Source organism: Artemia sp. Qi Xiang Cuo, chromosome 14 (genome assembly GCF_049724085.1).
Source record: "Artemia sp. Qi Xiang Cuo chromosome 14, ASM4972408v1, whole genome shotgun sequence".
In the NCBI taxonomy this organism is placed as follows: Eukaryota; Metazoa; Arthropoda; class Branchiopoda; order Anostraca; family Artemiidae; genus Artemia; species Artemia sp. Qi Xiang Cuo.
The window spans coordinates 25,672,641-25,960,998 of NC_142807.1; the positions used below are offsets into that span (position 1 = coordinate 25,672,641).

At 35.4% G+C, this 288,358-nt stretch overlaps 2 protein-coding genes across 7 annotated transcripts; one reads left to right on the forward strand and one right to left on the reverse strand.

Moving 5' to 3' along the window:
• The first annotated feature begins 12,867 nt into the window (after window positions 1–12,867).
• fzr (fizzy and cell division cycle 20 related) lies at window positions 12,868–162,076 on the forward strand. 4 transcript variants are annotated; one of them, XM_089100482.1, is made up of 12 exons: window positions 12,868–12,971; window positions 54,146–54,324; window positions 67,326–67,451; window positions 87,673–87,867; window positions 101,368–101,496; window positions 102,462–102,650; window positions 109,536–109,633; window positions 112,979–113,105; window positions 120,192–120,324; window positions 135,832–135,995; window positions 153,426–153,623; window positions 158,396–162,076. In XM_089100482.1, the coding sequence occupies exons 2-12, from the start codon at window positions 54,244–54,246 to the stop codon at window positions 158,435–158,437; spliced, it is 1,482 nt and encodes a 493-aa protein (XP_088956608.1). In that variant the 5' UTR covers window positions 12,868–12,971; window positions 54,146–54,243; the 3' UTR covers window positions 158,438–162,076. The 4 variants fall into 4 exon arrangements, with proteins under 4 accessions (XP_088956608.1, XP_088956609.1, XP_088956610.1 ...); XM_089100483.1 differs by having other exon boundaries at window positions 12,868–12,944; XM_089100484.1 differs by lacking the exon at window positions 12,868–12,971 and adding an exon at window positions 50,038–50,056.
• Window positions 162,077–169,064: 6,988 nt separating this feature from the next.
• LOC148944308 (putative ATP-dependent RNA helicase DDX43) lies at window positions 169,065–230,888 on the reverse strand. 3 transcript variants are annotated; one of them, XM_089099772.1, is made up of 14 exons: window positions 230,825–230,888; window positions 222,140–222,296; window positions 214,852–215,222; window positions 208,625–208,993; window positions 203,104–203,358; window positions 200,382–200,551; window positions 193,707–193,927; window positions 192,532–192,697; window positions 187,925–188,034; window positions 185,811–186,091; window positions 178,738–178,893; window positions 176,767–176,852; window positions 173,581–173,743; window positions 169,065–169,705 (listed from the first exon to the last, which is right to left on the reverse strand). In XM_089099772.1, the coding sequence occupies exons 2-14, from the start codon at window positions 222,249–222,251 to the stop codon at window positions 169,508–169,510; spliced, it is 2,658 nt and encodes an 885-aa protein (XP_088955898.1). In that variant the 5' UTR covers window positions 222,252–222,296; window positions 230,825–230,888; the 3' UTR covers window positions 169,065–169,507. The 3 variants fall into 3 exon arrangements, with proteins under 3 accessions (XP_088955898.1, XP_088955899.1, XP_088955897.1); XM_089099773.1 differs by having other exon boundaries at window positions 230,786–230,844; XM_089099771.1 differs by lacking the exon at window positions 230,825–230,888 and adding an exon at window positions 230,634–230,777.
• Between the last annotated feature and the right edge of the window lie 57,470 nt (window positions 230,889–288,358).

The window sequence follows — 288,358 nt, forward strand, 5'->3', positions numbered from 1 at the left end:
GTTCTGTCTTTTTAGGATAAACTTCGAAAGGTTAGATTTTCGGTTTTTTTTTTTTTTTTTCTTTTTTTTTTTTTTTTTTAGCACTGAGGACGACTTTGCGGAGGTCCTTGTCGAAATATTTTCTTATATTTTAATCTTCATGGTTTCGCCACTGGCTAGGTCTTGGCCATTATACTTTTAACATATTCTCTGCATGCAACATCGCTACTAATTGTAATACCTGGGTAAGTGAAGATACTCTCCTGATCGATCTTCTCCTTACCCAACTTTATCTTCAATAATTCCCAGTCTCCTTAACATTCAATAAGTGGCTTCTTATCTTCAATAAGTGGCTGAGTCTTCTTAACATTAATTTTCAAGCCTATTCTTGCGCGCTCAGCTCTCAAAACCTGTAAAAATTCCCACTGCAGTATCATTATCATGCATAGCACTAATCACTTTATGTATTTGTCTGGTATCATTGGCAGCGCAATAGCGCTGCCTAAGTAAAGAGCGATGTGGGCACAATGCATTATTTATTTGTTTATTTTTAGACAAGGGCACTTCGTATCCAAGGTGTTGTCGTAGAAACTTCGAAAAGGGCCCATTTGATTGGAAATTGAAAAGGTTAATGCTCTTTTTAATAGTCGAGAGTGACTGGAGGGCAACTAATCCCCATCCCGCGCCCACCATTTCCCCAAACACGTCCAATCAAATTTTTAGATAGTTATTTTGTTCTGCGTAGGTAAAAGGTCTGGAAATTATGTCTTTGAGGATGAAAACCCCCCACAGCCCTCAGGGTAAGAGAAACTGAAAAAGACTCATTCGATTGGAAATTGAAAAGGTTAGTGCCCTATTTAATAGTCAAAAATGGTTGGATGGCAACAAGCCCCCGCCTCCCTTACGCTGATCAATTCCCCAAACACATCTAATCAAATTTTGAGATAGCCAGTTTTTTCAGTGTAATTGAGAGGTCTGGGGATCATGTCTTTGAGGATGACACGCTCCCACCAGCCGTCGCCACAAGGGTTGTAAGTCATGCCCTGAGGGTTTATATTGTTTTTATGGGAAAGGGTGGTCATATAAACTCCGGAGGGGGCTCATTTGATTGGAAATTAGATGCTCTAGTTCTCTTTTTAAGAGTCAAAGTGATCGGGGGCAGCCATCTCCCCCCCCCCTCGCGTCGTATTTTTCAAAAGTTCATCCGATATAAATTTTGAGATAGCTATTTGTTCAAAAATAGTCCGAAGATCATATAATAAGGCGTTTGGGGTTGACAGAAACACACAGAGTAAGGGTTGTAAGTTATACCCCAGGGGAATGTCAGATTATTATTGGGTGGTTGTGTGAACTTTAGGAGAGGCTCTTTTGATTAGAAATGTATAATTCTAGTTCCCTTTTAAGATTCAAGCATGATGGAGAGCAATTAGCCCTCTCCCTCCCGGATATCCTCTTTTCCCGAAACGCGTTCAATTGAAATTGTAAAATTGCCATTTTGTTACTAATAGTCCAAAAATCATATAACACTGTTTTTAGGGTACACAATCCCCCAGAGCCGATGGACAAGGGATGTCAACATCCCCACAGTCCTCAGGACAAGGGCTGTAAGCTTGGCAACTCGTTCATTGTTTACACATAGTATATGTTGTTCAGAAAGTTATGCATTTTTGAACTTTACTTTTTGAAGACGAAGGGCATTCAGGTGAACCTTTCAGGGAATGTTGAACTAAATGAAAACACGTTATGTGTGTAAGGATTGTCAAAAGGGTGTAAAATAGGAATAACTGAGTATATTAATTTGGAAAATTCAAGAAATGATAAGGGAGATGATCAAAAAGGCAATATTTGAACGTTGTTTTGTTTTTTTCAGTAAAGCGCAAATTATGCTCTGGTCTTAACAAGGCACGGGGGTTATCATCCATACTCATGTTGATTTTTGCTCGTTTTGAGTTTGATTCTGCTATTTATTGTAATTTCTGTTCGTTTTGATTTCATTTATTTATTAACAGTGATTTGTTGGTAGTTTCACGCTTGGAAGATTATTTTACTTTATTTCTGCTCATTCTTGGCTTAACGGAGCTCTTTACTTTTCTTTGAAAAACTGGTTTTGTGGAAAAAATTTTAAAGTAATTTCTGTTCGCTTTTTATTGACATAGTCTTTTTCATGATTTTTTTTTCAGTTTTTTTCTATAAGATATATAGTTTGGGACGCTATTTGTATGTTGGAGAAACTTCTTCAACAATTTTTAATCCTGACACAAGCAGTATTTTTTAATTTAAATTTATAACTCTTGAAGTTGACCTGAAAAATAAAACTTAATATCACACCCAAAAGATTATATCTATGCTCTTTGACAACCTTGATACACTTACACCATTTTATTTATTTAAACTGTAAGAACAGAAATATTAATAGTAGTATCCCCAAAAGTTTCAACTTATTATCCTCAGTGGTTCTCAATACATTGCTGAGGTATATGTCAATTAAACTAACTATCCATGGTCATTTGTTTTTTGTTGTTTTTATTTGTAAAGCGCAGATTATGCTCTAGTCTTGAGAAGGCCGGGGGATTATCAGCACTACTCATGTTAATTTCTGCTCGTTTTGAGTTTGACTCTGCTGTTTATTGTAATCTCTGTTCGTTTTGAGTGTCATTTATTTATTTATAGTGGTTTGTGGTAGTTTTACGCTTGGAAGACCATTTGACTTTATTTCTGCCCATTTTTGGCTAAATGGAGCTCTTTACTTTTCTTTGAAAAACTTGTTTTGCGGAAAAGTTTTTTAAATTAATACCATAAAAGGGTAGGACCTTTTCCACAGCTCTTCTATTGGGTTGAATCAACCGCTTGTTCTTAATCTGCTCTAAACTTAAAGTACTTACAGAATCTCTAAGCCTAAAAAGTATCATCATACTAAGTAATTTGCCTCCTACAAAAACCAGACTTATGTCTCTATAATTACCACGCTCACTCTTGTCACCTTTCTTATAGAGTGGTTTAATTAAAGTTTTCCTAAAATCGCTAGGTACTTCCTCTGTTTCAAAAATCATATTCATAATCTTCAGTAATTTATTTTTAACTTCACAACACAAGCAACATATTTAAAAAACTCTATTTATCACACTATCAGCACCTGGAGCCTCATTATTTTTAAATCCTTTTAGTACTGTCTCTTATTCTCACTTGCATAATAAATTTTCCTTTACTGCAAAGTCTCAGAAACTTTTTCAATCTTTTCTTTATCATTTCCTGTAACTGTATTACAGTTTAACACATTCTCAAGATTTTTTACCCATCTCTTTATAACTCTTTCTTTATCACTAATTTTAGCCCTGTTCCTGTCTTTAAGTGGGATAAGTCCAGGTTGACCATCCCCCCTCAGTTTTTTAACATGCCATATAATATTTTACTATTATGATTGTCTGGTTGCATCTTTTAAATCTTCAGCAATTTTTTTCGTGGCCTCCATTTCACACCTCTTTAATTCATATTTTAATCCTTTCTCTACAGCCCTTACATTCCTCTTATTTTTATATGATCCGTCACTCAAATACTTCTTGTTCAAGTCCCTCCTCTTCTCTACTAGACTTAAGGCATTTTCATTAATATTCTTAGCTGCGTTTTTAACTCTCCGCCCTAAGACACTATCCGCTACTTCACAAATTATTTTACTAAAATTAAGTTCGTCCATCTTCTATATTGTCCAATTTTAGACTCTTTAGTTTAATATTCAACTGTTCCTGGATAGTTCCCTTAAATTTTTATCTTAGAGTTTATTTACGTCATATCTTCCCTGGAGGTAGTTACCCTTCCTAAATTTCACCTGCAGATTAACCATAGGCATTACTGAATGGGAATCTTCACTTTTAACATCAATAACAGCACGTCTACATACTCTGGTATCTTGTGTCGATCCTGCCAGTCTTCTGTTTACAATAACATAATCAATAGGGCTGGCGGTCCTTCCGTCATTGAGTACCATGTAAACTTATGAACCATTTTATGACCAAATACAGTTTTTGTTTTAACTAGACCGTTATACCTACAAAATTTCAACCGTCTGCCGCTGCTGTTTTTTTTTTTTTAAGTCAAATTTACCTAGGCTAGGATACCATCTATCCCTATTTTTGCCGACCTAGGCAAAACAATTCTTTAGTAAAAATATCATATTTTTATCTTGGATCCCATCTATTTGTTCCTGTAGCTGTAAGTAAAATTCATGAGTTACTAGTATCTCCACCAGTCGGCTCTAAGATACAGTTTTTATATTTTTGAAATCATTGAAATTATTTTGGTCTCAGGAAGACCAATGGTTCCAAAACCAATATGAGGCAGGAACTAGCGCCTCGTCTCGAGTCTACACGAAGTATTTAAGCTGGCTAAGAACTAGACAGCAAGAAGTTCCTGGGAACTCCTGTATGAATGGAAGCTTTCTGCAATCCTGGGCCCATGTTGATCGCAGTATGGTTTTTTACACTTGGTGATGCCCTTCTACCAACAAGAGCCGAATTCTTGCACAAGCAATCTCAAGTCTTTCAAAAAATTAATTGTTTGAAAGGGCAACCGTCCCAGTCTTGTTTGAGTTAATTTACTTTCGTTTTAGGTTGGAATTGAACTTTCATTTAGCTACTGTTCTTTTAATTCTGGCTTGACTATTCATTTTAGTTTCTGTTCGAATTAGGTTTTATTTATTTATTCATAGTAACTACTGTTTATCTTTGGATTGACTTACTATACACATTTTTTTTTTTTTTTTTTTTTTTTTTTTTTTTTTTTTTTTTTTTTGCTCATTTGGGTTTTTGGTCATTTTGGGTTTGTCATTTCTGTTTCCTGTAGATTTGTTGTCTTGTAAAACTTTGTCTTAATCAATTACCAGAAAGTATAGGCTCTTTTTTCTATTTTTGGTAGGTTTTTTTAGTGCTAACATAGGTCTTCTCAGGCAAAGGGGTATATAGAGCAAAATATTGGGAAAGGGGACAAGTTTTTTTTAAGTAACAAATAAGGAATGAGGGAACTATTACCTGATCAAATGACCATTTTAAGATTAACTAAAATGTAATTTCAAAGCTTATAACAAACAGAGATTGCTTTAGTGTTCTTAAGTATAGATTTTATAGAGCGAGATTTGATTGTGCTGTTTTAGCTTGAATCTTGGTGCTTGAAAATAAAACTAATTCACTGGCTGTAGTGATTACATTAGTTTTACAGCACTCTGTTAATCTCTACCCGTCTTAGAAAATTTCAAAAAGACGATGATAGTTTAGTTTAGTTTATTAATAAAAAAAATAGAACTTGACAAAATATAAACGTATATATATATATATATATATATATATATATATATATATATATATATATATATATATATATATATATATATATATATATATATATATATATATATATATATATATATATATATATATATATATAATGCATAAAAAAAAACAAGTCATTCAACTAAATCTTCTAGCCTGCCCGTGAACTTGCAAATGCAAGTTGTCCTAGTGGCGTGCCAGGAATAAAAAAAAAAGAAAATTTTAGTACTAATTTATAGCACAAATTAAGTATACCAGAAATACTGATAATATAAAAAAATAATATATATGTATATGTGTATAAATAAAATACATAATTCCTTGCTGAGTTACTACTGGAGTCACCGTAACGACAAAAAAAAGAAAAAAAAAGAAAAAACTATCCAAATAATCCACTATGCTCCTTCACACACCTCAAACAACAAAAGAAGAAGAAGAAAAAAAACGAATAATAGCTTAAGACTCATTAATAGAATACATTTTTTCCTTGACTTTATTTCGAAATTTTTCCAAACCATTTTATATCATTAATAATCATATTACTAGTCCATAAATTTATAAATAAAATACAAATAAAAATGACAAATAATAATTTAAAACTCATAATTAGAATACATTTTTTCCTTAACTTTATTTCTAAATTCTTCAAAGCTTGTTGTGTCATTAATTGTCTTATCATTACTATTCCAAAATTTTATTCTTCTATAAATGAAGGAGAACTTAGACCCTGAAGTAATGGCAATTGAAGCAGACAGTGCCTTGCTTGTTCGAGTGTTATAATTGTGGAAATCAGACCTAACCTTAAACATGCCTGAGAAGCATAAAGGTAGATTATTATTATTATACTTGAACATAAATCACTGGTGATAAAAATCCCGTAAGCCAGAAGCAGGTATAATTTTTTTTGTCTTCTATATTCTGATCTCGAAAAACCACTATAAGATTTATTAAGAAGTAAACAGATCGCATTATTTTGGAGAACTTGAATTGGATTAATTAGCGCCGGAAATATCCCTAGCCATACCAAAGAACAATATAAAATATATGGATGTATTATCGTGAAATGCAACAACCTTAAAATGCGATGGGGGACAAAGTGGGCGAGTTCTCTAAGGGTTCCAATGTTTCGTGATAAAATCGCTGACGTGTTCCCAATATGTTTCCTAAGTTACAAAGTTTCATCAAGTGCAATACCTGAATATTTGACACAAAACTTCGTTTTAATCTCGCCATAACTATATCTTAATCGAAGAATCTATGAGTAATATTTAACAGTTGTCGAGAATATGATAAAACCACTCTTAGCCGGGTGAACTTATAGTTTATTGACGTGCATCCAAGTTCAAACTCTGTCTAACGATTGTTTATTTAATTCGAGTAATCCCTTCTCAGTTCTTGCGAGACAAACAAGCGACGTGTCATCAGCAAACATCGGTACTGTCACTTCTTGTGGATCATTGAATTATTCACTGAAATTGTTTTTTATATTAGATATGGTATCACTTAGGCCATTTATAAAAATTAAAAATAATAGCGGTCCAAGAACAGATCCCTGTGGAACTTCACATGTAATAGAAAAGCTTGATGAATGATTTGAGTCAATATAAACATACTGTCTTCACCCGGCTAAGAATGCACGTAGAAAATTAACCACAGAGCCTCTTATGCCATATAACTTACATTTTAGAACTACGAGATGATCCACTGCGTCGAAAGCTTTAATTATAGCTAAAAAAATTTTTAAGACATTGTAACCTTCATCCAACGCTTGATTGACTACGCTGCTTAGATAAGCAACCGCTTGTTCTGTTGTGTAACGTAGGATTTAACACATTACGACGCTCTAAATATGCATAAAGACGGGCAGCAAAGCACTTCTCTAAAACACGTGATAGTACAGGAACAACAGAAATTGGCCTATAATTTCCCAAATTATTTGTTTTGTCACCCTTATGAACAGGAGTAACACGAGCTACTTCAAAACAAGACGGGAAGAAACCCTCTTTTAATGCAGAATTAATTAGAGACAAAAGTGGCTTCTGGATTAGTGGCAGAATAAATTTAATTGCTCCTAATGATATAACATCACTACCAGAAGCATTAGTTTTCATTTCGTAGATAACCTGTTTCATCTCACTCAATGATACAGGTGCTAAATATATTGACACCTCTGATTCAAAATCACCAAGGTAATCAAAAATGCTTGGATTATGTAACGTCGGGCAGATTCCTTCGGTATCACGCTTTCCTACCGCTGAGATGTAATATTCGAATATCTTTGAGACATCACCTGCAATTCTTGGCTTTTTGCCCTCTTGGTTTACATTTTCAAGCGGGATCGTTTTCGCTGGCTGCTCAAGTGCTTCTTTAATTATATACCATGTTTTTGCCGGACCTCCCGATACTTCCTCGAGTAAAATTATCTTTTTACTTTTCTTAATAATCGGTTTAAAACATTGCGATAATTATTATATATTCTATCGTTTAAATCGCATTTGTGATCGATCTTTTTTTTGTAAAGTTGGCCCCTAATGTGCATAAATTTTAGAAGGTATCCAGTAATCCATGGCTTCTTTGGGGTTGTCCTACGCCTTCCTTTTTTCCTTTGGCAATGCTTTTCTAATTCTTTTTGGATAATCTGGTGAAACAAAAAATTAAATCTCTATTCATTATTAGATGGAATTGATAAAATGTTATCCCAATTCATTTGAGATAAAACGCTCTTATAACGCAAGAGAATTGTTTTATTTACATAATGTCAAGAAAACTCATTCATTAACCTACAACTATTTCCTAGAGGAATCGCGTGTCTAGAAAACACCAAAATGGTCAGAAGTGTCACTAACAACAAGACGGGGGGAATCACGGTTAACATTAGAGAATATATTGTCAATACATCTCGTGGATGTATTCGTGACCTTCGTAGATATGTTGATTGACGGAAGTAATCCATTTGAGACGAAAATATTCAATAGTCGGCTGCTCTTTGCATTTATTTCAATCAGATCAACGTTTATATCACCCACAAGAAAACACGGGAAATTCACAGGCATCTTATCAAGCTGCTCCTCCAAAAGATCAAAGAATTCATTATATGAGGAAATCGGTGGGCGGCAGAGAAGTATTAAGTAGTAAGAATAATTACCTAAACAAAGATGAAACACGTGTGACTCAAACACCATCTCCCTATAAATAGTTAAATCGCTCCGAATGGTCACTTCAATATCTGATCTAATATGTACGGCAAGGCCCCCACGTTGACGTAATTGCCTATTTTTTGTGTAAAAACTATATCCCTCTAGACCAAGCAACTCTGAATTATGAAAATTAAGCTATGTTTCAGTTAAAGCTATCACCTGAAAAACAGAATTATTAGCTAAATCTTGGATAGAACTATAACTTGAATTTAGCCCTTGGCAATTCAGATAAAAAATATTGAAAAAATTGCCAGGTTTACGACATATAGGATCTATCTCACACGGTAAAACATAATTCGAATCTTCGAGCTGCAACCGAATACCGCAACCAAGGTCCGAAATTCCACTCGAAACATCATTATATCTACACGCAAAATCTATTTTATTACTCTCTAATTCCTTTAATTTCTGAGGTGCTGAAGGAGATTGAAATATATTATCCATAACTAAGAGTTGCAGGCCGTATCTTACGGTAACTCAATCTTTGACACAGATAAACACTGAGGTTAAATACACATATCAATCGTCTAACTACTTCATGAACTAAGAAAACGAAACTCAAACTTAACTTCGCTATTATTAACAGAACAATACTTTGCTTATGGTTTAGTCACTTAGCGCACACGACCTTTCTAACTATGCAACACCTCCGTATCCCTTTCGTTTCCTGAAGGTGCACAAATATTTCCAGCAAATTTAAAAATTCTCCAACTACAAATATATCATTGAGAACGGGGAACAAAATTCATCTATAAAAACAAAAATTATTTTGTCATTAATAATGCACGACACAAGAGGGGATAGAACGTAGGGGGGGAGACTAATTGCAATTGTAATTAATTAAATTTCACTTTAATATCACAAAACATAATCGAAAAATTTGTATAGAAGAAAAACATGAAAAATAAAATATAATGGCATTGGAAATTTAATCATAATTAATAAAAAAAAATAAATAACTTACTTATGTTAACAAATATGCAGTAAACATAGAGTAAAAGGTGATTAGCCATACCCCTATTAAAAAATGATACCTTGCTATTTATCTTGGCAAATGACCAGTGAACATCTTAAAAAGATAGATTTGTGAACGTTTTGAATAACGTTATGAACGTTTCAGTTTGTTCATTGTTGCCGTAAAAAAAAAAACCGATAATTTATAAATTCTTCTTTTATTCACCATGTCGAAAAAGATCGACGGATTTTTTTTTTTGGGGGGGGGGGGGGGGGTCGTGAATACAAAGAAAGCACAGCCTATTGCAACCATTCTACTGAGGTTATATCCTCCTTACCAACCATGCACAATGCTAAACCTTCGAATACCGTGATATTAAAGAATCGCTCAAATATTAGCACAAAAGAAGGAAGAAAACAGTCTGTGGATTCTTTGCGTCCCGAGATTGGTGATATAGCTGAACTTAAGCTCTAGGTCAATGAATGGAGAGTTTTTTACGATCAAAAAAGCCACTAGCTCCTTGGCTTAGAGCATAAAATGACTCAGACCGATATTTCAGCCCTTGTGAAATTGTCTACTTTTATTGCTGTAGTCAAGAATGTTACTTTGTGGATGTTTTTAACTGACTGTTTGAACTTGATTTGCCCTGTCATAAAGTTGACCACAAAGTAGCAGAGTGCGCAAACGTTCCTTTGTTCAAGATCCCTTAACGCCTAATCCCTTAAATGCTCCTTAAGTAACACTAACCGTACACTACCTACGTTCTCTGTTTCCTACAAGGTTTCAGGTCATACTTACTATAACGTGAAATAATTTTCTAACGGTAAACGCTAAAACCAACTTCCACTGTGGTGGGCTCTACACATGATACACCAGTTAGCTATTATTGTGGTTTATATCAATGGGGGTTTTGGAAATGAAACTTTGATTGTTCAAGAGCTTTGCTCATGTAATCTAGTGGTATTTCAACAAAAACACTTGTTATCAAGCCATAGTTTTGGTCTATTACCCGTAAATTATAGTACTGTATGATTTTCCTTACCAATTAAGCAAAATGCCACCTCCCGTGGTCACTTTAATTTTGTGCTATCTACCCTTATGTTTAGCTTGTTTGAAAGTTGTGATTATTTTACTGCTGTTCGATCTTAGAAGTGTGTCATTTGCAATGTATTTCATTATGTCATTATGCAAATTCTGGATGCTAATTTGTCTTGGCTTTGGGAATAATTAGCAGTTTCTTTAAGAATTTCAACGTCCTAGAATCCCGTGTATGATCATAGGGGACTTCAAATGCAATATTACTGCCAACACAGCTAACAATTCAGTTAGAGCTTCTTTCCTTTTTTCATACTTTGGAGAAAACTATTGAAGTGCTCCCAAATAATCCCAAATGTCACTTCTGTCCATAATTCCTTTAAAACTTTGGCTCAGTTTAGAGCTGCACCGCTCGAACATGTTCTTATTGATTTATTACACGTTAAACCAATCCCCAACTGAAACTTCTATTTTTATAAGCTGTGTCGGCTTTAACCAATCTTCAGCTACTCCCTGTCAACACAAGTTCCAATGTGTCCAGTCCAATATCGCCAAGTTTTCCCGGATCCCTGTGAAAATTTCTACACCTTTTTATGAGTTACTACCTCAATTGGAAGTTCGTCATCTCTTGGACATCTATTGATCAAAAATTGGTTGCGCTTTCGTATGTGCTGAAAAGCTGCTAATCCCTGAAAGGAAGTTTACAAGGCTTTGGTAAATGGTTGGCGCAAAAATTTCACCCGTATCCAAGCCTGCTATTCTGCTAAATGGTGTTTTAGCCTAAGGGAGGAATGTTGGCTTCCACAATCGGGGTGGTAACACCGTATGTATTTTTACGAAACGTGTTTCGCCCAACAAGTAGCTCTCCATCATAAGGTTCTAGCTGACAAAATTACCTGGAAAGCTCTGCCTAATCAAAATCTTGACGAGATCCCCTGGAAAGTTGTGTTTAGTCAAAATCTTCTCTTGAAGTTCGACGGTTTTATTCTCAAGTCATTTATTCTCATTTTACCGCAGAAATTCCCAAAGATAAACGGTTTGCTCACTTCGAACCCAAATTCCCTACACCCATTCCAGTTCAAGAAACTAAATTTGAACAAGAACTTGATGAATACCGTGATTTTCTTGGACCAAAAAATTTCATTGTTTCTTTTGGAAATGCCGTTAATCGCCTAAAACCAAAAAATATATATAATAATAAACCGGTATAGACAGAGCTAGTGCTTTGAATATAAAAATTCCTTTTTAAAGGAAATCATTTAAAAACCATTTGCATCTGAGTCTTTTTATTCAGACATTGTCTCTTGGTCTCTTCAGTGAGTCATACCTTCAACCTACTACACAGGAGATCTTACTCCTATCCAAAATAAAGCAAAAACCCGTCAAAATTTATTTCCTTCCACCCTACCACTTTTTCCACAGCTCTGCATATCTTCTGAATTACAATCCATTGGTGAGTTAGATGGAAAATGTTTAAACTTCTCCCCACAAATTTGGGTTTCAATACGGCACGGGATGTATAACTTTTTTTGTCAATAGTCACAAAATAGTACATTTATTGATACCAATTCTTCTGGTGTGGGATTTTGTAGATGCAATTTGTTGCAAATTAAGGCATGCCAATTTGTTGCTCCCAGCTGCAGAAGAAGAAACGTAAAATTCTAGATGATTCACTTTTTAGTATTTTGGAAAAGGGTTAGGTTAGGAAAATTAAACTTTCAGCAATGAATCCAGGGCCAAAAACATACTCTGGGAAGGTATTGCCAAGCTACTATGTTAACCCTTTCCTGATTTCTAAGTTTTAGAAATTTGTCTACTGAGAAAAGTCTATACCTATTGGAAATTCGACAAAATAGCATTATATTTTAATTTTCAGTTTGTTTTTCTCTGGGTTTCGTTATGAAAATACAATTCCTTTTATTGGAGTGGAAATTTAAGCCATACCAATTGGCTTCTTTACAAATTTAGGAAACATGTTTGCAGATCTTTGAAACCTGATAAATTGGGACTTAAAAAAGCTGTGTAGCTAATAATACTTTGATTTTTTACTTTATTTAAGCAGAAGATCTACTTTGTAAGGTTTAATTTTATAACACAACGATTTTTAAAGGTCAATACCCTTTAAAAGAATGAATGGAGGTAGGTACTTCAAAATGGTTTGCTAAAACATCCTTTAGTTTGTAGATCAATCCCTTAAAGTTTTTCTATCCTAAACTAACCCCTTTCCAAGATAGAAAAGAGTAGTTCACCTCTAATTTTACCAAGGAGAAAAATAGAAAATCAAAACACAGTTTATGATTGCTAACTACGGCTATACTTTTATAGTGCCATCTATATCCCACAACGTCTGTTAGATATCTAAAGAAGAAGTAACAGCTAGATGCTTGAATTCTGGCCTTTAATTTTAAATTAAATTCAACTGCCATATCTGAAAGATGGACTTACTCTGATAAAACAGAAGTAAATAACTTTGGCTGCTTAATAAAAGTGAGCTTACTAGCAGAATAGTGATTTTTGACTTAAGGGGCAGTTAATTAGGGTAAAAGACCAATTGAGCAAAATTATGTAAAACCTCATAGGCTAGGCTATCTTGTTATCAAATTAGAGTTGAAAAGGTGTGTATAGGCCAATGAATAGCTAAAAATTCAAGCTATGCAACTTTTATTTCTTGATTTTTATTCTAGGCTATAAATCACAAATATTAAATATATAGGCTATTTTTTTCATTTCACTTGCTTGTCAAAGCAGAGACCACACATTGGGGTAAAATTCTACTTTAGCTACTTTTGACTATCTTGGAAAGGGGTTAGGTTGAGAAAATGAAACTTTCAGGGATGGTTCTACAGGCTAAAGTATGTCCCCGGGAAGATATTTTGAAGTACCCACCTCCACTCCTCTTCTCTCTAGAGGGTCCTGACCTTTGATGACCTTTAAAAATATGTGAGTTATAGAAGTGAAACCTTGCAAAATAGATCTTCTACTTAAATGAAGTACAACAAAATTTTTTTCAGCTTCACAACTTTGCTCAATCCTAATTTATAAGGTTTCAAAGATATGCAAATACATTTCCTAAATTTTTGAAATAAACTATTTATATGGCTTAAAATTCTGCTCAAATAACTGAAATTGCATTTTCAGAGCTAAAGCCAGAGAAAAAGAAACTGATAACTGAAAATTAATGTAAAATGTTGTTTTGTCAAAATTTCAATGGGTATACCTGTCATGTAGGCAAAATTTCAGGAACCTCTAGAGGGAGAAGGAGTGGAGGTAGGTACTTCAAAATACCTTCCCGGGACATGCTTTAGCCTCTAGACCTATCCCTGAAAGTTTGATTTTCCTAACCTAACCCCTTTCCAAGATAGCAAAAAGTAGCTAAAGTAGAATTTTACCCACATTGGGTCTACACTTGCGTTATGTCATACTGTAGTAAAAAAGGGGCAGTCCAAAAACCCATTGCTATTTTTCCAAAATGCCAAAGAAAAGTGGTCTTTCTCAAAAAGAGGTCTTTTACCATACTCAAACTTGATTAAGCTCAGGCTAGCCTATCAATATTTTTGGTCTTGTTTCCAGATTGTTTGCTTTTCAGTGCAAAAAACTGTAAGAAATATTTGGTAAATTTCTAGGTTGTGCAATGGTAAATTTTTACCAAATCATATTATTGACTTACAAATAAAGTGAATGTACCACTTGATGCCTTCTTTAATGCTCTTTCCAAATTTAATATCCTAATCATTTTTGTTGGAAATGAATTTTACCCCCACCCCTGTATATACCAATTAAGGGTATATATTTTATCATTAGGGGGGGGGGGGTGATGAGCAAATTTTATTTATGATGTAAATGGGAGGTAAGTTTAAACTTTACCCCCACCCCCCTAATGTGCAAATATATACCCTAAGTTGATATATAGGAGCTGGGGTAAAATTCATTTCCAACAAAAATGATTATTATATTTGGAGAGACCATAAAAAAAGCATCAATTGGTATATTCACTTTATTTGTAAGTCAATAATATGATTTGGTAAAAATTTACCAGTGCAATAACTAAGCTGGGCTGAAAGTGAAAACATCATGTTATGCCCAGCGTTGCCACCAAGGTTACATTTATACCATTTTGGTATGTTTTAAATAGAACTGTATGTTTTATGTTATGGTCCTAAAAATGTTATGTTTTTGAATTTATGTTACAATTATGCTTTTGAATAATGAGGAAGTTTCACATTTTCTGAGTAATCTACTTTTTCCCCTGTGAAAAAATCTGCTGTTCCCATTTTTTTTCACATTGTGGTCATTTAATCTTATCAAACAATCACTCAGTTATTAGGATGATGAAATACCCACTTTGCTTACTCACATAGTAAGTTAAGATAACATTTTCTCTCATGAGCATACAATTATCATTTGTTTAGTGACAAGTCAGTTAGTCACCTCACCAACTTTCAATTTCATTAGTTTACTTTGAATCTTGTTCCCTCAACAGTCATACTAAAATTATATAGAGAAGGAGCTAGTTTCACAAGTTAATGCTAATGAAATAAAACAAAATATGATGAAAATATAAAAATTTATAACCAAATTTGGGCTATATATTTGCACATTAGGGTGGGGGGGTGTATGTGTGTGTGTAAAGCATAGTATATAATAAATATGTAACCTAATCTAGGTACTTTTTCCCCCTAAACCCCAAAAAACAATAGTTTAAATATTGTAAATGCAATGACAAACCACGTTTTGCAATCCAATTCTCTACTGACTGATACCCATTTGACTAGTTTCCTTTAGCATCTATCTTGCATTTGTATCAGCTAATTGACAAGTACCAATGATATATGTATTATTCTTTCTGTAACAACCCCCCCCCCCTCTCTTATTGGTTTGACATATTATCAGGTTATATACAAAAGTTGCTCTTTTTATATGAGATTATGAACAGATGGTATTGACAAAATATATGAAACTGTAAAAATGAGCAATTTGTTGGTTATATCTAAGCATTGAGGAGGGGGTGGGTTAGTTTAGCCAGAATTTTTGATTTTATGCTAGACTTTTTCCAAATATCGTGGTCACTTTTTTAACATTGTACCCCCCTCCCATCTGTGGTCCCATATATAACTGTATAAATACGTTTCATTGTTGTGTTGAATCTTTTGATGACATTCTTTCTTGTTACATTCTTTTGTGTTCTTTCATATACTAAAGTAAGAATTTTATTGGTTGATATTTTTTAATATATTCCTAGGGCTATATCCTGGACCATCAGGATATCCATCAACAGTCATAGCCTACTTAAATTGGTAAAATTATACTTTAGCTACTTTTGGCTATCTTGGAAAAGGGTTAGGTTACAAAAATGAAACTTTCAGGGATTGATCTACAGGTTAAAATATGTCCTGGGAAGGTATAATGAAGTATTTACCTCCACCCCTTCTCTCTCTAGAGGGTCCTGAAATTTGCCTACATGACAGGTCTATTACCTATTGAAATTTTGACAAAACAAAATTTGCTTTAATTTTCAGTTGCCAGGTTCTTTTTCTCTGTCTTTAGTTCTGAAAATGCAATTCCTGTTATTTGAGTAGAATTTTAAGCCATATAAAATTTTTTTTCAAAATTTAGGAAATGTATTTGCATATCTTTAAAACCTTATAAATTGAGATGAGATTTTTTTTGCAGAAGATCTAATTTGCAAGGTTTCACTTTTATAACACACAGATTTTTAAAGGTCATCAAAGGTCAGGACCCTCTAGAGAGAGAAGGAGTGGAGGTAGGTATTTCAAAATACCTTCCCAGGACATACTTAAGCGTATAGACACATCCCTGAAACTTTCATTTTCCTAATCTAACCTCTTTCCAAGATAGCCAAAAGTAGCTAAAGTAGAATTTTACCCTAAAATTATATGGAGAAGGAGCTAGTTTCTTTAGTTAATGCTAATGAAATAAAACAAAATATGATGAAAATATAAAACCAAATTTGAGCTATATATTTGCACATTAGGAGGGGGGTGGGTAAAGCATAGTATATATTAAATATGTAACCTAGTATAGGTACTCCCCCCCCCCTAAACCCCAAAAAACAATAAGTTTAAATATTGTAAATGCAATGACAAACCATGCTTTGCAATCCAATTCTCTATTGACTGATACCCATTTGACTAGTTTCCTTTAGCATATATCTTGCATGTGTATCAGCTAATTGACTAGTACCAATGATATATGTTTTATTCTTTCTGTAACAACCTGACCCCCCTCCTTCTGATTGGTTTGACATAATATCAGGTTATATACAAAAGTTGCTCTTTTTATATGGGATTATGAACAACTGGTATTGACAAAATATATGAAACTGTAAACATGAGCCATTTTTTCATTATATATAAGCATTGAGGAGGGGGGAGGGTTGTTGAGCTGGGATTTTTGATTTTATGCTTAACTTTTTCTAAATATCATGGTCACTTTTTTGACATTATACGCCCCTCCCCATCTGCGGTCCCATATATAACTGTATAAATACATTTCATCATTGTGTCAATTCTTGTGATGACATTCTTTCTTGTTACATTCCTTTGTGTTCTTTCATATTGTAAAGTAAGAATTCTATTGGCTGATTTTTTAATATATTCCTAGGGCTATATCCCGGACCATCAGGGGGGTGGGTGTATTTTCAGAAAAAGACCATGATATTTGGAAATAGTATAAAAAATAACTTAATGGTACAACTTGTGTGTTTAACCTGTTTTCTTCAGAAAAGGATAATCACTAAATATTTGGCTTTAGAAAATGACAACTAGACTAATGCCCATTTTATGAAAAAGATAACAGTCTTGTAGCCTATCTGTATAGGGTAGGCTTACAGTTTACTTAAAAACTGATTCATAGGGACCACGCAGGCTGGACTAGGGCCCCAACTCCCTGAAAACGTAAATTTCTTTATTAAATTATAGGTTTTTTTTTTGTATCCCCCTTAATTTTTTTAATTAAATCATTTCCAGTTCATTTGTATTAACTCACTGATCTTTTTGTTCCATCTTCCTTTTATTTCTTTGTCACACAATTTTTTTTAATTTGTGAACTATTTTTCAACCACTGCTGAATGTTCAGTTACTTCACACTTTTATCAGTACAGCACAACGGTAAAAGCACATCCCAAGGCTGTGTTAACTTAGGCTGTAATCTTCGATGAGACATTATTTTTTTTTTAATTGGAAAATTACAAATTAGACAATATTAAATAAAACTGAAAATTCGGGGCAAAAAATCGATTTGTTTCTGCACAGTTTGATATCTTTTATTTGTTTTCCTTATACATTTAAAACCTAGATAAATTTGGTGTTTATGCTATGTAAAACCCAATGCTTTTTGTGCCCCTCATGTTTGCTTATATTCATATGTTCTTGAGAAAAAAAATTATCTACCTTCTAGTTCATTTTGGAAATGAGTTTAATTTTTTTTTATTGTTTGACCTCCTCTCCTAAAAATTCTTTGTACATACCTTGACTTGTGAGACCCATCAAAACAGCTTTAGGGTAACATTCTTAGGGTTGAATTGTGTGACCTCTTCTTTTATTTCTGACTTTCTTTTGGTTGGGAGTTACAATTCAAATTACAAACGGAAAAAAGCATATTATGCAAAATAACTGTTGTTTTGTATAGGAACTGAAGACAACGATTGAAATATTTTTTGTTCAATAAAATAAAAACAAAACAAAAACCCTGTCACTAAGAATTGTTTAAATCTTCATGTTGGAAAAATACAAATTTGAAGCTAGATGAGGTGAGATTGAGACTGAGCCAATCTAAAATATTAGATAGGAAGGGAGCAATTAAAATGATTTTTTAGGTCTTTTTAAGAAGCTGGATGTATTAAGATCGTTTTTATTGAAATTTAACAATAAAAAAATCTAGTTGGTTTTCTTTTTTTCTTCAAAACTCTAAAGTGTCCTGTGTTTATTGATTTGCCTTTTATTTTTTACGTATTACTCATCAACTTTTGGTTTAAAACCCCAATAATGGCAATTAAAAACAACAACAAGATATGCAAAATAGTAGCCTGGTGTTTTATACACACATCAGGGGAGGGGGGTGTCTTTCTGTTTTGCAAATAAACTGGAAGCAGCCCTTACAGTTGAATAAATAGGAATGTCCTGAAGGTGAAAAAGCATGAATTGTTATTATTGTGTACTTTTTAGGCGCCTTTTAAAAGTTGGAGGGAGAATTTTTAATGAGATTATGTAAAAATATATTTTTCAAATTATACAGGCAACAAATGTCCCATCACCCCTTTAAGTACTTCTCTTGATAGCGAAATTAAAGTACCCTGCCTTGAAAAGAGACTTTCCTATCAAAAGTTATGAAAAAGTTATGTTTTTAAAAGTTGGATGTTACAAAATTTTTTGGTCTGGTGGCAACCTTGGTTATGCCCTTTTTTATGCTCTTTTATAATTCAATAATTTCTTCTGGGGCTAATTGCATCTTGAGCACTTTAAGGGACTCTAAAGTTATTTTATACAAACTATATAAGAGTGTAAAAAAAGCATCAAATGATGTTTTCACTTTCATACTAGCTAAATTATATGGCCCTCTGCAAATTTACCATGAACTTTGAGCAAAGTTGTGAAGCTGGATTGAGCAAAGTTGTGAAGCTGAAAACAACTTTGTTGTACTTAATTTAAGCAGAAGATATGTTGTGCAAGGTTTCACTTTTATAACACACAGATTTTTCAAGGTCATCAAAGGTCAGGACCCTATAGAGGGAGAAGGAGTTGAGGTAGGTACTTCAAAATACTTTCCAAGGACATACTTTAGAATGTAGAACCATCCCTGAAAGTTTCATTTTCCTAACCTAACCCCTTTCCAAGATAGCCAAAAGTAGCTAAAGTAGAATTTTACCCAAATATATACCCTGAATTGGGTACAATCCCATTTTGCAGGCCTCTAAAGAAGTCAACAAGAGATGCTACAGTGAAATGGCAGAGGCACTTTGAAAAACCCGTTTTTAAAAGATGATTCAAGACACTGCTGAGAGAAATACTGTGTCTAGCATGGTATAATTGTGTATATGATATTCAACTAGGTTAGGTTACATATTTAATATATGCCATGCTTTGCCCCCCCCCCCTAATGTGCAAATATATAGCCCAAATTTGTTTTTAAACTATTATATAGTCATCCTATTTTATTTTATTTCATTAGCATCAGTCAAACTTGACTTTTTAGAGAGGCCGCAAAATGGGATAGTACTCTGAATTGTCAACAGCAAAGTTTTGAATTGCAAAATTCAGTGGTATTTTTGCCAACAGCATTTGAAAACTTGAAATGGTAGGAAAACAGTTTGAAATTAAAATCAAGTATTTTGCAGGCTAATTTAGGTTTTCCTAACTTAACCCCTTTCCAAGATAGCAAAAAGTTGCCAAAGTAGAATTTTACCCTTCTTAGTGTGGTTAAAAAATGAAAGCCTTTGGGGCTCCTTTAAGGGCTGAAGGTGCAATTAGCCCCAGAAGCCATTATTGAATTATGAAAGACCATAAAAAAAGGCATCAAATGGTGTTTTCACTTTCATCCTAACTAAATTATTGCACCACCTAGAAATTTACCAAATATTCCTTGAAAAAATGGCGAATTTTTCAATTTACTCCATAATGAAATAATAAACCTACAAAATACACCTAGGCTAGGTCTACATTTTTAAGGGATGGGGGTAACATTTGTTTCCAATGCAAATGAATGTTATATGTGGATTCAGGATGAAATTCCAATTTTAAAGGCATACCTATTTCTTCACTATCTCTGTTTGGCCCTAGGCCTAGTGAGTTAATCAGAAAATTTACTGGTAAAATTAATGATGAGAGGCTTTTTTTATCTTAGAAAGTAGTAAAGAAAGGTAAACAAACGCAGGGATAAATTCAGAGCCTGAATGATCCTCAAGGAAGGTGTTCAAAAGTAGGCTACCCACTTCTGCCCCTCCCCTCCAGAAGATGATGAACTTTTATAGGCTAATCTTTGTGCTATGAAAGTTAAATATTGAGAAATTAATGTAGAACAACACTCCCCAGTACTTTGACAGTGCCTAATCTTAGACATATATCTTGATTAAAATAAATCTTTAAAAATTGAACAAGAGGTTGCTAATCTTGGACCTGATTTATATAGGCTTTTATATCTAAGATTGGCTGATAATTAGGACCAAGCTAGTTGACATTGGCTGACTACGCCTACGATCAATTTTGAGACTAGTTTTATTCTGTTAGTTGTTCTTCTGATGTGTATTTCAGCATTCTCTTAATTTGTTCTTATTCTTTTGTGTGACAAGCTTTGTGAAGCTTACCATGTTTTTTTAATAATAACTAAATAAAACTTTGAAGGCTGTTAGCGCCTAGACTTTAAAGGTCTTTAAGCTATACACCTATCCACTAAATTTTAAGTGGATATCATCCTTTTCAACTTTCATCATCAACATAAGGCAAACAACTCAATTATTTTTCAAATCCCAGATTTTGTCTACTATATTATAATCTACTACTTGTTAGTTTGGAAGTTTTGTTGCCTTACACCTCAGCCTAAAGCCTCCCTTGGTAACCTGTGTATATCCTTTTGATTTGGTGTAGAGGCATGAAGAGGGTTCATGACTCATTCAACCCCCCCCCCCCCCAATCTGAACCAAGCCAGTAATTCCCATTGGAGGGGGGGAGGGGCCAAATGCCTACCCCTAAACTTTGAAAAATATCTCCTTATTTCCATTTCATAGCTATTTCTATTTTAGCTATGTGCTAAATTAAAGCAGCAAAACTGGCTAACTGGTTGTTTTGATTTTGTCATCTCTGTGCTTTGTTTTCACAGCTATTAAATAGCACTGTACTTCTAAAAATGGTATCAGATCAAAACACAATGTACACCATTAGAATTGTCTTGTCTAAAAACCCTAGAAAGGAAACTTACAGTCCCTTGACTTGAACAACAACGAAAATCTATTGGCATGAAAAAACAAGGAAAGGGGCTGGAACCAGGCTACTCTTCATCAAAAACATAATTTTTTCCATTTCTCCTTCTTGGGAGATATCAGGGCACTGAAACATCATAGAGAGCTGTTTAATAGCTCGGTTTGAAGGAAATTGCTACATATAACCTTGTTTCTTTTATAATTCACAAAAAAACAAAAACAAAAAAAACATTGTTGGACTGATAGCTGCAATCTAGTAAATTGTGGTTGCTATGGTAGCTGCTAATTAAGGGAATTATAATCTATGTATACCCCCTGCTTAAGGTATATTTGCTCAATATTGTTCTGTTTTTTATCTTCATAAAAAGGCAAAAAAAAATTTGCTTTTCCTATCCATTTTTGTAAATTGGTGCTACTGTTGCCTCTTATCTTACCTTTAATTCCATTATGCAGGTGTGAAAGGAAGGTTCCTTTTGATATTCCTGCCAGTGATGACTTCAAACTGAGGACTCAATTTGATTGAGTCCTCAGTTTTGACTGAGAACTCTTGTGTGTCCAAGTATAGATGCCACCCCTTCTGCTCCCAGTCCATGTCCACACTATGCTTAAATGAATCCAAGGTTTGAGATTGGATGGTTTGGTTATCCTTATATTCTCCTAATGTTACCATTTACTCATAAAGTGTTCTGGATCATCCCTATACTCCTCACAAAGGGGACAAGCACATCTACCTCATGATTCATCCTTGTCATATGAATCCCAGTGTCTCTTGCACAGTGGCACACAATTTGGTCACACCTGTAACCAGCACTTAAGCGCCCTCCATGGTAGGTTCAGTATTAAGTAAAACTCCTCTTTATAAACTATTTTAATCTGCATATAAAATGTTATGACCCTTGACTTCTCAACACCAGTAAGTCAACCGTGAATATCAGGTCCCAAAGGCACAATTCCAATGTACCAAGGAAATAATACATAATTATCATATTGTATAATAATAATAATTTACACTGAGTACCCTGACCCTCATTTTATTTCCACAAAAAGTCAGCGTTATCTAGCTGGACTTTAACCTGTTTTGGCCATGTTGCCTTTTTTTAGAAGAATTCAACATCTCATTTTAAGCTGTCTTTGCTTGACAGTTACGGGGCAAATGTAATATCTGTACTAAAACTTAATCATCTGTATGGTCCTCTTATGATGCAGATTCAGTAAACCCAGGTCACCTTTAAGAACAAAACTAATAAAAGTATTTTGTAGGCCTACTACTTTTTTTTAAATACATAAACCGCAGAGACACCAATTGTCTCACCATAGCAGTCCCCACAACTTGCAACCATAATGGGTAATTGGTAGGACTTTAGTAATGAAAAGGTACTTAAGCATTTTCATGTTCTTAATTCCCATTATGTGTTTTTGTCAGAGTAGAGCACATGCAGCTGTCTTCTCACAAGAAATCATTAATTTAATGTGTTTGGTCTAGTTCCCATTTGCTGCAAGTACAAATCCCAAGTACTTATATCTGGGGGGAGTAGGGCATACTTTACCCAACTTCAGCAAAACATTTTTGCTCATCTCCAGCTAAGAACTGTTTATGTTTTTAGATTGAACACTACATTGTGATCATGCTATTTTAACCTGTATTCAATGATTATTTCACTTGATGGGTGAAGGTAAAAGGCTTGATACCTGTAATAAAAAGGCATATGAAAACAATGCAATTTTTTCACAGAAATGCAAAAAATTATCAAAAGCTCTGCTATTTAGGTGTAATGGTGCAAAATAAACCATTTTATCTTATTTTCTCACTCACTGAAATAGTGGATGGGCTTTTGATATAAATAGCGCTTTTTTCAGGTTTTGTTGTAAATCTTAAAAAATATAAACATTTTAACAACAAGGAAAAACAAAGTAATGTTTTCAGTTTTTCCAATCTGTAAAAATTTATGCAAATGTAACTTAGTGGCTTTTAAGTTATTACTGAGTGCAAAAATCAATCAGAAAAAAGAAATTGTATCTGAATTGTATGCAAATTTGTATTTGATGAAATACAATTGATTTTTGTCACTGAAGGGCTGGGCACACGTAGCTGATTTCGGGAACTGATTTCCAAATCATCGCCGATTTTAAAAGAAATCGGCGTCGATTTGAGCTTGAAAAATTTTCTAGTTTTCTGTGCTGATTTACAAAATCAGCGCTGATTTTCATCACCATCATCACAAAAAAAAGGATACAAATAAATAGTCAGCCAGAGATGTGTGTGGTGAAAGACCCCGCTACTGAGCTGAGAATTAAACTGAGATCTAAGCTGAAATCAATCATGCAATTATTAATAAACTCCAGTTGACTATTTGTGTCCATGATTTTTTGTTTTGAAAATCTCGCGCAATGAATTTTTTTGTCAACAATTTTTTTTACTGCTATCGTTTGTCCACTGATGCTGAAATCAGTTCCTAAAATCAGCTACATGTGCCCAGCCCTTGACTGCCAATGAAAAAAATTTTCTTTAAAACAAAATATATCTTCTTGCTCCTCGGCTTAGGGGGGTGGGGGCTTACTCTCTTAGTAGGGCCCATAGAATGGTATATCTTTCCTCATATTTGGGATTAATAATAATTTAAATGCCTCTATTTATGAATACTAGATAAATAGATGGCATGTAGGTATGTTTAGATTTTGCGAATTGTATCTTGTTACAATTCAATGGACGCTAATTCAAATTTATAGAATGGTTTTCTAACACTCGTTTTACTTAATTTTATTTCCTATAAAATTAAGCATCACACGAAAATAAAAAATTTTGAACTTTTGTTTGGTAAATTTATTAGCTCTTATTTTATTTGCTCTACTAAGTAATAAACTATCTTGGACATTAATAAATTATAATGGCTTCTTTTCAAACAGTGAAATAACTGGGTTCATCTACTTCAACTTTTACCAATGACCTTGAGCCCCTTATCCATTCAACAAGCAGAAAAATACATATGGTGGGTTAACATGAATTTCTCCTCGTGGATTAAGTTACTGTTTACTCCCTCTAGATTTCTTCCACGTTTGATGGAATGAACTTATCTCTTTAATTAATTCACAGCATTACAAAGCTCTCTTGCAAAATTTAACCCTCGACTGTTAATTATCATTGAGTAGACCTCCATCCAGGCATGAATGCAGGGACTTTATTCTGATTTTTTTTAGGGGGTGGAAGAAATTTGTAAAAACGTCAAAACAGGCGGATTCTGTGAAACTTAAAGATAAGGCATAAGAAGTCCTTCAAATATAGACATTTGGGGGAGGGACTCAATGGCCCCATCCCCTTGTACCTGCTATTGTTACTAACTATTCACCGTAGCATCAAGTCGCCCAAGGCCAACACAGATACGGACGCTACTCCTCCATCCCAATCTATCCAAAGCCTCCCTCTTTACCCCTTCCTAAGGAGTACTTATTTCCCCTAAATCTTTCCTTACGACATTCTTCCTTCCCAATTGGGGATGGCCTGCTTTTTTTTTAGCCATAGATGGTCGGTCGAAAAGGATAATCTTTGGGAATCTGTCATCCTTCATCTGTAGAATGTGTCCTAGCCATTTCCACCTTTCTCTTATTATAGCCCTAGAAAGCGGGATTAAACCACATCTTTTATACAGCTTACTGTTTGAGGTACAGTCAGTTTGTCAGATACCTAAAACAATCCTAGGCAATTGATGTTTGTGCCCATGAGAGTGCCCATGTTTGAGAATCATTCTTGAAAATTGTCATTACTGTGGCTTACAGTATTCTAATTTTAGTTTACATGCTTATCTTCCTATTTTTCCAAACTCTTTTCAACTGTAAAAAAAAACACCCTGTGCCTTGGCTACTTCAGTTTTAACATTTTCACAGCATCCACCATCTTTAATAATAATACTACCTTTTAAATAATAATAATAATAATAATAATAATTATACTAATAATTATACTAATAATTATACCTTTTTAATAATAATAATACTAATTCCGTGTGATTTTTCTTTACTTGATGGTCATTAAAAACGAAATTTTTGTGTTAAATAAGTAGTTTTTGTATCTTTTAAAAGAGCTTTAAGGGGTTTGAGAGACTCATTTGCCGGACTCCTAGTAGTTTTTCTTTACTTGGTGGTCATTAAAAAAGAAATATATGTGTTTAATAAGTAGTTTTTGTATCTTTTATAAGAGCTTTAGGGGGATTGAGAGACTCAGTTGCCGGATTCCATGTGGTTTTTCTTTACTTGGTGGTCATAAAAATCGAAATTTTTGTTTTAAATAAGTAGTTTTTGTATCTTTTAAAAGAGCTTTAAGGGGATTGAGATACTCAGTTGCCGAATTCCGTGTTGTTTTTATTTACTGGATTTTCATTATAAAAGAAATTTTTGTGTTAAATCAGTAGTTTTTGTATCTTTTAAAAGAGCTTTACAGGGTTTGAGAGACTCAGTTGCCTAATTCCGTGTGGTTTTCCTTTACTTGGTGGTCATTTGCTGTATCTTTTAAAAGAGCTTTACAGGGTTTGAGAGACTCAGTTGCCTAATTCTTTCGCTGAAATGCAAGAGTTGGAATATTTCAGTAGTGTTTGGTTGTGGTTTACCTTGTCACAGTTACATTTTCTTGATTTTTCAAAGTTCATTTTGAATTTCTTTCGTTGAAATGCAAGAGTTGGAATATTTCAGTAGTGTTTGGTTGTGGTTTACCTTGTCACAGTTACATTTTCTTGATTTTTCAAAGTTCATTTTGAATTTCTTTCGCTGAAATGCAAGAGTTGGAATATTTCAGTAGTGTTCGGTTGTGGTTTACCTTGTCGCAGTTACATTTTCTTGATTTTTCAAAAGTTCATTTTGAATTTCTTTCGTTGAAATGCAAGAGTTGGAATATTTCAGTAGTGTTTGGTTGTGGTTTACCTTGTCACTGTTACATTTTCTTGATTTTTCAAAGTTCATTTCGAGGTTGTGGTTTACCTTGTCACAGTTACATTTTCTTGATTTTTCAAAGTTCATTTTGAATTTCTTTCACTGAAATGCAAGAGTTGGAATATTTCAGTGTCACAGTTACATTTTCTTGATTTTTCAAAGTTCATTTTGAATTTCTTTCGTTGAAATGCAAGAGTTGGAATATTTCAGTAGTGTTTGGTTGAGGTTTACCTTGTCACAGTTACATTTTCTTGATTTTTCAAAGTTCATTTTGAATTTCTTTCGTTGAAATGCAAGAGTTGGAATATTTCAGTAGTGTTTGGTTGTGGTTTACCTTGTCACAGTTACATTTTCTTGATTTTTCAAAGTTCATTTTGAATTTCTTTCGTTGAAATGCAAGAGTTGGAATATTTCAGTAGTGTTTGGTTGTGGTTTACCTTGTCACAGTTACATTTTCTTGATTTTTCAAAGTTCATTTTGAATTTCTTTCGTTGAAATGCAAGAGTTGGAATATTTCAGCAGTGTTTGGTTGTGTTTTACCGTGTCACAGTTACATTTTCTTGATTTTTCAAAGTTCATTTTGAATTTCTTTCGTTGAAATGCAAGATTTGGAATATTTCAGCAGTGTTTGGTTGTGGTTTACCTTGTCAAAGTTACATTTTCTTGATTTTTTAAAGTTTATTTTGAATTCCTTTCGTTGAAATGCAAGAGTTGGAATATTTCAGTATTGTTTGCTTGTTGTTTATCTTATCACAGTTAGATTTTATTGATTTTTCAAAGTTCATTTTGAATTTCTTTCGTTGAAATGCCAGAGTTGGACTATTTAATTAGTGTTGGGTCGTGGTTTAACTTGTCACAGTTACATTTTCTTGATTTTTCAAAGTTCATTTTGAATTTCTTTCATTGAAATGCAAGAGTTGGAATATTTCAGTAGTGTTTGGTTGTGGTTTACCTTGTCACAGTTACATTTTCTTGATTTTTCAAAGTTCATTTTGAATTTCTTTCGTTGAAATGCAAGAGTTGGAATATTTCAGTAGTGTTTGAATCTTTAGTAACTTGCCTCTTACTTCATAACCACCATATTTAAAAAAAAACCATGTGCCATACTATCAGCGCCTGGGGCATTGTTATTTTTAATCCTTTTAGTACTGTCACTAATTCTTCCTCACTAAATAAAACTTTCTACACATCCAAAGTGTCATAAACTTTTTCATTCTTTTCTATATCTTTTCCTGTAACTCTGTCACGCCTATGTTATGCCGTCTCTGCTCATTTCTCATCCCCTTTGTACATGCCTGGAAATACCTGCAAATAATTATATAATAGCTGTGCTGTGTGTGTATAAGTGTTATACTGTATTTGTTGACTTACCCGCACCTTAACGCTAAGCAGGGGTGCTCGTAGAGGAGGGGGATAGGATTAGCCTTTATCCCTCCAAAAAAGTCTTCAGATGTTAATATTCCTCCTAGAAATTTTTCTATATAATGCAAATAATTTACCTATTTTTCTGTTTCCTAATTTTTCTCCCACTCAAAAAAGCTCCTACATGCAAGACATGCATGTTGTAAGCCTGATCAATAAGCCTTTGAATTGTAGACATCTTTCGTGAGGTTTGATGTCTTATAAGGGGACCCTACCCCCCCCCCCCTACGTACAGATATTCTCGTGGGTAATTGGATGGGGTTGTTGAAAATTGACAAGACTGATACTTATTCTTTAGTTTAGCTAAGCTCATTTTGGGGAGTGAGTAATATTCAATGGAATTATAAGTGTGCATCTTACAGCCCCTGCCTATGGTGCCTTTGTTGTAATACAGAAGTATCAAACAAACATAAAGTTTCTTTTTCATATTTCCCAGACTGAACCATGGAGTTGTGCACCCTTTGTTGTAGTTATAGTTAAGTCTATATGACTCATTGCGTCTGGCTTTTTGCTCACGGTTGCATTTCCTATTTACGGACTCCCCCCCCCAGCCCCCATAAAGGGGCTTTTACTGTTCTTAAGGACAAAATTTCCTTTATAATGGCTAATAGGCCTAAGGGTTTTTTGGCCGGGACTTAGAGGAATTTCGATGCTGTGTTCTTTTTTCCTTTAAAGGCTTAAAAAGGTGAAAATCTCGGATTCAGGATTTTCGTAGCCTGGCCAAAAGGAACTTGACTTGTATTAGATTAAAAAAGAAAATTACGAAGGAAGAGCAATCTCTATAATTTGAAATCGGTTTATTCGTGGGATTTTGAAATATATGGTGCGGATTTTCATGGTGTGTTTTTGGGAAATGCTGGTCAGCATTGCTAATCTTACCGCCTTGTTTCTGTTGTATGCAGAAAAAGGCCAAGTTTGTACACCCTCACGACTGAACACTACTGGTTTTCTCCAGAAAAGCTGAATTACGAAGGCGAAATCTATCTGCGCATTTCTCCGTGGTCCCGTAAACCAAAAACCTGGTCAAAATATGAAAAAAAACTAATTTTTTCCCCACATAACAATTAATTAGTAGGGGGAGAGGTAATACCACAGGGGGTACAAGATATTTGACCTCCAATGAGCTAGAATACTGCCAGTATAAGATCACAGCCAATCAATGACCTCCACATAAGTAGTAACCATCTTTTGAATTCTATAGAAGCTATAGCAATTTGAAATATCATATGGAATTCTAAGGGGCCCCCGTACCAAACAGGTTTTTCTGGTAGTCCTATTCTACAGGGGCATTACACCTTTGCCAAGAGATTTACGCAATTTAAGGACAAGTTTTTCTGACATAGATGTCTAGTTCATGATATACAAGCTTTTTTTTAGGTTAAATCCGTGGTCATTCATCTGTAAGTTGATAAGTAGTTTTTTTTTTTTTGAAACTTGGCTAATAGGTTTTTAAACCTATTGCTACGAACGCTACATGCATTACATTTTTGGAACTAGGAGCGAGATTGTGTGATGCTATCAGACTGGTTTCGTTTAATGGGTTCATTAATAGAAGGACTAATGTTTTTGAAAAGGGTAATTACTTCTTTAGTTTACGAGATTTGCGAATTTTTTGCGAAAATATATTTGCGTAAAGGTATTGCGATGGTTAAGAATGCCTCACGGGTAATTAAAGAATGAGGAATGGGATGCTATAATTAGAATGATTTTAAGTTGAAAAATTGTGACGTAAAAATAACTCAGTTATTTGCTTGCGTGTATAGGAATTCCCATGTTATTTGCTTGCTTGTATTTTGTGTTAAAATAAGTAGTTTTTGTATCTTTCAAAAGAGCTTTAAGGGGTTTGAGAGACTCAGTTGCCTAATTCCGTGTGGTTTTCCTTTACATGGTGGTCATTAAAACCGAAATTTTTGTGTTAAATCAGTAGTTTTTGTATCTTTTAAAAGAGCTTTAAGGGGTTTGAGAGACTCAGTTGCCTGATTCCGTGTGGTTTTTCTTTACTTGGTGGTCATTTGTTGTATATTTTAAAATAGCTTTACAGGGTTTTATAGACTCAGTTGACTAAATCCGTGTGTTTTTTCTTGAATTTATTTTAATTAATAACGTAAGTTGTTTTTTTTATCGTGTGTTTTTGTATATTTTTAAAGTGCTTTACGAGGTGTGAGAGACTAAGTTGCCTTATTTCAAGTGGTTTTTCTTTACTTTGAAGTAATTAAAAAAGATTCGGTGATGGGAGGCTTTGTCTATTTTAAAAGTTATTTACATGGTTTGAGAGACTCAGTTGCCTAATTCAGTGTGATTTTTCTTTACTTGATCGGTCATTAAAAACGAAATTTTTGTGTTAAATAAGTAGTTTTTGTATCTTTTAAAATAGATTTAAGGGGATTGAGAGAATCAGTTGCCGTATTCCTTGTGATTTTTATTTAGTTGGTTTTCATTAAAAACGAAACTTGGTGGTCATTTGTTGTATCTTTTAAAAGAGCTTTACAGGGTTTGAGAGACTCAGTTGCCTAATTCCGTGTGATTTTTCTTTACTTGATGGTCATTAAAAAAGAATTTTTTTTTTTAATTCAGTAGTTTTTGTATCTTTTATAATTTATTTAAGTGGATTGAGATACTCTGTTTAATTATTACTTGTTGTTTTTCTTTACGATGTTGTCATTTTTTTTATATTTTATAAGAGCTATAAAGTGTTTGAGAGACTCAGTTGCCTAATTCCGTGTGGTTTTTCTTTACTTGTTGGTTATTAAAAACGAAATTTTTGTGTTAAATAATTAGTTTTTGTATCTTTTAAAAGAGCTGTAAGGGGATTGAGAGACTCAGTTGCCGGATTCAATGTGATTTTTCTTTAATTGGTGGTAATTAAAAACGAAATTTTTGTGTTAAATAAGTAGTTTTTGTATCTTTTAAAAGAGCTTCACGGGAATTGAGAGACTCAGGTGCCTGAGTCCGTGTGGTTTTCTTTACATGGTGGTCATTAAAAACGAAATTTGTGTTTTAACGCATTAGTTGTGTTATCTTTTAAAAAGCATTACAGGGTTTGAGAGACTCTGTTGCCGGATTAAGGGTAGTTTGGCTTTTCGTTTTGTGCATTATTTGTATCTTTTATAAGAGATTTAAATGGTTTTTGAGACTCAGTTTCCTTATTCTGTGTGATTTTACTTTACTTTATGGTCATTAAAAACGAAATTTTTGTGTTAAATAAGTAGTTTTTGTATATTTTAAAAGAGCTTTAAGAGGTTTGAGAGACTCAGTTGCCTGATTCCGTGTGGTTTTTCTTTACTTGGTAGTCATTAAAAACGAAATTTTTGTGTTAAATAAGTAGTTTTTGTATCTTTTAAAAGAGCTTTAGGGGGATTGAGAGACTCAGTTGTCTGATTCCGTGTGGTTTTTCTTTACTTGGTGGTCATTAAAAACGAAATTTTTGTGTTTAATAAGTAGTGTTTGTATCTTTTAAAAGAGCTTTAAGGGGTTTGAGAGACTCAGTTGCCGGATTCCGAGTAGTTTTTCTTCACTTGGTGGTCATTAAAAACGAAATTTTTGTGTTAAATAAGTAGTTTTTGTATCTTTTAAAAGAGCTTTACAGGGTTTGAGAGACTCAGTTGCCTGATTCCGTGTGGTTTTTCTTTACTTAATGGTCATTAAAAACTAAAAATTCTTGTTAAATAAGTAGTTTTTGCATCTTTTAAATTAGATTTAATTTGTTTTATATACTCAGTTGCTGGATTCCATGTGGTTTTTCTTTACTTGGTGGTCATTTGTTGTATCTTTTAAAAGAGCTTTACAGAGTTTGAGAGACTCAGTTGCCTAATTCCGTGTGGTTTTCCTTTACTTGGTGGTCATTAAAAACGAAATTTCTGTGTTAAATCAGTAGTTTTTGTATCTTTTAAAAGAGCTTTAAGGGGTTTGAGAGACTCAGTTGCCTGATTCCGTGTTGTTTTTCTTTACTTGGTGGTCATTTGTTGTATCTTTTAAAAGAGCTTTACAGAGTTTGAGAGACTCAGTTGCCTAATTCCGTGTGGTTTTCCTTTACTTGGTGGTCATTACAAACGCAATTTTTATGTTAATTGACTAGTTTTTGTATCTTTTAAAAGAGCTTTACAGGGTTTGAGAGACTCTGTTGCATGATTCCGGGTGTGTTTTCTTTACTTGATGGTAATTAAAAACAAAATTTTTGTGTTAAATAAGTAGTTTTGTATCTTTTAAAAGAGCTTTACGGGGATTGAGAGACTCAGTTGCCGGATTCCATGTGGTTTTTCTTTACTTGGTGGTCATTAAAAACGAAATTGTTGTGTTAAATCAGTAGTTTTTGTATCTTTTAAAATAGATTTAAGGGGTTTGAGAGACTCAGTTGCCTGATTCCGTGTGGTTTTTTCTTTACTTGGTGGTCATTTGTTGTATCTTTTAAAAGAGCTTTACAGAGTTTGAGAGACTCAGTTGCCTAATTCCGTGTGGTTTTCTTTTACTTGGTGGTCATTAAAAACGAAATTTTTGTGTTAAACCAGTAGTTTTTGTATCTTTTAAAAGAGCTTTAAGGGGATTGAGATACTCGTTGCCTAATTCCGTGTAGTTTTTATTTACTTGGTGGTCATTTGTTTTATATTTTAAAAGATATTTACATGGATTGAGATACTAAGTTGCCGGATTACGTGTGGTTTTTCTTTTCATGGTGTTCATTAAAAAAGAAATCTTTGTGTTAAATAATTAGTTTTTGTATCTTTTAAAAGAGCTTTACGGGGATTGAGAGACTCAGTTGCCGGATTCCATGTGGTTTTTATTTAATTGGTGGTCATTAAAAACGAAATTTTTGTGTTAAATAAGTAGTTTTTTGTATCTTTTAAAAGAGCTTTACGGGGATTGAGAGACTCAGTTTTGCCTTGTCACAGTTACATTTTCTTGATTTTTCAAAGTTCATTTTGAATTTCTTTCGTTGAAATGCAAGAGTTGGAATATTTCAGTAGTGTTTGGTTGTGGTTTACCTTGTCACAGTTACAGTTTCTTGATTTTTCAAAGTTCATTTTGAATTTCTTTCGCTGAAATGCAAGAGTTGGAATATTTCAGTAGTGTTTGGTTGTGGTTTACCTTGTCACAGTTACATTTTCTTGATTTTTCAAAGTTCATTTTGAATTTCTTTCGCTGAAATGCAAGAGTTGGAATATTTCAGTAGTGTTTGGTTGTGGTTTACCTTGTCACAGTTACATTTTCTTGATTTTTCAAAGTTCATTTTGAATTTCTTTCGCTGAAATGCAAGAGTTGGAATATTTCAGTAGTGTTTGGTTGTGGTTTACCATGTCACAGTTACATTTTCAGGATTTTTCAAAGTTCATTTTGAATTTCTTTCGTTGAAATGCACTAGTTGGAATATTTCAGTAGTGTTTTGTTGTGGTTTACCATGTCACTGTTAAATGTTCTTGATTTTTCAAAGTTCATTTCGAATTTCTTTCGTTGAAATGCAAGAGTTGGAATATTTCAGTAGTGTTTGGTTGTGGTTTACCTTGTCACAGTTACATTTTCTTGATTTTTCAAAGTTCATTTTGAATTTCTTTCGTTGAAATGCAAGAGTTGGAATATTTCAGTAGTGTTTGGTTGTGGTTTACCTTGTCACAGTTACATTTTCTTGATTTTTCAAAGTTCATTTTGAATTTCTTTCGCTGAAATGCAAGAGTTGGAATATTTCAGGAGTGTTTGGTTGTTGTTTACCTTGTAACATGTCCATTTTCTAGTTGTTTAACTGTTCATTTTGTAGTTATTTATGTTTAATGCAAGAGTTGTAAGATTTCAGTAGTGTTTGGGTGTGGTGTACATTGTCACAGTTACATTTTCTTGATTTTTCAAAGTTCATTTTGAATTTCTTTCGCTGAAATGCAAGAGTTGGAATATTTCAGTTGTGTTCGGTTGTGGTTTGCCTTGTCGCAGTTACATTTTCTTGTATTTTCAAAAGTTCATTTTGAATTTCTTTCGTTGAAATGCAAGAGTTGGAATATTTCAGTAGTATTTGGTTGTGGTTTACCTTGTCAAAGTTACATTTTCTTAATTTTTCAAAGTTCATTTTGAGGTTGTGGTTTACCTTGTCACAATTAAATTTTCTTGATTTTTAAAAGTTCATGTTGAATTTCTTTCGCTGAAATGAAAGAGTTGGAATATTTCAGTGTAACAGTTACATTTTCTTGATTTTTCAAAGTTCATTTTGAATTTCTTTCGTTGAAATGCAAGAGTTGGAATATTTCAGTAGTGTTTGGTTGTGGTTTACCTTGTCACAGTTACATTTTCTTGATTTTTCAAAGTTCATTTTGAATTTCTTTCGTTGAAATGCAAGAGTTGGAATATTTCAGTAGTGTTTGGTTGTGGTTTACCTTGTCACAGTTACATTTTCTTGATTTTTCAAAGTTCATTTTGAATTTCTTTCGTTGAAATGCAAGAGTTGGAATATTTCAGTAGTGTTTGGTTGTGGTTTACCTTGTCACAGTTACATTTTCTTGATTTTTCAAAGTTCATTTTGAATTTCATTTGCTGAAATGCAAGAGTTGGAATATTTCATTAGTTTTTGAATGTGTTTTACATTGTCACAGTTACATTCTATTTATAATTAAAATTTCATTTTGAATTTCTTTAAATTATTTTAAAGATTTGTAATATTTCAGTATTGTGTGTTTTTTTTTTACCTTGTCAGATTTAAATTTTCTTTATTTTTTATTTTTCATTTTGTATTTCTTTAGATGTAATGCAATATTTGGAATATTTCAGTAGTGTTTGCTTGTGGTTTACCTTGTCACAGTTACATTTTCTTGATTTTTCAAAGTTCATTTTGAATTTCTTTCGTTGAAATGCAAGAGTTGGAATATTTCAGTAGTGTTTGGTTGTGGTTTACATTGTCACAGTTACATTTTCTTGATTTTTCAAAGTTCATTTTGAATTTCTTTCGTTGAAATGTAAGAGTTGCAATATTTCAGTAGTGTTTGGTTGTGGTTTACCTTGTCACAGTTACATTTTCGTGATTTTTCAATATTCTTTTTGTATTTGTTACGTTGTTATGCAAGTGTTGGTCTATTTCAGTAGTGTTTGTTTTTGGTTTGCCTTGTCACAGTTACATTTTCTTGATTTTTCAAAGTTCATTTCAAATTTCTTTCGTTGAAATGCAAGAGTTTGAAAATTTCAATAGTGTTTGGATGTGGTTTACCTTGTCACAGTTACATTTTCTTGATTTTTCAAAGTTCATTTTGAATTTCTTTCGTTGAAATGCAAGAGTTGGAATATTTCAGTAGTGTTTGGTTGTGGTTTACCTTGTCACAGTTACATTTTCTTGATTTTTCAAAGTTCATTTTGAATTTCTTTCGTTGAAATGCAAGTGTTTGAATATGTCAGTAGTGGTTTTTTTTTTTGTACATTTGATAATTTTCATATTGTTGTGTTTTAAAAATTCGTTCTGTATTTCTTTAGTTGAAATGCAAGAGTTGGAATATTTCAGTAGGGTTTGGTTGTGGATTACCTTGTCACAGTTACATTTTCATGATTTTTCAAAGTTCATTTTGAATTTCTTTTGTTGAAATGCAAGATTTGGAATATTTTAGTAGTGTTTGATTGTGGTTTAAATTGTCACAGTTACATTTTCTTATTTTTTCAAAGTTCATTTTGAATTTCTTTTGTTGTAATGCAAGAGTTGGAATATTTCAGTTTAGTTGGGTTTTGGGTTCGGTTTTCAATTAGTCATTTTCTTGTTGTTTCATTTTTCTTTTTGTTTTTGTTTCGTTTAAATGCAAGAGTTGGACTATTTCAGTAGTGTTTGATTGTGGTTTACCTTGTCACAGTTACATTTTCTTGATTTTTCAAAGTTCATTTTGAATTTCTTTCGCTGAAATGCAAGAGTTGGAATATTTCAGTAGTGTTTGGTTGTGGTTTACCTTGTCACAGTTACATTTTCTTGATTTTTCAAAGTTCATTTTGAATTTCTTTCGCTGAAATGCAAGAGTTGGAATATTTCAGTAGTGTTTGGTTGTGGTTTACCTTGTCACAGTTACATTTTCTTGATTTTTCAAAGTTCATTTTGAATTTCTTTCGCTGAAATGCAAGAGTTGGAATATTTCAGTAGTGTTTGGTTGTGGTTTACCATGTCACAGTTACATTTTCTTGATTTTTCAAAGTTCATTTTGAATTTCTTTCGTTGAAACGCAAGAGTTGGAATATTTCAGTAGTGTTTGGTTGTGGTTTACCTTGTCACAGTTACATTTTCTTGATTTTTCAAAGTTCATTTTGAATTTCTTTCGTTGAAATGCAAGAGTTGGAATATTTCAGTAGTGTTTGGTTGTGGTTTACCTTGTCACAGTTACATTTTCTTGATTTTTCAAAGTTCATTTTGAATTTCTTTCGCTGAAATGCAAGAGTTGGAATATTTCAGTAGTGTTTGGTTGTGGTTTACCTTGTCACAGTTACATTTTCTTGATTTTTCAAAGTTCATTTTGAATTTCTTTCGTTGAAATGCAAGAGTTGGAATATTTCAGTAGTGTTTTGTTGTGGTTTACCTTGTCACAGTTACATTTTCTTGATTTTTCAAAGTTCATTTTGAATTTCTTTCGCCGAAATGCAAGAGTTGGAATATTTCAGTAGAGTTAGGTTGTGGTTTACCTTGTCGCAGTTACATTTTCTTGATTTTTCAAAAGTTCATTTTGAATTTCTTTCGTTGAAATGCAAGAGTTGGAATATTTCAGTAGTGTTTGGTTGTGGTTTACCTTGTCAAAGTTACATTTTCTTGATTTTTCAAAGTTCATTTTGAGGTTGTGGTTTACATTGTCACAGTTAAATTTTCTTGATTTTTCAAAGTTCATTTTGAATTTTTTTCGCTGAAATGCAAGAGTTGGAATATTTCAGTGTCTACAGTTACATTTTCTTGATTTTTCAAAGTTCATTTTGAATTTCTTTCGTTGAAATGCAAGAGTTGGAATATTTCAGTAGTGTTTGGTTGTGGTTTACCTTGTCACAGTTACATTTTCTTGATTTTTCAAAGTTCATTTTGAATTTCTTTCGTTGAAATGCAAGAGTTGGAATATTTCAGTAGTGTTTGGTTGTGGTTTACCTTGTCACAGTTACATTTTCTTGATTTTTCAAAGTTCATTTTGAATTTCTTTCGTTGAAATGCAAGAGTTGGAATATTTCAGTAGTGTTTGGTTGTGGTTTACCTTGTCACAGTTACATTTTCTTGATTTTTCAAAGTTCATTTTGAATTTCTTTCGTTGAAATGCAAGAGTTGGAATATTTCAGTAGTGTTTGGTTGTGGTTTACCTTGTCACAGTTACATTTTCTTGATTTTTCAAAGTTCATTTTGAATTTCTTTCGTTGAAATCCAAGAGTTGAAATATTTCAGCAGTGTTTGGTTGTGGTTTACCTTGTCATAGTTACATTTTCTTGATTTTTTAAATTTCCTTTTGAATTTATTTATTTGAAATGAAAGAGTTGGACTATTTCAGTAGTGTTTGCTTGTGGTTTACCTTGTCAAAGTTTCATTCTATTGATTTTTCAAAGTTCATTTTGAATTTCTTTCGTTGAAATGCAAGAGTTGGAATATTTCAGTAGTGTTTGTTCGTGGTTTACCTTGTTACAGTTACATTTTCTTGATTTTTCAAAGTTCATTTTGAATTTCTTTCATTGAAATGCAAGAGTTGGAATATTTCAGTAGTGTTTGGTTGTGGTTTACCTTGTCACAGTTACATTTTCTTGATTTTTCAATTTTCATTTGAATTTATTTCGTTGAAATGCAAGAGTTGGACTATATCAGTTGTGTGTGGTTGTGGTTTTCCGTTTCCGAGTTACATTTTGTTGATTTTTCAAAGTTCATTTTAAATTTCTTTCGCTGATATGCAAGAGTTTGAATATTTCAGTAGTGTATGGTTATGGTTAACCGTGTCACAATTACATTTTCTTGATTTTTCAAAGAGTCCATCTTGAATTTCTTCCGTTGAGATGTAAGAGTTGGTATATTCAGTAGTGTTTGTTTGAGGTTTACATTGTCACAGTTACATTTTCTTGATTTTTCAAAGTTCATTTTGAATTTCTTTCGTTGAAATGCAAGAGTTGGAATATTTCAGTAGTGTTTGGTTGTGGTTTACCTTGTCACAGTTACATTTTCTTGATTTTTCAAAGTTCATTTTGAATTTCTTTCGTTGAAATGCAAGAGTTGGAATATTTCAGTAGTGTTTGGTTGTGGTTTACCTTGTCACAGTTACATTTTCTTGATTTTTCAAAGTTCATTTTGAATTTCTTTCGTTGAAATGCAAGAGTTGGAATATTTCAGTAGTGTTTGGTTGTGGTTTACCTTGTCACAGTTACATTTTCTTGATTTTTCAAAGTTCATTTTGAATTTCTTTCGTTGAAATGCAAGAGTTGGAATATTTCAGTAGTGTTTGGTTGTGGTTTACCTTGTCACAGTTACATTTTCTTGATTTTTCAAAGTTCATTTTGAATTTCTTTCGTTGAAATGCAAGAGTTGGAATATTTCAGTAGTGTTTGGTTGTGGTTTACCTTGTCACAGTTACATTTTCTTGATTTTTCAAAGTTCATTTTGAATTTCTTTCGTTGAAATGCAAGAGTTGGAATATTTCAGTAGTGTTTGGTTGTGGTTTACCTTGTCACAGTTACATTTTCTTGATTTTTCAAAGTTCATTTTGAATTTCTTTCGTTGAAATGCAAGAGTTGGAATATTTCAGTAGTGTTTGCTTGTGGTTTACCTTGTCACAGTTACATTTTCTTGATTTTTCAAAGTTCATTTTGAATCATTCAAGAAACGTGATTAAACACGTTTTTAAACTACATGCTATTTGCATGCCTTTCCTTGGCACCTTTCCAAACGAGCGGGGATTCCCCGCTGGTTCCTACACATTGCAAAAAGTGAGCAGTACGAAAACTCCACGTTTTCAACCAGACTGGTTTTTAGACAACACACCCACAGAGATGACACACACACATAGAGACGAGACACGCACAGACACGACACACAAACAGAGTCATAGTGAGAGAGATATCCAAAAGTTGGGTTGATCTAGGTTCACTTAGAGTGGCGCGCCACTCTAAGTGAACCTAGATCAACCCAACTTTTTGGATATCTCTCTCACTATGACTCTGTGTGTGTGTCGTGTCTGTGCGTGTCTCGTCTCTCTGTGTGTGTGTCATCTCTGTGGGTGTGGTGTCTAAAAAACCAGTCTGGTTGAAAACGTGGAGTTTTCGTACTGCTCACTTTTTTGCAATGTGTAGGAACCAGCGAGGAATCCCCGCTTGTTTCGAAAGGTGCCAAGGAAAGGCATGCAAATAGCATGTAGTTTAAAAACGTGTTTAATCACGTTTCTTGAATGATTCAAAATGAACTTTGAAAAATCAAGAAAATGTAACTGTGACAAGGTAAACCACAAGCAAACACTACTGAAATATTCCAACTCTTGCATTTCAACGAAAGAAATTCAAAATGAACTTTGAAAAATCAAGAAAATGTAACTGTGACAAGGTAAACCACAACCAAACACTACTGAAATATTCCAACTCTTGCATTTCAACGAAAGAAATTCAAAATGAACTTTGAAAAATCAAGAAAATGTAACTGTGACAATGTAAACCACAACCACACACTACTGAAATATTCCAACTCTTGCATTTCAATGAAAGAAATACAGAATGAACTTTGAAAAAACACGAAAAAGAAAAAGAGTCAATGACAAAAAATTCAACCCGAAAATGAAATAGTAACAATCTTGATTTAAAACGTTCCAATTCTAAATTAACATTGAAAAATCAAGATAATGTAACTGTGACAATGTAAACCAAAACCAAACACTTCTTAAATATTACAACTCTTGATTTTCTATTAAATAAATTCAAAATTATCATTGATAAATCAAGAAAATGTAACTGTGACATGGTAAACCACGACCAAACACTACTGAAATATTCCAACTCTTGCATTTCAACGAAAGAAATTCAAAATGAACTTTGAAAAATCAAGAAAATGTAACTGTGACAAGGTAAACCACAACCAAACACTACTGAAATATTCCAACTCTTGCATTTCAACGAAAGAAATTCAAAATGAACTTTGAAAAATCAAGAAAATGTAACTGTGACAAGGTAAACCACAACCAAACACTACTGAAATATTCCAACTCTTGCATTTCAATGAAAGAAATTCAAAATGAACTTTGAAAAATCAAGAAAATGTAACTGTGACAAGGTAAACCACAACCAAACACTACTGAAATATTCCCACTCTTGCATTTCAACTAAAGATATTCATAATGAAGTTTGAAAAATCAAGAAATTTTATCTGTGACATGGTAAACCAATAACAAACTCTAATTAATTATACCAACTCTTGCATTTTCAAGTAAAGAAATTCTAATTTAACTTTGAAAAAATCAAGAAAATGTAACTGTGACAAGGTAAACCACAATCAAACACTACTGAAAAATTCCAACTCTTGCATTTCAACGAAAGAAATTCAAAATGAACTTTGAAAAATCAAGAAAATGTAACTGTGACAAGGTAAACCACAACCAAACACTACTGAAATATTCCAACTCTTGCATTTCAACGAAAGAAATTCAAAATGAACTTTGAAAAATCAAGAAAATGTAACTGTGACAAGGTAAACCACAACCAAACACTACTGAAATATTCCAACTCTTGCATTTCAACGAAAGAAATTCAAAATGAACTTTGAAAAATCAAGAAAATGTAACTGTGACAAGGTAAACCACAACCAAACACTACTGAAATATTCCAACTCTTGCATTTCAACGAAAGAAATTCAAAATGAACTTTGAAAAATCAAGAAAATGTAACTGTGACAAGGTAAACCACAACCAAACACTACTGAAATATTCCAACTCTTGCATTTCAACGAAAGAAATTCAAAATGAACTTTGAAAAATCAAGAAAATGTAACTGTGACAAGGTAAACCACAACCAAACACTACTGAAATATTCCAACTCTTGCATTTCAACGAAAGAAATTCAAAATGAACTTTGAAAAATCAAGGAAATGTAACTGTGACACTGAAATATTCCAACTCTTGCATTTCAGCGAAAGAAATTCAAAATGAACTTTGAAAAATCAAGAAAATGTAACTGTGACAAGGTAAACCACAACCTCAAAATGAACTTTGAAAAATCAAGAAAATGTAACTGTGACAAGGTAAACCACAACCAAACCCTACTGAAATATTCCAACTCTTGCATTTCAACGAAAGAAATTCAAAATGAACTTTTGAAAAATCAAGAAAATGTAACTGTGACAATGTAAAACACAACCAAACACAACTGAAATATTCCAACTCTTGCATTTCAGCGAAAGAAATTCAAAATGAACTTTGAAAAATCAATAAAATGTAACTGTTAAAATTTAAACCATAAACAAACACTACTGAAATATTACAAATCTTGCATTTCACCGAAAGAAATTCAAAATGAACTTTGAAAAATGAAGATAATGTAACTGTGACAAGTTAAACCACACCCAAACACTACTCAAATATTCCAACTCTTGCATTTCAGCGAAAGAAATTCAAAATGAACTTTGAAAAATCAAGAAAATGTAACTGTGACAAGGTAAACCACAACCAAACACTACTGAAATATTCCAACTCTTGCATTTCAGCGAAAGAAATTCAAAATGAACTTTGAAAAATCAAGAAAATGTAACTGTGACAAGGTAAACCACAACCAAACACTACTGAAATATTCCAACTCTTGCGTTTCAACGAAAGAAATTCAAAATGAAATTTTAAAAATCAAAAATATTTAACTGAGACAAGGTAAACCACAACCAAACACTACTGAAATATTCCAACTCTTGCATCTCAAAAAAAGAAATTCAAAATAAACTTTGAAAAATCAAGAAACTGTACTTGTGACCAGGTAAACCACAACCAAACACTACTGAAATATTCCAACTCTTGCATTTCAGCGAAAGAAATTCAAAATGAACTTTGAAAAATCAAGAAAATGTAACTGTGACAAGGTAAACCACAACCAAACACTACTGAAATATTCCAACTCTTGCATTTCAGCGAAAGAAATTCAAAATGAACTTTGAAAAATCAAGAAAATGTAACTGTGACAAGGTAAACCACAACCAAACACTACTGAAATATTCCAACTCTTGCATTTCAGCGAAAGAAATTCAAAATGAACTTTGAAAAATCAAGAAAATGTAACTGTGACAAGGTAAACCACAACCAAACACTACTGAAATATTCCAACTCTTGCATTTCAACGAAAGAAATTCAAAATGAACTTTGAAAAATCAAGAAAATGTAACTGTGACAAGGTAAAACTGAGTCTCTCACTCCCCTTAACGCTCTTTTAAAAGATACACAAACTCCTTATTTAACAAAAAAATTTCTTTTTTAATGACCACCAAGTAAAGAAAAACCACATGGAATCCGGCAACTGAGTCTCTCAATCCCCGTAAAGCTCTTTTAAAAGATGCAAAAACTACTTATTTAACACAAAAATTTCGTTTTTAATGACCACCAAGTAAAGAAAAACCACACGGAATCAGGCAACTGAGTCTCTCAAACCCCTTAAAGTTCTTTTAAAAGATACAAAAACTACTTATTTAACACAAAAATTTCGTTTTTAATGACCATCAAGTAAAGAAAAATCACACGAAATTAGGCAACTGAGTCTCTCAAACCATGTAAAGCTCTTTTAAAAGATAAAACAAATAACCACAAAGTAAATAAAAACCACTAGGAATCAGGCAACTGAGTCTCTCAACCCCCTGAAAGATATTTTAAAATATACAAACAATACTTATTTAAAAAAAAAAAATCTTTTTTAATGACCACCAAGTAAAGAAAAACCACACGGAATTAGACAACTGAGTCTCTCAAACTCTGTAAAGCTCTTTTAAGAGATACAACAAATGACCACCAAGTAAATAAAAAACCACACGGAATCAGGCAACTGAGTCTCTCAAACCCCTTAAAGCTCTTTTAAAAGATACAAAAACTACTGATTTAACACAATAATTTTGTTTTTAATGACCACCAAGTAAAGAAAAACCCACATGGAATCCGGCAACTGAGTCTCTCAATCCCAGTAAAGCTCTTTTAAAAGATACAAAAACTACTTATTTAACACAAAACTTTCGTTTTTAATGACCACCAAGTAAAGGATAACCACACGGAATGAGGCAACTGAGTCTCTCAAACCCTGTAAAGCTCTTTTAAAAGATACAAAAACTACTTATTTAACACAAAAATTCCGTTTTTAATGACAACCAATTAAATTAAAACCAACCGGAATTAGGCAAATGAGTCTCTAAATCTCTTTAAAGCTCTTTTAAAATATAAATAAAATGACCAAACAGTTAAGAAAAACCACACGTAATAAGGAAACTGAGTCTCTCAACCACCTTAAAGCTCTTTTAAAATATACAAAACAACTGATTTAACACAAAAATTTAGTTTTTAATGAACACCCAGTAAAGGAAAACCACACGGAATTAGGCAACTGAGTCTCTCAAACTCTGTTAAGCTCTTTTAAAATATACAACAAATGACTACCAAGTAAAGAAACACCACATGGAATCCAAAAACTGAGTTTCTCAATCCCCATAAAGCTCTTTTAAAAGATGCAAAAACTACTTATTCAACACAAACTTTTAGTTTTTAATGACCACTAAGTAAAGGAAAACCACACGGACTTAGGAAACTGAGTCTCTCCAACCCCGTAAAGCTCTTTTAAAAGATACAAAAACTACTTCTTTAACACAAAAATTTCGTTTTTAATGAACACCCATTAAAGAAAAATAAATCGGAATCAGGAAACATATTATATAAAAACACGAAAAGTTCTATAAATATAAACAAAAAATACAAATTTAAATCAGAAAATTCGATTTTCATGACCAACACGTAAAGAAAAACCACACGGAATCAGGCAACTGAGTCTCTCAATCCCCCTAAAGCTCTTTTAAAAGATACAAAAACTACTTATTTAACACAAAAATTTCGTTTTTAATGACTACCAAGTAAAGAAAAACCACACGGAATCAGGCAACTGAGTCTCTCAAACCTCTTAAGGCTCTTTTACAAGATACAAAAACTACTTAGTTAACACAAAAATTTCGTTTTTAATGACCATCAAGTAAAGAAAAATCACACGGAATTAGGAAACTGAGTCTCTCAAACCCCTTATAGCTCTTTTAAAAGATAAAACAAATGACCACCAAGTAAAGAAAAACCACAAGGAGTACGGCAACTGAGTCTCTCAAACCCTTTAAAGCTCTTTTAAAAGATACAAAAACTACTTATTTAACACAAAAATTTCGTTTTTAATGACCACCAAGTAAAGAAAAACCACATGGAATCCGGCAACTGAGTCTCTCAATCCCCGTAAAGCTCTTTTAAAAGATACAAAAACTACTAATTTAAAACAAAAATTTCGTGTTTAATGACCACCAAGTAAAGAAAAACCACACGGAATCAGGCAACTGAGTCTCTCAAACCCCTTGAAGCTCTTTTAAAAGATACAAAAACTACTTATTTAACACAAAAATTTCGTTTTTAATGACCATCAAGTAAAGAAAAATCACACGGAATTGGGCAACTGAGTCTCTCAAACCCTGTAAAGCTCTTTTAAAAGATACAACAAATGACCACCAAGTAAAGAAAAACCACGCGGAATCAGGCAACTGAGTCTCTCAAACCCCTTAATGCTCTTTTAAAAGATACAAAAACTACTGATTTAACACAAAAATTTCGTTTTTAATGACCACCAAGTAAAGGAAAACCACACGGAATTAGGAAACTGAGTCTCTCAAACCCTGTAAAGATCTATTAAAAGATCCAAAAACTACTTATTTAACACATAAATTTCGTATTTAATGACCACCAAGTAAAGAAAAATACCACGGAATCCGGCAACTGAGACTCTCAATCCCCGTAAAGCTCTTTTAAAAGATAAAAAAACTACTTATTTAACACAAAAATTTCGTTTTTAATGACCACCAAGTAAAGAAAAACCACATGGAATCCGGCAACTGAGTCTCTCAATCCCCCTAAAGCTCTTTTAAAAGATACAAAAACTACTTATTTAACACAACAATTTAGTTTTTAATGACCACCAAGTAAAGAAAAACCACACGGAATCAGGCAACTGAGTCTCTCAAACCCCTTAAAGCTCTTTTAAAAGATACAAAAACTACTTATTTAACACAAAAATTTCGTTTTTAATGACCATCAAGTAAAGAAAAATCACACGGACTTAGGCAACTGAGTCTCTCAAACCCTGTAAAGCTCTTTTAAAAGATACAACAAATGACAACCAAGTTTCGTTTTTAATGACCGCCAAGTAAAGAAAAACCACATGGAATCCGGCAACTGAGTCTCTCAATCCCCGTAAAGCTCTTTTAAAAGATACAAAAACTACTTATTTAACACAAAAATTTCGTTTTTAATGACCATCAAGTAAAGAAAAATCACACGGAATTAGGCAACTGAGTCTCTCAAACCCTGTAAAGCTCTTTTAAAAGATACAACAAATGACCACCAAGTTTCGTTTTTAATGACCACCAAGTAAATAAAAAACACTTGGAATCCGGCAACTGAGTCTCTCAAACCCATTAAAGCTCTTTTAAAATATACAAAAACTAATTATTTAACAAAAAAATTTATTTTTTTATTACCATCAAGTAAAGAAAAAAAACACTTAATTAGGAAACTGAGTCTCTCAAACACTGTAAATATCTTTTAAAAGATAAAACAAATGACCACCAAGTAAAGAAAAACCACACGGAATCAGGCAACTGAGTCTCTCAAACCCCTTAAAGCTCTTTTAAAAGATACAAAAACTACTGATTTAACACAAAAATTTAGTTTTTAATGACCACCATGTAAAGTAAAACAACACGGAATTAGGCAACTGAGTCTCTCAAACCCCTTAAAGCTCTTTTAAAAGATACAAAAACTACTTATTTTAACACAAAATACAAGCAAGCAAATAACATGGGAATTCCTTTACACGCAAGCAAATAACTGAGTTATTTTTACGTCACAATTTTTCAACTTAAAATCATTCTAATTATAGCATCCCATTCCTCATTCTTTAATTACCCGTGAGGCATTCTTAACCATCGCAATACCTTTACGCAAATATCTTTTCGCAAAAAAATCGCAAATCTTGTAAACTAAAGAAGTAATTACCCTTTTCAAAAACATTTGTCCTTCTATTAATGAACCCATGAAACGAAACCAGTATTATAGCATCACACAATCTCGCTCCTAGTTCAGAAAATGGAATTCGTGTAGCGTTCGTATCAATATTTTTAAAAACCTATTAGTCAATTTTAAAAAAAAAAAACTACTAATCAACTTACAAATGAATGACCACGGATTTAACCTAAAAAAAAAATTGTATATCATGAACTAGAAATCTACGTCAGAAAAACTTGTCCTTAAATTGCGTAAATCTCTTGGCAAAGGTGTAATGCCCCTGTAGAATAGGACTACCAGAAAAACCTGTTTGGTACGGGGGCCCCTTAGAATTCCATATGATATTTCAAATTGCTATAGCTTCTATAGAATTCAAAAGATGGTTACTACTCACATAACAGTTAATCGTGTGAATACTGTGTGTGGTGTTTAGAGGTCATATGGCTATCTTAGACTCAGAATCGACACAGCATCTTCAAAAGCCCCTAAATATGAAACTGGGTGCAATTTGAAGCTATTCTAGATTGTTGACCAAGTTTTAGAGATTGTGAACTTTAGTGTGTTCATTTGATTTAAGCCACTGTGCTTCTGTTCTCATACAGTTAGTTAATTTAGACCAGACTATTTTATGAAAGGAATACTTCGCTAATACAGCTCAGTCCTTTTGGTGTGTTTATGTGTTCAGGCTTGCTGTGAAATTAATGAGTTTGAGGATCAACGAAACAGTAGCCAATATTTGTGACTCTCATTTGTATTCCGTTCATGTTACTAGTTTTCATTGTCCATATCAATGAACGGGAGGTAAAAATCGGCAGTGAAGTTTTGTTCAAATGATGTACTGATGATCGTGCTCATATAATAAATTATTTGCAATTAACTTTCATGTAATCTGAACAGAGAAGCCATGAGTTTGTTGATAGGATGCCAAGATTGTTATAAGCTGAAAAGTCGTGACCTTACACAACATCCTTGTTATCAACAAAAGAAAATTAGCATGATTAAATGCTCTGTTCTTTTTCATATTGGCAGTAATTCGGAAAACCCATTGTTTTGTCACCAATGTGAGGGACGTAGGAATAGTTTTATTGTACAAGAGCTCTACTAATTTTTTTTAGGGGGGGGGGAACGGGAAAGAGCATATCCCGGACATCGCATAAACTTTCCAAGGGGGTTGATTAACCTGAAGGAATTGGTAGGATGAGCAGACTTGGAGAAATTAAAATCCAAAAGTGTCACCTTTTTTTTAAATATTTCAAAATGTTGCCTTGCTTTGTATCTTTGGTCGTACTCATTAAGACACTTAAGGATTTTGGTATGGTTCTTTGTGGTCTTTATTCTTTGAAGCTATTCTATTATAGTCAATAAAACATACTATTTATTAAAATGTTAATGTTATTACAGATAAGTTTTAAGCAAATTGGTGGCACTGCTCAAATATAAGTTAGTTTGAGTCCTTATCCTTGCTCTTTTCTTTTGAGTTCCTTTTTTTGCCAAATCATAGGCCATGTGATTATAAAGTAGCATGAGCATCAGTAAGACAGGATAAGTTGATTGACTACTAAGTGAATGATCAAAACTGAAAAGTGGATATTTGCAAATCTGATGGGGGGGGGGGGGGCCCAAATCCCTGATCTCCCCATTCCATGCTTGTGTCCATGATATTTTAGTTTAATTATTGAAGATGCAAAAATTAGGTGTTTACCAATCCTACTCAAGATTTAGGGGAGAAACGTGTATGCATAGATGTCTTCTATCTGGCTGCTCGGCTGTTCAAAGTGGGAATGTCCTGCCTTTTTGAATTCTATGTATTTTGACTGACATAATCCTAATTATAATTATATTAATCATAATGAAATATACTAAAATATGATGAACATACAATACTTTAGTAACAGAATTATGGAAACTACCGCAAAGCAGGCCCCCCAGAACGCATTATATTGAATACCTAACATAACCTAACCAAAATATCAACTCTATATATTAAATATTTAATTAAAATATAGTTACAATGTAGTTTATTTCAGTGAACGAACCTAAGCTAATTGTCTCCGGATATAGAATGGTAAACGGGTTTTTCACTGAATCAACTGAACAAACTTCTCGAATGGGTTCTGGATTGTACGGGAGTACCGAGGAGTTTTCCCGAGGAAGGGGGGGGGGGGGCTGAAAGTACGGAATAGGTTTTTAGTGCTGTAATTTTGCCTGGAAGGGCGAGAGGGATTGATCCTTTTATGCTAATAATTTTTACAGGTCATTTTAAACTTAATTAATTTTACGTATTTGGAATCAGCATGAAACGTAGATACTTGGGTGCATATATTGTTATCAAGGTTCCCATTGAAAAGTCTATGTCGTTAACTTCGGCTGAAGATAGCCCAACGCCAAATTAGGCAAGGGATGCATTATTGGCCCTGTAGTCAGGGGCGTCGTTTGGGGTTGGCTAGGGGGGCGGTTGCCCCCCAATACTGTGGATAAAAAAATATACATCCCATGCCCTTTGACTATCCAGATATGGACCCCTTTTGCCCCCCCCCCCCAATAAAAATGCTGGAGATTCGCCCCTGCCTGTAGTCATGCTTAATTCTCATTGTATCGACAATTGTCATTGTGGATTACTTCGTTTACTTATTTCTTAAACATTATCTTTAACTGTTTCGATATGCGATTTGCTTATGATTTTTTCTCTCTGAGATGGACAATTTTGATACAACTTCAATGGCAGCTTTGAATAATATCAATTTTTTCTTACACTAGCCTAATATACCCTGGATACACATTAAATCCTTACATATTATTCGTGGGTGCGCCTTCGTAGGTGGTCTTGCCCATCTTACACACTTCTTACCTGCAAATTTATATCAAAGCATCATAACTGCCTATATTACCCTTAAACGGTTGTTAGCGATTATTGCAACTTGAAGTTGCAAAAAACATTTAGCTCTCTGTCTTTTTATGGAGAATTTAGGTAATGTTTGCTGTACAATATATGCTAAATCATGATTGTCAATAGTCCATAGCTACTGAATTATTGTCATAGCTTTTCTAAAGCGCTATTTTGAATGAGTATAAAACATTTTTTTCAAATCGTTTTTAAATTTGTTTCCATAAATGGAATCATTGTCATCCAGGAACGCATGCAACTTTTTTGGAGGAGAAGGGGGAATAAACAGAAAAAACGCCAAATTCAGGTGACAAATGCGAAAAACATGAAATTATAAAGACAAGCATTTATTTTCAGTTTTTTTTTTGAGGGAACACGGGCCCTACCACACCCCTGTCATCTGTGTGCACATCTGTTGTCTTCGCAAACATGACATTTCATATCCAGTATTTCAACTTGCATTGTTTTTCCCGAAGCACTCAAGTTGTTCAGTCCTAGTTAAAGGGTAAAAATCCTTCTACACATCTACACATCTATATTATTGTTGATTATATGTTGATTACATGATTTTCATGTATTTAAAATACAGTTTTAAAAACGTTTTCTAGGAGGGAGTCTTTCAGGTAATCTGTATTTAAAACAATGTCCTTAGTTTGGTTGGTCACAAAAACTTAAATAAGTTAGTGATGTAGCTATGTTTTATACTCCCAACTGACCCAATGCATACAGTTTTTTTGTGTGTGTGTGTGTGTCTTTTAGTCGTGTGAATTCAGTGTTGACCCTTTCCTGTCAAAAAATAAGAAAGCTATTAGTATCATTTAAGCCATATTATCCCAAAGTGAGTATTACCGCTGTTTTTTTTTTGTTTTTTTTTTAGTAGGGGGTACACTTCCAGTGAGGAATTACAATCTTGAAAAGCCTTGACGAGAATATTGAGAATTTTAGCCGTATCGCCACTAGGCTGATTATATGCTTAGAACAGAGCGATGACATAGCAAAGTAAATAGAGCTTCGTAATCTGCGCTATTTATTCTTCCAGTCTGAACATGACCTATCTTGTTCGAGCCTGTATTTAGGATATTTAATTTTATGCATGTTGTGATAGTTCTATTTAGTATCTACATGCATAGCTTAGCCCGTGGTTTTATTTTTGGGTAAAAGGAAAAAGGAAATGCAATAATTTATAATGGGATATGGAAGATATCAATATGTTTTTGCTAATCAGGTTTGTTTTTAGATTTCTAGCCCTGATCTTTCTAATCTAATAGTGTTTGTGGGGGGGGGGGGGTAGTAAGCACTTAATAGTCAAAATTTTTGTCTAAAAATAAAAGAACCACTTCGAGAGCTCACCTAAATAGAAAAGTAGCATCATGTGAATGTACTTATTATAATTTCTAGCTCCCCTCCCCACCAGGAAATTTCCCTCTCTGTGAGTCAAGGCTGTGTCCACTCATGATTGACTACAGGGATTTTATTGGTGATGCTACTAACTAGGGGATATTAGGGAAGATTTAGCTTTGTTGGTAAAATATAAGATATTACGAAAAATTATTTCGTGTCGGCCACAAACAGGGGTACCAATTGAGGCGATCAGTGGGCAATTGCCTCGCCCTTACGTTTGGAAAAGTGCCTATTTTTGTATATTCATTTAATAAATGAAGAAAAATGAAAGATGAAAAGTCCATACCCCAGACGTTTTCGTGAATTGGCACCCCTGGCAACGACTTCTGGTTCAAAAATTATTTTTAGCCGTAATCAGAAGTGAACACATGGGATGAAAAATGATGACTTACCCTAACCAGGGTCGTTGTTTGGGGGGCACTTGACCCCCCACCCAATAATTGGGAGAAAAAATTATTATATAGGGCCTAGCCCATGCCCCTCGACTGTCCTGATTTGGACCCCTCTTGTTTCTCAATAAAAATGATGGAGCTACGCCTCTAACCTGATCCGTGATGCTAAAAGAAACGTGTCTTCGGGCCGGTAAATTGACATTTTACACGTTTCAGTGTAGAAGTTTTTATTCGAGGATCCTCCGAAGGAAGAGCCTTATGCACAGTTATGCTTGGATATGCCTTCATAGTATAAACCCAACTTAATAGACTAGTGCCCATGTTCTTCTTTTGCATTTCCCTATAGTTGTTTATTTAGAAATAAGTGAGGAAATCGCGAGATGGGATTTTGAAATGTAGCCTCATTCAAATTCAAGCTTTTCCGGTTGAATGCCATTCAGGATGTGAACTGTTACGTTTCACAGCACATAAATACTCGAAACTTCCTTCTTGTTATCAGTAAAAATATCCTGTCTTTAATTATACCAAATTTGAAAACTATATATCCCTTCGTGATTTAGCTATAGGAGAAATGAAGATCTATTACGCATATAATAAATGATATTAAAAAGACGCAATCACGCATTTGATTTCAAATGTAATTGTTAAGCACAGGTCTGGGGTTTTTATAATTGGCCTAAGCCCTTTGGAGATGGGGACATATATGTTGCAGTAAGATGTGATAAAATCGATAGTTTGATCAAATGGTATGTTTAATCGCAGAGAAAAGGTATACAATACAGATGCCCAACTGCCGTGTCCTGGGATAAAAAAGGGATCAGGTATTTGGCGTGCCCTGAAGCTATTCATGATGATAGTAGCCTACTGTATGTTGCAAGACAGTGTTGCGATATTTATTCATCCATTCATTTTTTGAAGTGATCTGTTAGTGTTTATTAATTAATAAAGACCAAATTTTTGGAAACAACCTGCTTCAAATAGTCAACATTAATGAAAACATTTTTTGGAAGAAGATGAAGATACAAGAGAGCAAGCACAAAATTTATTGGCTACCAAAAAATGTTCAGCTGGACATTTGTACCATATAACTTTTGTCTGTAGCTATGACAAAAAAAAGTCAGTGGATAACAAAATGCCTAATGTGATTGCACATTACTGGTTTTATCATCCTACTGCGAAACATAAAAAGAAGTCAATATTCATTAATAGGGTTATCCTTCTTTTGTGCCTGTTTAGCTCGAGGTGCACCTTAGTTTTTGTAGACTCAATGGGACGCATGGAAACTTCGGTAAAATTATAGATGATTGGTTTTTCGCTATTTTGGAAAGTTAAGCAATACAACTTTCACGAATGAACTCACAGTCTAAATCGTGTCCCGCAATGTGTTTTCTAACATCTGTCGGTACTCTTGCACTATGCGGGCCTTTCGGGTTAACCGCTATAGAGTAGGCAATGATAGCGTGGTTTTCATTGTGTATACGATATTAAACTGTGGTTTTTGGGGTTTAGGGGGGGGAGGTACCTAGGTTAGGTTACTTATTTAATATATGTTATGCTTTACCCCCACCCCTAATGTGCAAATATATAACCCAAATTTGTTTCTAAACTATTATATATTCATCCTATTTTATTTTATTTCATTAGCATTAACCAAACTTGACTTTTCAGAAAGGCCCGCATAATGCAAGAGTACCCATTTGTCTCTAATTGTTCTATGTTTTTTTTTTTAGACTTAGACGGTTGCATTGATGATAGGTTCTAACTTCAGCAAAAAAGTTTGTTCCTTAATTTTTGTCTAAGTCTGCTTTTCTTTGACTCAAGACCCCTCTTGGAATCCTAATCTTGTTTAGAATTTCTGGGCACTTTTTATTCTAATTGTAAAATCGAATTTTGTTTTTATTTTAGCCCTATCCCAAAATTTATGGCTAGTATCACCCCCCCCCCCCCGAAAAAAAATCCTGTCTACGTGTCTGCGCTTACAAAATACAATGCAAATGATTTGGGCAGAAGTGCAAGCCACATTAGATTTTTTCTTTAAGACGCATAAAAAAACCTTTAAATTACGATTTATGAAAGGTGTGAAGATTCTTTCCCTCGCGAATCCTTTGGTCTATAGATCTATTTCTAAAAGTTTTAGTTTTTTAACACAAAGTTTGTCCGAGTTCACCAGAGTTCACTACCTTTTAGCTAGGGGGTTAGGGTGGAGATAGATTCTCAATAACAGCTTCCAGGGGTTTATGCTAAGCTCTGGGTCTATTTTCGAAAGTTTCATTCTCTTAAGTACTTTCCATTTGCGTATAGTATTTGTTATTGGGAAGTATACAGACGTTTTTAGGGGGGGGGGGAGATTTTGTGCTAGGAGTGAATTTCCATGGCGAAGGAAATTTCCGAGGGGGGATTTTACAGGATTCCTATACGAAATTATTTTTATTTGTCTTGCTTTCTCTTTGTCAACTCAATTTTATATGTAAAGATGATCCGGGGGAAATTTTCAGCGTGTTTTGATTTCTGGGAGATTTTCATGGAAGGGGGTATTTTCGGAGTGATCGGAAAAATGATTAGAGCCTGAAGTCTTTTTTCAAATGAAAGTATGCCAAGGATAATATTTAAGGCTGAATCGTCTGAAAGAAATTTTACTGAGGGGGGGGGAGGTAGCGAGGATGGAATTGTCCAGTAGGAATTTTAAGGGGAGGGTGTATTTTTCGTGGGAGGAACTTTCCACGGAGGAATTTTTCATGGAAGGTGAGCCAGATTCACCGGTATTATTTGAAAAATGAAAAGAAATTAAATTAAAAAAACAAGTTTTTTCAACTGAAAGTAAGGAGTAACATCAAAACTCAAAACGAACAGAAATTGTTCTGTATATGAAGGAGTTGCCTCCCTCCTTAATAACTTGCTCTTCGCGGTAGAGTATGACTGTTTGTCCCATTTTTTTTAAGAACAACTCCTGAATCACAAGGGTCTTTTGATTAGAGTAGAAAGCTTTTTAAAAAGTGCTAAAAACTTTAGCGTGAAGTACAAGGTATTGAGGAAGGGGGAAAACCTTCGTATACGGAATAATTCATGTTCGTTTTGAGTTTTAATGTTGCTTTTTGCTTCCAGTTGGAAAACTTTTTTTTTTTTTTTAAGTAACTCTAGAAGTATCCATGGTACTGTTATATACTAAAAATGTAACGTATTCCGTGTTTTGTGCAATTTCAGGCAATCCTAAGAATAGTTCGCAAAAAGATAATAAATTTTTCTTCCGTGCCCCCTTTCTCCTGATTACCTATGGGCGGAACTTAAGAAAAATAATGAAATGTTGAGGATATTGGCGGTGAGTTCGAAATGGTTCTTACCTGGACTGAACAGTGTCGTAACTCTATGTTTTTTTTGCCGCTAGAAACAGCTACTCTGTTTAATGAATTTTCACTTGTTGTTTGTGTACTATCTAACAGTTTTATTTAAAATCAGTCAAGCATTTATTATGCTTGTGCTATCTTTTTCTTCTTTTAATTATATTTATCCCTTATGTCGTCCAGGTGTTGCTGGCTTGAAAAAGTGTGACGTTGAAGCGCGATAGAGCTGGAGAGAGCGGCACGGAGACATTGGTTGCGTTCCTCCTTCTGCCCAGTGTAGAATGTTTGACAAGACTTATGACGTTCGACTGCTCGGGTCGGAGAATAGCGAAGGAAGTCCGGTTAAGAAAAAGGTCCATTCGGTGAGTGTTAATTTGGGTTTTAATTAAGTGCTGTTGTATTGAATAGTGATTGGATACTGGATGCTTCCTTGTCAATATTGGTAAGCATTTATTTATTTGAAAAAAAAATCTTCCTGCGGTTAAATTGTGTTTCTGTCTTGTCACACCTTTTATATTCAATGCCAATTTAGTGTAATTCAAATGATGTGAATATACACATATTTATGTCGCGCACTGATAGCACTAATGGGAAAATAGTGATTTTACCAATATTTTATAGTAACTCCGCCGATCATTTAGAGGTATTGAAAATTTGCATGACTGATTAGAATCTGAGGGTCCCGGGGCAAATTCTTAAATTGGACATTGTCCTTGTCCAGACATTACTCGGGTCCGCTCCAAGCAAGCTACGTATTCAGGGAAGGACCAATCATGGATTAAAGTGTTATGCCTAGACAGTGGTGGTTCTGGCCTTTCTTGCGCCCGGTGCATAGTGACGATTAGCGCCCCCTCCCTGTCTCCCAAAAATTTCCAAGCCTAATTTTAACGAATTTTTCATTTATTAACAAAATTTTACGTTTATTTAAATTTGACTTTTCTTACTTTAGCCTCTGAAAACTTACTAATTATTTTGACATCCTCTAAAATACGAACAGACTTGAATACAAAATATATAAAAAATTCATTAAAATTTATTAAACTCAGTCTACTTTTATTTTCATGGAATGGTGATGAAGATATGGGGAACAAGTGAATACATACGGATTCAATTTGCTTTTACTTACTGGCTGGCATCTGCGGCCTCTACTTTATTTTAATAAAAATAAAGTTTCAAATATTCCAAATTGATTATAATCGCTAGATTGTTTCTTTGAAACTTTGTCCCCCTGAATTTCTACGCCCGGGCAAGTGTCCCCTCTCACCCCCCCCCCCCCTTAGACCGCCTCTGTGTTTAACCCTTGTATTCCATGTCCAAGTTTAGATGTGTTGTTTTTCTGCAGTCCTACCGTTTTGATCTCTTCCCATAAGACAATTTGGCTATTATTCGATAGCTGAGATTAGCTTTACCCATTTACCGAATTATCCTTTAAAATTTGTTTCGTATTTTTTTAAGATCGAAAAACACGTTGAAATGATTGGAAAATATGCGAAAATAGGAAAATTTCCCTATTTTTAAAGCTAGTATAGATCATCTAAGAGGCTTGTTGAATGGCCAGTACCTACATCCACTCCTTCCCCCTCCAAATATTAATAGCCTTTGATAGAATTTTACAATGTTTGTGCTACAATAAAAGTATAATCTTGAAAAAATAGGTCCATTGCTATGGTGATGAGGCATGGAAGAATTATTTTTCAGCCTCATATATTTGCTGAATTCTGATTTGTAAGGTTGTAAGATTTAAATCTATTTTTAAATTGAGAAAAGAATGGGCGCCCATAAGCTGAATTTTAGGGGGGGCTTACCTGGTCTAATCGGCACTTCCAGCGCTGCAAAAATATAAAATATAAGGCATCATCATTTAGACAGGGGGGGGGGGCTGGAGCCCCCCCCCCATATGGGTGCCCACGGGGAAAATATCCTTGATATAACTTAACGTAATTGTTCTGAAAAATACGATTTGCATTTTTCAAGAACAAGAGCCAATGAAAAAGAGATTGAAAACCAAAAGTTAAGATAGAAGTTTTTTTCAAAATTTGCGTAGATATAGACCTGTCATATATGCAATACCTTCCCGGGGTGTACTTTAGGCCCTGAAGTGGTTCCTGAAAGTTACATTCAACTAACTCAACTACTTTCCAAGACAGCGAGAAGTGCCTAAATTAGAACTTTACTTAAAATTTTTGGGTACTTGTCAATTAGCTGGTACACACGAAAGATAGATATGTATTTAATATATTCTATGCTTTACCCTCCCCCCACCCCCCTAATGTGCAAATATATAGCCCAAAATTGTTTCTAAACTATTATAAATCATAATGTTTTGTTGTATTTCATTAGCATTAACCAAACTTGACTTCTCGCGTATTTCCTCTCTAAATCCAGGTACGCAGCATTTGAATGAGGATAAAAGAATTTAAGAGAGAGAAAACGAGTTTAAATTAAATAAAGCAGTGAAACAAACTTTATTTAGAAAAAAAAAATAAAGTTTCACTCTTTTTTTTAATTAAACACATTTTTTCTCTCTTAATTTTTTGTAACTAGAAAAGCAGTGAGGTCTAAGAAATTATTTATGAAAGAGGGCAAAATATTGCATTGATTTTGAGACGCAAGTTATGATTGATTTAAGTTAAGAGGATTTGAGAAAGAAATCCGTGACGGCCCTGGCCTCTCTTACGCCCGGGACAAGATCTTGATTTCCCCCGCCCCTGTCTCCCAAAAATTTTAAGGCCAAATTAAAAAAAAAAATCATCTATTAACAGAGCTTGATTTGTTAACACAATTTTCCATTTATTTAAATCTATCTAAGTTAATTAGATTCGATCTACTTTCTTTAATTTTCAAGGAATGGTTGTGAAGATTGGGGAAAAATGAAAATTTGGGGTTCATTTGCTTACACTTACTGCCAACTGCGCCCTCTACTTTATTGTAATACAAATAAAAAAAATTAAAATGATTATAACCGTTAAATTAATTATTTGAAATTTTGAGCCTCTAAAATCTCTGTACTTGGGGCAAGTAATGTCTCCTCCCAAAAACTGCCCAAAAAATGAAAGGAATAAAAAGGAGAAAATTATGCTTGGAATGCCCAAAAAAATTCAACTGCCCAAAAAATGAAAGGAATAAAAAAGAGAAAATTTTGTTTGGAATCTTTTTGTATGTGATTATCACAGTTTATAGAATTAGCAGTATGATCATTCCCTATCTCACCCATTATAAAAACCCGGACCGAGGTGTGAGTGCTCCAGAGAACGTTTTTGCAGATATAAACATAAGCGGCATTAGATCTTTTCACGGGTAGACAAGTCAGATTTCTCTTGGACATGAAACAAGTGGAAACCCGCTATTACGAGTAATGCACTTTGTAACCATTTCTCATTGATTAACGGAAACAGACTAACCCGCTAATGTAGAAATAAGTGGGAGGAGCTTTTTGTTCGTACCGAGAATGAAGACCAGAAATGATCTGCGATAAACTTACTGGATAATTCTATAAACTGTGGTGATTATTATACGATTGCGATTGTATTATTAGGCCTATATTGTATAATCAATGTGTTATTAATTGTATAATCGCATCGTATTATTATACGATGCGATTATATTACATTTAAAGGGTGAAAACCATGATCACTGATTAATTAAGAACTTCTGACGTTATATCTATCTTGTCGATATGCTTTTGGATGTATAGAACAGGAAAGTACATTTTCTCTATTGTTAAAAAAATAAGATGGAGGGAAACGTATAAACCCATGTGGCTGGTGGAAAAAAATGGGCGAGGGTGAGAGTAGATAGGCGTAAGTCGCTACTCCTTTGTAGGGTTGCCACCAAATTTATTATAGAAAGTGTCCCAAAGCCGGGCAAAAATATCCCAAAGCCGACAAAGAAGTTTCCAAGGAATATCCATTGTTTCTTTTACTCTTTTTTTTTTATATAAACGTTCCAAAGGATGTTTTCTTAGACGGGAAAATGTTCAGTTAGAATCCCTGTCCCTTAATATAGCGGCTCTAAAGGTTTTTGAAGTTGTAACAGGAATAAACAAGTTATATGCTGGTATCCGCAGTAACAAGTATAATTTACTATAATAATTATTACAATAATTTACAATAGTTTCAAATTAATATTTCGCCCTTTTCTTTTGAACCGAGCACTGTGTTTTTGTCTGCATTTGTGTTATCGACGATCTTCGTGACGGTCTAAAGAGGGTCCTGTCAATCGTTCAGTTACGTTCTCTATGGAATATTAATAGCTGAATTATATATTAAGATTTTGTAAATCTTCGTTTTCGATTCTATTTCGCATTTTTTTAGTTCTTCCATATTTTTTGTTTATTTAATTTCCTGATTTTTTCTTTAAATTCGCATTATTTTGGGATCTTCACTTTTTTCACTTGGGTAGGGGACGCCTCGTTGTACAGGCAACATATTCATGAAAACAACTTGTAGCACTGGCGTAGAACCCCATTTCCGCTGGCGGCTCCAGGGGGTGGGGGTACCTTGAGCCCTCCCCCAAGATTTTCTGGTGCCCTGATTCTGGTTTTTCTCTTTTTCGCTCTTTTTCACAATAAACTTGTCAATTTGGTCAATTATTGGCGTCAAAGCCAATACCCCCCCCCCTGGATTCTGCTCTAGATCTGGCCCTTATATTTCATTCTTATTTTCTAGTTTTGTCATGGCTGGTCAGTTCCGCTTTAGATTTTTCACTGGTATGAAATTCTCTATAAGGGGCGTTTTTTCACTCATCAATGTGCTAAGATCTTACATCTTTTGTCAGAAAACGCTTAAAATCGAAATCTTTGAACACAGATCTTACATCTTTGGTCGTTTTTTTTGCAAACGTCTTTCATCATTCTGCTCTGATCAGCGGTCTGAGAACAATGATGAGTAGATCATCAAAGTTCTCTCATCATTGTTCTGTATGGCAAAACAGTGGCGGTCTTCACACTTTTTGCTAACATCAGTGAGCTATAAGATCTTAAAATAAAGATGTTAAAAAACGATAATCTTTGCAGAAAGATGTAAGATCTTAGTGCTAAAAAACGGGCCTATAGTTGATCACCTGTATTTAATAAATATGTTTTTTGTTGTTGTTTGTTAACGGTATCTTGTATATTTAAAACTTACCATACGAAAAAAAATCAAAACATATATACTCCAATATCAAAGTCATGCCAACGTCCTTTAATTTTTCAGTATTTCGAAATTAAGATCACTTAACTAGGGCAGGATAATGCTATCTTTTGTTTACTTATAAGTCAATATTTAATGCTTGTCAAACTTTACAATTTGCGATTATAACAGTATAGTAATTTTGAGCATTCTAGAAACTGTGACTAACACCTGACGCGAGGCATTGATATACTGTTTATAAGTTTGGTAATATTGACCAGAAGAAACTATTTTGTCTTTGCTTAAGAAGAGGCCAGTCATTTAATATTTTAATTTTGAAACAATTAGCATCTTTTTTTATCGTTTCTTTTTTTGTATTATTTCTTTGCTTGTTTGCAGGGGCGTTGTTTGGGGGTGGCAAGGGGGGGGGGGGCTGTTCCCCCCAATAATGTGAAGAAAAAAAATATTTTACATCCCATGCCCTTTCTCTATCCGGATATGGATCCCTCTTGCCCCCCAATAAAAATGCTGGAGATTCGCCCCTGCTTGTTTGCACTTTTTTTCTTTTGTTAGAATTTTTCAGCTCATGCAAGGGTTCACTAACTCGTCTTTACTTTTTTTTTTGTTTGACTGTTATACTTAGTTCAATCAATTTTGTAGGATATTTTAGGCCCTGAATTGATCCCCGAAAATTATATTCAACTAACTCAACCTTTTCCCAGGACTGTGCGAAGCGCCTAAATTAGAACTTTACCTAAACTTCAATATCTTAATATAATAGAAACTCATTTCTCCCTTCAAACCACCCCGAAAAAGAAAAAACTCCTGAAAAAATACTTTTAAGTAAATTTTATGCTACGTAAATCTGTAAATCTGTTTGACTGTTAGACTTAGTTCAATCAATTTTGTAGGATATTTTAGGCCCTGAATTGATCCCCGAAAATTATATTCAACTAACTCAACCTTTTCCCAGGACTGTGCGAAGCGCCTAAATTAGAACTTTACCTAAACTTCTATATCTTAATATAATAGAAACCCATTTCTCCCTTCAAACCACCCCGAAAAAGAAAAAACTCCTGAAAAAATACTTTTAAGTAAATTTTATGCTACGTAAATCTTCGGGACAATCTGACACAGAATTGATTACACTAATAATTTGCATTGTACATATTTCGGTTTAAGATTTGTATTTGATCTTCTCTTGTATTAAAATATACTGTATTATTTCCTTTTTACTCGTATTTACCTAATCTACTGTATTGAGAAACTCTACTAGAAATATTTTGTAATTAATCATAAATAATGCGGGCCCTCCATCAAAATGTAAGAACCACGTTCTCCCGTAATGACTAACCTGGTGAAATTCTGCCCATGGGGGTAGTGAAATGACAACATGGTTGCAAATTATCGTTGGCTATCGTTATAATAGTAACGCTCACGTAACCTTCTTGATAGTGAGAAGGTAAAGATAAGCGAATAAAATGAATACTAATTACACTAGGGGAAAAAAACTTTTGTATTCTGGAAATTCCGCAGCTGGAACTTAGCTGGTTTTTGCACAGAGGCATGACTTAGCGCTTGTTTGGATTAGCTCTTGCTTCCACCGAGCCAGAACTTGACTCACTTTTACAGAAAGTCAGGAATTCTTTAGTCTGCACTGTGTCACTGTGTCAGATAGGTGCTTAAACTTTGCTCATTTTTACACTGACATTGAAAATCCTTCAGCTCTAAACGAGGCGCAATGTTCATACGTTTCTTCTGAAAAGTTGGCGGGTTACGCGTAAGTAGAGGGATTGGGTGGCTCAAAAGGCCAATTTGTGCTTTCCAGTCTTATAGATCTAAATTCCTTGCACGTTGTCTGTTTTGACATGGTGCAACATGCCCACCTTTTCTGCTAAAATTAATCTATGGAGAATAGGCCAGTAGCAAAATAGTGGCCGCGATGGTCATGTCCTACCTGGAGGTATATTTTTGGAAACTTAGGGCAATTTTGAGTGAAATGGCTTATAGGTCCTATAATTTCTAATCGGATGATATCTCTTAAAAGTTTCTATGGCGACTCATTCTATTCGAATTTCCGGAAAAAAATAATACATGCAGGACATCGCTTTTTATTAAGTCAAAGGACACTGAGAAGATATATTGTTCCCTTTCATCGAGAACATGGGTAACTTCGAAGTGTAAGCTAACGTAAAAACAGAGTCCAAGTCAACTTTTTATGTTTCGTAGTGACAGAATAAATGGGAAATATTTATTTTACGCTATGCATCTGCCCGATAGGGCGGTGGGGGTAAAGTATTAGGACGATTCGAAGTTAGAAAGCAGGTCTTACTTCGAATTATGGAAGACAATTGCAACTAACATATGTTGAATGGAGAACCGATATGATTTACCCCCCCCCCCCCCAATGTGCAAATATGTAGCCCAAATTTGTTTCTAAAATATTATATTTTCATAATATTTTGATATATTTCGTTAGGATTAGTCAGAGAAACAGGATCTACTTAGATGAAGAACTTAACGTAGGCGTTATACCATATAAGTACACAAATTAGTGACAAATTGGGCCATTAAAGATTGGCTCCTTTGTATTGAAACCGCCTGTAGATTTTCAGGCTTAGACAGTTTGTATTACTAGCAGGTTTTACTTACTCAGCACTGGGCATCTGCTGGGTCCTACTCCTCCAGCTTCGACGAGTGCAATGGTTTAAAAGTTTAAGTATTGTTTGTAAGTTTGAAACTAATTCGGAAGGGCCTAATCTGTAATTGATTTATCGAAACTCTAAGACTTGCCTACTGTCATTTGTTTTTTATTTTCCATAAAGGAGCCATACTGTTCAGCTAAACATTTAAACTTTTCCATTGAGCAAAAATGTCTCCTATTAAAAGCTTGAAAACCTTGTTTTCAGTCTTCTCTATACTTATCAAAATGTGAAAATTACACCCTTTCGTTTTCGGCAAGATGTGTTCTATAAGTATTAAAATCCTTGGAAATGTTTATTATATTGATTTCTTACTTTTTGTCTTGTGCGACAAGACGAAAGGTGTGATTTGTTTTATTACTTCCACTTTTTGATAGTGTAGTTGGATTAGTCGTCTGCTGAAAATCTCCTTGCTCGATTTTGTTCCCCAGCAGAAACTAGTATATTGTTTTACTTTGAATGGCCAGTTTTTCACGAGTACGTGCTCTGCAACTTGAACTGAAAAATAATAATACCATAAGCGTAATTCTTATATACATTTTAATTACATCAGACACGCCTTAAGCAATTAAATCCTACCCTATTACCAGCACAAGCCAGGCTTGATGGTCTTGAAAACAAATGGTTTTGGTTTCAATAGCACCAGCCATGTTTTCTAAATGATTTTGAGATTGTTTGACAAATGCTCTTTGCAGATTTAATGGGCAAGATGGTACCGTTATATGGTTTCTTATTTTGGACGAGAACCAGCTTAAATGACCTGGACTTGTTCTCCTGGTTCACGAAAACTGAATCCCTAGAACTGTCTCACTAAGCAGTCCACACGGAAGACAAAAAAGTCAAGTTGCCCTAACCCCTTCATGGGGCTGTACTCTTTCAGGGTCATTATCACTTTCATAGCAATTTAATATAGAAGTTAAACTTCGTGTAAATAGTTAAATGTTTGAGGGGGCATATCTGTCATATCTAGTATAATTTCGAATAGGATATTAAAACGGACAGAAATTAGATATATGGAAATTAAAAGTTCTTCCAAATGAAGTACGATAAATCTAATATAGCATATAAACTTGATAGAGGGCCGGATCTAGTGGGGGCTAGAGGGGACAAGTGCCCCGGATGGGACGCCCGAAGGGCGGCAAAACAAGCTTAAATTGTAATTTTGTTTTTGACAAAACTTATAATAGTTACAGTATTGATGTTGTGGCAGGGACGGCAAAGTCTACATTTACCCCCCCCCCCCTGAGAAAAAACCTAACTCCGGCTCTGGCTTTATATAAAATTTCAAGTGTTAAAACTAGACGAAAAAGAAAATTAATCTATGGATGAAACGGGCTGCCGACCCTTTAAGCCCCTTGCTTTATTCGCTAAATTTTTGACATGTTATAAATATTGGTCATGTACTCAGTATAGCATAAGCTAAAGTTCAGCATAAAGAGCAGGGCCCTAGGGGTGGCAATCCATATAATAAATTTTTTGTCCATTTTAAATTTTAACTGTTGAAAGTTTAAGTAAGTAGGAAGTATTTTTGCTAGAACGTGTTGTACTATGATAATCGCAGAAGTTGTTAGATCTTATATAGTTGTAAGATAGTTGTAATAATGGTCGGCCAATGTATTTAGTGTGCCTCCGGGCCCAGGCCCTAGATATCCTATAATGTTTTTTTTTACTTTTGTTTAATTTCCCCATTTTATGATATTTGGCAGATTTGCCAATCTCTTCTCAAGTTAATTTTGATACAAGGACCTTTTGAGGGTGAGACATGTACATACCAAGTATTTTGGGCGGGTAAATGGAGGGTTGGGAAAGCACACGTACAAACGTGTGTCTTTCACTGAAGTGTGGTTTTTGATCCCATGAGACACTATCTTAAAGAATAAAAGATAGAGGACAGAGGAAGTGCAAATTAAATAAAAAAGAATTAAGCGGGACAGGTTAACTTTGATGGGAAACAACTAGTTAAAATTACTTAGTGTTTCTTATAAGCTGTGATACTTTTTTTTCCAATTATGGGGAATGCCTCCCAGGAATGATCCTTATAATCATAAAAAAATTTAAAATTTTGACATTCAAAAATTCTCTTTTCTGTTTTGACCGCTCCCCTCCTTCCCTGCTCCTAGAATAATGTTTCGACAATTTATTTACTGTGACTGCTATAGAAATTACCAGGACTAGCAATGGGTCATTTTCTGAGACAGCACTAGAAAGTGCTATTACGAGGGCATGGCAGAGGGCAAATTTTCTTTCGGCAAGATTGGGTACTTTGTATTTGAGGTCTGTTGCAAATTTCTCGGTATTGAAGTTTGTAACTATTGCAGTTTGAAGTTGCCTAGTTATATAGGAAGGATTTAAATACATTGATTTTTAAAACCAGAGCAATAAAAAGTTGGATGTCTAGATCATGTTCGAGGATTCACCTATGATACGGCTTGGCTGATTGCAACGAACGGTGTATCCAACTTGAAACCTATTAAGAATATTATGGATATCTTATTTTGATTTTACCGCTAAAAGGTGTTCGCGACAGATATATCACCTTCCGTTCAATATCGGTACCCATTAAAAAGAGGACCAAGTTATTTTTTAGGTTCGCATCTCCCGAAAAAATACCCCCCCCCCCCCCGAAAAGAAATCCTGGATATGGCCTTATTCGTCAGTCAATACCTACAGAAGACTGGTAGCAGTGTATGGTGACTCCAGCTCCAAAATCATGAAAAATGCGCAAATTTTATTTTGATTTGAAATGAACGATAATTACTAAACCTTTTGATGGTAGTTATGGTATCTTCATAAATATCTGCAGAAAATTAATTAAATGAACAAACGCTAAAGAAAAGCTATAAAGGAACAAACGTTACTCTCTTTTGGCAACAAAAATGTTAGATTCAAAATCTCGACTGTAGTTATGGGAACAAGAATATATCTGTGAATGTAAGAAGAGACGGAAGTAAAAACCGCACCCTTGTGAAAATGGCACGCGTCTTGATTTCCCCTACCGCCCATTTTGTTGATGAGTAATAAAGTCTCGGCATTTCGAATGTAAAACATACAGGAAGTGAAACAAATCGATCTGTCGGTCTAGTCAATTTTCTCTGACAATATCCGCAGCGGAAGATAAGCGAGCTCTAATCGTGTATTCAATCCCGCCTGACTTGCAAACAAAAAGACTAAATGATTTTATTTGGATGCCCAAATTAGCAGAATTATAACTGTTACTATTGTCTTTCGTATAAAATACATTCTATCACCAACTAGAATAGACTTGGTTCTTGTAGAAATGAAATCGGTCTTCCATTGAGGGAGAACGCTTTAATTTGTAGATTTTTTTTATAGTGTATTTTACAAAAAGATGGGAAAATGGTATTTATGCCCCATTTTGAAAGTCACTGAACTTCAAACAGAGGTCAAGTTCTACCTTTGAAAAACAAAGCGAGAGGGATATCCTGTTTGTCAAAAACTTTTGTTTAGCCTTCTTTTGCATATGTACCCGGGTGCATTCAACAATAGGGTACGTCAGTAAAACCCAAAAGTAAACAATGTTATTTGTTAATAAAAAGTAAAATAATACTTTTTAATTATGGCAGCATAGGCTACCTAGGAAAAATAGGTAACTGTGCATTATAACTAGACCAGTGCTATACACGAAAGAAGTCCAGTTTGGTTAATGCTAATGAAATAAAATAGGATGCATATATAATACGTTAGAAGCAAATTTGAGCTATATATTTGCACATTAGGGTGGTGTAGGGGTGGGGGTAAAGCATATCATATATTAAATACGTAACCTAACCTAGGTACCTCCCCCCCCTAAACCCCAAAAGACAATCGTTTAAATATTGTAAAATCAATGAGAACCCACGCTTTGCCATCAATTTATCTCTTACAACTAGCCGTTTGACGGGTTTCCATTAGTGCTTCGTTGTATAGTCTATAGCGCTGGTTTAGTTATAATGCACAAGTACCAAAAAATATTTTATTTTTTGAATCTCAAAGGATAAAACACCCACAGTCAAGGCCGTATTCAGGGCAGAGGTCAGGGGTTTTACCCCCCCCCCCGAAAAAAAAGTTCGACTCATACAAACGCATTAAAAATGTATAAAAACACTTTTTGATGCTTTTTTTTTACCCTCCCAAAAATACCCCCCCCCCTCGAACAAAAATCCTGGATACGGCTCTGCCTGCAGTCTTCCAAATGAAATTTTAGATACTTGCTTCTTTCTGTAACTGGTTATTTGGGAGCTGTTATACCTAACGTTTATGAAATCCCACACCGTCCAAAATTAGACTGAATTTTCTCTAAAAGAACATACAGAAAATGCTTGCAGATGCCGCGGTTCGAATTTGAGATGGGATCCCGCGTTCTAAAAAATATTCTGGGATTCTCTAGATGTCCCCGATAAATACGCTAAAGCGGGCAACTTTTTATACTAATATTTTACTCCTAAAATGGTTTATATATATAAAAAAAATTCAAGGGAGGAGGGCAAATATTGGGAAAGCGGGTCTTTTGTTAGAAAAGTGTCATATTTTTTCCGATTGTTGTAAAATGTTATACAACTTGTGTATTTTTGTCTCATACACGAGAAAGTTGACGGGCTTCATTGGTTGTTTCGTCTAGACGCGATTTGAGTTTGCTTTTTTAGAGGGAGGAGATCCAAGAATAGTGCTGTGAAATCCTGTTTCAGTAAAAAACAAAAATCTCCGTGACAGAGCAGCAAAGACCTTATATTACCATGGGTGTGTATGTTATCTCTAGATTCTAATGTTGGAGCTGAATTAAATTTTCTTTTAAATGATGGCCATAAATATTGTAAATGAGGTGCAGTACTGCATTGTGAATTGTTCACGCCAAGTCAATGAATAGCATAATTCATAAGGTTCACCTTCAAGTATGGAATTTTTCGTGGGTGAGGCTTTAATGTTATATCCTGAACAGTGATGTACTGTCTCGAGTCGTTAATATCCCACAACAAGCGGTGAGCCTTTTCCTTCTTCAAAATATGAACACTCATTACGTTGTTATCATTAAATGTAATACTCCCCCGAGCTCTATGTTTATCAGGTGATTGGGATCTTGTAATTGTAGAAACTAATGTTGTTCGTGGTTCTTCAGGCTAATGAACTGTCTAAATGTGGTTTGGTTTGAGGAAGACGTCAAAAACAGCTGTGCTTTTTGTCATAAAAAATAGAAATTGGATTGCTTCTACAGTATAGTTTATCAAAAATCGTGTTATTGTCTGGTTTTAGCTAAAGCCCGTTGCTTGACGAGGGCAATTAATCTTTTGAAAGGACTGTTGATTTAAGGCCACTCGCTTTTTATTGCTAGCAAGTTAACATGGTTGTCCGATACTATAACAATTTAATTAACTATCCAAGTCCTACCTGCTCGCTGGTATACTTTTTCTGAATTGTAGTAACAGCATAATGATAAATAGTAACAGCACTACGTTTCAAGGGGGTAGAACTCTTCATGTATAAATCTACCTTACATTATTAGAGAAAGAATCGCTTAGGTCAATTTTTTTGAGAAGACATTTTTTTCTTTGGTAGCTCCAGTCTCCACCTTCATCTGGATCCAAGATGACCTCTCCTGTCAAGTCTCCTGTCAAACAGAGTCATGGTGATAGATATATACCGACTAGGGCTGGAAGACGAATGCTCGATTTCAGTATGATGGTAATTTGTTTATATTGTCTTTTATGAATAGATACTAAGTTTTATAAGTTTATAATTGATCATAAGTTTTAAATTAATAATAAATTGTTTTTTTTACCCTAAGTTTTTTTAAGGTTTATTGTTTTTTCTTTAATTTGACGTTTAATTGTCATGATGTGTAAAGAACATTTAATCAAGGGGTTTATCTCTAGGCTTGTGCTTCTCAACCCTTTTTCAACAACTAAATTAAACAAGATGTCTCAAGGAACCTTTGCAGAATATGGGCCATATTTTTGTATTGTGGTTCACGTGGGTTCAAAGTTGACCACTTTTTCACCTCGAGCCTTGAGGGAATCCTGGGTTTTCAAGCAACTATTCCGATGGAGGAGCAGGGTTGCCACTTGTAGCACGATAGTGCTAATTTAGCACTATTAAGGTCAATTTTTTGCTATAGCACCGAAAATCGCTGTGTAGCACGCAAATTTGGGCAACTGTAGCACTTTTTGGAGCTGACCGTGATGGCGACCCTGCGGATGAGTCCTGCCAGGGACTTTTTCTAATTGATTCAATGTTCTTCTGAGCATAATTTTTCGTTTGTAGAGAAACCATAAATTCAAATAGAAACAGCCTGAAATAGAAATTGCCTTTTTTGTTCAATCCGTGATTTCCGCTGAGACTTTGGCCACGATATCATGTTTGTAATCAATAATAGCTTTTACGTGACCGTCTGTATCAGATGATAAGGTATTATGAATCCATGTCTTATTTATAGGTCTTAGCTATTGAAGTAATATATTTTTTTTCCTGTTTCAGCGATATTTGCCGCCATTCCTGTGTACTTTTATGAAATAATAATGATATACGCTTGTATTCTTCTTTCTATGGGCTATTGTTCGATTGCCCTACGGATTGCACTCATAAGTCGTAAAAAGTACAATATACCTTTAGTTCTATTGTGTTTGTTAATTTTATGAAAGGTTCTAATACAAGTTCTGCGCTGGTTACGAAAATTGAATTTTCTAACTTAATAAAATCAAATTTGAATAACTTAAAATTGTATCTTTTATGCGTTATGTCAACTCTTCAAACACTAATTTGGATCAAATTGTTGAATGCTACTTTGCGTTTATATATCGCTTCATTGATCCCTTTTTGATCACCCTGTTGTCAAAACATTATGATGAACCGAGGGAACTGGCTGGATTTTGTAATACTTTTAGAAAACGTTGGAGGTAGGAAGAATTTCCTACCATCAAGCATCGTCTGAGAAAAAGGTGGATTTGGAAATTATTTGCCTTCTTTTATGCAACATAGCCCCTACCATGGGCGCCCATAAGCTGAATTCCAGGGGGGGGGCAAACTTCGTCTAATTGCTACTTTTAATGCTATTTAATAGAAATCTCAGAACAAAAATATAAAAATAAGGCAGCATCACTCAGCTAGGGGGGGGGGGGGCAAGAGCCCCCCCCTGCCCCCCCATATGGGCGCCCATGGCCCCTACCCCGGAGAAAATACTCGAATGTGCACATATGCCCATTTGTTCAGTTCATGTAATATATGTATATATATATATATATATATATATATATATATATATATATATATATATATATATATATATATATATATATATATATATATATATATATATAAGCATGGTTGTAAAACTTAAATCGTTTAAATGCCATTTTTATTAGAACAAATGCATTAGTTCGAAGACATGTTTTTAGCTTCTGCTTGTCGTTTGTTTTAGATATCAAAGCGGTTTGGGCGAATTTTGACTATAGGCTGCAGTAGTTGTAGATCTAAAACCTGGCATTTACATAGGAATTTATATTAAAACTTAGCACTATGTAAAAACCTATGAAAGTTTTCGCCACGTGAAAAATGCCCGTAATTATTGGCATAATCGTAAAAACCGCGAAGTTTCTAGGGCGCTGCGGACCTGCGTGCTATGTCAGAGTAATATTCATAGTTTGTACCTTATTTTCTTGTCTAGGGCGTCTATTGGCTTGAATATAGCCCCCGAGGCCCTTAAAAAATAAACAGGATCGTTCTTTATGTTGGGATAGTTACATGTTTAATTCATTTTGTTTGAACCGTTTTGAAATTAATTTTTTCTTATTCAGCTTGTGGGCCACGTATCATTGTCCAGGGATCTATTAAGAACCTTTGGCCGCTCCTTGAATCCCTATTGTCATACTCTGTAAAAATATTTGCTCGTTAATTCTTTCCCATTGATGTCTTCTCATGGATCCTATTTAATAGATTATTTTGTTTATCCATTTTTGTCGGTTGCTTATCAAGTTATCATTTTGTTCACAAGTCCTCCAATAATTTAATTGGCCTAACTCCATATTTTGGTTCAAAGATTGCTTTGATTTTTAAGATATTCGTAAAAGATAGCGTCAGTTTTAAGCGTGGAGGAACAATGATATCTGGTACAGAATACTAATGTTTGTGGGGGACAATTGATTCAGCATGGAAATATATGAGCCATGTTATGAATGTAAATGATTTTATGGCATTTTAATGACTTTTATAGGCTGTAACAATTAGCCCGGTTCTGCTCATGATAATAAATCTTCTTCTGTGCTGAAGTGGTATTTGATAATTGACGTTATGGCTTTTTGAAGCGAAGCAATTTTTTGGCTTTTTATTTGAAGTTTATATTATTTCCTTAGTGTTAGTTTTTCCTTGTTTATAAGGAAAAACATACCATTGACTGGGATTTAACAACTGTGGAATTTGTATACTTGAAATACTTGCATACTTTGTAATGATGATTGAACTGTTATGAATGCCTTTGTGATTTGGGTATAGAATTGAAATGCTCGAATGATTATTTTTTTTTTTGGGGGGCGGCTATAAATTAAAAGTCAAATAAAAGATATGTATACTGCATGTGTAAGAATATGGAGTAACATGAGAATCCTCTGAGGTTGGCCCGAAGGATCTGCAAAGATAATTGGATGTATTAGGGAAAAAAGAAACAGCACAAACAAACATCCTTTTTTGGATCTCTGTTGGGTCCATTTTTGAAGGTTTTATCAAAGAATTGTAAACTGTTTGCTTTATATACACATCATGCACATACACAGCGGGGTCAATACAAAAATTAGTGGGAAGGGGGCAAAATGTATTTTTTCAAAATCTAAGAGGGGGATTTATTTTTTCAAAGTTTAGGGGGAGTAATTTTTTTCAATTTTTCAATGAAAGTACAAAAGAGCCACTTTAAATGAAAATACAAAAAAAAACGAAATCTTGCGGTGGCACACAAGTCAGGAGGGAGGGGGGTTCTTCTCAATCGACGTCAACGCACATACTAGGTGTGGGCCTCCCTAAATTTCTTCGTTACTTTAGAAATAAATTTGGGCTATATATTTGCACATTAGGGAAGGGGGGTAAAGTTTTAGCGGGTCTGCATGCAAAATGTGTTTGGTACGATTATTCTGCATATTAGATAGATAGATAAATAAGTGTATTTTAAAGCCAAATATGCGGCCATGAATACAGTAAAATAATATAAATGAATATAGTGAATGGGGGGGAAGGGGCTTAACCCCCCAAAAAATACCCCAACGCGGAAAATCCCTCCCCCTCGGAAAATGTCCCCCGCACGAAATCCCCCCCCCACCACAGAAATTAACCCCCGCAGAAAATACCCCCTCCTTAGAAAAAAACCCTCGCGGAAAGTGTCTAAAGTGTCTTAAAAACACCAGAAGTGTCTTAAAAACTTATAAAAAGAAAACACAAATGCATTTGTGTTGAAAAGACTTCCGTATGAACTTTTGCAATTTTTGGCAGTAGCGGGTGCCAAGGGGGGGGGGTAAAGTATTTTGACAGTTTGAAGTCAGTAAACAGTTCTTTCTATTTATATGGCCGCTAAAAAATTACAGAAGAATAGCAAGGTATCGGGAAATTTTGCTAACTAAAAAAAAAGAAACAGTATAAAGTAAATTCAATGTTTCATTTAAGTGTTTTTTTTCAAGTGTTAAATATTTCTTTTTCAATGACCGTTTAAGTACTATTATTAGGTGTTTCATTTAAGTGTTTTATGATGATCGCTGATCAAAGTTTATGTTATTTGTGCCTTTCATTTATGTTATTTTACTGTGTTCTTGGCCGTATATTTGGCTTTAAAATACACTTATTTATCTATCTATCTAATATGCAGAATAATTGTACAAAACACATTTTGCATGCAGACCCGCTGTACTTCACCCTCTTCCCCTAATATGCGAATCTATAGCCCAAATTTATTTCTAAAGTAACGAAGAAAATCACGAAAAAACGGTGTGTCCTCGAATTATACACAGCGTAAACTTGAGTATGTGGCACATAATACACAAGTACCATAATCCCTTCCCCCTACGGAAATAAAAAAAATAAAACTCAAATAAAATTCCCAAATTTGGAAAGCCTTATTTTCCACGGGGAATATTTTCCGCGGGGCGAAGGGTGGATAAACGCCGGCCACCGTTTAAATGACCGTGCCTTCGACTCAGTCTCCTGTGTCACCAAGGCTACCGCAGGTACACAAGAAGTGGTTGAGCATCCCAACCCCTCTTAGTTTATCATACTGCCTAAATAAGCATTGTTGACAACTTGTGCCCATTTTTTTTAATGTACCTCCCACAGCCAAGATTGTCCCGTGATAGTGGATGAACATGTTTTTTAATTTCTTTTGGTGGGTAATCTTCTGTCATTGATAGCATTGTAAATGCAAAATTATGATATACTATTATACTACGTAAAAGAACACAAAAGGATTTCAAATTGAACATTAATAATAGTCATTAGGATCAAGCTAATCTCGACAGAGATGCTGAACTAGACGATTATTCCGACTACTTTCCAGTGTGTTCTTGGTGTCATATTTGACTTGTAAATCCATGCTACTGCTCTGATTGTTGCTTTTGTCATAAAGCATATTTTGTCTGTCAAAGACAAAGGGCCCATTAGCCATTTTTCGTAGCAATTTTACTTTCAAAAAATTCAGAAGGGAGCTTCTGAAGCAATTTTGGTAAAAATTGACTGGGAATCTTATATGTGTCAACCACAGTAGACAGAATATAATATATGAACTGTGGTGTCAACAGTTCGAAAAGCTATCGAGAGACTAGTTTAAAACAAAGCAAATCTATAATCTCTGTTCGAAAAGCTATCTAGAGAAAAGTTTAAAACAAAGCAAATCTATAATCTCTGTTCGAAAGCTATCTAGAGACTAGTTTAAAACAAAGCAAATCTATAATCTCTGTTCGAAAAGCTATCTAGAGACTAGTTTAAAACAAAGCAAATCTACAATCACTTCGAAAATCTATCTAGAGACTAGTTTAAAACAAAGCAAATCTATAATCTCTGTTCGAAAAGCTATCTAGAGACTAGTTTAAAACAAAGCAAATCTAAATCTTTGTTCGAAAAGCTATCTAGAGACTAGTTTAAAACAAAGCAAATCTATAATCTCTGTTCGAAAAGCTATCTAGAGACTAGTTTAAAACAAAGCAAATCTATAATCTCTGTTCGAAAAGCTATCTAGTGACTAGTTTAAAACAAAGCAAATCTATAATCTCGTACTAATTCTTAAGATGATTCGATACCTGAAACATCATTTTGTGAGTCTCAACGTCAGCTGACTATCTCAAAGGCAAAGGGTTTATTAACGAATTCTCCCAGGGGACTAATTATCATTGAAGCCTATTGAGAATTTGTGATTTGATTATGAAATTTGATTGAAAAGATATTATAATTCTGTTGGCAAAGTTTTCAATCGAAGCGGTTTGCACCACAGAAAATTTAAACATGCGTCAAATTGACCAAATGATATTTCTTTTGAGATGATTTTTGGCATTTTCCTAGCAGGTATACTAGAAAGTTTTTAGGGCCAAGACAACCCTTTCCTGACTTTTAAAAAGAAAATTCTGCTCTGTATGATCGAAAAAAATTGATACTTTCTAATAATACAAGTTTCTCTAAAACTAAATATATCTATCTCCAGCATAAAACAAGAGAATTTGCAAGGTTTTTCTAAGATTTCAGAAAAAGTAGATGTCGGCTTTTAGTTTTCTGCCGTTTCTTCGGATCGCTTATCTAAGCCCTACATGTTATGGCAAGACCACTCAATCAATTCTGAATGGTTTGGCCACAGGAACTAAAAAAGTTTATAATGGACGAGATAGGCTGATTCTTTATGGTATTATTTGAAAAAACTACGTTTTCTAAAGAGTTAAAGAGGCTGAGTTACAAGGTCGAACCTTAAAACGTACAGGGATTAGGAGGCACAGTTGGGGGGCTACCACCCCCAAAACCCCCCGCTTTCGCAGCCTTTAAATATAAAAAAATTTCTTTGAACTGAAAGTAAGGAGCGACATTAAAACTTAAAACGAACAGAAATTATTCCGTATATGAAAGGGGCTGTGCCCTCCTCAACGCCTCGCTCTTTACGCTAAAGTTTTTATTGTTTAAAAAAAGAGTTGTGAGAAAGTCAAACTTTAGCGTAAAGAGCGAGGCGTTGAGGAGGGCACAGCCTCTTTCATATACGGACTAATTTCTGTTCTTTTTAAGTTTTAATGTCGCTCCTTACTTTCAGTTTAAAGAAATTTTTTTTATATTTAAAGGCTGCGAAAGCGGGGGGTTCGGGGGTGGTAGCCCCCCAACTGTGCCTCCTAATCCCTGTACGTTTTAAGGTTCGACCTTGTAACTCAGCCTCTTTAACTCTTTAGAAAACGTAGTTTTTTTCAAATAATTTCTGCACGTTTTTGTACAGTTTATTACTTATTATTGCTTGACTAACTGTTAGCTGATCGTGTCAGGAGTTAAAGTTGGGGGCTTCCGCCCCCCAAACCCCCCGCTCTTGAACATTCTTGTGTTAAGGCTTTTAATTCCTGAATACTCAAATCACGTCGTACAGGGTGCCTCCTAATCCCTGTACGTTTTAAGGTTCGAACTTGTGACTCAGCCTCTTTAACAGCCCCCCAACTGTGCCTCCTAATCCCTGTACGTTTTAAGGGTCGACCTTGTAACTCAGCCTCTTTAACTCTTTAGAAAACGTAATTTTTTTCAAATAATTTAAAAAAGAAACTGAGTTTCTTTTCAAAGTATATAAAAAAGTTGCTCTGATGGTGAATCGAACCCGAGTTTTCCGCCTGAAAGTCTAAAGTCTCAGCCGCTGGACTATACAAACACAATAGTAATTGTTGTTTAGCAAATAGAAGGTATTTTCGACGCAAGCAAATTCCCAAAAATCTTGATATGTGGTTTTTGGAAAACAGGGAAGGAGTGATCAAATTGAGCTGAAATTTCGAGGATAAGCTCCCAGGCCCCAGGAAAGCTTATCCTCTAAATTTCAGCCCGATCAGACAACGTTAAAGGGGGGTTGTGGAGGGAAAAATTAACATGGGCTAATATAGGAAAACGAGGTTTTTCGTAAATGTAAATTCGGGGGATAATTTTTTCGGTCTGAAAATATCAAAAGGCCCTAACAGGTCGAATTCTGCTTCGAATGAGTCCTCATTCAACCGGATCCGGGGCCAACTGGGGCCTGTAGGCGTGGCTAAGAAAAAAAAAAAGAAATGAATGTTAAGTGGCTATATTTGGTTTTTTGAAAACAGGTAAGGAGTGATTGGTTTGAGCTGAAATTTCAAGGATAAGCTGCCGGGCCCTAGGAAAGCTTAACCTCTAAATTTCAGCCCAATCGGACAACGTTATAGGGGGGCTGTGGTGAGAGGTTCCAAACTTCCAACCCAGTTTACCCCATGAAGATAAAGTCGGAGGAGGATGAAATTTTGCAAGTTTCTTAGTTTGAGCTTGGGCTACAAAATGCAATTACCGCTGTCTCTCTGCGACCTCTAGGACCTGAAATCGCTTAACATTGTGGTGGGTCGCCTCTTTATAGAGGCACAAGTGTGCCTCCTTGATTGAATTCCCTTAAGCAAAACATTGTCTACTCAATGTACATATAAAATAAATAATATGCACCTTATTTCGGCAAAGATTTCAATCAAGAAGGTTAGCACAACAGGGAACTTCCAAAGCTTAAAAATATAAATGCTTTTACTTTTATAAATTTAATAAATCAAATAATATTAACATTTTGATTGCTAAATATCAGTATAGGCCTATTGTATATTAAACTGACAATGCACATTCATTTGTATTTTTTTCAGTAAACTGCAAATTTTGTTCTGGCCTTGGGAAGGCGTAGGGGTTTTGCGCCCAACTTATGTTAATTTCTGCTCGTTTTGAGTTTGACTCGGTTATTTATTGTAATTTCTGTTCGTTTTGGGTTTCATTTATTTATCGATGCTGATTTGTGGTAGTTTCACGCTTGGTAGATTATTTGATTTTATTTTTGCTCATTTTTTGTTTGGAAAATTGGAATGGAGTTCTTTACTTTTCTTTGAAAAACTTATTTTGTGGAAAAAGTTTTTTAATTAATTTCTGTTCGTTTTATATTGACATAGTCCTTTCAGGGAAAAAAGAAAATAACGCTTCAAATATTTTTGTTTTTTAAGAATTTATAGTTTTGCCTGCTATTTGCATGATGGAGAAACATTTCAGCAATTTTTAACAACACAGACACTTTTAAAAATTTGGGCACAATTAGTAGTGTGTAATTTAGTTTCATATCTCATCTAGTTGATCTGAAACGGAAACTTGATACCATTCGCAAAAAAAACAACTGTTTACTTTCTTTAATAGCATGGATACACTTACGCTATTTTGATTTGGTTAAATTTTAATAGTAGAAGTTGCCCCGAAAGTTTGAACATAATACCTTCAGTCGTTCTTGGGATACTGCTGAGATGCCTTATTTGGAATTAGCAATATCACATTGCATTTTGATTTAATCTTAAGGCAACATTTAGTTTTTACATATATTGGGCAAATGGGAGGATGGGTTTGGGAGTGGAAGGGGGATTAATTGCCCTCCAATCACTTTCGACTATTAAAAAGAGCATCAGCCCTTTCTATTTTCAATCGAATAAGCCCCTTTCGAAGTTCCCACGACAACTCCTTCGATACGAAGTGCCCTGATCTAAACAACAACAACAACAAAAAATATCACTAATCACTTTCAACTATTAAAAAGGGTACTAGAACTTTGAATTTCAAATCGAATAAGCCCTTTTTCAAGTTTCTAAGCCATATATTTCAGTAGAAAACTCATCTTCCCCCAGGTAATAACATATGATCCTTGCACTGAGGGTTATGAGAAATCGTACATCTCAAAAATATATTTTTTCTCAGGAAATTAATTACGCTGAACAAAATGGCTGTCTCAAAATTTTTACTGGATGTGTTTGGGGGGATGATGGGCGTAAGGGGGGGGGGGGGTAGTTGCCCTCCAATCACTTTCGACTATTAAACAGGGCACGAGCCCTTTGAATCTCCAATCGAATGAGCTTTTTTTTAAGTTTCTTCGACAACGCCTTGTATACAAACCTTATATGCCCTCAGGGCATAACTTAAAACCCTTGCCCTGAGGGCTGTGGGGGAGTATCCTTCTCAAAAACATGTTTTATATCTGGAAATCAACTACGCTGAACAAAATGGCTATCTCAAAATTTTGATTGGATGTGTTTTGGGGAATGATGGGGGTGGTGGGGGGGGGGGCTTGTTGCCCTCCAATCACTTTCGACTATTAAAAAGGGCACTAGGGCTTTGAATTTCCAATCGAATGAGCCTTTTTTTAAGTTTTTACGGCAACACCTTCTATAAAAACCTTATATGCCCCCAAGGCATAACTTAAAACCCTTGCCCTGAGGGTTGTGGAGGAGTGTCCTCCTCAAAAACATATTTCTAGCTGGAAATCAACTACGCTGAACAAAATGGCTATCTAAAAATTTTGATTGGATGTGTTTGGGGAAATGATGGGCGTGTGTGGGGGGCCTAGTTGCCCTCCAATCACTTTCGACTATTAAAAAGGGCACTATCCCTTTGAATTTCCAATCGAATGAGCCTGTTTTGAAGTTTCTACGACAATGCCTTCAATAAAAACCTTATGCCCCCAGGGCACAACTTAAAACCCTTGCCCTGAGGGTTGTGGGGGAGTGTCCTCCTCAAAAACATATTTTCTATCTGGAAATCAACTACGCTGAACAAAATTGTTATTTCAAAGTTTCTATTAGATGAGTTTGGGGGAAATGATGAGTGGGCCTGGGGGGGCTATTTGTCCTTTAGTCACTTTCGATTATTAAAAAAAGCACTAGCCTCCCCAATTTTCAATCGAATGAGCCCTTTTCGAAGTGTCTACGACAACTCCTTCGATACGAAGTGCCCGGGTATGAAAAAAAACATATTGTGCCCACATCGTTCTTTACTTAGGCAGCGCTAGCTTGCTGCCTATGAAAAAATAATCTTCGTGATAAAACAATTAAATAGTGTTTAAGCTCACCCCCAGCTATGGATTATCAGGCATCTCTTAACGATCAGACTGGCCTAAGAAATTATCTTTTGCCAAACATCCCACTGAATAGGGCTATTGTGTTGTATGAAAATTCCCATCCAATTTGTTCGTGTCCTGATTTTGGACCTGAGTTCGTTCTCTCCTTCCTTATGGACGAGTTAAACAGATTCATCTCCAGGTTTTAGGGAACAATGCAATCGTACCATCTAAAGTAGTAACCCCCATAATTGTCCCGTTTTTCTGTCTTGATTTGAAATAAGAACATTTATTTCTCGTTTTGGTAAACATAACTCTTCATTTTCATCATTTTATTCATTAAGTAATAAATTCTGCAAGTGATATAAATTTCATTTCTTTTAAAATTCAACTTTTGCTTTCTTCAGACTAATTGTTGTGCTATCAGTTATTGTTTTTTTATATCGTCAAAATTCCTTGGGCTTGGAAAAGGAGGAATTTGACGAGGATATCATTTTCGTATTAGCGAAAGGTTTGCCAGCCTGATTTTTCGTTTAATTCTTTGGGCTATAGCATATGAGGATCTTCGATTTTTGTACATTCATGCTCGAGACCCAAGGTTTAAGTGCAAAAAGAAGAAGAAATGAAGCTGGATAGAAAGGGCCTTTAAACCGGCCCTAGTAGTTTGACAGCCATATAAGGGAGTTTTCTTTGAACCGGGGATGGTTTATGAGTTTTGGCAATGGTTATAACTTTTGTTCTTCCATTCTTTGCTTTCAAGCGATGATGTTGGAATGTGAAACTGTACGGAGTTACAGCAGGCGCGTGCGTAAAAATTTATTCGGGGGCACAAGTTTGGAAAAAACGGGTGAATTTTACGCAAAATATATGGAAATATAGGGGAAATCCGATGTCTTAGGGGGGGGGGGGGGGGGCACAAACAGACGTTATATTTTCTGGAAAACACACACACACATACATACATATATATATATATATATATATATATATATATATATATATATATATATATATATATATATATATATATATATATATATATATATATATATATATATATATATACATATATATATATATATATATATATATATATATATATATATATATATATATATATATATATATATATATATATATAAATATATTATCATAATGCATGTATAGGCTACTGAAACCTATTGTGTTTCAAATATTAAAGTAAACTAAACAGGATCACTTCTTGATATCATGCATAGCATCTTGACTATGATCAATCATTTATGGCCAATCTTAACGTCCTTTTGATCTTCGACCTCGTATCCTATATTTGATTCACCTTTCCTTGCTATCGATTCGCTGCAGATTCCTAGCGTGGCATGAAATGACACAGAAGGTCTAGTTGTCACTGTTGTTCTACAATCAATGTATCGCATGATTTTTAATGCATTTGTGTTATCTTAATACACATGTTGGGATCTTGACATGCACAAGAAATAACAACATCGTCCATGTTTGAATTCTGCTAATGCAGGTACCATATGAAAAGAATTAATTCTGATATCCTTGAGAGATCACGTCTGAAATCTTGACGGTTTACGACTTGGTTGAACTAGACAAATGATAAACTCAGTTTAAAAATTATTATAATTTTTTATCTGCCCTAGTTTTTAGAAAATGATTTTAATTATAACTGGCATGATGAGGTCTGCTAAACGCCTCAAATCGTTGACTGATTAGATTTTACTGATATACCAGGCTATAACAATAAGTACATTCTAAGACTGGCTATACATAACGTATGGCAAACAAGAAACAAATTAATATAATCAAATAACCGGATGAGATACAATAAATAAGCAGATGAGACATATCTGCTCTGTTTAGTTTACTTCTAAAGGTTAGTTTTTTCTTCTCCTTTTTTTAACGCTGAAGACGGCTTGGCGCAGGTCCTTGCGGTAATATTGCTTTTGTCCTTTTCGCTTCTTTTCTGTCCACCGGCTGATATTATCCTCGTTTTGTCGGTTATTTAAATATATATATATATATTTTCTTATTTGTCATACGTACAGCACTAAGGCTCCAGGGAATCTCAGTATATGACCAGAAAGCAGTGAGAATCTGTCAGTGTCATACATCATTAAAATAAAAACTATCAAATTGTTTAAAGCCCATGGGTTATCTTAAATCATAAAACATTCCAGGTCCTCTTGACTCGCGCATTTTCAACTGAGAAGACTATTCCTACCGGGACGGCAGAAAATACACTCTTTCGAACCACAAGGTTCCCGGGTAAAATCATCTTGCCCATCGTCACTCCGCGTTCTACCCACCTATACCCACAAATGTTCCGCGTTCTACCCACCTATACCCACAAATGTTAACATCCTCATTTCGTTGTCGCTTACATATGGTACACATATAATATTAACAGATTCTCACTTTGGAAAAATACTGTTTTTTGTTTCTGCAATTAAAGACGCTGAACTGGAACGCTACTTTCAACCTAAACTGTCGATTTTGCTTCAATAATCTCAACGGTACCTATATCAACTGACTTCCAGCATTTAGTAGACTTATGTTCAGCTTATAGCATTCATGCAGAAATTTATAAATATCAGATGTTTGCGAGGATCTGAGGGTCGTTCATTGGAAGGGAGGTTCCGATTCCACAGAAATGATATTTCTAGGCTTGAAGATCCCATATTTTTTTGTAATCCTCGGACTAGTCATGTGGAGTGGGGAGGGGAGTGGGAATGTGGGATACGCCTTGTACCACTATGCACAAGTATTTTGATAGAGACGTTTTGGTTACAACACGTATAAACTATTGATATTGTAAGTTAACGAGTAAAACTTTGCTAAAGGTAAAAATTATCCAAAGGAGTATTCCTTGCAATGTTTTATAGTTCAAAGATTTTACGCCTCATAGAATTTTGAAAAAAAGGTTGGTTCTTAAAGGAAGCCATTCCGAAAGGTTTTCCCCTTGTTTAATCTATTTTCTATACCTGGCTGAATGTCAAAATCTGGAGTTGTCGAGGAATCCTTAGTGGGGTGATGTTCTAAAAATGTTCTCTCTCTTTTCCTGCATAGCATATGGTCTCTATTTGTTTCATAGCTCGTTTAAATTGATCCCATTGAGGAAATACTAGCTGTTTGAAAGCGTGCCAGCCATTAAAAAGCCCATTTGTGGCTTTGATGATGGCATAGAACAGGCGTTCTCTTTCTAAACAAATGTTCCCTTTCCGGCTTTTATCCGAGGTTATCAAAATTTGACGCTAAGAACATTAGATTAGGAAACTTATGCTATACTAAAGGGCTTCTTTAAATTGGATTGTTTTCAATGATGGTAATAACATCCGCATGTTTACGTAGTCTTTGCATCCTTCTGTGTGGTGAAGCAATTTTTGTATTGCTGTTTCCTGTACAAAACCAGATTAAGTAAAATTATCCACTATTTTTGTAACTAAGATTGAAAGGCTACGGAAGAAGGCCTTTGGTTTTGGAAGCTTTGAACACATAAACAGTGTAAGGACACTTGTCTGTCAATAATTCTTCCTTTAGGGCAAAAGGAATCACGGCCAAAATAAATAATCATCCTCTCTTTACAATGAAGATTTCGTATCCAGTCCACCGACGAGGGAGATGCCATAAGTATACTTAAGCAGTTTTTTTAAAAGCTTCTCAGGCATTGCAAAATTATTGCTACGCCATTGCAACAAGGATGTCACCGGGAAGAGTTGGATTTAATCCAACCAAACTCGTAAAATACAGAAGCCCCTGTTCTATAAAAGGACATTAGCGAAGAACACATATTAGCAGGTCTCAAAATGTTTCTAAAAACTGTGTCTAGTTCATTTGATGTTATTTCCGCAATTTTATGTTGGTATTCATAATATTGCATTCACTTATATTTTTATAAAGATTATGATATATTTGAATTTTCTGTAAATAATGGTTTTCGTAAGTTCACGTCAGACCTTTATCTTGGCCAAACTGTATTCAAAATTAAACATGTCATCGATTTTTAGCTATTCAGTATTCTGTATCTAGCGGTAATTACAAAGTAAGAGCCTGATAAGCACCCCTTAATGACTAACATATATGCCCATATTGGCTGACGAACTCATTGTAAGAACTACTAATACTACTACTACTACTAACAACTCACCGCAGCACCAAGCCGCCTGAGGCCAACACAGCTACGCACGCTCCTCCTCCACCCCAATCTATTCAAAGCCTCCCTGTTTACACCTGCCCACGAAGTTCCCTCTTTAAATCTTTCTTTATGACGTCGTCCCACCCCAGTCGAGGACGACCTGCTTTCCGTTTAGCCCTAGACGATTGGCCGAAAAGAACAATCTTCGGCAATCTGTCATCCTTCATCCGCACAACGTGCCCTAGCCACCTAAACCTTTCTTTCATTATAGCCCTAGAGAGCGGTATTGAACCACATTTTTCGTATAGCCTATTGTTTGAAATACGGTCAGTCAGCCGGGTACCCAGAACAATCCTTAAACAATTTCTCTGGAAAACATCTAGCAAATGTTCATCCGCTTTTCGGAGCGCCCATGCTTTAGAGCCATATTTGACCACTGTCATCACTGTAGCTTCTAAGATTCTTATTTTAGTTTGCAGATTTATCTTCCTTTTCTTCCAAACTTTTTTTAACTGTGAAAAAACACCATGAGCCTTGGCTATTCTACTTTTAACACCTTCACTGATCCCACCATCTTTACTAATTATACTACCAAGGTAAGTGAAGCTGCACACCTGATCAATCTTTTCATTACCCAAAGTCATCTTTCCATCTTCACTTATTCCTAGCCTTAGTGACTTAGTCTTCCTAACATTAATTTTCAAACCTATTCTAGCATCCTGAGCTCGCAAAACCTCTAAAACTTAATTCATTTTGCTCACACTTTCATCTAGGATGCTTAAATCATCAGCATAATCCAAGTCCAGGAGACTTTTTCCTCCCCATTTGAGTCCGTGGTCTCCCATTGCCTTTCCTGTGCTCCTTAAAACAAAGTCCATCAAAATAATCCATATAAAGGGGGATAGAACAGAACCCTGCTTAACTCCTGATTTAATACAAAACCATTGTAAGAACTTGTGGGAGGAATATCCGCTAACTTTACTTCTTGTCAGGATTATTGAAGTACACAAGTAACTTCTCTTCTAAGTGAGAATCTGTTAATATTATATGTGTACCATATTTAAGCGACAACGACACGAGGATGTTAACATTTGTGGGTATAGGTGGGTACAGTCTGAGTCTTTAGAACGCGGGTGACGATCGGCAAGATGATTTTACCCGGGAACCTTGTGGTTCGAAAGAGTGTATTTTCTGCCGCCCTGATGGAAATACTTTTCTGAGTTGAAAATGCGTGCGTTAAGAGGACTGGAATTTTTTCGGACTAGGATAATCCATGGCCTTTAAATGATTTGATAGTTTTTATTTTAATATGCATAATATTCTTCTTAATATTTTGTCATCATTTCCGAAATAGGGAGCTAGACACAGGAAAAATGGAATTTCCTCTGGAAAAACCATATTAGTGGATGGAAACATCTCTGTCAGGTTGTCAGGACTGTCATAAGTCTCTCAGGAAATTTTACAGCATAAGTCGTCCATGAAGCAAAAATGTTTTTTCACTATCGTTTGTCAGACTTTTTAACCGAAAAATAGAAAAAAAACATATTTCGATGACTACACCCATCTTTGTTCTTGAATAAAAGCTCTTATGTCATAATTACTGCCACAAATCAAAGACCTGTAACGGGTCGACGATTCCTATTTTAGGCGTATTCTGGCGCATATAGTGACAACCTATTTTTGGTCTTTGATAAAAATCCATTTTAGGTTTGTTCTATGTTTTGGGAAAAGCTCCAAAAGCTTCTGTTCAATTTATGCTCTTTTTGCCAAAAGGGTTTTCAAACTTTGTGCCAAAATTATAGTCACGTTTCGATTGTACCAAATTTGCAAAAGAGTACACTATTGCCAAGAGCTTTCATTTTACGGTTAAGTAACGTATCGTACTATATAATTGTAGTTTTTCGCTTTAATTGTGGATGTGTTTTCGGTTCGATGTGCAACCATTTTATCTCCTTCTTGTAGAGTAGTTCCAGCTTCTGAAGTCCAGCTTCAGCAATATAATATCTATTAATTATCTTTTTTAGGACGAAATTGCGCTGGCATATTTGGAGCTATGCTTTTAATACGAACAACTAGTTTATATATATATTATATATATATATATATATATATATATATATATATATATATATATATATATATATATATATATATATATATATATATATATATATATATATATATATATATATATATATATATATGGAAGAGACTTCTCTTTTTAAAAAAATGATTTTTTTTTGGTGAAGCCGTCTGGAAAAGAGGAATGCGAAGCACAGGAGAAAACGGAAGGAAAAAAAGCAGTGTGGACATGAATAGGCTACTCTTCAGCGCCTAATACCAAGGTTTTTCGTAGTAATATAGTAGAAGACAAACAAAGGCAGGGCCTAACACTAGCTAAAGATAATATTATGTGACTGTTCGGTAGGATTTTTTCTTTACACGGGACGAAAGCTTTATCGGAGAAACTTATTTTGAATTATGTTACAATGCTAAAAACAAGTGTGTTCTAATTCTCTCCCTCAGCTTACATTAACAAAAATTCCCGAAGTTAGAGAAAAGGAATGGAATTTTGGGTTAAAATGGTGCGCATAAATCAAGTAACGGTACTGGTGCATTATGCGGGCACTGCTGAAGAGGTCAAGTTTGGTTAATGCTAATGAAATAAAATAGGATGGATATATAATAGTTTAGAAACAAATTTGGGCTATGTATTTGTACATCAGGGTGTGTGTGTGTGTGTGGGGGGGGGGGGTAAAGCATAGCATATATTAAATACGTAACCTAACCTAGGTATATTCCCCCCCTAAACTCCAAAAAAAAGTAGTTTAAATATTATAACCCATTGAGAAACCACGGCTTTGCAAGTATTTACTCCTTCAAAGTGTTTGGGTTGGGCGTCCACAGGATTGTTTTCAGCAATGTGATCCATTTATGCTACTGGTCTCTGCTCTTATTCGGTTAATCAGTTTTTTTGTACGATAGTCTTGTTGTCCTATTGATGGCCAAATATCTCTTTAAAGAATAAAAAGTGAAGAAAGCCCTGAATTGAGAAACGTTGAAAGACCTTACTTTCGTTGTAGCATTAAATATATGTCCTATTGTGACGCGTTGTCACAAGCTTGTCCTTTATTACCTTGTTAGTCGCATTTTTGTTTAACTTTGTTGTATACTTGCATCATTTTTCTTTAATAGATCAGGACTTTGTTGGGATTGCACCGAGTCAAGAACTAACTTATTTTTCAGCGAGTCAGGAATTTGCTCGTTGTTGCCTCAAGTCAATCCGAAGCCTGTTTTGGAATCCGTCGAGATTTAGCTCGTGTTCGTTGCCAGAACTTAGATTTTTTTTTTCAGTGAATCAGGGTTTGCGTTTTCGGTCGAGTTTGTCCTTAGCTTTTGGCACTGATATTGGAAATGCTTGCACGAGGCTTGTTTAAACAAAAGAGGCCTACCTTTTTTTTCTGCTAAAAAGTTGACGGTAAAAGAGGTTTTTTTTTATTGAGGGGCCACGGGCTTAGTTTGTACCGGTAAACATACGGATTTGTTTTTCTTGCACGATCCAACTTTAAACCGGATGCAACATGCCCTCTTTTTCCTGCTCAAATGCATCTGAGGAACGGAAAAGTATGTTCCACTTTTTTTTACATAAACAAAGTCATATTGATAATACTCCATATGAAATGTATGGCTCGGAATGTTCGATGGCTCTTGCCAGATCTGACGAGCTTCAAATTTGATATCAGATCTTTTACGGTTGTTCTTGTTAAGTTCATCTCACTTTTTTGTACGAGTCATTTAGTTTTATCGGCCAACAAGGGACCATTAATATTGAATAATGTCGTTTTAATCTTACTAAATCTCTTGATATGATAGCACTGGATTCATCCATATTTCTGTGTCTAGACATTCACGCTTGAAACGTTTCCCTCTTCAAGGAGTTACATTTTTTTCCTGTGATGATTGATGTTGATTGCATGGAATGGTTTCTAAAAGCTCTGGTTTCGGAGAGGGTGGCGATTGATGTACTTGTATGGTTTTGTCATATCCGCATACCATGCCCGCGTTGTAAAGTACCTTTTGAGTCCTGGTCCTTAGTCAGCCTAAAAGATTCCTATCAGTATTGAGCGTCGGTTCTCAACCTAGGAGTCGCCATCCCATAGATAAGGGAAATAAAATAATAATAATAATCTGTATTTAAAAGCCTTTTAAAGCCATATACAAAAAAGACAAATACTAAAGAAAAATTACACTCCATTTGAAATCCTTCCCTTCAATACAAAATTTCCTACTTCCACAATATAAAGGGGGGACCCAGACTTCATTAACACACGAAGCAGCCTATCTTCCCTTCTTGTATAATTGATCCCCTTAAATGAGAAAGTTGCTTACACCGGAGGAGGAAATGGCCCAACCCACAATTATTTTTCCCACATCTCCAGCAACTACACCCGGCCGCAGGACCTCCCTCATTTTCCTTATAACCTTACCATAAATTGGAAGATTCGGTCAGATTCAGTCAGAAAAAGCTAAATACGTTTGTACGAAAGAACCTTTTATTTATTCGCTATTAGATCTCAATTAAATGTCTGCACAAATGTATGCATATGCACAATGTACATACAAATTCCAAAAACTTGAAAGAATTGATTAACATTTATCAATCAATAAATGATTAGGTATTGAGGCTCTACTGATAAATTGATAATTAAGATCCAATTATTACTTGTTATAAGGGGGTCACGGCATTACTGAATTTTTTTTTTTTTTTTATCCCTCTTTTGGCGAGAATGCCGTGATACTAAAAAGGTTACAAGCTGTTGATATTGACTAAACCAAATGTTTCTCGAAAAGCTTAACAGTTCAAAAATATAGAAGAATCATAAACTATTAACAAGAATAGGAAATGAATGTCTATCATAAAAGTAAGGCAATAAAAAAACACAATAAAAACAAAGGAAAGATATCCTTACAGATGGTTTAAATTTAAAGAGTTTTTATTATCAATAACAATATCACAAGAAGAAGAAAAAAACTGTAGACCTGTGCATAATTTTTAATCACTTTCTAACGCTTTTTGGTTTCAAAGGATGGTTAAACATGTGTTTATAGACCTAATCCTTACCTCTATTTTAAAAATGGGTTTCCAGTCCATTCGCCGGCTAGGCAGATTAGAAGCACAAAAGGCAGCTCCGGATGCTCAGAACACATGCGATAGACAGCACGCAATTCATATTTTAAATGGCTTCTATACATAGTGGGCCAATATTGTCATTAGGGTGGGCCATTATTGCCATTAGGACGTCCCTACCCACAAGAGAAACATACAGAAAACAATTCATTCTAAGAATAGATGCAGAAAGGTTCAGAAGTTTTTTTGGGGGGGGGGAGGTGTGTGTAAATGTTTTTCTTCTAGGGACCCTAATGCCGATATTAAGATGCATTTTCAGGGCATATTTAAAATGTCTCCATAAGTACTCTTCGGATTGAACTAAGAGGCGGGGCTATCCCTTTCTTTTGTATGTAGGCGAGCCTCGTAAGATTTAAACAATTTATACCCCCCCCCCCCCTCCCGCCATCCTACGGAATTTCAGAAATCTATTTTATAGACAATTTACAATAAGATGAATAAGAATAAAATCAAAAATTTATTGAAAAGGGAAAACTAAACTACAAATTCGATTAGTTTTGTAGAATTATATTATCATTTATATTCATTTTAGGACTGTTCTAAGATTTCATCAACACAGCAAGGTACGAAGAGAACCAGAGACTCGGCTGGAACTGGTGACAATAATAAAGACAGTCCTGTGTTTTCCACGTTACTAAGAAACGAAATAGTTGGTGTCAATATTGACGACGTGACGAATGATGAAAAAAGACTAGCATCGCCTATTGAACGAAGTTCGTTTTTAAAGGTTAGTATTTTCTTCTTCTGGTTCATTTCAATCACTGAAACTTGGGCATCCCTAGCTAGATTTTGTATTGCAAAGAGATTTTTCTGGTTGATAGTTTTCAAAAGCTATCTTACTCTGCTTTCCTCCTTTTTCTTAGTTTCTTCTGTACCGCCAGAGCCATCAAGAGCATAAAAAAAGAGGTGTCAGTCATCGCCCTTACATGCTGCTACCCAGACGTCTTCCCGCTGGAATTGGACTATAGTTTTGATGTGCATCAAATCCGCTGTTAGGTGCAACGAAGTGTATTTATCGGCCTTACTCTTTGGGTTTCCCCTCGCAGCCAGTCATAAGCACGATTCTAGAGGGTCCAAATTTTTATTTTAATTATTATTGTTGAATTATTTTGTAATTTATTTTTCCTTTATGAATTAATATATAATTTATTGATTATTTTCATTTTTTAACTGCGCCCTCTAGTGTATTTTAATAGAAATGAAATAGAAAAAAAATACAAAGTGATTATAACTGATAGATTGTTTATTTGAAATTTTGCGCCCCTAAAATTTCTGCGCCCGGGGCAAGTGCCTTCTCTGTCCCTCTCCTAAAACCACCTTTGCATGGATTATGGCCGAAGAGCGTAAATGTCCCGTAGTACGGCATAATCGCAATGCTTTGAAAAAAGTTGTACGTGTATTTGCTATATAATTCTCAATCCGTTTAAAAGGTTAATATTTCATTGAGCTAATATAAAAAAAATCACATAAAAACAAATTAGATACCTGTATGGAACACATAATTTTTAAACAATGACTGCAATTAAATGCACTAATAAGCAATAATAAAGAATGTTTGATGCAGTAATACGCAAGAAATGCAAATGAGACAATGAAGTATGTTGCTTGAATACTTTATCCCTGACGTTATGAAGGTAAACTCTCCTTGTGTTTCTCTAATAGCCTCAACAATAGCACGAGCTTAATTAATGAATACATTTAAAGACTAGCCCTCTAGTTGCTTGAAATGTTGGTTCAATTGAAGTGTATAAATACAAGCTCCAATCGATAAAGACAAAACTATGTGCGTATATTTGGTTTGAAATATTCTTGTCTTGTACACTTCTCCCTGAATGTCTGCCTTGCCCCCTTGAAATAAAAGAATTTACATGGAAATTACGATTTTCCAGCCATAAGACGACCAAACAAATTTATTCTATAGCCATTTCCCGTTAAATGGCTTGTTTGTCTCTCCCCCCCCCCCAAATTGAATCCTTGAATGACAATGATTATTTCAAAACCCCCTCCGTAAAGAATGCCAGGATTTTTACGACTGTGAAATCTTTTCATATAATTCAGCTATTTTTTCCATCGGTTCTGTCGGTTAATTGTATACATAATTTTCCTGGTTTAGAGAGAGTATAGAGGCAATGTGTTGAGATTGATAACGTGAAGAGGACGGCGGTGGCAAGGCACGGGGCTTCCGAGTTTCTAAACTGACCATACCGCAAGATCTGCTAAATCCTTCTAATGTGTTTTTTTTTTTTAGCGTTCACTAGTGTCTCGAGCGTCGTGTATCAGACGCGTATGGTATCTCGCTGCGACTGATCTTATCACTGTTGCCAGATATCTGGTTTAAAATTGCGCCGCCATAAAATGAAAATGTGCCGAAAGTGCCATTTTTTTGGTGAAAATGCGCTGAATGAACGATCCCCCCTCCCTAAAAAGATCGCCAATTTGAAAAATTCAATGTGCAACCGCCTCAAAAAAGCGCTCAAATGGCGCAAATGCGCCCCATCTGGCAACTCTGGATCTGATGTGTTTTATCCGTTGATTATTGAATTAAAATCAAGTTGCCATTAAGCCATGGCTAATTGGAGAAAATGCCAAGACAGATAGTCTGAGTGTAGAGGCACAGCTGGCATAAGCCTTTTTCAGGAATGCATAAAAATGATATAAATTTCACTTGTTGATAGATAGTCTATCATCCGTCCGTCCTAGGGCCGGACTAAGGTAGATAGTCATAGAACTAAGGGATGATCGAGATTTTTGAGTTGACTTTGAGTTGAGCTTTTATCTTCCTACAGAGGCCAACAAATCCATCCAGCACCTTCGACATTCGTTTTTAAAAGCAAGTCTTGAGCAAACCGTTGCTTTGTGTTAAGTTTTGCAATTCTAGCTTAACAAAATTATTTTTCTGACTAAACCATTCACTAGTGACATTATTTCGAGCTCAGGGATGAATTAATGGGCTCCATGGAAGCTTTAATATAATGTTTTAAGGGCTTTCGGACGATACTGCCTATACACTAAATGTTTCTGTATATTCTGCCAAAGAGCATGTCTTCAGATTGGTATGAGATATTTGTAAATTTGGGTTTTATTCTAAACTGGGATTTTGGCTGCTAAAAAAAATACATTTAAAAATTTTAGGGAGGCATACGAAAGAATACATGTTCACTCGATTTGAAATTAAAAACGTGTATCACAGGGCCCCAAAAAATTTGGCTCTCATGCACTAAAAATCCTTTAGATTGAATTTTCCTTTTTTTCAGATTGACAATAATATATGAAAGTCCCTGGGTCAATGGGACTCAAATTAGTAAAAAAAAATATTAAAATAAATGAAAAAAAAATTGAATAAATTTAAAATAAATAAATGAAAAAATAAAACGGGACCCTAAAAAGAGTAGTCAAAACAGCTGGAAACTTAAAATCGTGAGTCCTTGGCCAAGTGAACACCATTGACCCCAAAAATTTTTCAGTTTGGATGTACAGGCTCCCTCGAAATTCCGACAAAAAAAAAGTTTTTTTTTATTAGTTTAAAACTTCCATCGATCGTTGTTAGTATTGACGGGACCACACATTTTTTTCTGGGGGCGGGGGGGGGGGAGGGTAGGAAAATAGTTTGAAACTTTGTTGGTCCTACCCACTTTGAAATAATCACAAGCCCCCAAGCCAAGAGGAATCCAATATAAGTAAAAATTAGCATGGGAGCATGGGCCCGAAAAGGGCCAAAATTTTCGAGTACCAGCTTAACACTTAAATCATTAAGGCCTTGGGTCAGAAGGATCCGAGTTACCCCCCACCCCACTCCCTAAAAAAATATAAAGAAAAACATTGGTTTCCCTGATAAAGGGTCAAACACTTTTTCTAACAATTCGGAACTTGGGTACCTCGGCCAAAGGGATAGTTATGTAAAAAATTGATTGGGAGTACGGGCTTTATAAAAATGGACCACAAACTTTCTTTTTGGTTTGGAAACTTATATCTGAACTTTCTTGGGCTAAGGGGACCTGAATTAAAAAAAGCAAAAATATTGATTCGCATGAAAATTAAGCCTAAAATGGGACAAGAAACTTTTCTTCTGGGAATATATAAACTTAAAACTGCAATTACCTGGGTCAAGTGGGCCCTAACGTATAAGAAAAGCTAGAATCTTGAGCACTGTCCCCCCTTTCAAATAGGAGTATAAAAAAAAAAACTTTTTGACTTGACTTTCAAGAATTGATGTTCGGCTAAGGGAACCACACATTTTGTTGGGAGGAGGAGGGTGCTAGAGGATCTGAAAATGCTCCGATAGACTTTTTGTCTTTGATCTGTCTGAATTACAGTCATAAATCCCTTGTCCAAGGGGAATATAAGGTAAAATAAAATGTATTGGGCCTTTTGGGGTCGAAAAAACTTTTTCTCAGAACACAGATTTGGAAAACCACCGATAGATATTTCCCGATCAGCTTTAAAACTATATGTAAATAGAACGAAGAGAGCCTTAATAAACCACAAATCAGCATCGATAAATAAATGAATCCCAAAACGAACAGAAATTAACATAAGTTGGGCTAAAAACCCCTATGCCTTCCCAAGGCCAGAACATAATTTGCACTTTACTGAAAAAATACAAATGAATGTGCATTGTCAGTTTAATATACATATACTGATATTTAGTTATCAAAATGTTAATATTATTTGATTTATTAAAGTTATAAAAATAAAAACATTTATATTTTTTTTCAGTAAAGTGCAAACTCTGTTCTGGCCTTGAGAAGGCATAGGGGTTTTGAGCCCAACTTATGTTAATTTCTGCTCGTTTTGAGTTTTTGACTCGGTTATTTATTGTAATTTCTGTTCGGTTTGGGGTTCATTTATTTTTCGATGCTGACTTGTGGTAGTTTCACGCTTGGTAGATTATTTGATTTTATTTTTGCTCATTTTTTGTTTAACGGAGTTCTGTACTTTTCTTTGAAAAACTTATTTTGTAAAAAAAGTTCTTTTAATTAATATCTGTTCGTTTTATATTGACATAGTCTTTTCAGGGAAGGAGAAAAATTTTCAGAAATTTTTAACAAAATACACCCTTTTAAAAATCTGGACACAAATAGTAGTCTTTAATTTAGTTTCATACCTCCTCTAGTTGACCTGAAATGGAAAACTTGATACCATTCGCAAAAAAAAAATCTGTTCACTTTCTTTGATAGCTTGGATACACTTACGCTATTTTGATTTGGTTAAATTTTAAGAGCAGAAGTTGCTCCGACAGTTTGAACATAATACCCTCAGTCGTTCTTGGGATACTACTGAGATGCCTTATTGGGAATTAGCATTAACACAGTGCATTTTGATTTAATCTGAAGGCAACATTTAGTTTTTAAACATAATGGGAAAATGGGAGAGTGGGAGTGGGAGGAGAATTAGTTGGCCTCCAATCACTTTCGACTATTAAAAAGGGCATCAGCCCTTTTCTATTTTCAATCGAATGAGCCCTTTTCGAAGTTCCCACGACAACTCCTTCGATATGAAGTGCCCTGGTCTAAACAACAACAAAAAATTATTACATGCCTCCCAATCACTTTCGACTATTAAAAAGGGCACTAGGCCTTTCGATTTCCAATCGAATGAACCCTTTTTGAAACGACAATGCTTTCTATAAGCACCTTATATGCCTCCAGGGCATAAATTACAACCCTTGCCTTAAGGGATCTTAGGGTGGTTGTCATCCTCTAAAACCTAATTTCCAGAACTTTCAACTACGTTAAACAAAATAGTTATCTCAAAATTTTGATGGGATGTGTTTGGGGAAATGGTGGGCGTGAGAGAGGCTTTAGTCGCTCTTCAATCACTTTCAACTATTAAAGAAGGCACTAGCACTTTCAATTTCCAATCAAATGAGCCCTTTTGAAGTTTCTACAACAAAGCTTTCTATAAAAACCTTATATAACCCCATGCCGGTATACCAGGGTTTTCATTCTCAAAGAACTAGTTTCCAGAACTTTCTACTACATTGAACAAAATGGCTTTCTGAAAATTTGTTTGGACGTGTTTGGAGGAATGGTGGGCGTGAAAGGGGGGTTTGTTACCCTCCAATCACTTTCGACTATTATAAAGGGCAATAGCCCTCTCAATTTCCAATTGAATGAGCCCCTTTTGAAGTTTTAGGACAACTCTATCTACAAAAAACCTTATCTGCCCCCAGGGCATAACTAACCTTTGCCCTGGGGGCTCTGGGGGGTTTGTCATCCTTAAATACATTCCAGAACTTTCAACTACGTTGAACAAAATGGCTATCTCTAAACTTTGATTGAATTTTTTGGGGGAAATGGTGGGCGGGAGAGGGGGTTAATTATTCTCCACTCACTTTCGACTATTAAAAAGGGCAATTTCAATTTTCAATCAAATGAGCCCTTTTTGAAATTTCTGCAACAACTTTCAATTTAAACCTCACATGCCCCCACGGCATAACCTATCAGCCTGGCCACGAGGGCTCTGAGGGGGTTATCATTCTAAAAGACCTAATTTCAAGAACTCTCAACTACGTTGAACAAAATGGATATCTCAAAATTTTGATTTGATGTGTTTGGGAAAATGGTGGGCGTGAGAGGGGCGTTAGTCGCTCTCCAATCACTTTCAACTATTAAAAAAGGCACTAGCCCTTTCAATTTCAAATTGAATGAGCCCTTTTGAAGTTTCTACGACAACGCTTTCAGTAAAAACCTTATATGCACCCAGGGCATAACTTACAACCCTTATCCTGAGGGCTGTGGGTGGCGGGGTTGTCATCCTTAAAGACCTAATTGCCAAAACTTTCAAATTCGTTGAATAAAATGGCTAACTAAAAATTTTGATTGGATGTGTTTGGGGAAAAGGTGGGCGTGAGAAGGGGGTTAATTGCATTCCAATCACTTTCGACTATAAAAAAGGGCACTAGCTCTTTGAATTTCCAATCGAATGAGCCCTTTTTCAAGTTTCTAAAACATACATTTCAATAAAAAACTTTATATGCCCCCAGGGCATAACTTATAACCCGTGCCCTGGAGACTCTGGGGGGAGTGTTCTGCTCAAAGACATAATTTCCTGAATTTTAAACTTCGTGGAATAAAATTGCTATTTCAAAACATTGATTGGATGTGTTTGGAGAAATGGTTTGCGGGGAAGAGGAGTTAGTTTTCTTTCAATCACTTTCAACTATTAAAAAGGGTACTAGGCATTTCAATTTCCAATCGAATGAGCCCTTTTTGAACTTTCTACGACAAGGCGTTCTATAAAACGTCATATGCCCCCAGGGCATAACGTGCAACCCTGGCCCTGAGGGCTGTGGGGGTTGTCATCTTCAAAGACCTAATTTCCAGAACTTAAAACTTCGTTGAACAAAATGGCTATCTCAAAATTTTGATTGGATGTGTTTGGGAAAAGGGTGGGCGTTAGAGGGGGGTTTGTTGCCCTCCAATCACTTTCGACTATTAAAAAGGGCACTAGCCCTTTGATTTTCCAATCGAATGAGCCTTTTTTGAAGTTTCTACGACAACACCTTCAATAAAAACCTTATATGCCCCCAGGGCATAACTTAAACCCTTGCCCTGAGGGTTTTTGGGCAGTGACCTCCTCAAAAAACATATTTTCTATTTGGTAATCAACTACGCTGAACAAAATGGCTATCTCAAATTTTTAATGGGATGTATTTTGGGAAATGGTGGGCGTTGAAGGGGTGTTAATTGCCTTCCGATCACTGTCTACTATTAAAAAGCGCACAAGCAACCCTAAATTCCAATTGACTGAGCCCTTCTTGAAGTTTCTACAAAAATTCTTTAGATACGATGTGCCCGGGTCTATAGGAAAAAGTTATAAGTAATACATTGTGCCAACTTCGTTCTTATATGCCCCCAGGGCATAACTTAAAACCCTTGCCCTGAGGGTCTTGGGGAAGTGACCTCAAAAACATATTTTGTAGCTGGAAATCAACTACGCTGAACAAAATGGCTATCTCAAAATTTTGATGGGATGTGTTTGGGGGAATGATGGGCGTTGGGGGGGGGGGGGGCTAGTTGCCCTCCAATCACTTTCGACTATTAAAAAGGGCACTGGCCACTCCAATTTCCAATTGAATGAGCCCTTTTCGAAGTTTCTACGACAACTCCTTCGATATGAAGTGCCCTGGTCTAAGACCACGAAAAAAATAATAATAATACATTGTGCCCACATCGTGTGGCACAATGTGGACAAAGTATTTGGAATTTGGTTGTATCAATATTTGCCAGCTGAGCCTGGACCAACAGTTTAATTTTTTTTAATTAGCTTAAACTTAGAAGGTATGTAGACAGGGCAAGGAGACCTAAATGAACACAAAAACTATTGAAAACGATTTGTTAAATTGATTCGTAACGCCCAAAACAGTTCCACATTTGTTTTGTCTCTGATAGGCTTGCAACTTTCTGGGCATTCATTCTAGGCTAAACGAACCTGAGAAGAGAAAATATATTCAAAAAAATTTGGTTGTGTTAATTCTGGACACCCCAAAATGTGCCTAAAATTCTTTTGCTCCGATTACCATGAAACGTTTAGGGTAAGTTGAGTGGACCTAAGGGATCTTAATGAGGACAGCGAATTTTGGAAGAAAAATTAGCTGTACATTTTTAGCGCGGAAAATTCTTTTCTCCTTTTTTTGCTGATTCGCCCGAACGTTTTAGGGCAGATAGATAGGGCCAAAGGAACATTCAAGGAGATAGGCAATTAACTATATCAATCTGGTTGTATTGATTCATGATGTCCGACTCATTTTTATGACAATAAAACATAGATCCTTTTTTATAAATAATCTTAGTATATATTTATTTAAATTTAACAAACAGTTACAGCAAAATAGAACAAAAAAGATTTTTTAAATAAAATGGTGGTTTGAGATTCGTCTACATTCAAGGGTATCAGGTTAATGAAACTAGATTTATTGTTTTATATAATTATAATGATTATGATTCCAAGAAATCCCAACATTTATTTTTTATTTTCGATGTTAGAATGATAAAAGAGAAGTTTTTAAAACAATCATTTGTTTTCCGTAAAGTACAAATGAAAATTTTAAAACCATGTATTGTTTTCAGTAAAGAGCAAATGACGTACTAGTCTTTTGAAGGTGTAGAGTGTAGTAACCCTACTCTTATTTGCACTGCTTTTGGTTCGTTCTAATCGACTTGGTAGTTTTTTTTTAGGATTTTTTTTTTTTAGGATTCCCTAAAAAGGTTCTGGTCTTGATGAAAATTGCACCCTTACATTAAACGTAGAGGTATCAAGATACTATATGGAAAAATACGATTTTTTTCCTCTACAAATTTGATGACGGGCGCGTGTACTTTTTCCACAGAAATGATCATATTGAAGTAGTTGTCATAGAATATCAGGAAGGGGCATGTTCGGACAGATATTAAAAGTTCTAATTCCGTTTGTAATTGTATCTAGAATATCGTAAAAATCATCTTAGCTTAAATGTGGTTTATAACTACTAATACAGTTACGAGTAAGCTACTCGCAATAGATAATTCTAAAAAAAGTAACTTATATTAAAAAACCTTCTCAGCTATTTAATTAAAGTTTAACTTTTAGTTTTTTTAAAACAAAATCAATAACCTTTCACACAGTGGACGACAGGGGCGGATTCAGGATTTTTTTAGGGGGGGGGGCGCAAAATAGGTTGATTTGGAAAATTTTTTTAGGGGGGGGGCAAAATAGGTTGATCCGATAAGCTTGCGTTAGGAGCAAGTTTAATTATCGCAAACTTGGGTTAATTAAGTAAAGTACACTACTTTAGACTACGCTAGGGGGCGCCCCCTTCCCCACTGGATCCGCCACTGGTGGACGATGAAATGATTTACCCAATATAAACTTATTAAGATATTTTTACAGCTTAATATTGTTTTGAATACCTTATCGACATCAATTAAAAAAAGATATAGATCTTCCAGAGTTATTGTCGACGCACAGGGCATCGATTTGACGTTTCAGTTGCTGGATAATCACCAATCATTGATGTGAAATCACGACATCAGTTAAACCTATCATTGCCCTTTGAATTTTGAGTGAGTTTTCAGGAACCTTTTTTGTCTAGGAATCAAGCTACGGGATCTAATTTCCTCTAAAATCTAGACAAATGTTTGCATCGATGTCCCTTAATTGTAGATTATAATCTTCCCTTGGGTGCGACCAATATTACTAAGTCTGAAATTGCTTGTGAACACCACCGTCAATCTTAGTTAGATTCGCTCACGTACCAAATTCTAAATCTATAGACATTTGCCCTTAGATGATAAAAAGTGATCCTTTGTATTGTAGGATGGTTTGCATAATCCTAGGTGTACTAATGGGATGCGACAATAAATACTGCATGCGTTTTGGCGTGTGCTAGAATTGTAGTTTCATTGTATTTGACTATGCTTGACTATATTTGGTTGTCATTGTATTAGATGGAGGAGACCCAATTTTGGTATAATGGCTCCGCCCGTACCAATGACTCATGACTTTAAGTTTTTGCTCAGGTAAAGAAAAGAAAAAAAACGTCCTGTCTCTTCATCTTGCTTAATCCTTTTGCCATGGCACACCGCTGGTCGAGCGGCATAGAGCATAGAGCGCATCTTCAGCCTTCCTAGAAAAAGGTTTAGCAACGGCGTGAACATCAAGGAGGTAGATTCCAACCTGGGCAAGTAATTAATTCAGTCACTACACTGGAAATGTTCTGTTCGACCCTTTCATCCGCTTGAGTACGGGTCACAATGTTACAAAATTCATTGGAAATGCTTCATATCATTGATATTGATTCCATGAACCTGCTATTACAACAAGTTATTGTCTTTCCGCCAGTAAATCTTGCTTAATCCTCATGTTGTGGATTGCTGTCCGTTGAACAGTGTATGGATTATCGGTAGCCTCCATGTAGAAGTTGATGAGTAGCCCTACTGTGAAGACCAGTGAGAACTACTAGACTGTGGGTATTCTCTTGGTCACTTCTATCCAATAGAAATATCTAAAAAGCATAGGCAGCTCATGGATTAGTATTAGTGGCAAGCGGAGGAGATAATCGTACTTCTGAATCCGCTTCATTTTGTTTGAGGTGTATGTCGAGGTCATCTAAGACGGATAGGGGGATCATTTACTGGTTTTCAAGTGATTATGGTGTCAGGTCATAGAATATAGCTTTCTCTCGTGGCGCCGTATCTCAGAGCTTTCTTAAAGGAGACATCTTAAATATCCTAAAAGAGTTTGTACTAACTAGAGGCGAATTCTGCTGATGTTATAGGTCAAGAACTCTTGTCTCAAAAATCCGTTTTAAGGGTTTGAACTAATCATGTATCGTTGCTTATCCGTCTTCGAACTGATTGTTTATACAACACAAGGTCAAACCAATCACTGGAAAACATATCCTTGTCCTAGTGGGAGACCCGATTATGAAGCATGTCTTGTCACTTGTGATGGGATCCCACCTAAACGAATCACCTATAATTTGAATAATCTTGATTTGATTGAATCTCTGAAACAGGCGGGATGTACCATTGTTTAAGCGTGGGTTTTGATAGTTTGTTATGTACCTAGTAAAAGCCACTTCAGTCATATAAAAACCACCCTTTTTTATTGCATGAATATTTATATAAGTATATGTAAGTACATAAGAGGAGGGGAAAAGAAGGAGAAATTTTGTCCGAAACGTCAGAATTTTCACAATTAAGCGATAATATCCTGCATAATTTGGCTATTTTCCTGCATTTTCTGAACCTGTACCTTTCCCCCCACGAAATGAATTACTATGTACGGGCTTGATACAGAAGCGCATCCAGGATTTCTGTTCGGGGGGGGGGGTACACAAAAAACCTCAAAAAACGCATACAAAATGTGTTTATGTCCATTTTTGATACATTTTTACGAGTCAAACAAACATTTCGGGGGGGGGGGTCAAACCGAGTAACCCCCCCCCTGGATACGGCCTTGGCTTGATACAACTTTCGTCAGTTTCTTTTTGCATCTTTTGCATCAACAACGCCTTTCAATTTGTTATTTTCGACGGGGGATGGGGGGGGGGTGGCGTTAATTTTGAAAATGCAGACAACCGACAAATTATATGCAAAATATGCAAGAACTTGTCCTTCTGTACGTAAGAAAAAACGACAACAACAAAAAACCAAAAAATAATAAAGACAATTAAGAAATCAAACGAGTAGGATTTTCAGCCAGTTGAAAAAAGATTCACACTGGCTGAAAATGATGGGGTAAGCTTTAAAAATAGAGATTTTGCGGGTAAAGGCCAAGAACACGTCCCTCTGTACCTCCAAAAACAAAAAGCGAAAAATATGAAGGAAAATGATAAAAATAATTAAGAATCCAATCCAGGATAATTTTCAGCCAGTTAAAAAAAGATTCACATTGGCTGAAAATGATGGGGTAAAATTTAGAAATAGATATTTTGCGGGTACAGGCCAAGAACTCATCCATCTGTACCTCCAAAAGCGAAAAATATGAAGAAAAATAATTAAGAATGCAATCCAGGATGATTTACAGCCAGTTAAAAAAAGATCTACACTGGCTGAAAATTACCTCCATTTGGTTTCTCAGTTTTTTTTTCTTCATACTAGGTTCAAACAATTGTCAAATTGCTTTATACTGTCAAACATCATGTATAGCAAGTATGGTCTTAGAACGTAATTCCCTCTGCGTTACTGCTTAGAGGGTTACCTTTACCTTTGCTGAGGGTACTTCGTTGGTCATTGGCTGTCTTTTACTATATGGAGCAATTTTGTCTCTGGACGAATTCTCGTTTGTTATATGGTCTGTTGATCATTCAACTATTTTTGATAATGTAATATCTGAGACTAGCAGCTTATCTTCAAGCGATTGGTGGTGCCATGATTCCGTACTAGAAAAAGAAATAAAAATACAAAATGAAAATGTGCGATTAATAATATTAGCCGCATAATCATGCAGTGCTACTGAAATGGTGGGATGTAACATTGTTTGTCTGGGTTTTAATTGTTTAGTCTCATGTTATAATAACCTCTTGAGGCTTCTAAAAACAGCCTTTTTTATATATGTAATTATGTTGACATTAATGTATCGATCTTTTTTCTCTCTGGTGAATTCGGTTATACAATAATTGGATTTGTTGCTCAGGGATGATTTTGATGTGTATTCAGTAGATTGATGAAAGATTGATTGTTGGGTTGATCTCTATCTAATTTTTTAAGGTTTACTTTAATAAATGCTACTCTTTTTTCCCATGCTGTAATTATTGCTTTTTAGATTGATGAGTACTTTGTGGTGGGTAATCAGAGCTTACTGTTACCCATCTTTAAGCTTTGAGTTTAACCCATTTCTTCGAGTAGGAGTGAGTAGGATAGATTAGTAGAAGAAGTCCTCCTTACAATTAGAAGCATTCACTTACGAAAGTACACGACATGCGTAAGCCAATGAAACACTGGAACACATAAACCAATCAGCTTTTCAAACGCTGGAGTTATTTGGCTTTCTTTCCAGCATACCCTTGAAATCAAATTAAAGCACAACTCTCACCACGGAACTATAGTGATCGCTCTTTTTTCTCTTTGTATATTTTTCCAGTTTTTACTGTGTAAATAAGTAAAAAGGCATACAAGCTACAGAGAAACAGAGGGGCTACTTGTGCAAAATCTGTGGTTAAAAAATGTTTTGTCCTTTTTACTAGCACACTGGTACACAAGGATCAATCAGATTTTAGAGGGGTGGGGTTATTTTGCCTTTCTTCTCTGGCATACGTTACACGCTAAAGTCAATCCAATCAAAGCACAATTTTTGCTTTGGAATTATAGTAATCTCTCTTTTTCTCTTTGTTGTAAACAAACAAACAAGTAGAAATGTGCATACTTAGTATTGTATGGATATTTGTCAACAAAATAGCAAAGAAGATATTTTACTGGTTTTCAATCGTCTAGCTAGGAGAAAAAAAGTTTTGTGTGTGTTGGAGTGTTAAAAATGTCTTGTCACGTTCCAGTTTGGGGGGAGCTAAATTAGCTTCATAAATTACGCATTTACGCTAAAATCTAAAAAAGTGAAAGTGGAGTTGATGGAATCGGCTTCTTAGTAACTCAAATAGAAAATGATTCGTGTGTGATGATACTAATCAAGTGATATATTCTACTGCTCCTTAAAAGCTCGTACTATTCAGTCTTGGTAAAACATTCTAAACGTTGACTTGAATTCTAATAATGTTTCTAATGATGGTTTTCTGATTTACTTCTTATAGTTTAACATGCGTTCGAACTTGACGGAACCGCTGTCACCATATTCAGTCTCTCCTTTATCAGCATCAAGTCAGAAGCTGCTCCGGTCACCCAGGAAGCCTGTCCGAAAAATACCAAAAGTTCCCTATAAGGTAAGGATATCTCCGTCAATTTGGGGTAATTTTTTCCTAATTTTTTAAAAAATTTCTCAAAATTGTACCCAGTAAAAACACTCCGCTTTGCAAGTAGGCCTACATATAATTTATATATATATATATATAGCCTATATCTATATGAATTGTCGTTTGGGTGTTCAGCAAAAAATAAGCTAGACAACTCGAGCTGTATAGACACGTCAGAATTTTGAAAATAACTTTGGAGCCACGAGAATGGATATGGATTAAAAAAGCACTAAGAAAAAAAACCTTAGGAACCTTGATTTAGAATGAGGTCATGGTTACTCTTGTGAAAGCCGAAGGCTAAAGCTGCCGCTAGCGACCAAAGCGAAAAGAGGTGACAAAAACGGGTGGCCTCTGCGAAGGCCGTAGGTCTAATTACCCCCCCCCCCCCTATACAGTGGCGGTCCTGGCCTCTCTTGTGCCCGGGGAAAAATCTTGATTTGCGCTACCCCCCCCCCCCCTGTCTCCCAAAAATTTCCAGGCTAAATTTTAACAAAATATTCTTTATGAGCAAAATTTTCATTTGTTAACAAAATTTTTCATGTATTTAAATCTGTCAACGTTAATTAAATTCGGTCTACTTAATTTTTATTTTCAAGGAATGGTGATGAAGATATGTTAAAAATGTAAATTTAAGATTCAATTAGCTTATACTTACTGCCAATTGTGCCCTCTACTTTATTATAATACAAATACAATTTCAAAATTATAAAATGATTATAACCGTTAGACTGTTTATTTGAAATTTCGTGCCCCTAATATTTCTGCGCCCGGGGCATGTACCTCCTGTATCCCCTCCCTAAAACCGCCTCTGCTCCCATGTAGGCTATATGTAGAATATACTTTCGTTCGATTGCTAGAATATGTATCCTCTTTAAAAGAAAAATTAACTGAACGGATTTTAAATAATGCTAGCATTAACAAACACATTTTTGTAGGTACTAGACGCCCCTGAACTCCAGGATGATTTTTATTTAAATTTGGTGGATTGGTCCTCACAGAATATGCTCAGTGTTGGCTTGGGCTCCTGTGTATACCTTTGGTCCGCATCAACTAGTCAAGTTACACGGTTGTGTGATCTTTCTACAGAGTCTGATTCTGTTACCTCCGTCGGCTGGTCCGAAAAGGTAAGATTGAACATTAACTAATTAATTGTAAACTATTATAATTAATTAATTATACTATTGTTCAAAGTGTGGCAAGATTTAAATAGTAAAAAACGGTTCTTGTTTTCCCTATTTCATTTTGAGCAAACCTCCACATAAATTGGTCCTAGACGAATCCCCCCGGACAATTCCTCCCCGCTCCAAAAAAATCCCCTTCGTTGCCAAGTTTTCGAAGATGTCAGGGATATCGATTTTGTCCTTAGAAGTTGGAAGAGCTAGTGGAGCGCTAATGGACTGTCTAACTATCCTAACTTTTCGACCGAGAACCTGACCAAGGGAGGCCTGGTGACATCTAGGTGAGTCAAGTCTCCATTAGTAGTCGAAACAATGTGGGAAGAAGCGTCTGAAATTTTCTTTGCTTGTCTTGTAATTTCTTGACGGGCTATAAGGATTTCTTTAGCCTCTGGATTGGGGGGGGGGGTGTATGGTTCACATGACACCAGTTTACCCCTTGTGATCGAAAACACGTCCACTAGGCCTACATCATAAGGTTTTTCTGCCTGCATTACCTTTAAGGGGCGTTTTTTTCTAGAATAGGTTTGAAAATTAATGTTAAGAGGCTAGGAATAAGCGAAGATGAAAAATTGACGCTGGGTAACGAAAAAATTGATCAGGTGGGCAGCTTCACTTACTTTACATGTAACGAGTATTTTTCAGGGGGAATTTTGCGCGGGGATGGGGGGGGATTTTGTGGGGGTGATGCGCCGGACCCCGAATAAAAGAAGGGATTTTGGTTTACCCATATTTATAGGTAGAATATATTGTGTAAAATATTCCATAGTATTCATTTTTTAAATCGTTTTTTCGTGTTTTGGGGCCTTGAGTTATCATACAGGACAGGAGCGGATCCAGGATTTTTTAGGGGGAGGGGGGGGGCGCAAAATAGGTTGATTTTAAAAGAATTTTAGGGGGGGCGCAAAATAGGTTGATCCGATAAATTTGCGTTAGGAGCGAGTTTAATTAACGCAAACTTGAGTTAATTAAGTAAATTACACTACTTTAGACTACGCTAGGGGGGGGGGGGTGCCCCCCCCCTCTGGATCCGCCACTGATGCAGGGGAAGATAAATGTTAAAGAAAAAAGTTTAATTTAAATAACATGGAGTCAAATTCCAAGACAGAATCAAGTAAATTATTTTCTTCAACCTTTGTCTTACCCTGCCATGATAACCCAATCCCCAGACCCAAGTCCAATTGGATATTCTACCTGCATTTTGGAATATAGTCACACTGTTTCAGAATTCCTTGTTTTCTTGATTCTTTTTATCTGTCTTACTTTCCCTTTGGCTGCCCAATTTTCATATGGGATGATTTTTTCCATAGGGGAATTTTCGGTGGGACTTAGTTGAACAATCGTCTCCTCCTAATGTTTAAAGACGATTGGTTTTTATATTTGACTAAAAATTATCTACAAGTCTTGAATGATGTTTAGTACTGCTCTTAATGATTTTCTATGTTAAGAACAGTTTTTAACGATAGTCTGAACTCTCTGAGAAACTTAGAATATCAATGAGGTGACATGTTCTCTCAACCTACGTCGAATCTTCTACAAGAAAAAGAGAATGAGAACGCGAAAAGTCTAACGTTTGTTTCAAATTGCCATTCGGTAATGTAAGTTACTTTGCCACAAGAGTTTAATCAGTCTATGATTGGTCAACCCAAAATAATCCACCAATCAGAAATAATCACGAGTCAGAAATTAACATTGTTACAAATGTTAAGTAAACCAATGTGATTGGCCTATTTAGCCAATATGAAATATAGTGATTCTTCTTAAGTAGCTTATAAGATGTGCGCCAGCAATATAAAAGTGAGGTATAATATTTAGATAGCCAATAATGATATTTCGGAAAGCGGAGACTGAAACAGTGTTAAAGGAAGAGAAAAGGTTACCAAGCTTGTATATTAAATATATAATCCTGACAAACTTAAAAAAATCGCTAGGATTTAAAAATACATTTATTAGTTATATTAAACCTAACAATAAATCACTTATAGTGGTAACCCTAGCAAGACGTGACAAGGTGCTATATTTGTCTGTATGTAACCATTTCGCTTGTCTAATAGTTATAGTTAATGTGAACGGAGCGTTGAATATTCATGGTTACTCCCTCTTGACGAAATTTATTTTGCGCATGAACATGTTTGGTAATCGTATCTGGCAAAAGTATTTAGCATTTATTATGGAAGACATGCATGAATATGTGATTAATGAGATACTTTAGATGAGGTAATCACACTTATGATTTCTGATTAGATTCGCTGTTCTAAGAGTTCTTATTGATAAATCACATTTAATCTGTAATTTTCTTATTACAATACGACAAAATAGTCGTATTCTTCTTTGGGATGAAGATTTCGTATCTTTTGTCAGGGTTGCCTTGAAATTTCTTAAGAAGGATTGTTAATGTCAAGATTGGTTAGGAGTATTTTACATCTAAGATCAAACAGTTTTTGACTAAAACTGCCTATATATTTTTGGCCTATTCTTATATAAATCATTTAGTCTAATGGCCCGTTTTTCGCTTACATACGACGTCAGTATTTTCAAAAATCACACTGCCTTTTCATGACGTACAAATAACAGTTCAAATAGGGATAAATCTTTTTATAAGACGGGGAAAAGCAATGATAAAAGTTCTGAATATTTCGATCACACACACATCAACCGTCATCAGCAGATAAATATCAACAGATAAAAGGTTTATCTGCTGATGACGGTCGCTGTGTATGTGATCAAAATATCCATAATTTTTATCATTGTTTATCACTATCTGATGAAAGGGTTTATCACTATTTGAACAGTTATTTGTAGGTTTTTCACTTACGAAAATGCTAAACTCTTAATCTTTGATCAGAGCTCTTTCTTCTATTTCTTTTTTATGTTTTATTATTATACTCTGACCTTGGCCGTTGGATAGGAATTTAATATAGGTCAAATTTAAGGTTTAATCTCATTACGGTAGGTCACTAACGCCAATCTGTACAAAGTAAACCAGTCCTTTTTCCTCTTCCATCGATTGGAGAGGACTTCAGAAGGGTTTTCATTAATCTTCTTACTCTTCTGACTAGACAAACAATAGTTTCCAATATCCAAAAACTGCTAGAATAAGGCCTTGATTTCTCTGATGCGTTTAAAAACCTGAATTTTTTTTTATTTTTCATAGAAATTTAGATCTATTACCGAAAATATATCAATTGATTGCTCTGGACCCTTTTAAGTTTAACTGAAACAGATTATCTCGTTGAATCCTGTTTTAAAATTTCATTCTATGAATGAAAATCAATCATATCTGTCGTGTGACGGTTTTAAATGACTGAAAAACTACAGAGTGTGGGCCAAATGCGGCCCAATTACTCTTGCACTGCGGCCCGCTAAGCTTTTTGTGAAGTAGGTGTAGTATACGGTAGTAAATTATAATTTACTATTCTGTTGTGTTAGAATTTACCCTCTTCTGTTCTTTTCATATATAAAAATTTATGATTGGTCTTTAAGTAAATTTTAGGTTTCAGGCCATTCTTGGTAAAAAAAAAGAAAGAAAGAAAAAAGCATAAACATAAATTCTGTGGTAAGTGCTACCGAGCTGTCTTCTGTGTCAAACTTATAGCTTTTTAGTCCGTGTCTATCATAGTTGGGTAACAAAAAAAAAACTGATAATACAGTTGCATCTAAATTTAACGACATAAAAATTAGGTTATTTGTTAAATATCCCAACCTCACTGAAGAATTCTGATCTGTATCATCTGAGGAAAACCGGTTTGTCTATCTGCAGTAGGTTATAATTAGTTTAGTCTCATTAAGAAAAACTACGATGTAGGTATACTTTTATTAAATATTTAAAATGTAGAGGTAATTAGGTTAGGTATTTAACATAATGCGTTCTGGGCGGCCTGCTTTCCATTATTTTCTTTTATAGTTTCCATAATTTTGTTTCTAAAGTATTATATTTTCATCATATTTTGGTATTTTTCATTATGATTAACCTAACTTCACTTCATGGATGGGGTTGGGATATTTAACAAGTACCAAAATTAGCATTGAAACAGAACGGTGTCCTCTATTTTCTATGCTTCCTTTTTTGGCAACCTTCGTTGGCTTTTTAAATGCTTTTTGTTCCTTATCCTGTTTGAGTTGATCAGGTCTAGTTGACAACAGTACAAGTAATACCCATCGTTGCATCGTAAGAAATATTACACGTTTTCTTTAACTTTTGAGGTTGCCTGTGCCTATTTTACTCCAGTGGCAGTGAACTCAACTTAACCTTAGAGACTTTATTTCTTTTTTTTAAGTTCTGGTCCCTTTTTTAGTATGACCATACTTTGAGGATTTCCTTTTATGAAGACGTATTTTTTGAAAATAGAAAAAAACTTGGCTGGTGAAAATTGTCGGTTAGTCAGATAAAGGATACCTTATGCTGAACTGTCATTTGTGCCCTTATTTGCTATATTTATTCTTACAGTTGGTTCAGTGTTGTGCCAAATTTGTACTTATCATGTCATACGTCGTTTATCAATGTTTGCGAAAAAACTTCCTAATTGAACAAGTTTTTATATATCAAGTTTTAAAGCTTGCCAAATTCGTTTGTATTGCTTTTATGCAATCTGGTTGGCAACTGGGTTTTTTTTTTCTCCGCACTGTTGAAAATTCTAATGCTAGTATTTTATTTTTACGCGTGGTTGTGATTTCAAGTTAGGTTCAAAGGTTGAATTGGCTTTCGTGTTGTTCAATTCGTCTCTCACTATTTTGATCTTTCACCTTTGTACTGTTATTTTGTAAGTTATTAGAGACTAATAAACGAGTAAGAAGTATGAAATTATAAGTTTCTGGTACACATGATGCAATGTACCAGACATTTTTCTATTATAGAGAGTGATAATAATGGTGGTTCTTGAGCTCTTTCGTTTGTTTCTTTTTTTAGTTGGGACAAGGCTTTAGCCGTGGAGGAAGGGAAGTCAGGCACGGGTTAGGGCCCATCTAGATATCAAGATTTTTCTATCATTACTTATATTTTTTATTGCATCCGCCTGTTCCGACACCCCTCCCCACCAAAATGTAGAAAGGCTCATAAAAATCCGTGCGTTTTGCTAACTAATATTAGTACTGGTGCATTATACGGACACTTCTAAAAAGTCAAGTTTGGTTAATGCTAATGATATAAAATTAAATAGTAAGAATAAATAATAGTTTATAAACAAATTTGGGCTATATATTTGCACATTAGGGGTGGGGGGGGGGAAGCATAACATATATTAAATACGAAACCAAACCTAGGTACCCCCCCCTAAAACCCAAAAACAACAGTTTTGATATCGTAAACGCAATGAAAACTACTCTTTGTAGTTGCTCGAAATATAAATTGTCGATATTTTTGCCTGACTTGTCTGGAATTCTGATGCTACTTACACTATTTTTTTTTTAACGGATCGGGTATTGAACCTCCTCCTCGTTTTTAGAGAGAAAAACTAACTTGAAATAAATTTTCTGCTCACTTTTCGGTCTTATACGTCTGGCGTTTAGAAAGACAGTAATTGACGTTCAAATGTTGCTTGGCGACACGACTGTATCTAGGGGGCGTTAGGGGGTTTGGGGGTTTGACCCCTCCCCCCCCCCGAAATGTTTGTCCGACTCGTAAAAACGTTAACGAAGATGAATATAAACTAATTTTGATGCGTTTTCTACTGTTTTTTTGTAACCCCCCCCCCCCAAAAAAAAATACTTTTGTAAAAAGCCCTACGAAAAAAAAAATCCTGGATACGGCCTTGCCTCGCGATAATAAAAAAATACTCTTGATATTGCTGGAAACAGCTTTTACTAAAGGCTAATTAACGTTGGCTGAGCTAACTTGGCGTCCATCTTCAACCAAAGCATCTTTAAAATGCTGATGTACTCTCATTTTGGAACAAGTCGGCTATTCTTTTTTTTCGAGTGTGTACACCCTACCCACCCCCACCCCACCCCTTGACACCGAAAAAATTTCCAGCGTACTTGCCTGCACTTGATGAATTTTGAAGAAAGCGTAACTTCTTAGCTAGTCGAATATTCATTACCCAATGCTAAAGCTTTTACAAGAATAGAGAGAGAGAAGAACACCGTAGGCTTTTGCAAGCTATATATAACCTGGAAAGAAAATCCCAGTGCTGGAGCTTATATGAGTGAAGGCTACAAACTAAAATGAAAAAGAAACACAAATCTTGTTAAAGCAGAGAAATGAAGGCGATTTAAAGAGAAAGAATCAATGCAATTGTCTGTGAGGTTCTAAATGTCTGCCAAGCTTTAAAGAAGGAGAAGTAAAATCTGGCAATGTCCGAACAAATAAATTTTATTTTACATAGTGACACTGCTGGTAAATAAAACGGTGTGTTGAAGATTATCATCAAATTTATTATCTTTTAAAACCTGTTTTTGACTTAAAATGAGAAAAAGAATTTGGAGACGGTGAAAAAAAAACTGGGCGTGCTAACTGAATGACAATAGATTCAAATACTGATATACAACTCAGAAAAAACGGACAAAGCCTTCTATTTCATTAGCTTGTGCTTAAGATCTGATTTCAGTTAAATTTGTTTTTACAACATTATCAAGCTAATCAAACATGCTTATCAAAATATCCTTTGTTACGCAAACTGATTGGACTCACATCCTTCAAAGTTGAAAAAGAGTCTTTCAGTCACTGTTCTGGTGTAATTTCTAAAAAACAGACTCTTCGTGCGACTCCGCCTAGTTTTGTCCTGCTGAGAGGAGAATCCCAAAAATTGGCACCCTCACATATAACAGTTCCTAAAGCATTTAATTTTCCGAAAGTATGCATTTATAAGACAATTCGTTTCTAAGTTCTTTTATTATTAGGGTCATTGGATGGCCGTTGGTACTCACAAAGGGTCAGTGCAAATTTGGGATGTTCAGGCCACTAAATGTGTCCGAGTTCTTGAAGGACATACAGCAAGGTATTTTTTCTTTTAATGTATGTAGTTTTATCCTATGTGCTTATTAAAAATCAGTATTGTAGATTGATTTACGATGACCAGTTTTCTGTTTTTTTTTTAAGAAATAGAAGAAGATGAATAGAACAAGCTGAAAACTCAAAACTACACATAACGATTAATTATTCTTAACCATACGATTTTTAAGCGATTTTTCTATTAGATGAGAAGATTTTCACTTTATCATTGATATTTATTATGTGCACAGGAAGCCGTTGGTCAAGGAATAAATTCTGAGCAAAACATAGCAAACAGTCTCAAAGAGTTTTGGACCTCCATCACGATTTTATACGTCTCTATCTTTATTCTGTTTTTCTTTCTTTTGTTTCTTCTAGTCACGATTGACAACATTTGCAAGGAAATCTTACAAATATAACCTGTATCAAAAAGGGGAAATTCCTAACGAATATCAAAAAGGGGAAGTCTAACTTTAGCATAGAGAGCGAGGCGTTGAGGAGGGGGAACTTGGGAAAAACTTGTTTTTTTTTTTAATTTCTGAACGTTTTTAAAATAATGCAGGTTTTGATTTTGGCTCACCGTAAATGAATAATTAAAAAGAAATTTGGATATTAATTTTACTTTTTTGGCTAAATGGCTTTCTCGAAAATTTTTAAACTTTATTTACGAACGTTTTTATTAGTAATAAATATACGCAACTTACGAATTAACTTACGTAACGAAATTCTATATTCATATGTTTTTAATACGTATATTAGGGTGTTCGCCCCCTATTCAATACCTCTCTCTTTACGCTAAAGTTTGAATTTTGTTCCAAATCCTTAAAAATGACCCATTAATCACAAAGGCCGTTAATTAGAATAAATAGCTCTTATGAAAGTACTAAAAAATCTTTAGCGTAAAGAGCGAGGTATTGACTAGGCGGTGAACCCAATAATATACGTAATAATTTCTGTTCGTTTTTAAGTTTTGATGTTGCTCCTTACTTTCAGTCGAAAAACTTTATTTAATTTCTGATCGTTTTTTTTAATAATGCTGGTAAATCCGGCGTCCTCTTCATAGCAATGTCCCTTCCCGCATGAAAACTTCCTCCATGGAAAGATTCTCCCACGTAACTCCCGACCCCCCCCCCCCATTACCAGAAAAAAATCCCCCCTAAAAACGTCTGTATACTTCCCAATAACCAATACTGTATGTAAACATTGGGTAAAGTACATAACTTGCAGCCCTCCCCCGGGGACTGGGACTGTGGGGAATTAAGTCATCCTCAAAGACATAGTTATTAAATTTTTCGACCATGCTGAACAAAATAACTATCTCAAAATTTTGAACGGGTGACTTTGGGGAAAGAATGAGTGTGGGAGGGGTCCTAGTTGCCCTCCATTTTTCTTTTTACTTAAAAAGTGCACTATAAATTTTAATTTCCGTTCGAATGAGCCCTCCCGCGATTTTCTAGGACCACTGGGTCGATACGATCACCCCTGAAAAAAACAAAAAAAAAACAACAAATAAACACGCATCCGTTATCTTTCTTCTGGCAAAAGACACAAAATTCCACATTACAGTAGGGTTCTCTGATCCGCTGAATCTGATGGTGTGATTTTCATTAAGGTTCAATGACTTATAGGGGGTGTTTCCCCCTTTTCGAAAATCAGGCACATTTTCTCAGGTGCGTAACTTTTGATGTGTAGGACTAAACTTGATGAAATTTATATATTTGGAATCAGCTTAAAATCTGATTCTTTTGATGTATCTATTGGAATCAAAATTTCGTTTTTTAGAGTTTCGGTTACTATTGAACCGGGTCGCTCCTTACTTACAGTTCGTTACCACAAACTGTTTGATCGATTGTTCATTTATATTATGTTCTTTTTAGTTTTCATTTATTCATTCGTAGTAATTTCTGCTTGTCATAAGTTTGGATTATTTTATGATTTTGTTCGCTCTCGTGTGTTAATACCGATCTTTACTTTTCTTGGGAAGACTTTTTTGTATGGAAAATCTTTTTTATTTGATTTTTATTAATTTACTAATACTGGTTTGGCTCTTTTGCTGCCTTTTTAATTAAAATTAGGTAACTCATAAAAATATTCACTGAAATTTATTTTTGAAAAGCCCGAGAAATTTTTGGAAAGGTTCTTGTCTTGTTCTCTTCAGGCTCAGGCTTGGTTCTGCTTGGTAGAAGATCGTCGTGCGAGAAAAGAAGTTCATGCCTCGTTTAATTTATATAAAAGGTTAATCACGATGCATTTTCTGTCGGAACTTGGGTGAAACCAACCAAGAATTTTACTCCAAAGATAATTGTATTTTTTTTTTTTTACAATACTTTTTAATTAGCAATAGTGCGAGAATTCTATTCACTGTTGATGCTATTTTACATGAACGTGACCGTTTCACGCGTTCCGGTTGTGTGCGCATCTGTAGATGGAAAGGTTTCGTTTCATAGTCACTGAATTCGTCTTTTTAAATTTCGCAAACTTTTCTGAATGTTTTTACTCTTGTCTTTTCATTGCATATTCTTAAAATTGTGTCAATTTTTGTGATGAAAGGATTATTCCAAATTCGTCTAATAAAATGTGTGTTATGTTCCTTTCAAGGCCGTATCCAGGATTTTTGTTTAGTAGGAGGGGGGTTATAAAAAAAAAAACATTAAAAAACATCAAAAACGTGTTTATATACATTTTAGGTTTTGTTTTTTTGAGTCGGAAAAAATTTTTGAGGGGGGTTAAACCCTCTAACCTCCCCTTGGGTACGGCCTTGGTTCCTGTCGTTGTATAAGATAATTAAGCAGGAAACAGGGTCGGTCGGGGCATATTTTGTATCTTATTCTTTCTTTTTAATTAAGACGTCCTTAAGAAGTCCACAAAAAATTTCCATTGGTTTTGAGCAGAAATCTTGCCATTCGGGTCCAAATAAATTTTACTAGTATATATATCGGTATTATTGGTAATGAATTTTACCAGTTACAGCTTGGAAGCCATAAAAAGTAAATTTAGTGACGAATTGACGGTTGTACATGAACTGCTGAAAGATATTTGCCTTTTTTTTAATTTTATGCGTAGTTTGGTAAGTATATCCTGTTTTGTTTCAGAAGTTTTTTTTTTGGGGGGGGGGAGGAGGGTGCTTAGAATTTTGTGTCTGGTGAAGGGGCAAACTTTTGTTTTTCGTTCCTCTGACAACATTATGCCCTATGATTATTTTTTTTTTTCATTTTTATGTCTCTCGTCCGGCCGGTTCTCTATTTAATTATGATAGAAATGATATGTAGTCTTTGTGGTTGTTTAGTTTCGAACTAGGCTGCAAAATCTACGATGTAAGTAGATGATCTATAAGGTGATTATCTTCTTTTAGGGTTGGGGCATTGGCATGGAATGGAGATATGCTCTCATCTGGATCTAGAGATCGAAGTATATTACAAAGGGATACAAGAATAAGTCCACAATTTACTGAAAGAAGACTTGCTGCTCATAGACAAGAGGTAAGCACTTACCGCTGCGGTCAAGGTAGGAAATGAGGTTAGCAGCTGGTTTTGTATTAAATCAGGAGTTAAGCAGGGTTCTGTTCTATCCCCCTTTATATGGATTATTTTGATGGACTTTGTTTTAAGGAGCACAGGAAAGGCAATGGGAGACCACGGAGTGAAATGGGGAGGAAAAAGTCTCCTGGACTTATATTATGCTGATGATTTAAGCATCCTAGATGAAAGTGTGAGCAAAATAAATGAAGTTTTAGAGGTTTTGCGAGTTCAGGGTGCTAGAGAAGGTTTGAAAATTAATGTTAAGAAGACTAAGTCACTAAGGCTAGGAATAAGTGAAGATGAAAAGGTGACGTTGGGTGAGGAAAAGATTGATCAGGTAGGCAGCTTCACTTACCTTGGTAATATTCTTAGTGAAGACGGCGGGACCAGTAAACTTATTAGAAGTATAGTACCAGACGCTCAGAGTGTTTTTTTCACAGTTAAAAAAAGTATGGTAGAATAGAGCCACACATCTACAAACCAAGTTTAGAACATTGGAAGCTACAATGATGGCAGTGGTAAAATATGGATATGAAGCATGGGCGCTCCGAAAAGCGGAGGAAGATTTGCTAGACGTTTTCCAGAGAAATTGCTTAAGGATTGTGCTGGGTACCCGGCTGACTGACAGTATTTCAAACAATAGGCTATACGAAAAATGTGGTTCAATACCGCTCTCTAGGGCAATAATGAAAGAAAGGTTGAGGTGGATAGGGCACGTTGTGCGGATGAAGGATGACAGATTGCCGAAGATTGTTCTTTTCGGCCAACCGTCAAGGGCTACATGAAAAACAGCTCATCCTCGTCTGGCGTGGGAGGACATTGTAAAGAAATATTTAAAGGAAATGGGAACTTCTTCAGTGTGTGCAAAGAGGGGTGCATGGAATGGAGTCGAGTGTAAAAGGAGTATGGCTAGTTGTGTTTACATCAGGCAGCTTTGTGCTGGGCTGAGTTGTTAGTAGTATCAGTAGTTTATAATCTATGGACATTTTGTACGATTCTTTTATGATTTTTTTTTTTTTTGCATTAATAAGAAAGTACGCTCATATAACCTTTGAATTGAGTTTGATGAAATCACTCCATTCTCGATCGCTCGTAAACAGTTAAAATTCCCTTTAAAAGGAAGTGGAAAAACGGGCCCTTTTGAAGAAAAAAGGGGGGTACTCGTCTGTTATAACGCCGACCGCTCAAGAAGTAAAGTTAGGTTAATCCTAATGAAATATACCTAAGTATGATACATATATAATACTTCAGAAACAAATTAGGGCTATATATTTGCACATTAGGGGGAGGGGGTAAAGTATAGCGGGCCTGCGTGCAAAATATGTTAGCTACAATTATTCAGCATGTTATGAAGTAAGAATTGTTTTCTAACTTCACACTGTCCAAATACTTTACCCCTACCCCCTAATGGGCAAATATATAGCCCAAATTATATATTTCCCGTCTATTCTGTCACTTTTCTTTGTCTTATCTCACTCTAAGCTGAAAGAAACTAAGTAAAGACACCGGTTGAACAAATTGAGAGGTCAATGGATGAACAACTTGAGAGGTCAGCGTTATAGCAGAAAAGTACCAAAAGAAGAATTTTCTAAGAATTTTGAAACGGCATTGTAACTGCGGAAGAAGAGTCTGTTGATGTCGCACCGAAAATAGGGGAATGGGACGAGGATATGTGCTTTAGCCAGAAAATCGTCTTTAGTTTTATTGGAAATACTTCTTGCAGAGTGTCTTACCATTTCTCGAAATCAATTGACCCCCCTCCCCACCGAATCTCCTGAGTAGCTCCATATTGCATCCCTGCTTGGGCTTATCGCAGGAAATTCTATCTCCATTGCCAACCACTAAGACTGAGCAGTGTTTTTGTTTTCCTCCTTGTTCATTTCAAATAGTTGAACTTTTTTCAACTATTTGCTCACACAAGTCAATTTGAATAGATCTGCATACCTAATCAGGGAGTTAATAAATAATTCTTAGAGCCAAGGCATGCATGTTATGTGCAGTATTGTCAATGAAACATGAATGATTGATCAGATTTGATCGTTCAACTCATTATAAAAACACCTTCAAGACTCACACTATGGGGTATGTCTATAGGATTAGATATGCTTTTAGCATACTGTGAATCTGCCCATTTTAAAAAGATGTAATATTTAAAAATCTGATGATTACCTGAGAAATAGTCGCTTATCTAATTGAGTAAATATAACGTAGTCAGAGCCTTTTTTGGGCGGGCTCGTTGTATGTATCTGCCTACTCAATATGGATGAAAGCTTTTAGCTTCTAATAGCTATTAGTTGAGGTGTGGTGATTCGCCATTTATTGAAGGGAGTATTAATTTGGAGGAGGAATTATAGGCTTGGCTCTCTTTTCTTTTTACTACCATCATTGGCCTTTGTAGCGATGATTTACGCTTTGAAACTCCTTGTCTTGTCAAGAGTTCGTGTTTTGTTAATTGGAACTTTTTTTAATTATGTATTTTAGGTTATTGACTGATGATTTATTGTCCAATGTTTCTATATTGATGATGTTTAAAGATAAGTTATGCATTTTTTCAATTTTGTCTACTATACTGTCCTGGAAAATTATCTAAGACGCATTCTTTGTCAAGTTCTAACTCACCCAGTTCATAAGCCAGTAACTTGAAATTATCGGAGTGAGCTTCTTTGTCAGAAGCTTTGCTCATTCAGCGAATACTAAAAAGAAGACAAATGCCAGACAATTAAATCATGAAAAGAAAAGCCAACCGAATATAATCAAGCAATGAAATACATCACTATAGAAAAATAAAAGGTGTATAGTAAATAATTGTCATTCCAAAAATAGGATCTTTCAAGCCGATACAGTTTGACACACTTGCGACAGATTTTATTTAATTTTTACACCTTAAAATTGTGCTTTAAGTCCCAAAATTTTCCTTGTAATCATATAGTATTTTCAGTCAAAATATTCCATGAAAATTGAAAGGACGCTAAGGACAAAAATTGAAAAGACGCCAAACTTATAGGACTGACAACACAAGATTCATCCCTAGACTGTTATTCTAATAAGTTGCATAATTTTACAATAACAATAAAAAAAAAAAAAAAAAAAAAAAAAAAAAACTGTAAACTGGGACTATTCTAATCTATTCGTAAGTCCTTTTTTTCTTTTTTTATTACAAGACGCCACTGCAAAGACTAGTCAAATTGTGTTCATTTACCGAACTCACATAGGTTGAATATATAATTGAACTTATTAGACCTCTGTCTAGCAAATAAGCTCGTAGATTGCACTATAGAAAAGATTGCACTAGCGAAAAACACATAGTGCGTGGAATAGAAAGGGGAGAAAAAAAGCAATGTAATACCACAATATTAGGTAACTAATTTGCAATTAATTGCCTGATTATCTCTCTTAAGTTTTTAAGTTTTTTATAAATATGGCACCCGAAATACTTGTTATTTGGTTTGAACAAGGATCAGTGGCGTGAATTTGTAAGCTCAGCCAGAGTCGAACTAGCTGTTAATGGGTACCTGGAGAAAGCTGGGGAAGGTAGACAGGAAGGGTGTGCGAAAGCAAATGATGGTTGGCCCCCAACCCCCCTATTGCACTTCCTGGTTGAAGGGCCATGAAATAGAGATCAGCACCGCCGGTAGGGATTGTAAAATCCAATGCCATGTTCTTTACTTTTTTTTTTACCAAATACCTAAAAACCTTGTTCGTTCAAGTAGCCTATTCAAAAGATTCATTCTTTTCGCCCATGGTAGCAACCTATCAGTTGGTGTTCTATTTTTGCAGTTAGTGTGAACTGTGTATAGACTGGATATATAAATAAAACTTATTTTGTTGCTACCTCACCTACAATTACATGAGAAGGCTTGGGCGTAAATTGGGGGATGGGACAAAAGCCCCCCTAGATTTTTCAATGAAAAATGCTTTATTTGGAATTTTCATTGCGAAAAATTGAACAAACGACAAATTTGCCCCCCCCCCTAGATTTTGAAAAACACTTTTTGCCCGTCCCCCTACATTTGGATAGATGCACTTTGTCCCTCCCCCTAAATTTTTCTGAACTGACGTCCTTGTAAGGAGGTAGAGTACAGCTCAGACCATAGCAGCAGTACTTCTATCGCCAATATACACCACCAAAGTTCTGGGCTGAGTGCAGGCTCTGGCAACCCTATTAAAACACAGTATGTTCTAGCGCGAAGGAATGATAGAAAACATTGGATCACACCTTGTTTTCTTGCTAAGGAAAGCTGAGGTAACACACTGTGTTCTCATGCTAAGGAGTGGTGGGATAACATCGGATAAGACACTGTGTTCATTCGCTAAGGAATGATTGGATAACAGTGAATAACACCCTGTGTTTTCTCGCCTAGGAATAATAGGATAGCGTTGGATAACACATGAGTTCTCTCGCTCAGGAATGACAAGAATATGTTAGATAACATTCGTGTTCTCTTGCTGGTGAATGGTTGATACCACCCACTATTTCATTACTTCGTGGTAAACATGGTTGAACGCTTTAGCAAAATATCCAGGAATATAGTTATAAGTTTTAAGATTACTATTCTGAGCATCATAATATTTGTGATTAGAAAAAGAAGCACTGTCGGCCAAATTTCACGAACCCAAACTAGTTTTCCTGGAAAGGGGTTTACTTTCAAGAAAGTAAGCTTGTCAACATTCCTAGGGAAAATTGGTAATACAGATTGGACCATTGCCCTATTGTTTACTTTCCATAAGGGGTAAGGAACTTGAATACCTATGCCCTAGTTAAGCAATACTCTGTGCTTATAACAATGGCCATCAGTTTGTAAAGTGTAGGAGGGTGGATAAATTGTACTTTTCAAATTTTAGGTGGAGAGGGGGGTAGTTTTTTTCAAAGAGAATACCAAAAAAGTATTTTTTTAAATGAAGATACAAAACCAGGTATTTTTTGTAAATGTAGGGGGACAAATCCCCCATCCCATTGGCACCACTGCTCTATAGCAACACAAATTAGTCTTTTTTCTTCTCCCGTGTTTGGTGGCATTCTTTTTTTTACTGTTCAACGTTGAATTTGTTTAATTGTAGGATGAATTTGGAATACTCTATCAGGCATAATAACTTAATGAAGAAAAATAAATAGAGGTTTTAATTGGGCACACGTAGTTCTGTCAGTTTCACCTTCTTATGCGATATAGGGAGGAAGTGCCGACCGGTTTTATCAGTACAAAATAAACATAGCGTATTTGAGTGTGTAGGGGAATTTAAATCAACTTTGTGTACTGTGATGAAAAAGTTGTGAGCCCTGGCTAATTGAAAAAAATATAAAAAACAAGACAGATAGTCTGAGTGAGAGGCAAAGCTGGGATAGGCCTTTTTCAGAATTGCATAAAATGACGAATAATAAAGGAATATGCTTTTGGGCCGAAGTTCACACATTAAAAATAAAAATGAAAGCAATGATGTCTTTAAACAATGATGATATTCTTTATGATGGTGCTCTTTTTCAGTTGATTTCCACGGATTTCGACTTCAAATTTTTGCAGTTAAAATGTGTCCTATAACGTAATGTGAATAATAAGGAATATGCTTTTGGGCCGAAGTTCACACTTTAAAAATAAAAATGAAAGCAATGATATCTATAAACAATGATGATATTCTTTATGAGGGAGCTCTTTTTTTAGTGTAGAAGATTAAACCACTAATATATTTTTTCTTCTTTATTTTCCTAGTCAGTTTATCTTGTCAGATTCAGCATTATTGCCCAAATTGCTTGTTGGTTAAAAAAGTTCCGTTAATTTATTTCCAACTTAGTCTCAATTAGGCTCATTTAATGTATTTATCTAGCATTGCCTAATTAGTCTGCCTTTGTATCATTAGCTTTTTCTCGGTAATTTATAATCAATCAGTATGTTCTGCTTTGAATTTACGATATTCTTTTGTTTGTGTTTATTACTCATCGCCGCAAAAGGTAGTGGCCATTATGCTCACTCATAATCCCTTGATCATCAGGTTGAACACGTGCTTTTAGGATGTGCCGACATTTCGGGGTTTTTCGCTGCTTGTTTAATGTTGTGAAATGATTCATTACCTGCGCTTTAAGAGCCATATGGATGTCTTAGAGGTATATGGGGCTTTTAGAAGACGATTTATTAGAACAATCAGATTTTAAAAATGGAAGTTTTCCATTGAGCAATATTCTTGACTCATTTTCTCAAAGTATGTTTTTTTTTGCTTTTATGTGGTGTTTTTATGACAGATTCGGTTATATTACCATTATTGTTGTTAGTTAAAGGCGTCCAATTATTGTTATTAGTAACGAATAATACTTTTATAATAACTCAAAATATTTCTGTCTACTATAATCATTTTGAAAAAAACGCGGGCAATATGTCCGTGTTCAGCGTCATCTCAGGACCTCAATAATTATATTATTTATTTGTTGTTTTTTTTAAATCAAGAGTTTATGAAGCCAAATGTGTAAGGTGCTGACGAGGGAGCTTATTTTTTTCTTTACAGCTGAAAGCATTGAGAATCAACCAATACTCAATGGGGCTTCTAAAATGTTAATATTTAGATGGAAAATTATCTTTATATCTGTTTCGATTACAAACACAGGCGAACACAACTCTTCTATTGAACTTTTTATGCAAAGTTTACCAAGATAATTCAGGCTTCAAATTTTCAAGCTTTATAATATAAAATGTTATCTGACACGATACAAGCTTTTTTCGAGGGAGACAATATTTTGCCTTCCCCTTGAAGAATTCCCGATCAGTGATATCATAATCAGGGCCGTTATTTCCTTGTAATTTGGAGAAATAATTATTATGTAGCCCATACCCATTGACTATCCGGATAGGGACCCCTCTTGCCCCCCCCCCTTCAATAAAAATGCTGGAGCTACGCCCCTGATCATAATGCAAGGACCAAACCCATAGCTATAACAGCTTTCAATTGGGTTTCATCATCCACATCTTGTGTCAGTTCGAATAAAACGTTTGAATAGTAAATTAGCCATTTGGCTGATTTACTATTCAAATTTATTTAATTCTATTATGATGTTTGTTTTGACAGGTTTGTGGGCTGAAGTGGTCACCTGACAATCAATATTTAGCCTCCGGTGGTAACGACAATAAGCTGTTTGTTTGGAGTTTACATTCTCTACAGCCAGTGCAAACTTACACTGAACATATTGCAGCTGTTAAAGGTAAGTCATTTTTAGACTGAATGCCATTTATCTATTTTGAAAGCTTGGAGAATCTACTAGAAAAGTTAAGCGAATATATATTTTTTTGCATCTCAACAGAATAGTATGCACTTGAGGCAAGGGTCTATCCAGGACTTTTTTTTGGGTTGGGGGGGGGGCTATTTTTTTGGGGAAAGGTTTTACAAAAAAACGTATCCAAAAATCGTTGATATACATTTTTGTTACGTTTTTACGTAAAAATTTTGCTACAAAATTTGAATTGGATATAATTTTTTATACATCTCAACAGAATAGTATGCGCTTGACGCAAGGGCATATCCAGGATTTTTTTTTTTTGAGGGGGAATATGCTTTGAGAAAGGTTTTACAAAAAACTGTAAAAACCACATCAAAAATTTGTTTATATGCATTTTGTTACGTATTTAAGAATTTGAAATAAATTCCGGGGTTTGTGTGTTCAAACGCAGCACCCCCCCCCACCACCCTCCCACCCCCTGGAACGGCCTTGACTTGGGGATAAATCAAATTAGACGTTCAAACTTTATCAGATGTACCGGCCATAAACAAATCAAAATATATTCCTCCCATAAACTAGTCATGGTAATGTCAAGTATCAATATTTCTTGTTAAATAATAAAAATAATTTGCTTTGAAAAAGAACATGTGACTTTTATTCTTCCCATCGATAATTTACCATTGTTAGTGATTGGATCATCGTATCAAATTTTCATGAAGTGGAGTATAGACGAAAAATGGAGGAGGGGTAAAATACTCTTAGGACCCATCTAATTCTTTTCCTTGTCTTCCTGGGGCTAAACATCACAGCGCATATCTTGATCGATATTTCTCACTTAACGAAGTCGTTTTCAGTTTATGAGTTTTAGAATAATCTTTTCTGTAAGAACATAAAAACAAATGGGCGAAGTTTGTTATATGGGCCCTTTCATTCCCCTCACTATTTTGCAATTTGTTTTTCCAAAATACATGAAGAGCTCTCGCCTTGTTACGTAATTTGTTGAAGTATGACTATCTTAGCATTATCCAGTTGAATAGTAAAATGATAGTTGCATAGTTGATACACTCGGTAAAAGAACTCCCAAAAATAGTACACCCTCAATTTGTGAATTCTTAATTTCGTAACTTGCCACAATATAGTAGTATTAGTTGCCAAAAAGTGCTTGTTTTACTATTATGTAAATTTTGAAGGTTACTATTACTACTAGATAGCGGAAAGCGCACGCCATAAAGACTATTCTTTCAAAAGGAAATCCTGTCACGATTCTGTTCGGATTTATAAAGTAAAAAAAAAAAAAAAATTGGATAAAAGGTTTGAAACGTAATTTGCTTTTGCTCGAGTATATTTTAAGGTTATTAGCCTCCTGCTTGTTTATGCTTCGTTTTTATTTAGATTCAATATTTTTTGAAGGTACTGTTTTATTTTGGTTGTTCTACTCTTTCACAGTTTTTTTTTTCAGAGAAATTTTGTTAGAAATTATGAACAGATATTTATTAGGCCTATCCTTCGGTCGAATTTGGCAGGGCTAGCTACCTTCATAACAAGGCCGTATCCAGGGGGGTTACCCGGTTCGAACCCCCCCCCCCAAAAAAAAAAAAATGTTTGTCTGACTTGTAAAAATGTCACAAAAATGGACATAAACAAATTTTGTATGCATTTTTTGAGGTTTTTTGTGTACCCCCCCCAAAAAAAAAAAAATTAGTAATAAACCAACATTCTAGTTGTGGCAAAAAATAGCAATTAGATTTGGAGTGGTGTCTTTTTGCTTAACAAAGGCACTATAACTTTCAATTTCCGTTCCATTGAAATTATTCTCAATATTGTACGACAACTCGTTTGATAAAAAAAAAGCTGTTTTATGTTCAGTCAGTAAAAATACGAAATACTTATTTTCGTTGATAGAGGGCTAGACCTGTGCTGCTAGGTTTCTCGGACCTGTTGCATCTGAAGATGTAATATCTATGCTCCATAATCTCCATTTACACCCCCTCTATATGGTGTAAACAAAAATAAAAAACGCAGCTATTTTATCTTTTGTCAACAAGGATACGAAATTCCTTATACTCGTTGACAGAGGGCTGAAACCCCTGTTTCTGAGTTTCTCAGACCCGTTGATCTTGAAGATTTAATCTGAATAGAGATTTGCACCCTCTCTTTTCCCTTTTTTTCTTAAGTTTTGTCCACTTTCTTCTGCTAATAGTAATTCTGCAGCTTTCTTCTGCTTTCAACTTGTTAGTTGTTTTTTTTTTCTGTTTTTGTAGTCCACAAACAAAAAGTGTATTCTTCCGATGTACATAGTGACTTACTTTTTTAGAGTTCCAGTTACTATTGACAAGGGCTGGTATTTATTTACTGTTTATTATTTTTGGACGGTTTTATTCGCATATTCATTTCAGTGAGCTTGTAAATGAACAAAATATCATATTTTCCTATCCCAAGCTTTAAGCAATAAATCTGCATATTTTCCTGCCAGGAAGGTGTGCTGTAACGAGGGCGTTTGGGCCCGCCCCATCATGAAAATATAAGATCTTTATGTTTGTTGATTACATGCTGCTTTTTCGCATGATTTACCTGCTTTTTAGGCTCCTTTAACAAGTCACTCTTGGAATACATTATTTTGTATATTCCTGTCTCGTGTAATATATTGTTTCAAATTAATTCATATTATAGCTGCTAGGAAAAATTATCAGGCAAATCTCCATGCCCTACTACCGATTTTCTCTAGTTTACATTCAACTAATAATCTCGCATGAAACGATGGCCTAGGAATAGCACTTGGTTGAGGCTCAGGGTTCTTGACTCCACCCCTTAACGACTCAAACATTCATAAAATGCGTCTTGGAGAGGAAAAAAAAATATGAAAGTGGGCGATAGAGTTGAGAAAATAGGCCAGAACGAGTCTAAAAGCCCCCTACTCCCTTTAAGAGAATTAATGGGTATTGTTGTTCGTATGTTTGTGAGATAACATGTGGCTCTTTATCCCAATCAGGGTGGATCCAGGATTTTTTTAGGGAGGGGGGGGGGCGCAAAATAGGTTGATCCGATAAGCTTGCGTTATGAGCAAGTTTAATTAACGCAAACTTGAGTTAATTAAGTAAATTACACTACTTTAGACTACGCTAGGGGGGGCGCCCCCTCGCCCCCTGGATCCGCCACTGATCCCAATACGTAGAAAAACAATAAAAAAATGCATTAATTCCTAGATAACCTTGAATAGGAGTTGCACATCCTACTGGCAAATAAGCTACTTAGATATAACGTTTCTTGTTTCTAATTCTACTGAGAGTATAATGACATCCTGTTTTATGGTTTTCTTAAGAGCTTTTGGAACTCAGATTACGCTCATTTCTTTTCAACGGTTTAACAGGTGTGAAAATGTTTTTTTTGCAAATCAGATTTTGAAATTGACCAAAATGGTACAGTTAGCCTTTTTCAAGGACTTGGAGCGATAAATTACAATGTAACTTTAGTACAATTAACTTAGCTGAATTTTTTCATTTGATCCTGAGAAATAAATTCAGTGTCACTTTTATACTTAAAGTTCATAAGACACATTTTTTGACTCTACTGGAAACCCTAAAAATATCCGTTAATAATTTTTTCAATCGAATCTTGAAATTCCCGGCACTTGTCGGTTATTGGAAACACATTAAAGAATTACGCTTAGGCTATATATAAGGAAACCGGTTTGATAGCTGCAAAAACAAGTGACAGATGATACAATGCATTGGACATAGGCAGAATGCATTGGGGGTGTATAATTTGGGCTATATATTTGTACATTACGGGGGGGGGGAGGTTAGACTGGGTTAGGTTTTCATAATTTTGTTTCTAAAGTATTATTTTATCATCATGTTTTCTTATATTTCATTACTTAACTTTTTGGGTGTGTTTCCAATAATCGACAAGTACCAAATTCCCTAATATGATCCATTTAGCTGATAACACTCCATTCAGGCATGTAAGCTGGAATTTACTGGTGTTTGGGGGGACGCAAAAAAGGTGTTTTATACGAAAAACAGAGGAAATTATTGGGGAGAGTCATAAACAATTCGACGTTTCAAGAGGCAGGGCTTCAATGCTCCCGCTTCTTTGCGCATGTCTTACTACATTTCCACAAAAAATGTGAAATAGGGGACATAAATTGACATTAGAAGTTTTTGTGACCCAACATCTGTTCAATATTTCAGGAGTAGCTCATTTATACAAATATTTACGGTAATTCTCTCGTTGGACAACCCGCAGAATCTAGGTTTATTTCCCACATAATTCCATAAAGTTTATCGTCTATGTCAGAGGTAACTCTGACATAAAAAAAGAGTTATAAAAAAAGAGTTATGCAGGCTAACTCTTTTTTTATTATAAAATATGGTTACGTTTTGTTAAACCATCCATGATATGGGGGAACAATCACAGTGTTTGCTGGCATCCTTATTTTCACTAAGTCTAACTTGATCTTGTTAATTTTTTTTTAAAGCTGTTGTGTTCGAACAATATTCATATATTTCATTGACGTTTCTTGGATGCTTTTAAAGCCCTGGTATATCTATTTCCGGTAAAGTGAAGTAGCTGATTGGTTGAAAAAATGTTTTTGGTCTCTAGTTTTCTTCTCTAGATGTTTAAATATTCATTCAGTGGCGTAGTCAGGGGGAGGGTTTGGGGTTAACACTCAGTCAGTCCCCCCCCCGGAAATGTAAAAATATGTGTAAAAACAATTACTTTTTGGTAAAATAACGACTACACACTTACTCCTTTCTTAGTTTTTTTTTCAATTATTTGTAGTCGGTGTGGTACTTACATGTTATTCCGACCACACTCAAGAAGTTTGATCTGTTTGATCTGTTTTAAACCGGTTTTTCTGTGTTCACTCTCAGATAATCAGCTTAGCCAGAGTGAGATAAACTACTATGCAGGTATATTTCAATTAAATATTTAATATATAGAGTTGGTTAGGTATTTAATATAATGCGTTCTGGGCGGCCTAATTTCCATTATTCGCTGTTGTAGTTTCCATACTAGGGTTACTAGGGTATTATATTTTCATCACTTTTTGGTATATTCCATTGTAACTAAGCCAACTTCACTTCTTGAGTGTTGTCGGGATAACACGTAAGTACCGTCGGTGTTATGTATTTATGTGTATAGTAATAGTTCTTTTACCTGTTTTTTTTTTCTTTTTTTGTACTCCATCATGTTCACTTTGTGTGTTGATGGGTTATAAAATATTTCATTCATTCGTTAGTTGAGCCTCTCTTCTAAGAAATGTGAATACGCTCTGTAATGAAATAATAATTATACTAGCATCACATGTTGATCCTGGTTCGTCTCTTACAGCAAAACATATATAATGTGAGTCTGAGGGGCTCAAAATTGAAGTATAAAAATGAAAGTCCTGTGCTAAGTGTAATTTGAACTACTTGCTAATTGTATTTTTTTTTATCATCTTCAGAACTGCATGAGAAAATGAAGCAAAACCTAGAATTAGTTTTTTATTTACCAATTAAAAAAGTTGCATGTACTGTCAACTTAGCAATCTCTATTGCATTAGTTTAAAATTGCGTTCTTGTTACTTGATTAGAATTCTTAAAGACGGTCTCCGTAGAATTATGTTTAGTGTGATTCTAAAATGTGAGTATTTTGGCAATCCACCTGCGGTCAAACGAAAAGCAGGACGTGGCAGGAATTTGGTGGGAAGAGGCAAGGCCGTACCCAGGATTTTTTTTATTAGGGGGTTTTACGCAAAAAAATGTCGGGGGGCGGAGGGGTTACACAAAAAAACGCATACCAAAATTTGTTTATATCCATTTTTGTTACGTTTTTACGAGTCAGACAAACATTTTGAGGGGGGGTGGGTGTTCGAATGTTGGAATTTTATCAGTAATTGACTATTAGTTTATAGTCGAAAAGTCCAAATTAGATTTAGATTCTGAAAATCAGAGGGTTCAGGATTTACCTCATCAGATTTAAATGTGATTTTAAAATCGGAGTTTGCTGTCACAAATTCCGTTTGTACCATAACAAAAAATAATAATAAAAAATATCAATTACCGCTGGACATTCAAGAAACAGGATAATCTGGATTTACAAATCTGCCAATTTAAAGACGTGCCTGTCCCCTACGTGATACAATTTATTTATCAATTAAAAAGTTTGATTTTGCAATAAATAAGGCGCAAAAAAAAGAACGTCTCTGTGTCATCCTTTAGGTTTGGAGAGGTCTGCCAAGAGCTTGAAAAAGCAGCAGTGTCCCATGTTTCAACAACGAAAAGTGCATCCTTGCACACAAGAATCACCAAAATGCAAAATCGCTTGAATGTTTTGAACTCTGAAATAAGAGAGTGAATAGAAAGCAAGATGATGTGTTTTTCCTTCTTGTGTATCGATGATTGAGGGAAGATTAACTAGGGTTGGTTTTTCAATGAATTCCGCATTGCTTCTCTCTCTTTTTTTCCTTATTTTTCGATCGTTTTAAAATTCTGTGCACCCAACATATGTTAGTGACACAAAGAATCACTGCTTGTTGGAAAGAGTTTGTTACGTCTTGTAAAAATCTGTTTTGGAGGAAAACGTATCCATCTGATCCAATGGCTACTACTTTTTTCCTGTATGCAATAATGACGAAAAGGACAGTAAAGAAATTTTAGGTCGTATAAAGTGTGTCTAAAAATGTTTGAATTAAAAAAAAAAACATATTGACCTACAAACTATTTCAATTCTTCCGGGTTGAACGCTGCGTAATCTATAGCAAGTAATTCCATAGTAACTTCTCTATGGGACTAACCTCGGATTAGCATTTAAACTTTTTCGCCGCTGTTCTTTTTTTAGTAGTAATTGTCTCCAAAGCTGAATTCATAAGTAATATGATTTGCCATTCATTATTCTGGTGTTGGACCACACATTCTCTAAGGTCAGAGTAAAGGTTTTCTTGTATGATGTAAGACAGTTACATTGACAGAGCTGAAAAAAAGATGTCCCATGAACATCGTAATGGAGTTATTGATGGCTTTTCTTTATATCGTCATATCATCTGAGGCTTTTGTTCTGTCATATTTATATCCCTTTGATCGATTGATTTTGCTCTTTAACGATTTTATTCATTGCACCAAAGGCTTAGAGCCAATTGTTTCTTGTTTCTTTTTTTTGTATATTGATTTTTGGTAATGACTCTTGGTCTTTTGCAAAATGCTCTCTCTGTGTTTCGCTAAAATCGAAAAGTTACTACTATCATATTGACGTTGGTAGGCCTAAACGTCTCAATTCTTTAGAAGTAAAAACTTCTGCCACTCCCCTTTTCTTCATTTATTATTGCTAAATTAATTCCATTTTCTTTGAAAATGACATGAATACTAGGACTATCATATGATTTTTCCAAGGGAGAGTGAGAGAGACTTTTGCATTTTCGTAATATCCTGGGGGGGGGAGGGTTAAAATTTATTTTTCTTCTCCCCTCTATGGCTGACCTTCTATGTTAAAACAAAAAGCTAAAAAATGTATTAGCATCTTTCTGAGATGTAAAATTAAATTGCACAGATTTTATATAGACTAATAGAAATAAGCTTCTGTTAAATTTTAAGCCACAGACTGATGAGAGGGGAAACTCAAACTTCCATGATACTATGAAAACATGCGTGATTTAAAGCGAAAGTTTTTAGTTTCTTTTGATCCAGTCTGAAATTTTCTGAAAGTAAGCAGATAAGTGTGTTTGAACCGTTTCGGGGTATGAGAAAGGGCTAGATTAGACTACAGAACTTTGTGTTGTTAAGCAGTAATATCCAGAAATGTATACCTTGTTTGTTCTTTTGGCAAAAGCGGTTCTTTCATCTTCGCCCCCCCCCAACGGATATGCAGAGATAGAGATTAAAAAACTAGTGTTCTTGTTTAGGTGTGTGTTATTCACTAAATGATTTTGCTGGGTTTACTATATGGCGTTGGTGTTCTCCCTTAGGGAAGAACTTGAATTTCTTCTCAGAGTTTCTCACACTCTTTATTCTAACTTGGGATGCTCTGACGTTTTGGCACATCATCGCTATGAAGACTAAAAGGTGTTTTTTCATTATAAGTCGTTTATTAGCGGTAAAAAAGTTTCAGTCACGAAAGACCAATGGGAAGCCAGTTCAAAAGAAAAGCTCGTGAAAATTTTACCAGTTAATAACGATTGAAAAGGAAAGCTATTTAAAAATTGACCACGCTTGCATTGGTATACTAAATTTTTATGTACACATCAATGTTAGTAATTGGCCCCAGTTTTCCTCTTACAAGGTTTTCAAAAACACAGTTCGTTCTTTAAGTAATTTATAATAATATGAAAAAAGTCAAAATCGGAAGAAGTTTTATTGAAGCCATGTGTGTAATAATTTAAATTGGGTGCCAAAAATACTTTATCCTATATCAGACTGGATTGGCTCTCCAAGTCTAGTCAATTCTTGTCTTCTAGCGAATAACTGTCTTAAAGTTTTCCGCTAGTCGCGTATCATGGAAATAAACTATGGAAAGCAAAGATAGCTTGGCTTTCAAGCTTGCGAAAAAAAAGTTTAAGCATATTTGTTAGGAAGGTAGATGGTGAACATGCTTAAGTATACTTGAAGCTATTTGCTGCTTTAGTAATTCTTCTTATTCATCTTTAGTCAAGTACGCCATTTTGACTCGGATTGAACCTTCCTCTTCATACAGAAAATTGCATAAAATAAAGGCAGGAATTCTATGGGTTGATTTATAGACAAAGATTTACATTCACCAAGGAGTGCCATTTCACGGAAGTCTGGGGGGGGAGTAATTGACTCCTCCCACAATCGCTGCTCCTGTAAGTACCGAATATGCATAAGGCTAAGATGATTGTCATTTACCTGACTTAAAACAATTGAAACTAAAATAGTTCAAGCCCGGTTGCCAACTCGAAGGGAAAAAAAGGAATGTGGCTGAAGAGGTAAAATTCAGATATTTTTTACGAGTGGTCACCACATATGGTCATTTCAAAAATGTGAAATGTCAGTATTTGAATGAGACACATCTCATGTATCAACAAAACTTTTCTTTTACTGTCTTGTCTCTTACCCCAGGACAGTTTTTGAAACTCTTTTGATTTAAAAATTCTTTTGATGAAATGTTTAGGTGAACAATTTTCTGTACATTGTAAGGGGGGGGGGGGGTCCTGGTTTTATTTCTTGGCTCTTGTCGGTGTATCACTGATCGCATACTTTTGAACCATTTTGCTGTAGCGAAGTTAGTGCCAATAAGGCTGAGGGCTAGTGTTTAACCCTCCCCACCTTTATAAGATGAAGGCTTTACAGAAGGTGAACCTATTCGTTGCAGTTAGTCACATAATACCTACATCGAGAAAAGCACAACAAAAGCTCTTCGAACCTTTGGCTCCCTACCCCCGTTTTGAAAATATCTTGCCGCCCCCCCCCTGGGATATTTTTGTGGTCACCCTTTCTTCAAACTCCGCGTTGTGCTCTATTCTTGCTGATATATTATGTTCCTTTTCTTTTTCCCTCCCTTCATCTTTTCAACCTACTATTTTGTGATTAATAACATTGAGCTATTACCTATCATTCATCATCTTCCCTGGAATTTGCACGTGCTACCATTCATCCATACTCACTCTTACTATGGTCTATAATTAGATTACCTCAATTAATTGGTACCCTGTAGGAGGTCTGCTAATAGTATTGCCTTCTGGTATTACAACAGCCTTGTAGTTTTATACCCATACAGTCAATTACAATTAAACAAACCCCAGATATAGTAGTTTATTGTTTGTTTGTTTTTTTCAGGCCGGAATTTATTTTGGTAGGGGGAGTAAAGTGACCAAAGCTTCGAAAATGGGAGGAGTTACAATAATAAATATCGGGAACTGTACCGACAAGGACAAGACTGGTTTTATTTTGGTGATGTGAAATGGTTTTGAGTCTCAGCTCCGATATAAGGGTCTTGTCTCCATCCATATTCCTGGCTGGGTTCATCTACCTGCGCGGCTTCATAATGGCAACGGAGCGAACCCTTTGAGAGCTTGTTGAATCAGAACTGTGACAATGGATGGCGTTGCAGGCAAGGACGTATCCAGGGGTGTGGATGTTACCGGGTTTACCCTCTCCCTCCGAAATCTTTCTTTGACTCGTAAAAAAGTAACAACATGCAACTTTAAAAATTGTCTCGTTAGAGATTTCTTTGTCAAAAGTTATTGATTCTACACTGTAAAAAAAAAAAAAAAAAAAAAAAGCGCCTGTAGGACAGTTGGTTTTTGCTAAGTCTGATTTTCTTGAAATGTATTGACGTTACATATTGACATCCATTTTTTTCTATATTCCAACAAAAAATGGTCTTTCCAAAAGAACAAACCTAGCAACAACGACTCATCCCAGTGGCGTAATTTTTTTCTTTACTTTTGTATTGACACTTGTTCTTCCCGTATATGTGTTAATGGCATAATCGGCGTTGCAGTGATTCTGTTGGCTCTGAAGTTGAAACAGAAATTTAATTTCATTGAATTTCCGCTCTTCCAGATTTGCTTATCCCATTCAAGTCTATTTTAATTTTCCATTAGGTAGCTTTAAGCCCCAAAGCAGCTCTAAATTTCCAAAGCTTTCCACATCACTAATATTTTAACTAGCATTTTAGCATTTTAACTAAGTATTAAAAAATTTCCATTCCGTTACTTAGTTGGCAAGTATTTTTGTTTCGGTTGGGGGGCTAAAATAAACTTTACAAAACTCATCAAAAAGCTGTTTATATGTTTTTGTTACTTTTTGAGTCGGACAAACATTTTTTTTTTGGGGGGGGGGGGGTCAAACCCGGTACCCCCCTGGATGCAGCTTTGTTAGTTAGATCTTCAAGAGAATTTGATATTGAATTTTAAGCCATCTAACAAAAATGAAGATAATTCACGCCATTGAGACTGACTATTGTTGCCAAATATTGTTTCTTGGATAGAATACGGTTCATTTTTTTGTGTGAAATATGTTGTACAAAATGACTAAAAACCAACTAGCCTATTATTTATTTATTAAATAAAGACAGACTTGAGTGTTTACTTCATTTTGTATATCAGATGACCATCCGACTTCGTATTTATGGGTTGTCCCCCTAGTCGTATTTTTCGGGAAAAATACTAATAGTACCTGTTTTACAACAAGAACTTTGCTATGGATGGTGGGACTCTGTGTCCCACCCCTAAATTTAAAGTTTGATATAATTGGGGAACTTTAATGTACATATTCTTTTAACGTTCCACATTCTAAAACAGAAAAGGAAGAATAAGTATATAGAACTTCTATAATTTGAAAAATGAAACACTAAAAAAATATAGGTGGTGCTTGTCTGATTTTTATGTTAATTCAAAATTCCACTCCTCCCCCCTTCTTTTTCTAAGAGCAATAATGCTCTGAATCATAAATAGGATTTTTCTTTGCTTTTTGTTGCCTTTCGATCAGAATATTCATTTCGATTCTGGTTCAAAATCAATGTCACCAAAAAAAAATAGCCAAAGAAAATTGTAACTTGACTGACTGTCAAATAACAAATACCTGTATAAGGAAATAAGGAAGAAATGTTGGGTTTTTGCTTTAACTTATCTAGAAAATTTTCAAATCAGTATTTAAAATTTAAATTATGGAAGACATTTATCCTGCTGATATATCAATTGTATATTGCATAGATCTTCATGGTTTGACATGTATCCCAGTCTGACAACATCAATTCATAATAGTTAATTGATTAGCTCATATCGTATATGGATAAATTTTAACTGGGCTTTTGTTATGGTTGAAACTTATATTGTATCTTGTTGAAACATCTAGGTTTTTTGACAAGCACACATGACTTACAGCTTTTTCTAATGCTGATGCTGTTAATTTCTAAATGGTTTCGCTCCTATGTTATATGTAATTTATCATTTTTCTGATACAATCATACCAAAGTAAATGCATTTTTAGATTAAATGACGTTTCCTTATTGTATTTTTATATCTCTTTTGGATTCCTTAGTTGAATATTCCTGTCGATCTTCGGAGCAACATGTTTTGAGTCCCACTATTTTGGTGCATTACTACCCCTTGTTAAAGTTTTTTTCATGAGAGGTTAGGAACAGGGTTGCCACTCGTAGTGATTTATCACTATCTCTAGTGATTTCTTATGTTGCCCAAAGAAAGAAATCAACGAGTCCTCACATAGATTACTAGGTTATCCAATAAAATCACTAAATTAACCAAAAACTTACTAAAATCTAGTGATTTTTTTTTTCACTGGATGGCAACTTTGGTTAGGGACTTTGGTCCCGCTTAAGAAAACTTTTACGACAATTGAATCATCACAGACGGTAAAAAAAACTAGTACATGTAAATGCTATTGCGAGAAGTGTACACAATAACTAAATGTACCATTGTATTGTTGAAATCTAGTTCAATTGCGCTTCAAAATTAACATGAATAGATTGAAATACTGAATAAGCAAGAAGAAAAAGAAAGAAATGGACAAGACCGTATCCAAGGGGGGCTGGGGATTTGACCCCCCTCCCAAACTTTTGTCCCTCTCGTAAGAACGTATAAAAACCAGTTTCCGATGTTTTTTTTTTAAATTTTTGGACCCCACCCCCAACAAAAATCCCGGCTACGGCCTTGGAAATGGGGCTAGACTTCTGAAGACAGTTGGAGCAAAATATAGTCTGGCGAATATAAATGGCAAATGTAATTTTTTTAGTGTGGATAAAGACAAAGGTTAACATTTAAGAAAGGCTAGAATCTATGTTTGAAAACCCAATTAAACGAAGGTCCTAGTACCAGACCCTAGTTAAGTAATTTTTCTTTGTATATATGTAATTCATAGCTTTATTAATGGGCAGGCAAAATGGCTTTGATAAAGACAGTGTTATTCTGTGAAGCTCTGGAGAAGAATTATCCTCCTCTTTCTTTCTTTTAATATGGAACAACGGCTGGAGTTCAAAACAAAAGAAAAACTTTCCGGTAGGTATTAGACCAGGATCTCCATGAGCAAAAATAAGGCTATGCTTCACCATTTTATCACCTTATTGCTTTTAAGGTGACAGAGAGGATTTTTCGGTCTCTGCTGAAAAGTGCGCGGTTTGGGGGCCGTTTAATAAAAATTTTCTTTAAAAGGTCACATTAAAACACAGAACAAACCCTATCAGCCCTCAAAGGCTTCATGCTGAAGTTAAATAGGTCTCAAAGTCTCAAATGAAAATATTATAGAGTGCAAAAATATAGACAACAATTTAGCTTGAAATATATATTTTTTTCTCTCTCTGTTTTTTTACCTTTCAAAACATTTAAACTGAAAAGGTTATTGTTTAAAGCACAAATGCATTTGTAAGCGCCTCCATTCTCGAGGCATTGTGATGATAAACAGGATTTTTATTATGTTCCTTTTGTGCGATAGCATTTTTGGAGTAGCGTGGAATAAAATTAAGCTTAGGTGTGAAGAGAAGGGGGTGGAGGGGCAGTAGGTTTTCTTATATACAGGATATTTTCTGTTCTTTGTGGGTATTAATGCCGCTATTTGCGTTTATTTGAGAACAATTAATTTTTGTTCATTTTTAACATCACATTTATGTTATTTCAGGGAGTTTGTCTCCATCAACATAGTCTTTAGATATTTCATTATTTCTCATTGGAATAACTGTTTTCATTGTCAATTTCATATGAAATGTTGTCACAATGGGGTTACGGGTCAAACAGGGAAGGGTAGTCTTGTAACTCTCCTATCAATTCCAACTCACGAAAAGTACATTGGAACTCGCAATTTGTTTTCAAAAAGACCCTCTTTGAATCTTCTATGAGCCATCAGTTCAATTTCAGCAGCCCTCGTGATTTTAATTTCAAGGGCTTATAGGGAGGGGAGGGCATCGAGCTCTTCAGCTATGCAGGACTCCATCTGCTTTCAATGTTCACAACGTGCTCACCTTCCTCCTAAGGCTTATCAATTAGCATTTAGGTCTGGAATATGCTATTTGCTCAATGCATTGATTTTTATAGCAAGGGGAGGCGCTTGGGATCTTAGACTTATTTCGGATGGAATATCACAATCCTAACATGGTGTGGCATTCTCATATTTTAATCTAACTTGCTGATAAACTATTTCATTTGAAATTAGTTGTTTATACAAGTGGTTTCTTCCCCGAAATGTCTTTGGAAAAACTGAAAATACTTTTGACTAAAATTTCCGGTAAAGTTTTGAGCTCAAGAATGTGTGACAAGTCTACCTTTCTTCGGGGATGTAGTTATAAGTCCTTCTATATGAAATGAGTTATTCCGCGTAACTTCCGGCTCTCGCCATAGGAGCAGCGCTACTTTTCGGGATAGATTTTTCTTATATTTTGACCTTTCTAATTAAACTGGGTAGGCCTACATTGAAATTTTGACGCGACGTGGATATTGTCCACAATAAGACTCCGGTGATTAAAAATGGCAATGGGCCTAGGTGCCCTTCAATCACTTTAGATCCTGTAACTTGCCCTAAAACTCGCGAATGAGAGAACCCATTCGAATGAGATCCATCCAAAAATTCTACGACTACTATTTTTTTCTAAATTTCCGTTTTGTACAGTTCCATTTGCGATTGGCACGGGTCACTTTTTGTTTAGAAAATCTCCAAAAATTCTGACCATTGAGTAGTAAAATTTACACAGGTGTTGGTTGACTTGTTGCTATTCATCTAACTTTACCAAGGCCGTATCCGGGGGGGGGTACCCGTTTTGCCCCCCCCCCCCCCCGAAATTTTTGACCGAGTCGAAAATAAGTCGAAAATTAGTAAAACCTAGGTAAAAATCAGTAAAATTAGTCGAAAACTTAGTAAAAAAAGATACATATATAAACATTGTAGGCTAAGTTTTTTACCAATCGTTTGTTTTTATCTTTTATTTCAATATTTTTACTGCTCGGAGGCCTGATGTACTCTTTTGCCGTGCGGGTTTGTAATCACATTGGACATTGTTGGTTTCTACTTAATAATCACCTTTAATCTATCATAGTACAAGTCTATGAATCTGTTGCAGTAATTACTTTTTTTCAAGTCATCCATCAAAAATACCATTTCAAAGAAATGACTTGGCAAGCTGGATAAAAAAAAGAAGACGAAATGATTGTTGCAAGTCTATCGCTTTACTGTTTGACACGGTGTGACAAAATCGGATTTATTCCGATAGAAACGGATTTATTCTATTGGAAAGTAATAAATCAAGGCGAAGAGTTTAAATACACACAAAAAAGAGTTCTGCTAGCCTCTAAACACAACTATAAAAATCTTGTTTTACGATGCTTATGAAGGTAGATTTTTCATGCTTTTAAATATCTGCGCTCTAGTGTGTTTACCCCATGCCCTCTTAGTCAACTCCTCAATGATGAACATCTATTATTTCAAAATATATAATTGTACTGTGTTGTAGTTTAAGCTACTCAACACTCATACTTATTAATTATATATGCTATGTAGTCATTATGAAATGTTGCTTGGACTTTTCAAATTTTGGTATTTCTTTGTATAGCAATAGCCTGGTCTCCTCACCACCATGGAATACTTGCATCTGGGGGAGGAACAGCAGATAGGTACATCCGATTTTGGAACACTTTAACTGGGCAGCCCATGCAGAGTGTGGATACTGGATCTCAAGTATGCAATCTGGCCTGGTCAAAACATGCTTCAGAATTGGCAAGTTCTTTCTTTTCTATTTATTTATTCTTTTTTTCTATTCTAATTTCTTTATTCTTAGTTTCTATTTATCTACTTTGAAAGTAAATTTATTTCTGTTCAAAATGGTTTGTTATAGAAAAGAAAGCAATGGCTTAGGTCTGATTTGTCCACTGAGGTGACAGTAGACAGACAGTATCGATAAAGGCTATACTTTCCGTTAAAAAAATGTGAAACGTATTTAAAACCACACAAGATTCATACTCTGCCTTTGCGCGCGTGATACTGATGTACACATCACGAGAAGCCTATGGAAAAACCTTTTTTTTTTGTCCGACCGCTAGCAACTAAACTAAGGTTCTGACGTATATTCCCAGGGTCAGTACACGCGGTATCAAATGTGTTTGTTTGGAAAAAGAAGACGCTACAGTCTACAGTGACTGAGACCGAGGTAGGGGAGACGGAGAAAAAAAAATAACATAAGCACAATAAAGCTTAATAAATAGCAACATCAAATGCGGGTATAGCTTTATGAATGGAGCATTTAACCCTGCTAATCGGTCTTGTCTCCATCCTACATCGTTAAAACTATGATAGCATAAAATAAACTAAAAGAGGAATAATATAGTTAGAAACAAAAGAATAATGGGGTATAAATGATGGATAGCTTAGTCTGGCTGAACATGTAATCAAAGAAGATTCATAATTTTTAAGAACTAATAAAGCTTGATAAAACAAGTTTACTGTAGCTATAATCAATCTTCGGAGACAAGTTTGTCTGCCTCTGGTCCCACTGTAGTACCCTACCCTTCTTTATTATTATACAAAGCAAAACGGTTTTCAAAGACTGAAGTACAGAGACTTTGGTAATTTGTTGGTAAACTTCATTCGAGGAAGCAAGGCTCCTTATTAATTTGTCTATAAAGCTTTAGGCTTTTAAATGGTCATTCCGCGATTTTTTTGTATCCATTTTATCTTTTATTCGTTCTTTTTACATCGTTCTTTTATTGTTTTCTTTCATAGTTTTACTGTGTGTCTGGTGGAAATGACTTTCTCATACGAGTAGCAAAGTTATCAAACATTTATATCTCCGTTCCAAGCTTTTGTTGGTGTTTTATGAAAAACGAAAGTAAAGATCTCTATTAAAGCCAAGGGTGTATACATGATTTTAGTTAGGGCGGGGGGGGGGGTGGTCACGCAAAACAAAATTAAAACACATCAAAATTTGTTTATATACATTTTTGTTACCTTTCTAAGAGTTGGAAAAATTTTTCGGGGGAGGTTGGGGGGTTGTTTAAACCCCTTACCCCCCCCCCCCCTCTGGGTACAACCTTGATTAAAATTTAAAATGAATAGAAATTATCCTGGTTTGAGGGTGATTACCTGCCTTCAAGCTCTGGCTTGTGACGCTAAAGTTTGGCACATGCTCTCTAAAAGCATCTTAGAGCTTAATAAGCAAGACCAGTGTGGATTTTCCGGTGCTTTATTTAACAATTACTTTTAAAAGTATTTGATCTGAAAACTGTATTCTTGAAAGCTAGGGTCGCCAATCCACGAAAATGTGGGGGGATATATTTTTCAAAATCTATCAGAGGAAATTTTGTTATTTTCAATTCAAATACACAAAAACGAGTATTTTTCAGTAAAAATATCCAAAAAAGGTATTTCTCAAAATCTATGGGAGATGGGGGGGGGGGGGTAACCTAGGGGTTCAGTTGCCCCACCCTCCTCTCATTTGGCTGCCCCATTTATGCGAGTAAATAGGCTGGCAGTCTTAATCTTGTTCTTTTCCTTCAGTTGAACGAACTTGTTTTTTTTTTAATTTGGTTTTTATATCATATTCAGGATTATCTTCAAAATCTATCCATTTTAATCTGAAGTATTTCTCATAGAAAATTTTGACCCCCTCTCTAATAACAGAATATATTCAAATAGAAAATCTTCCCCAGTAAGAGGAGAACTGTCGCCCCATGGCAGACTTAGTCCAAATATTTTCTCCAGAATGAAGAGAGGCTAGAGATGAATCCTTCTCCCTCCTTTCATATTTATCTGAAAGGTTTGTAACCGAAAGTTAGAAATTTTTGGCCTAAAAATCCATTCTCTGAGGCATCAAGTAGCCCCTTCCCCACCCTAAAAAGATTTACTGACCTCCACCTTTAATGGCTCACTAAATACAACTGTACATAAATTAATGAAGCTTCAAATGGATTCTCTCAGTCTTCAAAGGGGTCCATTAAGCTTAAAAATAACTGACTTAAATAACCCTTTATTTTATGAGCTACAGGTCTCCTTAGGAATGAATGTACAACTGAGCGTCATAATGTCTCTGAAAGTCAGAGGCTATGTACATTGCTTTTCGATAGTTATAAATCGATTGACTCTATCTCAGAATTTCGACTCTTAAGCATTTTGGCCCTTTTCTTCTTCTTTTTTTGCCACAAAATGGCGGAAATCGTCCGTTCATTGTTGCACAATCCCTTTTGTTAGTTAAAAACACTGTATATAAATAATATAATAATAATAAAATAATATAGTATATGTTATATCTATATACAGTGGTTAAAAAGAACACTAGAAGTTTAAATTTACGTTCCAGTGAGCCTTCTTTACGACTGCTAGTTTGGCACCATCTCCCCTGTAAAAAAACAAAAAAAAACAACAAACAAGCTGGTACACACATAGGCCTACAGACACACACACAGTAGCTCTTTACTTATGGTTCTTTACCACGTTTGGCTCATTTAATAGTAAAAACTTTTCAATTTGAAAGGATTCGAAAGTCTAATTGAGTAGTGACTGCTTTTTTGGACAAGCTGGACTGAAAATATTACTTTTTCAAGATAAAGACGGGGATAGATATGTTTTGGAACTTGAGGCCCTTGAATGCGGCAAAAGAGAACCTGTATCAGTTTTTTTAGCAGGACAACACAGAGCTCCCCCCCCCCATAGTTCAAGAAACCTTTCTTATTTTGCGAATATTTTATGTGCCTCCAGGTGGGCTATGCCCTCCTTGATCCTTCCCTAAATGGTGTCCCTCCACCACCAGCCTCTATACAGTCAATAAAGGAGTCGATTTTTATGTAAGAATATATTTTTTCTTCGGCTTGTTAAAATTCGTCATGAGCGTACTTGGAGAATTTGAATGTGAAAGAAGCTCGTGCGACGCGAACATAGCCATTGAGATTATTTCCATCATCATCAATTATTACCTCTTTTGTCCTCATCTAAAGACGTCCTCGACTTTAAATACACCCAAATTGAGTCGCTTTATTGTCAGTAGATATCCGCCATGATAAAACTTTTGATACTGTCAATTAATTCACCATATGTCTATCTTGATCATTCGACATGGTTAATTCTCCACCATATGCTAAAAAGATGCACCTGTTGTTGGAAGCTGGTTGTACAGTAGCTAAAAAAGATTAAGTTTTGCATCAGTTTAATTTGTTTTTTTAATTATGTGGGATGTTAATTGTGTCTATTATTCAACCAAAAATATAATAGCGGTCATAATTATGATAGTCGCCGGGATTCCCTTAAAACTCTGATGAATTACTCTTTTTTGTGTGTGTATGTTTGTGTGTGTTCTAAGAGTGTTTTAACTTAGGAAAGCAGACAAATTAAAGACAAGATTGAGGCTAAAAACTAAGCTTTTCTGACCTGGTTTGGCTCCTACCAGTGGTTTCCTTGGCAAAGGCAATGGGTTTTCCGACGACTAACTTTGTGTGAGCCAAAGGATTTAGGACCAAAGAAACAAACTTACGTACACAAACCTACGATATACAGTGCGTAATTCGGCATATAATCTGATCTTAAAACTTGACTGGAACTTAAAAAAAAAAAAATGTTCCAAATTAATACCTTTTCCAGAATATTAAATGTTAACACTTTCAGTGTAACAAAGGTGAACAGGAGAAGGGGGATTGTAAACAAAGGAGAATTGCGATCGTAAACTTCCCGATTCCAAAATCGGGAGGTTTATTTGTTCGATCCTAATTTTGACTTAGATTACTTGTTCAGGTCGATCCTCAGTTATGCAACCGGTTAGAAAAACCAACGAGCTAGGATGGGGGTGATAGCCCCCTCTATTTACGTGCTTAAACCCTGATATCGGTATTTAAACATTTGCCTGGAACGCACTTTATATTACCGTGGATATTTTGCTGGTTGCGGCATTCATTTATGGCCCTGCACTACAAAGCGCCTAGAATTCGAGGCTATCGATCTTGAGCTGGTTTATTTAAATTCTTGTTAAAACTTAACATATTAACAGATGTAATTCACTCGTTTGTTGGCTGGTCTGACGAATGCGGAAGACAAAGCAGCCCCCCAAAAGACGAATTCTCGAATTTCCGCCGGTGTATCAAACACTATTCGACCCGAAAGAAAATATGAACTTGGTCAATTACCTTGAGTTGATTTGGGTGGATCCATATTTCTTATTTTTGCCCTGGAAAATCCACTCTAACTAGACAAAACGTAGGATTTTATTTCGTGGGGTCAAGAAGTGGTCTTTATATCCCCCGCCTGGGGTGCTTTGCTCCCGCAAACGATAATTTGAGTAAAAAAGACATAACATTGGAGCAGACATTTATGCAAGAAATAATTTTGGAAGGATAACTTGTAAAACAATATATATATATATATATAGATATATATATATATATATATATATATATATATATATATATATATATATATATATATATATATATATATATATATATATATATATATATATATATATATATATATATATATATATATATATATATATATATATATATATATATATATATATATATATATATATATATATATATATATATCGGCTTCTATCACAGTGCATGGATAATCTGAGGACTACCATACAGGATAAGGACTGCTTCAAAATCATTTTAAGCTTTCCGTAGATACCTCTGGTATGTTCCATGATTGGGTGTGTAATAACTGTCCTTTTGATTGAATAATGATTTTCCTAATGGTTTAGATTTTAATCATCTGAACTCTGACTATCGGCTAAAATCAGAACGTACCCGAGTAATTACAATGTACTGAACATGAAGTGCTCAAGTTATACCAAGCCCATCTAAAAACGCTGGTAGCAGAGTTAATCTAAAATTCATATTTAATGGAATCGGCAAGTGTTGCTCTATAATTACAGGCAACGAGAAAAAGAAATGTCACAAAATTGCTTAATTTTGGCTCATCTCTTTTCTGAATATCAAATTCAAAGTTTCACAAAAGTAAAGATGAGTTGTCTCTCGAGGTTCCCCAGAGTCCATTGAGCAGTATGATTAAAGCTCATATAGTACGGCCGTTCAAAACCAAAACATAATATCGTCAATTAAGTTCTGAGCAATTATCATTTAGAATTGCAGTTTTACATTGAAACTGATAGCAAAGAACGTGTATGAAGAAAAGATAAATACGAAAGGGGATGTGTAGGGATCCCATAGCATCGCCAGTTTGTATCACAATCCAAAGGAGTTAAAGTTTTCAGTAGCTCATTTTACGCCACGGTTACGAAGGCTAGACCGGAGGCACAAACGGGAAACCGGATACGTGCTTGGATGCGTAGGCAGAAGCATTGGTGGCAGGGTTGAATGTTTGTATGAGTCTACGGTCCACTCTTACGACAGACAGTGTGTAAACCAATTATAATAACCTGACCATTGTTTTGATGAGGTGTCAGCCAAGGCCGTATCCAGGAGTAGAAAGGCCTTATTGACTCCCACGCGCACCACGTGGTTTATGGTTTTGTCAGTGAGAATGAAAAAACAGTATTTTTCTCACTTGGAAAAACAGGAATTTTGTCACATTTATGTCTGTTTTCATGGATGGTTATGGATGATTTATGGTTTTTGTCAGTGAGAATTTGAAAAAACAGAAACTTTGTCACATTTATGTCTGTTTTTATGGGTTTTGTCAGTGAGAATTTGAAAAAACAGAAACTTTCTCACATTTATGTCTGTTTTTATGGTTTTTATGGTTTTTGTCAGTGAGAATTTGAAAAACAGGAATTTTGTCACATTTATGGATGGTTTTATGGATTTTGTCAGTGAGAATGGAAAAACAGGAACTTTGTCACTTTCATGGACTATAGAGTCATTAGGGAGAACACGTGGTTAATGGGGTCAATGACCTAAATTTCCAAAGGTGTTGATGTTGTTGTTGTTGTGAGTGCACGCTCTAGGCAAATGTTATGAGTTTCCAGAAATTTGGAACATCTGTGCTGTCGACCTCAATTCCCCTATCGTGAATCAATAATTCCCCTTAGAAACAACAAATTAATTCCCCTTTCTTGACAGATCAATCAACCAATGACATCATCTGTCAGACTTTAAAAATTTTCGCCTAGAAACGATTCTCCAGAAATATATCCAAGTCATTAATGTCTTTGCCTCGGAAACAGTTCTACTGGTCGAAATCCAAAAGATATTAATAAACATTGCCATGGAAACAATTCTCCAAGAAACATCTTAGCGATGAATTGTTTTAGCGCGGGAATCAGGTTTCTTATTAATTTGAATTGCCTCAGCGCAGAGATGCCAAAAACAAAAGGAACACGCTGAATTTACGTTTAGGGATTATTTGGGCGAAACTGTTTTAGACAGGTTATGGAATTATTTCGGCGAAACAGTTAGAGACATTTTAAAAGATGATTTTAGAAGAGAATTTGAGGGTAAAACTCTGTGGTCCTTATAATACACAAGTTCCATTTGAACAATGTTGTGAGGTCCCCTACCCCAACCCCAATGGGTTGGGCCCCTCTTCCTCCATCTCCTCCCTCCTCCTCCCCTTCCCCTCCCCTCCTCCCCTTTGAAAAATGAACTTTGAAAAATCAAGAAAATGTAACTGTGACAAGGTAAACCACAACCAAACACTACTGAAATATTCCAACTCTTGCATTTCAACGAAAGAAATTCAAAATGAACTTTGAAAAATCAAGAAAATGTAACTGTGACAAGGTAAACCACAACGAAACACAACTGAAATATTCCAACTCTTGCATTTCAATGAAAGAAATTCAAAATGAACTTTGAAAAATCAAGAAAATGTAACCATGACAAGGTAAACCACAACCAAACACTACTGAAATATTCCAACTCTTGCATTTCAACGAAAGAAGTTCAAAATGAACTTCGAAAAATCAAGAAAATGTAACTGTGACAAGGTGAACCACAACCAAACACTACTGAAATATTCCAACTCATGCATTTCAACGAAAGAAATTCAAAATGAACTTTGAAAAATCAAGAGAATGTAACTGTGAGAGGGTAAACCACAACCAAACACTACTGAAATATTCCAACTCTTGCATTTCAACGAAAGAAATTCAAATGAACTTTGAAAAATCAAGAAAATGTATCTGTGACAAGGTAAACCACAACCAAACACTACTGAAATATTCCAACTCTTGCATTTCAACGAAAGAAATTCAAAATGAACTTTGAAAAATCAGGATAATGTACCTGTGACAAGGTAAACCACGACAAAACACTACTGATATATTCCAACTCTTGCATTTCAACGAAAAAAAATTCAAAATGAACTTTGAAAAATCAGGAAAATGTAACTGTGACAAGGTAAACCACAACCAAACACTACTGAAATATTCCAACTCTTGCATTTCAACGAAAGAAATTCCAAATGAACTTTGAAAAATCAAGAAAATGTAACTGTGACACGGTAAACCACAACCAAACACTGCTGAAATATTCCAACTATTGCATTTCAACGAAATAAATTCAAAATGAACTTTGAAAAATCAAGAAAATGTAACTGTGACAAGGTAAACCACAACCAAACACTACTGAAATATTCCAACTCGTTCGTTTCAATGAAAAAAAATTCAAAATGAAATTTTAAAAATCAAGGAAATTTAACCGCGACAAGGTAAACCACAAACAAACACTACTGAAATATTCCAACTCTTGCATTTCAAATAAAGAAATTAAAAATTAACTTTGAAAAATAAAGAAAATGTAACTGTGACAATGTAAACCACAACCAAACACAACTGAAATATTCCAACTCTTGCATTTCAATGAAAGAAATTCAAAATGAACTTTGAAAAATCAGGAAAATGTAACTGTGACAAGGTAAACCACAACCAAACACTACTGAAATATTCAAACTCTTGCATTTCAACGAAAGAAGTTCAAAATGAACTTTGAAAAATCAAGAAAATGTAACTGTGACACGGTAAACCACAACCAAACACTACTGACATATTCCAACTCTTGCATTTCAACGAAAGAAATTCAATATGAAATTTGAAAAATCAAGAAATTGTAACTGTGACAAGGTAAACCACAACGAAACACTACTGAAATATTCCAACTCTTGCATTTCAACGAAAAAAATTCAAAATAAACTTTGAAAAATCAAGAAAATGTAACTGTGACAAGGTAAACCACAACCAAACACTAATGAAATATTACAACTCTTGCATTTCAAAGAAATAAATTCAAAATGAACTTTGAAAAATCAAGATAATGTAACTGTGACAAGGTAAACCACAACCAAACACTACTGAAATATTCCAACTCTTGCATTTCAACGAAAGAAATTCGAAATGAAATTTAAAAAATCAAGAAAATGTAGCTGTGACACGGTAAACCACAACAAAACACTACTGAAATAATCCAACGCTTGCATAGCATTGAAGGAAAATAAATATGAACTTTGAAAAAACAAGAACCTCTAACTGTGACAAGGTAAACCACAACCAAACACTATTGAAATGTTCCAACTCTTGCATTTCAACGAAAGAAATTCAAAATGAACTTTGAAAAATAAAGATAATGTAACTGTAACAAGGTAAACCACAACGAAACAAAACTTAAATATTCCAACTCTTGCATTTCAACGAAAGAAATTCAAAATGAACTTTGAAAAATCAAGAGAATGTAACTGTGACAAGGTAAACCACAACCCAACACTACTGAAATATTCCAACTCTTGCATTTCAATGAAAGAAATTCAAAATGAACTTTGAAAAATCAAGAAAATGTAACTGTGACAAGGTAAACCACAACGAAACACTACTGAAATATTCCAACTCTTGCATTTCAACGAAAGAAATTCAAAATGAACTTTGAAAAATTAAGGAAATGTAACTGTGACAAGGTAAACCACAACCAAAAACTACTGAAATATTCCAACTCTTGCATTTCAATGAAACAAATTCAAAATGAACTTTGAAATATTAAGGGACTGTAACTGTGACAGGGTAAACTACAACAGCACACTACTGAAATATTCCAACTCTTTCATTTCAACGACAGAAATTCAAAATGAACTTTGAAAAATCAAGAACATGTAACTGTGACACGGTAAAACATAACCAAACACTACTGAAATATTCCAACTCTAGCATTTAAATGAAAGAAATTCAAAATGAACTTTGAAAAATCAATAAGATGTAACTGTGACAAGGTAAACCACAACAAAACACTACTGAAATATTCAAGCTCCTGCGTTTCAATGAAAGAAATTCAATATGACCTTTGAAAAATCATGAAAATGTAACTGTGACAAGGTAAACCACAACCAAACACTACTGAAATATTCCAACTCTTGCATTTCAACGAAAGAAATTCGAAATGAACTTTGAAAAACAAGAAAATGTAAGTTTGACAAGGTAAACCACAACCAAACACTACTGAAATATTCCAACTCTTGCATTTCAACGAATGAAATTCAAAATGAACTTTGAAAAATCCAGAAAATGTAACTGTGATAAGGTAAAACACAACCAAATACTATTTAAATATTCCAACTCTTACATTTCAATGAAAGAAATTCGAAATAAACTTTGAAAAATCAAGAAAATGTAACTGTGACACGGTAAACCACAACCAAACACTACTGAAATATTCCAACTCTTGCATTTCAACGAAGGAAATTCAAAATGAACTTTGAAAAATCAAGATAATGTAAGTTTGACAAGGTAAACCACAACCAAACACTACTGAAATATTCCAACTCTTGCATTTCAACGAAGGAAATTCAAAATGAACTTTTAAAAATCAAGAAAATGTAACTGTGATAAGGTAAACCACAACCAAATACTATTGAAATATTCCAACTCTTTCATTTCAATGAAAGAAATTCGAAATAAACTTTGAAAAATCAAGAAAATGTAACTGTGACACGTTAAACCACAACCAAACACTACTTAAACATTCCAACTCTTACATTTCAACGAAGTAAATTCAAAATGAACTTTGAAAAATCCAGAAAATGTAACTGTGACAAGGTAAACAACAACAAAACACTACTGAAATATTCCAACTCTTGCATTTCAACGAAAGAAATTCAAATGTACTTTGAAAAATCAAGAGAATGTAACTGTGACAAGGTAAACAACAAGCAAACACTACTAAAATATTCCAACTCGTACATTTAAATGACATAAATTCAAAATGAACTTTGAAAAATCAAGAAAATGTAACTGTGACAAGGTAAACCACAACCAAACACTACTGAAATATTCCAACTCTTGCATTTCAACGACAAAAATTCAAAATGAACTTTGAAAAATCAAGAAAATGTAACTGTGACAAGGTAAACCACAACCAAACACTACTGAAACATTCCAACTCTTGCATTTCAACGAAGGAAATTCAAAATGAACTTTGAAAAATCAGACCTTTGGAGGGGGAGGGGCCGGGGGGAGGGGGTCGTTCTGTGTCTCAATGCACAAAAAAAGTATAAAAAATGGGGGAGGGAAGGGGAGGGGAGGAGGGGAAGGGGAGGAGGAGGGAGGAGATGGAGGGAGAGGGGCCCAACCCATTGGGGTTGGGGTAGGGGACCTCACAACATTGTTCAAATGGAACTTGAGTATTATAAGGACCACAGAGTTTTACCCTCAAATTCTCTTCTAAAATCATCTCTTAAATCATCTTTTAAAATGTCTCTAACTGTTTCGCCGAAATAATTCCATAACCTGTCTAAAACAGTTTCGCCCAAATAATGCCTAAACGTAAATTCAGCGTGTTCCTTTTGTTTTTGGCATCTCTGCGCTGAGGCATTTCAAATTAATAAGAAACCTGATTCCCGCGCTATAACAATTCATCGCTAAGATGTTTCTTGGAAAATTGTTTCCATGGCAATGTTTATTAATATCTTTTGGAGTTCGACCAGTAGAACTGTTTCCGAGGCAAAGACATTAATGACTTGGATCTATTCCTGGAGAATCGTTTCTAGGTGAAAATTTTTAAAGTCTGACAGATGATGTCATTGGTTGATTGATCTGTCAAGAAAGGGGAATTAATTTGTTGTTTCTAAGGGGATTTATTGATTCACGATAGGGAAATTGAGGTCGACAGCACAGATGTTCCAAATTTCTGGAAACTCATAACATTTGCCTAGAGCGTGCACTTACAACAACAACAACATCAACACCTTTGGAAATTTAGGTCATTGACCCCATTAACCATGTGTTCTCCCTAATGACTCTATAGTCCATGAAAGTGACAAAGTTCCTGTTTTTCCATTCTCACTGACAAAATCCATAAAACCATCCATAAATGTGACAAAATTCCTGTTTTTCAAGTTCTCACTGACAAAAACCATAAAAACCATAAAAACAGACATAAATGTGAGAAAGTTTCTGTTTTTTCAAATTCTCACTGACAAAACCCATAAAAACAGACATAAATGTGACAAAGTTTCTGTTTTTTCAAATTCTCACTGACAAAAACCATAAATAATCCATAACCATCCATGAAAACAGACATAAATGTGACAAAATTCCTGTTTTTCCAAGTGAGAAAAATACTGTTTTTTCATTCTCACTGACAAAACCATAAACCACGTGGGGCGCGTGGGAGTCAATAAGGCCTTTCTACTTCCAGGGGGGGGGGGGTTTGACCCTCCCTCCCCCGAAATGTTTGTCTGACTCGTAAAACGTAACAAAAATGAATATAAACAAATTTTGTTTGCTTTTTTTGAATTTTCTTTGTAACCCCTTGCCCCCCCCCCCCCAAAAAAAAATCCTGGATACGGCTCTGGTGTCAGCCTATTTAGGGTAGCGGGGGGACTAGACGGAAGCTTTTATCAGTGTGTGCTAGAGAAGTACATTATAATATGTGCTGAAGCCTTAAGCTCCCTTCCGGGTAAACACCTAATTTTGTGCACACTAGTTTACTTGGAGACAGACCCCGGAGGCACATGAGAAAGGATACAGGGTGGTGGTACTCCTATGATTATAATATTTGAACCCTTTGTATAGTGAAAATTCTATTTTTAAGAATGTTCAACTTATTTCAACTCCAACTAAAAGACAGTGGCGACAATTGGGGAAAGGTATATGACCACCCTCCTGGGTTTTAGAAAAAAAACCTTATTGGGATGATATTTCGCCAAAATACCTTTTTTTTAGTATTATCCGTGGTAAAGTAAAAAAAACGACATGTTCGTCCCGATAGATTTTGAAAAATACATCCCCCCCTTAAATTTGTGTGAATTGACGCCAACACTTTTAGATAAGTTTTGCCATTGTTTACTGACAAAGTAGCCACGTCAGCAGGGAGGCCATACCCCTTCCCCCTAAGTATCGTAAGCTATTATTCCTATATTTTTCAAATAATATGCCTTTTTTAGTACTTTCTTTAAATCCCCCCCTCCTCTGTATCTTGAACAAAATCTGTGTATGTCCCTCGCTAATATGCACTGTAATTAAATATGAAAACATTACAGTTTTGAATAGTGGAACTAGATAATTTGGTGTTCAGCGAATCACGATAAAAGGACGGACTTAATCTCCCCTCAAGGGGCCAAAGAGGTGAAATTCAACACAGAGTGTCATTTAAACCTGTCAAGTATCGTAACTACTCGTTTAATTTTCCATTTCTGTCAGTTTCTGAGATAATTAGCTATTGCAACAACATCGCCACTTGCCACAATCAACTTTTGTCTCATAGGTTTACACAAAACAAATTGTTTTGACAAAATTAAAAAACAAATGCACACTGATTCTTTTAAGAGAAGGTTAAGAATAAAAAGGAGGGGCTAAACGTCTCAATGTCCTTGCAGCTCAAGTATGACCCTAAAGGGAAGTGAGACTGAGATTTTTTTTCCTGGTGGAGGGGGAGTCGCAAAAACCTGTAGAAGGTGCATTTGTATGCTATTACTTTCAATCTTTCCAGGGAATCCTTTGGGCAAACCTCGAGGATAGTGGGGTTGAGATCTGCTTTCAAATTAGCCCTCGAACAAGTTTTTAGCTCAATAGTTATTGACGAAAAAAAGGTCAGATTGAGATATAGTTCCTGGTAAAATACAATTTTGGACTTTTCCGGGGGGGGGGTGTTACAAAAAAAACTTCTAAAGGGGAACAAAATTTGTTTATATTCATTTTGTTATGTTTTTACGAGTTGGACAAACATTTCGGGGGGGGGGGGGTCAAATCCCCAAACCCCTCCCCCTGAATACGGCCTTCCATGAGGATGGTTCATATGAACGTTTTTATTGAGTCTGTTAATTGAGCTCATGGAGTAGTAAGAATAACGTATTTGGTAGTTTATTCAGTAAGTAGACAATAAAGCGAAATTAATAGAAATTCAGATATAACGTGGGAAAGAGTCCTAACATCACCTGATAACACCAGCTTATTGATAACATCAGCACTTCCTATAAGCCTACTTATAAGATTCAGTCATCGGTCAACCCTTACTAGAACCAGTGAACCTGGTGTCCGGTTCCGCCCGAAATTATGGGCGTACTAAAGGTATAATAGTCATTGATTATATTACGGGCGTCTCTTGGTTGCGCTTTCTGTGATGATGGATGGGGTACAGAACAATTGTGGGCGGTAAGATGTACGCTATGCCTAATTTGGTACAACGTTTGCATTTGTCGGGTGACTTAGAAACTATCTGAATTCTGATTTTCAAGTGAAAGATAATTAGGTCTAGTATATTCATCTCCCACCCTATAATTGATAGAAGTCAGTGATTTCGTGATTTTATTATATTAAAAAGTACAAGGGACTGCATAGTGTCTGCTGTTGATGGACGTGAATTTAAAAGCCTTTGATCCTTCTATGGGTGTCTGTGAGCCAACACTTTACATCCATGCCTGGGATGTGTTTGTGAACTAACCTAACGTGTAGCTAAGGTGTAATCGGTTTTAGCTCCACTGCCAGTATCCCAGACCTAAGCGTATGTACACTGTCATTACCAAAACCCTGGCTAAATCCTTCCTAGAAGTAGGCTAAAAAGTAATAATAGAGGCATTTTCTCTTGAAGATTTTAAATTAAGCCAAACAGACTGCTGAACTGGAAATAAACTCTTGGGAAGGGGGTTTGAATGGTTTAAAGAATCAGTATGCCAAATTTTATTTTAAGTCATTACAACTGATAAGTTTATTTGACATTAGGCAGTGTAGTTTGCATGTTTTATCTGTCATTGGAATAGGTGGCCTCATTTTGTTTTCCTTTATGGTCCTCGTCCCTATGGTGTTTTTTTTTTTTTTTTTTTTTTTTTTTTTTTTTTTTGCACAAAAGGTTGAGGGAAGATATAATTATTTAAGGCATTACACATGTACATGTCACCCTTGGGTGAATGCGTTCATTTATTGGCATAATTTCCCATGGGAAAGTTTTCGATACATACGTACGATGTTCCTTGTACGCAATTTTCCCTTCGCGCAAGCTTTCATGGGCCTAATCTTGCTTGGGTTCAAAATGTTGTCTATGGTATCTTCTGTAGGTGTAAAGAGGTTGTGTGTGCAATTCTCCTGGGACCGTAAAAATCTTGCTCCTGGTTTGAATGATAGGTGACAGTATGAAAGTGGTGTTGGAAGAGTGGCAAAATCTAGTGGAAAAAAAGCATGTCATACAAAAACCATTACAGGTTTTGCAATGACTGATAAAAATAATAAAATTGTTCGTAGTGACAGATAAAAACAATGACCCTTTTATCGATGACAGACAAAAATCAATAACAGCTATTCTAGTTATAGAAAAAACATATTTTTTGAATATGTATTTTTTTAAATGAATTCATCATTACTTGATGACAGAGTAGCACGATGATACTTTTGTCGGTGACGTGGCCAAATGCAATAGAACCTTAAACCGCTCATTAAGATACCTAAGAAACATACGACGGTGGTTAACAACCTCAGTAAGGTCATACTAACAATCGTAATGCCGACTGCTGGCAAGTACAAAGAGGGAGAACGCTAGGGACCTTGCTCACCGAAATTTCGTAATTTTTCTCATAATTTGCATAGATATTTTTTTTTCGACCAACTTCCCTCTCCCAATCCCCAAAGCAGATTTCTACTTTCTTGCAAAAGAAATATCCATCGATCCTTTCAATCGTATATGTTTATTGGTAACGCATGCTTGGGGAATCTAGAAACATTATGTTTAAGACTAGTATTTACATAATCTGACTCGAAGTGTAAAAAAAATAATTATTTTTTTGTCTCTCATTTCTTCATGTATTTTACAGCAGGCATGTCAGGTTGTGGGGGGGGGGCAATTGCCCCTTAGATCCCCCAACTAGACTTTGAAAATACAAAAAAAATCGAAAAAACTATAAAGTTGTCCTTGCTAGATATGAAAAATTCACTCCTCTCTTACATTTCGTGAATTGGCCCCCTGTCTGCAGACATTTTATCAACATGTTCTCCGACAGCAAATTTCCCAGCTATTCAACTCTTCTAGAATTAAAAATAATGGATCTTTTTGCCTTTTTTTACTATTACTGAGAACGCAACTAGAATCAAAATGACTTACTTCCTCTTATGTTTCGTTTCTTGCGGTAAACCAAACAATTTGTGGTTTTCATAGTTCTCAGGCTTGCTTTGCGGTTAGTGTATTTTCCAGACAAACTCCTGTAAAATATCATTTTCTACCGTCTTTAATATTCTTGTTCTGTTTCTCTTAGGCAGAAGTTATCAAACAATTTTCATGGCTTCAATTACTCATTGTTTTAAAATATCTTTGGCGTTGCGTGAAATCGACCAAGAAAAGCAAAAATTGATTCTGAATAAATTTCCTGAATTGGGTTTCTTTTATAATTTTGTCTATTCGAAAATGAATAATCAAACTCAAATCAGACTGTGAAAATTTCATTTGTAAAGAAGTAACAACTATGGAAAATCTGGGAATAAGAAATTTTCTCTTTTCCTACGTTTTCGCGTATTTTTAAACAAATTGTCGTCCGGCAAATTGTGCAACCGATGTTCACTATTCAAAAAGTTCCTGTTGACTACTAAAAGGATTTTGGCATGAATCAAATCACTGTTTGTATTTTTTTTTTCTCCCTGTTCTTGATTCATTGTGAAAGTGAAATGTAAATCCGTCGCCCAAAATCAAAAGATATTCAATGCAAAAAGCTCATTCGATCTTAGAGTCACTTGGTTATATAGTAATTGATAATTGATACGGAAATTGATGTTTAAGTATTGTGTTTGGAATCGAAAAATCAAAATTGAAATTTAGCAGTAATTCATGCATCACCATAGAATGCGTCTACTTCGAGCAAAATCGCGAATCGTCGAAGCTTAAGCCAATGGTATCAGTATCTGCAAATCTAGAAGGATTGGGGGCTTTATTTTCTAAATCTAGGGAAAGATGACGAGTTTTTTTTTCAATGAAAATACCAAAAAGTCATTAAAAGTCATTACAAAAAAGCTTTAAAAACCCATCAAAAATTTTAATATCTGTTTTTTGTTGCTCATTTTCATGAGGTTGGGAGGGGTGCTTTGATAAGGGTTTCTATTTAGAAAACCTTATTGACATAATTAAGAATTCAGCCCTGGTCCCCGTGGTCATTGGTGCGTATATCTGTTCCTTTGAAAAGGAACAACAGCTTTTTAAAGCACGCTATTACTCTGTCCTGAAAAACTATTCTCAGAAAATCAACTTTGAAATTTGGGTATGCGCTTATTTTTAAGGCCAACGAGCAATGTAGCATTTATTTATACCAAAAGTCTCTAAAATTAAGAATTATTATAATCATGTTCGACGACAAAAAAGTCGAAGAGCCAACCATGAAATTTCGTCCTCAAAGGACGATCAGAGCTAATAGGTCTGTTTTCGCCGCCCTAATAGAAATTCGTTACTAACAATTGTTAGGGAAATTATATAACAACTTGTAACAGTATTGGAAAAAATTGTTGACAGATTTTGAGTCCGAAAAAAAAAAAAAAAAAAAAAACTACAACTGAAACTGAAATGAAAAAATAACTAAACATTGACAACGTAAGTGCTTTACAGTTATGTTTGCATTTTATTGCAAAAAATAACTGAAGTTAGATCCTATTAAATACCCATTAATATGTCTCCATGAATTTGTTATTAACGATTCGACGGTGGAAACAGGCCTTATATCAAATATTTGGAATGTATAACTTAAAAGCAAGCAATGATTGTCTATATGAAGTTATATCCTGATCAATGAAAATATATAACTTTCATCTTATAGGTATCAACTCATGGTTATTCCCAGAATCAGATTCTTGTGTGGAAATATCCCAGTTTATCGGTTGTGGCTAAGTTGACGGGACACTCCTACCGCGTCTTGTACCTGGCTGTGTCACCGGATGGTGAATCAATAGTTACTGGTGCTGGTGATGAAACACTCCGATTTTGGAATGTCTTCAGCAAAGCTCAAAACCAAAAAGTAAGTCCAGTATTAGATAAATAAGCTCCACATATATGATACTTAAGATGCTATGATACACAGGTGACATTACTGATAAAAAAAGAGGAAAAGAAAGGAGAGACATCTGTGCATCTCATGCGAAACACTGATTTTCCCTGTTGCTCAAGATGGGGGATTGTAATTCTCATAAATGGGGTTTCCAGCTATGATGATTCCATTTGTGCAGTTTTCATATCAGTTCAGCACTATTTTTGTAGGGTATCAGCAAGAACGTATACAGGTTTGTTTTTTTTTGGGGGGGGATGGGCTACAAAAAAACTTTAAAAAACGCATCAAAAGTTTATTATATTCACTTTTGTTACGTTTTTACGAGTCAGACAAATATTATTTTTTTCTTTTTTTTGGGGGGGGGGGGCAAACCCCTAACCTCCCTCCCCTAACCCCCATCCCCCTGGATACAGTCTTGGGTGTCAGGCTATCTTCCGAAATTTTCATCAGGCACGTACGCAGGATTTTTTTTCGGGGGGGGGGGGTGGCAAATCCTTCAAACCCATTATTCTGTGAGAAAAATCAGAAAATTATGGGAAAATAAAAAATTGTTAGATTTCGGGGGGGGGGCGGGCCCGGAGGCCCCCCCGGCGTACGTCCCTGATTTCCATAACATTTTTTCGCAACGAAGAGAGTTCGTTCTGTACTAGGTTGCCCGGGGAGGGGGGCAACCATTATAATTTAGACCGCGAATAATATGGCTAGAACACGTATTACCGTAGGTTTTGAAACCAAATTGAAGAGCTCTACAAAAATTATATAAGCCACATGATTATACAATAAGGAATATTTTAAGGGCTTTATTGGGATACAAAATCAAAGTAACGATTACACCATAATTAATTCTTACCGGAGGTAAGGTTTTTGTATTATTTGCTAGCTTTACGTGAAATAGATTAACTTCTATTTTCTCTCCTTCATCTCACTTTGTCTTTTTTTCTCTTATATATAATGTTCTTAAAGGAAAAAGTTGGAACCTGGTTTTTAATGTTAAATTAAGTATGCCACAACAAATGAATAGGGAAGTCATGTCGAAGTGTATGGCTTAGACTTTGATGGAAAATGCTCTCAACTATGATTTGGAATGTGTATATGTTTAATATCTTAAGCAGAGTACCTTTGAAAACATAACCGATCTTGGTTTGATTTGTTTTCTAGTAGACTTACCAAATTCCTGCATGGGCAAGACGATTTCGACGGTTCAGCACCAAATTGAATTTTGCAATCTCTTCCTTCCATTTTAGTTCAATTTTTCAAGTTATCAAAAAATCGTGCTCATACAAATACATGTACAGTGTAAACGCTTTAAGGGTCAGATTTGCCTCTTGGCCTGCAGTTTGGGTAGTCCTTTTACAGAATTCTGTATTTTTAATTGCAATGGAAGTCCAATCAGGAAGGTCGCCAAGATAACTATTATTGGAGTCTTAGGCAGACAATCCAAATTACCCGCAGACTTAATAACGTATTAATGAGTGCTTCTTCGATTAATTCTATTTGTGTGTTCGTGTTTTTTGTCTTGTTTTTTTTTTTTTTCACTGTATGTGACTGAAAAAATTAAGCTGTATTTTGGTGAATGCTTTATGAATATTCATTAATGTTTTAGAAGACTGCTTGTATTTTTAATAACTTGTGGTTATACGTTTATTTATTAGTTTTTAATTATATTTTAACTTGATACTTATACAAAAATTACACAGGCTACTGCTAGCCCGGGATTCCTTGGGCAGTCCAATATATGTTTCGTGTAACATAAGCTGCATGTTCCTTGTAACAGCGTAGTGGATACAGCCGCGCCTGGAAACTTTCGGGATGAAGGTTCAATTCTGCCTGTTACAAGGAACTCGTTTAGCAAGAAGTTATTTATCAATTTGAGATTGCCAAAGGTTGTCCTTGTCGGCCAAGCGAAAAGCGGGTCATCCCAGAATGAGGTCGGGGGATGTCGCAAGGAAAGATTTAAAGGAATTGGGAACTTCTTGGGAGGGTATAAAGAGAGGGGACTGGGTTTGAATAGATTGGGATAGAGGAGGAGTGTGCGTTGCTGGGTTGGCCTCAGGCGGCTTAGTGCTGCAGTGAGTTGTTAGTAGTAGTAGTTAAAGTTCTCCAGCTTGAGGTGTCAATTCATTCTTTTTGAAAATAAATGGCACTGAAAATGGACAAGTTATTAAAAAAAAACTTGGATTACTCAATATTGTTCACCGAACACGGGATAAATTCTTAACTTTAACTTTTCTGAAATAAAGTGTCAATTTCTGAGGCTTGTTGCTTACTTTGAACTGCTCTATTAAAGACTCGCTATTTTAATTAATGGTCATTAGTTTGATATCGTGCAATTCAAACAACGGGTCTCATTCTATGGCCCCTTAAAGGCCAAATCAAATAATTTAGCTTCCAAATTCCTTTTTATATTTCAGAGTCAATACACTTAATTGACTTAAGCCTTGTGGTCTCCTGTTGAATTAATGTATAAATACAATTTAAATGTCAAAGGAGTTGGCCCGTGGCTGTATTTTAAGAGATCGTGTAATTCCATTTGTTTAGGGGATCCGAAATGCTTATTCTAAACTTCACTTTGTCTTGACTCTGACCCTGTGCGCCTTTCAAAATCTTATGATTTCTTCTATAATTTACCCATTCTGTCGTTTCTGCATCCAACCTGTTCTCCACTCGAAATGAATTCTTGTGCACCTGCTTGGAAAGACATATTTTAATTAAAGATTTTAGGCGTTTCAACAAATTCAAAGCTAGATGTGTTGAATTTGAACTCGACCGGCCAAATGGAAACTACAAATTTTTGAACATTTAATGAATCTGATATTTCTGAATTAATCGAGATGCCACCCGTTTATATCCATTTGTAAATTTTCCTTTGCGCTGGATTTGGAATTCTTTGTCCGAAGGGTTGGGGTTCGAATCCTGGCGTTGCCAATTATTTGGTTTGGGACAGGGGTCAGTGGCCTGACTCTTTGAACTCAGCCAGCGTCGACCCAGTTCTAAATGGGTACCTGGAGAAATCTGGGGAAGGCAAGCAGAAAGGGTGTGAGAAAGTACAGGATGTTTGGCCCCCAGCCCCCTTGCACTTCCTGGCTGAAGGGTCTTGAGACGGAGATCAGCACCGCCGGTTTGGACTTTAAAGGTCTAGTGCCATATCCTTTACCTTTTACCTATCTTTCTATAGTTCAGTCAATCCTCACTTCCACGGCCTTGGTTTTTTCTATGATATATTCCTAATGTCTCTCATTCACTGCTATTACCAGTTTTAGAGTTTAAGAGACATGTAAACTATTGATAAGAGGAGATTCGACCTGTCAATCAACAGATGTAAACATAACTTGGGTAGTGTTAAAAAAAAATAAAGGCCTTTTAAGGTATTCCTATCTTTTCTTTCAATAGCGACCCGGATCAATGCACCCACTACTATCCCTATGAATTTCTTGCTCCCCCCCCCCATTGTAGCTTAGATTCCTTTGTAGTTTATATTTTTAAGGACAAAGAAATGAATTTCTTGTAAATACCTATTGAAACATTTCGTTTAAATCGATAACGGCTTCGAAACCCTCCATATATATCAATTACTGATATTCATTTGTTGGGACAGGGGTCAGCGACGTGACTCTGTAAGCTCAGCTAAGAGTCGACCTAGCACCGGTTTGAACTTTGAAGTCTAGTGCCGTCACCTAAATACAAAAAACGCCCGAAAACCGGCGATTTGTGTGAACACCAAGAAAATTACCGAGGAGATTGTTAAAATCTGGTGATAGTGGGGATGAGTGCCATCCTCCTTTCTCTGCGCACTTAGTTTGAAATCTCCAATAAACTGCAATTGTTAGATACTTGATGTGTAAAAAACTCCTTTCAAAGTCACTTAAGTGTGTTTCCAAGTTCTTCATCTATTTTTTTTTAATTGCCCCCCCCCCTCTGCAGGGTTTTCAGTGTGTAAGGAATTGAAAAAAAAATCCTTTTTGTGCGCCTGATTTTAAAATATCGTTATCTTTTTGAAGTTTTGAGATTTTTGTACGTTAAAGTCTTTAGGCCCGTTTTTTAGCACTAAGATCTTACATCTTTCTTCAAAGATTATCGTTTTTTAACTCATCTTTGTTCTAAGATCTTACTGCTCACTGATGTTAGCAAAAAGTGTGAAGACCGCCACTGTTTTGCCATATAGAACAATGATGAGAAAACTTTGATGATCTACTCATCATTGTTCTCAGACCGCTGATCAGAGCAGAATGATGAAAGACGTTTGCACAAAAACGACCAAAGATGTAAAATCTGTGTTCAAAGATTTCACTTTTAAGCGTTTTCTGACAAAAGATGTAAGATCTTAGCACATTGATGAGTGAAAAAATGTCCCTTTTGAAATGAGTTGTAAAAGAGGTAAAAGTTAAACTTGGGTCATCTTTTAAAGCTGCTGTTACCTAACTGATTTCGCGGTAGTTAGTGTAATGAATAAGAATTAAATGCATAAATTCATGTCTTTATAAAGAAAGAAGTCAGATTTGGGTTTCCGTTTGACAATTAAAAGAATAGAAATAAAAACCTTACAGGTATTAATAAATTTATTTTATTTCCCAAGCAAGAATATTTTGCAAGATTTTCTTTTTATAGTATGTACTTAGTTCTGTTATTACAATTTGCATAATTAAAATTCTTTCAATTTTCACTGTTAATTAAACATTTAATGGTTCTTAACGATGAATCTAAAGAAGTGTATTATTTTTATTAATGATATTTCTCTTTTTTAGGAGTCAAGGAGCATCCTAAATTTGACTACAAGCATTAGATAATCTTTTATGGACTTTCGCCCCAATTCTGGGGCTAAAATTGTGATCTTTTCATTTTTTTTCTAACGATGATTTCGTTGTTGATTGTAGTAGTTTTACCTAGATTTGTTTTTTTCTTTATATCACTTGTTTTGACTTCAATACCAAATTGAAACCGGCTTAATAATAGGAAAAGAAGGTGTTTTCCACCTTCCAAACATACTAATGTAAAACAAACATGCAATGGGTATGTTTGGGTTTGAGTTTTTTCAAATAAATTGAAGGTCAATTCTGGCTTGGATGGACCGCTCCCATTTGACCCTGTTTAGTCGAACCATGCGGTATAACCGTGTTTTTTATACCATGAGTTTTCCTTTGCTGAAATAAACTTGCGTGTCATGTTTTCTATCTCGACATCGTATGATAAAACTTGTTTATATATATTTTTTTTTTTTTTTGTAAAATTGGACAAAACAACGAAATGGTAATAAAATAGGTGAAAACAAACAAGAGTGTCGTCAAAATATTTAAGTTTAAATAATTGCGTGACCTTGTATCAATTGGTCAAATGTGAGAGCGAAGTAACATAATTTTGAATTGGAGTTAAAGGTAGAGAAGAGGGTTGGTGTTCGATATTTTGCAAGGCTATCAAGTCAGATTAAAATTCGAGCTGGTTTTACTACATTAATTCAACATGTTCCTTAAAAAAAAGAAGGTTATAGTTGTTTTTTTTAGATTTAGTTTTTTTTTGTACCAAATAACTAGTTTGAATTAATTGTTGGCAGCATGCACCCATACGCAGTAATTCAGAAAATTATACATTGAAAAATAATTTTATGAAAAGTATACGAAGCTGGGAAAAGCTTAAAATATATATTAATTTTGAAGGGATAAGGCTCGAAGAACCCCCCCCCCTCCCTGTTCACCACGAACGTGATTGGTAAGCCCTATTTTGTAAATTGACGTATGTCAAAATTTGTAGAAACTACGAAAGTTGTCGTGATGTCCAAAACCAAAAGACGTATCTGATGATTTAACCGTATAGTAGTATTTACCTCCTGTGCGTAGTTGCAGAGACGTTTTTAACAATAGAAGTTGGAAGTGACCGGTGGTAACTGGGCCAAAAACCCCTTCAGCTCCTCTAGCTGATGGACGTCCTAACAGAATCTTGTTAACCAAGAATCAAGCTACACTATGTAGCTACATTTTCTGATTCTACCATATTTTATATTGTTCAAATCTTCAAAAATAGCTATTTCTGCGTAAAACTTATTTTCGTATTCCTGTACAAAAATTTACGATTTTTGACATCCCTTTTAGTTCTTAAACATAACATCATATGACACAACAACATGACATCAGATAATTTGAATTGTCAATTTGATATGACATCAAAGGTTCGCTTTGTACAAAATAGTATTTAATCAACTTTTATGAATAGATTATTTTTTGATCTAATTATTTTGTTGTAATCAAGAACTCGCTATATGGCTATTGGTTTTAATGAATAAAAAGAAGCATTCTGAAATTTTTTATATTCATCAGTTTTATTCATAATAGCAGATTGGGAATTCCACATCTTTGGTTGCTGAATTGTAGTTAGTACATGTACTGTTTTACGTGCTTTTGAAAAAAAAAAGTTTATTAAAATAAAGTGTACAATATGTTCATTATAGGCTAAATTTAAAACACACATGCTTTGATGAGATCGCAGAAGAAACAAAAAATAAAGGAAATGCAGTCTTTATTATGGGGGAAAGCTTTAATGGCAAGGACCACCTACTTAAGATTAAAATTCGGAAGTGTTTTTAATATATGAGAAAGTATTGTCAATATTTTTCGGAGTTTTCCCGCCATATTTACTTCCTGAAAAATGTACCAATTATTTTGATTACGTTTCTCCTTTTCTTAAATGTATATTGATTTCCTGAGTCCTTTTCTGTCTGACTCCTCACTACTTTCTGAAGACTGATTCCTTCCTGGAGACTGATTCCCTGAGATATAAACAGAAGAGGGGATCCCTTCATGCATGGTGACTCTCAGCAGTTCCAACATCAATTTTTCTGTATCTTAATGTACGTTATAATCTGGCATCGTTGTATATATCTGGGAGAGACGGCAGAGTTTATAAATTGATTCGGGGGATGCTAATAAGTTTATTTATAAGAAGTTTGACATTATTTATATGTTTTCCACGTGTGCTTCTTTTGTTATTGTTTTATTACGTTTATTTCGAGCAGTTTTGCTGTGTTCTTAAACAGTCCTTTACAGAAATCGATGAATTTATTTTCACAGAAAACAAATGAAATCAAAATATTTTGCATTATTAGGCTCCTAGATTTGTTTTCGGGACGGAGGGTTATTGTGAACTTGAGAAGCTTACCTTGAAATAGAATCCTATCTCTTGAGGAAACGTTTTGTCAAAATCTTCGTGAAAATTACCATAACAAAAATTATCATATTTATCAAGTTAATTATCACTATTATTATTAATTATTAAATTATCACAATTGTTATAACAAGATTCGCATTTTTGGTCAATTACCGAAAGATGTTCACCTTCCTCAAGGAAATAGCGTGACAAAGACCTGTATATTAATATAATTATCTGTTATAATATAATTAATATAATATTATTATAATTATCTCAAGTATAGTCGGTTTTGCAATAATTTATCATTGTCTTATTGCTTTCATAAGAGAAGGAAATTCACATGTCGAACCTTGCTGTTGGTGGTTTACTATACATCAAAACATCTGTACGACAAAACGGCTCCAAAACAAGTGTATTTGTTGTAACTGGAGACAAATATGAAATTTATTTTAATCTCTTACAATGGCTATGTGCAGATTAAATACTGTCTATTAGTAAAAATTATCCTATTCAGCCCTGATAACTAGTGGCTGCAATCTGTAAAGGTAGTCCTCTGAAAACATCACCTTAGGCACGTACGCAGCGACTTTTGGGGGAGGGGGGACAGAATAAATGCAAAAATAGGTGAATTGCACGGCAAATCTATTCAATTATAGAAAAACTTACCTTGGGATTTCAGTGGTGGGCAAGGCCGTATCCAGGGGGGAGGGCTAGGGGGTTTGAACCCCGTCACCGAAATGTTTGTCCGACTCGTAAAAAGTAACAAAAATGCATATAAACAATTTTTGTTATCAAAATTCATATTTTCCTCATTTTCCTTTGATCACACTTTTTATGAACTATTCAACCGTTTGGAGCAATGGCTCCTGTCCAATCTCAAAATGTGCCCCTGTATCTCCAATAGAATGTGGGTAAAAAATCAAGCGTACTGGCCCCACTTAACAAGAACTTGCCGCTTTTACCGCATATCAGTTTGAGAGAACCAAGCCATAAATATTTAAATTTCATACTTGTTTCTTAGATAAGTTTTAAAAGTGGAAAAATGTTCCGTTGTAAGGCTTTAGACCAAATAATTTATCGTTTAGAATTAGCTGAGTTTGCTGTGAATACGAGTCTCATTGGGTAGTCTAGATAGATGTTTATCGTGCTCGTGAATTGTTGTGATGGGACTCTTGCTTTATTGATGAAGTAATCTATAGTAATTTTGTTCTTTTTTTTTTTCTCCGAGGAGTAATTTTTAGTGCTTTTTTTGTATACTGATGTAAGTTATTGGTGGATTAAACAAATTGCTGTAATTGTCTTTTTGCGTTTAATTTGATATTTAATTTCCATGAGCCACCAGTTTCCAAGCAGCCCGCTTTGTCTTAGAAATATGAGTGATGCCATCGTGTCAGCCCGTGTCCTATAAAGAATATATTGCAGAAAATATCTCATGCCCAAATTTAATTTTAAATACAAAGTGCAACCATTCGAAGAAGCACCAGTTGTTGATTTTGAATGGGAATATGTATGGACCTCCCTGATACAATGAGGCACGAATTTTATCATTTCCTATGATTTCAAGGTTATTTTAAAGAAGTTTCAAGTTTTTAGCTTCATTATTTTAGTTTTATCCAGTGTTATCCCAACCACTTTGTTTTATATACCTAATTTTTCCAAAAGTAGTTGTAATCTAGTAACAAGCTAACCACGGCTCGCAGCAGCTAAAATTTAAAAATACGAATTACTTTAAACCTAAAGAAATATATGGAACTATGCTCATGTTATAGTTGATGAAAAAATGTGATACTTAAGCAGATCTTGGAAACTGGCTCGTTTAATAGTAACAAGTCTCTACGCAAACAGATAAAATGGATCTGGAAAACAGACGGAAAAGAAAATGCATCTGAAATAATGCAGATTTTGACCCTAGCCTATATAAAAAACAACAGCAGAAAAGGGTTATGTTTTCTAGATTTAAGACTAATTTCTAGACAGCCTGGAGGAGGGGTGTGTGTGTCGGGCAGATCGTGTTTTTGCCGTTACTCCTTTTTTCATCTATAATTTGACCAAACGTTTTTTGTAATGCTCTTGCTAAATTTGGATCAGCCATCCACGGCACATTTTGGCATTTCATTTATAATGGTATAACCATAACCCTCGTACACACCAGTGTTACCACTACGAATTTTCAAAACCTGTGGAAAAAGTGCCAAAAAACCTTTGAAATTCGTCAAAAAACCTGTGACCACTTTCAGAGCGTGTTCAGGCCTTCTTACTACAGTTTTCTTTTGGTACTCTGAAGTAGCAACGCTAGAGCATTACTAGCAAAGATACTTAAACCTTGGAAGATCTGCCTCTGGCCCGAAAACACGTCATGGAAAATCGTGAGGAATGCTACCTAGCGGTCTGTTCCCTGCATGAGTTCTGCAGGTATTTCCAGCTTTGACATTGACGCTACCTATAAATTAAATGTAGTGCTTGTTCAGTTTCAATATGGCAGAAAGATGCCATGAGAATGTCAACAGAGCGAAATTTTATATCGATACCGCTACCTATCTTAGTCGAAAAGTAAAGAGCCAATCATCGAGATCTTTTTCACTTCGACAATTGCAGTAGTTATGTGAAAAGGATGCGATTCGTTGATCGTCGGTAGCTATTAAGGATCTCTGGGTGCGACAAGGTCCAAACGGCTGTAGTAACGAAATGTCTGTTTTGACCTACGATGACCCTCATGGTTTCAAAGTTGAAAATAATATTGTTCAATCCGCGTGGGAAAGCGTGTGATCACCTCCGCACGGTTTTTCGCATCGTGTAATTGCACCTCAAGTTCGGACGCATAGGATTTTCCTTAAAAACCATGTGCAAACCTGACAGAAATTCCAATTCCCAGACTGGAAATCTATTCCTGGCAGGAATTATCGATGTTTTGGTTCCTGCATTTTCTTTCAAATTGACATAGGACCATTAATTTGCTTGAAATACAATCGATAGCGACGACTCTCTCAGGGCTACGGTTCCGGGCCTGTATCTGTGCGGTTTTTTTTACCCCACCATTAGCAGGAGCCGACTTACGTGCTGCCTTGGTAGCAAGCTTCTTTCTAGGTGCCTTTCCGCCCGTTGATTTTATTGCTGTTTGTTTTGTTCTAGCCATATTGATAGTTTGCCTCTCGTTGATAAAATGAACAAAGGAACACTTTGCTAACGGCTTTTTTTTATACAGAGCGCCAGCCGCGCGATACGAGTAACATTTTGTGAGAAAGGACTTTTGTAATATAAAATAAACGGGCTTTCAAGAAAATTTGCTTTGGTAGTAGATGAATGGGCAAGCAAACTTTATTTCTTGTTACAAAAGGACAAGCCTCGAAAGTTTATTTAGATTCTATTGGGCAAGAGAAAAAGTTTCACCCCGTGGAGCAACTTATGATGTGAGGGGATAGAATGGCAAATTACGCTGCGTTGATAGAAGTTCGCAAGATAATGGAAGGCAAAATAAAAAGATGTAGTTTGTTGCGAAACAAGTTTGTTAAGTTCAGTCTTCAGTAACAGATTCCTCCGCCAGATTCCGTAATTCAGAACAAAAGACGTCGATCACCTTAACAACTCAGCCAACTGGTTGGTCAAGTGGTTAAAATTGTTTAACAACTCCTCTATCTTGCCGTTTTCTTAACATTTAGAAGTAACCCTGAGCTACTTAAGGCCATTGTAGGGCTGAATTATCTAACAAAAAAGTCTTCACTGCATTTTGTTTAATTTAAGTTAAAATCATGCAGTGTTTCTGAATTTTGAGCATTTCCAAACCTGACAGACAAGAAATCTGACTTTAAAGATTTGTACTTAACTAACACAAAGCAAAACTTCTTGCAGAAGTAAAATAAGTTGGTAGATCATAAGAAAAGAAAGGTGGCATCCACACGTTAATTTTGCCGATCTGTTCAGATGTAAAAAGATGTTTTTATCTGAATCCTATACAGCAAGAAGTTTGAAAAATTTGAACATGTCCTTAGGCAATGCTGATTCTTAACCAAAACTATTAAATCTACATACCCTGCAAATTTTAGGTCTGTACTAGTTGCCTGGCCTTTCTCAGTTATTTCTTTAATAGTAATAATAATAATTTATTTATAACCCATGCCTGACGCAGGGGCGGATCCAGAATTTTTTTAGGGGGGGGCAAAATAGGTTGATCCGAAAAAAAAAATTAGGGGGGGGGCAAAATAGGTTGATTCGATAAACTTGCGTTAGATGCAAGTTTAATTAATGAAAAACTTGGGTTAATTAAGTAAATTACACTACTTTAGACAACGCTAGGGGGGGGGGCTTTTTAAAATCTTAATAATCTAATAATTTTTTAATAATCTCTTTACAATCTGATTCTTCTTGAAGAAACATTAAGTTTTTCCTTTCGCAATATTAAAATTTCTATCAATCTCATAAGATCGAACTGAAAAAAACTTAACTCGAAAATCCTCTTGCGCTTTAAGGGAAAGCTTATAGGAATCCTTTCACCCCTTAAATTACATCTGTAAACCCCAGTTCTGATTAAAATTATCTTTATTTAAACTGTTATTGAAGCTTATTCCAACGTTTTTGGCCTGGTATCTTCCATAAGATAAGTCATTGGTTTGTTTTTATCAACTATTAACAATTCCCTCTCATCTTTTTACGATTTAATGAGAAAAGAAAATTGTCCACTTCGAAATGAAAAAAATGAGGGATTGTCGTTGGTACGATCAAAAATTATGGGCTGACCCTTTGCATTGAAGCTGGAATGCATAGAAGCAACGAAATACTCACCCCATCAAATTCAGTACTCTACTCAGTGTCAGAGTGTGATTCTGAGCTGTCAGGTTTAGCATGTCGAGGATCTTCTTTATTACAAGCTGCCTCTCTCAGCTTGTAATAAACTGTTCCAAGTAGATCACTTGGAACAGTCCAGGAAGCGGCTTTACCAACATACTGTCTGGTCATCAGCAATGCACTAACTGTCTCGGTTTTCAGCTTGTTACGCAGTCTCGTTTTCATACGCGACAGGACAGAGAACTGTCACTCTGCAGCAGTGCTTGAATGGGGAAGGCAACAGAGGTACAACATAAAGGTCGCCAGATCAGCAAATTTTTTTCACCAATACCAATTCTTTAGATGCAAAATACTCTTCCAGAAAGCAGACCGTTAATCGACCAGATCTTGACCAAGATCAGCTCGGCTCAACCTGAGCTCTTGCAGCTGCCGGTCAATATTTTCTCTCTTGCGTTCTACAATCGTTGCGTCGTTTCCCAGAAGCATAGAAATGTGCACGAGAATGCGAATAATGCTCACCTCTTCAGACCCGAGTGTAACGCTGGGGTCCAAAATCTTGAGATCGGACAAAATTGGATCTTGCCAGCTTATTCTTTGTCTCATATACTTGCAGAGCTCCATTAAAAACCTCGGACAACTGACCCTAAAGGCTTTGAGTGAGTCTTCGGTAATCTTTGATCCACTTTCCTCCAGGTAACATTCAGTTTTGGTGCCTAATTTCATGTCCTCCAGTTCAAGATAGTTCGCGGGAACCAGATCTACAGAGAAAGGTGATTTCGCTATCAGTATCACGCGTTTTCTTACGAACATTTGGAGTAATATTGCGTCCGTCGCGCTGAAGCTACTCACCAGCCTAATATGCGTAGTATCACGCGTTTTCTTACGAACATTCGGAGTAATATTGTGTACGTCGCGCTGAAGCTGCTCACCAGCCCGTGGATTCTTGTGTCACTGCTGCGAAACTCAGTGCTTAGGGAGTTGATAATCCTAAGAACGCGGGCAAGAGAATAGAGATAGGCCTTCACGACAAGATTGTTCAAAGCGTTGTATATTTTGAGTGCCTTCTCCTTGATCGCCTTGTCTGTAGCGCCCTCGCCTAAGGCGTGACTACTGTAAAACAATGACAAGGCATTCCAGGTTTCTAATAGCCGCCTGATGGCTGCTTCAAAGCAGAGCCATCTCGTAGAAACCACCGATAGCAACTGTTTCGCTTCAATTTTAGCGAACTTCTGGTGGTTACGAAATCCCCCAGTCCTCTTGGGACTATGGGTATTGTAGCGTATGGTATCATGCACAAAAGACTCTAACCAGTCTCGCAAGGTTTTACATGCTGCTGAAGCAGAATGCCAACGAATGACTTTTTACAGAATGCCAACGAATGACTTGTGCACCCGACAGCAACAGTTTTTTTTTACTTCTCACTGTTTCTTGCTTTGCAAACTTAGTCACTTCTTATTGTTTCTTACTTTCCCACTTAGCTGGAAAATAAACGAAAAACATAAATATATACATAGACAGCACTTTTGGTGACTAATCAGCTTGTTTCAATTCAATTCAAAATGGTTTTTTCAAAATGGTTGTAATTTATTATTAAGCTTTAGATTTATGATTAATAGATGTCGTCTCAAAACCACTAAAAATAATGGGAAAATGTGAGCTTTACAAAATTCAACTTTTAGCAGAAAATTAGGTGATATTAGGCTTTAACACAAAAACCTGTGAAGTTTCACAGGAAACCTGCGACCGTGGCAACACAGGTGCACACACTCCCAGCATACAGGGGCATCAATTTAAATGTTATTATAATAAATGTGCATGTCTGACCAGACTTTAGCTACAACAGATATGTAAGACGAAAGGACGCAAGGAACGAGCGATTGGTTTGAGGAATAGTTCCATAAAAAAAGAAAAAAAAGAAGCTAAACCAACTGAACAGATCAAAAAGGTGAAAATTTTTCCTATGTCAGGTTTTTTACAGGTATTATTCTAATTTTTATTTTTGATACATGGAGCTTGATTGTTAATTGCATTCCAAAATAGATTTTTCCCAATGTCAGAATCAATTTTTAACTACAATCTTCTCGCAGTTTTTTTTTTTTTTTTTTTTTGGAAAAATAAAGAAGTAGCCCGAAATTTTGTTTTATCGTCCATTTAAATGACACGCAACTGGCAGCACATTTTCTCCGGTGTGGGCAACGCTGGGACTTCCGAGAGCCAAACTCTGCAAGACAATATGATAGGAAATGGGTTAGGGGGAGGATCTTTCCTCATCATTATCTTGAAGGCACAAATATTTTGCTTTCGAAGGTTTCATATGAGCATGCACTATCCTTTCTCACCCTTTTGAAGATCCTGGCCGTCACGCTCTTTTTCATGAATGCATACACGGAGAACTTGAATCTTGATTAAAGAACATAAGATGATAAGATTTGCAAATGGCAAAAGGAGTTGTGTAAGAAAAGTAAAAAAAAAAAACTACAACAACATATGTTGCCCTAAGGATCCTTCAAAGCAAGGCCGTATTCAGGGGGTGGGTTTGACCCCCCCCCCCCTGTGAGGTTTTTTTGACTCGTAAAAACATGAAAAAATGTATTAAAACATATTTTTGATGCCTTTTTTAATTCTTTTTTTGTAAAACCATCCTCGAAAAACCTTCCCGAATGAAAATCCTGGATACGGCCGTGCTTCAAAGTTGAATAAAGAAACCCTCTCCTAATTTTTATGAGTGCGACCCATGAAAAGGTAGTTCTTTGTGAACTGGTTAGGATTTATTAGTTTCAAAGTACATATTTTATATTTCTAGTATGTAATCCATATTTTTCTTGAAACTAGTACCAATTTTCCAGACAGTAATACAGCGACAATTTGAGGAGCTTAGCCCCTTCATGTTTTAGTTATAAAAAATCCCCCTTTCAAAGCTGGGCCACTTTCTCTCCCAAAATCCTTCAGACTCTCCCTATATGATAGTCAAACTCCCTACCCCCCTCCTGGATAAATTCTTGCTAGTAGCCTATATATGCTTTGAATTTAATTATAGTAGGCTAAGATTTTAATCCAGAATAAATTTTAAGGTCAGAATTGAATGTAATAATTGTATATTGGTTCAAAGAAAATGGCTAATTTCAAATGTTTTGAGTAAGTTGGAACTTTGTGGGAGGGGGATATCTCACAAAATAGCATTTATCTTTCTATGGTAAATAAATGCCGTGCATTTCGCAAAATACATTTTATGTATCTTCATTATTATTAAATTGTCTTAATGGTTAGTAGTTTAGCTACACAACAAGAAGAATGGACAAAGGAAAAAAGGAAAGAAACCAATAATTGACAATAGAATTAATAATCGTTGATGTAAGTTTTTCTTTCAAGTGAGCAAAAACTACAATTATTCATCAGTTATTCAGGATAATAGGGAATCGTGGGCTAAACCCCATTACAATTCTGCAAAGGACCCGGGATGTACAGAAGAAAACTAGTGAGGAGTAAACCAACTCAGTGTAAAAAGAAAATGCAATGTAATACAGAATATCATACAAAATGTAATACATTTATCTATCGGTTACATATAAAAAAGCCTTAAATAAGGTACGAAAACACAGAAAAGGTATTCGACATGGATATAAAAATCATATACGTTTCCGTGAAACCGATTTTTGGCGTCAACTATGGGTGTATTCCAGAATTCAATTATCATTAACGGTCATTAATTATTTTTTATTACCTTCAGCTTAAAATGGCAGATAACAACAATATTTAGCCCCTAAAATGCTTACAATACATACAGGGACTAGCATTGTAATCTGTTTTGAACTTACAGTATAAATTGCTTATAATTCTGTTATCCGTTGTCATCCAACGAAAATAATTACACATAATGAATTATAATTAATGACTATTGAGTTCTGGAACACATCCTATAAGGGCTACCCTAATGTTTCCTTTTACCACCTTTCTCTTCTGCCTCCAAACCCTCCCCCATTGAAACCACCGCCACCGAAACCACCAAAATCATCCCTTCGTCCACCTCTGCCACGACCACGTCGTGGTCGATCACCAAATTCCCGGCCCCTTTCTTCATTGCGTCGAGCTTGAGCAGCACTAAACCGTGATGACATTTCAAATAGCTCATCTGGCACCTCCTAAAAGAAAGACAAAAATAAGAGACGTCCCAAACCAGCTATACGATTATAAAAATATAAAGCGCAATGCTGTGACATGTCGGGTCGGGATGATAGCTCATCCTTGCAGGTCCATTTTAATTAAAAATGCCCAAAAATTTATTTCCATGTAATTATCGTTAAGAGAACAACCATTTCCTTACAATAGACTCCTTTCCTTCCAAAAGCTTCATTTGGATCAAATGAAGAAAGTTAAAATATAATATTTTAGAAACAAATTTGGGCTATAGCCTATATTTGCACATTAGAGGGGGATGGTTGGGGTAAAGTATAGGGGGTCTGCATGCCTAATGTGTTAGGTACAATTATTCTGCATATTAAGTAGATAGAACTGTTTTCTAACTTCATCCATTTCGAGAAATCCATTTCGCGAAATTATTTACAAAATTAAATAAAAATGACATTTTACCAATAATTGATATACAATGGGAAACGATGATATACGAACAAAATAAAAACTACTCTTTGAAATAAGAGGATTCCTACACTGGGATTCGAAGTAAAAACTACATTAAAAATGTAACCTGTGCTGACTTATGTCAATGTGATCGTCATGACTCAAACCGGAGCGCCAATTGGAAGGAGGAGGAGGACAATTACATTCTAGATAAAAAAAAAATACCCTTTCCACCATTTCCATTAATAAAATTGAATACAAAACATACACCCCACCCTGATTTTGAAAAATATCTATTTTATGTCTCCATAAAAAAAATTGGAAAATATCTCCACCCCCTCTCCAATTTTGTGAATTGGCACCCCTAAGCTCAAGAAAGATTTTTGGACAATTCTTTGCTGTAAATCAGCAACGGCGCAGGCAGAAAGGATTGCAGGGTGAAAACTGCTTTCGAAATCAATCCACTGTAAGAATAAACACATGAAAAACCAGAGTCAATCATTTGTAACACAAACTTAGTCAATTCAGATTGACTGTCTCAGTTTATATACCATTCGTGAAGTGATGAAGCCCGAGACTCTTTTAATGTTGGTTTTTGTTTTTGATTTTTAGTTTGTTTCTATCGAAGAGCAATTTGATCACGAGTTAAATTTTGCACTGTTTTTTCTTATAGTTTTTTTTTCTATTTCGCGATTGGTCATATAGCTGAAGTATTGGCTTAAGTTTTATTTCAATCACTATCTTCAGAACGATTTCTCATTCTTCATGATTTCTTGTTTGTTTTTATTAGAGAAGCAGTAGTCTTTGTCGTTGATTACTGTAACTATACGATTGCGAATATCATAGTTCGTATTTTGAAGCAAGCCAGATAATGACCAAATTATTGCATGTAATTTTTCGAATCTTTTTTTTTAAGGCACTAAAACCATTTAATTTTGAACTAAAAATTAACATATTTATGGCCATTTTATGAACTGGATGAACTATTGACAATACTTGGGCTAAACTTTAGAGCTGCTTAACAATATACACGATCAAGCAATAGAATACGTGACCACATATTACAATAAATAGTTGTGAAGTTGTAAAAGCACCAGGTTGTTATTCCAGAGGTTCGAGTCCCAGAGTGACAACTTTTTCTAGACAGCAAGTTTACGATATTTACATCAAGACTAAATGTCTAGCTAGATTCTGTCTACATCTTAGGGCCGTTCATTCCTGTACTTTGCTACTGAAAGTAACATGAACAAAATTAAGAAAAAGGACATACAACTTCTATCCTTCAGCTCTTTAATTGAAAAAAAAAAACATCTTTCGTATTGCACAATTAATGACGTGAGTTCAAGAAAATTTAGGGGGAAGCGGCAAAATGTATTTTTCAGTATCTAGAGGGGGGTGACCGCAAATTTAACTTTCCTTTCAAAGAAAATATCAAAAATGGGATTTTTAAAATCTAGGAAGAGGGAGAAGATCTAGGTGGAGAGGGTCTCAGGCCTCCCAGCCCTCAATCTGAATAAATCCACTTTTTGTTTCAATTTCCCGTCCTTTCTCAGATATTTCAAGTTTTTTTTAAATGATTATTTTCAAAGTAGCGTTACACGGGGAATATTTGTCAGTTGACAGTTTCATTGAAATTCCATTTTTAGTTTCATTTAGAACCCGTTTTTTAAGTCTCGGCTGTTCTGGTCCGTGTTTGACTCTTTACAAGACTTTAGCCATTGCTACAACCATGACAAACACGCAGATATCACTCATTTTCAAGAAATGAGCTGAGGTGCAAAAAAAAAAAAAAAAAAAAAAAAAAATCAAAACGCTACTCTTATATTCTTTGCTGCACAAATTTCTGTTCTACGTGTATTGACACGATACTTGTAATGTTGAGTCCGGACGCAGAAGAATGTTGTCCAAAACTTGAAAAAAAAAAAAAAAAAAAAAAAAAAAAAAAAACCTGAAAACTGGTCAAATCAAGAGAAGTTCGCATTACATAATCACTGCCCAAATTTTGCAGCATAAACTCCTAACATCTAAAAATCAGAATCATGTCCTAATTTTGGAAAAATTATGACATAATTTTGGAACACAACGTGTTCCTGGGGAACAGAAGCGAAAAAATGTGTTTACCCCTTGATTTCTTTGACCCCTCCCGCATTTTTGTTTTCCTTTCTAAATTTTGAAAATACCTTTTTTGGGTATTTTCATAAAAAAAAGCCTTTTTAGTATTTTCATTGAAAAAATTTAAAAACTGATAAATTTGTAACCCTCTAGACACTGAAAATACATTTTGCCCCCCCCCTCCCTCCAAAAACTCATGAATTGACGCTACTGGGTACTTACATTATTTAATTTACTTCAATATTGAAATACTCGTGTTCACTTAAAACTATTGCAGTGTATAAACATTTTCCACACTTTTTTATTTTAAAAAAAAGGAAAAGAAAGAAGGCTAATGCAGACTCTATAAAACTACTCTTTCACTTCAAAAAATCTAGTACAAATGCAATCAATGAGAGATACTTAACTTCTCGCATTTTTTGCCAGAGACCGAGTTATTCAATTTTAATGAAAATGAATTCATCAAAACTGTGAACTTTGTTTTTTCGATTAAATGGAGCACAATTTCCTTAATAAAGTTCAGAAAAGGACAGTCCCTAAAAATGTTCTAGCATGTCTGCTAGGAAAACACTAAAAACCTACACAAGGAATTATTATGTGAGCAATTTGGCCGCTTCAGAAGTTCCCTGTGGTGTCACCAGCTTTGATTGACGAGCTCACCTACAAAAGTATAGTAAAATTTAACTGTCTTTTAAGTCAAATCGCTAATTTTTGACAGCTTTCGATGAAAGCTGGTTCCCTGGCAGGGTTACCACCCAGTGAGAAAAAATCACTAGATTTTAATGATTTTTTTGGTTGATTTAGTGATTTTCTTCAATAATCTAGTGACTTATGTACTAATTTAGTGATTTTTTTCTTTAGGTAATATAAAAATCACTAGAAATAGCGATAAATCACTAGGGGTAGCAACCCTGTTCGCTGGAAAATTCGCTTTCTTTTAAGTACGGAAGTTATCTACGCAGCGTGAAGATGCCGTATATATCGAACAAAGACAGACCTACGGGGTGTCAACAATCTATGCATACACAAAGGATATGCATACATGTCATGAAATCTAGTACTATCTTGACGCGTTTCGTGCAACTACTGATACCCATATGCAAGTGAATTATATCATAAATAAATCATACTATTCTTACAAAATATTTTAAATGCTCCAATAGCTTCCAAACAACTCCTTTAGAATTATCTCAAGTACCATATAATATAATTTCTAATTTAATTTGGAAAATAATTTCAAAATGCCTTTCGTTTTGCTTTCAAGCCCTAATTACAGAGGGTTTGCAGATACCCTGTACATCAAGATGCTCCCAAAGTGGTTTATTACCTGACCAGCTTCTTCAAGGATTTTAATGAGTTCAGCTGCTTTGCTCCAGTCTTGACGAGTAACTAAAGAGATTGCAACGCCAGATCTTCCAGCTCGTCCAGTTCTTCCAACGCGATGCACGTATTCTTCCATGTTATTTGGGAAGTCCAGATTAAAAATGTGCCTGGAAATACAAGAAAATCTTATTCCCATTTGAAAAATGATATTTTTTTCCTTTTTTCATTTATTGCGGCGGGGGGGGGGGGAAGGGGATTAAAAATAGTTGGAAGCAGCACATGCCCCCGCAACCCCCTAACCTCCAATTAAAGCTACCGCCTTCTGCGAGTATGTGAGATCCACCCCTTTATGAGGAGCTTCGTCGCCTTTCGCCTCCATCCAAAGGCATCAAGATAAAATAGGAGATAAGATATTTATCTAAAAAACATCGCTATCACAAGTCTTGAAGGACCCAATTCGTATTTCGGGTAAAAAAAAAAAAAAAAAAAAAAAAAAAAAAAAAAAAGAAAACAGGACAGAACATAAAAAAAGTTTAAGAAGAATAAAACGCTTAAAATTGGTTAACGAATACAAAATTAAATCGAAATTAATTCATAGCCAATTATCTAAAACTGTCACACACACACACACACACACACACACATATATATATATATATATATATATATATATATATATATATATATATATATATATATCAAACAGTTCGTGGTAACAAACTGTAAGTAAGGAGCGACCCGGATCAATAATAACCGAAACTCTAAAAAACTAAATTTTAATATCAATAGATACATAAAAAGAATTGAAGTTTTATGCTGATTTTAAATATATAAGTTTCATCAACTTATGTCTTACCCATCAATAGTTACGAACCAGAGAAAATTTGCCTTATTTTCGAAAGAAAGGGGAAAAGTCATAGAATCTTAATGAAAATCACAAAATCACATTCAGCGTATCAGAGAACCCTAATGTAGAGGTTTCAAGCTCATATCTGCAAAAATGGGGAATTTTGTACTCTTTGCCAGAAGAAAGATCACGGATGCGTGTTTATTTTTATTTCATTTTTATTATTTTTCCAGGCGTGACCGTATCGACCCAGTAGTCCTAGAATATCGCGTGAGTCATTCAAACGGAAATTAAAAGTTCTAGTGCCCTTTTTAAGTAACAAAACAATTGGAGGGCAACTAGGCCCCCTCCCACGCTTATTTTTTCCCGAAGTTACCCGATCAAAATTTTGAGATAGCCATTTTGTTAAGCATAGTCAAAAAACTAATAACTATGTCTTTGAGGATTACTTAATCCCCCACAGTCTCCGGGGAAGGGCTGAAAGTTAAGAACCTTGCCCATTGTTTACATATAGTATTGGTTATTGGGAAGTATACAGTTACAGACGTTTTCAGGGGGGATTTTTTCCGGTGGGGGAGGGGGTTACGTGGGAAGATCTTTCAATGGAAGAATTTTTCATAGGGGAAGGGAATTTTCTCCCCCTCGTCAATACCTCGCTCTTTACGCAAAAGTTTTTTTTTAGTACTTTCAAAAGAGCTATTTATTCTAATTAAACGGCCTTTGCGATTCAGGGGTCATTCTTAAGAAATTGGAATAAAATTCGAACTCTAATAATTTCTGTCGTTTTAAGTTTTAATACTCCTCCTTACTTTCAGTTGAAAAAACTTGTTCTTTTATTTAATATATATATATATATATATATATATATATATATATATATATATATATATATATATATATATATATATATATATATATATATATATATATATATATATATATATATACAGCAAGTATTTTGCACAGCAAGTATTTTGATATCGTGTCGAAATTCATTTAAATAATGACTTTAGTGATATAAGTATCTTATCATGTGCGAATGGAATTAGATAAGAATTATCTCGATAAATATTATTGACAAAGATCAAGTGGACATATGAAGGACCCATTATCTCCCAGAGTTTAAGGCAGGGGTAGGCAACCTATGACCTGCGGGTTACCAAGTGACCTATGTATTACTTTCCACTGACCCACGGTGGTTCCAAAAAAAGTATAATATATCCTACAAAAATAAGGTATTCGATGACAAAGTTGCGTTAATGATAATAGGCAAAATACAATAATTTTTTCGAACAAATTTTACAAATGTTTGGCGCACGGCTTTCTTCGTTCTCTCAGTTTTAGTCCGTTGCAGATCATGTTCAGTAGTACAAACCTAGTAACGTAGTTATGCAGTTAATTAATTATTCCACTGTCACTGAAGTGAAATAATTATCATTATAAAAGAACAATATCCCCATGCACAAACAGAAAGCAAAAAAGAATTACTTTATGATGCATGGGCATGAAAGAATGGATGGATTGGATATGGAGACACATTGATATGCCGTTTATGTATAGACGTAATTACCACAGGACTTACAAAATTCAGCGACACTTTTCTTCAAACATAGAGATATGAGTGAATGATAAACAAAGATAATCTGAATTCACTGCTAAACCCTTACCATTAGTACCAATACGTAAACCATTTAAAGAGGGCAAGTTTTTGAAAAAAAAAATTCATGAATTCGAGGCCGTATTTAGCAGGGGGAGGGTTAACGAGTTTGAAGCACCCCCCCCCCCCATAATTTTTGTCAGATCCGTAAAAAAAATAACAAAAATACTTATTAACGAATTTTTGACTTGTTTTATTAACATTTTTTAAAATAGATTTGGTTTAAGTTTTTTACCCCCCCCCTCCGGTGGGTAAAAATTTTGGATAAACCCTTGCATGAATTATTTCAAACACTTATTTGTTTGAAATATTTGCGTAGCCATAATACTATGGCTCCACAAAAAAAAAAAAAAAAAAAAAAAAAAAAAAAAAAACTAAGGAAATCAAAGAAATGACAAAATGGTTCGGGGCCGTGTTGAAAATGTGACCAAAGACCTTGACTAAGAGGTCAAAATTGATTTGTTGTCGAGAGACGTCATTAGCATTGCATCTGATGGAAGTACATTCAATCAAAAAGTTGAAATACAACTGACCCAATCGTCCGGTTAATATTCGAATTATTCTGGTTTTGATCCACAGCTGAAAAAGAGTGCGACCCCTGGTCAAGAGCCGCATCAAACCATAAAATGAAACTCTAAAATCATCATTTATTCTATTTTATATGAACTGAACAAATAAAGACTTACGTTATGTCTTTAATATCAATGCCACGTGAAGCAACATCAGTAGCAATTAATATGCGCACTGTACCATCTTTCAGTTGCTCTAAAGCCTAAAAAAAAAACTTGATGTACTCAGATGAAAAGCTGTACTAAAAAAAGGAACTTTTTCAAAATAGCCTTTTTTCAAATTCCTATATTCAAATTAGCTCTACCACAGTTCTGGCTTAGAAACCAAACCTGAATGGCTAAAGTTATTCCCACCCCAAGAAAACGTAGACAATTTTGATTCTGCGAGAAAAATTCACCTTATTTTGTCTAATTTTTGTTGTTACTGGGGGATTGGAGAAAGAACTGTAGTCGAAGTTTTACAAATTTAAGACCAAATGTTGAAACAGAAATTTGATGTACGGACGTTATTAATAAACGAGCGTTACAAGTCAAAAATTACTCAAAAAAATATAAGAGTCTTTTGAAGTCGAAAAATCTCGCAGAACCATTTGATTCGACTCAATAAAATCTTTTGACACGATAATCTCCGTAAATGATAAATCTTAATACATTTAAAAGTCTTAAGGAATACAATTTTAGGAACTTTTTTTCATAGAGTTTCACTTCTAACTCGAATTTAATTTTGAGTAAGCGTTGATTCAGGCCTCACTACTATTTAGGAGAGTTAGTCAGAGTTGATGAGATTTTTGAATATTTTTTTTAGACTGTTTCTTTTATTTTCATCAATTCATAAAAACAACAACAATCAACAACATCTAGAAATTCAAATGCCATATCCTAGACCATCATTCTTGAAAATAATTCAAATTCACAATGTTGCAGATAGAGAGCTTAAAACTTCATCCAAGTGTTCCCAGATATCCCATGTTTTAAGGTTTCCAGTTTCTACAGACCGCGCTCTTTACTTGCCTTTTATTACCACGATCGGTTGTTGTACCATAAATTTACCAGAAAAGGATAAAGTTTGCTGGTAAAATTGATTGGATTAGAAAATAAATTGACTATCTCTAGTTGTTTAATTAATTGTCTCTCTATCAATTATTTAATTATTTCTATTCAGTATATTTTTTGGGAGAGATAAGCCTCGTTACTTGAAAGTGTGCTTGGATTGTCATTCCTGATGTGCTCAAATTTTCTCAAAGCCTGATTTTTTTTTACTCTAAACTCATGGAGCTTTATTATTTAATTTTTTCGGGAGAGGGGGGAGGGAGGAAGAGTAGCGAAGGGTTCATTGTCCTATATTTTAATAAACAGGAAGAGGTATACATAATATATCTTTTTAGTTTTTAACAAAATGTAAGCCTTCATATGAGCCTTCTCTCATATGACAATAGGCTGCTGCTAAGTTAAATACTGAAAAGACAACATGGCCATATCTTATGAACTACTGGGGCTAGGTCAAGCCTGGTGGTATTTTCAAATTCCGCACAAAAGTTTACCAAAAACAGTCTATAAAGAACCCATTTCCATCATCTTGTCGGAAGCAAACGTGTATCTGTTTCTATAATAAGGCAGATTTTGACCCCAGTATATATATATATATATATATATATATATATATATATATATATATATATATATATATATATATATATATATATATATATATACAAAAACGAGATTATTTTTCCTAGATTCAAGACATATTTCTAGACAGCCTGTGAGAACAGCCTGCTGCTCAAGTTCATTGAATGGAAAATTTGGAAGCTTCTAAATGGCCTTAAATTTTTCAGCAGCAGCATACGGTATCTGACTACAAAGCACATATTTTCAACCCCAGGAAGGTTCATGGCTGCAACGGGAGGTTTTCAACAATGAAAAATTATAGAACTTTAAACGAAATCAATTGGTTTTTACGAGTCATTGAAAATGTTTTGTGCTTTATTCCAATAAAAAACCTCCAGCAGTTGGAGACTTTACTCAAGTAAACCCCTAGCACCCTGATTAGCCCGTCACCAAGAAAAGTACATTAACATAATAGCTTACCTCTTCTCTATCTGACTGCTCCCTATTTCCATGAATGCACTGGCACTCAATCCCTTTGATGCCCAGATCGGAAGCAATATCATCAGCTCGAATTTTCTTAGCAACAAAAACTATGCATTTGTCATCAGTGCCCATATTTTCCAAGAAGTCCCATAACTAAAAAACATAGATCATTACTGATAAACACCACTCATCTCATCACGAGATTTGCAGCTAGTCCTTTACCAACAGGTTATTTTAAACATAGTTCGTCGAATTTGCATGGTTTTACATAGTTAATCATGAGTACATAGAATTACATAGAATAGAATTTACATAGAATAATTCTCAAAGCATAAAATAAGCGTTACATTAACATGCGTGGGAGCACAGAATCAAAACGTACCCTTCCCCCTTCAATCAACATGTTCTTAGCTATTGAAGTTTAAAGCTTCAATATTTCCCGGCAAATGATAGCACACAGTGTGTTTTGAATGAAGGTAAACAAAAAACGAGGTATTATCGGTTCTAAATCGTCAAACAGCTATGTATATAGATTCACACTTTTAGAGGTCGTAATGCCATGACTACTACTACTACTAACAACTCACCGCAAAACCAAGCCGCTTCAGACCAACACAGCTACGCACGCTCCTCCTCCATCCCAATCTATTCAAAGCCTCCCTCTTTACATCCTTCCAGGAAGTTCCCATTTCCTTTAAATCTGTCATTATGGAATCCTTCCACCCCAACCGTGGACGACCTGCTTTTCGTTTAGCCCTTGACGGTTGGCCGAAAAGGATAATCCTCGACAATGCGTCATCCTTCACCAGTACAAAGTGCCATAGCCCTTTCAACCTTTCTCTCCTTCTAGCCCTAAAAAGCGGGATTGAACCACACTTTTCGTAGAGCCTACAGTTATAAATATGGTCAGTAAGTTGGATACCCAGAACAATCCGCAGGGAATTTCTTTGTAAAATATCTAGCAAATCTTCATCCGCTTTTCGGAGCGCCCATGCTTCAGAGCCATATTTGACTACTGTGGCTTCCAATATTCTAATCTTGAATTGCAAACTAATCTTCCTATTCTTCCAATTTTATATATATATATATATATATATATATATATATATATATATATATCTATATATATTCAATTTGAAAGAAAATTGTTCTATTGAAAGAATATATAAAACTTCTTTTATATATTTAGGTACACAAACATAGTTTTTATGGAGTCTGTTGACAGCAGTGATGTGGAATAGAGGTTCGATTTATCAATTCAGTGACTAAACAAGCGCAATTACTCAACTTAGCGATTAAATTAATACATTTTCACTTAAATATTAGCTACCACAATATTTTCAAGCAACTATATTTCGATTATGACTATTTACAATTAAATTTCAATTATGTTTAAATTCAAAAATATCAAAATAATTAAAAAAGGCAAGCAAACTCTTTTTAAAATGTTGATCTGAATTTTCTTAAATTTACATTCTAAAAATACCAGATCTTAAAAGTTCGCATATATTAATCTTGGACACTGAAGAGCTAAAATCTTCCCTACGATACCCCTTCAACAACAGTTGCTGAGCTAATTTTGCTCAAACCCTTCTTCATCTATAAGAACCAAAGCTTGCATTTTCCTTTTTAATTCTCTATTACTTAGTTTTTAAACTCTGTTCCTGGGTGCTTTCGCATCAGCACTGGGTTAAATCAGTATTAATTCGGTTCACTATATCCTTTGAAAAATTACCATGATGTATGTTTGCCTGACTCATAGGAATTTCCGTGCCTGTAATTTATTTTGAACACATTCTCCTTCAATCTTCCCAATTCTTCTGGGAGGCTAAGCTTTGAGAGTGACCAAATGATATCCATTCTTTCAGATCGAACACACTTAAGTTAAGCATTAAGAATGGATGTCGAGGAGGTGACACCTCCCGTGCTGTCGCAGACAGATTGAGATTTCACAATGAAAAATTATATTCGTTTGCTTACCTGCACAAAGGAAGGGTAAGAAGGGGTTGGGGGAGACACATTGCATAGAGACTATTTTTTCAAAAAACCAGCGACCTTCTGAAAAATCGGACAGTTATAACCTGAGAATTCATTTTTTTGCCATTTCAGAACCACTTCTTTTTAATTTTGTTGGATATGCTCTCTTTCAAGGATATTCTTGTCAAAGCAATGTTCATAAGAATGAGGCTCATTCAAATAATTTTTTTAATTCTAGCACCAATTTCCAGTTCCATAAAGAGCATTCCTAAATAGCTGCCGTTACCCCATTTTCCGTGACAAAGACACATTTTTGGCGGCCAATCAGGCGAAGAAGCTAAATAGACGTAGGGCTTGATGTATCGAAACACTTTTTAGAAATTGTCTGCAGGTACATTTCCACCTCTTGTACAATTAGTTCTTAACGAAAATAGTGTATTCTACAATGTACTAATGATAAACAGATTGAAAACAGGCACAAAACGTAAGTTTCAGTTAAACGCAAATAGCGACGCTTACCCTAGAAGCGACAGTGGATTTCATCACCGCAATGCCCCGGTCTTTAATTAGTTCTTAAACGAAAATAGTGCATTCTACAATGAACCGATGATAAACAGATTGAAAACAAGCAGAAAACCGAAGTTTCCGTTAAACGCAAATAGCGACGCTTACCCTAGAAGCGACAGTGGATTTCATCACCACAATGCCCCGGTCTTTAATTAGTTATTAAACGAAAATAGTGCATTCTACAATGAACCGATGATAAACAGATTGAAAACAAGCAGAAAACAGAAGTTTCCGTTAAACGCAAATAGCGACGATTACCCTAAAAGCGACAGTGGATTTCATCACCACAATGCCTCGCTATTTAACTAGTTCTTAAACGAAAATAGTGCATTCTACAATGAACCGATGATAAACAGATTGAAAACAAGCAGAAAACAGAAGTTTCCGTTAAACGCAAATAGCGACGCTTACCCTAGAAGCGACAGTGGATTTCATCACCGCAATGCTCCGCTCTTTAAATAGTTCTTAAACGAAAATAGTGCATTCTACAATGAACCGATGATAAACAGATTGAAAACAAGCAGAAAACAGAAGTTTCAGTTAAACGAAAATAGCGACGCTTACCCTAGAAGCGACAGTGGATTTCATCACCGCAATGCCCCGCTCTTTAAGTAGTTCTTAAACGAAAATAGTGCATTCTACAATGAACCGATGATAAACAGATTGAAAACAAGCAGAAAACAGAAGTTTCAGTTAAACGCAAATAGCGACGATTACCCTAGAAGCGACAGTGGATTTCATCACCACAATGCTTCGCTCTTTAATTAGTTCTTAAACGAAAATAGTGCATTCTACAATGAACCGATGATAAACAGATTGAAAACAAGCAGAAAACAGAAGTTTCCGTTAAACGCAAATAGCGACGCTTACCCTAGAAGCGACAGTGGATTTCATCACCGCAATGCCCCGCTATTTAATTAGTTCTTAAACGAAAATAGTACATTCTACAATGAACCAATGATAAACAGATTGAAAACAAGCAGAAAACAGAAGTATCAGTTAAACGCAAATAGCGACGCTTACCCTAGAAGCAACAATGGATTTCATCACCGCAATGCCCCGTTCTTTAATTAGTTCTTAAACGAAAATAGTGCATTCTACAATGAACCGATGATAAACAGATTGAAAACAAGCATAAAACAGAAGTCTCAGTTAAACGCAAATAGCGACGCTTACCCTAGAAGCAACAGTGGATTTCATCACCGCAATGCCCCGGTCTTTAATTAGTTCTTAAACGAAAATAGTGCATTCTACAATGAACCGATGATAAACAGATTGAAAACAAGCAGAAAACAGAAGTTTCCGTTAAACGCAAATAGCGACGATTACCCTAAAAGCGACAGTAGATTTCATCGCCGCAATGCCCCGGTCTTTAATTAGTTCTTAAACGAAAATAGTGCATTCTACAATGAACCGATGATAAACAGATTGAAAACAAGCAGAAAACAGAAGTTTCAGTTAAACGCAAATAGCGACGCTTACCCTAAAAGCGACAGTAGATTTCATCGCATCAATGCCTCGCTCTTTAAACTTAAGTTAAACTTTCATTTCACTGAACTCTTATTAATATGGACAAAATTTAGCTCATTGACAACTGCAAGTCGTTTTTAACCATTCAAAACTTTTGGACTGAAATTCTACCCTTTTCAGTATTGAGGAGGATTCTATACATGAGAGCAAAATTCACCCAAATAAGTACACTCATACTTGATACAATGAAAAAAAAAAAAAAAAAAAAAATCTTGTTTGTAAATGTTTTCATTGAAAGGCAAATTAAACTTAGTGTAAGAAATTGGAGATGGACAAGCGTCATATTTAAGAACAGTTTTTTTTCATTTAGTTTAAATACCACCACAGCTTTCGTGTCAAGAGTCATTCATCGCTCCTTACTTTCAGTCGGAGAATTCTCTTTTATTTTTGTTTATTGTCACACAGGACCAGCTTTCATTCGCCAAGATTCCACAATAAGATTGATGTGAATCCAAGACAGAACTGTAAGCTCGTCGTGCAATGAAGGTAACCAAAAGACTAATTGCAGCCATTGGCCGGACTCTGAAAGAATTTTGGTGAAATAAAATATTTGTAAAAATTAGTGAGATCTTTTCGATCTTCGCTATTTCTTGTATCACAAATAAAGCGGCTAATTTTTGCTTGGGCTGATTTGCTGAATCAAAATTTCCTTTCAAGACATTTACAATATCCTCATGAAAAAAAAATTAATTCTGTAATACTTCTGGGAACTTGTCGATCCAGAAATTTCCGAAAGACGGCCTTTTTCAGCTGTAATTCGTTTTCCCTTGGTTAATCGACACAGAGCCGGCCTTTGAGGGTGGCAAGTGGGGCAACAACCCCGGGTCCCACGCCTACCGGGGCCCTGCACATTTCATCGCTCCCACTGGAGGCTACATTATTATTGCTCTCGCAACATTATGACCACCGCGTTAGGCCTTGCGCAGCGGTGGCTGCACCAGCCCCCACTCACCAGTAAGACACCAGTAAGCCAGTAAGACTGAATTGACAAATCAATTGCAAAGAATGAAACGATTAAAACCCCCATAAACACTTACACAATATACTTGCTGCACTGTAAAAAGTTTATTCCAACTAAATACCGCTTAGGTCTTATGTCTAATTAGATTATTTTTTCGACTATGAAAACTAATTATAAGGTAGGTTATAAAACAAGGGGGGATACTAATAAATTGCAATTTGTTTGCTCGGATAATAGTTAACTTTTGCTTCACGGGATAGCTGAAGAAAAATAGCCTCTTGGATGTGTGTACCTTTTTCATGATAATATTTACAGTGGGGGATATACCGAGGGAAATTACAGAGCTAAAATTTACCGTCTTAAAAGGAACAAATTAACCAACACGAATTGCTGATTCTCACCCACGCTTCTAAGCTCAGCCTTGTCGAATGAGTTTAGGATATTCGGTAGCTTACTGGAGTAAAAACCACAATACAATTCTTTTCGACACCGCATTTGTCAATGTATCGGTTAATATTAAGGGTTTTTTCCGCCTTGAACACACAGTGCCATTATGCAATACACCCTCTTCACATAGAAATAGGTTTTTCCTATCTGGAAACACATGGCACATTATGCAATACAAGGTTTTACGCACCTGGAAACAACAGTCAATTATGTAATACACTTTCTTCTTTTACATAAAAAGTCGAAAAGAAGGATGAAGATTAGAGCTAAAAAGAAAGATGAAATCCATGGGAGGTGATTAGGGTAAAGCAGGAGCGTCCGCAGATCTATCACACTTACTGCTGGGATTAGTTCTCATTGCTGTTATAAAATTATAAAATAAAATAATAGCCGAAAAGAAATTATAATTGAATAGATTGCACGAACTCATTAATTTTGGGTGAAAAATTTTCTTCCGAGGAGTAGTGCCATTCTTAAAGTTCCCAAATTGAACTATATTATATGAAAACATCAAAGAAGGAATTCGTACGCTTTCAAACTACAAACAGTATCGGGTTACAAATATCATATTTATAGCCTAATAAACACATTTAAAGTCCTTGATATACTTTTACTCTCCAACAATTTACTCCAATACGCACATATGGAACATGATACCATAGCACACATTTCCGAGCCACTACTGATCCCAATGCAGATGTTCTCGAGGGAATTTTATGAAATGATTGAGCAAAAACTTTAACTATGTGTTGGAAATGATTTTCTCCTTCTGCAGTTTCCCACTATATACAGACCCAAAATACCTTCGGTGAGTCTGCAGGATCGCACTTATTTTTCGACACAGACTATTAAAAACGGCGTATTAAAAGTTATTAAAGCTAGGTTAGAGACAAAGCTCCCATTTAAAGTTAAGGAGGCAAGGGATAGCACAGTATCCTCTTATGTTTGAAATGATGTTTCTAGATCTACCAACCCACAATTATCCTTACAGATGATATTCAGGATTCATTTGAAGACTACACAATTCTGAAATGGGGAGGGGGGTGTTAAGAGATCGACATTATAAGGCTAAACAGGGGCGTCATTTGGGGGGGGGGCAGTTGCCCCCCAATAATGTGGAGAAAAAATATTATACATCCCATGCCCTTTGACTATACAGATATGAACCGCTCTTGCCCCCCTCCCAATAAAAACGCTGGAGATTCGCCCCTGAGGCTGAATAATGAGGTCAAGGAGAAGTTTTATCAGGAAATTGATTTCAAGTTGTCTCACCGATTTAACATAACTAAGGGCAATAGCTTCCGATTACGTTTAGTGTTGAAAGCGTGGGAGAGAGGGAAAGGTCTCTATGAAACATTCCCCCCCCCCCAAAAAGCTCTGGCGACCCTAAAAGTGCATTAATAGACTCAGCTTTCCTAGAGGGGTTGCTGAGCTTCTCTTAAGGAGGAAACCCATCCCCAGCCAAACTAACATATATTTTTAGGGTAAAAATTCAAATAATTAACATTCATAAAAATAGAAAAGTTTTTAAAAGACTTCTCTCAAAATTTCGATAGAAAAGAATAATGGCTATTAAAATAATTATTACAATGCTTATTTTCTCCTCTTCATCAACAATTTCAATAATCTGAGTAACAGAGTGAACAGCAGCCAGATCAAAACTTCCAACAACAACATGCAACGGGTCTTTCATATATATTTCAGCCAACTGTCTTACACCAGGTGGCCATGTGGCAGAGGTCATTACGGTTTGTCGATCAGGCCTGATATCCAATAGGATCTTACGAATTTGAGGCTCGAATCCCATATCCAACATTCTATCAGCTTCATCTAACACAAGGTACGATACACCAGAAACGTCGACAATACCTAAAAAATGCCAATTTTATGAAAACAAAATCCAAATAAATGAGAATATGTTTTCTCTCTTCTGATAATAACACAGCCAGAGGCGGGGCGACCTTCAAATAGTTAAGTATAGTTTTCTAGACAATATGTTGGCTAAGATAAACCATATGAATATCATTTGGTTTCTTTGTACACTGAGATTAGTCTGCCATCACTCGGTGTCTCTACTGGGTGCTGTTAACACCTAGGTGTTAAATCACTATGCCATTACTGGGTGCCATCAATTATTTGCTTTGGTATGTCATTAAAGTTGGCAGTTAGATAGTTACCAACTGTACTGGTCAATGCCGTATCCAGGGGGGGTAGTGTAGAAAATTTGACCCTCCCCCCCACAAAAAAAAAAATGTTTTTCCGACTCGTAAAAACGCAACAACAATGATATTAAAAAATTTGTGATACGTTTTCTACCCCCCCCCCCCCCGAAAAAAATCCTGGATAAATTCTTGGTACTGGTAACTAGCCTACACTAGCGATAAGGGTCATTAGGATCAAAATTACTTTAGGAGATTAAAAACTTCAACTGACCACACACTATTCTCCAGAAAAGGTGGTCGTTAACACCAAAGGGATTTAGAGCCCATACCCTTTACCCTGTGTTTCCACAGTCAAGCTATGCCGGTACGGTAGCCAGCCTTTATTTTGCTGACTCAATAAAACCATAGCAGCATCTGATTATACTAAAAAAAACATTTCCTTTGTTTTTAATTTAACTTGTTTTGTTCTTCAATATTTTGTTACTTTTGGTTACTTTGTATAGTGAATTTGAAGATTTTCAATGTAAATATGTTAATTTTTTTATTCGCCTTATGCTCAACCGATTGATTTAGAGCAAAACAAAAATATTTAATTTCTTTGTGTTTATTCAAATACATTCCTTTTGCTTTAGCTTGTAAAGTTATCACTACCCCTACTTCAAATTTTTGAAATAAACCAATTATTATTACTATAATTATAGCGTCTAACTATCTTATTATTCACTGTCATCAAAACCACATAAAACTGTTGTAGGATAATTCCATAAAAAGTCACTTTAAATATAAAGTTGTGGGCAGATTTTAAATTGAGCAACTCCTATAATGGCTCTGTGAAAATTGTTTCCTAAGCAGTGAGTCGTTACTGTGTTACTATTATACAGCTCATTAACTGATTACACAACACATTTAATTGGAAATTTTGCATATTTCGGTTGTACAATATCAACTATTCAGTCTATCTTTTTTTCTTCTGCATTTTAAGTATTTGGTTTATATCGCTAGTGCATTGTTTAGCATTTCTTTACTAACCCATTTTCTCAAAGAAATTCATCAACTAATTTTAAATGATTAAATAAATTTTATAGGTGGGTCATTAATTTTCGACGATCTAAGTCTCGCTTGTGTCGAAACAAGAATGCGGAAATCATCTAGACTTTGGAGTTTCTTGCAGTTTTTTTAAGGGAATAATATGACAAAATTAGCGTAATTAGTGCAGCTGGCAAAACAAGTTCAGTAATAAGTCTCAAGGCAGCATCCAGGGGAGGGGGTGCCGGGTTCAAACCACCCACCCCACCCCACAAATTTTTGTTCGACTCAAAAAAGCAACAAAATGCATTTCAACAAAGCTTGATGCGTTTTTAAAGTTTCTTTCATAAACAAAAGAAAAAACCTAAAAAATAGTACAATTTTTAGAGTTAATTATTTTGAATTCTTTACTAAATAAATCTTCAACGGTGTTTACATTCTCTTAAAAATGAATCTACAACCACAACAAAAGTTGCGCCCGTCAAATTTTGCTGATCGCATAAAGATCACTTACCTGCACTAATGAGATCATTGAGACGACCAGGAGTAGCAATGACAATTTCTACGCCTTTTCTAATGCTAGCGCTCTGTTCTCTTCTATTTCCACCACCGTAAACACATATGCTATAAAACAAGAGGTAATTAAGGCCAGTATTAACGTTAATATGTTTGTGTTTCTTCTACCAGGTTTGCCATAGCATTTATCTAGCCATTACAGGAAAAACCTTATGTCTTTTGCAATTTAATTACAGTTCTAACTAGCTAAATTACTAATAGCATATACTAATTATTATTATTATTACTACTATTTATTGAAAACCCGTCTTCATACAAAAAAAAAAAAAAATGACGGAGCACTGCAAAAAAAAAAAAAAAAAAAAGAAGAAAAAAGAGCACGACAGCTATAGTGGGATCTGCTATAAGAAGACTATTGATGAGCTTTGAACTCCAAGTCCAAATTGGATATCTCAGTAGGTATTCTGTGTGAAACGAAAGAAAGTGGAGCGGATTTTCAATTTATCAGCATTTGTAAGAATCTTCCAAAAGGGATGTGGGGAGGGCAACAGTGTTGTACAGCATTGCCAGATAATGGCGATTGAAACGAAGCTTAGTAGAGACTATGGAAGCATATGAACCTGAAATGCGGCGTTTGATGCCTTCCGTTAGAAGATGACGAGTGTGAGGAATTGTATTTTCAATGGGAATACCAATATGAGCGATTTGGTCAGACGGAAGGATCTTTGAATTTCCAAGAACAATTTCATCGGGAAATGGGCCTTTTCGGTCACAAAGCACTACGTCGGACTTTTCAGCGTTAAATTCAAGACCAGATTTTAAGTATTCTGCTTGTAGTTTTTGGAAAGTTTCAGAAATTTTGTCCAAAGTTCAGCTGATGTTAAAAATGTCATCAGCAAAAGTGACTAAAGAGATATTGAGGTCGGAAAGAACAAAAAACATCTCACACTGGTCCTGAGCTTCGACATAGTTATTGAAATAACAAAGTGAAGCAATGGCACCTGTCCTGGCTCCTCTCTTAACTGGTACAGTTCTATCCAGTGGCCTTGCCATTTGATCTTGCTTAAGAGGGATTTCAAGTCGGAATCGTAGCTTAGCAGATATATCCCTTTGAGATCTGATGATAGCCGGATTTACTTTTCTTTAAACAGCCCTTAAAAGCATAAGGAGGTGGATCAGGGAGTCAAAGGCGCGGCGAACATCATGACTCGCCAAGGCGAGTGAACTACCTGTACAAGAAGCACCAAGCAGAGTACTAGGAAGAACTGCAAGGGCGTCTGCACATAAAATGCCTTGTTGAAAGCCAAGTTGATGTAGAGGCGTGTAACATTTATCTTCAAGCTCTTTTATGAACTGTAGTCTATAAAGCTTGCATAAACTGGTTGATACAGCTATGGGTCTGAAAGATTTACATTGATTGGATGTTTTCCGTTTTTAAGAAATAGGAGAAAGATCTCCCACACAGAATTTTGACGGAACCGAACCTTGCGTAAAAAAACATCTACGGTAGTAACATGAGATGTTCTATGAGCACAGGACCACCATTTTTGATATGTAAGGCGTGACTTCCATCCATGCCTCGTGACAACTTTGGCTCAAGGTGCATAATAGCATCAGCCATAGACGTTGTAGATACTGTATAATCAGAGTCAGAAGATGCATACAAAGATTGGTCAGGCTTTTCAGCATATTTGTGTTCGAGTGAGAGATCTGGTGGATAGAATTACGCCTCATAGAAAGGATACCAATCAGATAAAGGAACATAGGCAGCGAAAAGGGAAGTTTTGGGGATCCTTGGACGGAGCGTCGAGCAAAGGAATCGAGGGTTATCTATGATTTTGTGTGCCGCCTATTCTGTGATTTGCTTGCGGCGGTTCCGAAGTTCCTTGGCAAAATTCTTCTTTGTTGCGATGCGAAAGAAATTAACAGGACCAAATTGTGGTCGGTTGCATTCTATCCATAGATATAGCCAAAGCTTTGCTGAATCATGTGATTGGGAGAGACTGATTTACATGCCAATTAGGAACAGTTCCTAGATGGCGAACCTTCAATGGAACAGCACGAGGTTTTGCATATTGTAAAGCGTGGCATATCTCTGTATAACAGATATCAAGAAGAATACATTTTTCCTCATTGGACAGCAGCGAGAACTTGATTATCAGGACAAAGGGTACCTTAATCTTGGAAAGGACTGTAAAAACACTGTCTCAATACAGTTTAGTGTCGATTAATGCCTAATTACTTATATACAATGGATTTGGGGTTTTTGGGTGACTGATAGGCATCTAGGAAGTTTTATTTGGTGAGTAAGAAAACGATCCGGGCAGATGATCAGATATTAAATAATTACAAAAAACCTTCAGTTGAGACACATCTAAGGATGAAGAAGCGACAACATGGTGTATGCTGTATGTGGACGAGGAATTGTGAATGTATGTGAAGTCTTGGTCTTTATGAACAGCAAACAAATGATTATCAAAATATTTCACCAACCAGAGAAGAGTTGGCAGATGAAGCAGTTAGGTTACAAGTAAGATCTCCAACAATTAGACATGCAGAATTACTAGAGATAATACTCGAAATGTTTCTACACAACTTTTCAGAGGCAGGAGCAAAAAGGCACTCAGGCGTATTATTAAGGTAATCAGTCGGAAAGTAAAAGTTATAGATGAACACATTATTAACCTTAACAGCAAGATAGTAATCAATGGAACCAAAAAGCATCGAACGTAAAGTGGAATTCGCGTATGTCACAAGACGTACCGACGGTCTACCACCAGCACTATTTTGCTTAGCAGGAGTTGCATAGCAAGTGAAATTATCTCTGTTTTCACAAACCTAACAGGTGTGGCCGACATTCTTGCATAACACATAGAACATACTAGCTGTGCACGCGTTTGAACGATCAGATACGTGATTGGCAGAGCCACATCGGCCACAAATAGCCCTTAATTGGCAATTCACTGCTAGGTGATCTACCTCGTGACACTTAAAGCATCGTCAGGGAAGGAAGAAAAATTCCATGAACAGGCTGACGTTCATAACCAACGCGCAGTTATTCTTTTAGAAAAAAGTCAAGGTTACTACGATTCCTCAATTACACTTTAAACGTGCGGGAAGTGCCACACGGACTTATCTTTGTGCTTTTGGGGATTAGTTACTGAAGGCCAGAAAGGTCTAAGGATTTGGGGCTTGTTTAACAACGGCTGCGAAGACTAGTTTTTGATAGATGCACTTATAGACGGCTGAGCGGCTTTCACACTCTCAACTATTTAATCAGCTGCTGATTTAGAGTGAACAACAATTTTCCAGTCGATAATCGATCGCTAAGACCCGTAATATCATTTGAAGCTTCTTTGCATATACTGTCAATAAACCATTTGTGGTTATGGGGATCCCTGATATCTTGTGGACAATTTTTTAGCACTACAGCATAAGATGGCTTTACGCTTTATGAATTGTAAGTAGCAGAGGTTGAGACTTTGTAAATCCAAATGTAAATCATAATCCGAATCCGTGAGACAAAATAGGGTATCCATACCAAAACCACATATAAAGTTCGTGATCATTTTATATAAACCTACAGAGCTTGGGATAAGAAATACTCGCTTGGTTTTAGGCTTCAGGTACGACTGTTTTCAGAGCTAAACTTTAGTGATTGACTGGGATTTACCAGATATAGGAAATTAAATAGGTAGGTAACAACTGACCAGGGTTTCAATTCTTAGTTCACTTGATTATCCAGTTTCGCTTGCTCTGGATCAATTTTTATGATGAATCACTAAATAACATTTTTTGTTTCAAGGGCAGCCCCATAAATGATAAACCACATTTTTCAAACACAAAACAAATTTTCTTCAGGTCTAATAACTGGCTTTATTTAATTTTGAATCAATACCATTGTATTTCTTACCAACTTTTTATTATTTTTTTTTTTTACTTTCAGCAATTTTATATGGCTTCATTATTATTTACATAAAAAATAATTAATTTACCAGTTTGAACAAAAAACACAAAATACTCAGCCAATCAAAACGACATAAAAAAAACCTTGAGATTTGCCAATAAAAGGAAAGTGAAATTAAAGGGAGATATTTTTAAATTTTGTTTGGACAATAGAAAGATATGGTGACCCCCTTGTGCACCATTTTATTTGTCAATTTGACCATTAATTTTATAGCATGCCATTCTCATTATATCTCACTGTGTTGACCTTGAAGCTGAAGCAGCTACTTTGGATAATTGTTGTTGCGATTTTTGTAGCTCCTTACACCGTTAAATTCTTCTTTTTTTCAATACTGAAATGCTCATATTAGCTTAAAGCTACTTTAGTGAATAACCACATTCTATTCAATAACACAGCTCGTATTTAGCCCTAGAGAGAGCAAAAATGACACAGGATGAGAAAAAAGGAGAGGAAATCTTCATTTATTGGTCTTTATACTTTTAGTTTTTTTGTTCTTTCTCCGTTTATTTTTCTTAAATCGAAAATGAGCCACAGAAACCAGACCAAAATAATTTCTATTCATCATGCATCTGCAACAACCCCTTCCGAATATTTTAAGAAACTCTGAACTTCGATTAAAACCCCAAAAATATGATTACCTTTGAATTCCTCTATAGTTGTACTTCTTTGCTTCTTTTTCAATTTGTTGTGCAAGCTCACGAGTAGGAGCCAAAACTAAGGCTGTTGGGCCAACTCGTTCCTTTCTGGGAATAGTTTGATGCTCAATATGTATGAATGCTGGCAAAAGGAATGCCAACGTTTTGCCTGAAATAAATAGATTACCCGTTGTTACACCAAAAATATCAATGAATTCCTCATTGAAGCCAAACAGTCAGGTGGCTCATCAGCATTCTAGACCAGGGTGCAATAATAATATGTAGGATATGGGATTTGGGGGCAATTAAATTAGGAATACTATCTAAATTCATTTGCCCCAAAACCTGTATTCCGCATTTTATACATCACATTTACCCATCATATTACACATAATTATTTAATATTCGATGGCTAAACTAGTTCCGTCATCTTCGTATAATTTATTTTGACAGTATTTACTGGAAAATGTATTCAAGATATTTCATAAAACACCTTTCCCAACTATTTTTAAGAATACATTTTCTAGGCAAAAATGTGAAAATACTGTTTCTGGGAATTATCCCTTCTGACATAGAAAGTTAACAATCAATTAAGTGACGCTCAAATCCCACAAAATACAAAATTGGGCTTAATCAATTTATAGCTTTGAACACCTCATATTTAAATATATTTTTGAATCAACAATATTCAGATAGCAGAAGGTGTTATCCCAACTAGTTATTTATCCTTAAATGCAATCTATAATATGTCTATCCCCGCACTACTTAAATTATCTGACCGTTTAAAGCATATAAGAGCCGTTTTGGTGGGGACAATTTTACAATATTATTTATCTAAAGTACTAATTTTCTTCAATGCTATTTTATTAAAATCTTGAATCTTATGTTCTGTTAAGCTACCTTTTTTTGCATTGTATAACAAAATTTTCTCCTTAATAAATTTACTAGGTATTACTCTGCATTTCACGGGAACATTTGACAGCTCTCTTCATTTTTCTAAAAATTGAACAATTTCGACATTCCAACCGTTTTAGTTACATAAATCTTTTTTACATTAGTATTTTTCTAATGTAAATTAGAAAAATACCCTAATTTCTAATAGGGATATTAGAAATACCCTAAGGATATTTCTAATATCCCTAAACTATATCCCTCCCCCTAAAAATCTGATCTTTTACCTGTTCCTGTTTGAGCAATACCAATCATATCGTTCCCTTGCAGCAAAATAGGCCAAGATTGACATTGTATTGGACTAGGGGTCGTGAATCCTTGTTTCTTGATTTCGTCAAGAATTTCTGGAAACTTTCGGAATGCTTGTTGAAATGTTAGAACAGGATTGGGTATCGGCCTTGGGTCATTCTCGTTATGATGTTTTACTTTTATGTCAAAGTTTTCCTTCCTGAAAGCATAATATACCGCAAACTCATTAAAAAAACACATAGTTACAATATAAAGCTAAAGTTACAATCTATAGACGCTTTTTAGTAAAAAACAGAAGAAAACTGCTCATATTAAAGAGCTGGTTTTCGATTTTTTCTGATGGAGAAAATTTCTAGAAAAAATTTAATTCAGCAAGATTCAGCGAAAAAGAAGTCAATGACGATGCGCCACCTAAGATTCGTAAAATCAGGAAATTACTCTTGCTGAAGAATGAAAATTGAAAGATTTTACTATGCAATCCTTGGAAAGGCATTAAAAAAAAGTTTATTTGAATTAAACAGAGAATCATGTTATACTATAGTTATATCTCAGCGAAGAAATATCGTTGTATGTAGGTTCTACGCCAAATAAGTTTCATTTTTTTGCTTTTAAAGGTAGGCCAACTTCCTAAAGTTTACAGATTATGAAGCTTTAGTCATAATAATTCTGAGGTGCACAAAAATAGTAAAAAACGAATTCATCTAGACTCAAAGAGGAGCTTGAAGGTGCTGACTGAAGGGCTTGGATCACTTCAATAGATTCAAAGCTTTTAAAGAGTAATTTTGAGATTTTTTTCCGTAGGTAAGCAATAATAGTAACAACTATTCTACAAAAACTTGACAAACCGAGTCTCTTTTGAGAAGCATTATTTAAAAAAAATCTATATAAAGTCAAACTAATTTTTCACAAAGATAGCCTTTCATGCGGCTTAAAAATAAAATTTAATTTTTTTATATTTAGCCAAAGATATTATTACAAAAAACGTTTAAAACTTCGGATAACCCCATGAGAATTTCGTGTTTTATTAGGAGGCCCGGAACGTAGATAGGCAAATTGAATCAATCAACTTCTTTAGATTGGTTGATGTAGCTGGCGATACAAAGTATAAGAGGTTGACTTCTGGTGGTTCAGCTGATGGTCAAAACCTCCCGCTAGTATTTACAGTACCTCCCACCGTTGCAAGATAGAAGTATTTTTAAGATACCAATTCCCTTTTCTGAACTTCAAAGTGAAACTAAAAATAGCAATTCAATTAGTAATGTTTCAAATTATTAGGTCAAATTTATTGCAAGTTGAATATCTGTTTTGTTTTTTGTTGTACTTTTAAAGTGCATGTATTTTCTAGAGGAATATTTCGAGATGTTTGGAAAACCTAATTTTGCATAACAATGTGATGGTAGGAATATTAATAACTACCATTTCCTTACTATTCCTTCCTTACTATTTCCATTTCCTTACTATTCCTTCCATCTAAAACCCATAAGGAGATACTGAAATCTAAGGTCCTCTCTTTTTTCAGTAAATTAAAATTTTTGATCAAATATTAGTTTAGTTTGGAGCAAATAAATCAACGAAGCGAGCTATTGCTCCTATATTACTTGATAGCAATTATCCCCTAGACAGACAAAAACAAATAATATCTAACATTATACATGAAAGCCTGCTCCAAAATATATTATAAATTTAATTAATTTCGGAAGACATTTTCAAGATGTAAAGGTTTGAATATCCTTTACTCTTACGTTATTAATGGGAGTATTAGGGTAAAATTTGATGGTTTCAAGACAACTTTTAAGGCCTTTGATAATAATGGTGCTCCCCAAGGGTCAGAATCGGGTCCCATTTTGTATTTAGTTTATATTAATGACTTTCAAAGTTGTTTTCAAGGGTATGTTGGTATTTTTTCATACTTGCGGATGATAGAGCCGTAATTTTTGGCTGAAAAACCCCACACAGAGTGCTGCCGAATATGAAAGCGGTGTTTTTTTCATAAATGGCTTCCTTATAATAATCTTAAACTTAATTTTAGTAAATCCAATTTGTTTTCTTCAGACAAAAATTGCTTATATATGGGTGCAAGCAAATCCAAGTAAATCAATACGAACTAAGAAGGATGCATTCATACTGTTACTTTAATCCCCTTTTATCGTTTCAAATCCATGTTGACCACCCACGGTTAAAAATCGCGCAAAATATTTCCTACATTGCTTATTTGAAATATTTTGTTTTTCAATTTTTAATTTTAAAGAATTAAGTCACTAAGGCTAGGAATAAGTGAAGATGAAAAGGTGCCATTGGGTAGTGAAAAGATTGATCAGGTGGGCAGCTTCACTTGACTTGGTAGTATTATTAGTAAAGATGGTGGGAGCAGTGAAGATGTTAAAAGTAGAACAGCCAAGGCTCAGGGCCTTTTTTCACAGTTAAAAAAAAGTTTGTAAGAATAGGAAGATAAGTCTGCAAACCAAGATTAGACTATTAAAAGCTACAGTGATGACAGTGGTCAAATATGGCTCTGAAGCATGGAAGCTCCGAAAAGCGGATGAAGATTTGCTAGATGTTTTCCAGAGAAATTGCTTAAGGATTGTTCTGGGCACCCGGCTGACTGACCGTATTTCAAACAATAGGCTACACGAAAAATGTGGTTCAATACTGATCTCTAGGGCTATAATGAAAGAAAGGTTGAGGTGGCAAGGGCACGTTGTGCGGATGAAGGATGACAGATTGCCGAAGATTGTTCTTTTCGGCCAACCGTCTAGGGCTAACCAGAAAGCAGGTCGTCCCCGTCTGGGGTGGGAGGACGTCATAAAGAAAGCTTTAAAGGAAATGGGAACTTCGTGGGCGGGTGTAAAAAGGGAGGCTTTGAATAGATTAGGGTGAAGGAGGAGCGTGCGTAGCTGTGTTGGCCTCAGGCGGCTTGGTGCTGCGGTGAGTTGTTAGTATACCAATCCTTAGTGGCATTATATCTAAATTGCAGCTCTACTATTTACGTAGTGTTTTCACGCAAGTCAAAAAGGCCTATCACATTGGTTGACAGGTCCGTAAGCATGTACCCTTGAAGTAGCCTAGAATTGGTAGGTATTCTGACCAATATGAACCAATATGACGAGCTGTTAGATATCTAATTATCTCACTAAAGTTCTCTGAATTTACTGAATTTGCTCTATACTTTAAGCTGTATTAGAAAAAGTTCTATATTCACTATTTCACTTTTCTCATTGAAAATCAGGTTCCCATTTTTACCATCTAAATTGAAATACAAATCAGAATTTACAGAAAATAAGCATACAAGTCACTGGCACAGACTTGAGACTAGTAAAACAGTTTAAAAGATATATTGCAAATTTGAGTAATATACGAGTAGCCTACTATATAGCAGTTCCTGAGGTGGAAACTCCTTCCCTTAAAATTAAAGAAAAAAGTTAATAATACCCGCAGAATATGTAATTACAATGGACGACCTCTAGATGGCAGAAAGAAATGCAGAACGATGATCATATTCAGATTGTAGAAAACACATAGAGCTGATATAGTATCTCTTGCTGGCATTTATTATTTTTTACTACTAATGTTAGGTGTATTATTATTTTTTTTTTTTTACTTGGGCTTTACATCGGACAAAACATGAAAGAAACATTTATGCCAAAAGGCCGTAATAGGTATATTTACCTAGTTTTGAAACTGGTCAGTGTTATGAATATTAAAAATAGCCGTAGCTGTTTTAGTTAAAACAAATATTTAAACAACAGAATAATCTGATTCCTCCAGAAATATTCGGTTGGAACTAAGGAAACTTAAGCATTCGTTTGAAATCCAGATATTCATGAAACAAAATGAAACTTCTTTTGAAGTTTTCCAGTTGAGTGATTTATCCCTTCACTATGAACGACAGTCGTAAATTTCAATATGTACATAAGCGAGTAAGTTTATTTTGTTAGTTGTTTCGCTTATTTGAATGTTGTTAGATGCTAGATTGTTAGATGAACATCCTGTTAAATGTTGTCAATTTAGTGCCAAACAAGTGATTTAATCAAGAAACTAATTGCGGAAACAAACCCTTTCTGATGTATTTATTATTTTTACACCATAAATTCCAATTATTATCCATTGGCAGATCTCGTCTGCGGAATCGCTGGCGTCATCTGGGGGAGAGAGGGGGCAATTAACCACCTTGGAACATTTAGTCTCCTTGATTTTGAAAAACACTTTTTGGGAGGAATCTTGATTGTAAATGGCTTTTTTGGTAATTCCATTTAAGAACTTGGAAAACCGAAACTATTTGATCTGTGTCTTCTAGCTGAAAAAAAAGATACAAAACTGGTGTTGTATATGACTCAGTTTATGTGATTATGCAGGCAAAAAATATTACCAATTTTTTTTTTAATTCTGACCAAGAATCTAAAAAAGATAAACACAGCTTATTATTGTTTAGTTTTTTCTGCCCTTTTTTGTTCTTTTCAATGACCTTGTGTTGAAAAACGGATGGTTATATGTAACGTGAAGCTTTATAAGCAATACGTTTTAGATTAAGTCCATAATCGTACACAAGCCGGTATATCTTTGCCCACAACACATATAGACTACGAAAAAGTAAACCACTTCATCTATTCGCATTTCTTCATCTAACAGAAAACGTTTGGGTTAGTATGATTAACCGACCAATCATAAAAGGAATTTGTAAAAGAAAGATGAAAAGAATTTGAAAAAAAAACTGAAAGAATTTGTAAAATAAAGATGAAAAGAATGTGAAAAAAAAGATGAAAGAATTTGTAAAATAAAGATGAAAAGAATTTGAAAAGAAAAAAAATGAAAAAAATTGTTCACATTTGATTTCACTCTGTATGCAATATCACTTGTATATATACTATGTATACAGAAAATGCCAGTTTTGTGCCTTAATTAAATAAAAAAAAAAGTTTTTTTAACTGAAAGTAAGGAGCGACATTAAAACTTAAAAGGAACAGAAATTATTCCGTATATGAAAGGGGCTGTCCCTCCTCAAAGCCTCGCTCTTTACGCTAAAGTTTTTTATTGTTTAAAAAAAAGCGAAGCGTTGAGGAGGGGACAGCCCCTTTCATATACGGAATAATTTCTGTTCGTTTTAAATTTTAACATCGTTCCTTACTTTCAGCGAAAAAAACTTGTTTTTTTTATTTAATTTTTGAACGTTTTTGAATTGATGCAGGTTTTGATTTTGGCTCACCATACATGAATAATTAAAATAAAATTTGCATATTAATTTTACTTTTATTTGGTTAAATGGCCCTCACGAAACTTGTTTAATTTTATATACGAACGCTTTCATTAGTAATAGACATACGTAACTTACGAATTAATTTACCTAACGACCTTCTACCTTCATATATTTCAATACGTATATTAGGGGGCTCGCCTACTAGTCAATATCTCGCTATTTAAGCTAAAGTTCAAATTTTGTTCCAATTCTTTAAAAATGACCCCTTAATCACAAAGGCCGTTATTTAGAATAAAAAGCTCTTATGAGACTACTAAAAAATCTTTGGCTTAAAAAGCGAGGTACTGACTAGGGGGTGAACCCAATCATACACGTAATATTTTTTGTTCGTTTTAAGTTTTGATGTTACTCCTTATTTTCAGTTGGAAAACTTGTTTGTTTTAATATTTAATTTCTGATATTTTTTTTAAATAATGCTGTGAAATTCGGCGCCCCCTTCAGAGCAGTTTCCCTTCCACCATGAAAACTTCCTTCATGGAAAGATCCTCCCACATAACCCCCACTCACCCAGCCCCCTAATACCTGAAACAATCCCCCTGAAAACGTCTGTATACTTCCTAATAACCAATACTATATGCTAACATAGGGCAAAGTTCATAACTTTCAGCCATCCCCCCGGGAACTTCGGGGGATTAAGGCATCCTAAAGCACATATTTATCATATTTTCAACCATGCTGAACAAAACGGCTATCTCAAAATTTTGATCAGGTGACTTTGGTAAAAAAATGAGCGTGGGAGGGGGCCTAGTTGCCCTCCATTTTTTTGGTCATTTAAAAAGGGCACTAGAAATTTTAATTTCAGATCTGATGAGTCCTCCCACGGTATTCTAGGACCACTGGGTCGATACGATCACCCCTGAAAAAAAAAAAAAAAAAAAAAAAAAAAAAAAAAAAAACGCATTCGTGATCTTTCTTCTGGCAAAAATGCAAATTTCCACATTTTTGTAGATAGCAGCTTGAAACCTGTACAGTAGGGTTCTCTGATACGCTGAATATGATTGTGTGATTTTCATCAAGGTTCTATAACTTTTAGGGGTCTTTCTCCCTTTTTTCGAAAATCAGCCAAATTTTCTAAGGCGCATAACTTTTGATGGGCATAACTAAACTTGATGAAAGTTATATATTTTAATTCAGCATTGAAATCTGATTCTTTTGATGTATCAATTGGTATCAAAAACCCGTTTTCTATAGTTTCGCTTACCATTGAGCCGGGTCGCTCCTTACTTACAGTTCGTTAACACGAACTGTTTGACAGTAGAACAACTGTTCTCAAACTCTTCTGTTTCATCACTTACAAGCTAATTACAGCCTTCTTAAGGCTCTAAAGTTAGTTCCTAGCAAGCATTCTCTGCAATCTGGTCATTAGCTTAAGACTGAAATACATAGAAATAACTAAACCTACCTGAAGGCTGCAACGTCAGCAGGATTGGCTTCGGCAACTTCTTGTTCTTCAAAATAGAAATCTTTTTTAAGGGCGGGGAGGGACGCCCACTTACGTCGTGTCATCTCTTCACTTTGTTTGGCAATACCTGCCCAGTCAATCACTTCAAAGTTATCACTTTCGGCGTTATCCTATGACAAAAAAAAAAAAAAAAAAAAAAAATCAGAAAACTTATCAGTAAAATTAGCTTCCAGAAAGTGGTTTTTCAGGGTTATGAGGTGTTCTTGGACGGTACATAGCCAAATGGTGGTAATTACCAAACCTGAATCAGTCCAAATTACCCTTTAGCCTATATATTTAGGCTTTACCTTAATCTGTCAAATTTGAAACGGAAAAGCAGAAGAAGCCATTTATTTTCAACGCAAAAATACCTCAAATCAATTCCAAATGATTTGCACGTACTTAAGTAACTAACTTACTGTTACCCTTACCGAGTAGTCACACCTTGGAGTAGCCTGAAATAAATAGAAAATTTTTCCACATATTGTGTTTTAGCTTATCTGTCTGATGTTATTATTGTTTTGTAGCCTTATACGAAGATGGCAAGGTAGAATAACGCTAACATTTGCAGCTAAGCATTGAAGGCTAAATGTTAAATTTCTTAAGAAAATTTTTTAGTTTAGTTATCTACAGTTTTATTTACAGTTATCTACAGTTTAGTTATCTACAATTTAGTTTAATTTGTATTTAGTTTGTAAATGTTAAATTTCTTAAGAAAAATTTGTAGTTTAGTTACGTCATACTTTGTTACTTTTTTCTTTGAAAATTGAGCTGCTATTCTTCAAGTTAATTTAGAAAATATTTTTCGAGGGAAGAAAAGAACAATATTAAAACCAAAAGCAAGCATAAACAAAGCGATTTAATAAGTCCTACTGCAGAACGCGAGTCAGAACTTGGCTTGTTTTTGCAACGAGTCATGACTTCCCTTGTTTTTGCTCCAAGTCAGTCTGCGACATGGACTTCAGTAATTTTTGCAATGAGATTGAGAAACCTTGAATGATATCGGTTCAAACAAAGTTCACAATGTTGTAATAGTGGAGGGGAGGAGGGGTCAATCCGTTGTAATAAACTGTAATAAGTCCCAAACAACTGTTTTCAAGAACTGAGTCGACAAAGAATGAAAAGAGCTTTTCAAGAAGTACTAAAGCGACAACTGCTCTTTTAGCGGCACTAGAAATGAAAGTCAAATCGACAAGTAACATCAATAGATCTGATAAGGAGCCAATTTACCTCAGATGCTAATTCAGGAAGTAAAATAATTCCCTGTTACATTTCCAATTGATAGCAACTAATCAAATCTAAAAACACTGCTGTGATTTTAAATTGAGAATCGTGACACTCTGGAATGTCGAAAAAAGGTATCTAATAAATTTTGCTAGGAAAATCAGCTTTATACGACAAAAAATTGGTTAACATAAACAGCCTTTGGTAGAATAAAATCTATGTTTTATAGTTAAATTAATGTCACACGATTGAAAATATTGAAGATTGCTAATTGTTTAAGCACGATGGTAAAACTATTCTACCTGAAAGGGTGAATTTAAAACATTTTATGTTTCGTCTTATTTTCAAGCATAACATAGTAATTGTAACAAGTGGGAAAATTTCTAACAATCTACTTGTATTTTCGCTGATTAAAACCGTTGGCATTCTAAAAGTCTCCACTGGCGAAATTTATTGAAGAAGATTTTGGTCCAACAGAAATTAATTTTGTAAAGGATTTCGCAGCGTCATTAAGAGAGTCAAAGTAGAGATTTTACAAAACCTAGAGGCCTAACAAAACTTTTCGGGCTTCTATTTTTCTCCTCGTATTTATAAATTTGAAGCGACTTTATTAATTATCAGTTATTTTCCCTATGCGGGGATGGGGTGAGGGGTAGATGATCTTGATTTTATGAGTTAATTTTATACGATGTTTACATTCTTGTACGATTTTTCTTTCAGGGAAACTTTATTTTAACGAAGAACCAAGAAAGACAAGACGAGCTGACAATATACGGGAAAAAATTTTAAACTAGAAATGAGGCAAGTTATAAACAAAATGAAAATTAATTTTCAAAGGCAATTGTTGCCTTTAAATAAGAATAATTATTCCAAGACCTAGCTCGTCTGCGGCCATTCAAAAGCGATATGATGGTATTTTGAGAAACTGACTTATTTCCCATTTTCCTGAGCCGAGCATGCTGAAAGAGATTGCCCGCTCTTTTTTATAACATGTCACTTTGATATTTTATAAATTTGTCATATCAAATTTGTCATTTGACATTTTCAAAGTTTTTTTTCAAAATTTGTCATTCATCCTCATTTCCTTTTTTAGAATTACGTAATAATGAAACTTTCGATATCATAATAGACTTGTGCATAATAGAGAAGTACTTAACTAAAAATCCTCTCTGCAGAGACAACGTGCCGTTACTAACAATCAAATACCTTATGGTAATTTTTCTTTCTTCCCAGGCCCGGTAAAAGCCTTTTTGATGCAAAAGCTTTCGAATTGTCAAAGCTGAGCTTTCCAGTTAAGATTGAAATTATCTGCGCAAACCATTATATAAAGACTAGTCAATGCAAATATTCTTTGAGATACTCACATCTAAACAGCCATGTCCAAGATTGAGTGCCCTCCTCCCTTCTTTACTGTAGATACTCAATATCAGTTGTGAGAAGAAAAGGCCAAAAAACTTACCTCAATATTTAGATTTTGCATATTTTTCTGCGCGTCAAAAGGCTCAACAATCTCCATAACTAATCGCTTAGCTTCTTCAATATTGCTACCCGATATTGAGATTACCGACTCATATTCATCACTTTCTTCTTTGAGAATTTGGATTCGACAGCCCGATTTATCCTGAAGTTCACGAATCTTGGCGCCACCTCTTCCAATAACTCTGGCAACAAAGCTCGCGTCGATTCTGATTTTTTCACTCGACCCCGAGGAATCCTATAGTAAATTTCCAAGAAAGAAACAAACAAATGTATAGCATCTATGTACAGGCGATGGGAAAGGATGTTCCCACACAAATCTTCTCAGGGGAAATCTTTACGACAAACGTAAAATTCAGCGATGACACAATAAATAAAAGTTGAGTGAAACGTATGTAAAATACGGACATTCACGACGAGAATAACCGCTATGCCCTTTCCTCCTATATATTCGTCCTGACTGAATATTCAAAAAAACTTTTAAAACGAAATATTCAAGGTTATTATGACAGAATTTATGAAATATCAGCGACGGATTTTTAAGCAACGAAAATTCAAAAAAAAAAAAAAAAAAAAAAAAAAAAACTTTTGATTCTGCGCTGGCAGAACAACTTTATGTTAAACCAATTTGTTGTGTTTAAAGAGGCTATTTTACACAATGGGGAAGAGGCCATATAAATGAAATATAAGCTTTACTTGAATTTGGTAATAAACAAAGGAATGAAAACCAGGACTCAGATTAAATTTATCATGATGTTTTAAAAAAGAGCCCATTACTAAAATACGAAGGAAGTCTAGATAAAATCCCTAGGTAGAGCAATCAAGAGCAGGAGGCAAATGATAAGGTGATATCAGTGCTAATAGAATGTTTTTTCCTGACAATTTTAAAAAGTATGATTTTGTTGTTTAACTCTTTTTTTATTCTAATTTTATTCGGAATTGGACAAAAGTATTCAATTTACTTCCGTATTTGTTATCTAAATTCTACTGTTATTTTGAATTGTTTTAGTTTTATGATGCCTTTTTATAAGTATGTATGTATGTATGTATTTTCCAAAAAAAGCCATCCTGCCATAGAAAAAACAAAGAACCAAAAACAGAACATAAACATAACAAAACCAACAAAAAAACACAAAAAAAACACAAATAAATTAAAAATCAAAAAGTACTTATATACGAATCTTCACGAAAATATTTATAAAGAGATACATCTTTCACGATGTATCAGCCCTTCATCAACATACTTAGCCAATTTCCTTGAAGTTATTATTACTATTAATCCTGTACTCCCTTCCATCTGCGTTCCATCTGCCAGCACTAACTAAAAACATTGGTTTATCTGATCCGCAGATTACTCGGCATTTTACCAAAAATGATAAACATCCTTATGATTTTCCCCACACATCTAAAAAGGGATTGGGTTAACATCATGACCCCTAAGGATCCTGTCCCTTTGCCCAATTTTACTCAATCCGCCTCTTAAATTCAAAATCAATTTTATTTCTTCCCCTTTCAACCCCAACTGAAAATAAACGTCTTCCCCCTACGTGTCCTTCACTGTACTATACAGACTCAGAGATCCCGAGGCCTCCTTCCAAGCCTGCCACTGCTGTATCACTTGCTCGTGTGACCTTTCTTTTATCTTATCAACCACTGTATCCGAATTCGATCTCTGACCTTTCATCCCAAAAATATGAATATCCTACTTCATCTAAAATTTTTGCTTCTTGCCGTTTTACCGTATGCCGTTTTTTAGGTTTTACATTTCAGATGCTCGCTTGTTTTTGTATTATTTCTTTTTCAAAATTTATTTTGTTTGCACTGACGACGCCTTGTTTATAATAAAGACGAAATATCAGCGACATGCTTTTCTTCTGCAAATATCATTGGCCTTAAGTCTCTAGTCCCAACTAGAGTTCAAAATATCGGTTATACATTATTCGCATATACGTTTCACTGACCTAACGTCATTAGTTTTTTTTTAATCCCTAGTAAATTCCAAGATACCAGTAATAAATTTTTCTCCTGCAATTCTCGCTTGAAGTCCGTAGTTTTCTGAAGTCTTTACCCTTTTCTGAGTTTTTAATATCTATGTTTATTCGAAATCTGTTAGTTTGAGCCCTAAATACTAATTTTCTTATTTTTAGGACCCCCCCCCAGATAACTCTGGGAACTGCGGTTTAAATTAGAGCCGAGATACAATTTGCTGCAATGAGTTGATAGCAGTAGTAGCAATTTGACTAAGTCTATACAGAGTCTAACTTAACATGTTATTCATATTCACACACATAAGCAATTACCAAAAATCATGCATTGTATTTCTACGAAATGATTGGTACATTAAGCTGAAACCTGTTTCTTTTCGATTCTTTTCCGTTGTTGATTCCTGGACTTGAATGATTATGTTTTCGAACAGTTTTTACTTGAGACTTTACTGGTAGAGTTCGAGTGTTTTTACTGGATAACCATCAAAATGAAAAAAAAAGAAAGTTAGGAGTCTGTAACTATTTAAAGGTTAAATTTTATTAGAAAACGGATCTCAATAGTATGCATATAAAATAACTTCTCTAGATCAGCTCTAGAATTAGAGGTGATCGAGTCCTCCGAGATCCATCCGAAAAATATACGTGTAAGATTTGTGTCTTATTTGCTAAATACTGATTTCAAAAAATTTAGTCTCAGCAGAAACAAGACTGCCAGAAGCAACGTGCGGTTGGCAGTTTGACTGTTTTGATCTTTTCCTAGACCCTTTTTTTCTTCTTTTTCTGCGTATTTATCTCCTTTTCCTTCTAATAATACAAACCAACAGTAATTTGGTTACATATAAAACGATAGCTTTCTTTTCTGTAATTACATCTACTGATTCTAAAAATTATTAAGGGATTTTTAATTTTTCACTAGTCTTGGTTGCGCTTTTTTGCAGTCTTTTTTAATGTTGCTCTTTTGCACCTATAACAATTTTTTTTAGTGAATGTTTTCCTTGTCTTTTCCTTATTTTTTCCTTCACATCCTTAACCAAATTCCGAAGTTTATTCATATTTTCGAAAGTTTAGTCATAACTGCCAATAATAAATATGATGTTTACAACTGGGAATTAAACGTCGTATCTCAATAGTAATTTTATTAATAAAGGTAGCAAATTGAAAAAAAAAACAGGCAAATATAATTTTCACTAGTCTTTACCCCCAAATAAAATAACAACAAAAACACTTATCTTTTTTCATACGCGCTTCTCCTATATTTCTAACAAACACAAAATGTGAAAGCCCCATTATTACTTTCCACACACTTTTAGATGAGTAGTTTCTTCGCCTGAATATCTATTTTGTAATTTAACATACAATAAAAAAAACATAATTTCTTCAGATACTTTGCAACATTGCAATAATAAACATAACCTAGTATTTGTACCATTTTGACATACTTAGCGTTTCAATTCAATTCAATTCAAACTTTTTATTTCCTCCGAACACGAAGAGTAAAAAAGAAATAAATAAAAATAATAACCGCTAATCAACAGGCCATAAAGTTATTTTAAACTATATAACAACAAATACGCAAAGGCCTTCAATCAAAATTACCACACAAATTAACACTTCATTCAATAGATAATAAATTAACACTTCACAAATTAATACTTCATTCAAAAATTAAATAAAATAAAATAAACTGAGCTTCGTGCACAGCTATATATAAATTATGAGAAAAAACATTTAATTTGGATAAAAAATTCTTTTGATTTATTACCAAAACATCAACAGGGTTTTTTATTTTATATGCATTCATTAAAAAAGTATTTGATTCATATTTAGAAAAGCGGCAAAGGAAATTAGAAAAATTAAAAAATGTGGTTTTTACATGCGCAATATTACTAATTCTAAAAAACGGGAGAAGCGATGAAAAAACTAAAATTTGAGGCAAAGCGACTGTATTATATACCCGAGCCAGGGATTTCCGAGAGAGAAGATCCCGAAGACAAATTACTGCCCCGAAACTAGACGCTATTCTACTTTTAACTGCTTTAGAAATAGAAGCACGGCATAGAGCTAAAGTTGGTCCATAAGGTACACCAAGATATAAAAAAGATTCCAAATGTTTTAAAATATTATCATAAATACGAAGAGAAATTTCTGAATTAACGAGATCATTAGCCTTAGGACCAAAAATTAAAAACTGACACTTTTCAGGGCGAAAACGAAGTCCATGCTCACTAAAACCCTTTGCTAAAAAATCTACATTTTGTTGAAATGACTGAAGCGATCGACTCAAAAGGATCAAATCATCTGCGTAAGCAATCCACGACAGAACATAACCTTTACCATAAATAAAAGTCAACTGAATTTGATCAAATAGCCCCGAAACAGTAATATTGAAAATCAAAGGAGAAATAATGCTTCCTTGTCTCAGCCCCCTACATAACTTAACATTATAATCACTAAACTGATCATTCCACTTAATACGAATACGAGAGGAGCAATACCACTTTTTTAAAATCAAAACTACTGGTAGTGGGATATTATTCTTCAGAAGTGCAGTCATAGCCAAAGAATGGATAATTGAATCATACGCCGCCGCAAAATCTAACGCAAGTGTATAAACTCTATCCCATTGCTTACAAAAGGATATTATTCTTGAAAGGAGGGTATGAGCAACATCCATGCTTAGACCCTTACGGAACCCAATTTGATTCAGGCCTTGGTTACAAGGCTCCAAATACTTTAATAAAACTAACTCAAAACTTTGCTAATCTGGCACGAAACAGTAATCGGCCTGTAATCAGAACATCGATTCGTATTCCCTCCTTTTTTTGAAAGGGGTGAAGTGGTAGCACGAGAAAAGCTAGTTGGAAGAACTCCAGAAGAAAGAATAGTAGTAAAAAGAGTAGCGAGGAGAAGGATTGCTTTGGGGGATGCCCATTTTATATGGTTTGAATGTATACCATCATGATCAAAAGAATGCTTACTTTTTAGAGCTTTAATTGCTACCGTTACATCATCAACAGAAACAGATATTTTACTATTTGGGTGGGGCTTTGTAATTTCTTCCGATAATAAAGAGTCTAGCCGTGATTCAACTGCCACATCACCGGATGAAAAAACTTGATTATAATGAGTTATCCAATCATCTAGTTTCAGAGAACTATTAAAATCTGGTGAACAATTATTATTACGACGTCTAGAATTAACCAAACTCCAAAGCTCATTCTTATCACTAGTAATCCTTGAACCAATTTCATCTTTTATAATTTCATTATGCAAACGCAACTCGGCCCGAAAATCGCGTTTAGTTAATTTCATACCATCATAAAATGGTCCAGATCGCGGTTTTCCCGCGCAATTCCAAAGGTAACAAGCTTGAGATGCATTCTTTTGGCTTTGCTTTAAAATCGGGTTAAGGTTCCAACCTAAAACACGAGATCCACGACGGAAAGAATCAGTTCTAAATGCTTTATTAGCCCCGACTTTTATAACTACGTTTGAATAAATATTATAAAAGAAACAAACCTTGGGAGCTCGCCACGGTTGATCAGGCTTCTTGAAATCATTTGAACCTTGGTTTCGATCTCCCCAACCAGAACTTGGTTCATTCCAATCATTTGCAGTAGTTTCACTAATAAACCGGTTTGCTTGCTTTGCCCCAAATCCTTCAGATGGCTCAACAATCTGCATGATCAATCGTTTAGCTTCTTCAACGCTCGTGTCCTGTCCTGATATTGATATTACTGACTCATTTCCATCACTTTCTTCTTTAAGTATCTGGATCCGACATCCTGATTTATCCTGAAGTTCACGAATCTTGGCTCCACCTCTTCCAATAACTCTAGCGACAAAACTAGACCCTATTGTGATTTTTTCAGTCGAACCAGGGGATTCCTAAAACAAAAAATTCTTTAAAAAATTGAATATTCACACCTATATAAACATTAATTGTGACAATAATGAGGAAAAGTGTTGACAGACCGAAAAAAGATGAAAGAGACGCTTTTGGTCCTAATGATTTAGATATTTATAAAAATACACTTTTCTTACAATATTCTGCTAGGATTCACTTTGGACCGCAAACCAATAACTTTAAATTTGAGTTAGAAAAACAACAATTCAAAATAAAAACAAAAAGCCAAGACCATTATAATAATAATAATTTATTTATTACCCACTATAAAAAAGAAGCAGAGTACATTAAGAACAAAAAAAAAAAAAAAAAGCAAACTCGCACACTTAACAATTATTTACATAAAACGACGTAAATTATGGTGCGCAGTAAGACAGGCAGATAACGACAGCTTTCCCGCAAGCACAGTCACTTTTTTCCGTAAATCAGGAAGGCCGAATCGCGATATTAGATACCGGTTCAGGAACCACGGAGGGAGGCACAAAAGGTACCGAGAAAATTTAAAATAATAAGTCCGGATAGAATTCAGATCTTTAGGCTTCAGAATTGGAAGAAAACCAGATAAAAAAAGGAATAGAATGATCGCAAAATAGAGAATATAACTTCCCAAGCAATTTTCTATTGTACCTCCCTCTATTTGCAACAATTTTTGAATATCCTATCTGAATTTTTTTTTTTGCATTAGAAACTGTCAGAGCCCGAAGTGTTTTGAGATTATTAGTAATGTGAAGACCAAGCCACCGAAAAGAAGAGACACAGGGAATAAAGAAACAACCACACGTAAGAGGGAGACTCGCACTCGAATTAAATGAAGTATATTCGCACTTATCAACGTTCAACATAAGCCCAGTCCGTCTGAACTGGTCTGAGATCCAGCTGACAGAATTTGAGAGCCCAGTCCTAGAACGAGTGACAAGGAGAACATCGTCCGCACAAGCAAGATACGAGACATCAATTCCATCAGAAATGAAAGTCGAAGGCAAACATGAAAGGATAGGAGCAATACATAACTTAAAAATGGTTGGAGAAAGCACACCACCTTGACAGACCCCAAGCCGAAGAAACGCCTTTGAATTTGACACTATCTATTACATTTTACTCAAAAAAAAGAGTTCGAAAATCAGTACTGTAACAAAACAACAATACTAATGTTAATAGTATTGGAAAAAGTGAATAAAGAACTTGTGAGTAAATTATACAATTAAAGTATTTTAATAGATCAAGAGCACAGATATGAAGAGGATATTTATCATTAACAGATTGCAAAAGGAGGGAAGCTAGAACACGATTTGCGTGCTGACATCCCAGCCTTTTTTGAAAGCCAAATTGGTTTTCACCAAAGTTAACATTTTCTGAAATGAAAGGGAGAAGAATATATTAAAAAATTTTGCTAAGAGTGCACGAAACAGTAATTGGTCGATAAGAACTACACTCTGACGAATTCTTTCCACGCTTCAAAACCGAGGTGACTGTGCCACAGAAAAAACTATCGGGAACCATAGAAGTAGATAAACACATCTGAAACAGTAGCTGAAGGTGATCTATCAAAGTTGGGCAAGCTACTTTTAGATGATGAGAATAAATTCCGTCTTGATCAACAGAGCTAGATTGCATGTTCTTAATAGCTTGACCCATATCAACAGTAGAAACTGGTAATACATTACTCTGAGAAATACGATTAGGCAAACCCGACTCAAGAAGGTTACTAAAAAGCTTTTCAACTTCCCGGCTCACCTTGCCGAAAATATCATTATAATACGACACCTAAGTATGAACTGCTATAGGACTTTCAGAAAAATCGCTACTAAGCTTATCCGAATTCAGAACATGAGACCACTCCTTTCTCGACACAGGAAAATCAAAACCAGATACTCTAGACTGCCGTAAACGTTTTTTATAAGCACGCTTGGTAATTTGCTTCAAATCTAAGACAACTCCTCGATTTGGCCGACCGCAAGACACCCATATTCGTAGCCAAAACTTAGCTTTATTCTTTACAACTTTTAATTTTGGGCCCAAAACCCATTCTGGTTTTCTAGTTTTAACTTTAATCTTTTCTAGTGGAACAGCAGTTGCCTCTGCTTGTTTTAACCACCGAATTATTTTATCATAATATTCATTTAGAGACTGCTTATCATTTGAGAAACGGTCAGTAACTTGAAGCAAATGGTAAGGAACTATTTAAAGAACCCAATAATGCGGACACCGTTGAAATATGAAATTCAAAATTATCTATACTCAAATTATCCCTGTAAAATCAATTAGACTTTTGTGCAAACGGCCTAGTAGAATAGAAAGCAACTACTGAAGCAGAGAACAAATTTGGGAGGTGGTCAATATCACAATAGTCTTCATGAACAAGAAAAGTTGATACATTAATATTTGGCGAGGAAACTACATGGTTAATTAGACAAACTTCCAGATTGGTGAATATATGAATAATCAAAAATTTCCTGGACTATTTTATGAGCAGAAAAAGCATCAAGGACTATATCGGATCGAACTGACTGACTTGTAATATCTGTGTTGAAGTCACCAACCACTATGAAATCATAACCAGTCGATACAAAAGAACGCAAGAATAGCCTTAAGATTTATCGAGGCTTTCATACACGCGTTTAAAGCGGAAATAGTTTTTTTGTTACACGGGAGATACACATTTATCAGCACAGTATTACCAAACCGAACCGCAAGGATGAATTTGTCACTGTGAAAACACACTGGAGAGAGCAAACTCAGGCTATTCTTAACAATCCACGCGAGGCCTTCAGAAGGTCTACCAAAAGTGACCTCAGCATTAGTTGGAAAAACGGAATGATTACAACTTCTTTTTAACACGTTAATACTAGTAGAAGTCAGGAGGTGTTCTTGAAGGCATACTATGTCAAACTGGTCACACAATTCATCAATCATATGATGCTTTAAACGAGTACCACTTATATTAAGCGAAACAATCGAAACAGGCACAATCATTTCTTCTTGACAATGATATCTCTCAGCACTTTGCATCTAAGACTAAAGGAAGCATGAATTTCACCACAATTTGAACATCTTGCATCAAGCTGGCAGGGAGAATCCTTGGTGGAAATATGAGAGCCCGCACAGGGTGCACACTTCGGAACCAAACTTGCACAATCAGCTACTCTATGGTCTGGCGAACGGCATTTTAGACAGCACCGAGGTGCCGACAGATATTCTTTCACAGATAAATATTCATATCCAAGTTTAACACCATTTTGCACAGCCTTGGCTTTTGACATGGAGTCACAAAACTCAAGCTTAACCGTGCCAGTGTCACCGAGCTGCATAGCTTCCACCACACCTGGATATGCTTGAAAGAATGAGAGGTCTAAGTCCTTCGATATTCCTCTGACTATCCCAAAAAACCGCTTAGTGATCACCTTGGATGGAGATTCTGCTAAAATCACTGAAATAGTCTTTGAATTCTTCAGCAGCAGATTTTTTTAACATTGATTAGCCATTTGTCACCTCGCAAACTCAGCTTGGTAACTGCATCATGACAGCTCACTTTATCGAGCACTTCTTTGCGTTTTATCGGGTCATTTAGTGTTTGCGGCACTTTAGAGACAACAACAGTGGTGTCAGAGTCAGTTGACGGCGTCGCACGGGCAGGCAGTGGTGTGAAGTGATTATCATACGAATCGAACTTACTTGAAACAGTCTTTAGGAAGTGTTCCATTCTGTTCAATTTCCCGTTCAAACTCGAATAAACCAAAGCAGGGATGACAGGTACATCATTTGGAGAACGAATTACAAACATCGGTAGGTCTATGTCTTCATCGTCACATTTCTTGAATATACTTAACATATCCTTCAGATGCTTCAGATTGCTTTCCAAAGCCTTCGGCCCTTATCTTCTCGGAAGCTCAGTCCCAGGTACAGCCGCATCGTAGAGTTTTTTTTTTATAGCTTCGATTACACTTGGCAAGTCCAGAAATAACTCCTTTCCAAATTTCAGTATTTCGTTTTCATTCACTCCATTATCACGGTTAAATTGCAAAAAGTTTAAAACCGGCGAAAAAACAAGTCCATTATTCATTATTCACATTACATATCATAAGAACCAGACACAAATAAGCGAAGGCAGCGTAGTTTCCTGCTACCAGATCCCCGCAGTTTAAGGGAGTAACACTCCCGGCAGGTACAACGGCCCTTGCGACAAGAAACTCCCCTCTTCTGCTCGCTTATTAGCAAAACTGAATTATAATCAGATTATCAAATCAAATTAAAAGGACAGTAAAATAATAGATGACCTTATATGAGTGAGTAAATATATCCAAATGGTAAAATAGTCCGTAAATATCAATTTATTATTTCACTTATTTCGAAACTGACGGTTATTGAAAGGCTAGATACGCAGAATGCAAGAGTGCATACATTTACAAAACAACAATGCTGCTAATATGTAAACTTAAATAATGGTAATACGAAGTATTTTGAGCCTAATTTTTTTATGGTAAAGTTGAAGGTCTTTTCATATATTGCTAAGCTACAAGAAATTATAAAAAAACATAGAATCTATGTTTTTGCACGCCTTACTCACATTGACTTAGAGAGTTATAATAAGTTCACAATAATAACAAAAGAGAAATTTAAATTTATGGATAAACTAGAATTGGGTAGAATTCAAGCTTTAAACGTCAGCCTCCACAGAGTTTAATATGTTCTTAGGGAACGAGGGATTTGCAAAGACCCCGGGATTAGACCCAATAGTGCAAATGCGGGAAATTTGAGTCGTTAGGATACTACAGCAAACAGGTTTTTTTTTATATTTGGCGTCGAAGCAACAGATTGATTCGCTAATACCCCAAAAGAAAAAAAAATGTTTTTCATCAAAAATAAATAATCCGCCTCGTGTTCTAGCTAATTCGACTAAGTCTGCACTGAAATGTACTTAAGCATGTTCTCCATACTCCCAAAAATAGGCAAACAATCCTGGATTTTGCTTTACATTAGATGTTTGGCACATCAAAATAAAATCAGCAACGCTTCTTACATTTCATTTTCTCCGTAGCTTGTACTGGTCTTGATTGATTCGGCTACGAAATGGATCAAATCGTAATTTCAACTAGGGAATTCTTTTTTCTGGAATTTTTGCAAATTCTTTACACCGATTACTATTCAGCAGTTAGCTCTGATTTTGATCTGCTTGCAATACATCTTAAAAATACAATATTATTAGATTGAAAATTCATATCTCCCACTATCTTTCAAGTCTTTTGCATATCGGTGCTGCCATGCCTGAAGGTTGCGTTGAAAGGTTGTATGTCCCACTGCTGATGAAGGTACGGAAGGTCAAAGTGAGATTGAACATACAATGTCCTGCAGATTCTCTCCTTGAGAGCAGATTAGCAAACAGTTTTTGGAAATATCTCAAAAATATGAAAATGTAAGATTCCACCTTCAGGCGTTTTTGCCTGAAGGTGCTCAGGCAATCTGCTACTGACAATCCTGCTAATTTCGCTACTGACAAACCTTGCTATTTCAAGCCATTTCCATCGCAAGTATAGTTAAGTTTTAATTAGCTAATTCATTTGCATTGGCCAGCACTTGCCAGTATTAGCTAGTTTTCATATATCTAATTAAAAAAACACGTTTTCATATAGCTAAAATGTAAATCCCACAAGACACTATGAAAGTAAATTGGTCTGCATATTGATTTAGTCAAAGGTAAAATGCGAAAGTACGGATTTTGATGAAGTTTCAAGTGCTTTATCAGCATATAAAAATAAATGAAAGCTAATTTAAAGAAGTTTGAGAGCTTTAATGTTTTAAAGGCAAATTAAGAAGACACAACAACTCGGAACAATACACATACCATAGGAGATCGTCTTTGTCGATCAGAATTTTTGAAATTATTTGAGCCAGAGTCTTGATCATCCGAACCAGGACTCGGTTCATCCCAATTGCTTCCATTAGATTCAACAGAAAACCCATTGGCTTGTTTCTGGCCATACCGTTCCCTCTGGTGACCACCTGAGCTAGTAACTTCTTCAATGAGCCTCTTTGCTTCAGAGATATCACCACCTGACAAACTTATGACCACCAAGTCTCCAGAGCTTTGCTCTTTTAAAATTTTGATTCGACATCCGGAGCTTTCTTCCAACTCTTTAATTTTTGAGCCACCGCGACCAATTATTCGGGCAACCATGCTGGATGCTACTTCGATATTTTCCCCGTCATTGCTACCTGTAAGATTCACATACTAATATTAATAAACAACAGCAATGGGGCTTTTTACAAGCGGACACTAATGCTGGTCTAATATTAATTTAAAAAAAGGTCAATAATATCGATTAAAACTAAGACATCAGCTGATTTAAAAATAAAGCATAACAAACAGGAAACGTTAATAGTTTTGTGTCTTCCATTCAAAGCCAACTTACGAATAACTAATTATTTATTACGCAATGAGCTTTATTTAAGATCCCTCTAAACGTTATAATTTTTTCGTATTTTATGTTTTTATTCATTATATTTTTAGGCATGCTGAGAAGAATTATACATGTAGATGGCAAAATATATTCTAAACACTATTAGGTTTCTTTTTTTTCACCTTGCATCCATACTGTAAATTAAATGGTTATTTTGTATTCAAGAGGCTCCATACTGATTGCTAGAATTGTGAACAGACCTCGTATTCTGCGAGAGGCAACGTTCTGAGTAATTTATTAAAAAAAATAGCTTGTAGTTCTTTTTTCCTGAAAAAAGGGTCAAGCTGAGTAGAACCAAGGTTAAAAAACAAAAAGCCACGGTGAAAGGAGAGCCATTGGGGAGCCAGATTTCACTTTTATTCTCCAATTTTTCCAGATTCGAACCGTTATGAGCCGGAACCCGAAAAAGACCCCATTAGAAAGTTTTGTAAACAAATATCACGGCTCCGAACCCATCCCCCCCATATAGACCCCGAAGCCGCGCTAATACGCCACTATTTTTTTCTCTCTTTTTTTCTTATCGATATCGACCTCCGGGCTGCAACCATCATCCCGGCTAATCTGTTCCTTAAAGATAACAACTGTCATCTTGGGCTCGCCATGTACATTGGTTCGTAGGAAGAAGAAGAAGAATTTTTTCTTAAAACAAAAATTCTACCTTCCACTTTGTCCTGCAGCCCCATCATCACTAACTGGCGTCCACTGGATTTATCTGTACTGCTAGTAAGTGTAATTTAAGGTAATATAAAGCAGTTAAAAACCTATAGATTGGCCTACACTCACCAGGCTCTTCACTGTCTACTCAAATTGCTGCTATATATCATAACCAACCATCTTCTCCAGAAAATAATGAAAAATTACTACAGCTGCTGCTTAATAAGCATAGACTGCATATAAAAATCTTTAAAAAAAGGGGGAGGGTCTTAATTTACCTGGTATGGATTGGTCTTTCCAGAACATAGTATGCATTTTAATTTTTTTTTTTTTTACAAAATTCTTAGTGTTGGCATGATGCTTACCTGTTCCAGTATGTAAGAGAATCAACAAGGGGATGTAGAGGTCATTGTGCCTCTGTTTTAGATCTGTTTGATGATAATCACAATAAAACAAAGGCTATGTTTTTTCCTTAGAAATTTGTGCACCAATAGGTAAAAGCAACCACGCTAGTATGCTACTTTGTTTTCCACAATTGCAGATGTACCAGTTGTTGAGCAAACTACAGTCTGGTTTGAATATTGCAAAGGCGATTATGTTTCATTGAGAAATTTGATTGATAATGTAGGACTAATTGAACAGCATCAAAGAAGCAACATTGATGTGAATAAAAAGTTTATCTTTATTAAAAATATTTTATTAGAAGTTTGTCAGCAATTTGTGCTGCAGCATACACTATTGTTGGGTAGAAAAAGCACGGAGCTTTGCTTAGGTGAGTTCTAGATGCTATAAAGGAAAACAAAAAAGCAATACTATTAAGACTGAATATTCTTCCCAAAAAAAGTGGGTCATTTGAAAGTTATGCAAGAGCATCTAATAAAATTATGAAACTAATTTGTGAAGATTGAAACAAGACTGGAAAGTTCAACTTTAGCCAATATCCAAAGCGTGACTGGAAATATGTAAAAGATATCAGTTACTTGGTCTTTATGATCAGTATTTAATCCTGCTGAAATGAAAGGATATATTTTTTCACTTTAGAGTGTTGTAAAGTCACTGTAAAGGTTGATTTAAAATACGAATAAAACCCTTAGTTGTACTAAGGTTAATAGATATGTGAGCAGGTTAAACCGATTGCACATTTGTCACCCGTCTGGGAGTTCAATAACGAGAAGCACTGTGAATATAGTTTCCACCCTACGCCACAGTGAAATATCCGTTTACTGTTTCTCTGTAAGCCTTTCTGTTCATTCAGAATAACAAATTATGATGTCAGGTGGCATTTCTATAATAGATCTGAGAATTTGGAATTGGTAATCTGTCCAACCTACCCTTAGATCTGTTAATTTAACATTGGGTTCTACTTGTCTTCTTCATGATATTGATGACTAGAAATACAAGTATTTATTTATACCTTTTAACTTATGACTGTGGTAGGCTATAAATCATGCATCTTTTCTAGGGGGAAAATGGAGACCCAGTCACTTAAACAGTTTGCCAGGGAGCCTGCATTACTCTTTTCAATTTCCCTGGACAAATCCAAAAAGTCAGCAGCGTGGAACCTTTTTGGTGGACTACTGCTGAAGAAAAATGGGATTACTAAGGGGGTGGATAAAGACTACTTTTATTGCAAGCTGTGTTTACAAAAGGCATGGAAGGATGCCCTGTCCAAAGACATTCACCGAGGTTTGGCAAAGTACAAGAGGAAAGTAAGCACAGGAAACTTGATCACACATCTCAAGGTGAACCACGAAGGAGAGGAAGAGACAAAGCGAGTTCTCAAACTTGATATGAAAAAAGACTCACAGACACAAAGAAGCAGGGGCGTCCCGAGGGGGGGGGGTTGGGGAGGTCCACCCATATTTTTTGGAATTCGGTAAAATTTTCACCAAAGGCAAAGATTTCGGCAGAAATTGTGCAAAATTGGCCAAAATTTAGCAAAATTATTGATTTCTGCAGAAAATTCGGCATAAATCACGTAGCAATTCGGTAAAATTTACGAAGATCCCCCCAACAAAATGAGCCTCGGGGCGCTCCTGCAAAGAAGAAACCCATTTGCAGCATTCTATGGGACCCCAGGGTCCAATGCTAGTAAGGATTCAGTTGCAAAGTATGTTCTTTACAGAGATCTTGCTTTGCTGTGTGCACAGGATAACCTTCCCTTCAATATTATAAATGGAATAGGCTTTTCACAGTTTTGTGCAAAGTATGATATTGGTGCAGGCGCAGAAGACTTGCCAAGTGAAAGAAACATTGCCATTTCCTGCTTGCAGGACATATATGATAAAACGTTAAGAACAGTGAAAAACATCATTGGCAACAGGGCAGAGTTTAAAAGTGGAGCTATGGCTATGGATATCTGAACGGATAACCACCGACATCTTAGCTATCAGTGTCACATACTCATGTACATCACTCCAAATTTTTACATGAAGAATATAACTCTTTCGAGCCTGTTCAATTCTAGATGTGAAGTCAAGAGATTGTGTAGCACATGGGCTTCACAATCTGATCACAGTTGATGGAGTGTCAAAAGTTACAAAGGTTTGTGATTTGGTGAAAAAGGTTAGATTTATTGTAAAAGCCTTGACTTACAGAGGCTCTGATTTAAGTCGCGAATTCGAAAAACAGAAATCCGAAGCTTTTTTGCGATTGAAGAACTGAGCGAACTTGATCAGGTTTTAGATGCAGACTCCGAGCTGCCCATTGTTCATGTATCCGAGGAGATACCCTGCAGTGGAAGAAATGACCATTACAGGATGCTCAAAAGAGATCTTCCCACGCGGTGGAACGCCACATATACAATGTTGGAAAGTATTTTAAGCCATAAACCTGTTGTATCAACTCCCCTTCGTCAAATTGGCAGACCTGACTTAGTTTTGGACGAAGATGATCTTGAGCTCATGACTGCCATTTGCAAGCTTCTGTCTGCTTTTCTTACTACAGTGTAAGCAACTGAAGGTGAGACCTTTCCGACACTGAGCATTGCTTTATTATGTAGAGGAATGTTAAAGGCACAGATGGAAGAAAAGTGGGATGAAATTTCCCCAATAGCAGAGCTCAAGCAAAACTTGAGGGCCAAGTTTGATCAGCGTTTCCGTCGAGAGGATTTGATAGTGTCAGCAGCACTATTAGATTTTGAGACCTTTAGACTAAAATAAATTGATGAACACTTCCTTGAATCGTCTCAAAACCGACGAGATTTACTCTTTAAAAGGATAAAAAATGTTACAGAAAATGAACTCAAAGAATTTGTTAAAGAGATTGGTGATGGGAAAAATGTGGATGCTGCTGGTTCTAGCCCCGCTAATGCACAAGAAACAGAAAATGAAAACTTGAGTGATGTGGAAATTCCGAACAGTAATGAGGCACCATCAGAACCAATTGCAAAAAGCCCCTGTTCGTCTGCTGGCACTGAGAAACTGTCCATACAAAAATTGTTCCAACAGATGAACGGTCAGGATACTCATTTCCTTGGAGAACAGGAAGAGATCAACCTGACGATCCGGCGTCAGGTTGATCTTTATTTCTCGTTGGCTACAGTAGCCAACCTGTTGAATTTATTTGAAAATGAAAACCAGATATTAACCTTCTGGAAAAAATACAAACATCAGATCCCGTGGGTGACAATTTACGCTCGTCAAGTTCTGGCTGTACCAGCTGCAAGTGCACCAGCTGAACGGCTATTTAGCACGACAAAACCGATAGTGACTGCAAAAAGATCAATGCTGGCTCCAAGTAGAGTGAACAAACTCAATTTTATCCATGACAACAATAAACTTGTTCAGAGTGTCATCTCTGAATTAACCTTCTTGTAACGGTCGATTTTAAATTTTTAGTATTGTTAAGCCATGGCATCTGACTTGTATAGAGCGTTTTTTGCTGTTGTTGTTTGTTTTTCACTTCATTTTCGTATATATTTGATGAACAGAAGATGTTTGAATTTCAAACTTTGAAAGTTATACACACATTAGCCCAAATCATTAACGAGAAGAAAATGACTAAACACGGGAGTTTACAGGAACGATGCGATGCTAAACATAAACACAACATAGGTTTCCCTGGGTCTAGTGGCTAAAAAGAATAACTGTACTTGGTGTCATCGACGGTGAACATAAATACTTTCCACACGGCCCAACAAATTCCTGTTTTTTCATATTGTTCTTGTATGTTTTTAGCCAATCAGCTAAAAATCCTTACTAAAATCAAGTTGAGGTTGAGCATGCTTGGTGAAATGCAATTTTTTAATATTTTTAAGCAGAAAAATCGATGCAACGCCGCCGGTTGAAAATCCCACTTTCGCTACCGTCGTGTCGGCGTGGTGCAGCTTCGGGGTTTACTCCCATAGGCTAGTCAAAACTTTCTTTGCTTTTTCTTAGAGCAAAAATTATCTTTATATGTAAATTAAATTAAAAAAAAAACAAGTTTTTTTTTAACTGAAAGTAAGGAGCAACATTAAAACTTAAAACGAACAGAAATTCCTCAGCGCCTCGCTCTTTACGCTAAAGTTTGACTCTTTGTCACAACTCTACTTTTTAAAACAATAGAAAGTTGAGTGTAAAGAGCGAAAAAAATACATAAAAGAAAAAATACAAAATTCTACATTTTTGTAGATAGGATCTTGAAACCTCTACAGTAGGGCTCTCGGATTCACTAAATCTGATGGTGTGATTTTCATTAAGAGACTATCATTTTTAAGGGCGTTTCCCCCTTTTTTCGAAAATAAGGCAAATTTTTTCAGGCTAGTAACCTTTGATGGGTAATACAGAACTTATTTAAACTTATATATTTGAAATCAGCATAAAAATCAAATTCTTTTGATGTATCTATTGGTATCAAAATTCCGTTTCTTAAGAGTTTCGGTTACTATTGAGCCGGATCGCTTCTTACTTACAGTTCGTTCCCACGAGCTGTTTGATATGGTATTTTCAGACAAAATCTGCCAACAGATTTGAAAACTACCGAGTACCATTGCTACTTTGCTACCCCACTTTTTGCATGGCGGGGCACCAACAGGCGAAAATTCCCACCTCTCATCAAGGGACATGACTATGCTACAACAACCTTGCTAATATTTCAAAGGGGTCAACCGATTTTTTCGACATGAATCACAACAACCCTTCAAATTGTCATAATGGTGCGTTTAATGACAGAATTTATGCAGAAAAACAAATGTCATATATTTGAGCAGCTGCAGAAGTACTTATAAGACATATCATCCCTGAAGATGACCGTAATCAAACAATCAATTCTTGCTTAAACTCTCCAAGTTCTTTTGATCAGATAAGTCAAAAGAGTAATGTTACTGATTATTACTGAAAAGTTGAACAAAAAAATCCTCAGATTTAGTTTTAGTTTGAAAGTCGATTTTGTTTCCACAAACCAACTCCAGACTTTCCACAAAAAACGGGTGTAACATACTTTGATCAAATTGAAGAAAAATCTTCCTACACTGGTTTATAAATTTATTTCTTGAAACAGAGTAACTTTTTAGCATCACTGCTATGAAAGCAGCAATACACAACTTCATTTCTAAGCCAATGACAGAATTATTAAAGTTTGGGAATTGCAAATGATACAATTCTTCTGATTGAGCCCCAAACCAAGAAAATAAAATGCCAAACCCAACCAAAATCATCAACAGAAATGACTAGTAATAATAGGTAACTTTGGATCTTAGGAAAAATGCACGTTTTTGTTTTTTTTTCTAATTTCTCTAATAAGATAGTTATATGATGTAACCAGAGAGGCAACATGCATCTTCAGTGAGTTTATTGTATAGTATCGGATTAACGATGCTTCTTGAATACAGAGATTTTACGTAAAAAAGTTTGGAGGTGAATAACGAAGTTCTCGTTACTATAGAGTGACTTTCAGTGAACTTAGATTTTAGCCTAGCTTTAATTTAAACTGTTGCCTTTCTGCATGCCTTCTGACATAGCATTTTCGCATTATTACTGACATAGAATTATTTATAACGCTTCCGAATATGACAATAGCACACAATGACAAACTTACTTTGATCCTCGCGGCTCTGGAAGCCTCTTTGCATTCCTCTTCCTCGTCCTCTTGAAGAAGAAAATGTCTGTGTGCTGCCAGACCATGAACTATCATCCCAACCATCACCCATGATAAATAAATTTGAGGAGGCTCTGTAGTTAATGGACAAAAGCGGCTATAAGAAGGAGAAACACTGCTTTAGAAATAAAAATAAAAAAGAATCTGAAGATAGTTCCAAAAGAGATGAGTCAGATGTACCAAATCAGCCTAAACCTTATAAATAAGTTGGTGGGGGGGGGTCCTTAGGTAAATGCCTAAGGCATATGAACGCCAATGCACATGAGTCTCTATGTGCAAATATTTAAAAGAAGAAATTTCATTACTGTTGTTAATTTGAGCTTACTTTTGAAATACAATTACAAAAATTAAAGAAAGAAGTGGACAGATAGATTCTAATCAGTCCTGTAATTGAAATCTTTTAAGAAATTTAGCCCTTTTTAATTAGTTTCTTTTCAAACAGAACACGTGAGGCTGGTGTTTGGTGCACTCGAAAAAGCAAAACAGTCACTCTAAAAGAAAACAAAATTTTAAGGATCAACCTGACAGCAGAAGGGGTAGCCAAAATGGTCAAAATTTAAAGAGCAATAAATCACCCAGCAGTTATGGACTGGGTTATGGATTCCACAAGCATTTTTGGTCAGAGATAGGTACAACATTTATAGAAGTTCTGAATGTATTTCCCACTTGAGGTTGAGTGAATAAGAAAGTGCTCATTTCACTAATTTACAGAGGGGGGAGACCGTATCTACATAACTGGAACCCCATTGCATTGACAACTGCAATACAATAGTTTCATAAATAATGGCTAAGAGAACAAGCAGAAGTACTTGGGTGATTACTTGGCAAATACCAACATGGTGGACTAAAAGGAATGAAAGCCAAACATATATTGAGCATTTTTGGCAATCCCATTCTAAGGCAACATGGGCCAGTTTTGAGAAATCAGATCGCATTAGAATTATCTTTGTAATTAGCGCTGACATAGCTAATGCATCTCAATATACAGAGAAAGCTCTAGGAAAGGGAGAACTCTCGGCACTATATCTGTTCAAGATGTACATTGACAGGTTATTTAAATACATAAAGCAGCACATTACTGGAATGATGGTTGATGCATTTTTTTTTTTTTTAAAGTCAGCTCCTTTTGTTGATGGTGGTAAGTTTTCCACAGACCATAAACAGGATGTTCCAAAAATACTACAACGACTGCAGTGGTATGAGGAAAATTTCTATACAGAAGTACATAAGACAGAGAGCAGTGTGCTGACATATAAGGGTGACACAGAGCTAGATGAAATCTTAAGACAGAATATGGACACCAAGATTTAGAATTTTGAATGTACTAGGAGTACAGTTCCATGGGAAGAAAAAAAAATATAAAAAAATCAAAACCCAGTGGTAGAAGACAATACTAAAGATTATATGGATCATTATGGGATATTTGGAACCAATATTTTATCAGAACAGTTAGGGAGAAGGTGACTTTAGTCAACACTTATTGCATGCCATTACTGATTTATTCTGCACCTGAGTTCAGACTTGAAGAGGTAACAGCAAAAGAGATTAATAAAAAAGTGCAGAAATTTGTGTGACTTAGAAGATCAGAGAAATTGTGTTTGAGTATAATGTGTACTGCAAAAAAAGTGGTGAATTCTGTATACTTAATTTCTAGATAATTTGTCAGTATTGAGTAGAAATGCTGGGGGGGGGGGGTGTGCTGAATGCTGTCACTGAAGTATTCAGCTTTCTTCAGCTTATACAGTACTTCACCTATTCTACCATATTTTTGCAGTGTTCTTTATTGCAATCTTATTTCTGTCTTCTTTGTTTTCTTTATTTATGAGAAATAGCAGTCAGTATCTCAGAAAGGCTGCACCTACGGGTTCCTCTGCATGCATTTCAGCCACTGCATGATTCAGTTTTCTTCAGCTCGACTTCACCTATTCCACCCTATTCTTGCGGTATTTTTAATGTAACCTTCTTTCTTTCTTCTCTTTTGCTCATTTATGAGCCAGTGTCTCAGAAAGGTTGTACTCAACTCCTTTTGTTGATGATGGTAAGTTTTTCAATTTTTATGCAGAAGTACATAAGACAAAAAGCAGTGTGCTGACATCTAAGGGTGACACAGAGCTAGATAAAATCTTAAGACAGAAGTTGCACACCAAGATTTAGAATTTTGAATATACTAGGAGTACCGTTCTGGGGGAAGAACAAAAGCAAAACCCAATGGTATGAGGGAATGCTAAAGATTATATGGATCCTTATGGGATATTTGGAACCAAAATTTTATCAGAACAATTAGGGAGGTGACTTTAGTCAACACTTATCGCAAACCATAGCTGATTTATTCGGCACCTGTGTTCAAGCTTGAAGATGTAACAGCAAAAGAGATTAAGATAAAAGTGCAGAAATTTGTGTGGCTAAGAAGATAAGAGGAATTGTGTTTGAGCATAATGAGTACTGCCAAAAAAAGTGAGGAATTCCGTATACTTAATTTCTAGTTAATTTGTCAGTATTAAGTAGAAATGCTGGCGGGGGATGCCATAGGTAGAGCCTTTCTGAGACACTGGTTCTGCTTCTCATAAATGAACAAAAAAGAAGAAAGAAAGCAGGTTGCAATACAAATACCACAAGAATATGGTGGAATAGGTGAAGTCCTGTATGGGCTATAGAAATCTGAATCCTGCAGGGGCTGAAATACATGCAGAGAAACCCGTAGGCACAGCCTTTCTGAGATGCTGGCTTCTGCTCTTCATAAATGAAGAAAACAAAGAAGACAGAAAGAGGGTTGCGATAAAGAACACTGCAAAAATATGGTAGAATAGGTGAAGTACTGTATAAGCTGAAGAGAAAGTGATTGTCAGTTGTAGGTAAGAGTGAAAAATTCACACAACAAAAAGACAAGAACAAATCTTTGATTTAGATTTCTCATTGCTTTAGGATTGACACAAAAAACAGGAGAGACATTGACGTCATTTGAAATGCAAGAAGACAGACAATGCTATTTGGGCTCAACAAAATAGTTGTTAAACAGAACAGAAGAAAATGAACCTAGGAAGGCTCCATTTGGATAGAGATTCTTTCTATCCTGAGACAATAGTTCCTTAGCTATTAGAAGACAGATCTTCAGAATAAAGATCATTCATGTAGAAAACAAGAATAAATGCAAGGAGTGCTCAAGAGATTTAGGTGACCAAGACAATGCATTTCTAGGTATCTCTCGAAAGATTCAGCCATAAGGATAAAGAAGTCCTGGATAAAGTGCAACAAGGGCAATCAAGATGATCAGTGTGTTACAATGAATATCCTACAAAGAACACACACAAAGAGGCAGAAAGCTAGTGACACATATGCGGACATTTTGAAAGTTCTTGACTGCTTTGATAAAAATTCAGTGGCTTTACCAACATCCGTAATATATGAACCAAATGAAGTCCCTAAAAATCTTGGTGAGGCAAGCGCTACGCTATCCCGAAAGGCAAACAATTCATACCTAGCATTGAACAACTTTGTGAATACAGCTAAAGCGCAAAACCTATGCTGCCCCTTAGCAATTAGGATCCCTTGCTTTACTATTCAGTAGCTGTGCATCTCCAGCCATCTTATGCCATTGTTCTCAGAATCCCAAAATCTCTTCATAGCCCCAATGCTCATAAGCAGTTTTTGGACAGCATTTTCCACAACTCAGCAGAAATAAGTGAGCTAAAAAAGTTGAAACATGACTAGAAACTGCACATCAAATCTAAATCACCTGCCAAGAAGATTGTCAAGAAAATGAAAGCCAGTAAGCCTGAGGTTGCTGCCATGCTCAAAGGGACACTGTTTATTGCCATCTTTGCCATCCTGAAAAAAGGTCTACCTAGCATGACTCATACTGATAGAGAATCCCTTGTTCCATGTGCATCAAGGGCAAGAAAAAAATCGGTAGCTTTGAGCGCTCCAAAGTATTCAAGCTGCATTTTGGGACCAGGGATAATCTTGGAGATTTTCTTACAGTATCAGTTTGGGTTGGCTACAAGAAGCTACCTGCAGAAGAGTTCAAATTTCTCCAAAAAAAAATGTTTTTCCTGTCATGGAGTCGGTCACAGCGCCCAACTGCATATTGACGTCTATTTGTAGTCACTGTGGTACTTTTGACCATACCTCCATGAAGGATAATATATTCACTAGACATATGTTCTACATCTTGTGCAAAAAGAAATGTCAAACATGCTACAGTGTAAGGTGTCCAGCTAATAAGGCAATAAACAGTACTAAGCCCCTACCAAAATAAATCTAGAGCCTGCCCTCTCAAGGTTTGATGAATAAATGAACCAATGATCCTCCATCTCTTATACAATTATGTCATCAATCTAAATATAAAATTTTCTAAATCGGTTTGTGTTTTCAAAGGAGGCTATGCCCTAGAACCAAACTAAAAATCATGAAAAAAAAAAATGTTTAGATTTAAGAAAATTCAGAAGTCAAGAAAGCATGGATTTCAAATTTTTTTATTAAACATTGATAAGAGAGATATGGGATGATAATTTGTATAATCATTCTGTGATCCACCTTTAAAAATTATAACAGCAAAAGCACTTGGAAAGATATAAGTTTCATAATAAAGACTGGCAAGTCTTCTAAAGGCTGGAAAAATGATAGGAAGAATGGAAATGACAGCTTTAGCAAGAATTCAGTCTGGAGCAAGAAGATGAAGGGCCCCTCAATCATTGACAATTCTGGCTACTCAACTTCAGAGAAAGGATCCAAAACCATATATTTAAGACAAGTAGGTCCAGGATAAGACCTAGAATCAGATGGAGAAGATCAAAGAATTGCAGAAGAGCCAGAAGTTTTGTCAATATTAGCAAAATAGGAAGTAAGAACATCTTGAAGTTTTAACTAGCCCTCTACAATCTTGCTGTCCATCAAAACATCTAGGGGGATAGAAGGAGGAAGAGATCAGACTTGTCCCAGTTAAAGATAGGAATGGGGTCGCAATTAGCGATAAGGAAAAAACTAAAGAGAGATGGGCCAAACATTTTGAGAATTTGCTTAACAGAGATAGAGTTGCAGGAAAAAATATAGAGGAAAATGAAAAAGTTGGTTTGTGATACCTTGGATTTGTTTTGTGAGGAGGAATTAGCAACAGTACTAAAAGGATTAAAGAATAATAAGGCTCCAGGTGCTGATAGGTCAGTAAATGAGTTTCTTAAATATGGTGGCTCTGAGGTTAGAAACAAGTTATTGAAGATTATGAATATGATTTTTGAAAAAGGGGAAGTACCTAACGATTTTAGGAAAACCTTAATTAAGCCAATTTATAAGAGCAGTGATAAAAGTGAGTGTGGTAATTATTGAGGCATTAGTCTGGTATCTGTAGGTAGTAAATCCCTTAGCAATATGATACTTTTTAGACTGAGAGATGCAGTTGACAAAGTTTTTAGAGAAGAGCAGTGCAGTTTTAGAAAAGGTAGAGGATGTGTTGACCAAATTTTCACTCTTAGGCTAATAATTGAGAAGTGCCTGAGTTTTCAAAAACCTTTGGTCCTCAGTTTTATAGATTATCAGCAAGCCTTCGATTCTGTTGAAAGAAGAGCTTTAGTAAAGGTTTTATTCTTGTATGGTATACCAGACAAATACATTAAAGTGATTAGTGCTATGTATGAGAATAGCACTGCTGCGGTTAAGGTAGGAAATGAGGTTAGCAGCTGGTTTTGTATTAAATCAGGAGTTAAGCAGGTTCGTGTTCTATCCCCCTTTATACTGATTATTTTGATGGACTTTATTTTGAGGAGCACAGGAAAGGCAATGGGAGACCATGGAATCAAATGGGGAGGAAAAAGTCTCCTGGACTTGGATTATACTGATGATTTAAGCATTCTAGATGTAAGTGTGAGCAAAATGAATGAGGTTTTGTAAATTTTGCGAGTTCAGGGTACTAGTATTGATGTGAAAATTCATGTTCGTATGACCAAGTCGCGGCTGTCATGAATAAATGACGATGAAAAGGTGATATCGGGTAGTGGAAAGATTGATCATGGGGGAAGCTTTACTTGTTTTGGTAGTATTATTAGTAAAGATGATGGGAGCAGTGAAGATGTTAAAACAGAATAGCCAAGGCTCAGGGTGTTTTTTCACAGTTAAAAAAAGTCTGGAAGAATAGGAAGATAAGTCTGAAAACTAAGATTAGAATATTAGAATCTACAGCGATGACATCGGTCAAATATTGCTTTGAAGTATGAACACTCCAAAAAGCAGATGAAGATTTGCTAGATATTTTCCAGAGGAACTGCCTACGGAGTGTCCTGGGTACCCAGCTGACTGACTGCATTTCAAACAATAGGCTATACAAAAAATGTGGTTCAATACTGCTCTCTAGGGCTATAATGAAAGAAAGGGTGAGGTGGCTAGGGCACGTTGTGAGGATGAAGGATGAAAGATTGCCAAAGATTGTTCTTTTTAGCCAACCATCTAGGGCTAAACAGTAAGCAGGTCGTCCCTGTCTGGGGTGGGAGGACGTCATAAAGAAAAATTTAAAGGGAATGGGAACTTTGTGGGCAGATATAACAAGGGAGGCTTTGAATAGATTGGGGTGGAGGAGGAGCATGTGTAGCTGTGTTGGCCTCGGGTGGCTTAGTGCTGTGGTGAATTGCTAGTAGTAGTAGTAATATGGGTTGATGGAAATAAATGATATATAATCTCTAAAAGAAAACTAAACTCAGTCAGGAAAAAAGGATGGTACTTGTGCATTATATGGTACACACTTGAGAATTTGGATCTAAACATCAGACAATAACCAGTTTATACCTGTCAGAATTTAAAGAAAATTAGCTTTGGCTAAGTCAAAACCTACACTGTAGGTATATTTTTATTAAATAATTAATATATAGAGATGGTATTTTGGTTGGGTTAGGTATTTATTATAATGTGTTATGTGCAGCATTATATTTTTAGCCTTGTGCAGCCCCCCTACCATAATTCTTTGTTGTAGTTTTCATAATTTTGTTACTAAAGTATTGTATTTTCATCATATTTTTGTATATTTCATTGGGATTAACCTAACTTCAATTCTCGAGTGTGTACCATATAATACACAAGCGCCAAAATAATTATCTTTCACAACAACTTCACCCAAATAAGTTTGTAAGAATGACCAATAATTTAGTAGAATCTACTGCTGCCTCCACCTGAATGTTTTGTCTAGGCCTAGTTGCAGGGGCAGATCCAAGATTTTTTTAGAGGGGGGGGGGCAAAATAGGTTGATCCAAAAATTTTTTTTTTGGGGGGGGGCAGGAAATAGGCTGATTCAATAAACTTGTGCTAGGAGCAAGTGTTAATTAGTGCAAACTTGAGTGAATTAAGTAAGTTACACTACTTTTGATTATGGTAGGGGGGGCCTTGCCCTGCCCCCTCTGGATCTGCCACTGCCTAGTTGACATGTCAGATTACTAGATATCACAGTCAAAATCTAGTTTGGCTACTTTTTGCTACCTTGGAAAGGGGTTAGGTAGCTTTGCTCATTTCCAATTTACAAGGTTTCAAAGATCAGCAAATTAATTTCCTAAATTTAGAAAAACGATTGATGTGGCTGAAAATTCAACTAAAATTACAGGAATTGCACTTTCAGAACTAAACCAGAGAAAAAAAAACAGAAAACTTAAAATAAAGGTAAAATGGGTAAAACTATTTTAGCTACTTTTGGCTATCATGGAAAGGGGTTAGGTTAGGAAAATGAAACTTTCAGGGATGGGTCTATAGGCCAAAGTATGTCCTGGGAGGGTATTTTGAAGGACCTACCTCCACTTCTTCTCTCTCTAGAGGGTTCTGACCTTTGATGACCTTTAAAAATCTTTAGTAAATGTTAGCCTATGTTATGATGACCTTTAAAAGTGTTATAAAAGTGAAACCTGGCAAAATAGATCTTCTGCTTAAATGAAATACAAAAAAAATGTTTTCAGCTTCAAAACTTCACTCAAACCCAATTTATAAGGTTTTAAAGATATGTAAATACATTTCCTAAATTTTGGTAAAAAAAACATTGAAATGACTTAAAATTCTACTCAACAACAGGAATTGCATTTTCAGAACTAAAGCCAGAGAAAAAGAAACTGATAACTTAAAATTAAGGTAAAATGTTGTTTTGTCAAAATTTCAATAGGCTAGGTAGGCTAGGCCTATAGACCTGTCATGTAGGCTAGGCAAATTTCAGGACCCTCTAGAGGGAGAAGCAGTGGAGGTAGGTATTTCAAAATACCTTCCTGGGACATACTTTAGCCTGTAGACCCATCTCTTGAAGTTTCATTTTCCTAACATAACCCCTTTCCAAGATAGCCAAAAGTAGCTAAAGTAGAATTTTAATGTAAAATGTTGTTTGGTCAAAATTTCAATAGGTAGCCTATAGACCTGTCAAGTAGGCAAATTTCTAAGACTCAGAAATCAAAAGAGGGCTAACGTGAAAGCTTGGCAATACCTTCTCAGAGTATATTTTTGGCCCTGGATTCATTAGGCTACTGAAAGTTTCATTTTCCTAATCTAGCTGCTTTCTAATATAGTGAAAAGCAGCTAAACTAGAATTTCACCGATTTCAAATTTATGATAAGAAAAAACAAAGATAAGTCACACAGTTGTTTTTCTCAGTAAGGCATGTCTAATACGCCATACTTAGCAATCTGATAATACAACAAAGTTCCAATGTTCCTTAAATTTGAAATTTACTGCCTTAATTTTTGACAAATATCTTAAAAATCTAAGAGATGACGCTATAAATGGAATCAGTTGACCCCTATTTTCATTTGACATTCCGGACAAAATGAATACCTGATCAGTAAATAAAGATTATTGTTTTCAGTCAAATTTAGACTTTATCTTTCAAATCTTAAATATTAAAAAGGCCTAACCAAAATCAAAGAAAGCGAAAACAGAAATCTAGCACTAGATAATTTTATCACAAAAAACGCTGAGACTAACTATTAAATTTTATAGAGATACAAAATATAATTGGAGCCCAACAATTCTCATTTAATATTGAAAACCTTTGTTCAGGAGAAACCCACTGCAGATTTCCTTATAGGAAAGCTCAAGCGTACAGTATAGCTTGAGATAGATTCAGGGTGACGATGTTTTTTTTAATAATTATTTTTTTTCACAAAAAAAGTTTGTCAAAGAAAATTAAAAAGCTTCATTAAACCAAACATGAGCAAAAATAAAGTTAAATAATCATCTGAGCGTAAAGTACACACAAATCACTATCAATAAATAAATGAAACCCAATACGAACGGAAATTACAATAAATAATCAAGCCAAACTCAAAGAGAGAAAAAATTAACATGACCCTAGGTTCCCACATATATGATTATTCGCAAGCGAACACGATTACTCGGCCAGATATGCGAATATCGCAGCTGTTTGCAAATTTTGGTTACAATCTATCCGATTTTGTAAAATATCGAACAAGTTCACAAATCTCAACTACTGCGATAATTTTGATGAATAGATCGTACCAAGAAAAAAAGGGATATTGAGAACTCAATGGATCTTTTTTCAAATTCAGCAAAGGTTGATTTCAAAGTCAACTTCAAATCATTGTAAAACAAAAAAAAATCATCCACGATATCCCCGTGCTGTAAAGCTATGATATTTTACCTGTTCATTTAGAAGATATAAGGCTATAAGTTTCTTTTTCTAGAACTTAGAAACACCATTTTGCTTTTTGAAATTTTTGCCTCTGAAAATCGGACGATAATAAATTGTTTACTGTGACCCCCTATTATAATTATCGCGTTAGCATGCGAATTTCGTTTTCAATTTTTTAATACGATATTTTGCAGAAAAACATCGTATATGTGAGAACCCACGGTGAGCAGGACTGACAACCTCCACGACCAGAAGATAATTTGCACATTACTGAAAAAAGACAAATGACCATGGATTGTCCGTTTATTATACATATGCTGATATTATTTCCTTAAAGTTTTAATAATTCTTTTAATTATTAAAGTAAAAAAAGTGAAAAAAATTTAAATGTATTTTGTTTTCAGTAGAGTTAAAGTCATGTTCTGGTCTTAAGAAGGGGCTGTCAGCCATACTCATGTCAATGTTTGCTTCTTTTTTAGTTTTACTCAGTTATTTATAGTAGTTTCTGCTCATCTTGGGTTTCGTTTTTATATTGATGGTGATTTGTGGTAGTTTTACGCTCGGAATGCTATCTGACTTAATTTGTGCTCCTCTTTGGTTTAATGGAGCTCTTTAATTTTATTTGAAAAACTTGTTTTGATGAGCAAGTTTTTTAAATTAATTTCTGTCTGTTTTTTATCGAGATAGTCATTTTCAAGGAAAACAAGTATTTTCTATCTTTTTGATTTTTTCCTACAAGAATTCACAGTTTGGTTTGCTATTTGTATGTTGGAGAAACCTTTTCAACAATTTTTGATCCTGATACAAATAGTATTGTTTAATTTAATTTTATACCTCCTCAAGTTGACCTGATAATAAAATTTAATATCATTCCCAAAAAATTAAATCTATGCTCTTTGAAATCCTGGATATACTTACACTCTTTTGACTTATTTAAAATGTATGAGCAGAAGTAGTAAAAGTAGTACCCCCGAAAGATTCAACTTAATACGCCCAGTTGCTCTTGATATGTTTCACAGGTGTCTTATTGGCAACCGTACACATAGTGCCTTTTGATTACCCCCGAAAGATTCAACTTAATACCCCCAGTTGCGCTTGATATGTTTCACAGGTGTCTTATTGGCAACCGTACACATAGTGCCTTTTGATTTAGTTTTAAAGCAACATTCAGTTTTATAGCATAATGGGCCAATTTCATAATTGTGGGAGGTTTACATACCCAATATCTCTAGAGGCATAGTAACTCGACCGTTCTATTCTTCCGAACAAAATAGGTGTCTCGACTGGATGTATTTGGAAAATGAATGGGGCTTGGGATGAGGGTTGCTTGCCCTCCAATTTCTCCTAAGTCTTAAAAAGGGCAATTGAACTTTTAATCTTCAATCAAACTAGCTCGTTTTAAAGTCTCAATGATATTTCTAGCTGTTATAGAGGTGTGCAACCAATGATATTGCTTATATGCTCTTTTTTAAAACCAGCATACATTTAGTTTTTTTTGATTAATTGAAACTCCCTCTAAAAGTTCCTTAAAAGTTTCACCTTAATACCCTTAGCGTCATTAGTCACAGTAACTGTAGTGGTAGTATTAACAGTATGCTCATAGTTCCTTCTGGCAAGTTCAAAATCTGCCATAACTTACCCTAAAAGGTTTAACTTAACAATGTAAGCCGTTCTTGAGAAATTTCTTAGTCATATTTTTGAAAATATACATGCTCATAGGTTGTTTTGATTTCGTTCAACCTCCACCTAAATATTTCTTAATAGCTTAACCTTAATACTCACAGCTTGCAAATTTTGCTATGAATTTTGAAAAGTTAGTTGAGTTAGAAGCAACAGCAAATTGAAACAAATTTATATAAATACAGTTACTGAAGACAGGCACAAAATCTAGACCTCTTTAAAATTACTGGTTTTCAGGAGTTTATAAAGCTACGCCCGGTTGACCACCCACTGGGGAAAAAGGAGGAGAAGTAAGGTTTTTTGTAAAGGATTGCCTATCTCCTACCCTTATCCATATACCGGGACTAGTTGATTGTGAAGAAATCATTTGGATATCTACTAAGCCCAAATGCCTACCATGGCCTTACACTAATTTAATAATTTGCTCACTTTATTATTCACCCAGACAAAATACTTGTTCTCGTCGTATTTTTCATGACAGGCTACAAGTAAGTCTTGCCTTTGTGACGACAAAGTATCCAAATACTGGCATCTTTATAGCAGGAGACGCAAACGAACTAAGTCTTAATTATCTGTGCAAAAATCAGAAGCTTAAGCAAATTATTGATTTCCCTACTACCAAAGCTGAAACTAGTTTGGATGTTATTTGCACCAACATTAAAATCTTTTACAATGTTCCAACTACCCTTCCCTCCTCGATGGTAGCTATAATTTCATGGTACATTTGAAATCACTGCTAGTTTTTAAAACAAATTATTCGGTTTCTGAATTTTCGTACCAGCCAATAACAAGTCAAGGTCTTTTTGATTTTGGAGCTTGGATTACATCTGCGAGTTGGGATGATGTTTTGTCGTGTGTAAATCTTAACTCAAAGGTTAGTTTGTTTCAACAATATTAATGACAAATTATCAAAATTGTTTCCCAGAGGTTACCAAGAAGGTATGTTCCGCAGATGAACCTTACATTAATGAAAAAATAAAGGACTAATCCATTTGAAATTAAAACTTTTTTGCCTCGGAAAGAAAGAGGAAGCCTTACACCTCCGTAAACAAATAGAGAAAGAAATATGCCTTGCAGCTTTTCGTTATGGAAAGAATAAATTAAATTACTTAAAACAGTGGAAACCTCAGCAATGGTTTCAGGAAGTGAAAGAAATAGGGGTTCCTCGTGCAAGAACCTTGAATTTCTTCAGGGTGAACCACATGAAGAGACAGCCAATGAGATTAATAAACACTTAGCTAGCATTGTGCAAACGTTACCCCCTCTCTCAGAAAATCAACTAATCCCTGAAACTCCAAAAGATAAAATCCTGGAAATTTCAGTGAACCAAATAATAGAAAAAATAAACTGAAAAAAACTAGCATTTGTCCACTATTTGGTAAGTGAATTATAGAATGCATCAATGGGGGGGGTTTAATCTCAATTAACTGCGCATCAGAGCAGTAATAGTCATATGCATATATGCCTTTACAGGTAAGTAAGTCATACATTTCACAGTATTGAAAGCGCTGTTTAAGCAGAGGAAAACTATCAAAATTGTCACTTTTCTGCACCTGAATCAATTGACTCAGATCCTTGGGGAAAAACTATATGAATCTAAAAAACGGATTTTATTCCAGCACCTATGTCCATTATTCACTACCTGCCATTTCAACTCTAAAAGGATCTGCTTCTCACCAGATTTGGGAATAATGTTGTAGGTAAATGAGTTGTTTACCCATGGACGATCTGCTCCCCCTCCTTCTCTGTGCATACCTGCCAAAGCCGTTAAAATAAATTTCAAATCATAATTTGAATTGTGAATGAAAACCGGTATAAAAAACTGCTGGCTTACATTCACATTGCACCATTGGTGTGCCACACCACGAAAATTGCTACCCCTGAAAGTATTTCCTGCCACAAGTGATCATGGTTCCTGACTTTCCCCTTCCCCCTCTGCTCTTTCCCCCTAGTCCCTTTCCTCTTAGTCCCCTCTTCAAATTACCCCTTACAATCCAAACATATTTTTTTATTTTTAATGGCCAGGCGATCCTCTGCTGACATTATCATCGGATAGTGGGTATTTCTCAAACGAGAAATAATTCCATTTGCAGTGACAATTAATTTAGTCAATGCTTTGATCATGCACTCATTCTCATCCATTGATTCAATTATTTCTAACAATTGTATTGTGTTAGAGCGGTCTCTTTGTGCATGGGCATAGGAAACCGCAATGGCTCGATGTTCTTTGATACGATTCGGAAATTTGGTTCGTTCACATCCACCAGCTTAGCTTCACAATCTAAACTTATTTTATTGCTTTGCAGGAGCGTATTCTGGAAATTTTTAAAGCATAAAATTGCCTGGTCACCTGGAACTGTTTCCACCGATTGATAGCCGTGTCTTTTGCAATGTAACATATGATTTTGTAACTTTAATTCACTAAGAAATCTAGACAGGCACATTGGACAATAGTATCGTGTCCCATGTATTTTACCCTCCTCCAGAAGTCTACCAATATCCGTAATAAGATTGAAATGACCATTTGAATTGGGTTCACTAGGCGGTGTGTACAACAACCAAACCCAGTATTTCACCGATTAAATCGACGGGCCCCTTACCGGAAATATTGCACCCTTTATATTAGATCGAAAACCTTCTTGAAATTGTATTTTATACTGGAGCACAGTAACACCGATATTTAAATAGAAGTTGGCCCGTTAAAAATATAAATCCATCTGAGTATTACCGGAAATGTGTCTACTAAATAAGAGAAATCTACTGAGGGAAATCAGACCCCTCCTTTCCATGCACGGCCCAATATTTCAAATTTTTCTTTGAAGCGTCACGTGTTGGAGGTTCGAAAGCCGATATGAGGAAAGCGTACATGAAAGATTTTTGGCCTGTTTCGAAACAGATTTGTTGTACGCCCTTGCATCCTTCTTAATCGGGATTATATTTTAAAACTGCACCTGCATCCCCATGTCCTCCTCTTAAAATAAAACTTTTTTAAATTAAATATATTTAAACTTAAATTTTCAATAAATGAAACCACTGACCCACTCCCATTCTCATTATAATTTTCGAGATGAGTGATAATATTGTCTATCCATTGCATAAATACAGTCTCATAATTTTCCAAATAAGAGTACAAAACCTAGATCTCAGTGTGCATATGATGGTCATACACATCACTATGAACCTCATTTAGATAAAATATTTTTAAAACAATTGAGTTTTTGATACTGTCCCGACCCCCCCCCCCCAATAGCTGAGTCTGGATTTCTAAAAGTGCACAAATTTTTCTGCATATTCATGAACGATATAAATGGGGTTGGTTATAAAATTTCCCGCCATAAGTGTATTAAATGGATCACCAAACTTTGCAGTAAAAATGGCTATTGTATTCAGTATCGAATTTGTTTGTTGAAATTCCGGTAGTGACGTGAATTGTATATCATTACCCCCTCCCCATTGTATATCAGCATCATTAGCTAAACCCTTCCCTCATTGTATATCATCATTACCCTCCCTCCCTTGTATATCACTATCTAAACCCCCTCTCCCGCTTTCTTCAACAATAGGGCTGGCCTGTGTACTAAAATCCATCGAAGCCATTTCATTTTCAATTAAACTTGGTAGAAATGGGATGATGTCCATTAAATCAGTGGGGAGAGGGTTCTCACTTAAGTCTTTGGAAAAATTATCTAAAATTTTAGAACAGTTAGGGCTTAGCCAACCAAAATCGCCCTCCGACATACCGTGATCTTGTTGGACTGAACTAACTTCTATGCTATGTTCAAGTGCGCTAGGAACTACATCAAATGAGTTGTTAATATCACTGAAATATTGTCTTAAAAAGCTTTCTGACCACTCAGTGTCATCAATAATACTATAAGGCGTATCGTCTGAATTATCACTACCATCACCAAAACACGCCTCAAAGAATTTACTACACCATTCATTATCGTCAAAGGCTGGTGTTTCAGTGACCTGATTATGACAAAAACCTTTTGGCGGTTCAATTAAAGTTGCCCCTTCAATGAGTTTATATAATTCTTGACATGATACTTGAGGCGGAGGAGGAGGTAGTGACGATATGTCATCCATTCTAACCTATAAAGAAAATAGCTTATTTTCAAAGTGTCTAAAACACCCTATTTTTTTAAGTCGAAAATTGGGTTAATAGTGACTATATTTTCTAATTGTTTAAAACAGGTGCTTAAAAAAACACACTTAATAGACGTATCAATGCCACTATCTGTTTGCACATAGTACCATTTGACTAGCTTTTAAGGTTTTTAATAGCGTCTATTTCAAAAACTGACGTCTTGTACTTATTTCTATACCAATAACAATAGTGAAACTATTTTTTCAGTTAAAAAAATGAATATTAATACTCATGAATTTGTAATATTTATTATACTATCTCAGCAAGTTATCTAGTAGACATAATAAAAGAAGCACATGTGCCGCTCACACAAAAACAATAAAATAGTGAAAATCATGACATGTAACATACTTAATCGAATCGCTATTTACCATTGAATTTACAATACTCATAGTTTTCTCAGAGAATTATCTAGTAGACACAAAAATAAGCAGCACTTGCGCTGTCTATAATGGAAATGACTTTCTAGTTTCATCTTAATGTACTCAAAAATGGAAAACAAATATCATATTAAACTATTTGTCATAATCAACATCTGCCCCCACCCCTCTTGCAATTCATAGGATTGACTCTAGACAATATGACGGGAATGAAAAAGTATATTTTTCAGCGAAACTTTTGCTAAGCTGCTAACATAATTCACGAAAATTTAGCAGGCTGGATGCGTACACTTGTCAGGATTGGCGTCAAAGTATTAGCATCAAAGAAAAGCGATATATATTTCCTTTTGGGAGAAAAAACCATTAACGGAAAACAAGTTAAAATATAAAAACTCCCATTAAGGTCTACAGCTTGTATGTTTAGGGCTGCAGGGGACACATTCTCGGCTTGTGTAGAGGGTGTTGGTCTTGAAGGCCCCGTCAACGATTGATAGGAGGTGGACAGAGCAGCAATGTCACAGCCATTTATAGGTGGGGTACACTGATCAGTGATGTCATGATCTTGCACGGCTTGTGTTGGCAGAGCTGGTCTGGAAGGAGCTGAAGGTCTTGGCCAACGGCCATACTGGAAAAGTGATGCCCTCTCAGTGGTTTTTTCTTGGACCCTAGCCCTCTTTTCAGGAGGGGGGCATTGCTCAAAATTGTCCTTAAAAAGAAATTAAATTATAGTTTTTTGTAGCTAATGAAAAAAGCGTCGTGAAAAATCAAACAATCATGTTTTAAAAAACCAGGGCCAATGAAAAAAGACTAGAACCCCAAACTAAGGGGGATAAATTGTCAAATTTAGATAGTTATGTAGGCTACAAACCCATAACATAACTTTCAAAATGTTATAAGCTCAAGAAACAAGGGGTATTAAGATGTAGACATGTTAATACAGTTCCTGCATATATATATATATAATACAGTTCCAGCTTTAAATTAGATAAAAAAGATCGTTAACACAGCAAATACGCCTAAAATTTGCAATCAGAGGTAAAAAAGCTAGCCAATTTAGACTTAATATAGACTTCATGCAACCCCATTCCCCTAAATTAAAGACTGCTTTTTAGCTTAATACTATCCAAGCTAAAAACCATAGTTTTCACGCTCCCCCTGAGAATATAAAAGAAACTTTATAGAAAGAAAGCTAGAAAAAAAGTAATAGTGATTCTCGATTTCCCGCGAGACATTTCAAGATGTACCTACAAAAATATGTACTCTAAATGGCAGTTAGCACCCCCCCCCCCCCCTATTAGATAATTTACAATGGCTAAAAATATCTCTTAGGCATTAATTTTGCAAATAATTCGCTTCCCTCTTCCATATACGTTAGAATTATGTAATGCCCGTGGCCTTAATCCTTTCCTTGTCTATCAACCAGCCTTGTTTTGTTAATTTAGACAAGACACACGCGAAGGTTGTTTAGAAAACCACCCCTTTTGAGAATGTTTTCACATACGGCTTTGTCTATACCGCAAAGAGAGCCGATTCTATTTTGACGATTTTAAAAACATGATGGGAAAAAGACACTTTTTGAGTAATAACTTCCATTGAAAGAATTAATTGGCGACGAATGGTGGGAGGAGTGGGGGGGGGGGGGTTCAAATAGTGGAAAAAGAGTATATTTTGAAACAATGTATAAATATTTTTTTTTTGGGGGGGGGGTATACCCTGAATTTGAATATATTGGAGGGGTTGGAGGGCTGCAAAAAATAATTTTATCTGGAAAAACCAAAGAAAATTTACTAAACAGAACTAACATTATATATTTGTGTAGCTAAAACTTCTAAATCCACAGTATTCGTTGTTTACTCCATTATGTCTTGAAACGATATGTTACTTTAACCTCAAAGCATGTTCATTATAAACAAAATCACAAGGTTGAATTGCGATGTAAGAGAAACTTTACGTAGATCCAATGACCTAGAAAGAGACACGTGATCTTGTCCCGTTAAACTTGTTCTTATCTGGAAATGATGTAAACTTCTCCCCGGACTAATAGGCATAGAAACATCAAACCACATAATAATCAACAAAACATAACCATAAAACAACATAACTAAGGAACAGCATCAACATAACATAACATAACCATGAAACTCTTATCTGGCAATGATGTATACTCACGTCTGTATCCCTTAGGCTTAGAAATATCAAACAGCATAACCATAAACAAAACATAACCACGAAACAACATAACATAATCAGCAAATAGGCCTAGAAAGAGACATTTGATCTTGTACAGTTAGACTGGTTATAGATGGCAGCAGACGGTCCCGTCACGATGTAGTAATAGGTCCCTACTGCAATTATTGTTCCTATATGCCCCCAGGGCATAACTTAAAACCCTTGCCCTGAGGGTTGTGGGGGAGTGTCCTCCTCATTACTTAGTCCCCGTTTCTTGTCTCGTTCTCGAGTGTCCTCGTTCTTTACTTAGGCAGTGCGATCGCGCTGCTTATGATTTATACAACAGCTTTATATATAAACCTTATATGCCCTCAGGGCATAACTTACAACCCTTGCACTGAGGACTCTGAGGGGGTTATCATCCTAAAAGACCTAATTTCCAGAAAGTTCAACTACGTTGAACAAAATGGATATACCAAAATTTTGATTGGATGTGTTTTGGAAAATGGTGGGCGTGAGAGGGGTGTTACTCGCTGTACAATCACTTTCAACTATTAAAAAAGGTGCTAGCGCTGTTAATTTCCAATTGAATGAGCCCTTTTGAAATTTGTATGACAACGCTTTCAATAAAAACTTTATATACCCCAGGGCATAACTTACAACGCTTGCACTGAGGGCTCTGAGGGGGTTATCATCTTAATAGAAAAAATTTCCAGAACGTTCAACTAAGTTGAACAAAATCGATATCTCAAAATTTTAATTCGATGTGTTTGGGGAAATGGTGGGCATGAGAGAGGCGTTAGTCGCTATCCAATCACCTTCAACTATTAAAAAGGCACTAGCCCTGTCAATTTCCAATTGAATGAGACCTTTAGAGGTTTCTACGACAACGCTTTCAATTAAAACTATACATGCCCTCAGGGCATAAGTTACAACCCTTGCAATGAGGGCTGTGGGGGGAGGGGTTTTCATCCTTAAAGCCCTAGTTTCCAAAACTTTGAACTACGTTGAATAAAATGGCTATCTAAAAATTTTGATTGGATTTGTTTGGGTGAATGATAGGCGTGGGGGGGGGGCTAGTTGCCCTCCAGTCACTTTCGACTAATAAAAAGGGCACTAGCCCTTTGAATTTCCAATCGAATGAGCCCCTTTTGAAGTTTCTACGACAACGCCTTCTATAAAAACCTTATATGTCCCCTGGGCATAACTTAAAACACTTGACGTGAGGGTTGTGGGGGAGCTTCCTCCTCAAAAATACATTTTCTATGTGGAAATCAACTACACTAAACAAAATGGCTATCTCAAAATTTCTATTGGATGTGTTTGAGGGAATGATGGGCGGGGGGGGGGGTTGCTCTCCAATCACTTTCGACTATTAAAAAGGGCACTAGCCCTTTGAATTTCCAATCAAATGAGCCTGTTTTGAAGTTTCTAAGACAACGCCTTCTATAAAAACCTTATATGCCCCCAGGGCATAACTTAAAATCCTTGCTCTGAGGGTTCTGGGGGAGTGTCCTCCTCAAAAACATATTTTATACGTGGAAATCAACTATGCCGAACAAAATGGCTATCTCAAAATTGTTATTGGATGTGTTTTGGGTCATGATGGGCGTGGGGGTGGGGGCTAGTTGCCCTCCAATCACTTTCGACTATTAAAAAGGGCACTAGCCCTTTGAAGTTCCAATCGAATGAGCCTTCATTGAAGTTTCTACGACAACGCTTTCTATAAAAACTTAAAACCCTTGCCCTGAGGGTTTTGGGGGAATGTCTTCCTCAAAAACATATTTACATGTGGAAATCAACTAGGCTGAACAAAATGGCTATCTCAAAATTTCGATTGGATGTGTTTGGGGGAATGATGGGAGTGGGGGGGGGGGAGGGCTACTTGCTCTCCAATCACTTTCGACTATTAAAAAGGGTACTAGCCCCTTGAATTTCCAATCAAATGAGCCTGTTTTAAAGTTTCTACGACAACATCTTTTATTATATCTTATATGCCCCCAGGGCATAACTTAAAACCCTTGCCCTGAGGGTTGTGGGGGAGTGTTATCCTCAAAAACATATTTTTTGTCTGGAAATCAACTATGCTGAATAAAATGGCTATCGTAAAATGTTGATTGGATGTGTTTGGGGGAATGATGGGCGGGGAAGGGGGCTAGTTGCCCTCGATCACTTTCAACTATTAAAAAAAACACTAGCCACTCCAATTTCCAATCGAATGAGCCCTTTTCGAAGTTTCTACGACAACTCCTTCGATACGAAGTGCCCGGGTATGGAGGAAAAAAAAAAGAAAAACATATTGTGCCCACATCGTTCTTTACTTAGGCAGCGCTGGCACGCTACCTATGATTAATATAAATAGTACAAATAAACCAACTAATTATGTTTCCCTATGCTTTTATGATTATACAAAACTAGCGCTTTACTGAAAACACAAAAGTCAAGTATAAAAAACAGGATTATTGATTTAAGAGTCAAAAGTCAGTATGGACCAATAAAACTAATGATAATAAACTAACTGGTTATAACTCCCTATGTTTGTAACATTATAGAAAACAACTGCTTTACTGAAAACATAAAACAGTATCAGCTTTTATACATTAGATAATTAATTAAAATATATTTTTATAGTAGTTTATCTCACTGAGACGAGGCTAATTATCTCTGAATGTAGACACAGAAATCGGTTTAACTCAGAGCAAGAACTCGAGTGTGGTCGCTATAATTGACAAGTATCATAAGATGAAGCATAAGAGGATCACTTAACCAACACCATACATTAGATAATAATTAAAATATACCTGCAGAGTAGTTTAGCTCACTGGGAATTTAACATTCTAAACTTTCGTAAATCTCTTGCTGTAAATAAGAGACTATGGCTAGCTTTTTGCTGTATTTTACTATATTCCATTATATGTTTTCTTCTTCCATTACTGGAGGACTATCACAAGAACTTGTGATACTGCTATGGTTCTTTTTATTTGGAGGGGTATGATTAGCACACACTATCGCTTTACTGAAAACATACGCACACACATAATAATATATGAATTTTGGTACGGTAAAAAAAAATCAAATGAAAGTAAGGTCCGACCTTAAAACTTAAAACGAACAGAAATTATTCTGTTTAAATAGTTTCCGTATAAATTATTCCGTAGTGTTGTTTCTAAATTAAATTCAAATCAAAAATGAGCATAGATTAAGTAAAGAACGAAGTTTAAACTTAAAATGAACACAAATTATTACTTTACAGATTATTCAACATATATCAATAAAACTACTGGTAATAAACTGACTGGTTATAACTCCCTACGTTTGTAACATTATAGAAAACAACTGCTTTACTTAAAATGTAAAACAGTATCAGTGTTTATACATTAGATAATGAATTAAAATATATTTGCATAGTAGTTTATCTCACTGAGACGAGACCAATTATCTCTGAATGTAGAGACAGAAATCGGTTTCATTCAGATCAAGAACTTGAGTATGGTAGCAATAATTGACAAGTATCATAAGATGAAGCCAAAGAGGATCACTTAACCAACTGTGTACATTAGATAATAATTAAAATATACCTGCATAGTAGTTTATCTCACTGGGAATTTAACATTGCGAACTTTCGTAAATCTCTTGCTTTAAATAAGAGACTATGCATAGCTTTTTGCTGTATTTTTCTATATTCCATTATATGTTTTCTTCTTCCATCACTGGAGGACTATCACTAGTAGATGACGAATTTGTGATACTGCTATGTTTTATTTTATTTGGAGGGGTATGATCATCACACTCTATCGCTTTACTTAAAACATACACACATATGTAATAATTTATGAATATTTGTATGGTAAAAAAAATCAAATGAAAATAAAGGTCAACACTAAAACTTAAAACGAACAGAAATTATTCTGTGTAAATAGTTTCCGTATAAATTATTCCGTAATGTTGTTTCTAAATTAAATTTAAATCAAAAATGAGCAAAGATTAAGTAAAGAACGAAGTTGAAACTTAAAATGAACACAAATTATTACCTTTACAGCTTATTTAAAATATATCAATAAAAATAATGGAAATAAATTAACTGGTTATACAATTATCTCTGAATGTAGACACAGAAATCGGTTTCATTCAGATCAAGAACTTGAGTGTGGTAACAATAATTGACAAGTATCATAAGATGAAGCCAAAGAGAATCACTTAATCAATTCTTTACATTAGATAATAATTAAAATATACCTGCATAGTAGTTTATCTCACTGGGAATTTAACATTGCGAACTTTCGTAAATCTCTTGCTTTAAATAGGAGACTATACATAGCTTTTTGCTGTATTTTTCTATATTCCATTATATGTTTTCTTCTTCCATCAGTGGAGGTATAAATAGTAGGTGAAGAACTTGCGATAATGATATGTTTTTTTTTATTTGGAGGGGTATGATTAGTACAAACTATCGCTTTACTGAAAACATAAACAAATACATAATAATATATGAGTTTTGGTACGGTAAAAAAAAATAAAACGAAAGTAAGGTCCAATATTAAAACTTAAAACGAACAGAAATTATTATGTATAAATATTTTACGCATAAATTATTCCGTAGTGTTGTTTCTAAATTAAATTTTAATCAAAAATGAACATAGCTTAAGTAAATAACGCAGTTGAAACTTAAAGTGAACAAAATTATGACTTTACAGCCTATTTAACATATATCCATAAAACTAATAAAAATAAATGAATAGGTTATATCTCCCTGAGTTTGTAACATTATAGTAAACTATTGCTTTATTGAAAACATAAAACAATATATGTATTTTGGTACGGTAAAAACAAACCTTTTAAGGAAACTTTTAACTGTATAAAAGTAAAAGGATTTTTAGATTGTTGCTTTATTTAATTTTTTATGCTTTTCTTGGAACCTATAGCTTTTAATCATGTTTGATCTTCTTTCAGGATCAATCTGTGAAATTTTAGATCAAATATAACCCTCAGGCTTGGAATAACCCATTTTGTCGTAAGTGTCGGTCTACAGTGTTCGAAGTGTTGAACACAAGCACATGTGCATCTTAAGTGTATTCCATCTTAAGCGTAGAACCTTTACAATAAGACCTGTACTTGAAAATAAAACAAAATGGATTCCTTATAAAAAGAAATGGTTGATGTAATAAACATGTTAGCTTACTTTCTTTTCTTTTTACAACTTATAGCTATACATAGGAGGTTATGTGTTCTATATATGGATAGATTCTTCGGTTAAAATAAGCAATATTTTATATTAGCTGCAATCATCGCCTAGTAATTGTGTATTATACCGACCACAGCCTAAAAGTTAAGTTTGGTCAATCGATTGATCGGAGAGAAAATTACTCATAGGCAATTGGAATGCAGTAAAATGCATGCACTAGTCATGATGCTAAGAGTTCACCGAGTGATCCCATGTCAATCTGTTTTGCTAAACACATTGATAATGAGAAATAATTAACCCTTTTGAAAAGGGGTACACATTTGGCGCTCGGAGATGAGCCCCATGTGCCAAAAAGTGATCGACCCCTTGTTCAAAATCCATTCTGATCAAGGCAGTTTTCAATTTTTTTTTTGTAAAACATAGATTTGATGAATAAAGATAAAAATCTTTGGTTTGAGGTGGATTTGAGTTATAACTCAAAATAAGTATATCACGTCTCCTCCATCCTTCTTCTTTCTCATTTAGATTAAAAGTGGAGAAGAAATCGATTTACGAGCAAGGTGTATCTGATACACGCCGGAAGATTGAGGTACGACAACAAATCTCAGCTTGGACGTAGAGTTAAAGTCTGAGCAGCTTTTTGAGCAGTATGGGCGCTCAGATGAAGCAGCAAAATATTTTTTTTCCATAGTTAATTGTACTTAACCTCAAACCCTATATTTACGCTAATTCTAGATATAAAAAATTCGTGACATTCTACAATAAATGTTTGGTCCATTAAAACAAAAACCAGCAATATTTTTTCATTGCAATATCATCGCTGTTTATTTCGGTGGCCGGCATTTTCCCCCCGCCCGGTAAATACCCCCTGAAAATCCCCCGGTGGAAAATAACCCCCGTGGAAAATACTCCCCGTGGAAAATACCCCCTCCCGGAAAATCCCCCGGAAAATACCCTCACGCGGAAAACACCCCCCCCCTTTCGCGGAAAACATCCTCCCAGAAATACACCTCGCGGAAAATCCTCCTTCAGAATGTACGTCCCTGGAAAATACCCCCCCCTGTGGCTGGTTGGTCTCCAATCACTTTCGACTTAAAAATAAAAGGACTTGAAGTCACAATTTCTGATCTAGTATTTTCCGCCGGGGTGTATTTTCCAGGGGAGGGGTGTTTTTCGTCGGGGGAGAGGATATTTTCAAGGAGAGGCATGTTTTACGGGGGGGAGGGGTATTTTCCGCGGGGGTAAACGCCTAGAAACGTTTATTTCATAGATTTTTCTCAATTTGGTCTCTGAATGGCTTATTTAGTACGTAAGTTCTTCTGAATCTTCTTTGTCAGGAGACATGATAAGGAACTCTATTTCGCGCGATAGGAAATTAGATTATTTGCTTATTGAGACATAGCTGTTTTCAGCATAATGAACCATCATAGACAAGAGTTAATTCAAAAAAACAAAGTTTTTCCGAGGGAAGTAAAGAGCGAATTTGAAACTTAAAACGAACAAAAATAATTACTTCACACCCTATCTAACATATATCCGTAAAACTAATGCAAATAAATCAACTGGCGATATCTCCCTATGTTTGTAACATTACAGAAAACTAGCACTTTACTGGAAATACAAAAGGCAAGTTTAAAAACAAGAACACTGATTTAGGAGTCAAAAGAAAATACATAGCTTCACAACAGCAAACTATAATCTATAACGCTTTTCATAGTCCTACAGGAGCTGTGATATCAGTAACTTTCAGTATACAATTAAAATTTTCTTAAAAACTTGGCCAGAAAAATAATAAGTTTAAAGTCATTACAAAGCGAATAAAATAATGGAGTGATTTATCAGGTAGCACCTTGCTCTCACCTAGTATTGCTCGAAATGAAGAACATATGAACCGTAATATGAACCCCGGAAATCCAGTTATTTCTCTCTATAAAAAGGAGAATTTTAAGTTGTGATACAAATTCTAACGCGAGTCTGTAGTGACACTTCGAACTTGTCTACAAAATAATCATGAAATGTACTTTTTCACAATCAAAACGACAGTCAATCATTGAACTGAGCTCATTGTGCAGAAGTGATGGCAAATTAAACGAAAAAAAGAAAAGAAGCAACAATCTAAAAATGCCTTACTTTTATACTGTTAAAAGTGCCCTTAAAAGGCTTAATTTTATCGTACCAAAACTCATATATTGTTTTGTGTTTTCAGTAAAGCGCTAGTTTTCTGTAATGTTACAACAAAGGGAGATATCACCAGTTGATTTATTTGCTTTAGTTTTATTGATATATTTTTGATAGGCTGTGAAGTAAAATTTTTTTTCATTTCAAGTTTCAACTTCGCTCTTTATTTCCCTCGGAAAAACTTTGTTTTTTTGAATTAATCTAAGCAAGTGTTTGATTAGATTTTAATTTAGAAACAACACTGCCTCTTTTATTTATACGAAATGATTTCTGTTCGTTTTAGGTTTTAATGTTGGTCTTCAGTTTCGGTTGAAAACTTTTTTTTTTATAATTTCTAATCACCTCCAATCTAGGGAAGATAAGACATCTCAACCCTTATTAAGAAGCAGAACTAATAAGCAGCACAAGAATTGAAGGAAAAAATAAGTTTAGAGTGAAAAAAAAATCAAAACATAGTTTCGTTTCTTTTTGTAAAAAAAAAATTAAAACGAAGAGATAGATCTTTAACATTTTGTTTAAAAAAATTAAATTTAGTAGCAATTAAGAAAGTAGCTCCAGGTCAGTAGCTACGACATAAAAGGTCAACTGAGCAGACATGTTTATGTATCAACATACTTACGGAAAATTTTGCCAGCTCAACAGAAATATGCCTTTAGGCTTAGGGATTTATTTGACCTGTCCCTAAATAAAAAGCTGCCCGTTACTCAGAAATGAATAGAAATCATAGGCAGCGCATTCAACATATCAAAGAACCCTACTGTAGAGACTTCAAACTCTTATCAGAAAAAATATGGAATTTTGCATTTTTGACAGAATGGAAGGTTTTTGGTACGGGGATTAATTTTACATGAAGAGGGGGGTTTCCAAGGGTGAAATTTTCAGGGGGAATTTTACCGATTTTTTTTCCGGAGAGGTAAGCAACCTAATGCAACTTATATATTTGAAATCAGCATAAAAATCTGATTCATTAGATGTATCTATTGGTACTAAATTCCTTTTTTTTTGAATTTCGGTTACTACTGAGCTGGGTAACTCCTTACTTACAGTTCGTTACCAAGAACAGTTTGAGCCAGACTTTTTGGCAGCTAGCCTCAAAGGTATTTTTGTGAGAAATACCAAAACATAGGTTAGGTTAGGTTAGATTAGATTAGATTAGGTTAAGTTAGATTAGGTTTGGTTAGCCTACGACTAACCTAATCGAACCTAACCTAATCTAACCTAACCTAACCTATGGTTTTGGTATTTCTCACAAAAATACCTTTGAGGCTAGCTGCCAAAAAGTCTGGCTCAAACAGTTCGTGCGTAACGAACTGTAAGTAAGGAGTTGTGGGGGGAGGTCGTAAGCTGGTTGTGGGGGGAGGTCGGGGGTTATTTGGGAGGATTTCTCCATGAAGGAAGTTTTCATGGGGAAAGGGACATTGCTATGAAGGGGGCGCCGGATTTCCCAGCATTATTTAAAAAAAGATCAGAAATTATATAAAAAAAGTTTTTCCACTGAAGGTAAGGAGCAACATCAAAACTTATAACGACAGAAAACCTTATGTATATGATTGCGTTCACCCCCTAGTCAATACCTCGCTCTTTAAGCAAAATGTTTTTTTAGTAATTTCATAAGAGCTATTTATTCTAATTAACTGCATTTGTTATTAAGGGGTAATTTTTAAAGAATTGGAAAAAAATTTGAACTTTAGCTTAAAGAGCAAGGTATTGACTAGGGGGCGAACCCTCTAGTATACGTATTAAAAATATATGAATATAGAAGTTCGTTACGTAAGTTAATTCGAAAGTTACGTATATTTATTAATAATCAAAACGATCGTAAATAAAATTAAACAAGTTTCGAGAAAGCCATTTAACCAAATAAAAGTAAAATTAATATTCAAATTTTGTTTTAATTATTCATGTACGGTGAGCAAAAATCAAAAACTGCATTAATTCAAAACCGTTCAAAAATTAAATAAAAAAACAAGTTTTTTTAACTGAAAGTAAGGAACGACGTTAAAACTTAAAACGAACAGAAATTATTCCGTATATTAAAGGGGATGTCCCCTCCTCAACGCCTCGCTCTTTACGCTAAAGTTTGACTTTGTCACAACTCTATTTTTTTCAAATGAAAAACTTTAGCGTAAAGAGCAAGGCGGTGAGGAAGGGACAGCCACTTTCATATACGGAATAATTTCTGTTCGTTTTAAGTTTTAACGTCGTTGGGCCAAGGTGGCTTGCTGCAGTGAGTTTTAAGTAGTAGTAGTAGTTTTCCACTACGAAAGATTTGTCTGAAAACCTTTTTTACTTTAACCCATATTTATCTGGATTTTGGCTTACAAAGTTCCCATCATTGAGTTCCAAAACTAATGCACTCCGAGGTTTAAACACAGAGAAAGAGAGAGTTTAATTGTGAAAAGAATCCTATCTCCAGTGGGTTTGCTTTACAATAGTTTATCTTTCTTAAATTTCTATAGACTGTAGATCAGATTATAACAAAAGTATAACAAAAATTTGTCTATATGCATTTTGTCACGTCTTTACGAGTCGGACAAACATTTGGGGTGTTACCTCCCTCCCTCCTCCTGGATATAGCCTTAGTCAGACCATATTTACTAAAGTCAAAGCTATGTTTTAGGTGCCAGTAGCTTGTATCTTATTTAATTTTTATATCCAGTTACGAAATTGGCCAGAGTTGGTATCACTATATCACCAGCTTGGTTTTCTTGAAGAAGCGTCCTGGCTTGCTGTTGAAAAGTAGCCTACTCGGAGCTTGTTCGGAGTCTTGAAACAATTGCTTTTAAACGTAAGGAAGAGTATATACCACCAAGTCGACTGAGGGTTCTTGACAAACTCCTTATGGAGCTCAAATATCAAGTGAGGACGGATCCTTATTGGAGCAAGGTAATGTTGTTTTTTTTTTTTTTTTTTTTTTTTTTTTTTTTTTTTTTTTTTTTTACTGGGTCTACGAGGAAATATATATATATATAAAAAAAAAAAAAATTCTATTCAGCGGGGCTTCATAGTCTTGAACGTTGTTTATTGTTTTTAGTTGAGATTTATAGGATTGTTCTAGGTATCTTCGCATTCTTTCTCTCTCTCTCTCTCTCTCTCTCTCTCTCTCTCTCTCTCACTCTCTCTCTCTCTCTTCTCTCCTCTCTACGTAATAATTATCAAGTTCTCTTTTTCGGGCGGATATTTGGTTGATTTAGACTTATTTTGTTTCAAAATTGAATACAGTTCCTTTGCGTAAAATGGATCATACAACAACTCAAATGATAAAATAAAATAAAAATATCGCACTTTTCTATATTAAAGTCTCTTAAGAAGGACACCAAAACTTTCGACTTTCAATCAAAGCATATACGGCCATCCCTTCCATATGAATTTTACATGTTAACCATAAGCAACTTGCATAACTTACAGCCCTTGTCCCTGAGATTAGGGGGGGAGGGCTACCCTGAAAGCATAGTTATTTGGTCTTTGGACTATTTTCGAAAATTTTATAGTGGAGGGGGCTATAAGGCTTTGCTAACTTTGGTGGGCGCTATTTCCATCTCAAAACGATTGGATCCCCTCCAAAGTTTAGTAACCATCTTGTTTTATTCCCCATGGGTCTTTGACCTCTTTTCCCTCCTATTATTTATGTTATCAAGGCAAATCCCATCCAACATTTTATTTTTCTTCCTATTATTTATGTTATCAAGGCACAGCCCATCCAAAATTTTGTTTTCGCCATTTCAGGCTGAATCTCCAAATTTTGTCTCTTTTTTGCATATATTTGTTCTGTTTCACTTTTCTCAATTTTGTCATTCGTGCAAAATAATAAATAATCGTTAAATCTGATTTAGACTCCAGTGACCACCATCTTTGACTGCATTACTTCATTTTAGCTCCCTTTAATATCTCTTTTCTCTCTTTTAGTTCTCTCTACTTTTACCGCAGAAACAAATATTTCGTTATCAAATCTGAATTCCGACATTTGGTTTTTCATATTGTGCTAAAATTTCCCGAACTCTGCGAGGAAAAACGCGTACAATAAATTTCGTCACATTTTTCTTTGGCACAATCAGTGTTTCATTCTGGCCTGTACTTGTTAGCGTCTCATATTCATTAAAAGTGTTCTCAAGTTTTCTATTATCTGCAAATTTTCCTGAAAAATCATTTTCGCATGTCTTATTTTCTATATTATGTTGTCTGTTTACTTCTGCATCCCATTTCTGTGGATTATCAATATTTTGAACACGCGTATCAAGTATTTCGCTGTCCGGACAGGGCGGCACAGCCTTCCAATTTGTTTTATGGGCCGGTCCACCTCACCCCGTATTCAACGGAGCTGTATAGTTTTCCGTCGCAGCGTCAATTTTGTAATTTTACCACTGTTAAAGAAGTCTTTTTTAACGATAGGAGATTTCCGATATTCCCAAAGTCACCTCCTGCTAAAACATCCACTGCTAGAGTAGGTACTAAGCCTACTTTTATCGTTTTTCTTTGGACTGTACCGTCGTTCCTTGGAATTTCTATTCTTACCCAAGCAGACGGGCATGGGTGCTTGTCTCCATATAAACATACTTTTGCAATTTTATTTTTATGGTCTATATCAGTTCTCTTTACTAAGCCAGTTCGAGCATTGGTTTGGTCACTGCTAGACTCAATTGCGATTTCGACTAATTCCCCGTTCAATTTTTCTTGTATTTTATGCGACTCTGCAAATGCGTAATTTTTTCCTTATTATGGGTCATGGCCCAGACTGTCGTTTTATGTGGTTTTTGGTCATGTTTGCTGGGGTAGTTTCTTGCAAAATGCCCCGTGGTACCACAGTTATAGCACGTTAGTTCTCCTTGTGCTTTGTTATAGTGCCTATTTTTGTTATACTCTCTATATTGAAATATGTCTGTCTCCTCAACTTCCTCTCTTATTTCGGTCCACCTATTTGCCATGGCCACCATTTCTTTGCTTGTTTCTGGGTTCTTTTCTTTCAAATATATTTTCAATTCTCTGTGGGTATTTTCTAAAAATTGTTCCAATTCTGTTTTATCTATTTGAATTGAATTTGAATTTATTTTTTAAACCCATCATAAATACAGAAATTGATGGAAAAAAACAACAGAGAAGAGAGAGAGAAAAAAAACATACACTTAATGGTACAGACAAAGCAAATACACATACACATCAATCAAAGTGACGAGAGTAGAGGTAGCCAAGAATGGCTGCTACCCTCCAACTTAGCAAAATACTTAACAAGCAACTGATTAACTGCAGAAAATGGATCAGTTACTGCATATCGCCGGATCAGGTACGAATTACTCGTTCTCAATGGAACTTGCAGCAAAAACTTCAAATATCTGAAGAAAATTCTACGGATTTTAAATTTATCTTCTTTACACAGAAGTTACCAAAATGGTGTTATATATAATATATGTGGCTGTGCGACAGCATTGTAAATTCTAGCCAGTGAAAACCTATTAAGATTTCTCTTCGAAGAAATTGTGGCCCCATACGCAGTTCGAATTTTACGCTCTATAAGTGTGATGATTAGCGAACGGGTAGATGACAGTGTGTCTCCGATGAGCAGTCCCAAGTATACTAGTGACTATACAGGCTCAATAGACAGGGATCCTAGTTGAATCTGAGGTAGAACAGATTTATTCCAATAAACAGCATTACTTCCGATTTTGATACATTAAAACTAAGGCCAATATCACCATACTGAGATGACAGGATATTAAAATTACTTTCTAGTGAAGCTATTTGCCGAGAAAAATTCGAGATGTCATCTGCAAAAGCAACTAAGGTCACATCTATTCCTCTTAGAATACAGCTTGTAGTGACTTTGGACTGCGCTTCGGAAATACTATTATTGAACAAATCTGGTGAAGAAATTGCACCCTGTTTTATACCTTTTTTTACAGGGATTTTCCTAGTGGGTTCTGCATTAGGAATACATACACACACATTTAATTGGCGATACAGATCATAAAGAGGTGTAACAATAGCTGGGTCGACACCATTTTTAAGTAATTCTAGCATTATCTGCGCATGTATGCCCGAGTCAAAAGCGCGGCGTACGTCGTATTCACCAATAGCCAGCAATTCATTAGAAATGTACGTATCTAACAGAACATTAGTAGAGATCTAAGTACCATTTTGCTTGCGCCCCTAGGAATTCCCATACTATAGGAATTCCACGTTCCATGGCCCCTTTCCAAGGCAGATTACCAGACTGGTTATCAATTACACATTAGAATTACACTTCAGCTTCACGTGCACATTTTTTTTTTGTTTTTTTTAATCGAAAACTAGAGATTGTCAAAAATTGCGTATTTAGGAATGGTAGTCAAACATGTTTTGTGTATGTGTCGTCTCTGTGTGTGTTTCGTCTCTGTGTGTCTGTCATCTCTGTGTCTGTGTTGTCTTTATGTGTGTGTCGTCTCTGTGTGTGTGTGTCGTTTCTGTGTGTTTGTCCTCTCTATGCGTGTGTCGTCTCTGTGTTTGTGTTGTTTCTATGTTTGTGTCGTGTCTGTCTGTTTGTCTTCTCTGTTTGTGGATCGTATCTTTGTGTGTGTACTCACTGTGTGTTTGTCATCTCTTTGTCTGTTTTATATCTGTGCGTGTGTCGTCTCTGTACGTTTGTTTTCTCTGTGTCTGTGTCATCTCTGTGCGTGTGGAGTATCGGGATGTGTGTCTTGTCTATGTGGGTGTTGTCTCTGTGTGTGTTATCTCTCTTTTTGTGCCGTCTTTAGGTGTGTTTCGTCTCTGTGCTTGTGTGTGTCACGTCTCTTCGTGTGTGTTGTCTCTGTGTGTGTTTGTCATTTCTGTGTGTGTGTGTCTCGTCTCTCAGTGTGTGTTGACTCTGTGTGTGTGTGTCGTCTCTGTGCATGTGTCGTCTCTATGTTTCGTTTCTGTGTGTTTGTCCTCTCTGTGTGTTATTTGTCTCTTTGTGTCTGTCGTCTCTGTGCATGTGTTGTCTCTATGTGTCGTTTCTGTGTCTTTGTCCTCTCTGTGTGTGATTTGTCTCTTTTTGTCTGTCGTCTCTGTGTGTTTGTCCTCTCTGTGTGTGAGTGGACTCTGTGTGTGTGTGTGTCGTCTCTGTGCATGTTTCCTCTCTGTGGGTGTTTCGTATCTGTTTGTGTGTCACCTCTGTGTCTGTGTTGTCTCTATGTGTGTGTCGTCTCTCTGTGTGTGTCGTTTCTGGTTGTTTGTCCTCTCTGTGCGTGTGTCGTCTCTTTGTGTGTTTTGTATCTGTGTGTGTGTTGTCTCTGTGTGTTTGTTGTCTCTTTGTGCGTTCGTTTCTCTATGTGTGTCGTCTCTGTGTGTTTGTCGTCTCTGTGTGTGTGTAGTCTCTATGTGTAAGTCGTCTATTTGAGAGTGTCGTCTCTGTGTGTGTGTCATCTCTGTGTGTGTGTCGTCTCTGTGTGTTGTCTGTCTGTGTGTGTTGTCTCTATGTGTGTCGTCTCTATATTTGTGTCGTATCTGTGTGTGTGAAGTCTCTTTGTGTGTCGTCTCTATGTGTGTTTGTCATTTCTGTGTGTGTGTCTCGTCTCTTTGTGTGTGTTGACTCTGTGTATGTGCATCGTCTCTGTGCATTAGTCGTCTCTATGTGTCATTTCTATGTGTTTGTCCTCTCTGTGTGTGATTCGTCCTTTTGTGTCTGTCGTCTCTGTGTGTTTGTCCTCTCTGTGTGTGAGTAGACTCTGTGTTTGTGTCGTCTCTGTGCATGTGTCGTCTCTGTGGGTGTTTCGTATCTGTTTGTATGTTGTCTCTGTGTGTTTGTCATCTCTGTGTGCGTGTCGTCTCTCTATGTGTTGTCGTCTCTGTGTGGGTGTCGTCTCTGTGTTGTCTCTATGTGTGTGTCGTCTCTGTGTGTGCGTTTGTGTGTCGTTTCTTTGTGTTTGTAGTCTCTGTGTGTGTGTAGTCTCTATGTGTAAGTCGTCACTTTGAGTGTGTCGTTTCTCTGTGTGTGTCGTCTCTGTGTGTGTGTCGTCTCTGTGTGGATGTTGTCTCTGTGTGTGTGTGTTGTCTCTATGTGTGTGTCGTCTCTATGTGTGTTTCGTATCTCTGTGTGTGTGACGTCTCTTTGTGTGTGTGTCGTCTCTATGGTGTGTTTGTCATTTCTGTGTGTGTGTCTCGTCTCTCGGTGTGTGTTGACTCTGTATGTGTGTATTGTCTCTGTGCATGTGTCGTCTCTATGTGTCGTTTCTGTGTGTTTGTCCTCTCTGTGTGTGATTCGTCTCTTTGTGTCTGTCGTCTCTGTGTGTTTGTCCTCTCTGTGTGTGAGTGGACTCTGTGTGTGTGTGTTGTCTCTGTGTTCGTTTCGTCTCTCTATGTGTTGTCGTCTCTGTTTGTGTGTCGTGTCTGTGTCTGTGTTGTCTTAATGTGTGTGTCGTCTCTCTGTGGGTGTGGTGTATCTGTGCGTTTGTCCTCTCTGTGTGTGATTCGTCTCTTTGTGTCTGTCGTCTCTGTGTGTTTGTCCTCTCTGTGTCTGAGTGGACTCTGTGTGTGTCGTCTCTTTGTGTGTTTCGTATCTGTGTGTGTGTTGTCTCTGTGTGTGCATTGTCTCTGTGCGTGTGTTGTCGTTATGTGTGTTATCGCTGTGCTTTTGTCGTCGCTATGAGTGTGTATTCTCTGTGCGCGTGTTGTCGCTGTATTTGTTTCGTGTCTGTGTGTGTGTCATCTGTGTGTGTGTGTCGTTTATATGTGTGTGTGTCGTCTCCGTGCGTGTGTCGTCGCTATGTGTGTGTCACCTCTGTGTATGTCTCGTCTCTGTGTGTGTGTCGTCTCTTTGTGTGTGTGTGTGTGGTCTCTGTGGATGAATGGAAATTAACCCGTATATGAAGTTAGCTACCCCCTCCGAAATACCTTGTTCTTTATGTTAGAATTTGACTTTTCATTCCCAATTAAATTGAAAAATAAGTATTTTGAACTAGGAATAATGAGCATCGTCAGAAACTAGGACGAACGGAAAGTATCCAGTATATGACTTGAGATATACCGTCCGAAATATTTTGTTCTTTATGTTAGTCTTTGACTTTTCATTCCCAATTAAATTAAAAAATAAGCATTTTCAACCAGAAATAAGGAGCATCGTTAAAAACTAAGACGAATGGAAATTATCCCGTATATGAAGTGCGCTACCCCCTCCTAAATACCTTGTTCTTTATTTTAGACTTTGACTTTTCATTCCCAATTAAATTTAAAAATAAGTATTTTGAACTAGCAATAAGGAGCATCGTTAAAAACTAAGACGATTGGAAATTATCCCGTATATGAGGTGAGCTATCCCCTCCGAAATACCTTGTTTTACATGTTAGAATTTGACTTTTCATTTGCACTTAAATTAACTAATATGTCTTTTGAACTAGAAATAAGGAGCATTGTTAAAAACCAAGACAAATGGATACTACTCCGTACATTAAGTTAGCTAACACCTCCGAAATACCTTGTTCTTTACGTTAGAATTTGACTTTTCATTCCCAATTAAATTAAAAAATAAGCATTTTCAACTAGAAATAAGGAGCATCGTTAAAAACTAGGACGAATGGAAATTATCCCGTATATGAAGTGAGCTACCCCTCCGAAATATCTTGTTCTTTATGATAGAATTTAACTTTTGATTCCTAATTAAATTAAAAAATGAGCATTTTCAACTAGAAATAAGGAGCATCGTTAAAAACTAAGACGAATGGAGATTATCCCGTATATGAAGTTAGCTACCCACTCGAAAAATATCTTGTTCTTTTTGTTAGACTTTGACTTTTCATTCCCAATTAAATTAAAAAATAAGCATTTTGAACTAGAAATAAGGAGCATTGTTAAAAACTAAGACGAATGGAAATTATCCCGTACATGAAGTTAGCTACCCCCTTCAAAATACCTTGTTCTTTATGTTAGAATTTGACTTTTCATTCCCAATTAAATTAAAAAATAAGCATTTTCAACTAGAAATAAGGAGCATCGTTAAAAACCAAGACGAATGGAAATTATCCCGTATATGAAGTTAGCTACCCCTTCCGAAATTAATTGTTCTTCATTTTAGAATTTGACTTTTCATTCACAATTAAATTAAAAAATAAGAGCTTTGAGGGAGGAACAAGGAGTATAGTTAAGAACTAAGATAAACTGAAACTATCCCGTATATGAAGTTAGCTAAACCCTCCGAAATACCTTGTTCTTTATGTTAGACTTTGATTTTTCATTCCCAATTAAATTGAAAAATAAGCATTTTGAACTAGAAATAAGGAGCATCGTTAAAAACTAAGACAAATGGAAATTATCCCGTATATGAGGTGAGCTACCCCTCCAAAATACCTTGTTCTTTATGTTAGAATTTGACTTTTTATTCCCAATTAAATTAAAAAATAAGCGTTTTGAACTAGAAATAAGGAGCATCGTTAAAAACTAAGACGAATGGAAATTATCCCGTATATGAAGTTAGCTATGCATTTTCAACTAGAAATAAGGAGCATCGTTATAAACTAAGACGAATGGAAATTATCCCGTATATGAAGTGAGCTACCCCCTTCGAAATATCTTGTTCTTTATGTTAGACTTTGACTTTTCATTCCTAATTAAATTAAAAAATAAGCATTTTCAACTAGAAATAATGAACATCATTAAAAACTAAGACGAATGGAAATTATCCCGTATATGAAGTTAGCTACCCCCTCCGAAATACCTTTGAATTTGTTTTCATGTAAAAATATCCTTCACCTTTTCCTTGGAAAATTCCCCCCTCAAGACAATTCTTAATTTCTGATCACACTTTTCAGACATTTCTTGTTAAAACTTTATTTTCAACTAATTTATCCGGTAAGAGATCCTTCTGCCATCACCCCACCACTTATGTATTCTATGGAACACTTCAAAGAAGTAAAGCTATTCGTTATTACAATTCTTTTCTTGTCATCTACACCCTTCTTAGTATCAACTTCTTCGTATAGTATAACGTTAAACTATTTTAAATTGACAACACTGTCCCAAACATCACTTGCGTATTATACAGTACACAATCACCCCATCTCCCCCAAAACACTTTTCAGCCATTTTCTTGTTAAATATTTTTTATTTCTAAACTATTTTAAATTGACAACACATCAAAGTATTTGCAAATGCTAAACCGTTTTCTTTTTTTCTCCATCTTAATAGGATCAAATTCGCAAATCCTATCTACCGACACATTCATATCAAACTATTGTTGGCTAAAGGCAATTGTCCAGAACAAATCAGAGACCGCTCTTGATAGCACATACTTCAAAAATGGAACTGTGGATAAAACATGGGTGATTGACAGCTTTCCCTAAAAAAACCATTCCTAAATACGCAATTTGACAATCTCTATTTTTCGATTAATTATGTCCATACTCTCAAAACATGTTTGACTACCATTCCTAAATACGCAATTTTTGACAATCTCTAGTTTTCGATTAAAAACAAAAATGTGCACGTGAAGCTGAAGTGTAATTCTAATGTGTAATTTATAACCAGTCTGGTAATCTGCCTTGGAAAGGTGTCATGGAACGTGGAATTCCTATAGTATGGGAATTCCTAGGGGCCCAAGCAAAATGGTACTTAGATCTCTACTAACATTTGCTACAACATTTAATGCGTGAGCGCATCCCATTCCTGACTGGAAACCAAACTGGTGGGGAGGGACCTTGCAGCACTTCCTAATGCCCCCTATTATTAATAATTCAAAAAGCTTTCAAAAAACAGAGGAAATAGTAGTCGGTCTATAAGAAGCAGGTCTTGTTGCGGGTTTTCCTTTTTTCAGTATAGGCGTTATAGATCCTAAGGAAAGTAAATCTGGCACAACACCATACGTCATATTAATCTTTTAAGCAATTGCAAGATCTTCAAATAAAAGGGAACTACCATTCAATAGATGATGTGCACATATTTTATCGGCACCACTTGACGATTTCTTCTTTAATTTTTTGCACACTTCCCGGATTTGACTACTATTCACAACAAAATAATTTAACTCTTTAGTAAGGAGGGGACTTTCCGCACTAAAATAATCAACCCATACTTTCTCACCAATCTCACTGGCAGTCGGATTATTGTACTCAGCAGGCTTTGCACGCAGATTCCAAATCAGATTAGGATTATCCATGATTTTGGACACGGTTTCAAGTTTTAAAGCACTACGATGTCTACGCAGTTCTTTTGCACATTTCCGCTAAGTAAAAATACGAATTTGATTGACTGCACCACTTTTAGGATGGTGTCAAACTCATGCCAAATCTGCAGCCAAAACTTGGCCGCAGCCTTTGCATTAACCAAATTGGAGTTTTGGGCCCATCCTTTTACTCGAGATGTACGGCGCAATTCAACGCTCGGAGCAGCTGAGCTATCAGCTATTTTTAAAGCGTGGCATATTTCAGCAAAGTATAGGTTCAATTGCAGTCTAATTTCATTATCAGGTAAGTCAGCATTTCACTGGAGCAGATGAAATGGGACCTTAATTTTTCCGAGGACTTCGTCACACTTTTGTTGGAATGAAGGGCGTGAAACCTTTTTCCAGTCACTCACGAGCTTCGCTTTAGGTTTCGGCGGGTAAGAATTCACAGTACATGGGATAGTGACAGAAAGGGGCAGATGATCTGAGTACATTCCGTCAAGTCCTACCTGTACGGTAGGCAGCTCAACATTATATCTAATAGCGTGATCGATGTTAGACACAGACTGAGAGACACTTATAAAAGAATATTGCTTGTTTTTCGTGGCTAGCTTGAATCCATTAGGAAGTGAACTTAGAAGCACTTGGGCACGAGAGTTGCTACTGTCTTCAATATTAAAGTTAAAGTCCCCCAAAATAACTAATGGTAAGCCCTCCCTTAGTACTTTCTTTATAGAGTTTCCGAGTTTCTTGCAAGCGATAGCAAACTTTTGCTCCGAAACGATATTATTGTATTTAGTAGGCAAGTAAACATTGGCTACAATGAAATCCCCACAGTGAATAAGCTGGAAGTGGTCACTTTGCTGGAGACAGGCAGGGGGGAGGGGACCAGATTTGGAGATCATAGCAAGTCCTCCTGAAGGACGTCCGTGGTTGCCGAATTTGCGTGCTGGGTGTATAATATAATGATGATCTGAAGAAAATTTTAGCAAGTTGACACTGGCATCAGTGAGAAAATGTTCTTGGAGGCAAATAAGATCATATTTCGTGGATAGATCACTAAGAAATGGCAATTTTTCCGGCACTTTACCATTCATATTCCAACAGTACACCTTGCAGCTCATCAAGATACAAGAGGCATAGACGGCTGTGCTTGATTAAATGGGCATGAGGCGTGGTGGCAATTGTGCTTTTTTGAGCTACAATTTAAACACATTTGGGGCTTTTTACACGGGCTAACTCTTGAAGACGTATGATCAGTGCCGCCACAGTGTGAGTACTTTTCTTTTTGGTTGCAGTTGGCAGCGATATGTCCAACACTGTGACATTTAAAGCAGCGCCGGGGCAAGAAACGGAACTCCTCAACCCTGAATAGCTCAAGGCAGATCTTAAGGGGATTGGCAATAGCGTTTTCCAGATCAGCGCGACTCGGGTAGTATAATTTGAAGGCTCTAGTGTCACCGCACTGAACAGCTTTTTCACACCCAGCTACTCGGCTTAGCTCGTTTTCATTTAGAAAACTAGGAATCCGCTTTACAATGCCTACAAATTGGGGCACTCTCAATTGGGTGTCAATTTGCTTACTACTCATGGCCTGGGCTAGTTGTGTTGCTGAATCCCGTGACTTGACAAGGATTTTCCAGTCATTGTTGCTACGCTTTAGAGTAAGAGAGTCCGAATCAACCCCACTTGGGCAAAGCTTACTTATGATTTCTTGCCTAGCCTGCGGCGAGTTGAGATAAGGTGGCATATTTTTAACCACCACTGAGTACAGAGGCAACTGTTGTGTCACTTGTGGTTGAAGAGAGGGAGGGGCTAGGGACATAGTGTCGAAGATAACAGCACACTGTTCAGACACTTTACTTAATTGTTCGGAGAACGTATCCGTAGCTAGCTTGATTTTTCCAGCTATCGAGTCTAATCCAACATCTATGCGACGACACATTTCATTAACTTTGACCCGAATGCAAGCACTGATTTCGTCTGGACATGTGGGAACTTCCTGGGGATCCACAATGAGAAATTGTGGTAGTGATTTCTTGTCTTTGGCACAATGGGACAATATCTTCGCCATTTCAATAATATTATCGTTGTCGTTGGCAGTTTTCCGGAATACGTAATCATATCCCAGTTCGCTCCCGATAGAGATCAACTTTTCTTTCGCGTTAAATATGTCCGTATGAGAGAAAAACTCCACGGCTTTTTTAACAATTTGATCTATTTTGTTTCCCGTTTGCATCGAGCGATACATAAAGTTCAGCACAGCATTTCGTACAAGCGTCGCCATCGCACCTTCACGTCATCAGGCAAATCGCAACCAAGTAATCAAAGTCCAGGTACTGAAATCACCCAGGAACAAGAGAAGTGTAAGTACCCCTCACCTTTTCCCCGCAATTTTTGGGTAACTGAATACCAGCGGGTACAATACGGCGCTTGCGGGGGGTTCCGTCCTCTCTTCTGCTTGTTCCCAGTAGAAAATCAGCACCTTAATGATATACGAGAAATTGCCGTTATGGATGACGCCCCAGTCAATTAAGAAAAAAGAAGGCGCTGGTGAGGATGTCCGAAGAGAAAGACCTATTCTAGGGATTGGAGTTTTCTAATTCTAGCCATTTTATACACATATCTTTCAATTTGTACCCCAATTCTTTATAAGTTTCGTTGTCTCGTTTTCTTCCGTTTCTAAATCTCCTTTGAAAGTGCTCGGGGGAGAGTTGAAACTTTTCAAAAATGGCTTGTTTTAGTCTTTCAAAATCTTTTGAGTAGTCCATTGGTAATGCTTTATATGCAATATGTGCTTTGTAGTTAAGGAGGGGCTGTATTCTTGTCACCCAATTTTCTCTCGGTAATCCACTTAAATCCGCCGTTTTTTCAAAATTGTATATGTATAAATGTTCATCTTCCTTTTCTTTCATTGGTTGAAGGTTTACTGCCTTCATTACTTCTATTGAAGACGATTTCTGAGGCTATTGGCAATTTCTCCCTGCAATCATTTCCATTATGTGTTTTCTTTCCTCTCTGTCTGCCTCCTCCTTTTTTTCTTTGGCTACTCTATCTCTTTCTCTCTCTTCTCTATCTTCCTCCTCCTTTTTTCTTTGGCTACTCTATCTCTTTCTCTTTGTTCTCTCATCTTCCTCCTCCTTTGATCTTTGGCTACTCTAGGCTATCTCTTTCTCTTTGTTCTCTATCTTCCTCCTCCTTTCGTTCTCTAGCTATTCTAATATTCTCTTCTCTCTGCTCTCTAGCTATCCTCTCTTTCTTGTCTGTCTCTCTCTATTTCTTTTCTATCTTCCTCCTCTTTTCGTTCTCTGGCTATCTTCTCTTTCTCCTCCTTTGGTTCTCCATCTAATCTGTCCATCTCCATGAAATTTAATAGTTGTTGTGTCCTATCTATTTGAGTGCTTTTTTGCGAGCTCCTGCTGGAAATTGAGCTTCTACCACTCCTGCTACTTGGCCTACTATGCATCTCACTGTCTTTATATTCTCTTAATTCGTTTTCTGAGTCTGCTCGTTCTATAGTATTTTCTCTTACTCCCAACTCTCCTACTCTTGTATCTCCTCTGAAGGATGAGTTGGTTTTGTTTTAGCCGTACTTTCATGTAATGATTTTTCTTCATGTATTATCACCACCGTTTCTTTCGTCTGAGTTTCTCTATCTGGGAATAATTCTTTCTGAATCTGCCATAAACTCTTTTCTTCTTCTATGGTTTGTACCGGAGATCACCTTGTTACTGATTTTGTTTTGAAGATTTCCCCTTCACGCGTGTCAGAAATGTCTATTTCACCCTCCGAGTTATATATGGTTCTATCTGATGGTGTTTTCTTAGGATATTTCCAGCGGGAGTCGCATACAATTGTGTCTCTGAATTTGATTTTTGTTTTACCGCGGTAGCTCTTGTCTGAATTCTCCGTTTGTCCACCATTATTTCAAGGTTTACTTAACGTCTTCCATCCAAATGAAAATCCTTTTACCAATGTCTCTTTTTATCCTTTCGTGAAAATTGTTTCCTTTTAATTTGCCGATTATACGTGGGCGGCGCAGCATCCCTTGTCTTACAAGTTAATTATTCGCGTGATCTATTGATTCTTAAATTTTATTACTTATTATTATCAAAATAGACACAGCCCAGATACAAAAAAAATCTCTTCCCACTTTTTATTATATGTAACCACAATAGGCTACTATATAGGCTAACTCAACTTGTCTCTTCGAAAACACGGAATTCTTTTACTATCAGGTTTACTGATACGACCGTTTCTTGCTGCCACCAATGTTCGCGTTGATAGCCACCAAAATTATACCGGTAGGCCATGATGCCACCAGTGTTATAGCGGTAAGCTACAACGCCACCAGTATTGGCGTGGTAATATACGGGTGTCACCACTTATTGGAGGGGAAAGTCCCGGCCCCAAATTATAATGGGATACCCGCGTCTACCACACCGGTTCTGCAAATATCGGGTTTGGTACTACCCTATTTACAGAATACCCTGTCCCAGGGTATGATAACGCAATCGGGTGGTCAAATTGCCACTTTCCAAAGCCAAGTGTACCCGCCTTGGGTTACCACTAGAAATCTAGAAATCTCTAACTCTCTCCTTGGAGGTAACAAACCCCCCTGTCAATATAATAGTGACGATATCTCGTATTTCTGTCCCTACCCTACCTGGGTTCCGGGAAAACTAGTACAAAATTTGTAGAAAATACCTTACTTGTATTCTTCCAAACAGTCACATATAACAACCAAAAAATATGCCTCCCCAAACGGGGTCTAAATGCAGAAAAACTCAAAAATAATATTCTGTACACAAATTTGCATAGGGGTGGGCCTCCGCTTGGCCCAGCCTCAATAGCCTTCAAAACAAATTCTACTTTCTTAGCTTTATTATTCAATGACTCAAACCCGGAAGTCTAATAAGTTTACTTATTGCAAAACATCTATAGCTTAGCAACGAGAATTTTAAATTGTCATTGAGAATTATATTATAAGCGAATCTAAGCAAATGTAATTAGAACGAAAACAGGTCATTTATCTGAAAGGAAAAGAAACAGGGGTGGAAACCCAACAGACGGGTTTGAGGAAAAAAGGGCGTAAGAGGGGGGGGGGGGGCGATGTGCCCTCCCATCGCTTTTTACTCTTAAAAAGTGAACTAGAACTTTCAATTTCCAATCAAATGATCCCTCTTTGAAGTTAATACGAGCATCCCTTCATAAGACCCATATATGCCCCAGGGCATGACTTGCAACGCCTGCCCCCGGGCCCTGGTGAGTTGGGTCAACACGGGAATTTTTGTTATATGATCTTTGAACAATTTTTTTAACAAAATAGCTATCTTAAAATTTGTATTGGATGCATTTGGGAAAAAAGGGTTTGGGCGGGGGGAAGCTCGTTACCCTCTAATATCTTTTGACGCTTAAAAAGTGAACTAGAACTTTCAATTTCCCATCAAATGAGCCCTCTCTGAAGTTTATACGAGCATTCCTTCCATAAGAACCATTATGCCCCCAGGGCATTACCTATAACCCTTTCCCCTGAAGGCTGTGGGGGGAGTGTCCTGCTCAAACATCTAATTTCCAGAACTTTCAACTACGTTGAACAAAATGGCTATATCAAAATTATGATTGGATGTGTTTGGGGAAATGGTGGGAGTGGAAGGGGTGTCAGTTGCCTTAGAATCACTTTCGACTATTAAAATAGGAACTAATCATTTAAATTTCTAATCGAATGAGCCCTTTCTGAAGTTTCTATGACAACGTTGTCTATACAAAACCTTATATGCCCCCAGGGCATAACTTACAACCCTTGCGCTGAGGGCCTGTGTGGGAGTTGTCATCCTCAAAGACCTAATTTCCAGAAATAAAACTACGTTTAATAAAATGACTGTCTCAAAGTTATGATTGGATGTGTTTGGGGAAATGATGGGCGTGGGAGGGACTAGTTGCCCTTCAATCACTTTCGACTATTAAAAAGGAAACTAGCCCTTTGAATTTCCAATCGAATGAGCCTTTTTTGAAGTTTCAATGACAACGCCTTCTATACCTTATATGCCCCCAGGGCATAACTTAAAACAATTGCCCTGAGGGTTGTGGGGGAGTGTCCTCCTCCCAGACATATTTTCTATGTGGTAATCAACTACGCTGAACAAAATGGATATCTCAAAATTTTGATTGGATGTGTTTGGGGGAATGATGGGGGGGGGGGCTAGTTGCCCTCTAATCACTTTTGACAATTAAAAGGGGCATTATCCCTTTGAATTTCTAATCGAATGAGCCTTTTTTGAAGTTTTTACGACAACGCCTTCTATAAAAACCTTATATGCACCCAGGGCATAACTTAAAACCCTTGCCTTGAGGGTTTTGGGAGAGTGTCCTCCTCAAAACATATTTTCTATCTGAAAATCAACTACGCTGAACAAAATGGCTATCTCAAAATTTTGATTGGATTTGTTTGGGGAAATGAAGGGTGTGGGGGGGCTAGTTGCCCTCCAATTAGTTTCGACTATTAAAAAGGGCACTAGAACTCTCAATTTCCAACCGAATGAGCCCTCTTTGAAGTTTCTACGACGACCCCTTCCATATGAAGTGCCTCTGGGAAAAAATAAATAATAATAAATAATAAAACATTGGAGCCGTATGGCGTTTACTAAAGACAACGCTACAGTGTTGCCTCTTATTTGTGGAGACAGCATTCGGTGTCTTAACAATTTTTTGACAGTGATTGTACTGTTGAGAGTAAGTTTTGCTGGCCTTTTCAGTGGTAAGAAATCTCAGTTTTCGGAAGTAGCAAATGTGTTTGTAATCCATTCATACTTCAGATTGAGTAAAGGAAAATTTTCCCGCAAATTGTTTTGCAAGAAGTCACTAGTGTTGGACTAAAACTAGCTATCTTGATTAGTAATCCAAAGTTCTGTCCTTTATAGAAAATTAATTTAAAAAGCTTTTTCCACAAAATAAGTTTTTCAGAGAAAATTAAAGAACTCCATTAAACAAAAAATGAGCAAAAATAAAATGAAATAATCTACCAAGCGTGAAACTACCACAAATCAGCATCGATAAATAAATGAAACCCAAAAGGAACAGAAATTACAATAAATAACCGAGTCAAACTCAAAACGAGCAGAAATTAACATAAGTTGGGCGCAAAACCTCTATGCCTTCTCAAGGCCAGAACAAAATTTGCACTTTACTGAAAAAACACAAATGAATTTGTATTGTCAGTTTAATATACATATACTGATATTTAGTAATCAAAATGTTAAAATTATTTGCTTTATTAAAGTTATAAAAGTAAAAACATTTATATTTTTTTCAGTAAAGTGCAAATTTTGTTCTGGCCTTGGGAAGGCAAAGGGGTTTTGCGCCCAACTTATGTTAATTTCTGCTCGTTTTGAGTTTGACTCGGTTATTTATTGTAATTTCTGTTCCTTTTGGGTTTCATTTATTTATCGATGCTGATTTGTGGTAGTTTCACACTTGGTAGATTATTTGATTTGATTGTTGCTCATTTTTTGTTTAATGGAGTTCTTTACTTTTCTTTGAAAAACTTATTTTGTGGAAAAAGTTTTTTAAATGGAAAACTTGATACCATTCGCAAAAAATCTGTTTACTTTCTTTAATAGCTTGGATACACTTACGCAATTTTCATTTGGTTAAATTTTAAGAGCAAAACTGGGAGGGTGGGCGTGGGTGGATGGTAATGGAAGGGGGATTAGTTGCCCTCAAATCACTTTCGACTATTAAAAAGGGCATCAGCCCTTTCTACTTTCAATCGAATGAGCCCCTTTTGAAGTTCCCACGACAGTTCCTTCGATACGAAGTGCCATGGTCTAAACAACAAAAACAACAAAAAATAATTCATTATTCCCACTTCGATCTTTATTATAAAAATGTCAAGCCTTCCAATCACTTCCAACTATTAAAAAGGGCACTAGGCCTTTCGATTTCCAATCGAATGAGCCCTTTTGGAAACGATAACGTTTTCTATAAACACCTTATATGCCCCCGGGGCATAAATTATAACCCTTTCCCTATGGTCTGTTCGGGTGGTTGTCATCCTCTAAGACCGAATTTCCAGAACTTTCAACTACGTTAAACAACATGGCTATCTCAAAATTTTGATTGGATGTGCTTGTGGAGATGGTGGGCGTGAGAGGGGTGCTAGTCGCCTTCCAATCACTTCCGACTATCAAAAAGGGCACTAGCCACTCCAATTTCCAATGGAATGAGCGCTTTTCGAAGTTTCTACGACAACGTCTTTGATACGAAGTGCCCTGCTCTAAAGGAAAATATTAATAAATAATACATTGTGCCAACATCGTTCTTATACGCCCCCAGGGCATAACTTAAAACCCTTGCCCTAAGAGTTGTGGGGAAGTGTCCTCCTCTTTATTTAGTCCCCATTTCTTGTCTCGTTCTCGAGTGTCCCCGTTCTTTACTTAGGCAGCGCGATCGTGGTGCCTATGATTTATACAACAATTTTCTATATAAACCTTATACATCCCCAGGGCATAACTTACAACCCTTGCACTGAGGGCTCTGAGGAGGTTATCATCCTAAAAGACCTAATTTCCAGAACTTTCAACTACGTTGATCAAATTGGATATCTTAAAATTTTAATTGGATGTGTTTTGGATAATGATGGGTGTGTTAGTCGCTATCAAATCACTTTCAACTATTGAAAAAGGCACTAGCCCTTTCAATTTCCAATTGAATGAGCCCTTTTAAAGTTTCTAGGAGAACACTTTCAATAAAAACTTTATATGCCTCAGGGCATAACTTACAACCCTTGCCCTGAGGGCTCTTGGGGGAGGGGTTGTCATCCTGAAAGAACTAATTTCCAAATCTTTCAACTACGTTGAATAAAATGGATATCTAAAAATTTTGATTGGATGTGTTTGGGGAAAAGGTGGGCGTGAGAGAGGGGTTAGTTGCCCTCAAATCACTATCGAATATTAAAAAGGGTACTATCCCTTTGAATTTCAAATCGAATGAGGCCCTTTTCAAGTTCCTACGACAAAGATTTCAATAAAAACCTTATACGCCCCCAGGGCATAACTTGTAATCTTTGTCCTGACGGTTTTGGGGGAGTGTCCTCCTCAAAAATATTTTTTCTATCTGAAAATCAATTACGCTGAACAAAATGGCTATCTCAAAATTTTTATTGGATGTTTTTGGGGGAATAATGGATGTGGGGGGGGGCTAGTTGCCCTCCAATCACTTTTGACTATTAAAAAGGGCACGAGCCCTTAGAATTTCCAATCGAATGAGCTTTTTTTGAAGTTTCTACGACAACACCTTCTTTAAAAACCTTATATGCCCTCAGGGCATAACTTAAAAGCCTTGCCGTGAGGGCTGTGGGGGAGTGTCCTCTTCAAAAACATATTTTCTATCTGGAAATCAACTACGCTCAACAAAATGGCTATCTAAAAATTTTGATTGGATATGTTTGGGGGAATGATCGGGGTGGGGGGCTAGTTGCCCTCCAATCACTTTTGACTATTAAAAAGGTTGCTAGCCCTTCGAATTTCCAATCGAATGAGCTTGTTTTGAAGTTTCTACAACAACGCCTTCTATAAAAAACCTTATATGCCCCCAGGGCATAACTTAAAACCCTTGCCCCGAGGGTTGTGAGGGAGTTTCCTCCTCAAAAACATATTTTCTACATGGAAACTAACTACACTGAACAAAATGGCTATCTCAAAATTTTGATTAGATGTGTTTGGTGGAATAATGGTCGTAGGGGGGGGGGCTAGTTGCCCACCAATCACTTGCGACTATTAAAAAGGGCACTAGAACTCTCAATTTCCAATCGAATGACTCCCTTTTGAAGTTTCTACGACGACCCTTTCCATATGAAGTGCCCTGCTCTAAAGGAAAAAAAATAATACATAGTACATAGTACAGTAATACATAGTTCTTATATGCCCTCAGGGCATAACTTAAAAATCTTGCCCCGAGGGTTGTGGGGGAGTGACCTCCTAAAAAAGATATTTTCTATCTGGAAATCAACTACGCTCAACAAACGAACTTTCTACAATTGTGGTTGGGATGTGTTGGGGGTAATGTGGGGCGTTGGGGGAGGGGGGCTAGTTGCCCTCCAATCACTTTCGACTATTAAAAAGGGCACTAACCATCCCGATTTCCAATCGAATGAGCCCTTTTCGAAGTTTCTACGACAACTCCTTCGATACGAAGTTCCTGTCCAAGAAAGAAGAAGAAAAAAAAAACAATGTGGACACATCGTTCTTTACTTAGGCAGCGTGCTGTCTATGATCTTACAGACATGGAAATGATTCGAAATTAAACTGTCCTAGGCTTGCTGAAAGAGCAGAACCATTTTAGTTATCAACATCTCGGTTAGAAGTGGCTTTCTAACGAAAAGTAAATTCAGGGATTTGAAAGCTTTCTTCACTGACATGGCACTCGGCCAATTCCACCTGTAAAACAACCACTATAGATAGATCTCTTCTTTCTATTTATGCTACTTCATCTTTATTCTGGCCTGCCAAAACAAGTATTCAAGGAATTCCTTGTTTGGCTTGTTTCCAGTTCCAGGGGATTCCTTGTTTCCGATTGGCTTGTTTTGCAAGCTGTTTCAAGACTTGGTTTAAGCTTTCAACAAGACGAAAGCTGGGTAGCTAGCTGGCTTGCAGTAAGCTTGTTTTAGGCCTTTCGCTTGATTTAAAATTGGGTGAATTCCGTGTGTATTAAATTACCTTCTTCATTCTACTCAGATCTGCCAAACTTTGGGATTGTTCCCAGAATCTTTGGATTTCCATCCTTAATTTGGTATCCTGGAAAAGGCACATATTAAACATTGCTCTGAAAGTATATTAATTCTACATATTCCGATTATTTAATATCCTAGGATCCTTCCAAATGTAGAATTATTTTTTTGCTTGTGAACCTTGGGTCGTCCTATTCTTACTGAAAGCGTTGACTCTACATACCCCAAAAAGTGCTAGAAGCCCATGTCTACCAAAAGACTACTCCTTTTTTTGGTGAACAAATATAGTCGGATATAACCAGATAATATTCCAAATGTACCGCATTGCACCAGGACCTCTAAAATGTCCCAAAAACGATGCAATGATGCAGCATTGGTAACGTTGGTGCCGACTGTAGAAAGAAAGAGCTAAATCGCCGGCATAAAAGATAAGACATCTGTAAACTTAAAAACAGCTTGGCCCAACGTGCAGGGATGCAATCAGAAGCACTGGGGATCATCAAGGACTCCTTATGAAATTTTCCTGGATTTCGAAGAGTCTGTGGACCTCAGTTGAAAAGCCAATGCTATTGACAAATGATGTAACCCAAAAAAAATGTGGAAAATTCTGTTAAACAGGTATTGCCAGAAGAGACATCTCATCTTTTGTCAGTTTGGGAGGTATTTGCCAATATTTTCTTATTCATTTAGTCACTTAAATGTGTTTGGAAACAACTCCCAACTTCGCAACTTAAGAATTGATTCTATGAAATTACTTTTACTAACCTTTTCTATTGATGAGAGATGTTTACGAATGACACGAATTGTGGAACTTTTCATTGTGTTATAGTTTAGTCTCTTATTTCTGTTTGTTGTTTCTCTCTGGCTATAGACGTTATCAGATAGGGAAAAAGTTCATATTTTATATTTTATATTATTAAACTATAATCTGTTATGGAAATTGTTAGAGTATATTATTGATGTATTATATTTTTGCTGATTCCTTTTAAAATTTTTTTATTCTGTAATTTTAGGCCTTGTCAGATATGGAAAGAGTAAAATCGAATTATTTGAAAGCCATTAGAAATGCTGATGTCTCTGTTTTTGGATAATAATTTCTTTTGTATTTTCTAATGTATTCATCTTATGTATTTTCAATAAAATAGAAATCTGCCGAATTTGACGCAGTTCCATGAAAATTTTATTGACATTCAGAATAGAAAATCCTTGTAGAGCTTAAACTATGTTTTTTTTGCAGAAGTTTTTTTTATTTTTCGTAAAAAAACGCAGTTCAATATCAGAGAAAGTTTTTATTCTCAATCTCTCTCTTCTTCTTCTTTTTAGAAAGAGCTTAACTATAATATCCGATCATCGTCGTGGACCGTGCCTCAAGAGCCAAATTTTGGTAAGTGCCGATACCCACCTCGAACCCTTTTAGGGGCTGCTACACCAACCAAAAATAAAGTTGATATGGCTTATTCAGGTTACATCTACAATACACCTACAGGTAAAATTTATTGTAGATGCAAAATACCAAGTTTATGGTTCCCTCACAAATGAAACTTCTGTCTAAAGGCTAATCAATAGATTTAGATTATTTCGATTTTGGTGAATTAAAAGTAGTTTGGCTATATTAATTTGGCTCTTAATTGGATGTGATGGACTACCTACTGTGCAAAAAGGTATAGACTAAACCAGTTTTACCAGATACCTGGCATAAGATAGTGAAGCCATGAAGCTGAAAAAGCGCCGAAATCACAGTTTTTTTAGCGAAAATGCGCCGAACGTGCAAACAAAAAATTTCACTATCTAATACGCGCAAATTTGAAGAATTTGATGGGCAACTAACTCAAAAAATGCGCCAATGGGCTCTTTCCAGTGACACTAGACTAAGCTCAAATCCTTGGTTCACACTGATGCGTTTTTTTTTAAATACAAACGACTCATGGACAATGCATGCAGGAAAATTGCAAAAATTTCCACACAGAAGCGGTTCATTGTAGTTGCTAAAGCTAACACTGTTCAGTAAAATATTTATTTCCCCGGAAGCGTCCTCCCAGCCTTTCAAAATCAAATTTAGGGGTTTGGGGGAATCTTTTGGTTACTAAGGGGCTTGTTTGTCTCTTACTAGGTTGTAGCTACCACTACAATCATAATACTTTACTCAGTAAAAACAAGGCATTTTCCAATGCATGTACCGACTGAAGTATCTATATTATGCATTAGCATAGGCTATAACTTACGCCTATGACGTCAATCATCATCTTGTATACGAAAATGTTGTTTTTGTAAAAAAAATTGATTTTATATTAAGATTTTTTTTTTAATTACACAAGCACGTTGATATAGCAGTAGAATGTATCTATGGAATTTGGGGGGACGTATAGCCACTACTCTTTTCTTCCAGATTGGTTTAATATCATGAAGAAGGTTTAACGGTGATTACCATACTATTTGCTTGCATCTCTACACCTTTTCAAAGAGAGTCAGAACTCCCTCACACAGTTTGACGAGATTACGCTCCTTGGCACCTTTTCAGAGCATGTACTTATGCAACGTGATTATACACGCTTTTACAATCGGAATTCATTGATTGACATTTGCAAAAAGGGGTAATTAGTGATTGGATAATTTTTAACATGAAATCTCTGAATAAAATATTTTTGGAGCATGTGCGGAACACTTAGGGGCCGGGGGAGGTCCCCATGAAGCTGAGCAAAAGTAAAACATGCACATGAAAGAATGTATAGTGACTCAGATCAAGTAATGGTATAACTAAGGAACTATTAGTCTCCTGAATGAGGTTTCTAGCTTTATTGTAAACCTTAGAAAGTGGTTTTAACAGTGAAGGAAAAGTTGATATCCACACAATTGGACAGTAAGAAACGTAAGATTGGACCAAGCAGTGAAAAAGGATTTTCAAAATCGATCCAGGAAAAGTATGTTTAAGTTTCCTTAAAATTCCGAGACTCCTGCATATCTTCATTTTGAAAACAAATGTAGCATTTGAAAGAGAGGTTTTCATCAACAAGAATGCCCAAAAAACGAACACATCGGTCTTTAGATCTATGAATTATTCCATTTGGCTGGTGAATTTTTGTTAACTGGGGATAAACCTGCGAAACACGCGAAAAAATCAAAAATGGACTTAGAAAAATTCAGAGTAAGATAATTAGCATCAAGCCACAAAATCACCCTCTCAAACAAATTTTCCAAATTCAATCGAAGCTCGGATTCGCAGTTTCCCAAAGTGCCAAGTGGGCTGTCATCAGCAAAACAAACAAGGACATCAGAAGAAATCAAACTATAGTTGCCACTATGGGCAAGGGAAGGCTTAGGATGACAAAGTCTACAGCAATTAATAAGTTTCTGCTATTTTGCAACGTAATATAGATCATTTACATAAATCAAAAATAGCACAGGCCCTAAAACTAATCCCTGGGGGACACCGAAATTCACTTGCGAGGGTGACCGGAAAAGTGGATCAACAGAAATTAACCTATCCTTCAAATAAGACTTGAACCAAAAAAATATACTTCCGCTTATACCAAAATGAGACATCTTTGATAGAAGAATTTCATGGGTTAAGGAATCGAAAGTCTTACGAATATCCAGGAATACAGCAGCCGGAATCAATCCCGAATTTAACACAGAATGAATAAAATTCATAAGGGTCATACAGGCATGTTCAGTGGTGTGCTTTATTCGGAAACCAAATTGAAAATCATGAGGAAAATTTTTAGATTTTAAGAAAGTAAGGAGACGAGAATGCATAGCCTTTTCAATTATTTTACTGAATACTGATAAAACTGAAATTTGTCGATAATTTACCGGATCATTTCTTGGTCCACCCTTATACAAAAAAATAATCCGAGCACGCTTGAGAGCATCCGGAAAAACTCCACATTCAAATGAAAGATTAACAAGTTTTGTTAGAGGCAAAATTATTGAAGGAAGAATAGATTTAACTACCTTAGTAGGGATAGAATCTGGCACAGATGAAGACGATTTTTTTAAGCCATTAACAATTTTTGCAATTTCACTTACTGTTACTGGCTCTAGAAACATAGACTTAACACAAGATGGCCCGAGGTAAGATCTAAAGTCCGACCTAGGCCGAGACAAAGTAACTGTAGAAGTAATATTCTTACCAATATTAGCGAAGAACGAGGTGAATGCCTCTTGGACATGAAGCTCACCCTCCACAGCTCTATCGCCAATGACCAGACTCATAGGTAAAGAGCTAGATTGAGAACTGGGTTTAAGTACAGAATTTATTACCTTCCATGTTTTACGAATGTCATTGCCACAAGCAGCAAAATTATTTGGATAATACAGAAATTTGGCTTTCCTACGCAAGGAATTATATATATTCCGGTATATCTTGAATTGACAAAGACGAATAGCACCTGCTGAAATAGTAGCACATTTATAAGCTTTCCAGAAATTATTCTTCCTTCTCCAGCTTTTGAGAAGTCCGGATGTCACCCATGGGTTTAGAAAAACAATCCTTTTAGACCTATGATTAGAAGGCGGTAGACTCTCAAGGCGACTCTCATGTCTTAAAATATTCACAAAAGAATTAGAATGAAAAGCATTTTTAAAGGACTTTAAGATTTTAGCATAAAGAGCGAGGATGGAGTAAGTGATAACCTCACTAACTTACAGGATAATTTTTATCCGCTTTAAGGTTTAACATTGTTCATTACTTTCCGTTGAAAAAGCTTGTTTTTTATTTTATTTTATAGCTTTTAAGACCGATGTGTCGCCGACTTCCAGAAATCACGTACACAGGGGGCACGTGCCAAGCGTTGCGGGAACTGTGCGATGCGTGGCAGAATGTTCCAACGCGTGGAGAAACTGTGCACCACATTCGGCGGTCAGAGATGAGCAACATTTGCCAAAAAGTGATTGACCCCTTGTTCAAAATCCATTCTGATCAGGGCAATTTTCAAATTTTTTTGTAAAACATAGATTTGATGAATAAAGATAAAAATCTTTGGTTTGAGGTGGATTTGAGTTATAACTCAAAATAAGTATATCACGTCTCCTCCATCCTTCTTCTTTCTCATTTAGATTAAAAGTGGAGAAGAAATCGATTTACGAGCAAGGTGTATCTGATACACGCCGGAAGATTGAGGTACGACAACAAATTTCAGCTTGGACGTAGAGTTGAAGTCTGTGCAGCATTTTGAGCAGTATGGGCACTCAGACAAAGCAGCAGAATATTTTTTTTCCATAGTTAAACGTACTTAACCTCAAACCCTATATTTATGCTAATTCTAGATATAAAAAAATTCGTGACATTCTATAATAAATGTTTGGTCCATTAAAACAAAAACCAGCAATATTTTTTTTCAATGCAATATCATCGCTGTTTATTTCGGTGACCGGCGTTTACCCCCTCCCGGTAAATACCCCCCGGAAAATACCCCCTCCCGGAAAATGCCCCCGGAAAAAACCCTCCCGTGGAAAACATCCTCCCCCCCCCCTTTCACGGAAAATATATCCCCCCAGAAATACCCTCTATGGAAAATCCTCCTTTGGAAAGTACCCTTCTCGTCTTTCCCTTAGAACTAACTTTGTATATATCTGATGGCTCAATGAGAGTGGGATATTTTCGCATTAAATTGTACCTTTTGACGTATCTCCCTCCCTCCCAAACTATAAAACAATCAGAGAACCCCATCGTAGAAGTTTAAGTGCCTTTTTAAGTTTTGTAATTTGTCCATTGCTTACAGATATTATTTGTTACTGGGAAACATAGGGACATTTTTCACGGCGGAGTTTTCTGCGGGAGGGAGGATTGTCTGGAGAAATTTTCAGTGGGGAGTGAATTTTTGAGAATAATTTCTTTCAACAAGGATGTATTTCCCGGGGGGAGGGGGTGTATTTTCCACGGTGGCATTTTCCGCGGGGGTGTATTTTCAAGGGGAGGGGTGTTTTATGCTGGGGGAGAGGGTATTTTCAAGGGGCGGGGCATTTTCCGCGGGGGTTAAACGCCTAGAAACGTTTATTTCATAGATTTTTCTCAATTTGGTCTCGGAATGGCTTATTTAGTACGTAAGTTCTTTTGAATCTTCTTTGTCAGGAGACATGATGAGAAACTTTATTTCGCGCTATAGGAAGTTAGATTATTTGCTTATTGAGACATAGCTGTTTTCAGCATTATGGGTCGTCATAGACAAGAATTAGTTTAAAAAAACAAAGTTTTTCCGAGGGAAGTAAAGAGCGAAGTTGAGACTTAAAACGAACAAAAATAATTACTTCGCAGCCTATCTAACATATATCAATAAAACTAATGCAAATAAATCATCTGGTGATATCTCCCTATGTTTGTAACATTACAGAAAACTAGCGCTTTACTGGAAATAAGAAAGGCAAGTATAAAAACAAGAACACTGATTTAGGAGTCAAAAGAAAATACATAGCTTCACAACAGCAAACTATAATCTATAACGCTTTTCATAGTCCTACAGGAGCTGTGATATCAGTAACTTTCAGTATAGAATTAAAATTATCTTAAACTCTTGGGGAGAAAAATAATAAGTTTAATGTCATTACAAAGTATATAAAATAATGGAGTGATTTATCAGGTAACACCTTGCTCTCACATAGTATTACTCAAAATGAAGAACATATCAACCGTAATATGACACTTGTATTACACTTCGAACTTGTCTACAAAATAATCATGGAATTTTTTTTCAGATTCAAAACGACAGTCAATCATTGAACTGAGAGCTCATTGTGCAGAAGTGATTGCAAATTAAACTAAAAAAAAGAAGCAACAATCTAAAAACGCTTTACTTCTATGCTGTTTAAAGTGCCCTTAAAAGGTTTACTTTTACCGTGCGAAACCTCCTATATTGTTTTTTGTTTTCAATAAAGCGCTAGTTTTCTATAATGTTACAAACATAGGGAGATATCACAGTTGATTTGTTTGCCTTAGTTTTATTGATTTATGTTTGATAGGCTGTGAAGTAATAATTTTTGTTCGTTTTAAGCACTGTATATATAATTAGTCATATACCTATTATATATACAGTGGTTTTAAGTCTCAACTTCACTCTTTACTTCCTTCGGAAAAACTTTATTTTTTTTTTAATTAATCTATGCTAGTTTTTGATTAAAATTTAATTTAGAAACAACACTGCTATGACCTCTTTTATTTATGCGAAATAATTTCTGCTCGTTTTAAGTTTTAATGTTGGTCGTTCAGTTTCAGTTGAAAACTTTTTTTTATATAATTTCTAATCACCTCCAATCTAGGGGAGATAAGACATCTCAACCCTTATTAAGGAGCGGAACTAAGAAGCCGTGCAAGAATTGAAGGAAAAAATAAATTTAGAGTGGAAAAAAAGTCAAAACATAGTGTCGTTTATTTTTGTAAATAAAAAAAATTAAAAACGAAGAAATGGATCTTTAACACTTTGTTTTAAAAAATTATATTTAGTATCACTTAAGGAAGTAGCTCCAGGCGAGTAGCTACGACACATAAGGTTAACTGAGCGGAAATGTTTATGTATCGACATACTTGCGGAAAATTTTTCTAGCTAAACAGAAATTTGCCTTTAGGCTTAGGGTTTTGTTTGACCTGTCCTTAAATAAAAAGCCGCCCATTACTCAGAAATGAATGGAAATCAAAGGCAGCGCAATAGTGCTGCTTAAGTAAAGAAGGATGTTGGCGCAATGTATTATTTGTTTTTTGGTTTATTTCTTTGTTTTTTTTAGACCATGGCACTTCGTATCGAAGGAGTTGTCGTAGAAACTTCAAAATGGGCTTATTCAATATGAAAATTGGAAGGGCTTGTGGCCTTTTTAATAGCCGAAAGAGATTGGAAGGCAACTACCACCCTTCCACACCTTCTGTTTCCCCAAACAAATCCAATCAAAATTTTTAGATACCTATTTTGTTCAACGTAGTTGAAAGATCTGGAAATTATGTCTTTGAGGAGGACACTCCCCCCACAGCCCTCAGAGCAAGGGTTATAAGTTATGTTCTTGGGGCATATATGGTTTTTATTGAAATCTTTGTCGTAGAAACTTGAAGAAGGGCTCATTCGATTGGAAATTCAAAGGGCTAGTGCCCTTTCTAAAATTAGAAAGTGATTTGATGGCAACTAACCCCCTTCTCACGCCCACTATTTCCCCAAACACATCCAATCAAAATTCCGAGATAGACATTTTGTTCAACGTAGTTGAAAGTTCTGGAAATTTAGGTCTTTGAGGATGACTACCCCCCCCCCCTCCCCCATAGCCCTCAAGGCCAGGGTTGTAAGTTATGCCCCGGGGGCATGTAAGGTTTTTTTTTTATGGAAAGCGCTGAATATAAGGTTTTTATAGAAAGCAGAAATTGAAAGGGCTAGTGCCCTTTTTAATAGTTAAAAATGATTGCAGGGCAAATAACCCCCCTCTTACGCCCACCAGTTCCCCAAACACATGCAATACAAATTTTTAGATGTTCATTTTGTTCAACGTAGTTGAAACTTCGAAAAATTAGGTCTTTTAGGATGACAACCCCCTCAGAGCCCTCAGGGCAAGGGTTGTAAGCTATACCCTGGGGGTATATAAGGTTTTTATAGAAAGTCTTGTCGTAGAAATTTCAAAAAGGGCTCATTTGATTGGAAATTGAATGGGCTAGTGCCCCTTTTAATAGTCGAAATAGTGAATGGAGAGCAACTAACCCCTCTCTCACGCCTACCATTTCTCCAAACCCATCAAATAAAAATTTTTTTGATAGCCTTTTTGTTCAACGTAGTTAAAAGCTCTGGAAATTACGTCTTTGAGGATGACAACACCCCCCCCCCACACCACTTACGGCAAGGGATGTGAGTTATGCCTTGCGGTTATATAAGGTTCTTATAGGTAGCGTAGTCATAGAAACTCCAAAAAGGGCTCATTTGATTGGAAATTGAAAGGCCTAGTGCCCTGTTTAATAGTCTAAAGTGATTGGAGGGCAACTAACCCCCTCTCACGCCCACCATATCTCCAAACACATCCAATAAATATTTTGAGATAGCCATTTTTTACAACGTAGTTGAAAGCTCTGAAAATTGTGTCTGAGGCTGACAACCCCCCCCCCCCCCTCCACACACACACACCAAAGGGCAAGGGCTGAAAGCTATGCACTGGGGGCATATAAGGTTTTTAATAGATAGGGTTGTCGCAGAAACTTCAAAAAGGGCTCATTCAATTGGGAATTAAAAACGCTAGTGCCCTTTTTAAGAGTCGAAAGTGATTGAAGGGCAACTAGCTCCCCTTTCACGCCCACCATTTCCCCAAACATATCCAATGAAAATTTTGAGATAGCCATTATTTCAACGTAGTTTAAAGTTATGGAAATTAGGTGTTTGAGGATGACAAGCCCCCCCCCCCCCCTACACAGCCCTAAGGGTAAGAGCAGTAAGTTATGCCATGGGGGCATATAAGGTTTTTTTTAGAAAGCGTTGATGTAGAAACTTCAAAAGAGGCTCATTCAATTGGAAATTGAAATGGCTAGTGCCCTTTTTAAGAAGCTCGCCATCTTCATTACCCCATGATCAAAGAAATTCTGTAGAGAAGAGCTTGCAAATCCGCAGAAGGGCTATCTAATATGGGAAAACCAACTTATTTTACCATGTCATCACAAACTAATTTTCTTATAAAATGAAAAATGATGTTAGATGACGTCATCATAAAAAAGCCTATTCTTGCTACAGGCTACACAGAAAAAATGATGTCACCTCTTTAATATAAATGAATGTTTCCAGTGATTTCTTATTAGTTAAACAATATTCGTTAAGATGAATGGTGATAAAAAGATTGGAATGGAGAAGAATCAAATCATATCCGTGCATCGTCATCATGCTTGTTTTGAAGGAAACATAGAAGAACACATTGACAATATTCTGGAAGGTGAAACTGATATAAATACAATAAGCAAAATGGTTGTACAGCTCTTGAAGAATGTGCTGCTGCAATGGGGCTATATTTCATTAAGCCACTTCACAGATATGTTATCGGTGAAAGTTATTCTTCTCGTATTTATCTAGCTTCTCAAGACCTAGTATTACATATTACAAAAATGAAAGCTGCAAATTTATTTGTCAGTAAGAAAAATTTGTTATTACAAGGTGTAGTGGCGAGATTAATTGGTTTTTCCGACCAGGATTTAAGTGATTATGAACATCAATGTAAAAAAGAAGTTGAATGATGAAAAAGAAGAAGTTTTGTGAATCGAATAATTCACTGTATGATGTTTTAACACAGGGGACCAGCTGGTTAGCAGTACAAATGAGGAATGAAAACCCCTTAAAAGCTTCAAAATCAGAAAATTATGAAGTAGAATTTCCGATGTTCTCTGACATGTTGAAAAGTCAGTTCAGAAAAGGCAAGGAAATTAGCATGGAAATAATTTAGTTTTGTTGAGGATAGTTTTCTTGTAATGTAGAAAAATTTAGTTTATGTGATATTTTATTCTTTTCCCTTTTATTAAATAAAATAAACTCATAAATTGTGCATGCTTTTGGAATAATGCTTTAGTTTGCTATTTCTTTAATAGGGAACAGGTATCAAATTCCTATGAAAAGTTATCAAGTGTTTTTGTACAAAGAGAAGAATGTAGAGATCTTTCATATTATAAAAATTTACTATAGGAGAGTAAAAATGTGCCTTTGTTGATATTAATATTGCAGAAACTCCATTGGATATAGTAATAAGAATCATTACTATAGAGTTACTCGAACTTCAATCCTCCTTGTCTGGTGTTGAGTCCTATAGCCACAGTACTATAGTAACTGATAATGCATGAGTAATATTTGGGTTGGTTATGTTATACATCTGAACAGAGTAAAACTCAAAACAAGCAGAAATTAAGTCTGAAGACTAAAACATAATTTGCGCAAAACATTTTAAATATTGAAAACAAAAACAAAACATTTTAAATATTTTCTCGGTTTTAACTTTAAAAAATCCAAAATTATTAAGACTTTAAGAAATAAATATCAGTACATATTTACATTAAACTGTCAATCCGTATTCATTTTTTTTCAGTAATTTTGGTTTGATGCGTTTTTTTCAAGAGTATGAGAAATACAAATATTCAGCACGAAATAAGGATTGTTTTAATAAAGTGCAAATTATTTACGCGTCTTCAGAAGGCTTGGGAGAGGGAGGTCAGCCCTATCCTTCTTAGTTTCTGCTTGTTTGTAGCAACAAGGTTGTGCAAAGATCACTTAAAAGACATAAAGGTAAATGAATACATGCAAAATACACGGGCTATTTATGAAGAAACAATACAAAAAACGGTACTTGTGCAATATATCCTACACACGAAAGAAGTCAAGTTTGGTTAATGCTAATGAAATAAAATAGGATGAAAATATAATAGTTTTGAAACAAATTTGGGCTATATATTCGCTCATTAGGGGGGGGGGGGGTGAGGTGTAAATCATAGCATGATAAATACGTAGCCTAACCTAGGAACCTTAAAGCCCCCCCTAAACCCCAAAAAGCAACAGTTTAAAAATTGTAAACGCAATAAGAAATCACGGTTTGCGATCCATTTATCCATTGCAAATACCCGTTTGACTGGTTTCCTGTAGTATTTCCTTGTACAGTCTATAGTGCTGTGTAGGATATAACGCAGAAGTACCCAAAAAACTAACATTGGAATAAAAAAAGCTTTAAACCCGTATTTGCTCGACTCATTACATCAAGTGATGTAATCCAAAATCGAAGTGCGCAAATCCATGGGGTTTAATTTCATTAATTAGAATTTCTTAATCAAATATCATGAAATCCAGAACCAAACACGGCCATGAGGAAAAGAATAACATCTAATCACACAAACCATATTTTTTGCAAATAAAAAATATACTTTTTTAAGTTAACGGTGGCAATCAATAGCTGGATTAGAGCAGCGGTGGATCTAAAGTGACATCTTGGGGGGGGGGTGCAATTTGACAAGGGTGCAAATAAATGACCAAAATGACAAACTAATTTAAAATAAAGAGTGGAAACTAGAAAAAAACAAGGAATGAGGGTGCCAAAAAAAACTTGGGAGGAGGGAGAAGGGGGTCTCCTGGCCTCATTCCACCTTCCATTAAGGAAAGGGGTCATATAACTTATTTTCTCCCTATTAAGGGTCAAAATCTATTGGTAGGCAGCCAAGCGTGGGCCAACGCACATTTTCTTTCTTAATTTGCTTTTATGCTTTCGTGGTTTTTCCTTACACTGCTATCCTTACTTTTTTTCGTCATAATTATTTTATTGTTCCCGATTTCCAGCGGGGATTGCTTCCCTTGCTCCTGGTATATTGAGCGGATTTTGAAGAGTAATCGGAGGGCAGAGAATACTCTTTAAAAAAAATTTCTTAAAATCCCATAAACTATTTAAACAAAATTCCTTATTTTGCCATTCTCTCCTCGAAGAACAAACTTTACATGCATGTGTGTTATTTAGCGCACATACCTTCAATATGATGAACACACTAAAAAATAAAGGATCAGTGAAACACTGGTTTAGTACTAATGAAATTGGTTTGGCTAGGAAAGAAGACAAAAAGGCTAAAAAGGCTTGGACAAAAGGTTGTATCGGCTATAAAAAAAAATTCCCCGGAATTATAGTTTTAAAAAATTCAAGTTTGGATCAACTAGCGTCTGGGTTGAGGCTGAAAAAAAAACGACAGATATCAAAATTTTAACACAAGTGCTCGAAGAAAATTTCAAAATACCGAAAGAATCGAAAGTGTTAGAGAAGAACAGAATGTTCTTCTAAAAAATATAAAAAATAAAAAAAAATATAAAATCCAAAGAAATTGGCGTCAAATTCAAATGAAAAGTGCTGCATTGGAATCAGCATGGTCAAAAATCTTCAGGAGAATTAAAATCCCCCACCTCGAAAAACAAGTAAACTCGAAAAACAAGGATGTTTTTGGCATTTCATAGGCAGCGCAGTCGCGCTGCCTAAGTAAAGAACGATGTTGGCATAATGTATTATTATTTTTTTGTTTTCTTCTTATTCTATACCAGGGCACTTCGTATCGAAGCAGTTGTCGTAGAAACTTCGAAAAGGGCTCATTTGATTGTAAATTGCAGGTGTTTGCGCCCTTTTAAGAGTCATAAGTGATTGGAAAGCAATTAACACCTCCTCCACGCCCACCATTTCCCCAAACACATCCAATCAAAATTTTGAGATAGCTATTTTGTTCAGCGTAGTTGATTTCCAAATATAAGTTATGTTTTTGAGGAGGACACCCTCACAACCCTCAGGGCAAGGTTTTTAAGTTATGCCCGGGGGCATTTAAGAACGATGTTGGCAAAACGTATTTTTTATTATTTTTTTCCTTTAGACCAGGGCACATCGCAATGTTTTTGAGGAGGAAACTCCCCCACAGCCCTCAGGGCAAGGGTTGTAAGTTATGCCCTGGGGGCATATAAGGTTTTTATAGAAAATGTTGTCGTAGAAACTTCAAAAAAGGCTCGTTCGAATGGAAATTCAAAGGACTAGTGCCCTTTTTGATAGACGAAAGTGATTGGAGGGCAACTAACCCCCGTCTCACGCCCACCTTTGCCCCATACACATCCAATCAAAATTTTAAGATAGCCTTTTTGTTCAACGTAGTTGAAAGTTCTGGAAATTAGGTCTTTGAGGACGACAACCCCCCACAGCCCTCAGGGAAAGAATGTCAGTTATGCCCTAGGGGCTTGTAAGATTTTTATAGAACGTGTTGTCGTAGAAACTTCAATAAGGGCTCATTCGATTGGAAATTGAAATGGCTAGTGCCCTTTTAATTAGTCGAAAGTGATTGGACGGCAACTAACACCCCTTCCACCCACACGATTTCCCTAAACACATCCAATCAAAATTTTGAGATAGCCATTTTGTTCCACGCAGTTTAAAGTTCAGGAAATTATACATTTGAGTAGGACAGTCCCCCACAGTCTTCAGGGCAAGGGTTATAAGTTATGTTCTGGGGGCATATAAGGTTTTTATTGAAATCTTTGTCGTAGAAACTTGAAGAAGGGCTCATTCGATTGTAAATTCAAAGGGCTAGTGCTCTTTTTAATATTCGAAAGGGATTTGAGGGCAACAAACCCCCCTCTCACGCCCACCTTTTCCCCAAACACATAGGCCATTAGAGTAGCACATTATAATTTGCTTACACATACAGGAATTACATTGCTTACACATATAGGAAATACTTTGCTTACACATATAGTAAATACTTTGCTTGTCTTATGCTCCTTACCGTGCTATTTGCTTGCCTTATGTTCCTTGGTACCTTTCCAAGCAAAGTGATCATACAAGTTTTGAAACTATGGATGAGATTGTATAATGCAACCGGACTGGTTTATGAGGCAACATCCACGTTTTGGAACTAGGAGCGAAATTGTGTAATGCAATCAGACTGGTTTCGTTTCACGGGTTCATTAATAGAACAACTAATGTTTTTGAAAAGGGTAATTACTTGCAGTTTCAAAAGCCAAATTAAACTTCCGTTGGTTAAGAATGCGTCACGGGTAATTACAGAACTGTGAATGATGAAAAGATGTATTATTTTGCTTAAAAGCTATCTCTAATTGCAAAAAAGGGTATAGAATTTGCAAATTGGACTCTATGAAGGATATTAATTGAATAATAGGGATATGAATGATAATAATTAGTGATTGCATTGTATGAAGGTGGTAAAAAAAGGCGTTAAACTGATTATCAGTTAAGGTAACCCCTCGGGTTTGTTAACTCAGGTAATTTGTTATAAATTTGGAACAGCATCAATCTTTGAAAATGGTTAAGGATGATAAAATGGTCCTGTGAGTTGACCTGGCTTTACTTCTTCGATATGATCTGTATTATACACAAGTGGCGTTTGAACAGTGTTGTCAATTTAAAATAGAGCCTAACGTTATAGTATACTAAAAAGTTTATACTAATAGAGATATAGATGTCAAGAAAAGAATTTTAATAATGAAATTCAGAACAATCCGTAGTAATCCTTACAAATAAAGTAGAGAGGTGTATATGAGTACGAACCGTCAAGGATCATAAGCACCAATGACCCTAACCACTAGGGACCTCAACTTCCGAAGGTCCCCTATTCCCCAAACTCCAAGGGGGCCCCTCGCCCCAGCTTTTATGACCCCCTCCCCCCATTTTTTTTAATTTTTATAAGTGTTTTTTTTAAACTTTTTTTCTTATTATTTTTTTTTAACATGATATATTTTTTCAGCTTTTTTTCATCTCTTAGAATGACATGAAACACTTAAAACATAAAAACTTCACATTCAATATTTTCCGACTTCAAAATGGGAATGATATAGATATTTGTAACGCGACTTTTACTATTTGATAAATACTGTTTCTAGTAGCAATTTTTTTTATTGGGCAAAATTTTTTTTTGGAACCAAATTTATTCAACTTTTTTTCTTTTTTTACGTATCTTAAAATGACATGAAATATGCTAATGGTTCTAATAAGTGTAATCTATGCTTGCCCAGAGACATGATGCGGCTGCCCCCCCCCATTTTTTTATTTTTTTTTAAGTTTTTTTTAACTTTTTTTATTATTTTTTTAACATGATGTATTTTTTCAACTTTTTTTTTACATGTCTTTGAATGAGATGAAACATACTTAAAACATTAAAACTTTACATTTAATATTTTCCTAACTCAAAATGAGAATGGGATAGATATGTTAGTCATGATCTTTACTATTAGAAAAATAGTGTTTGTAGTAGCACTTTTTTTTAATAGACTAAAAATTTTTTTGTACTTAGAAATTATTCAACTTTTTTTCAACTTTTTTTTACATCTCTAAATCATATCAGAAAAATAGAATGACGCTTTTGATTTAAATTTTAAAACATATTCTTGTGCATACCCATACTCCTATTGATGAGGACTGATGGTTCTCATTCAATATTTTTTCATGAGAAACAAACTATTTTTTTTAACTAAATTTTTTTGGACTTCGAGATTATTTAACTTTTTTTCTACATCTCTAAATCCTATCAGAAAAATTGAATAACACTTTGGATTTAAATTTTAAAACATATTCTTGTGCATACCAATACTCCTATTGATGAGGACTGATGGTTCTCATTCAATATTTCTTCAGGAAAAACAAACTATTTTTTTAATTGATTTTTTTTGGACTTCGAAATTATTCAACTTTTTTTTACATCTCTAAATCATACCAGAAAAATAGAATGACACTTTTGATTTAAATTTTAAAATATATTCTTGTGCATACCCCATGCTCCTATTGATGAGGACTGATGGTTCTCATTCAATATTTTTTCATGAAAAACAAACCATTTTTTTTAACTAAATTTTTTTGGACTTCGAAATTTTCAATTTTTTTTTAACATGGTAATTTTTTCAACTTTTTTTTACGTATCTTAAAATGATATGAAATATGCTTATGGCTCGAACAATTGTACTCTAAATTTGCTCAGAGACACGATGCGCCTTTCCCAATGGTAGTCTATGTCCAGTTATCGACACTACCTAGTTTATTGGATGTATTAAATCAGTATTTTTTACACAGTGGAATAATAAACACAACTCATATCTCTAAGAAGTGAAGATGAAGCATTTTAAGAAAGTATGTTCACATGATAGTGTTATTGTAGCATTGAATGCCGAGAAGGAGAAGTATTTAAACTATAAAATAAGTACAAGTGGTAGCACTATCGGAAACGTATGCGTGCATTGTCATGACAGTAAGGAATTAAATTTCTTTGGAGTACCAAAAAAATTCAACTCTTATGATGGTGGATATGCGAGACTGAAATCTCCGGAGATGATTGCACTCAAAGAGAATGCCAACATAAAAATAATAGTCGATGAAGAGGGGAATCTTCTTGCTAGTGCTTGTGGTAACATGTTACCCAGTGTTAAACCATATCGTCAGCTTTCCGGTATTAGCGTACAAATGAAAGCAAAGAGGAAAAAAAAGGCATACTTTTCTACTAATATCATAAACCATATCTTGTCTACGTGCTGGAACTGTTACCTGCGTAAAAATAGTGTGATAATAGACAGTCAAATTTCCAGCAAAATAAAAAGGGCATTGGCAGAAAATATCACTAAGGAATATAAAGATGAATCGATGAAAAACAAAGTAACAGCAAACTTTACTGCCATTGATCAAACAGTCAATGAACCAAATAATACCAAAGACGAAAAGCATATTGACCCTGTCGATGACACACCTGTAAAAATTGTGTATGAATCAAAATGGAATAATGATTATTCTACTGATCACGAACTAAGAGAAGGCAATAGCTATAGTATCAAGAGAGAACATTGTGAAGCATTTTATGGAAAAGATTCAAAATGTCGAAAGTTGATCATTGATATTAATAATGTATAATAATGTATCTACCATATATTTATGTTGATATCATATATGTCATTATTTCATTAAAAATATGTTATCTATTACTTTGTTATATTCCCATTATTTCTAGGGCAAGCTAAGACAAACAAAGAGAGAAGAAAACATCCACCCAGACACATAGGCAAGGAGAGTGGGAGAGATAAAAACACATGCACATATATGGATTCGGACATACAAGCCGACAAAGACAAGCACTGAGATAAGCAAACACCCACCCAGACACATAGACCCAGAGAGTGAGAGAGACAAAAACAGATGCAAATATATAGATTCAGACATACAAAACAACAATGACAGGCATTGTGATAGGCAAACACCCCGCCCAGACATATAAGCAAAGAGAGTGAGAGAGTCAAAAACATATAAATATATAGATTCTGACATACAGACGGACAAAGACAGGCACTGGGAGAAGCAAAGTTCCGCCCAGACACATTGGCGAAGAGAGTGTGATAGGTAAAAAGACATGCAAAAATATAGATTCATACAAACAAAACAACAGTGACAGGAATTGATATAGGCAAACACCTGCTCAGTCACATAAGCACAGTAAGTGAGAGAGACAAAAACACATATAAATATATAGATTCTGACATGCAAACCGAAAAAGACAGTCACTGAAATAAGCAAAC

Bases quoted from the DNA above. Each gene is read 5' to 3' on its own strand.
- LOC148944308 (XM_089099771.1), bottom strand. From the start codon at position 230,666: ATGAATCCAGGGCCAAAAATATACTCTGAGAAG. The intron at 176,853-178,737 runs GTAAGCTATTAT...TTTTTTTTTTAG, and splicing joins AGCAGTCAGATAGAGAAGAG to GCTTTAGAGCAACTGAAAGA. The intron at 173,744-176,766 runs GTAAGTCTTTAT...TTGTATTTCCAG, and splicing joins ATTGATATTAAAGACATAAC to GCACATTTTTAATCTGGACT.
- fzr (XM_089100482.1), top strand. From the start codon at position 54,244: ATGTTTGACAAGACTTATGACGTTCGACTGCTCGGGTCGGAGAATAGC. The intron at 67,452-87,672 runs GTAATTTGTTTA...TATTCATTTTAG, and splicing joins TGCTCGATTTCAGTATGATG to GACTGTTCTAAGATTTCATC. The intron at 87,868-101,367 runs GTTAGTATTTTC...TACTTCTTATAG, and splicing joins AACGAAGTTCGTTTTTAAAG to TTTAACATGCGTTCGAACTT.